Genomic DNA, 288,358 nt, shown 5'->3' on the forward strand with positions numbered 1-288,358 from the left:
AGAGCAGCTGAGGAAACCTTAACTTTACAATAATATCCTGACTCCAGGGAGCCTTGGGACCTTAAGTGAAGAAATCATCAGTCCCCTATGAACTAAAATATCTGTAAGTCCTCCTTGGCTGGCAGTGGGAATCCCATCTAGAGTAGTCTGTCAGATGCTTCAGGCACCTTGGGTTCCTCTCACAGCTATTTTCACCTCTTCTCCACTTAGGAAGAACAAGTGGCCTGGGTGAGAGGAAGGAGTGATAAATGAGAAGTGTGTACGTCAGTACAGGTTGAGAGACGACATAATAAACCACAACCCCCAGGACTGGGCCCCAGGCTGTCCTAGGAAAGGCGGGTCTGGGTCAAATTAGGATTCTTGTACTCCCAGTGCTCTCTCTGTTCGTCTGTCTACTGGGATCCCTCCAATTTACCTTCCATGAGAGCGCTGGAAAAACTCCCACCACATGGCGTGGTGGTCATGAGAGGCACCATCAAGTTGTTCTGCATCCCTTGTCCTATCATGCAAGATGTGCATGAGCGGCCTCAGGGATGCCGCTAGGCTAGGCTGACAGCTTGGCTGAAGAGCCGGTGGAAAGGAAGTCAGCCTCCATCTCCTTCCTTGAGGGCTACGAACCACACCTACAGGTGGTGAGGAGAAGCCACCTGAGTGTGCTGGGTTTTGGAGAAGCACTTGCTGGGTGATCCGGGATTGTTTCACAATAGTGTCCGCCTTTGTTCCAGCCTTCCTAGAAGTCTAGAATGAACATAAATGAACCCCAGAGAACCAGCATGCCTTGGTCCTGCTATTTCTCACTTGAAACAGGCCTGCCAATGCCAGCTCCTGATCAGAAAGTCCTGGCACAATTCACGAGACCTCAGGAAAAAAGGAGGCATAGGGCCCAGGTCAGGCCTGCCTACCTGTCCTCAGACTCTCCAACTCAGCAACAGTGCTGGGAATATGCTTCCTTTGGGCTTGCTCCTCAACCAAGCTACCCGCGGGAGACTTAGCTAATAAGCACCTTACCACACCTGACACTGTGCAAGCAGAGCCAGAGGCTGAACCCCTGATGTGGGTGGACAAGGACAGAGCTCACTCATTTACTCAGGAAATGACCAAACGATCTGACACAAGAATCAGGATAGTGCTGACTGTGCCTAAGTACATTCTAGGGGCAAGGGAAGAGAAGGTGGCTCTGGAGAGACTTACTGAGTGCTCAGGGCACTGAACAACAATTCTATACAACTCTGTAGAACAAAGCTCTATACTGTATACAGGCTAGAACTTGAGCACTTCCTCTCCCTTAGCATTGAGATATGAGCCCCCCTTTGAAAGAGGGAGGAGAAGGAAGATCAATTGCCTCCTCACAGAAAAGCAACTTGAGAAGACTGAAAATGTGTAAAAAATCACCTGCACAGAATGAGCAGGCTCCACTTCAAAGATTAGCCCCTATTTGACTCCCACACACAACTCAAAGCTCATTATACAGCAAATTAGTCTGAAATTTATCTTGTATCAACAATCCAGTGTGGAATGTAGAAACTCTGATTTCCTACAGGTTATAATACAAGCAGTGAGCCAACAGGCTGGCTTGCTAAAGACGAGGTAAATAATAAGAATACAGGCGGACCTCATTCTACCGTGCTTCGCAGATAACTATGTTCTTTACAAATTGAAGGTTTGTGGCAACCCTGCATCGAACAAATCTATTGGTGCCATTTTTCCAACAACATTTACTCACTTTGTGTTTCGGTGTCACATTTTGGTAATTCTCTCAATATTTTAGACTTTAAAATTACTGTATTTGTTATGGTGACCTGTGATCAGTGACCTTTGATTTTACTATTGTAACTGTTTTGGGTTGCCACAAGCAGCGTGCATATAAGATCGAACTTAAGCCATAAATACTGTATGTTCTGACTGCTCCACCAGTCGTTCCCCTGTCACTCTCCCTCTCTTCAGGCCTCCGTTCCCTGAAACACAACAATATTGAAGTTGGGCCAGTTAATAACCCTGCAGTGGCCTCTAAGTGTTCAAGTGAAAGGAAGAGTCAGTCAATGCAGCAAACGTCACTGCTGTCTTGTTTTAGGAAACTGCCACGGCCACCCCAGCCTTCGGCAACCACTACCCCGACCAGTCAGCAGCATCAACATCAAGGCAAGACCCTCCACCAGCACAAGGACTACTCCTTGCTAAAGGCTCAGATGATGACTAGCATTTTTCAGCAATAAAGTATTATTTATGTTTTTTTTTTTGCGGTACGTGGGCCTCTCACTGCTGTGGCCTCTCCCGTTGCGGAGCACAGGCTCCGGACGCGCAGGCCCAGCGGCCATGGCTCACGGGCCCAGCCGCTCCGTGGCATGTGGGATCCTCCCGGACCGGGGCATGAACCCACGCCCCCTGCATCGGCAGGTGGACTTCCAACCACTGCGCCACCGGGGAAGCCCTAAAGTATGTTTTAATTAAGGTGTGTACATTGCTTCTTTTAAATTAAAAAAAATATTTATTTATTTTTGAACGTGGAATGGGTGAACCTTTCAAGGGGAAACTTGAAGCTGTTGCTTTACTTTTCAACTCAATCTTAGCTGACACTCTCACGCTCTCTGCTGACCTAGGTGGCTAACAGCCCTCCAAGGCAAGAAAAAAGAACAAGGCACTAGATGCTGTCACCAGTGTTTCTGTCCATCCCTACAAGAGCTTTCCCTTCCCCTATTCTACTGCAACAACCAAAAAGGTATTGTAAGCTCAATTCAGGTTCTCACTCACCCAGACAAGGGGACATCCTATCAGTGCCATGAAGTCTACTGACGAGGGCAGCATGGACCCAAATGATGCCCTGGAGGGGTATCAAGAAGGACGTAGGGCCTGGTATTTATAGCACGCCTCAGCAGAGCAGGGAAGGGTGGAGGAGCTGACAATACAGAGGAGGCACTGGGATCACGATTTCCCAGCATGCCCTCTAAGAGCTCAAAGCCACACTGCTGCACTGCTATGTGTTAATGTGGTGAAAGTTATTCTTAAAGTTAGGAACACAACTCAATTTCTCCCCAATTTTGTAATTTGCTACCATCAGACTTAACTCTTGAGATTATAACTAAAGATGACAAAACTTGTAAAAGCTTCCAGGAGCTGAGTTGATATGGCAGCATATAAGGACTGGAGGCACTTGCTTTGGGTAAAAAAGGATCATCCTTGTTTTTTCTTTTTCCTGCCTTCATTTATGAAAGATACTTCTCACCGGATATAGAATCCTAGGTTTACAGGTTTTTACTTTCAGCATTTAAATATGTTGTTCCAGGACTTCCCTGGTGGCGCACTGGTTAAGAATCTGCCTGCCAATAAAGGGGACACGGGTTCGAGCCCTGGTCTGGGAAGATCCTGCATGTCACAGAGCAACTAAGCCCGTGTGCCACAACTACTGAGCCTGAGCTCTAGAGCCCACAAGTCACAACTACTGAAGCCTGGAGCCCGTGCTCCACAACTAAGACAAGCCACTGCAATGAGAAGCCCATGCACCGCAACAAGAGTAGCCCCCGCTTGCCGTAGCTAGAGAAAGTCTGCGCGCAGCAACGAAGACCCAACGCAGCCAAAAATAAATTAATTAATTTACAAAAAAGATGTTCCATTGTCTTCTGGCTTGAATAATTGTATGAAAAGTCTGTATTAGTTCTTATGTTTATTTCCCTCTACATAATGTCTTTTTTCCTCTCATTGCTTCTTACAATTTTCTTTTTATTATTGTTTTTCAACAATTTGATTATGATGTGGCTTAGTGTGATTTACTTTGTGTCTATCCTACTTGGGGTTTGTTAAGCTTCCTGGATCTGAGTTTACATTTTGGTTTTTTTTTTTTGGCAGTGCCTTGTGGCTTGTGGGATCTTAGTTCCCTGACCAGGGATCGAAACTGGGCCCAGAGCAGTGAAAGCACCCAGTCTTAACCAATGCACTGCCAAGGAATTCCTATGTGAGTTTAGTTTTCATGAGCTTTGGAAAATATTCGGCCATTACTCTTTTTTTTTTAATTAAATTAAATTTTATTTATTTATTATTTTTGCCTGTGTTGGGTCTTGGTTGCTGCGCACGGGCTTTTCTCTAGTTGCAGTGAGTGGGGGCTATTCTTCGTTGAGGTACACGGGCTTCTCATTGCGGTGGCTGCTCTTGCTGTGGAGCTCGGGCTCTAGGTGTGCAGGCTTCAGTAGTTGTGGCACGTGGGCTCAGTAGTTGTGGCTCGCGGGCTCTAGAGTGCAGGCTCAGTAGTTGTGGTGCACAGGCTTAAGTTGCTCCACGGCATGTGGGATCTTCCCGGACCAGGACTCGAACCTGTGTCCCTTGCATTGGCAGGCGGATTCTTAACCACTGCGTCACCAGGGAAGTCCCTCAGCCATTACTCTTAAAGTATTTTTTCTGTCCTTTTTCTCCCACCTCTTCTAGAAATCCAATTACATGTTGGACCTTTGATATTGTCCCATGAGGCTCTGTTAATTTTTTTTTTTTTTTTTTGCGGTACGCGGGCCTCTCACTGCCGCAGCCTCTACCATTGCGGAGCACAGGTTCCGGACGCGCAGGCTCAGCGGCCATGGCTCACGGGCCCAGCCACTCCGTGGCATGTGGGATCCTCCGGACCGGGGCACGAACCCATGTCCCCTGCACTGGCAGGCGGACTCGCAACCACCGCGCTACCAGGGAAGCCCTTTGTTCATTTTTTTTGGTCTTTTTTCTCTCTGTGCTTCAACTTGTAAAGCTTCTGTGGTTGTATTTTCAATTCACTAATCTATTATTCCTTAGAGTCTAATTTTCTGTTAAGTCCATCCAGTAAAATTTCCAGAAATTATATTTTCAGTTCCAGACATTCCACTTGGTTCACTGTTCTATCTTCCACTGTGCTCATTATTATTTTTTAGATTTAATTAATTTATTTATTTTTGGCTGCATTGGGTCTTCATTGCTGCATGCAGGCTTTTCTCTAGTTGTGGCAAGTGGGGGCTACTCTTAGTTGTGGTGTGCGGTCTTCCTATTGCAGTGGCTTCTCTTGTTGTGGAACACGGGCTCTAGGAGCGTGGGCTTCAGTAGTTGTGGCTTGTGGGTCTAGAGCGCAGGCTCAGTAGTTGTGGTGCATGGGCTTAGTTGCTCCGCAGCATGTGGGATCTTCCTGGACCAGGGCTTGAACCCATGTGCCCTGCACTGGCAAGGAGATTCTTAACCACTGCGCCACCAGGGAAGTCTGTATATATTCTTTTTATCTGCGTACTTTTGCTCAGCGTACTCAACCATGTTGTTTTATCAGTGGCTTATTCCTTTTAGCTGCTGACATGGATTCCATTGTAGGAATATACCACAATTTGTTTATCTGCTCATGTGCTGATGGACATTTGGATTGTTTCCAATTTGGGGCAATTATGAATAAAGTTGCTATGAAAGTGCTTTCATGGACATAATGTTTTCTTTTCTCTTAGGTAAATAAATACCTAGGGGTAAAATTGCTAAGTGGTATGGCAGGTGTAATTTTCTTTATAAGAAACTTTCCAACAGTTTTCCAAAGTAGTTGTACCATTTTATATTTCTGCCAGCAGTACTATAAGAGTTCCAAAGCTCACAGTCTCTTCAACTCTTGGTATCGTCATTCTTTTTAATTTTAGCCATTCTTGCTGGTGTACTGTGGTATCTCATCACTGTTTAATTTGTATTTCCCTGATGATTAATGATATTGAACATCTTTTCATGTGCTTACTGGCCATTTGTATATCTTAATGTCTATCCTTTGCCTATTTTAAAACTGCATTGTCTTTTTACTGAATTGTAAGAATTGTTTACATATTCTGAATGCAAATGCTTTGTCAGATATTCATATTGCAAATATTTTTCCCCAGTCTGTGGCTTACCTTTTCATTTTCATTACAGTATGTTTTGAAGGCCAGAGATACTTAATTTAGATGAAATCCAATTTATTATTTTTTTTAATGGTTCAAGCTTTTTGTATCCTAAGAAACCTTTGCCTTTCCCAGGGTCACAAAGATTTTCTCTTACGTTTTCTTCTAGAAGTGTTACAGTTTTCACGTTTACATCTAGAGCTGTGATGTATTTTCACTCAATTTTTTAAAAAGTTTATTTATTTTTGGCTGTGTTGGGTCTTCGTTTCTGTGTGACGGCTTTCTCTAGTTGTGGCAAGTGGGGGCCGCTCTTCGTCGCGGTGCGCGGGCCTCTCACTATCACGGCCTCTCGTTGCGGAGCACAGGCTCCAGACGCGCAGGCTCAGTAGTTGTGGCTCACGGGCATAGTTGCTCTGCGGCATGTGGGATCTTCCCAGACCAGGGCTTGAACCCATGTCCCCTGCATTAGCAGGCAGATTCTCAACCACTGCGCCACCAGGGAAACCCTTTACTCAATTTTTGTGTATGGTATCAAGGCTTGTTTTTAAGCCATGTACTCTTTTTTTCTAGGGCTAGATAAGGCATGGCTCTTTTGAGGTGTCTAGTGAATGCCCCCAGTGTTCAACAACGTCTCTCACATTAACTGGAAAGAAAAACCTCTTCCCGTCCTAAATAGTCCAGCTCATAGTGAAACTGAGCAGGGCCCTGTGGGGCCCCCAGGCACGGAGGTCTTTTTTGTCCCCCGTTTCTTGTAGGCAAGAATCCAGCCTCCATGACCTTATTCTAAGTTCCAAAGGGCAGATTCGAACAGTTGCTAATCAAGGGAGGAGCAGGCAAGAAACCACTTGAGGCAAGATTAAAGGGACCAGAGAAGCTCATCAAGATCAGGAGACCACCTGAGATGAGACTAAAGGAGTGCAGACCCTATACACACCCAGATCTTGTCAGAGACCCCATCCTTGAACCACGGTTGTAAAACCATCATCAAATCATCTGGGGTTGGGACACACAGTTTTTTGAGGCAGGAGCCTGCTGTGGCCCCCTGTGCCGGGCAAAGTAATAAAGCTATTCTCTTCTACTTCACCTAAAACTCTGTCTCCAAGATTCAGTTTGGCACTGGTGCACAGAGAGGCAGAGCTTTTGGTAACAACAGCTTCCCCCTTGCTCTGTCTTTTGAGTTTCACCTATGCACACACAGATTAATATCCAGAAAAGGAGTTGAGACCTCTGAACAAATGTCTTGAGCTTTTCCTCTATGTAGCCCTTTTTTCTCCATATTGTCCCTGAAATTTCCAATTGTTCTGGCTTCCTCAACTTTGTCTTCTCAACTCAGCAAGGCTGCTGGACTCCGGGTTGCGCCTCACTACTCTGAGATCTGGAAACTACCTCCAGCAGAAAGCTGAGGGGAAGACCAGAGGGCTCAGTTCATTATTTTCTTTTCCCTCAGGGATCCTGAGCTGCCTGTTGTCCAATTTCTGCAAACGGTTGTTTCATAATATTTTGGCCCCTTTTCTGACTGCTTATAGAAGGAGGGTGAGTTGTATACCAGTGGCCCCTTCTCTGGCAAAAGCCTCTTCATCTACGTTTGCATGGGCTCAAGTGTTAAATTTACCCACATAGGAAAGATTCCTCCAGCTTCAGCGACATGCCCTACTGGATTCCAATCTCAAAATGAAAAGCCTTTGGCTTTTCCTAGTCCACCTGTCATGCCTAGAAGAATAACTGCATTGATGCTCTCAGCGAAAAACCAAGCCGATGAGGGACAATGAGAACCAAATGGTGTTGAAGAACTCCACACACAGAGGACATGGAAACCCAGAGGTTAGAGAAGCAGCGTCCCTGCACCACGAATTGCATGTGAACACGGCACACACAGCAGTGAAAAGCCCCAGCACTGGAGTGAGACCCACCGGGTTTGAATTCCAGTATCCCACTTATTGGCTGCCACAACCTTAGACAATTCAATTAACCTCTCTGTGCCTCCGTTTCTCCAGGTATAAAATAGGGCAATACGAGTACCCACCTCACGTGGCTAATGTTAGAAGTAAATGGTAAGGCATGTACAGGGCTTGGCACATAATGAACACTCTACAAATGTGAGTGCTAGTATTGTCACCAGACCCAAAACTGGCCAAAGCACCTTCAGAGCCTGTGGTTCTGCCCTCCCACCCAGAAGAGGCTTTACAAGGAAGACTGAAAATAGATCCTACATTTAAATGGTCTCAAAATGCCTCCCCACAATTTACTTATTAAGTACTAGGGGGAAATGTTTCCTTCACATTGGAGACACTCAGAGGAACCACCTTACCCAAGATGTCAGAGAATGTCACCAATACTGGGATAAACCAACATCAGGTGCCTGAGGGTCTGACACACTGAAGAGGGCACAGCATCACTTATGCAGCATCCCCACCAAAAACACACAGCCTGGGTGTAATCATGAGAAAACATCAGACAAACCCAATCTAGGACATTCTACAAAGTCACTGGCCTGTACTCTTCAAAAGCATCAAAGCTAAGACGACAATGAAAGGCTGAGGAACTGTTATAGACTAAAGAGATGTGACAACTGAATCCAAAGTATGACCCTGGACCGGGAGAAAATAGCTATGAAGACAGTACTCAGGCAATTGATGAAATCTGAATATGGACTGCGGATTGACAATAACATGTTAATGTTAAACTTCCTGAGCATTAATAATTGTACCATGGTTCTAAAAGAGAACACCTGTGTTCTTAGAAAATGAATTCTGAACTATGTAGTGATTAGAGTGTAGTGATTAGAGAAGAGAAAGATCTCAGTTCCCCCATCTCCTAAGCCCCGTTGCTCTCCCTCTGAGCAGCTTCCCAGTAGGGAGCAAGCTTCTGCCTTGGCCTTGAGCACCAAGCCAGGGCGCCAGCACCAGCGTGGCAGCCAAGCCAGCCCAGCCCAGCCCAGCGAGAGGCAGAGCCATGCAGAGGCCTAACCTGTACAGTACAGACTGTATGTCCTTCAACTTCAAAGGAGAGTAGTAATGGCTAAGGTCGTTAGGGAGCGTGCTTCTTGGAAGATGCGGAGGATATGGCGAGGTGGGGTGGGAGGAGAAAAGCACTTAGGGGAAAGAGGACTGTGGGTAAGGGGAGGAGGAACGGGTCTGGCAGGTGCTGGGGCTGAAAGAAGAGCAGCAGGTGGCATCTTGCTGCAACCCACTGTCTGGTATCATGGCTGTTCTCCTTGGCCTGGGCTACAGTGCAGACTGTGGTGGCTGGAATGTCTGTAGCAAAGAAAGAGCTCAGAAACGAAGATGGGGGCACCAGGTCCAGGAGCCCGGCTGTCCTTCAAGATGCAGGATGCCATCTTAGTCCCAGGCAAAGAAGGACCCACTGCATAACACCACTGGCAGCCATGGCCAGTGGGAGCAAGGACCCAGGAGCTCCTGGTATGGTTCAGCGGTCCACCTGCTCTGAACAGCGTCAGACAACGCCCCCCGGCCCGAGCTCTCCTTGCCCTCACGCCTCACATCACTGCTGAGCAAAATTCAGCCTGAGCCTTGTCCACGCTGGCCCGGCCCGAGAACCTCCACTGCTGGGAGAACAAGATCACTGTATAACGGCTGCACCCAGGATGCTGTCCCATCCGCAGCAGTGGTCCTTGAACTCAGGCAGGTCCTTAGCAAGACTACAGTGCTTGTTGGATGTTTCCCCGGAGATTTTTACCTATTTGGTGTATTAGTAAATTATTTAGTTTAACACATGTTGAGAAAAACAAATCAATATGTAATCTGCTAAGCAGACTGAGACGCAGTTTAACATTCCTGTTTACTCTAATTTCATGTAACAAAACTGGATGATTTTTTTTTTTTTGCCAGTAACTGATGAGATTTCTCACAGAGAATTTGGGGACAGAATTATACAAGCAGGGCTCTTGCCAGAATAAACACATTCATTTAAGTCTCCCTACACTGTGTCTGTGGGACCCCAACACCCGGCCCTCGTCACCAGCCTGAGGGTGGGGCAGCGGTGGAAACAGCAGACCTGCAGTCCTCAAGCCTGCTGTCTGGAAACCCCAAGAGCAAAATCCCAGCCGGAAGGTCAGCGCATGTGTGCAGCGTGCCGTTCAAGGGAGTGCTGAGTGAGTCTCCGCTCCATGCACGGCCTAGATGGAACCACCTGCAAATATTTTAGCTCCAAACTCACTACCCAGATAGAAAAACCTGCTCTCATGCTCTGATGCCGCCGGGGCCAAGACACAGCGTACGCGGGGCTGGCAAGAGGCTCGTGTGTGCTCCCACTGTTCTCTCTTTCCTCAGGACCGCGGCCCGGCTTGTGTCATTTAACCCAGGAGTCGTCACTGCGTCATCTTTCTGCATCATTTTTCACGTTATTAAGCGAAAATGTCTTCAAAGAAAACGGAAAAGCCCATGAAGAACACTGATGAGCTTAAGAGGCTGGAAAAGCCCACGGACTAGAACACAAGCTGGGGGGAAATAAAGCCTTTTGAGAAAGGTAAATGTGTAAAAAACGCATGTGTCCCAAACTACTGTGCACACAACTTGGTCCATGAGAGAGAACAGAGAAAAAACATGAAGCTCTTGACACCTATCACTCATTGGTGATAGGAAAAGCCACAAATCCTCGAAACCAAGTCTTTAGAAGAAATTTTAGAGCCAAGGAAAACACTGGTTGAGCGCCCCAGCCTAACCCTTCCTCCCCCCTCTCCCTGGGGGAGGCTGAGCCTCGCCAGCTCCTGCTTCCTCCTCTAGCAAAGTGGCTCAAGTGGAACCTGACCACAGCGCAAGATGCCCTTTAGAATGCAAAGGATGCTCTAAATCAAAGGGAACACGGTGGGGGGGTGGGGTGGGTCATGTCGGATAAGCTGGGGCTGCAGTAACTCAAATGAGAAGTCCTTTTCTCACAGGCAAACATGCGATTTCAGGGGCTGGCAACCCCGCGGTACTAGTGCAGGAGTTCTAGAACTTGCTGAGGACTGGAGTTCTCACGGGAGAGGTTCTTTAGCAAAGCCCAACCCCACCACAGCCTGGGGCCCCAAAGGGGCTAGAGGTTTCCAGGCTTATTCTCTGTGACCACACCCAACAGCTGTCCACAACCAAGGCTGAACCAAAAATCCAGGGATGGAAGCATCTCCACTTTGTCTACACCTGTGTGGAGTGTGGTGGACAGCCAACAGAAGCCGGTTACAAATAAGGAGCTGCTTCCCTTATTAGCTAAAAGCAAAAAGCAATGTCTCCAGAGCCACACGGCCTGGCTCTACCACTTCCTGGCTGTGTGACCTTGGGCAGGTTACTTAACCTCCCTGTGACTCAGTTTCCTTATGTATGAGAGGGAGACAATATTAGCACCCACCTCTCAGGGTGGCTGTGAGGACTAACTGGGCTAATACACGATGCCTGGCACTGAGCAGGCCCAGCAGGTCTGCCCACATCATCACACCACCTATCTCAGGAGGCACACTGCCAATAGGCTAGGGGGCTGGGAGAAGGTCACTGGGTTCCCCTTTCTTTTCCTGCAGCCCCAAAGATACAAACAGTAGACCTTCCCTGGGAGACCCCATGAGGTCTAAAAGGAATGTGATGAAACTGCTTTAAAACAAAGGTTCTCAAAGAAACAATGCAAAAGGAGCCTGAGGTAGGGACTTCCCTGGCGGTCCAGTGGTTAAGACTCCGTACTTTCACTGCAGGGGGCGAGTGTTCAATCCCTGGTCAGGGAACTAAGATCCCACATGCTGCGTGGCCCGGCCAAAAAACAAAACAAACAAACAAAAGGAGCCTGAGGTAAACACAGAACCTGACTTAATTCACCATCCTTTTTAAGTTGTAGAAAATAGGCCTGAAATTGAAAAAAGGCGGCTCTCTGGAATCCCTCCAAGCACACTGTCTCTTTTTCTGGGAGCCTCTGTCCCCACTATCTCCAGCCCCCAGAACGGATGGCCACGCTTATGATCTCCTACCTGGACCTTTGCCCTCACTACTCCCTCTGTTTCGAGAGCCCCTCACATCTCCTTCACCTCCAGTATTGTGACCAAGCAGGGCTTCCTCAGAGATGGTTCCCAAGGTCTCCTGGCAGAATCCCTCATCACTCCTCTCAAGTCTGTTCAAACATCTACAGCCCTCTTCACACTGCAATGGAATGATCTGCCAGCAAGCACGCAGCCCACTCCAGCTGTGAGTCCCTCAGGGACAGGGGACTGGGTCTCAGCTCTTCTTTGTCAAGGCCACACTTGGCACCCAGGTCCTTAACAGATCCATTCTGCTAGAGCTCACATCAGAGTCTGCATGTGACTGAGTCTACAAACTGAACAAATGTAGGTCTTAACAGGGGTGATTTTCCCCCCAAGGGACACTGGGCAATGTCTGGAGATACTTTGGGTTGTCACAACAGGGGTGGGGGAGCTACTGGCATCCAGTGGGTAGAGGCCAGGGATGCTGCTAAACATCCTACAATGCGCAGGACAGCCCCCCAAAACAAAGAATTATCTGGCCCAAGATGTCAATGGTGCCAAGCTGAAAAACCCTGGGTTAGATGGATAACTTCCTAGCAGTGGAGTGATCTAAAAGAGATGCATGGACCACTTCTATGTACACAAGAAGAAAAGGATACCTCTTAGGGGCCATCCCTGACTCTTAAGATTATTAACTGTGCTCCTTATAATCATATAGCACCAGGGAAACAAATTCTGTGAAAACTTGCCGGTAACTTGAAATACCGAGGGCCCTGGAAACCCCTCCTCACGAGTTACAGAATGGACTCATGTACGCCTCCCTGCAGCTCCGGGAGGCTCCGCCTCAGAGGCTGGACCTCACTCCAGGGTGGGCTCGCCATCCTCACACAGCCAGGGCAAACCTTCACAAAGGCCAAGGCCAGAAAAGTGAACCTAAGATGGAATTCAAACATGCATGGAAGGACTGGTAGGTCTTTTCAAATTGATACGTTTAACGTTACCAATAGCCACAAAATAATCTGAAGTTCCAGATAATACTCTGGACATAAAGAAGAATCGTTAAGAAAGAAACTCGGAATTATACAAATAGGAAAAAAAAAGCGGGGGGGTGAAGTAGCCAGGGATAGAGAGTAATAAGTGCACCCGTGGAAAGGGGTGAAAAAAGGCATCGGGGGAAGTGGCTGAGAGAGACTGGGGCCTGAGGGACCCGGCTTACATCTCAGCTCTGCACCTACCAACCGGCACCTTGTGCTACACACTTCACCTGCCCACTGTCCTTGTTTGCAGAATGAAAACAACGCCTCCCTTCCAGGTTCCTGTGAAGCACTGTCAAGTGCTGAGCACAAGAGCCGGCATACTAGGGACTGAGTAAAGAGCCAGTTGCAGGAAAGTGGGCTCCAGCAGCCAGTGTTACCACCTGCTACCACAGGACCTGGGTATGTTGAAGCCAGGGACTTGGATGCAGGTTCGTCACCTGTAAATGGGTTGCCCCAGTCCACCCACTGCCCGCTCAGGGCCCACATGAGACTCCGTAGGCGAAAACACAAGGAAGGGTCAGGTGAAGGAAGGAGATTATTACTTACACCAAAGTCACCTGGTTTGAGTGTCTGCTAACTTGGAATTGGCAATCGCTATACTGTCTGGGTTACAGTTTTTTTTACTATTATGCAGGCTAAGAGAAGAGGGCTAAAGGTAAACATGTTGAGTAAACAAGACAGAAAGGGAAATGTTTAACCTAATTCAGAAAACAAGTTACTCAAGCACCTGTGAGATGTTCTTCAACTGAGTTCTGAATGTGAATACTGTAATGACAATGAGGACGACATCCCCCCTCCTACTATGGAGGGCCCAACATGTGCCTGACACTAACCCAGCTTCCTTACACACGCCCTTCTAATCCTCAGTTCCAGAAAAATCATCACTCCCATCTCGCTGGGGAGGAAACCAAAGCTTCAAGAAATACGTGGGTTGCTCAAGGGCAGTATGTGGCAGAAGCAGAAATGAAACCCAGGTCAGATGGGTTCCAGAGCCAGGGATTCTGCTATTTTTAACCATTTGTAAAACTCCTTCAACAGGAGGAGACTTCATCTTCATGCAAACACTATACTAACTGCAGAGGATTTTAAACAGCTCATTAAAGCAGTAAAGGGGTTGATAGGTTCCAATAGAGCAACACTTGAAAAACAAAGGTATTTAAAAGGCAAAAAATGCATTACAACTCAGATTGTCCCCTAATTCAGATAACTCCCTCCTGCCCTGATTTTATTCCAAATTAGTGAAGTTTTATTATAAATAAAGGCCATCACCATTATGGATAAATGCTACCAGATGAATCAGCATTTAGAAAACCGAAAACTTTCTGAAAATAAAGACCCCCTAACGGGCCTCCATGCTAATGTTGGCTGCACTCCTTTCCCCTGTGGGCACAAAAGCAGCCTGGGACAGAATGCTCTTCCTGGGCCTTGGCTGGCACTCCGGGGTGGGGTAGGAAAGGAAGGCGACATTATTGACCGTGTGATGGGTGCCAGGCCCAGAGATGGCACCTTCACATATGAGCTCCAGCTCCATTTCAGCCATCACTGAGTTTCGTTATTTTACCAGAAGTGAAAAGTTACCGGGAAACAGGATATTCACAAGATCTCAAAGTATTACCACCAGAGAGATAATGTATTAACTGCAAAGGGGAAAATGTACCCTATAAGGGAGAGAGCTGGAGACGTGCCCTCTCTGCCCAGTAACTGACCTTATCACTAACAGTGGGACTGATGTCACGTGCCACCTGGTGCTGTGTAACATGAAGCATGCAACACTGCTCACGCAGTGTTCTCGCTGTAAAAAAGGTTATCGCAATCTAATGGCTCCTCCAGACCAACTCAGGAAACAGGGGTCCATGAAACGCCCCAAAACCGCAACAAGGTAACACCCAGACAACTCCAGAAGGTGGGGCACCGTCCACAACAACTGGCCAGGACTCTTCCAAAGGCAATGTCAGTAAACAACAACAAAAAACAAAAAAAACTCGTGTGTGTGTGTGCGTGTGTGTGTGCGTGTGTGTGTGTGTGTGCGCGCGCGCGCAGGGGAGATTCTTTTAGGGTGAAAGTGACTTAAAAACATAACCAGGTGCAAAGTGTGGACCTTGATTAGATCATAGTTTTTAAAAAACTCCAGCTATAAGAGACCTGTGATGTTAGGGGAAGTGTGAATATTAGATATTAAGTGATATTGCAGGGTTATACATTTTCTTAGGTGTGATCATGAAACTGTGGTTATGGGGGCTTCCCTGGTTGTGCAATGGTTAACAGTCCACCTGCCAATGCAGGGGACACGGGTTCCAGCCCTAGTCCGGGAAGATCCCACATGCCGCAGAACAACTAAGCCCACGTGCCAAAACTACTGAACCTGCGCGTCTAGACCCCGTGAGCCACAACTACTGAAGCCCGCATGTCTAGAGCCCGTGCTCCACAACAAGAGAAGTCACTGCAACAAGAAGCCTGAGCACCGCAAGGAGGAGTAGCCCCCGCTCGCTACAACTAGAGAAAGCCCGCGCGCAGCAACGAAGACCCAACATAGCCAAAAAATAACAAATAAAAAATAAATTCATTAAAAAAAAAAAAAAGAAACTGTGGTTATATAGACAACTATTCTTATCCTTAGGAGACTCAACTGAAGTTTTTAGGGATAAAGTGTGATGCTGGTTGCAACTTACCTTCAAATGGGTCAGCCAAAATAAAAAAGTATAAAGAGATAAAGTAAATGTGGCAAAAGGTGAACAATTTCTGAATCCAGGTGGAGGGCAGATAGGCATTCATTGTATTATTTTCATCTTTTCTGTATACTTGACATTTTTTAAGATAAAAATTAGGATGGCGTGGGGACAGGTGATCCCAGGAAAGGTTGTCCCAACATGCCTATGTCTGTACAGAACACAAAGGGATGCCAGTTCACCACGCGCCAGAACAGCAGGGACTCATTTGAGATTAAGATTTCAAAGCTGGGGGGCTTCCCTGGTGGCGCAGTGGTTGAGAGTCCGCCTGCCGATGCAGGGGACACGGGTTCGTGCCCTGGTCTGGGAAGATCCCACATGCCGCGGAGTGGCTGGGCCCGTGAGCCATGGCCGCTGAGCCTGCGTGTCTGGAGCCTGTGCTCTGCAACGGGAGAGGTTACAACAGTGAGAGGCCCGCATACCGCAAAAAAAAAAAAAAAAAAAAAAAAAAGATTTCAAAGCTGGGTAGACTAGTCTGTGATGTTACTTTGGGCCTCAGGAAAAATGCTATCATTTCTCAGCACCATCAGTGTCCTCATAAAACAATGACACCTTCTCTCAGTTGGATAGTCCCCAAATCTGTAACATGAAAATAGGCAGGTAGATTTATCCAAGCTCTCAAAATGCTTGTTTTGTTAAAAAGCCAATCCTGTCTACACTTCAGCCCAGGACTCTGATGGTGCATGGTGAAGGAGGCTTGAGTCTGCTTTGCATTTACAGGTCCTGAGAGTAAATATACCCCTAATGCCAACACACACACTGGCCAATACTGACCTTTTGCTGATGGCTGGGCCACTGCCCTGTACTGGAACACACAGGGCAGCTCCAGGACTGCTCAGCTCTGCTGTGCTGTGACTTCACTGAGTCACACACTACAGATAAAGCCACCAAAACAAGCTGCTCAGCAGGAAGAGCATGACAAAGGTCCCTCGTTTAAAGCATTTCCTTCTACTCAGACCCCCGACGACTTTCAGTGACACTCCAGAAAACCTAGAGGGGGAAGGCCCTTTAAAAGCTTGCCTCTGAGTTTGTTTGGCTTTCCTTGGACACACAGGGTACCTTAGCCGAAGCCTCCGGAAAGTTCACCCCCTGAACAAGGCGATGCTGACACTGGGACATGCCAGCAGATGGCGGCTTGTATGTTTATGCAGCTTAAAGAATCAGCTATATAGATCAACTGGCACACCAACTCTCAACTGCCTGGCCAGAGACGTCTGGAAATCCGCACACAGTGAGTCGAGCACCAGGATGAGAAATCCCTGTGAGAATCAAAATCCTCTCCTGAGATATAAGAGGGTCTTCCTCCAGGTAACCCTTACTTCTAGGTAAAAAACTCAGCAACCTGTAAATGGAGAAAAAGTAATTTTCTGGGTAGAAAAAGAAACATAAAAACAGTGGTCTGAGGATTCACTGAAATCAGGATGTGAAGTGATGAAAAATACCACACAGCCTGTCTGGCAGAGAAATGGGTCCATCCTATACAACAGAGCTGGTCCAACAGGAAAACGGAATAGTGCCTGCCCCAAGAACCGCGGAGTTGTCAGAAGTGTCCGAGCCCATTGCCCTGGAGGAGGAAAGCACTGGAACGGAAAAGACTGTGACTCCAAAGAGGAGAGGGACTGTTAGTTTCAACTGCTCAGGAGAGATGACTGGTATTTAAAATGTGCTTGGGAACTTCCCTGGTGGTCCAGTGGATGAGACTCCGTGCTTCCACTGCAGGGGGGCACGGGTTCGACCCCTGGTCAGGGAACTAAGATCCCGCATGCCACGCAGCATAGTCAATTAAAAAAAAAAAAAGAGAGGGAGAGAGAAAAAATATGCTTGAAGAAACCAATGATGGAATTGACAAAGGATGGAGTGGCCTCATCTTAACGAACCCAGACCTCCCTCAAGGGCTGCAAGGTGAGCAGTCTTTTCATGGGAGCCTGGCACTCCTGACAGCAGCTCTGCCAGACTGAGGAACAGGCACTGTGACCAGGAAGACAGCCAAGCAGCTTGCAGGAGCAATTCCTTGAGACCACCTCCACTCCCTTTCGTTTTCCCCAATAAAGTCCATTTCAAAATGTAAAGCAGTTCCTAAGAGATTTCCTCCTCTTCCCAGCCCTGCAAAATGGAAAAGCCCCACAGTTCTATTTTAATAGAACCAAGAAGTTAAAGAGAAGAAAGGTACTTCCCTGACTGGGTCTCGATCAGTGGGACTCCCCTTGGGCTGGTGTCTGCTTCTAGGTGGGAGAATAGGGCTCTCGATCCATGTCCATGCCTGTATTCAGGGCAGACACGGCTCTAGCCTTTCCAACTCTTCCCCCCATCACCCCTACTCATCACTGTCCCAGGACCTACTACCCAATGCCACAAGCTCCCTCCACATCTAGCCTTACACTGAGCAAGAAACCACTTCCTAGTTCCACCTTTGCATACGGAATATACCAACCACGGCGGGATTTGCACTTGTGCTCACAGTGAAGATTAAGAAGTGACTGTGTCCCTGAAGACTCGCAGGGCCAGCACCATCACTCTGAACACATTCAACCCAGCACACTTCTCAGCTGTGAGCAACTCCGCCTGTCATAATCACATTTCCCTCTCTGAATCACAAGTATCAAACCCCAGGGAATTAGTGGGGCCATCAGCACCAATCAAACCCATGAAAATAGCCAGGGCTATGCTAAGAAATCTTAGGTCAGGGAACAACACAAAACCTAAGCCTGGAGTTCCTTTAGGGAGAAAGGAAGGCCAGCTGGAGGAGAGAAACGTGGGGAGGGGAGTGCAGACCCACGCACAATGTCTCGAACATACAGACATACAGTTCATGCACCCAAGTCAGAAGCTGATTTTCGCTAAGTCATCACAAATTATTACTGTGGGAACAAGTGGGTATTTGTTCAGCAGGGAAAACAGCAAGGCAAGTAGAGACTAAAAAGGAGAGAAAAAGTAGCAAACATATACAGTCTGGGACTTGTTGCAAGACTTACGAAGGCCAGGCAGCCAGAAAAAAAGTGGTGTCCAAGAATAGCCTCTTCAAGGTTCCCTAAAGCTTGGGAGAATTCACCCAAATAAGCCACACATCATAAACAAGCAAAGCTGCAACTCCAGCAACTGGACCCTACAAGACGCACACACACAGCTACAGGATCCTTCCCAGATGCCAAGGAGCATACCTTCTGCAGGAACTTCCCATTCTGCCCACGTGAGCACAGTGGGGAAATTTTGAGAACAAGTCATTTTGGAAATAACACCTCTGTCAAAATAGTTATAACTCTTCCTTTCCCCGAAATGCAATCACAGAGCTACTAGGTCTCTTGTCACTTTAATAAAAGGAAGGATGTACACTAAGAAAACATAACCCCTCAACACGTGGCACACATGACAACACGTTGGAACTTCTGGTTTTCCAGAAGGGCTATCTGGGGCTTTCTTCCCCATTATGAAGCTCTCAAGGAAGGGCCCCTGATGACTTAGCACAGGAATTCTAAGACCTCCTCAGACCCTCTGAGTCTGCTTCTCCACTAAGCTCCTAAGTTGCCCAAGTCTCATGGAAAGGAAGGATACCTGAAATATAAACAAAAGTGGGCTGGGAAAGGGAACAGCCAGGGGAGACTTGAGATGCAACTTAATTAGGAACGGTTGGGGCAGAGATGGAACAGGTGAGCCTGTTCAGGAAAAGGAGAGGAAAAAGGAGATGCGGGGAAGAAGGCACTCTGGGTGGGTCCGGCTCCAACCAAAACAGAAAATTAAGCTGAGGGTGAAGGGCCGGGGCCGGGGGAAGTAGTCCTGGGAACGGAATGCACGGCCTAATAAGCCAGGTATTGCAAGGTGGCAGAATTTATATGCGAACGGGGTATAGTAAATCCTGAAGTGAAGGTGAAGAAAAAAGCTCAGTATCAGACTGGGGGCGAAGGGGAGGCTAAGAAGAGCCTTTAAAAGGGGGCAGAAAAGAATATGCCTTCCGGGGGTCATGGCCGTAGGCTGTTAAGTAGGGTAGCTTTAATTTGCGATGACACGGTTGCAGGGGGGCATCTCAGAAGAGAGGTGTGCGCGGGTGGGAGAAGAGTACTAGGGGTGACCCCTGACAAGAAGCTGCCGCGATAAGGCGAGGGACCCAGGACCCTGGGTCGGGGCCAAAGCTCCCCCTCGTCTGGGAATGCCCAGCCTGGGCTCGCGGGAGGAAAACACCTTCGCCAAAGGGCCCGTGTCCCCAAGGCCTGAACTCCTCAGGCAGGAGGGTCCCCGAGGCCGGTGGGCCCGAGGCTCGCGGCGCAGGGCTTCAGGAGGGCGGGGGTCCCGGACTCACGCATCAACGTGCTGAAGGCCACGACGCCGAGCAGCCCCTGCAGGAAGATGCCGAAACTGTGCATGAGCGCACCGCTCTCGCAGCGGCCCGCGCCGGACGCTACGGTGGAAGGCGGCCCACCCGGCAGTGAATGGCTCGAGTTCCCGGCAGGACCCTGCATGGCGGGCCTGGCGAGGGGCGCTGGGCGCCGCCGCCCGGCCGCCCGCCCGGCCTCGCTACCTGCGGGGCCCTCGCCACCGAGCCCAGAGCCCGGAGTCCGAGACGGGAGCCGGTACCTCCGCCCCGCGGCCGACTCGGCGCCGCGCGTAACGCGACGTCTGAGACCGCAGCGCCTGATTGGCCAGGCGCGGCGTGGGGGCGGGCCTTGGCCGCTCCTACTCTCCCCCCCACCAGGGGCGGGGCTCCGGCAGGAGAGGGAGCGGTGTTTTGGATCCTGACCACAGGTAGGACAGACCAGGTGAGCTGGGCTGCGCAAAACGGATTGAGAGCCCAAGCCCGGACTCCGAGCTCCAGGTCGGGAGGGCAGGAGCAGGGAAGATCTGTGACGAAATTTTTTTTTTCCCTCTAAGATAAACCCCTGAAGAATTTATGAAAAAATACTTCTGGATTCCACCCCCAGATTCCGATTCAGTTGTTCTGAGACGGTGGCCAACAATCTGCATTTTCGGCAAGCAGGCTGGATTATTCTGAGGCAGGTCGTGGAGGAAAACAATCTGACTCCGCACACAAGCATATTCTTTCCAACCCAGACCTTCGGTGTCCTTGTACTTTCCTTGTTAGTACCAGTATCCTGGCCAAAGGCTTGTCTTAGATTCATCATTCAGGCCCCAAATCGACTTTTCCTCCCATAAACGTAATTTAAATGGTCATTTCAATCCAACTGCCTTCATTTAAAACTATACAGGGTATATGCTGTAAACACGTGGATGTAACCCCATCTTGTTCATTCTGAATGTGATTCATAAAAGAAAATCAGGTTGTTGGTAGTTGTCAGTCTCCAGGGCCTCCCTCCACACACACTCACATTTATTCCCACTCAACCCTTTCTGACTCCTCAGAACCTGCTCCCTTCCTCTACTAGGGCCTGTAGTCCCCATTCTGTCACCTACCCTCTGAGCTGCCTCTGGCTTTTCTCCCGACACCTCTTGTTGGTGCTCTCAGGTCCCTGACCAGGACTGCATCCACTTAATGCCAGTGTACACACAGTATTATTCTAGTAGACACTGGGGTACACTTGTTGAACAATAAATACCAAACCTAGGGAAAGTTCCCCTAAAGATAGCTGTCAAGAAATTCCAATTACATAAAAGGTTCAATGATATCCAAAAGCTTTCTTGGTTAACAGGAATATTAACTTGATTATCTGGGGAACACAAATGCTACTGGCTCCCTAGAGCCAATTCTCCATCCCTTCTCTTACAATGCACTTCCACACCTCTGTGCCTTTACATGGCATTCTAGCTGCATGGAATACTGTTCCCTTTTCCCTGCTCCATGAACTGCTACTCATGCTTGAAGGCCTGCCTGACACCCCTGTCCCCACTGTGCATCCACATTACCTTGTGTGTGCTGCTCCACTAGAACTTTTCAGACTGCTAAATTAGACGGCTGTACACACCTCTCTCTCCCAGCTGAGTGTAAGCCTCCTGAGGGCAGGAACTGATTTTCTCTCAGCCTTGAATCCAACATAGTGCCTGGCACAGAGAGCATGCAACAAAATGCTTTTTAAATTAAATTGATTTTTAATTTATAAAATTAAAAACTCTCCACAAGTATTGACCATGGGAAAATACAGAAAATCAGGTTAAGAAAATAAACAGGTAAGGAAAAATTGCATTACCGTCTTAAGTCTAAGAAGGTCCCTTATGGGTATGTATGCTCAACAGTTACAGTCCACGTTTAGAGAGAACCAAACAATAGGATGTGTCCTTAAAGCCGAAGAGATTGTAGTTGGGCACAAGGAGATTATTAATTGTTTGAAGACACAGCTCAAGGAAAATTGCACACAGAGCTGAAAAATGAATTTTTTTGACAAAGCAGTGCTCTGCACATCCAGATGTGGAGGAACCCTAAGGCCTGTCGCTGCTGTGCCAAGGCAAATGTAAAGAACAAGAAGCAGTCTTCAGCGATCGGGGCAGAGTCCTCGGTGCCGGGAGCAAGCTCACTATGGGAAGTTCTGCTCTTCCTACCTTTTCTGAACGGCAATTAAAAAGTACCCAGATCCAGAGGGGAAAGGATCAGACAGAAGGATGGGGGGAGAATTCTGGAAAGGTTAATTTTATTGAAGCAGGAAGGAACTTTCTCCTCCATTCAGAGATGATTCTCTGAGGTCCCACTGGAAACAGTTTTGAAGGATTTACTCTGGTCAAGATGCCTTCTTTGCTGTCAAAGGAAGTTAAATATACCTTAAGACCTGTTTTAATTTTCTCACGACCACTTAAAACTGTCATAACATACCACACGTTTATATACACTCTTATTTACAAACCAAAAAAAAAAAAAAACCCACGCAAAATATTCATCCAAAATAGTTATTTTTTAATCCCTTGAAGTTATACCATCAAACTTGATGGGAGTTATTTTAATAGGTATTCTTGTGCATATTTCTCCTTAAGTATACTTTATCCTCAATGCATAACTTTTAAAATTAAGAGAAAAACAGTAAGCAGGAAGGATACAACGCAATATGCATTTCATTTTGTTCCAAACAAGCAGCTTAAAAAAAAAAAAAAAAAGGACAACATACATTAAAGTGCATCAGTTCCAATGAGTTAGTATTAGAAAAGGGCCTAAGGACAGTGCTGGAACCAGCCAGGAATCCCACACTGGCAGGCCTCTGATTGTCTTCAGAGAATAGTCAACAGCAAAAAAAAAAAAAAACGGAAGAGAAAAAAAATGAGCACTTAAAAATCTCAAGAGAAACATTCAAAGTACACTTCCCTAGAGACTTCTTGCAAAAGGAGATAAGTTTTAATTTTGTCTAAACTTTGTAACCTCCCTCAGTCATCTGCTTTGTGACTTGATTTGCCCCAAGAGCCTACCTTCATCCTTTCAACACTATTTGCTCACGCTCACATCCACTCTGCCAAGTTAGGCATGCAGTTGGATAAATGAAAACACGTAGAAACCCGCAGGACTGAGTTCCCATGCATCCTGAGAACAGGCACACCTATTAGCAATGGTAGCTTCATGTCACTAGCCAGTGTCATCCTTTGCCTCCAGAAATAGTCGGAGACCCTTGCCTCCCACAGCTTTAACTCCATTACTGCTGGAGTTAAAGACATGTCCGGCAAGGCTGTGGCTTGTTTCCCTTTAAGACAGTCCTTTGCGATAGGCCACGGCACCAGAACAGACCCAAATGGTGTGTCAGGTCAGAAAAGACATAAAGGAATGGAGTTTTAGGCCTACTTCTCCATTCCTCCAACCCCCACTCCTGGTTCTGCTGGTTCTTGCAAAAATCTAAGACTTCTGAAACCCTAGAACGAAGAAAATCGATCTCCAGTGCACTTATGGCCCACCACCTTCACCCCTAAGGCTGCCCTCAGAAACAGAACTACCTGTCAAATCTGGTACAAGTACAGAGGAGATCCCAGGTGAGCAGGCTTGGAACCAGATCCATTTGGACTGGGCTTGGAGTTTAGAACTCTCCTGCCAAAACTCCAAGTCCATAGGTGACTTATTTAGATAAATTCAAATTTCCAAAGCATATACATCCTGACACAATGGGAGGGAATCATCAAAATTCACTAGCAAAACATTGTAAAGTGAATAAAATCAAGGAAGAGTTATACGTGCATGAAAGTGATTGATTTCTTTTTGGTTTTGCAGGAGGCTCTGTCCTACAGGGTTTCCGAGCCAGCACCATGACCATGACACATGGTTACTTTGGGTGGACCCAAGACCAAAGACATTCAAATTTTTAAAGGGGGTACCCAGTCCCTACTGAGACTTATACTCCATTTGCTAGTGCTCCCTTCTCCTTCATCTTCAAAAGGCCAACTGATAACACGGAACACTTTTGAACTTACTTACACACACACACACACACACACACACACACACACACACACACACACACACACACACACACACACACACACACACAAACAAAACATCTCCAATATACAGGACCAAAGTTCAAACTTAGTGTGTGTTTCCACTGCCGAGGCTATGCTCCTAACAGCTCTCTCAGAGTATCTGTGGGCATCAATCAAACCAGCACATGGTGTCTTAAATAAATGTCTTTGGTGATAGGCACCAAGTAAACAGAAGTGCCTATGATAGTTTTCCCAATGTCCCCATTTAGTTAAATCTTACCTACAGTTCCCTGATGTTCTGTGTGTGCCCCAGAAATACTTTCTGGCTTGGGGGAGGGGATGGTTCTGAGTACTATCCAACCTGAGGCCTCCTAAAGCTTTTACTCTGTATTCAGTTATGGTATTAGTGACTGAATTGGTACAAGAGAACAAGTAAAATGTATTCAAGTCCTCAGGAAGCTTTGGTCCAATGCCCTCTCTCTCACAGTGAGAAAAATTTTACTTCCAGGAGAAGGAGCATATAAAGGTCAAGTTCTGAACTGGTTTTCTATGACTGCCTCTATCGTAATTCAATAAATATTTACCGAAGAAGCCCATCCCTTCCAGAGGTTGGTAACTATCCTTCCCTGACCTCTTATATCTATAATGTAGATGCTGGGAGCCACCTACAACGCTAAAGAAAGGCAGATAGGACGAAAGCTCCCATTAATGCATTTCCTGCATTAACCACCACAGTTCTGCTTCAACGGAGAGGAATGGAGGTGGTTTACAAATGAAAACAGCACAGTCCCCAGAAGCCCACAAAATATAGTCAAAATGTCACAGCAAATCTTCGCATGCAGTAAAAGGTTTCCCTAACACACCAACACTACAATAATAGGCTTATATTGGTCAGTCAACTTCAAGGTCCAGGAGCATGATACAATCCATTCACCTGTTTCCAAGCTTGTCAATTCAGGATCAAAAATGGATCCTGGAAAACTTTCTGACCTTAGGGAGGCTATGGAGCCAGCTGAAGGTGAAATTTAGACAAATGCAGTCCCTAATAATGTACCTTGCACAGATTTAAGAGGTTGGTATCTTTAAAAACCAAAGTTCATATACCTATTGCAACATAACAAACATTTTACCCCAACATGGTGAGCTGTTATCAGGCTTAATATATGTTTTAGAATCACGACAATCAGACTGTCACTGCTGGCCAGTCCAGCCCCAGCCACATTATGAGGCAAATGGAGTCTAAATTTTATACTTAAAAAATAAAAAAAAAGCCCCGTGCCAAATTCCCAAACAATTATCCTCTCTCCTGTGACAGCCAGGGATAGGGACTGGGGGTATATAATACTTCTTTAATGTAGTTGCCTGATAAACTATTATCTTGGTATGAGAATGCAAAAAATAGGAAGTAGGTAGGAAGAGTAAGTAGGAAACCCTACTTACTTGTCTAATTTAGAGTCAGCTTCTCTCTGGGAGAAAGCTGAGCTTGAATAATCATGGCATAAATAGACAAGCTGGCTGGGGCCCGACTCTACCTGATCAGAGACTACTACTTAGGGCCGTGTGTTTCATCTTGCAGGGGCTTTGCCCCCTCACCTGTGAAGGGAGGTGTTTTAAATTCTATGGTTTCTGAAGAAGTCAAGAGAGAGACAATATAACATATTCACTGTTGCATTTGGTAAATTCTCTCTTATAGAAAATCTCATTTTCCTAAATAAGACAACAGTGTTAATTAGTTGCAGACTTTTTTTGTTTCATTGATCTTCTTCAAGGAACTCTTTGCCTTAGTGCCTTGACTGCTGAGCTCTCAGGAAATTTTATTATGCAAGATACCCGCCTCCCCCACCCCCACCCCCCTCCCGCCGAAACTCTATCTACTTAATGCTAACTGTTCCCAAGCATCATATATATGCTTCTCTTCCAGGGGCATAGAATGAATCAAAACTTTAAAAACTATATCTCCGATAAGTTCAAACATATTAACTTCTACTTAAATGAAGCGTCTTTCCAGGTATATCTGGTAGTAACCTAAGCAAAGAGTTGATGCTTTAATATATGGTTTGGTTGGAGGGCCTGAGTTAAGGTGGTTCATAAATTATCCAATGAAGAGAAGATTCAGATTACAAATGTTTGCCAAGGTCCATAAAAACACGTGGGGCAGCAGGGGAAGAAAAGGAAAAAATCACAATCAGTTTAAATTTGTAATAAAATTACCTTATATTTGTATAGCTGTTTAGAATTTACCCAGTTTGTAGTTTTAAAACATTTTCAAATCTTGAAGAGGAATGATTAGGTTATATATTTGCAGGTAACTAGGATAATTAAAACACACACACACACACACACACACACACACACACACACACACACACACTCAGCAAAGCAAACCATTTAAAGGAAGCAACCTATGTATCTTTCCTCATTCCACATGGTTGGAACAGTACAGCAAACGCTATTATTCTATAATAGCTAACAGTGCAATCATAAGTGAAAATTTGCCTGTTTAATACCAACTTGAGCTGGGTCAAAAGAAACACCTAAAAGGAAACTTGAGTTGTTGAGTGGGAATTGACCGTAGAATACATTCAATTTAAAGGTTCAACCAAAGAAAGAGTAAACGTGACTAGGCAAAGACGTTTCTAGAATCCTTATTCTAGAAGGATAATCTCAATCTCTATCCAGCCACTGAGGACATACTGTGACGGAAATGCCATGCTCTGCATCACCCCTCCTAAAACTTATTTTCTCTGTTGTGCTTCTACACTATCTGCCTGGAGACACCGAGAAAGATGGGGAAATGGGCTTTACTGTGGGTCCAGGGAACACCTACTGATTTTTACCCAAAGTGAGGACTCTCAAAATGAAAGACAAACAACTATAGAGAAAAGTAAACACAAAATAAAAGCCTCTGAAGTCCCTCTGAGAACTAACAGGGAGAAAGCAATTCAACTGAAATAGCAACAATCTTTGAACTACTTGAAACAGGCAGCCCAACCTGGGTCAAGATGCAAAACAATGACAGTAGAGTTCTTAGATCAGTCAGTTAAGGAATTGGTGTTAAGTGCCACACATTATTTTTAAGAAAGCAAACAGTGTTTTTTTTCCCTCCAACTCTGTCATAGTTTTAGTGTTCATGTAGCTTAAAAATGGTATCATTAAAACAACCTCATACATGGCTATAAGCTCAATTATCAACAGAGGTAGTAAACAAAGGAACTCCTAAGAATAGATTTTAAAATGGATCAAAGTGTGACTGTACATTCAAAACCCTAGAGCCACATAATCATCCCCAAAATGAACTGTTTTAATTTAAAAAAGCTTAAAAAACACAATGACAATGAAGCACTGATGTGCCTTAGGCACAGTCCCATATCAGTGCTGACTTAAAGCTATGTTCTCTCTTTCCAAGAAAGAGAAAGCAGAGAACAAAGTTCAATCTACAATGGGAAGGAACAGAAAGAACAAAAAGAAAACCAAAAGGGTGCTTTCCAGCAACCTAGATTATTCTTCGTTTTCAGGCCACACCAGTGGAAATGCTTATTCTTCTATAGGAGTCTTTTCTTCACAACCTTTATTTTTTTTAAACTGCAATCTGCTGAACAAGAGATGCCCACATTTTCACTGGCAGGAGAGCCACTTCTGTGCAGTTTTTGCTTACTCAGTGTGGGTCCTCCTTCCCTGAAAGTGCAAAGAGAGCAAGCCGACACCTGCAGGGCCCAGAGCCCCAGGACTATTTCAGCTCCACTTGTAGAGCAGGGCGAAGGATTTGCTGCATTTGTGCTTCAAAGATACAGCTCACTTTGGTTGTCCTTCTCAGTTGGCAAACTGTTCATAAAAAGCAAACTTGATCCTCTCTATGTGATGGCAAAGTTTGATGGCAGGGCCCAGTTTTAAGTCCATGCACTCTTGAACGGTGGGAAGGGTAAGGAGCAACAGGGCCTGCCCATCAATTTCCTGTTAAAGCATAAAATACAAATCATCTGTGATGTGCATATGAGTGGCAGCTCGACCATTACAGCCCTGGTTCACTTCGCTTTGTCAAAATCAAAAGTCCCTGTGCTTTTCCTTTCATCACTTTTTCCCTTTAAATAAGTATCACACACTTCCTTTTAAATGCCTCTCATAGTCCTCCATACTAATCAATCTTCAGAATTAGTAATAAAGGGGACTTCCCTGGTAGTCCAGTGGTTAAGAATCTGCCTTCCAATGAAGGGGATGTGGGTTCAATCCCTGGTTGGGGAACTAAGATCTCACATGCTGTGGGGCAACTAAGCCTAGGCACTGCAACTACTGAGCCCACACGCTCTGCAGCCCGTGTGCCACAACTACTGAGCCTGTCTGTCACAACTAGAGAGCCCGTGTGCCGCAACTAGACAGAAGCCTGCATGCCACAACTAAGACCCAACACAGCCAAATAAATTTAAAAAAAACAGAATGTGTAATAAAAGTTGTACCAAGGGTAAGAATCCATTCTGCTCTGCAGAAATCCAGTAAATTAACTAGCCTAACAGTAACCGGCAACTAAATGTGCCAGAAGAAATATCTTTTTAGAGGACTCTTTCTAAATCTGAAAGAAAATATTACCTATAAACTGCAATGTTTTCCTACTCTGTAACATTCATAAAAGCCTGACCAGCTTTTCAAAAGATGTTCAGTTTTGAATCTCCTCAATTATCAAAACAAAATTTATTTCAATATTTAAGGCCACAGACTATTTCTGTTAGAGCCTAACACATTATAGATGTTACTTATTTTTTAAAACAAGCAGATCGTTATTCTGGAAAAGAGGAGGATAATTAAGTATAGCATGCGTAATTTTAAGCTATTTAATAGGGGATGGAAACAAACTCTTAGGAAAAATGAGAATGCAATAATAATCTGCTTCAACTATGGAGGCAGTCAGATAAGTAACTTTTTATCATAGTTCTACTCCGGAGAAGGGAAATAATTTTTTTTGTTTTGTTTTGGATAGAAATATTTTTCCTTAGACTTGTAAATAAATTGCTATTACCTCCACAGACCTCTGCTAAAGAGATACATTACTAAAACCTCAAGGTCTTTGTGATTACCTGGTCTAGGAATATTCTTGCTAGCGGAGCACAGTCGGTGGATCTGATGAACCGCACAACATCCGCCACACTCCACTTCAGGGGGTTACTGTCCAGGTGAAGCCTTTCAGAAACTTCAATCCTTATTTCCTTCATTCCCCACAACAAAAGCAAACCAAATGGTGTTAGAACTATTTCATTCTAAGAAAGTCTCTACATAAAGTCATAACCCTTTAAGGCAGGATTTAAAGTGGTTTTAGGACATGATTTCTCCCAGCAAGGATGGCAAAGGTCCATACACACTAGCTAATCAGGAAATGTTTGTCTTTTATAATAAGAAATATTAACAGACAAGAATTCATCTCAAAGTTTCAGCACAAATAATTTGGACAATTTAACAGAGAAGAATAGTTTTAAAATCTTCCACTTGTTCCTTGGTTTATTTCAGGTCACTCTCTGGCAGGGTGCAGAAGTAGATGGGCTGGTATTTCCAATAAGAGAAGGCTTAACTAAATTATCAGGAGAAATCGTTTTTAACCACTTCTGTTCACAGACTATATTTAAAAAGCAATCCAGTTTTAAAACACTAACTTAACTGCCATTCTTATAATGCATGTATGTGTTAATATGCATGTATGAATCTACCAAACAAAATGGTTTAATCAGAACCAAAAAGATAACTTATTACTACAAAACCATATATATTACGAAAAATATCAAAAGGCAGCTTTCCCTAAACTAAATGACAAGTTACTAATAAACTACCAATGAAACTTTTTTTTACTTAAAACAAGCAGCCATTCTGAGAGAGACTTTCCTCCTGATAAGTAGTTGATCTCCAAATAATCCTTGAAATGCAAGTAAATCACTGAATTTGGGATGTTTTTAAAAAAGACCCAGGAAATTCAACTGAAGCCATAGTGAAATAAGTGTAACACCAACATCATTAACGGTTAGATTCTAGAGGGAAATTGTCAAGAGAGAAAAAAAGACTAGTTTTAAAACGGGTACCTTTGGTGAAGGAGGTTTATTCTCATCATCAGAAAATGAAAAAGTGCGAAGCTCTCTTTTTCTTCTCTGTCTGTCTGGAGGCAGTGATGTGGATATCTCACTTTGGGTGGGAGAGGAGGAGCATGATTTTTTTTCTGACATTTCTGACTCTTCCTGTAGCTCATCCTGTTGCTCAGATGTACTGCCCTCACTTAGGGAATCATCATCCCCTTCATCTGGGTCATCCTCATCTTCACCTCCACTTCCCTAGAGGACAAGGAGAGAAGTCTCATTGAAATTCAGGACAAATCAGTTCCTGGACCACGAGACCATCTTCCATTGGCCGGAGATCCAAATAGAAAGACCTGCAGGTATTCCTTCTGTCTGTATTGTAAACCAGGGATCGCTTGGCTTCTAGACATTACAGGTACATCATAGATCTCGTACCTGGGGAGAGCCCGCTGGGGTATTATCAACAGATGCAGAGGAGCGTTTCTTCTTATGAACAAAAACATTTTTTCGCCTCTTTCTCCTCTTACTCGCTTTTTTCAGGGCACATGCTAAGTTACTATGCCCACCAGGTGGCCTCCCAATTCTTTTATTTTTCTTCTTTCCATAGTAGTGTGCTAAATGTGAATGACAAAGAAAAATGAAGTAGCTTCATTATTTTTGTGTACCTCAAACCACAAGAGATTCCACTAGCATAGCACAACATGGGTACAGTGTATTTGATTAAGGTTAAATTCCATACAATGGAATAATCTTGACTATAGATTCTGAATATACAGTTTGATTAGTAACTGACAAATGCATAAACCTGAATAATCCTCCCCCTAACAAGATACAGAATATCTACATTAACCTAGAACGTTTCCAGGGTCACTTCCTAGTTAGTCCCCCTCACCAGAAGTAATCACTATTCTAATTTCCATCACTATAGACTAGTTTTGCCTCATCTAAGGAATCATTCAGTAAATACTTTTTCCAACAAGGCTTCTTTCACTCAGTATAATTTTTTTTAAGTGTTTCTTTTTTATTTAATTTTAACTTTTCTTTTTTTTTTTTCTGCGGTACGTGGGCCTCTCACTGCTGTGGCCTCTCCTGTTGCGGAGCACAGGCTCCGGATGCGCAGGCTCAGCGGCCATGGCTCATGGGCCCAGCCACTCCACGGCACGCAGGACCCTCCCGGACCGGGGCACGAACCCGTGTCCCCTGCATTGGCAGGCGGACTCTCAACCACTACATCACCAGGGAAGCCCTTTTTTTTAATCTTTGGCTGCATTGGGTCTTCGTTGCTGCACGTGGACTTTCTCTAGTTGTGGTGAGCGGGGATTACTCTTAGTTGCACGGGCTTCTCATTGCGGTGGCTTCTCTTGCTGTGGAGCACGGGCTCTAGGCGCACAGGCTTCAGCAGTTGCAGCACGTGGGCTCAGTAGTTATGGCACATGGGCCCTAGAGCACGCGGGCTTCAGTAGTTGCGGCGCGCAGGCCCTAGGGCATGCGGGCTCAGTACTTGTGGCATGCGGGCTCTAGAGCGCAGGGTCAGTAGTTGTGGCGCATGGGCTTAGTTGCTCTGCGGCATGTGGGATCCTCCCAGATCAGGGATCAAACCGCATCCCCTGCATTGGCAGGCGGATTGGCTTCTTAACCACTGCACCACCAGGGAAGTCCCAGCATAATGTTTTTGGGTTTCATCTATGTTGTGTGTATGAGTAGTTCATTTCTTCATATTGATGAAGAGCATTCCATTGTATGAATATACCGGTTTATCTATTCTCCTGCTGATGGGCCCCTGGTTGTTTCCAGATTTTGGCAATTATTAAGTTGTAGTGAACATTCTTGTACAAGGCTTTTAGTGGGCAATGTTTTCATCTTCCTTGGGTAAATATCTAGGAATGGAATTGTTGGATCATATGGTAGACATATGATTACCTTTAAAGAGACTGCTAACCGTTTTCCAAAAGGGTTATATAATTTTACACTCCACCAGCAATGTACGAGAGATGTAGCTGCTCTGTACACCTCTGCCAACATGTGGGATTGTCAGTAATTTTCATTTTAGCCAACCTAGTGGATATACAGTAATTTCTTATCGTAGTTTAAATCTGCACTTCCCTGACAACTAATGCTACTGAGCACATTTTCATTTACTTATTGGCCATGTGCGTATCTTTTTTTGGTGAAGCGCTTATTCAAGTCTTTTATTCACTTTTTAAAATAGTTTTCTCTGTTTAATTTTTTACTGAGATATAATTCACATAACATAAAATCCGTCATATGTACACATTCAGCAGTCTTTAGACACAGACTATGAATGAATACACTGTTGTGCAGCCATCACCACTATCGAATACCAGATCATTTTGTTTCTCTTTCTATTTACTTATTTTTAAATTGAGGTAAAAGTCACATAACAAACAACTAAATATATAAAAATGTACAATTTAGTGGTATTAGTGTAGTCACAATGTTGTACAACTACCAGCTTTCTCTAGTTTCAAAACTCCTCTTTTTATTGAGTTGTGAGAGTTTTTAATATATTCTGGAGACAAGTTCTTTGTTGGATATATGGATTAAGAATATCTTCTCATCTGTGCGCCCTCAGGGATGCCAAAACAAACAAATAAACAGAATATTTTCTCCAGACTGTGGAATGTCTTTTCCTTTTTATAAATAGTATTATTGAGAGCAAAAGTTTTAATTTTGGTAATGTTTAATGTATTAGTTTTTCCTTCAGGTTAGTGAATTCTGTGTCCTCTCTAAGCAACCTTTGCCTAGCTCAAGATCTTCAGGATACCTCTTTTGTTTTCTTCTAGAAGCTTTATAGTTTAGCTTTTACATTAGGTCTATGATTAATTACCTTGAATAAATTTTTGTATATAGTGAGGTGGAGCCAAGGAGCTCTGTTTTTGCATTTTCGATTTGGATATCCAATTGTACCAGTGCCATTTGTTGAAAGAAATTCCTTTCCCATTAAATTTATCATTTTTGTTGAAAATTCTTTAACTACATAAGTTTGTCTCTATTTCTGGACCCTCTATTCTGTCCCATCACTCTATTTGACTATTCTTTCATCAATACCCCACTTTTGATTACTATAGTTTATGGTAAGATTTGAAGTCAGATAGAGTAAGCCCTCCAACTTTACTCTTCTTTTTCAGGATTGTTTTGACTATTTTAGGTCCTTTGTATTTTCATATAAATTTTAGAATATAGAGACAATTCCAAAAATGAAATATATGTAGTTTAGCTCTGAGTTACATATTAAAGTAATATCAAAATATAATGTAATTTTTTGCAAAAAATGAATACTAAAGGATATAAATCCATTTGATATCATTCAAATTACTAATTGGGAAAAATTATAAAGAGTCCTAAAATCTAGGCTAATTTCAATTATATCATTGTGAAAGATAAATTCAAGACAAAAAGCATAACATAATCCACATACATCCAAAGGCTCTAATTGGTGTACTTATACATGTGCTTATATGAACAGTACATTTCACTTGGCCACTAATAACCATTGCAATTTACTAAACTAAGTGCTGAATCTGACACAATAATAATAAGTTAGACAAACTCTGCTCTTAAGGAGTTTATAATCCAATAAATATAAGTAGAAACTAGGTTAGATACTCTCATATGATTTTGTGATTCATATACTAATTAGAAAACTTGTCACGCTAAATATGGACCTTGGATCAGCAGCATCACCAGCATCTGGGAACTTGTTGGAAATGCAGACACTTAGGCCCCAGATACCCATGGCATGATGAAACAGAACCTCTGTTTCAACAAGATCCTCAGAATTTGCACGGCCCCAGATACCCATGGCATGATGAACCAGAACCTCTATTTCAACAAGATCCTCAGAATTTGCACGCATGATAAAGTTTAAGAGGCCCAAAATTAGAGACCCCCTAAAAGAAATCTTCAAGTTTAACAAGGTAAAATCCACCTCTGTATTAATTCTCCTAAGTGACATCAGGGCTTGTGGGATTTAAGGATTTAAGGAAAAGTAGGATCAGAATTTTGTGTTTGGGTAACAATGCCTTGACAAGACTCCAAATTAAACATTTCATTCTGAATGCCTTTTTTTTTTGCCGTTTCACAAAAGAGAAGACAAGCAATGAGAGGCAGCAGGTGTTGTTATGACATACTCCTGCCTCCTGCCCAGCACTCTCACCCCAATGTCTGCACAGCTAGCTCTCCTGCTTCCTTCACTTCCTTGGCCACCTGTATGAACAGCACCCCACCTGCTAGCCTTCCTCACTCTCCTACTTTGCTCATTTTGCTTCATTTTTCTCCATAGTACTTCCCTCTATTTGTTCACTTGTTTATTATCTATCTCCCACATTAAGATGTAAACTCAGTGAGGAAAGGAATTTTTTTCTTTACATTTGTATCCCAGTGCTACAACAGTGGCAGCACACAGTGGACCCGTAATAAATACATGCAGACTGTATAAACAGATTCCATATCCCATTAGATGCAACAGTTAATTTATATACACTCTGTACATAAAGGTTGGCAAACTAGGGCCTGTAGGCCAAATGTGACCCATGGCCTGTTTTGGTATGGCCCACAAGCTAAAAATAGTATTTACATTTTTAAAAGTGTTCTTTTAAAAAATTAAAACAAAACAAAAAGAATATGCAAAAGAGATCCTATGACCCGTAGCCTAAAATATTATTATCTGGCCCTTTATAGAAAATGTTTGCATACCTCTGCTATATCTGAATGTCTGCAAAATAAAAACCTTCTAGGATATGAGATATGGTCAGCTGCTACAGTTAACAAATTTAAAAAACTTGACTCACTATATTTAGTCTTTGTAAGTACAGAGCAGTTCTCTGAACACTTATCCAGAACCATCCGTGGACCAAAGAGATTAGGACAGCACTCCAGTTTGATACAGGTTTGCCGGCAGAATTCAGTCACCCGATCTGCTGTTTTCACTATCTCGACAGTAGCTCGGTAACTCTTTCCTTTGTATCTGCCATTGGAAGACATCAGATACCAAGTTTATTGGGCTAGTGATTACAGAGAAAAATCAAGTATATTAACAGACCTGAAAAATATTTTTGCTTCTTAGAATATTCTATGTCCTTTACAGTTTGAGGACTCTGAAAACAATGAGGAATTTATATTGTACTTAAATTTATAATCTAGTAAGCTATGACAACTAAAAGCTGACTTTTTAAATTAGCAAAGTAAGGTCCCCGCTTTCTGTTCCTATGTTTAAGGTTTTCAAATAACTTCTACACTAACCACTAAAAAAACAGTGACTTTCATTAAGTCTTCCTTGACCCTACAGTAGTGGTTCCACGAGTATGGCCCACGGACCAATATAACCTGCCAACTGTTACCCATCCATGACAAGATAAGGTCAGAAAACAAGAGCAAATGTTTTATAAACTTTCACAGTAACTTGCAGAAGTAATTCTATGGCTCTTAAATCTAGTAACAAAAAAGCTGTTCCTGCATTGTATGTCTTTTGAATTCCGTATTTTTGTAACTCATTTTTACCATATTTTATAAAAGTATAATAGGATAGCAACTTAAAAAAGAAAACAAACGTGGTCCTTTACCACAAATAGTTGAAGAAGCCCTGCCCAAGGGAACGTAAGTACCCTAATATTATCCATGGAAGAATCAATTCTGTGACCTGTTAAGCATGATTAAGAATAAAGGGCAGGGGGGGCTTCCCTGGTGGCACAGTGGTTAAGAATCCGCCTGCCAATGCAGGGGACACAGGTTCAAGCCCTGGTCCGGGAAGATCCCATAGGCCTCGGAGCAACTAAGCCTGTGCGCCACAACTACTGAGCCTGCGCTCTGGAGACCGCGAGCCACAACTACTGAGCCCACAAGCCACAACTACTGAAGCCTGTGCGCCTAGAGCCTGTGCTCTGCAACAAGAGAAGCCACCACGATGCAAAGCCCATGCACCGCAACAAAGAGTAGCTCCTGCTAGCCACAACTAGAGAAAGCCCGCATGCAGCCAATGAAGACCCCTAATGCAGCCAAAAAAAAAAAAAAAAAAAAAAGAATAAAGGGCAGGGGAGCCTACTCACTTGGCCTTGAGGACTTCCCCACATCCATGCCACACAGAGTCTTTGTCCAGCTGCAGCTCCCGAAGGACACGACTGGGTTTATAGGCTGCATTGATCAGTAAAGTGAGGACCTGTGCTCCATTTTTAAAGCAGAAATATGGGTTGGGGAGGAGAAAAGCAGATGATTAGAACCTTGCTATTCCCTAGAATGTCACCTAGGTGATTAATTCTAGTCATATTAATTGACAAACGTTAACAAAATAATAATACTGAAGATATGACAGTTGACCAAAGTTGCAAATAAGACAGTAATGAGACCCTCTTAAATATTCTAAACATTATGGTCAGGAAGAAATAGGCACCACAAATTTAAAATTACTCTAGCATTTGCTTCCAAATCCTTTCCTAGTCATGGTACACACAGAAGCTCCGGCCTCCCCAGGCACAGCCTCACCACCCTAAGGGCTGATAGGTTTGGAACCCTCACATCTCTTACCCACAGTGCAGCACCCTGCCTGGGAAGCTCAAGTCCAGCAGATGTGTATGTAGTTCTATCACGGTCCCAGGTTAATACCACACAGCCTCTCAGGCTTAGACTACTCTCATGTTCACTCCTGCCTGGTCCTCACGTGGCCTCTGACAGAAGACCTTTCTACACTGACAGAGGTGAACCTGCCACGTGAAGAACTGCTTAGGTGAATGTTTCCTATGGAGCAAAAATAATTATGTGCCTAGTTCACTGTCCAATACATGAGAAAAGTGAGTCACTTTTGATAAAACCTAGAGTTGTCACACCTACGGCACGCTGATCCTTGTCTGGATGAGTCTACCAGACTGCTGTAAAATTTCTTAAATTCTTCTACTCCAGGCGGGAACCTTACCTCTCTGAGGACCAGGACACAATTCCCGGGTCCCACACATTGAGGCAGCTCAGCGATCCTTCCTTTGTTAAGATATGGCCCTGAGAAGCAACGGTGGTTGAAGTATATCTTTGGACAGCAATATTTTCCATTAATCATAACTGAGAAATGAAGAGAAACAAATATTCAGAACAGAATAGTTTTCTACCCTATGTTTCCAAAGCTGAATTACTGAAGAAAAAACCCAGCATATCCACCATTACATAAAGTCAGGACTTAACTTATTTTGGAGTTTAACATACTGTCTGAGTGTGAAATACCTTATACTTACAACAAGTCTATTATAGAGCTATCACTCTGCTGAGATCAACAACATCCTTACTGCAGATTAACTCCTGGTTAATGCAACATTGTTCCAGAGCCCCACGCTTCTATCACTACAGGAAGTGGAGGATTTACTTCAAGAACTCATGATGATTCCTGAAGATCAACGACTCAATAATCGATTCTAGAATATTTCTAGACAGTGATGGTGAATATTACCCAGAACTACAGTTTGTCCCCTTAAAACTACCAAACTAGTATGCTGGTAGCATTTGGTGATGTGGGAGCCCACCCATCACTGCGATTCCTCAGAGGGATAAAAGCATTCTGTGACCACATCTCTAAATTCTTTAGGTATTACGGGGTATAACTAGGCCTAGAGACCCTTCTCTTCAACTATTTTTCTGTATGAATACTGTACTCCAATATAAGATTTTTTTAATTCCCTCATATGAGTAGTTGGCAATTCAGCTACTAAATGTAAAAAAATTCAAGGACACTAAAACATTTTCCATTTTCATATAAAGCAAAGAAAGCTCTTCTGATGGACACTGCCCTGTTAATCAAAAGGAAACGAGCGTGCACACTGCCCAGTGTTGATAGCACCCTGAAGTACATAGTGTTCATTCTCTAATTAAGAACCCAGTCTTAGCACAGTGGTCAGCATGTCGGTGCCTACTTCTCCATTTGAACTCTGTCACCCAGATCCCCTCAGGGGATGCTCCCTGCTGCTGGGAATGTTGGGAGTTTACAGCTCTTAGTTGTGAGTCTATCCTGGAATATCTCTCAGTCCAGAACTGTCCCTCAGTAGGAGAGAGCTACCTTGCCCAAGGTCCCACCCTTTGTGAGGTGGGGAGGGAGAAGCAACTCACTTCCAATAACTGACCAAGGAGGGAGTACAAGGGTGTGGCCACCACACCTCTAGGGACACACCACTGAGGGACACTCAGTGGCTATACCAGCTCCAAGGCTCCCTGTGGGACTGGAAGAGACTTCTGTTACAACTGCACTGTGACTCAACTTCTCCCTCTGCCCAGTCCTGCATCTTTTACCCTTCCCAGGAGTGTTTCAAAAAGCACTCCCCAATGAAACTCCTGCATGCAAATATCAGAGTCTCAGGCTCTGTTTCCAAGGTAACTTGACATATGACAAAACCCAAAGCAAACACATTTTGGCTGTGGTCACATGAGATATTAATGTCTTAATTCTTTAGTTTTAGTAGGTATTAGAACGTTCAGTAACATGTCAAAAATAAGGAGTCATGCAGCCCTGATCCTCTATGTATAAATGATGTTATGAAAAGGCAGTGGGTAGAAGAGAAAAAAGTGCAGGTTTTGAACTTGAGAAAAATTTGAGTTCCATTTCTGACCCTTCTACTGTAAGCTGTGTGAACTCTTTGAGCTTTGGTTTCCTTTCTTTTCTAGGCATTTACTAAATACCACCCAAATGCCTAATCTGTGCTAAAACACACAGAGCCAAGATGCTAAGCATTATACAACCAGCAAAGTGGTGTCAAGAGTAGTTCCAAGGAGCCCTGGTCAAAAGGCTTGGGCCTCCAGCAAGGATCCTTGTCTTATTTATCAGGCATTGCCTCTGGAACAATCTGTTTTTCAGTGTTTTTTTTTTTTTTTTTTAATTGCAAAATATATATACAAAGTGTGTATATCATAAAAAGGGTTTAAAGAAGAATAAATATCTATCTCTTAACCACCCAGTTTAAAAAAAGAGCACGATCTGAAAAGCCTAAGTTTCTTTATTTAAACTCAGGGATGATATATTGACCTCCAGAGCCTTTAACACTGACAAGTGATCAGTAAATAATGGCTAAAATATTATAATGTCCATTTATAATGGACAGAAATACCAGCCTAAAGATAATTATTAAACTAAATATATCTTAGACAATTATAACTCTTTAAAATCACAATTAAGAGACCCCTCTATAAAGCTACAACCCATAAATCAAAGGTATTGTTTAATAAGTTATTTTTAGATATAGTCCATTAAAAGAAGCTAAAGGTTGTCTTTTCCCTAAGATTGCATGCACTTATACCTGAGTCTGTGGAGCTCAGCTCCTGATTCTTCAGACCCTCATGGACAGTCCTTGAGGATGGTATTCTGCATCAAGAAAACACAACAAAATAATGAGATAATTCCTAAGGTCAGTAAAATGTGAGGATTAGTTTCCTTCAAATCTAAGAAGAAAACAAATGTGGCAGATTGCAAAACTGGTAACAAAAGGTGCTTCCTCAATTGTACTTTTTTTAGAAACAGCAATTGTTTTAAAAACCATGGACATGTTCTAAGGGGACAACAGTCTGTAGACAGTACTGTGATACTGCATGTTCCAATGAACTTGCATTCATGTGAGCAACAAATTATAGAATTCCTTGTTGGATTCTTAAACTGCAAGTAAACTACAGATGGTCCCCAATTTACAGTGGTTCTACTTAACGATATTTCCACTTAACGATGGTGCAGGAGCAATATGCATTCAGCAGAAACCATACTTTGAATTTTGATCTTTTCCCTGGCTAGTGATATGCGGTACAATCCATGTTCCTGGGCAGCAACCCAGTCAGGCAGGAGATCACAGGGTAAACAATCAATACACTTACAACCTTTCTGTTTTCTGCTTTCAATACAGTAGTCAATAAATCACGTGAGTATTCTTTGTGGTAGATGATTTTGCCCAACTGAAGGTTAATGTGTAAGTGTCCTGAGCACATTTAAGGTAGGCTAAGCTACGATGTTTGGTAGGCTAGGTGTGTTAAATGCACTTTCAACTTATGATATTTTCAACTTAACGTGGGTTTATTGGGACATAATCCCATTATAAATCGAGGAAGATCTGTACTTGTTTTTTTAATAGATGAAGAACAGAAGCATTTTTATATAGGGTCTGTTTCCTTCTATCAGTTTCAAAATTAAAGACAAATTACAAAAACAGAATTACACCATATGCAGCAATCACTGAAAAAGGCTAATTTATCTTTTCAGAATACTTTCTCACTAAACCTTTGGATCAGTCTTGATGACTAAGTCAAGGAAAAATCCAAAGCCAGTTTTTTTGTCATTGCTTTCTCAGTCCTCTAGCTGGGTTAGAATGCTGCAGCCTTTCTCTCCACCACAATTGGAGAGAAATTATTTTATTACTCACATAGCCATGAAAGCAGCTATAAATTATACAGAATTTGCTACAGACTGACTGAACTGTGTTCTCTTAAATTCATATGTTGAAGCCCTAATTCCACCCCCACCCCATGTGAGTGTGTTTGGACATAGGCCTTTTAGGCAGTAAATAAGGGTGGGGCTCTAACCCAATAGGATCAGTGGCCTCATAAGAAGAACAAGAAAGAAAGAACTCCCTTCCTCCTTGCTCCTGCCATGTGAGGACACAGTGTGAAGATGGCTATCTGCAAGCTAGAAGAGAGCCTTGACCAGGAACCAAATCAGGCTGGTACCTGATCTTAGACTTCCAGCCTCCTGAACTGTGAGAAATACATTTCTGTTGTTTAAGCCACCAGTCTCTGGTATTTTGTTCTGGCAGCCTGAGCTAAGACAGAATTGAAAACCCAATTTTTAAAAATACACATGCACACAAAATCCCTTGTATTTTAAAGGCACCACTAATTCTTTGCTTTTCAACAGTGTGTATGAAGGAATGCTACAAAGGGCTTTTTTTAAAAAATATTTATTTGTTTATTTACTTGGCTGCACTGGGTCTTAGTTGCAGCATGTGGGATCTTCGTTGCCACGTGCGGGATCTTTGTTGTGGCATGTGGGATCTAGTTCCCTGACTAGGGATCGAAACCGGGTCCCTTGCATTGGGAGTGCAGAGTCTTAACCACTGGACCACCAGAGAAGTCCCAAAGGGCTTCTTAATGGGAGACAGAAGCACTCCTCTGAGTGTGACTTTTCTTGTAGAGTTGTTGTTTTCTTCCTCAAGTTCTTTTCACTGTGACAAATCATAACCTGATTTAAAATTTTGTGTTTTCCTTAACAAATACCAGCATAGAGACTCTATTTCCTCTCTTATTCAAATGTCTTCAGGGTCTAAAAGCCAAAGAAAATTCAATTTGGGGAATATCTTGAGAATGCATTGTACCCTTTTATATATAATGCCACTTTAGGAAATGCTCATATTGTAAGGAGAAGTATATAAACTATCAAAAGCTGAATTAAAGGATTATGCTTCCATCTGAGAAAACAATATATGAGGAGATATATTCTCTGAAATAGTTATTTCTTCTTCTAGATATTTAACTTTCAAATGTCAACTATTCAAACATACTATCACTTACTGTTTTTCTGGTTGAACCACTGCAACTTTCCTCTGTTTGTGTACTGTACAAAGAAAAAAAATATATAAATGTCAAGAAAAATTAAAAGACAAAGGAAAAGTTATATATGCATTAAGCTAACTTTAGCTTACAGCTGGCCTTTGAACAACATGGGTCTGAGTATATGTGGATTTTTTTCAACAGTAAATACTGTAGTACTACACAGTCTGCAGTTAGTTGATTCCTCAGATACAAAACCTCAGAGACAGAGGGCCAACCATGGGACCTGTGCATTTGCAGATGTTGGTATCCATGGCAGGTCCCAGAACCAATCCCCCACATATATGGAGGGACAACCATACGCAGTTCACTGGTCTTTAGTGTATTCACATAGTTGGGCAATTATTACCACAGTCAATTTGAGAATATTTTTATCATCTCAAAAAGAGACTCGGTACTCCTTAGCAATCACCTCTCCACTTAACCACCCCCGAGCCCTAGGTAACTACTAATCTACTTTTCCACTCTCTAGATTTGCTTGTTAAATCATAAATGGAATCATACAACATGTATGATTTGTGACTGGCTTCTTTTACTTAGCATAATGTTCTCAGAGTTCATGCAAGTTGTGGTGTGTGCTGACACCTCATTCCTTTATATTTCTGAATACTATTCCATGGTGTGGAGATACCACATTTGTTTATCTATGCATCAGTTGATGGACATTTGGATTGGTTCCACTATGTACATTTGTGTACAAATTTTTATGTGGATATATGTTTTCATTTCTCATGAGTATATAGCTCTATATTTAACACTTCGAGGAACTGCCAGATTGTTTTCCAAAGCAGCTACAGCCAACTCCTGTGCTATGAGCTCCCCCACAAAGTGGCCCACATGACAAGAAACTGAGGGAAGCCTCCAACTGACAGTCAACAAGGAACTGAGGCCCTCAGTCCAACAGCCCACAAGGAAATGAATTCCTGCCCACAGCCATCTGAGTAAACTTGGGAGCAGATCCTCCCCCAGTTGGGCCTTGAGATGACAAGAGCCCTGCTGAGGCCCTGAATGCAGCCTCACCAGAGACTCGGATCCAGAGGTCCCAGCTAAGTTGAGTCAGATTCCTGACCTACAGAAAATGTGAGATAATAAATGTTTTGTTGCAATGAATGATTTCCTATGCAGAAACAGATAACCAGAATATCATTTTATTTTTCTCTGAAATGTCCAGATTCATCCTACTTGGTAACAGCCACACAGCAAATTATTTAACAATCAATCCTTTGACCCAGAAATAGACAGCTACCTCGTGCTCGGCGAGGAGTGCTGAGGGGATGGCCATTGGTTTCACACCAGCCCAAAGGAAATATATCCATGGATTCCACATTCACAATAAATTCAGGTATGGGTTTCTTAGAACCTGTTTAGATTTAAAAAAAATTTTTTAAAGACTATTAAATAGCTTTCTTCATAAACTACTTTCTAGACAATGTTCTAGTAGACAGTGTTCTACTGTTGCAATAATACAGACACAAAGTCTCTTAAGCAAGTTCCCTTTACACAGAAGTCATACTTTTTCATGTGTGACAAACATTAAGAGAAAAAGCAAACTGTCCCCCAAGCGTAACTGTATAAAGACCAAAACAGGTAGTCAATGTACAGGGTGACCCTTAGTTAGGGAACAGCAAATAAGCACCTAGAACTACCAGTAATATCATTCAGATGGTTGACAAATATGGTCGTCAATTCCACGAAATAACTGGAAAATAAAAGGCAAACGTTATAGTTCTACTCAATAAAAACATTACTTCTGGTACTCAGAAACAAGCCAGAAGTTAGACTGGTGGGCTCAAGTCAGAAAGTGATGTAAACAAAGTTGCTCAGCAGGGGTTGCATAAACATGTACATCCAATACTGTCCTTGACACCTATGTTAAAGGCCAATTCTACAAACCGGGAACAACAGCAAGGACCGAGTCTGACTACTCAGCAGTGAAAAAAAAGAAACCCAGGCATAGTTAGCTGTAGTGCTGAGTACTCGCATACTACTTTCTGTCCACAAACCTGTCCCATCACTGAATATTACTTTTAGCATAATATATCTTTTCAATTTTACATACTTTTTGGTTCTACTGGTTGGGGGCAACCAAAATATAATCTCTTGAATAAGCTAGTTACTAATGCTCATGCTCAAGTATTTTGGTCACATCAAAATATATGCTATTTAACTTGTATTTTCCCGTTCAAGAAAACAGGGGGCCATATAAGTGAAGGCTTTTATTCATATTCATTTCCTAAAATTTGAAGGTCAAGGACAGGAGGATGAATTTTTAGCTCAGAGTCTTACATTACAAATTAGAAGTCTCTGAACAAGACCCCTATTTAGCTAATCAATTAAGTTTAACAAGCCACATTACAGGGGTAAACAGGAAGGCAAAGAAGAGTGGTCAGACGAAGGCTTCTCAGGGGTGTTGACGCTTACCCTCCAACTGGAGCCACAGGTAGGAGCCTCTCACTGCAGTAATGGTGGCAACGCACACTTCTTCAGGGAGAAGAGGGTTCACTGCCTCAAGCTTCATGTTCTCCTTAAATTCATGCTCAGAAATTGACTAGAAGATAAATTAATCAAATACATACTCAGTATTAACTCACGTGCTCATCTGAGAGAACTTTCCAAGTAACAGTTAATCCTAGAGCAACTCCTCCATTCCACACCCCAGGGTAACTGTCCCTTTCCCTCCCTACAGAAGATAAGATTTATCCTCCAGAGGGTAAAACAACAGATCCCTGGGCAGGAGGACACAGGAACTACTGAGGGCATGCATGCTGTCCAGAACAGAGATTAGCATGTGGAATGCTGAGGCCCAGTCCCTGCTACTACCCTCCATGCGAGCAAATGGAAGAGACTTCTTGTGGCAATATGAAGCACAAGAAGGAACACATAAAGACATGGATTTAGGTTTCCCCAACAAATGGCCAGACAGATCTTACCCAATAGGGAAGTTCAAGGTTGACAAGCCCCACCCACATGCTCAGAGCTTCCAATCAGCTTTTTCTTTTAGTCTCCCATTTCTTAAATATAAGCAAGCAAATTCCACCAAGGAATTACCAGATATCTAAACATATGAAAACTAGAGACCAAAACAGACAAAACAAGCAACTTGGAGAAAACAGATTATGTAAGAAGAAAACTCACAAAAGGTGGGGGTAATTAACATCCTCTGAAAGATGAGAAAAACTATTGCATCTTTAAAATAAGAACAGTATGTTATTAAAAATATTCAGAAATAGTTTTTAAAAAGTAAAAATGTGATATCAAAAATTAAAAACTCAAAATAAGGGTTGAAAGATAAAGTTTAGGAAATCTTCCAGCAAGCAAAGCAAAAAAAAAACCCCTAAGAAACAGGAAAAGCGGTGGGGGTGGGGAGGGTGCGGCAAAATTGGAGGCCTGGTCCAGAGGGCCACCAAAATGAGAATTCCCGAAGGAGAAGAGAGAAAAAGAAAAGGAAATCAAAGAAGAGATCCAAGGGAACTTCCCAGCACAGAGAGGCGCAAGTTTCCAGAGAGAATGTGCTCTCCACGCCCCAGCACATGGGTGAAGACAGGCCAAGCCATAGCTTGACACTGAAAGGGAGTGACAAAAGAGATTCTATAACTTTCCAGGGATAGAGAAAAGGGCAGGTCATATATGAAAGATCAAGAATAAGAATGGCTTTCAACTTCTCAATACCAACACTATAAGTAGAAAACAACTGAGGTTTTCAAAATTCTAAAGTGAAATAACTTGCATTCTAAAATTCCACATTGAGCCAAACGATCAGTCAAGTTAGTAGAGTGAACATATTTTCAAACACCAAAAGTCTACTAACACTTACATCTCTTGCATCCCATTTCAGGAAGCTACTGAGAGACAGGCTCCATCAAAACAAGGGAGTAAACCAAAAAAGAAGAGGCCATGAGACATATAAAACAGGAATCCCAAGTCCTAAGAAGAAGGAGAGGTAATTCCTTCGGTGACACAGCAGAGCAGTTTCCAGAATTAAAACTACATGGCAAGCCAAGACAGTAACCTGTCTAAAAAGAGGTTGCTAAGAGGGGTGTCTCTAAAAAATATATATTAGACATGACAGATTTCCTGATACGCTAATAGTTTTGAGAATCTACTGGAAGGTGTGGGAAGAACTAGTATTATAAGCAAAGAAAACTAGGCTATGAAAAACAAGGCAATTATTAACTTGAGGACAAATAAAAGAAGAAAATACTATACTGCTAATCTGTGAGTAACACCTAAATGCCCATGATAATGTAAATACTCAAATTCAGACTTAACCGAGAATTGTAATATCACTCTAATAGGAAGAGCAGATAGGTAAGACAGAGGAGAAAGGTAAGGTAAAATAGCTAGATTACTCACTTACTGTAATACAGAATTGAGAGACACATCTAAAATTAACTCAAAAGATAGCCGCGAATTATAAGTGAGGAAGTATAAATATGAGAAAAACAAACAGTGAGAAGAATAGGAAGTGAATACTTCTGGGAAGGGAAGCCATGGAAAGGGACAGAGCAGGAAACTGTTGTTTTACGTTCTAAGCTTTTTACTGCTGTTTGGCTCTGTAAACCATAAATAAGTTTAATAATTTTCTCTCCTTAATATTTCATCATTTTTTCATATCAATGGACCATCAAAACTAATCATAAACTAAAATTTTAAATTCACATGATTTCAACTAATAAAAAAAACCAAATTGATAAACTGTTAAGCTAATTAAATTAACAAATTAACTTCCGCAGCAAATGAAATTTTCCTTGGACCATTTTATTACAATCAACGAGAGGCGTTTTGGGGTTGCATGAGAGAACTGGCTTCAGAGTAAACATCATTACAGCAAGGGAAGCACAGCAGTCCCCAGCAGCCCAGAAGCAGTGGCCCTGAGGGGACAGGATTCTCACCGGAGGGAAGCACCTCTGGGGAGCAGCTTCAGCACCACACTGTTTGAGGTAGTCGGCCCAATCAAAGTCCTGGCCTGGGTAGCCTAGGTAGGGACAAAAGAGCAATGATTCACACCTCACATGCCTGCCTGGCTTTGCCACTCTGCCAGGTGTCCACCCACAACTTCTAATTTTGCTAATTTGAGGACTTCGATCATTTTAGAGAGGGGAAATAACACCCTATTAAATCCAAAGTATTAATTTTATAAAATAGAGCAACTCTGGATAAATTTTTAAACTCACACTTCAAATTAGGCATTTATTTGAACAATATTTTATATGATTAGTTGCTGACAATTTACCAAAAGAATTTAAGACAGTTATGACTGAATTTGATTTGTGCTAATAAATCCCACCTCTAAAGGAGAGAGACCCAGGGTCTAAAGGAAAAGAGCAACCTACAGCACTATCTAATCGGTGAAGACTTTTTTCTTTCGTAAAGCTATTCCCTTAAACATGTCTTAGCAACTACTAATATTCCCAGCACAGGTTTCAGATTCGTGTTCTATAGAATCTCAGTGCTCTATAAGCTGAATCATGAATTCATTTCAGGAAAAAAGCTGAGCTTAATTCCCCGCTTAAGCCTACAGGTTCTTGGCAGAAGCCCTTCTAACCTGACACCCTGATGGCACCGGCTCTGTGCAAGGAGCTGGACTGAGTCTGGCTGCCCCGCCGTGTCTGAGCTCACCTCCGCTCCCCAGAGCTCAATTTACCACAGGCACAGAGCAAGCTACTCAAGAGCACACCAGCCTACAGCCAAACAGCCCATGCAGTCACCTCCTCTGCCCACCTCAGAGTGGCACCATGTTCTCTCTGCCTCCCCCTCAATTCCTGACAGTAAATTAACTACCATTTTTAATTACATAATCTACTACTTTCCTTCCACTGATATTTACAAAGACAGCTGAGTTGTCTACAACAATGCTGAGAGAGGTGATATCTTTAATTTTTTTTTTCTTCTCATGTAATGGCAGCAGGCAGGATAAGGAACTTGGGATGTTCAGAGCATTCTTGCAAAGCAAGAACTTGCTCCTGTAGGTATGTCCCCCCAACCATCACCACCAGGCAGGCACTCCCACTGTCTGTTCACTGATGAGGGAGAACCTGGGGAGTTGTTACGGTTTTCCCCTATTTACTCATTGAAGGAACTGCCATTCTCACTTTTGCTTCCCCCGTGACTAGTCCAATGCCTGGCTCAAAGCAAACATTCCACAAAATGTTTGATGGATGAATGAAGGCTGAACGGAAGACAAAGGTTCAGAGTCTGTGACTCTTATTAACAGAAAAGAGCACTTCCAGCCCAGTGTTCCAGCAATCACCATTTAGAAAGTGAAGCTATGTTTTACTAAGAGCTTACCAATAAAGTATATACACGGCCAGTCAAATAATCTGATTTGCTGACATAAAAATCAGATAAACACCTTACACTTCCAGATACTCTAAGTTAAAAAAATACCTAAAATTTCAGCTCAAATAAGTCATATTTAGTAACCTTGATTAAAGGGTCAAAGATTAAATTTTGCAAAGTTGCAAACATGAGGAAAATGAGTTGCTACCTTCCTACTTACAGCCTGAGTTCTACTTTTGACCATAAATCTCCCTCTGAGGTCCAAAGAGTCTCCCTCTAAGAGGAGGCCCAGAAACCTAAAAATCAGTAATCTACCTCCTAACTCTGGCTCTAAGGCCTCTTCTCATAAATCAGCTCCCAACACTCATTGCATCCTACCCTCACCCCTGTTGCCTCCCAGCAGACACAGATGGAATGAACTAAGGAAGCTGCATGGAACCCCAGGATGTTATGAAGATATTTATCAAGGTAGTAGGACATACTTTATTTACTAGGTTTCTTTTTTTTTTTTTTTTTTTTTTTCAGTATGCGGGCCTCTCACTGTTGTGGCCTCTCCCGTTGCGGAGCATAGGCTCCGGACGCGCAGGCTCAGCGGCCATGGCTCACAGGCCTAGCCGCTCCGCGGTATGTGGGATTTTCCCAGACCGGGGCACAAACCCGTGTCCCCTGCATCGGCAGGCGGACTCTCAACCACTGCGCCACCAGGGAAGCCCTAGTTTTCTGTTTTTTTAAAAAATATTTATTTGGTTGCACCTGTCTTAGTTGTGGCAGGCGGGCTCCTTAGTTGTGGCTCGCCAGCTCCTTAGTTGTGGCATGCATATGCAATCTAGTTTTCTGACCAGGGATTGAACCCGGGCCCCCTGCATTGGGAGCGCAGAGTCCTAACCACTGTGCCACCAGGGAAGTCCCTATTTACTAGTTTTTAAGCTTAATTTATAACTTTTAAATATGTAGATACTGGAATATAGGTCTTTGTTTACTCTTGTCTTGGGCCCCCAAAACATTAAGGACAGGATTGGGTGTGAGGAGAGAGGGGGACAAAAGATCCAGGTAAAGCCATCTGATAAATCTCATTTTGAAGCAAACAAGTCAGAAAAGAATGAATACACACCAGGAGGGGGACTGATGTGTAAACCATTCTTCAGACCCCACTGCACAGGGAAAATACCAGGACTGTCAGCATGACACACGAAGGATCGCTGTGCACGATTCTCTGGTCGCAAATCATCCATTTCCACCAGAAAATACTTCTCATCAAAAACCTGTATGTATGATTTAACACATAAAATAGACAAATTTTGATTTTTTAATTGGGGTATAGTTGCTTTACAATCTTGTGCTAGTTCCTGCTGTACAACGAAGTCAATCAGCTATATGTGTACATATACCCGCTCCCTCTGGGACCTCCCTCCCACCCGTCCCACCCATCTAGGTCACCACAGAGCACCAAGCTGAGCTCCCTAAGCTATACAGAAGGTTCCCCCTAGCTGTTTTACACATGGTAGTGTATATATGTCAATCCCAATACGTGTATGTTTACGCATGCGTGTGCACACACACACACACGTCATTTCCTTGGCATAGCTGAACGTGTTACAAAAGTTAATAGCCACATTAATAGTAACATTAAGTGTTTTTTAATACTACTACTAAGCACTCAGTAAATGTTATCTCTGTGTCAGGCACTGTTTAAGTACTTTTTTTGTATTAATTCAGCTTTAATCTTCCTAACACTCTAACGAGGTACCATTATCAACCCCATTTTGCAGAAAAGGAAACTGAGTTTAAAAAGCAGTTAAATAACCTGCTCCATGTTACACTGACAGGAAGAAACAGAACCTAGATTTAAATCCAAGTTGTTGAGCTCCAAACAAAGCTTAGTTCAGGCTCAGTGAGGGGTCAACTACACCAGTTTATTAGATCAGATCCTAGCCTAGTTTCAAATGCCAAAGAGAAGGTTTTATTAAACTCCCCTGGCTCCTTACCACCTACCCTTCAACTTCAGGAAGGACCTTCTGATTCCACTGCAAGTTCAGAATCCCTTCTTGTTCTTTTTTTCCCCCTCCTTTTGTGAAGTTACTCTTTTTTTTAAAAAAAAAAATAAATTTATTTATTTTGTTTTATTTATTTTTGGCTGTGTTGGGTCTTTGTTGCTGCACGCAGGCTTTCTCTAGTTGTGGCAAGCAGGGGCTACTCTTTGTTGCGGTGCATGGGCCTCTCACTGGGGTGGCTTCTCTTGTTGCAGGGCATGGGCTCTAGGCGCATGGGCTTCAGTAGTTGTGGCTCATGGGCTCTAGAGCGCAGGCTCAGTAGTTGTGGCACACGGGCTTAGTTGCTCCGCGGCATGTGGGATCTTCCCGGACCAGGGTTTAAACCCGTGTCCCCTGCCTTGGCAGGCAGATTCTTAACCACTGTGCCAGCAGGGAAGCCCCCTTCTTGTTCTAAGAATAATCTTCTTCTAAGGTAAGGAAAATTTAAATCTCAACAGGTCAGACGATTTAGTGTCCACATAACTATTCCTCTTGTCACACGTGACTTTTGGTTCTACTTTCAGTAAATGGGCTTCTGCTCTACTCTTAAAACGAAATCCTCTACCTTATGCCTCAGTTCTAGTTACTGAGTAACTGGGCCTTGACAACCTGCCCAGGTCTTGTGGTTACTTCTAACAAGAACCTCGCTTTTGTCAGTCTTCCAAAAGATTAAAGTCTGGATCTGGAATCCATGGCTGGAGCAATCCTACTGGCAGATCTTGTGACACTAATCAACTGTTCCCCACATATCTGCTCACCCAACGAGCCCTGCACCTAGCTGGACACTGATGACACTGCCTGCCTCCAAACTTTTCAGATACCGTGGGCCACCTGCCGCTTAAATCTCCTCTATAGTTATGTACAGCCAGGCCTGCCCCAAAGAATGTGCAGCCCACCACTCTGGTGCCCAGGCTTTGGTTAGCTGGGGCAGCCAAGCTCTGACAAAGGAATGGGCCACAAAGAACCAGACATTACAAATGTAAAATGTGCACAGAACTAATTCTAGCCTCACAGCTTAGGAGAAACAATGGGTTGGATTAGTGGAGTTTGAAGATTAAAACACTACCAATTTCCTAAACCAGTCACCCTGACAAGAATTCTTACCAAGAGAGTTGCCTCCATTTTACCTTAACAATTGTAGCAGGAGAGATCCCAAAAGGAGACCAGGGATCCACAGCTTCCAATTTCATATTTACAGAGAATGAATGAGCGCCGATCACTTGTTTATCCTGAAATGCAAATGCCAAGAGGGAATAAAATATAGTATCTGCACATTAATTTTATACTCATATATAGCTGAATACTACTCTTAATTAAAATAATGGAACTGTCCAGCTTCTGGTAAATAATCTAATCCTATAATTGTCTTCCCAGCCTGGAAAAAATTATTTAGGAAAAAAAAAAACCCCAAAGGAAGCACTCCTACTCTCTACATTCGGAACACGAGGGTCATACAGAGAAAAAACAAGTTTATTTTATAACAAGTCAAGGCTATGTAGTTAAGAGTAGAAAAGAAAAGACTCAAAATGCTTTAAGAGCGCTTCGGGAAAAAACCTGGACTACTTTCAGGAAAAAAGGATGATCATCACTCTCGCTAGCCTTCACACCTCTTCCCTCCTTCAGGCATCACAGCACTCTCACTGACGCCAGGGATTATTTTATGCTTTGCAGCTCCCCCATATTGCTTTACTCTACTGTGAGAAGATAAGTACCTATCTACAACATTTTTGTTTTTACCTTAAATAAGTAAGATGGTAACGGCTCTTCCTCCTCCTCTTTCACTTTGGCCAAGATCTCTTGCCACTCAACTTCAGTTTTCAGATGTCTGATGGCTTTAGTTAAAACAAGACAGGATGCTTTAAGTGATGTGAGAACTGACACATTTTATAACTGCTCTGAAACCATTCACATAAAAAAGTCACTTTCCACTGGGAAAAGGAAGGGGTTCAAGCCCACTTATACCATCTTTATTCAGAGAACCTATAACTTTAACTTCAGTACCTCGTCTCCTCTGTTCAGAACCTGGGTAGTGGTTTGGTGAAAATACCTACAGTAAGATCATAAGGATTGCTGTTGTCCACAAAATAATATAATATAGCATCCAAATTGGGGCACATAATAATGAATGTAAATTGATTCAAACATTAACTCCTGTTTTAATATTATTGGGATATCTTTTAATCAGCAATTTGCTTTGAACTCAAGACCTGTCCTACTCCTGTAACTATGTACATGCTACCTAGAGAATTTTTCTTCAGTTTTGGTAACGGATCAGTATGAGTTGGGGCAGAAGTTAGTAAAAGTTGGAGCAGAAGGTATATCAATACGTGTGGCAAATTACTAAGGCAATAAAGCCAAAAAAAAAAAAGGCATTTAACTACTCCATATACATTTTTTCAATATCTCTATTATGTAAACTAACAAAGGCTTCCATAATATGCAGAATAATGTATTTTTCAGTCTCATAGATATTAATAAAAATATAATAAACAATAATGTAATATTAAAAGAAAAATGTTATATTGCTCCTCACCTGATGGGGGCTGAAGCTCATATCCCTGTTGAGCAGCCCAACCAACATGATGAAGAAATGGATCCAAGTAATACAACCAATGTTCAAAATTATCAGAGCTCTCAAGTCCTTCATAACGCAGCTTCAGCCTTCCTCCAATGTTGTCTACTACAGTAACAATCCAAGTACTTAAAGATTCCTGGAAAGCTTGACATTCCAGCCTGGAACCTGGAGCAATGAGATCTAAAGGATTCCTCCCATTACGGAGCTGTAGGTAAAAAAGCAAAATGATTATATAAGAGAGGTAACATAATATTTTTAAAATCAAGTTTTAAATGAACTCAAATTAACCTTTATATTTTTACCCATTCAAAGCTAGTGGCACTGAACTGCCTAATATCATACAAGTCTCTATAGTATTATTTCTGGTGATATGAAAATATTTATCTTAAAGAAAGATTTCTGTCTCTAGGACTATATTACAGTTTCATCTAGAAAGAATTTTTAAAATATCATTACTTAGTCTCTGTAAAAGCAAATATGATCATCATTTAAAAAAAAATCAAATATGACAAAAGTCAAAATCCCCCACAATCCTACCTCCAGGAAAGAACCATGATAAACGCTTTGGCATATACTCTCTGAGAATGGGTTTTCTACACACAAGTCAACATCCACCCGTGTCTATCTTTTTCTCTTTTGTATTTTTTGAAAAATGTATATTGTTTTTCAATGTGTGTTTGTCACTTAATATTTCATAGCTATCTTTCTATTATAGCACATATAAATCTCCCTCATTCTTTTAATCTGTTTTATTGACATTATGTATTATACATGGGCAGTAATTTATCCACTTATCTGCTGATGGCATTTCAGTTCTGATTTTTTTACTCATTTCACAACGATGTTCTTATGAATGCAATGAGTGTTCTGATTACACTGAGGGAAAGGAAGAGTTTAATTCTCACTCTCTAGATACATATTAAAAGCTAGAAAAAAGAATAAAAACAAAGGCTGATTCCAATATCATCACTTAACCATTTCTTAATGTTCAAACTTACATTTTTTTCCTAATAAGAACTGCTCAGACTTCCCTGGTGGCACAGTGGTTAAGAATCTGCCTGCCAATGCAGGGGACACGGGTTCAAGCCCTGACCTGGGAAGATCCCACATGCTACCGAGTAACTAAGCCCGTGCACCACAACTACTGAGCCTGTGCTCTAGAGCCCGCGAGCCACAACTACTGAACTCGTGTGCCACAACTACTGAAGCCCGCATGCCTATGGCCTGTGCTCTGCAACAAGAGAAGCCACTGCAATGAGAAGCCTGCACACCGCAACCAAGAGTTGCCCCTGGGCAGCAACAAAGACCCAACGCAGCCAAAAATAAATTAATAAATAAATTTATAAAAAAAAAAAAAGAACTGCTCTATGACACTTACATATTCATATACATGAAAAAGAACACATGAACAAATGAAGGAACACATTCACAGCTAAAGATAAGAACAGCAAAATCAAGGTCAATGTACTGCAGGATACTTATTAATTCATTTGTTCATGATTTCATTCATTCATTCAAATGTTACTGAGTGTTTAGCCGGGCCCAGACTAAACGTAATTAAATGAGTCAGAGTACAGGCATACATCTGAGATATTGCAGGTTCAGTTCCAGAGCACTACAATAACGTAAATATTGCAGTAAAGTGAACCATACTAATTTTTTGGTTTCCCAGCGCATATAAAAATAAAGTTTAGGGCTTCCCTGGTGGTGCAGTGGTTAGGAGTCTGCCTGCTGATGCAGGGGACACGGGTTCGTGCCCCGGTCCGGGAAGATCCCATGTGCCGTGGAGCGGCTGGGCCCGTGAGCTATGGCTGCTGGGCCTGCGCGTCTGGAGGCTGTGCTCTGCAACAGGGAGGCCACAGCAGTGAGAGGCCCGCGTACCGCCAAAAAAATAAAATAAAAATAAAGTTTACACTATATTGTAGTCTATTAAGTGTGCAACAGCACTGTCTAAAAAAAAAAAGCACATATCTTAATTTAAAAATACAAAACAAAAACCAATTACAATAATAACATCAAAGATCACTGATCAGAGATCACCATACAAATATAATAATAATGAAAAGTTTGAAATATTGTGAGAATTACCAAAATGTAACACAGAAACACAAAGTGAGCAAATACTGTTGGAAAAATAGCGCCGACAGACTTGCTCAAAGCAGGGTTGCCACAATGCTTCAATTTGTAAAAAATGCGGTGTCTGAAAAGCACAATAAAGTGAAGCACAATCAAATGAGGTATGCCTATATAAAATATAAAGATCACCTAGAAACAGAGTGTTCGCCAATCAAGTTTAAAGAGGAATTGTGAATGGATCACAGAATTAAATATAACAGTTAACACTATAAAACATTTAGAAGAAAATATAGGAGTAAATCTATATGACCTTGGGTTAAGCAAAGCCTTCTTAGATAAGACTCCAAAAGTACAAGCAACAAAAGAAAAAGATAGATAAATTGGATGACATCTAAATAAAAAACTTTTGTTCTACAAACAATACCATGAAGAAAGTGAAAAGACAATCTACAGAATTGGAGAAAATATTTAAAAATCATATATCTTGATCTAGACTTGTAATCAGAATTTATAAGGAACTCTTACAACCCAATAATAAAAAGATAAATAACCCAATTTAAAAATGGGCAGATATTTCTCCAAAAAAGCACATAGAAATATGCTCAGTATCATTAGTCATTAGGGAAATGCAAATCGAAGTGAGATATTACTTCACACCCACTAGGATAGCTACAACCAAAAAGAGAATAACGGGTGTTGGCAAGGATGTAAAGAAATTGGAACCTTCATAAACTGCATTTCACGTATGATACAAAGAATGTTGCTGGTACGACAGATAGTGACAAAATATAACTTAGAAACGTCATAATCAATAAATTTATTTCACAAAAACAAGAAATCTATTTTCACCAACAAGCTCAAAAGCTATACTAATTTAAAAGAACTGCTGAAAGCAGGTAGGTGGTGGTCCAGTGTCTTCCGAGCAAAAGAAAAGGGGTCTCAAGTCACCTGGTGTGGGAGTTACAAATGTCCATGCTGAAGTAGAGTCAGCCCTTGCTCAGTTCCAAGTGAGAGCTCAAAATGGCCACATTTTCCAACTGAGTGAAAGAATCTGGAAAACTAGATTTTCATGTGTTTGCAACTAATTCAAAAACCTTTTATGCACTGAGCAAGCCACCAGTTTGCAACCTCTGAAGGTAAGTTTACACCCCCCAATATCTATGCCTATGTCTGTACTAATAATGCTGATCTGTCTTGGAGTGGTAAATGAGCATGCAATTTTAAGACTCCTTGGACAGGAAGATTGGAAGGTTTTTCCACACTGATTCTGGAAGCAATAATACTCACGCCCTCTAGCAGCGGAACAGGAGGACTACATGCTCCCATCAGGGTCTGTCGCAGAAACTCATCCAGATCAGACACTTTATCTCTGATGCCTAGATGAAGGAATCATACTGTCAGCCACAAAACACACAGAAATTAAACTAAGCAGAATACAGAGAAACTAAACGAGTGAAAATGGTTTAGAGGTGCATGTGTCATTTTAATATTTAACAGCCCAAAATATTGCTTCTTTGACAGCTTAAAAATAATCCTCCTCTAGACAGAGCTACCTCCTGGTTAGTTTAATAAGAGTTGTGTCCAGAAAAAAGAGAATAGGCCCAACTCCCTGTTAGTATAATTTTACCCAAAAATGAACTACTTTATTTTTTATTATGGAAATTTTCAAATATATAGAAAAATAGAGAAAACAGTATAATGAATCCCCAGCTTCGAAAACTGTCATTTCATGGTCAACCTTTATATCTAGACCAGGAGCTGTTAGCAAACAACAAACTGTGGGCTAAATCTGGCCTGTTGTCTTTACTGTAAATAAAGTTTTATTGGAACACAGCCAACATCATTTTTTAAGTACTGCTTTCACATTACAAAGGTAGAGTTGAGCAGCTGTGACAGAGACCACAGGGCCTGAAAAGCCTAAAATATTTTACTATCTGGTCCTTTACAGCTACTTTGTCAACCCTGATCTACATCCTCACATACTCCCCCCGCCCCCTGTGACCCAACCGTGGATTATTCAGAAACCAATTCCTGATATCATGTAATTTCATCTAATATAATCTCAGTATAAATTTCTAAAAGAAAATAACTTTTTGTATAACCACAATAACATCACACCTTTAAAAATTACAATAATTCCTTCATATCAAATACCTAGTCCATGTTCAACTTTCCAAAATGTCTCAAAAATGATTTTTTCAATTTGTTTGGTCAAATCATGATACAAATGAGAGCCATACATTGCAAATGGTTAATATATCAACTAAATCTCTTTTAATGTGTACGTATACCCCACACTCCCTCTTCTTCTTGCAGCATATTTGTTAAGACTCAACATTTTGTCCTATATAGAGTTTTTCAGAGTCTGGTTTTACTGGTTGCCTCCTTGTGGTAACCAGTTGCTCTACTGTCCTTTTCATTTTCTATAAATCAGTATTTAGATCTAGAGGCCTGATCAAATTCAGATTTGACTCTCTGGGGTGGGGGGTAAGATTACTTCATAAGTGGAGTTGTATCTTTCCATCAAGAGGCACATTCTTTCTGGTTGTCTCTCCTTCTGTGATGTTAGCAGCTTTTAATGTTCACTACATACATATACTGATTCATTAGGGGCTAAAAATGGTGATATTCTATCACCCCTTCTTCATTTACTAACCAAAATACTTCTATAAAGAAAAATTTCTCTTCTTTTACTATTTGATCACACAAAGAAGGCAGGATATATGCTTGATTCTCTTTATTCTTTCTCTGTATTTACCAGCCTTCAAAATTATCATTTGGTATCATTTGGTTCTCCAGCATTGGTCCCAAAGCGACCAATGAGGGTTTTGTTTAAAAGATTCACCATGAAGTTACAGATTAAATCACATATATGTTTCAGGCCACTGCAGCTACTGTCCTATTGATGCTCAAAGTGTCTCATCTTTAAGAAGAGGAGGTCTCTTCAGGTTGGCTCCTGAGTCCTTTGACTTAACCGTAGTAAATAGTTATTGATCTCTTTTTCACTTTTGGTATAAAAAGATGTTCCGTGCTCCTCTTATACATTTCCTGCCCCAGTCCAGCTTTATCCCACAATACACAAATAATGATTTCAAAATAACATCAACTCTACCACCAACAATATGATTACTAAAAACAGCTTGAGTTATTGTTGCTACTTCGGCAATTTTTTTGGTTCCTTTTGGCATAGCCTTATTAGGGACATATATTTAAATTACTGTATTTGAAAGTCACTGAAATAGTTGTTCTCTGGGTAGTTACTTCACAAGCTCCATACACAGGTTTCTTTACTTGCTTCTGAATTTTTTTTTTTTTTTTTTTTTGTGGTACGCGGGCCTCTCACTGTTGTGGCCTCTCCCGTTGCGGAGCACAGGCTCTGGACGCGCAGGTTCAGCGGCCATGGCTCACGGCCCAGCAGCTCCGTGGTGTGTGGGATCTTCCCGGACTGGGGCACGAACCTGTGTCCCCTGCATCGGCAGGCGGACTCTCAACCACTGTGCCACCAGGCAAGCCCCACAAATTGCTTTTTTTAATTTAATTTTGCTTTATAAGTTATATAAAATATTTACATGGTTCAAAATTCAAATCTACAAAATAAGGTACATTCAGAAAATCCACCTTTTAACCTTGTCCCCTTCATCCTATTCCCTTCTTTACCCACAGGCAACTTTTTAAAATGGTGTATTCCTTATTGTTAATCAACTATAGTTCAATTAAAAAAAAAGATTCCTTTAGTTTTAAAAAACAAAGTTAACACACACATACACACGCATTCATACATCTTCCTCCTCCCTCATTCAATACATATTTTTCTTTATTCATATAACAAGATATCTGGAGACCATTCCTTGGATATATGTACATGGACCCACACTGTTTCTTTTTTTAATGACTGACTGCACCTTTTATTATGAAATACTCTTCTTTGGAAAGGTGATATATACACACTCACACACACACACACACACACACACACACACACACAAAGGAATATTACTTAGCCATAAAAAGAATGAAATAATGCCATTTGCAGCAACATGGATGAACCAAGAGATTATCACTCTGCTGTACACCTGACATCAATGTAACATTGTAAATCAACTATACTTCAATTAAAAAATAATAATAAAGTACCCTTCTTTGTTTCTTACAGTGCTTTCTGATCTGAATTCCACCTTTGTCAGATATCAAGACTGAGACTCCTGCTTTCTTTTCTATTTGCATTTGTCTATGTATCTTTGTCCATCCTTTTATGTTTATTCTTTCAGAATATCTCCATTTAGGTATGTCTCCTGTAATAGCACAGAAGTGGGTTTTATTTTGTGAGCCAACCTGAATTGTTTACTTTTAATAGAAGAGTAAGCCCATTAACATTTATTTATATTACCAAAACATACGACCTCAATTCTGTCATATTGTTAAGTATTACATAAATTGCTTGTGTATGTGTACAGTCTTTCACTGTGATCTATTTTATTTAAATATATACTTTTTCTTTTTAAAATCTATCTTTTGGCATTTAGAAAGGTTTGTGTTTTTATTTCTTCTGGTTACTTTTTTTTTTTTTTTTTGTGGTACGCGGGCCTCTCCCTGTTGTGGCCTCTCCCGTTGTGGAGCACAGGCTCTGGACGCACAGGCTCACCAGCCATGGCTCACGGGCCCAGCTGCTCCGCGGCATGTGGGATCTTCCCGGACCGGAGCACGAACCCGTGTCCCCTGCATCGGCAGGCGGACTCTCAACCACTGCGCCACCCCGGAAGCCCCTACTAATATCTTTATATAACAATGTTAGTCCTCTCTATTTTCGGACTATTTTCTATTTCTTTTTTTTTTTTTTTAATAAACAATACTAAAGTTAGCTATAATGTCTTTCTTTTCCTCTCTTTCAGCATCTCATTTCAGGTAATAGCCTTTTACTCCCAGTTAACTCTTAAAAGGCAATAAACCTGTTTTAAAAGGGGAGGAGGGATGAGTAAGCTTATACCACTGTATTCACTTGCTCGCCCCACTGTGGTCGCATATTTTTTATAGTTATACTGTATTTATGTTGTCAGAGCATGTAGCCTTAATATACTATACTGTCTCTCTTACAACAATCATTTAGCTTGAAGTTCTACAGTCATATATACATTTAGTGTTTCACTAACAATTCTCAAGCTAATGTTTCTTCATTTGTTTTTCTTTTCTTTTAAAAACATTAATTAATTAATTTATTTATTTATTTTTGCAGTACGCAGACCTCTCACTGCTGTGGCCTCTCCCGTTGCGGAGCACAGGCTCCAGATGCGCAGGCTCAGTGGCCATGGCTCACAGGCCTAGCCGCTCCGCGACGTGTGGGATCTTCCTGGACCGGGACATGAACCCGTGTCCCCTGCATTGGCAGGTGGACTCTCAACCACTGCACCACCAGGGAAGCCTGCTCTGGAAGGATTTTATTCTACCCTTTTTTCCTCTTTTTTAAATTATCCTAACTTGACCTTGTATGAGACTCAACTGAAATCATTTTCTCTTGTTCATGTTTAAATGAGGTGAATTTTCCTATACTCTTAAGATGTGATAGTGGGCCAGGTAGCTTCATGCCTCTAGAGCTTCCTCTTACATTGTTTTTTCACAGAATGTTAAGGGCAAGCTAGAAGCCCACCGATAACCCAGGACTCTACATTTCTAAATACCATCCTTCAAAAAACAAAATGAAACAAAACAAAAAAACCTAGGGCTCCCTGGAGAAATGGCTGATTTCAGGGCTGAGGCAGGGAAAAGTTTCCTGAACAAGAAACTACTCAAAGAAAAATGGGAACATAGCAAAGGACACATTTGCCAGCTTGAAGGGGTGCCCACTGGCCAAATCTAGGACAGTCTGAGCATCAAAATAAATAATGATAGTAAGGATTATAATCCATTGAATAAAATAATACTCATAAGTCTATACTGACATAGATACATAAATACACACATGCATACATAAATACCTGTGTGTAAATGGTAGAAAAGAGAAAGCTCTTTCTATAGTAGAAAGCCAATTATGAACTGAAGAAGGAATTAGAAAATGCCATTTGGTAATCATTAGAGTAATAACTGTTTCAGATAAAAATTATCAATGGATGCCAAAAATAGTGGGTGAAGTTTGAAGAGTAATGAGATAGTTACATAATCTCAAGGTATCTTCCCACAAGATACTTACTAAGTAAAAACAGTAAAAGCAATTTTACAGTGGAAAAACTTGGCATATACCAATTTAATCAAGTGATGAAAGTTAATATCACAAGTTAGTTACAGGACAAACCAATAGCATGTGTCTCCTGATATGATGCACCAGAAGGACACAGCATCACTTCTGCATTTCTCCTACCAAAAGTGCACAATTGGGCTTCCCTTGTGGTTGAGAGTCTGCCTGCCGATGCAGGAGACACGGGTTCGTGCCCCGGTCCAGGAAGATCCCACATGCCGCGGAGCGGCTGGGCCCGTGAGCCATGGCTGCTGAGCCTGTGCCTCCGGAGCCATGCTCCGCAATGGGAGAGGCCACAACAGTGAGAGGCCCACGTACCGCAAAAAAAAAAAAAAAAAAAAAGTGCACAATCTGAATCTAAGTAAACATCAGACAAACCCAAATTGTGAGACATTCTAAAAAATAGCCGGCCTGTACTCTTCAAAAACGTCAACGCCAAGAAGGACAAAGAAAGGTTAAGGAAACTAGAAAGATATGACAGCTAAATGCACTGAATCCTGGACGAGGAAAAGACATGAGGAATAATGAACAGTACTCAACCCAGGACATAATGAACGTTCCTGGGAAAATCGGCCTGTACCTTTCAAAGATGTCAAAGTCATGAAAGTCAAAGAAAGCATGAGGAACTGTCCCAGATTAAAGGAATCTTAGGAGACACGACAAATGAATGTTAACACATGATCCAGGATTTTCTTTTACTGTAGAAACATTTTACTATAAAAGCATTATTGATAAAAACTGAACAAGGTCTATAGATTAAATAACAGTATTGTATCAAAGTTAATTTCCTGATTTTATTTTATTGTGTTCATGAATGTCCTTGTTTTTAGAAGTAAAGGGTAAAAGGAAATCACATGTACAACTGACTCTCATGGTTCATTAAAAAAGCCTGTGTGTGTGTGTGTGTGTGTGTGTGTGTGTGTGTGTGTGTGTGTGTGTGTGTGTGAGGGAGAGAGAGAGAGAGAGAGAGAGAGAGAGAGAGAGAGAGAGAGAGGGAGAGAGAGAGAGAGAGAGGACAAAGTAAATGTGGTAAAATGCCAACATTTGGGGAAAGTTGGCAGTAAGTCCCCAAGAATTTTCTATAATATTTTTGCAAATCTCAAGTATTTCTGTAAATCTGAAATTATAAAAAAAATAAGAAGTTGAAAGTAAAGCATATAAGGTCTGGAATTTTCTTAAGGTCTGTCTTTCCTTTCTGCACATTTATATGCCCCTTCTCTGTCTTTTGTCCTATTGTCTCTGTCTTACTTAATTTGGATTCTACTCCCAGTAGGGCTCTTTCCTGAAAGCGAGCTTCAGCTGGTTTATTCTAAGGGTCCACAGGTCCCAGATTGCTTGTAGGTCATAAGAGGGAGGACGATAAAATCAGAAAGAGAATCAATCTGGCCCAACGTACTCAAAGACAACCAGACCTACAAGTCTCAAACTTAAGAGAGCCTCACAGACCTACACGATTATAAGCAACAGATACTTCCTATGAATGTCATAAAAGCCTGAAGCTTAGTGAGCACAGAATATAATTTTTTTTAAAGGGAAATGTAAATTATTCCTTATAAATACTGTCATTCAAAATGCTAACCCAAAGAAGTTAGGTAGACCTATGTGCTTGGGAAACTGAAAACCTTAAGACTGTGGACAGCCCAAATTTTCCTACATCAATACCACATCATGCCTTGATACGAAGTATCGCATTACCTTCCGGGGCTTCGAGGGTCTTCTTATTCTGCTCACACCACCCAATGGGGTAGAGGTCAGCCTTCCTGATGTCACACCAGAAGTCTGCTCTCCGGTCCTCCCCGTAGCCATCGTAGCGGAGGAGGAGCAACTGCTCACAGGTGGTAATGATGGTGGCAACCCAGTAGGTTTCAGGATCGGTTTTCACAACCACCTCCAGTTTCATCCCAGGAGCAAATCCATTCTGCAAACGTGTGTCCACCTGAACAGGGAAATGTTATTAACCACCAGAAAAACATCTCAAATGAATACTTCTTTGGCCAACATTCTTTAAGACTTACAATTCTGAAGCACTAAATGCAATAAAATCTTCTCAAGGGAAACCTGAGAAATTCCAATTCTAACTCACAGGAGTGATCCAAACAAAACAGGGACTAGCAATGCTGCTCTGTTCCATCTGACTCTGAAGGAGCTTTAAGAGAACTCAATATTCCACCAAAGCAGTCTATTATGATTATAGAATATGCTTTCTATTAAGTATACAAATCACTGAATGTTCACCATTTTAACAACCTTCAACACATTAAGTTTTCAAGAGTGATTTCTCGATCATTCAAAAGAAAATTTATGAAGCTAGAAAAGGTAAAGGACAAAAATAAGTTATACTGATAATAAATTAGTATAATATGTATCATACAAAAGGAGCCATATTTCCCAGTTTCCCTAAAACAGTCTGTGTTTACACCCGTTTTTCTTGAATAATAATAATGCCTCTTAACTCTCCCAAAAGTGTCCTAATTTAGATGATAAATTATATGGTCACAAAGTTAGGGGTCTGCAATTCTGGAATTCCTGTATGTGTATACTAAAATTAAATAAATATATTATGGATAATGAGAGCCAGGTTTCTCACTGTGGGAGAAAGAAGTAAAAATAAGAAGAGGGGAATGGGACTTCCCTGGCAGTCCAGTGGTTAAGATTCCATGCTTCCACTGCAGGGGGCATGGGTTCAATCCCTGGTGAAGGAACTAAGATCCTGCATGCCGTACGGCACAGCCAAAAATAATAATAATAAAAAAATAGAATAAAATTTTAAAAAGAAGAAGGTAAAACCAGAATGAATCTTGTGGTGTTGATCTGAAATCAGAGGTGTGGATGCCAAAATGACTATGACGACTATGATATCTGCATAACCTCAAAGGTTCTCTCCACAAAATTCTTCTTAGTCGCAAAAGGGAAAACAGTAACATGACGGTGAAGAAATCTGGCAGACGCCACCTTAACTACCGGATCAAAGTTAACATCACCAGTCCTAAAACATCAATATCATATACCCTTGATATCATACCAGAAAAGCACATCATCATTTCTATGACATTCTTGCCAAATGCATAAACTCAAGCTAATCATGAGAAAACCCAAACGCAAATTGAGAAACGTTCTACAAAGTAACTGGTATATGATATGCGCTTCAAAAGTATCCAGGCCATGAAAGACAGAGAGAGAATGAGGAACTGTCCCACGCTGGAGGAGACGATGGAGACATGACAACTAAGCGCAATGTGGCCATGATAACCACTAGAAAATGAGGGGGCTCCTGGAAAGGAGAGGCCAGAGAGGGAAAGTTCGCATTCTGTGTAAAATTCTTCCCCATTCTAATCACTAACCTGCTGTACTCCTGAAAGGTAATCACTATCCTGAATTATAACACTACAGTTTAACACTGCCTGTGTTACAGGACTATGTTAGCAAAATTATGCAGTATGAATGTTTTTCTGTGTGGCGCTTCTCTTGTCCAACATTGCTTATGAGATTCATTTGTGCTGTTGCATGTAACAGTACTTTATGTCTTCCCCTTCCTGTATAGTATTCCATTATACAAATATGCCATAATTTATCCATTCTAATGCTCCTCATAGTAGGCACTCTGGGTAGGTCACAGTTTTGGAAGACTACTGATAATATTCTCATAATTATATGAATAGTTTTGTATGTCATTTGATGCATACCTACATGGATTCCTATAATAAAAAGACAAATATTTTCCAAAGTGGCTATACCAATGTACTCTGCCAGTAGTATACAAGAAATCCTTCTGCCTTAACATTCTAACCAACATTACTGTATTTTCTACCTTTTTCATTTTAACCATTTTGAAACACGTATTATATTATCTCACTGTAATTTTAATTTGCATTTTCTGATTATTAATAGAGTTGAGAACCTTTTTATTTATTAGCCATTTAGATTTCTTCTTCCAGGGAATGCCTAAATTTCTTGCCAATTTTTAATTGAGTCAATATTCTGGATACAGTTTGTCAATTACTTGTATTACAAATATCACTTTCTTGATGGTGTTGTTTGATAAACAGAAGTTATTAATTTTAATATACTCTGATTCATCAATATTTTTCCTTTAAAAAGTTAATGGTTTTTCTATATTTTTAAACAAACTTTTCCCTATCCGTAGAGGTCATAAGATATACTATTATATTATTTTCTAGAAACCTTTTATATTGAGAACTAATATCCACCTTGAGTTAATCTCTGTGTGTGGTATTAGGTAGGGGTCAGGTTTTACTTGTTGGAATCCGTTTGTCAATTTCTACTTAAATTTTTTTTTGCTGTTTGACTTGGGTTGCAGTCAATCTACAGATCTATTTGTGGAGAACTGACATCTTTACAATAGTGAGTCTTGCAATAGATGAACAGGTATATTCCTTCATTTTAACTTATATAAATATTTGAAGTTTCTTTGCAAATATTTCTTACATTTTATTCCTAGCTATTTGATATTTTTTATGTTATTGTAAATCACATCTTTCAGTTTCCATTTCTGTTTGCGGCTAGTATATAGAAATAAAAGGCTTTTTATATCGACCTTGTATCTAAAAATCTTGCTAAAATTACTCCTTAATTCTAATAATATAGCTGTAAATTATTTTATTCATCTGCAAATAATGACTTTTTCCCTTCCTTCCTAATTCTTATACATTTTAATTGTTTTTCTTACATTATATTGGCTAGATCCTCCGAAACAATATCAAACAGAAATCATGTTAACCAGCATGATTTTTGTCTTGTTCCATATTAAAAAGAAAGATGTATCATATTACCATTAATAAAGTTTGCTGTAGATTTTTTTATAGATACACTTCATCAAATTAAGGGAATTCCCATCTGTAGTTTGCTAAGAGTTTTATCATAAGTGGATGTGGAATTTTATCAATAATCTTCTTTATATATTGAGATGATAATGTGATTTTTCTCCTTTACTCTACTACTATGGTGAATTATGCTCATTGATTTTCAAATGTTAATAAGCCACTTAGGCCATCTTGTATTACTGGAAAAAATCGACTTATTAATGTACTATCCTTTTTAAATATAGCTACATTTAGTTTGTTATTATTTTTTATGCTATTTATGCATTAGTCGTCATGAGTGACATGTCTCTGTAATTTTCCTTTCCTGAAATATTATGAGATTTGGTATCAAGGTTGTGCTGATCTCTAAACAAATTGGTACCCTACAATCAACATGGGATAGAATGATCAGACAGAAAGGAAACAGAAGACTTGAACAAGAGTATAAACCAACTAGAACTAACAGACATATAGAGAACACTCCACTCAACAACAATACACATTCCTCTCAAATGTACATGGAACATTCTCCAGGACAGACCACAATTTTAGGCAAAAAACCAAATCATACAAAGTATCTTTTCTAATCACCATGAAATAAAACTGGAACTCAATAACAGAAGGAAAACTAGAAAATTCACAAATACGTGGATATGAAACACATTCTTAAATAGCCAATAGATCAAAGAAGAAATTACAAGGGAAATCAGAAAATACTTTGAGACAAATTATAACAAAAATACATCAAAATTTATGAGGCAGCAAAAGCAGCATTAAGCAGGAAATGTGTAGCTGTATGTGACTGCACTAAAAAAGAAGGAAGATCTCAATCAACACCCTAACTTTACTTCTGAAGAAACTAGAAAAAGAAGAGCAAATTAAACCCAAAGCTAGCATAAGGAAGGAAATAATAAAGATTAGAGTAGTGATAAATAAAACAGAGAACAGAAAAGCAATACAGGACTTCTGGGTTTCAATTTGACATGTAAGGATTTTTGGATGTTGGAACTCCTGTCCTAAGAAGAAAAAAAACCTCAACAAACTAAAAATCAACAACTCTTCTTAGATCCAGCAGAGAACTGAGGTCATAGGGCAAAACTGCTGTGCTCAAAATTGGAGACAGACAGACAGATACAGAGAATTACAACATACTAGACAGAGCAGAAACCTCTGCAGGACTAAAACCAGGGTAGGAAACCTCAAACTGTAATTAATGAATTGCTAGAGGCTCAGTATGGACAAGATTGAGAGGTAAAAACTCCATGGGGGCCCAGTCTCAGGGCGGCCCACGGACTTCTCTGAGTTTACCGCCCCCCCACCCCCACCCCAGGAGTCCTATCAGGTTTTCACAATAAAGATCAGAGAAAAATCTCCTAGTACTTCTGGCAGAGGGAAGAATAAAGTAGCATTGTGAAATACATCCAAAGCATTCTGCTCTTAACAAGACTAATCCTCAAGAAAAACTATTTTACTAGGTCCTAATCAACTAGTTTTACCAAAACCTTTACCAGAGTTTTCCTGATCTAAGGTAAGGGAAATATGCAACTCCAGCCCCCTCTAGCCTCCAAAATAGGGGAAAGGATATGCACAACTCAGGTTCACTAAAACACTGAGACCAGTTCACAGGGCTAGAGAATGCTTTTGCTCTCCTCACACCTTACCACCACATCAAGAGGGCTCCTGTAAAACAGAGGAGACAAAATAAATGACACCAAAGTAAATTTTAGCCTCTGACAACTGTAGCTACAACAAACGGTAAAATCAACCTAACTTCTATCCGGGTAAATATAAAACACTAAAGACCTATTTATTTCTATTCCTTTTACTCAGTATATTATGTCCAGCTTTCAACAAAAACTTACAGAGCTACTAAAAGACAAAAAACACAGTTTGAAGAAACAGAGCAGACATTAGAGCCAGGCTGAGATATGGCAGAGATGTAACATACCAGGAATTCAAAACAACTGATTAATATGATAAGGGCTCTAAATGAAAAGAGTAGACAGATGGATGATGCAAGAAGAGAGAAACTCCGAGGAAAAATCAAAATGAAATGACAGACACCAAAAACACTCTAACAAAAATGAAGCATTCCTTGATGGGCTCAACCACAAGACTGGGGTCAGCCAGGGAAAGAATCTGTGAGCTAGAAAAAATGTCAATAGAAACTTTCAAAACTGAAAAGCAAAGAGAAAAAAGAATGAGAAAGTTGGAAAAGAATACCAAAGAACTGTGGGACAATTATAAAAAGTGTGACATAAGTGTACTACAAATATTGGAAGGAAAAGAGAGAAAGAATAGAAGAAATATTTGAAGCAATAATGATTGAGAATTTCCCAAAATTAATGATACCAAACCACAGATCCAAGAAGCCCAGAGAATACCAAGCAGTATAAATAACACAAAAAAATCTAAACCTAGGCATAAGATACTCAAACTGCAGAAAAACAAAGACAAAGAAAAAACTCTTGAAAGACGACAGAGGAGAAAAAAATACCTTACCTATAGAGAAGCAAGGATAAAAATTACATCAGACTCCTCTTAAGAAAACACTCAAGTAAGAAAATAGTGGAGTGAAATATTTAAATTACGTAAAGAAAAAAGACACCAACTTAGAATTCTGCACTCAGCAAAATAAAAGACTTTTCTCAAACAAAAATTGAGGAACTTTGTTGCCAGTAATATTTCTTGCAAGAAATATTAAAATAAATTCTTCAGAGAATTCCCTGGCAGTCCAGTGGTCAGGACTCCACGCTTTCACTGCCGAGGGCCCAGGTTCAATCCCTGGTCAGGGAACTAAGATCCCGCAAGCCACACAGCGTGGCTGGGAAACTTCATTCATTCATTCCTCAGAAAGAAGGAAAATGATATATGTCAGAAACTAGATCTACATAAAGGAAGAGCAATAGAATAAATGAATAAATATATAATAAACATATGAAAGAATCAACGTAGATAAAATCTAATTTTTCTTATTCTTAATGTATCTAACAGATAACTGTTCAAATTAATAACAGCAACAAATTATTTGGTGATTATAACTTATGCGTAAGTGAAACGAATGATAACAATGTTATAAGGCCTGGGAGGGAGTAATTGGGAATACTCTGATATTAGCTACTGGCACTATCCATGAAATGGTATAGTGTTACTTGAAAGAGAACTTGGGTTAGTTGTAAATGTATATTGCAAAAACAAGGGCAACCACTAAAAAAGTTTCTAAAAGTATAATGATGTGCTAAGTGAAATAAGCCAACATAAAAGGACAAATATTGTATGATTTCACTTATGTGCAGTAGGCAAATTCACAGAGACAGAAAGTATAATAGAGGTTACTAAGGGCTGGGGGAGGAGAGTGGGAGGAGCCACCCAGGGGAGAAACCCTGAATACAGGGTTTCTGTTGGAGATGATGAAAAAGTTCTGGAAATGGAGAATGTTAGTGCCTGTACAACACTGAGGAAGAAGTTAATTTTTTAAAAACCTTTAACACTGAAGTATTTTCAATATGCATCTCTTAATTAATTGCAGTCTACTTACAAATAATACCATACCACTTCATGTACTGCACAAAGATCTTACAACCATATACTCCCAAATCCTCCCTCTCATCCTTTATGCTACTATAGTTACATATGCTATAAACACACAATATACTGCTACCATTTTTTTGTTTGTTTCAAACTGGTATCTTTTAGAGACACTAAAAATAAGGAAAACAATGAACTTTATATCTAGCTACATCCATGCCATTTCTATTGTTCTTTCTTTCTGTAGATCTAAGTTTCTGTCTTATTTCAAATTCCTTCTGCCTTAAGAACTTCCTAATACTTTTTTGTAGATAATGAAACCTCTTAATTTTTGTTTTCCTGAAAAGGTCTATATTTCTTCTCCACTTCTCGAAAAAATTTCTGCTGAGGGAAGAATTCTGGGTTGATAGGTTCATTTCTTTCAACGCTTTAAAGATCTTACTCCACTGTGCTCTGGTTTGGATAGTTTCCCAAAAAAATTTCACTATAATTCTTATATTTGTTCCTCTATATGTAATGTGTCTTTTTTTCCTCTGGCTGCCTTCAAGATTTTCTCTTTCCCTTTGGATTTCAGCAGTCTGAATATGATGTATATATTCAGACAACAATATATTTTATTGTTATTAATTATCCTGTTTTGCATTGCGTGAGCTTCTCTGATCTGTGGTGTAGCATCTTTGTTTTCCTTTGGAAAATTGTCTGCCGTTATCCCTTCAAACATCTCTTCCTCACCTCTGCTCTTTTCTCCTTCTGAGATTCCAATTACACACAAATTACACTCTTTTTTTAATACTGTCCACGGCTGTTGGGTGTTCTAGTCTGTTTTTTCCCCACTTTTTTCTCTTTATATTTCAGTCTGGGTGATTTCTACTGACTTACCTTCAAGTATACTGATTTCTTCCTCATCTGTGTCAAGTCAACTGATGAGCCTGTCAAAGGCACTCATCTGTTACCATGTTTTTCATTTCTATTAGATTCTTTCTAATAGTTTCCATCTCTGCTGAAATTCCTCTTCTGTTCATGCATGTTGTCCACCTATTCTGCTAGAGCCTCTAACGTATTAATCACAGTTATTTAAAATTCTCTGACAGTTTAAACATCTGGGTCATACAAGTCTGGTTCTATTGAATGCTTTGCCTCTTGACACTTTGCTGTTTTTCTCTTCCTTCTGTGTGTCTCTCATGATTTTTCGTTGAAAGCTAGACATCCTGGGTAGAACAGTCAAGACTGAGACACATAGTATTTACTCCTGGAAATGAGCATGTTTCTTCTTAGGTCTTAAGTTCAAGAGAGAAGGTTAAGTCAATCTAGTTAGGAGTAGAGCTGGGTTTGGGTTTTATTGTTGCTAACAGTTATTCACAGTGTACCATAGGCTTCAGATTCCACTAGCACTGTCTGGTATTTATGCTGTAGGCTCATTTGCTATACGGTTTTTTCCCTCAACATTAGCTGCTCCACCCTCACATTTAGATCTTCTCTTTGTGACTACACCTGTTGTAACTACACTTCTCTTTGTGACTGTCTCTCTCTCTCCACACTCTTGCCTCTCCCCCACAAAGAGACCTCTACTGCCCACAATTTTCTAACTTGGTAGTGGGGGACAAGCATTCTCTGAGATTCAGCCTCAGTCTTGTGAGATTCTGTGTCCCTTGGTCTTGGGGGTGGAAACTTCTCAGTGATCCTAACCTTCCCCCAACTGTAGGGAACTTCTGATGCTCCAGCATGTATTCCTACCCCTCTCCTACCTACATCCCTTCCCCAATCAGTTTGATGCTTTTGCTCTTGAAGACCCAGGTAAAGCTTAGTACCTTTCCCACAGTGGGGGTTCTTCTCTCCACCAGACATGCACCATGAGGAAGGCTTTTTCACTATCTTACACTCTTCCTCTTTGCAAATGTGGTTTATCTCTAATTCCTTCTTCAGCCCTGTCTTCCCTCCTTCCTTCGTGCCAAACTTGGTTATGTAAAACTCTTGCCGGTGGCTTGGACATACATTACCATTGCTCTAGAGTTCTGAGTTCTACCAGTTTTGTCCATGATCTGCTAGTCATAGCCATCCCTTCTCAACATCTTCCTATATCCATGCTTGATTTTTACTATATTTGGCAGCCCTTCACCATATACTGATTCAGGTTTATGGTTAGGCCAAGTCCTAATCCAGAGCAAAGCCCTAACTCTCTTCAATTTTATTAAGGCTCAGAGAGGAAGCTGCAGAAGAAAAGTGTGAAGCTAGCAGAGGCTGGTTCATGAGGTTGAAGGAAAAAGGACATTTCTATAACATAAAAGTGCAAGGTGGAGCAGCGAGTGCTGATGTAGAAGCTGCAGCAAGTTATCCAGAAGATCCAGCTAAGATAATGGATGGAGGTAGCTACACTAAATAACAGATTTTCAGTGTAGATGAAACAGCCTTATCTTGGAAGAAGATGGAAGAAAATGCCATCTAGGACTTCCATAGCCAGAGAAGTCAAAGCCTGGCTTCAAAGCTTCAAAGGACAAGCTGACTCTCTTGTTAGGGGCTAATGCAGATGGTGAGCTTAAGCTGAAGCCAGCGCTCATTTACCATGAAAAACTCCTAGGGCCTTTAAGAATTATACTAAATCTAACCTGCCTGTGCTCTATAAATGGGAAAACAAAGCCTGGATGACCGCACATCTGTTTTCAACATGGTTTACTGCATATTTTAAGCCCACTGTTGAGACCTACTACTCAGAAAAAGATTCCTTTCAAAATAGTACTGCTCACTGACAATGCATCTGGTTACCCAAGAGTTCTGATGGAAATGTACAAGATTAATAATGTTTTCACGCCTGCAAACACAACATCCATTCTGCAGCCTATGGATCAAGAAGTCATTTCAACTTTCAAGTCTGACTACTTAAAAAATACATTTCATGAAGCCGTAGCTGCTATAGTGATTCCTCTGATGAATCTAACAATTGAAAGCCTCCTGGAAAGGATTCATCATTCTAGATGCCTTTAATTACATTTGTGAACCATGGGAAGAGGTCAAAATGAACATTAACAGGTGTTTGGAAGAAGCTGATTCCAACCCTCACGGATGACTTTGAGGGGTTCAGGACTTCAGTGGAGAAAGTAACTGCCAATGGGGTGGAACAGCAAGAAAACTAGAAGTGATGCCTGAAAATGTGACTGAATTGGTGCAATCTCATGATAAAACCTGAACAAACGAGGAGTTTCTTCTTCTTCTTCCTCTTTTTTTTTTTTTTAATCTTTTGGCCACGTCGTATAGCATGTGGGATCTTAGTTCCCCGACCAGGGATCGAACCCATTCCCCCTGCATTGGCACTGTGGAATCCTAACCACTGGACCACCAGGGAAGTCCCAGGAGTTTCTTCTCATGGATGAGCTTTCTTGAGATGGAATCTACTCCTGGTGAAGATGCTGTGAAGATTGTTGAAATGACAACAAAGGATTTAGAATATTACATACACTTAGTTGATAAAGCAGTGGCAGGGCTTGAGAATTGACTCCAATTTTGAAAGAACTTCTACTATGGGTAAAATGCTATCAAATAGCATTGCACCTACAGAGGAATCATTCGTAAAAGGAAGAGTCAATCCATGGGGCAAACTTCACTGTTGTCTTTTTTCAAGAAACTGCCACGGCCACCCCAACCCTTCAGCCACCACCACCCTGACCAGTCAGCAGCATCAACATTTAGGTAACACCCTCCACCAGCACAAAGACTACTCACTAAAGGCTCAGATGATGACTAGCACTCTTAAGCAATAATGTATTTTAAAATTAAGGTATGTACTTTTTTTTAGACATAACGCTATTGCACACTTAACAGACTATAGTATAGTTTAAACATACTTTTATATGTACTGGGAAACCAAAAAATTCGTGTGACTTGCACTTTATTGCAACACTTGCCTTACTGTGGTGGTCTGGAACTGAACCCGCAACAGCTCCAAGGTCTGCCTGTACCAGACTATAAATCATTTTCTTCAACTGAAGAGGTTTTTGGGTTTTTTTTTGACAAAAATAAAGGAATATTCATGACTGGTCAAAAAAGACAGGTTGGCATCGAGTGGCAAAAAATGCACAAAACCAAAAGGGTTTTAGAATATGTCAAGTTTTCTTAATAAAAGTGGCAACGGGGGGAAAAAGAAAAAGCACTCAAATTCTCTCAAGTATTCTACCTTAAAATAACTCTAAACTCTCTACTGATGGTGCAGTGAGTCAAAGAAAAGAAATATAGTAAGTCAAGCAATATAGTCACCGCTCACATGTTTAAAAGACCCGTAGGGAACTGCTGTGGATCCTGTCTCTTCTAGATAGTCTTCCCAGCTTAATTCCACTTCTTCCACTCCAGATCCAGCATCTGGAATTAAAAACAACACAAAAACAGGTAAGACTCAATTAAAAAAAAACTTAAGGTATAAAAACATAAACTTAGTAAACCTTACAATTTACTTCACAAGTTAATTGACTTTTCACACAAAATAACTAAGTATTCTTTTTAAATAGCAGGTTCCCTTAGTGCACTGATTGTCAATGAATCTCAACACCATAGAGTGTGACATGCTGTCTCCTGCTGGGATCTATCTGGGATTCACCTAAATAGATCACATAAAGCTGGTGAGAGTGTAACTACTATAAACCCTTTGTACTGTAATTTAGTATCTAATGCCAAATATCTGAGATCCTTAATAGGCATTTCAAACTTAAATTTTCAATCTGTTCTTCCTTAGTACTCTCCAACTGAGTAAAAGTTACCAATGGTTGATATTTTGATTCAATCCAAAAACTGTGGAGTTATCCTTATTTTCTTCCCTTTCTTTCACATCTCACATCCAATCCATCAGAAAATTCTGGGCACTACCTTTAAAAATATCCCAAATCTAATCACCTTCCACCATTTCTACTGCTATCTCTCTAAGTGCAAGGTCTAACTACAATATCTTTCACCTTTTAATCACACAATAAAATCTAAAATTTGGGAGACTGCAAAGGCCCTATGTGATCTGACCCCTAGTTCCCGACCTTGACTCTGCATCCCCAACCAGCCTCTTGTTTGCTCACTGCACTCGAGGGACACTGAGTTTCTTGCCACTCCTCTCTAACCATGTTCTTTCCTCAAAGTCTCTGCGTTTGTTATTTCCTCCGCTTAGACTCATTCCCCTGTCATTGACAGCTTTACGTCATTCAAGCCTCTACTCAACACCTCTCCAGAAAAGCCTTCCACCAGAAAGGCCTTACATCAGTGTGCATCTAAAGTAGAAACCTCCAGCCTCTGCTTTCATTATCTTCACAGCATTCATTCCTATCTACAAGCATACCATGTCTTTTTATCTTCCCCATTAGACAATAAACTCTGTGAAGACAGGAACTTTGTTTTGGTCACTCCTACATCTCTGTCACAGCAGAGACTCAATACATTTTTGATGAGTGAGCAAAGATTCAAACACTCCATTGGAATCCAATAATCCCAATTCACATAAGCTCCCTAAGAGCAGGGTTTTGTTCACTGACTATCCCCACCGCCCAAAACAATGCCTGTCACTAGGAAGTCTGTGATAAACAGCTGCTGAATGAGTATACCCTTGGGGAGCCTGTGCTTTACACAAACACAAGGAGGCAAATACAAGGATGCTCACCACAGCACTGTTTCTAACAGCAACAGACAGAAGCAATCAGTAGAAGAATAGATAAATTATGGCAATCCTACAACGGAGTACTACTACATATAGCAGCTGAAATAAATGAACTATATTGACATATATAAATCTCAAAAAAATCACATCAAGTAAAAACAGCAGGTGCAGAATGAAAAGCACAAGATACAATTTAGGCTTCAAAACAAAACTGCAATATAATGTTTATAAATACAAATCAACAACAGTATAAAAAAAGGATGGGAAGAATATACATTAACAGTGCTACCTTTGGGGAGGGAGGGAAGCAAAGAAGATTAGAAGGAAAGTACAAAAGAGCCTTAAACTGTATTATGTTTTATTTAAGAAATGAAAACATGTTCAACATCATTAGGGAAATGCATATCAAAACCTCAGTGAGATACCACCTCACAGTCATTAGGATGGCTATTATCAAAAAAGCAGAAAATAAGTGTAGGCAAGGCTGTGAGAAACTGGAATCTTTGTGCACTGCTGGTCTCGGAATATAAAATGTTACAGCCACAGTGGAAAAATTTTTGGTGGTGTCTCAAAAAATTAAAAATATAATTACCATATGATCCAGCAATTCCACTTCTGGGTATATACCCAAAAGAACTGATAGCAGGGACTCAAACAGATATCTATACATGAATGTTTATAGCAGCAATATTCACAATAGCCAAAAGGCGGAAGTAACTGACTCAAGTGTCCATCAACAGATGAATGGATAAACAAAATGTGCTATATGCATGCAATGAAATATTATTTAGTCATAATAAGGAAGGAGGGGCTTCCCTGGTGGCACAGTGGTTAAGAATCCGCCTGCCAATGCAGGGGACATGGGTTCGAGCCCTGGTCTGGGAAGATCTCACATGCCGCAGAGCAACTAAGCCCGTACGCCACAACTACTGAGGCTGAGCTCTAGAGCCCATGAGCCACTACAACTGAGCCCACGTGCCACAACTACTGAAGCCTGCATGCCTAGAGCCCGTGCTCTGCAACAAGAGAAGCCACCGCAATGAGAAGCACGTGCACCACAGCGAAGAGTAGCCCTTGCTCGCCACAACTAAAGAAAGCCCTCATGCAGCAATGAAGACCCAATGCAGCCAAAAATAAATAAATAAATTTATATATATATATATATATATATATATATATATATATATAAAGCACCACATCTCTGAAAACAAAGGAAGGAAATTCTGACACAGGCTACAGGCTACAATGTGGATGAACCATGAGAACATTACACTAAATGAAACAAGCCAGCCACAAAAGATCAAATATTCTATGATTCCACTTACTTGAGGTAGTTAGAGTGGTCAAATTCATAGAGACAGAAAGAAGAATGGTAGTTTCCAAGGACTGGGGGGAGAGGGGAATGGGGAGTTAGTGTTTAATGGGTACAGAGTTTCAGTATGGGAAGATGAAAAAGTTTTGGAGATGGACGGTGGTAATAGCTGCACAATGACGTGAATGTATGTAATGTAATGCCACTGAACAGTACACTTAAAAATGGCTGAAATGGTCAATTTTATGTTATGGATACTTTACCGCAATTTTGAAAATGAAAACAAATATTGGACAATGTTAATTTATTATTTATTAATTTTTAAATTCTGCATTGTAGGTACGTGGGTGTTTCCTATATTGTTTTCATTTCTATGTATTTGAAAATTTTCCCTAGAAATACAACAAACCAACAAAGACTTATTGGGAGCATCCTGGAAGTATGAGCCAGTAGAAATTCAACTTCCATCACTAAAACACAACAAGGCTGGACATTCATATTCATGGTCCTTGGCAAGAACCCTAGTCCCTCAAATAGCACGCTGATTTAAAAATAAACAATAACAACAATAAAAGCAGTGAATGAAAGGACTAAAATCTCTCATTCATCAAAAACTACCTAAAAACTGAGAAGAAACTAGACTAATGATCTGATAGAAAAGTCAGCAAAACACATGAAAAGAGAATTTATTTATTTTAATTTTAATAAATTTATTTTATTTATTTTTGGCTGCGTCGGGTCTTCGTTGCTGTGCATGGGCTTTCTCTAGTTTCAGCAAGCAGGGGCTACTCTTCGTTGCGGTGCATGGGCTTCTCATTGTGGTGGCTTCTCTTGTTGCAGAGCACAGGCTCTAGGTGTGCAGGCTTCAATAGTTGCGGCACGCAGGCTCAGTAGCTGTGGCATGGGCTCTAGAGCGCAGGTGCAGTAGTTGTGGCACATGGGCTTAGTTGCTCCGTGGCATATGGGATCTTCCCGGACCAGGGCCTGAACCCGTGTCCCCTGCATTGGCAGGCGGGTTCTTAACCACTGCGTCACCAGGGAAGTCCCGAGAATTTATTTTTTAAAAATGCAAATAGTCCTTAAACATATGGAAACGTGTGCAAATTTATTCATTTTAAAAAAATGCAAATGGAAACTACACTGAGATATCAGATGGAAAAAATTCCAAAGTCTGACAACACACTCCATGGTGAGGCAGGTAATTAAGCAGGTAAAGCATAACGACACAACCCCGGTGAAAGAACTTGGCAATATCTAGCAAAATTACATATGTATTTACCTTTTGATCCAGCAATCCCACTTCTAGGAATCTATCCCAAAGATATGCTGGCAAAAATACAAAAAGACATATGTACAAAGCTACTGATTGCGGTACTATATGTAATACCAAGACTGGAAACAACCCAAATGTCCATCAATAAGGAACAGGGTGAATAAAATACGATATATACATCCAGTACTATACATCTGTAAAAAAGAATGAGAATGATTTCCATATACTGATGTGGAATAATCTTCAGTATACACTAAGTGAAACAGCAAAACACACAGCAGTTTTTATTGCAGCTCTAGTTTTTGTATAAGGTGAGAGAGAGATGAATATATATGTAAATGCTCACACATATCTTTTTACATTTTAAAACATGAAAAATAGAATAAAAAGTAATAAAACTTGTTGTATATATGGAGAAGAATAAAAAGGATGAATACTATCAGGCTGAAAGTGGGAATGTTGTTATATAATTTTGACTTTGTAACTATGTATATACTTTACACAATTCAGAAACATTTAAATTAAAAATTCTAAAAACTGAAAATGAACTTAAATATGCCTAACTGTTGGTGTCAAAACCGCAAAGAAAACAGGATCCCTTTAAGTCATTAATAAAATACAAAATTTTGACTACAAACCCAAGTGGAATATATCTAAAGGCAAAAACATAAAGAAATCTTAAACTATACACTATTATCCTACTGATATTTGGAAGGTTGGTATTGTTATTGTGAAAAAATTATATGAATATTATAGGATAAAAACAAATAAGTGATGATACTAAAGACATTACAAAACAACACATTTCTAAAAGAAAAGAGACATGAATATAAAATCAAAGAAATAAAAACCCTGTAATTTTAAATTAAAATTGTAAATATCAGATGAAGCCATCTGATTTTCTTTTCTCTTCAAAAGACGTGTATTTCCTAGCTATCGCTATGGATAAGACCTAGAAGAAATGGCAATCTGCTATCAATGAGCACCCCAGCACCTGGATTGTAGACTGTAAATATCATATCCACTTAAAAAAAGAGAGCTCCTCAGAGAAATGGCAAATTGCAAGCTTGGGGCAGGAAATGTGCAAGAGGTACCTTGGAATCTTATTATACCAGAAAGCAAGGACTAGAACTATCAAAGATATATGACATCACATCCAAAGAACACAGGAACCAATCTGAAAGAACTCTCATTGGTCTAGAATGAGGCAATTTGATCATCAAATGAATGATGACAGCAATAGATTCAAATTCATATATAAAATATATATGTAATGTATATATGATATGAGTTAATAATAACACTTGAAAGAAAACAAATCAACTTCCTAAATAGCGGAGTGAGTACCTCAGTGAACCCACTCTTCCAGAAAAGCAGCAAAAATACTGGCTAAACCATGAAAATTGACCATTTCAAAGTTCTGAAATTAACTGAAGGCACAGAACAAACTGAAAAGCATCTATCAAGACAAGTTACAGAACCTCTGTTAGAATAGTGGGATTGTGGCTCTTTAAGTTGGAGCTATTCCCATCTTTCATTCCTCCCCAGCTCAAAACAAATTTTAGAACTGAAAATACAATAACCAAAAAACAAAACAAAACAAACTCCTCTACAGATAAGCTCTACAGCAGAATGAGGAGGACAGGGAAAGAAACACCAAAATTAAAGAGCAATAGAAAACACCCAATTTCAACAATGGAGAGAAAAAAAAATGAAAAGCGCCTCACAGAGCTATGCCACAATAGCAACAGACCTAACAAAAGTGTCTTCAGAGTCCCAAAAGAAGACAAAGAGAACAGAGCAGAAGAAGTCCTAGAAGAAATAATGGCTGAAAAGGTTCCAAATTTGTCAAAAGACATAAGCCTATACTTTTAAGAAGGTGAGAAAACTCCCAACAAGATAAACCCAAGGAAATCTGTGCACAGATACACAGAGTCAAACTGCTGAAAACTAGAGACAAAAAATCCTCAAAGCAGCAAGAGAAACAATACCTCTTTTAAGGGGAGTGGCGGGAGACAGAATTCCAATGACAGCAAATTTTCATCAGAAAGGGAGGCCAGAAGGCACAATATTTTTCAGGAGATGAAGAAAAGAACTTTCAACTCAGAATTCTATATTTAGCAAAAATATCCTTTAATAATAAGTGGCAAAATTAAGATATTCTCAGATGAAGGGAAACTAATGAATTCTATCACCAAGAGACCTACCCTAATAAAATGGCTAAAGGAAGTTCTATAAACAGAAATGAAATGACAGAGAAGGAATCTTGGAAAATCAGGAAGGAATAAAGAACAATGAAAAGAGTAAAAATACTGGAAAACATACTACATTTTCCTTCTCCTCTTGAATTTTCTAAATTATATTTGACAGTTGAAGCAAAACTTTTAACAATATCTGATGTGGTTCTCAAAACATGTAGAAGAATATTTAAGACAAGTTTATTATAAAAAAGAGTAGGAAAAGAGACATAAAAATAGGTAAAATTTTTACACTTCACTCAAATTAACAAAATGATAAAACCAGCAGAGTGTGGTAAGTTAAGTATATATAATGTAATACCTAGAGCAACCACTAAAAAGCTATATAAAGAGATACACTCAAGAACACTGTATAGACAAAACAAAATGAAATTCTAAAAAAATGTTCAGGTAACCCACAGGAAGGCAGGAGAAGATAGGAACAAAAAAACAGAGAAAACAGGGCTTCCCTGGTGATGCAGTGGTTAAGAATCTGCCTGCTAATGCAAGGGAAGCAAGTTCAAGCCCTGGCCCGGGAAGATCCCACATGCCGTGGAGCAACTAAGCCCGTGCACCACAACTGCTGAGCCTGTGGTCTAGAGCTCGCAAGCCACAACTACTGGACCCGCAAGCCACAATTACTGAAGCCCGTGTGACTAGAGCCTGTGCTCTGCAACAACAGAAGCCACAGCAATGAGAAGCCCGTGCACTGCAACGAAGAGCAGCTCCCCGCTTGCAGCAACTAGAGAAAGCCTGTGCGCACCAACGTGCTAAAAGTAAATAAATAAATAAATAAATGTATTAAAAAAACAGAGAAAACAAACGGACAAAAATGGCAGACGGGGCTTCCCTGGTGGCGCAGCGGTTGAGAGTCCGCCTGCCGATGCGGGGGACACGGGTTCGTGCCCCGGTCCGGGAAGATCCCACATGCCGCGGAGCGGCTGTGCCCGTGAGCCATGGCCGCTGAGCCTGCGCGTCCGGAGCCTGTGCTCCGCAATGGGAGACGCCACAGCAATGAGAGGCCCGCGTACCGGGGAAAAAAAAAAAAAAAAAAAAGGCAGACGTGAGCCCTAACATATCAATAATTACATTAAGTGTAAATGATCGACACCAATTACAAGACTGAAAAAAAAAATTTTAATGACTACATGCTGTTACAAGAAACTTACTCAAAATATAACAATTTACACAGGTTGAAAGACTTCCCTGGTGGTGCAGCGGTTAAGAATCCGCCTGCCAATGCAGGGAACACGGGTTCGATCCCTGGGCCAGGAAGACCCCACATGCCGCGGAGCAACTAAGCCCGTGGGCCACAACTACTGAGCCTGCGCTCTAGAGCCCATGCACCACAACTACCGAGCCCACACACCGAAACTACTAAAGCCAGTCTGAGCCCTCTAGGGCCTGCATGTCGCAACTACCGAGCTGCGAGCTGCAACTACTGAAGCCCATGTGACTAGAGCCTGTGCTTCTCAACAACAGAAGTCACAGCAATGAGAAGCCCATGCACCGCAACAAAGAGTAGCCCCTGCTTGCCACAACTAGAGAAAGCCCGCGTGCAGCAACAAAGACCCAGTGCAGACAAAAATAAATAAAATTTAAAAAAAAAAGAAAGTGAAAGGATGAAAAGGATATACCATGCAAACATTAATAAAAAGAAAGTAGGAATAGGTAAATCTGTAGAGACAGAAAGTAGACATGGTTGCCAGAGGGTAGATTAAGCAAGAAATGACTGCTAATGGTTTCTTCTGAGGAGTGATGAAAATGTTCTGGAATTAGGTAGTAGTGTTGGTCACACAACTTTCTGAATATAGTAAAAACTACTGAACTGTATACTCTCAAAGTGTAAATTTTATAGTATGTGAATTATATCTTTAAAAAATATTTCAATAAAGATGTTTTTAGGAAACCTCAATAGTTAAAAAAATTATTAATTAAAAAGCAAACAAACCATATGATTAATAAATGAGCCAAAAATACGAAGACATGGTACTGAAGGGGATACAGGGATAGCAAGTAAGCACCTGTTCAACATCATTTGCATTCAGCCAATAGGGGAAAGAAAATTAAGACCAGGATGAGCTATCATTACACATCTATCAGCATGACTTAAATAAAAATAGTGACAATACCAAATGGCTGTGAGGATGTGAAGAAATCAGATCTCATATACTGCTGCTAAGAATGCATAATGGTACAGCCACTCTGGAAAGTAGCTGTGCTCCTCGGCATTTATCCCAGAAAAATGAAATTTATGTATATGATTGTTTATAGCATCTTTATTCATAAAAACCAAAAACTAGAAGCAACCAAAATGTACTGCAACAGATGAACGGTTAACCAAACTGCAGTATATCCACGGAATACTAGCAAGCAATAAAAGGGAACAGACTACTGATACATTCAAGAATTTGGATGGATCTCAGGGGCATTATTTTGAGTGAAAAAGTCCATCTCAAAAAGTCACATACTGTGTGGTTCTATTTATGTAACATTCTGGAAATGACAAAATTATAGAGATGAAGAACCGATTAATGGTTACCTGGGGTTAGGGAATATTGGGGAAGAGGAGTAGGTGTAACTATGAAGGGGCAGTACAAAGGAGCTCTGTGTGGTGATGGAATAGTTCTGTATCTTGACTGAGGTGGTGCTTACAGGAATCTACACGTGATAAAATGACAGAACTACATACATTTTATACATAGCTTTTATACTGTACTATACTTAAATGAGATGTAACTTACAGTAGAAACTGAGTGAATGGTACATGAGAACTGTCAGTATTTTTGCAAGCTCCTATGAATTAATAATTACCTCAAAAGAAACTTTGTGTTTTTTTTTTAACGAAGTCTGCTCATAAAAGTTACTTACTTTTTCAACAAACATGCTGAGTACATGCCCACCCCCACCCCTCAGTGCCAGGTTCTCTGCCAGGTACAAAGAAAGACAACTCATGTCTTCAAAGAGCTTCCCATTTAGTGGTAGACAGATAAGCCATACAACATAACACAGGTAAGTAATGGAATTCTGCACTCTGAAGAATGGATTTTGCTCAGCAAAACCAATACCTGCATCAATCTGCTGCTCCCCGTTCATTTCCACAGCACATGGGTGATCTCCTCCCCACACAGAGGACAGGCCTTATAGTTATGCTACAGTCTGAAGATTACTTGCAGTTCTCAAGCATCTGTTCAATGGGCATCCAAGGGTCCAAATGAAAGTGCTGAAAAATCAAAAAGAACACATTAACAGGCTGCAGCCCAGTGTTTATTCAGTCATAAGACATGATACTCTGGTGGGTTGAAAGGGCAGATAAAACAAAAATACACTGGCAGAATAGATGGAACTAGAGAAAAAAAATTTGACACCTTTTCTAATTTTGAAGACTGTGTGTGTGTGTGTGTGTGTGTGTGTGTGTATGTGTGTGTGTGTGTGGAGAGAGAGAGAGAGAAAGAGCTATCAAGACCTTGATATCTAAAAATCACAAAAAATCAACATATATATGAATCACTACCCCTTCAACTTAGATTATAATACTGAGCACCACTATCCACAAAAACTCTAATTCCTAATGAAATCCTGGGGGGAAAAGTTAGCTTTCAATGCCCTGTCTTAACCAGTAAATAAGATTCAGGATACGACATATTATTTTATCTAGTTTTCTATTTCATTTACCTAGAATATTATGCAGAACCAAAAAGTATCAACTATATTTGTCTACAATTACACTTATAAAGAGAGCTCAATCCCTCCAAAATAACCTCTGAAACCATTTATTCTTTTTTAAAAAGGCTTTATTGGGATATAATTCACATGCCAAAATCTCCCATTTTAAGTGTACAATTCAATAATTTTCAGTAAATTTACAGTTGTATAACCATCACTATAATCCAATTTTAGAATATTTCCATCACCCTGGAAAGAAACTTCATTCCCCATTTGCAGTTCTTCTCCATTCCATCCCTAGCCTCAGGCAACCACTAATCTGCTTTTGTCTCTAGAGATTTTGCCTCTTCTGGACATTTCACACAAATGAAATCATACAACATGTGGTCTTTTGTGGACTTCTTTCACTCAGCATGTTTTTGAGGCCCATCCATGCTGCAGCATGGATGAATCTATTTATTCTTGCTTTACATACATGTAGAAAAATCTAAGATACTGCCTTTATATATGCCTAACAGATTAGAAAGAGTAAATGCAAGGGGGAAAAGGAGCTGCTGCAGGAAGGCGTGATGTGAACTAACCTCAAGGGCAACAATGCAGAAAACTATAAAGGTGGAATAGCAACTCAACAGCCACAGCTGCCTGGGTGATACCTACAAGAGCAAACAACTCTGAACCTCTCAAAAAGATTCTGATTCTGTATTAGATCCCCAGTAAAAGATTATCATAAAAATCTTTTAAACACTAAGAAAAAATTAGTTTAAATTTTAACATACTCTTTGAAAAGGTACAAGCTACCTCAAGTACAACAGTGTGAGCTGGGTGATAGGGATACCCAGATTCTAGTCCCAGCTCTACCCGTAACTAAATATGCAATCTTATACAGACTATATTATGTCCTTTTTTTTTTTTTTTTTTTTGCGGTACGCAGGCCTCTCACTGTTGTGGTCTCTCCCGTTGCGGAGCACAGGCTCCAGACGTGCAGGCTCAGTGGCCACGGCTCACGGGCCTAGCCGCTCCACGGTATGTGGGATCTTCCCGGACCGGGGCAAGAACCCGTGTCCCCTGCATTGGCAGGCAGATTCTCAACCACTGCGCCACCAGGGAAGCCCTATTATGTCCATTTTTAAAATCTGTAAAATGAGTGTAACATTTTCAGATTTTAAAACTAAATTTCATATTGAGCATAGAGAAAATCTTAATAACAGTTAAAATTATGGATATCCCATTTGAGGTAACTGCCAGTTATCCAAAATCTTTTCATATAACAACATAAGCACTGAAACTCACACTTTCGCAGATAGGAACAACTGAATAGAAACCTGGTAGTGAGATTTAAAGCCTCTAAATAAGCTTTCTTCTCTCAGTTTACTTTCCTACCCCAAGCCCAAAACATTCAAACTGTACCATTCCACCTGCCAATTCATTCACTCCCCATATTTATTAAACACTAGCTCATTACCATCCACTATTCTAGGAAATAAGGGTAAAGCAATCCAGAGAGACTTGGTTCCCGCATTCATGATGCTTATTTTCAACTGGTGTAAGACAATTTAAGCCAACAATTTAAAACAATTATTTAAAGTGCTATGAAGGAAAAGCAGCAGTAGGTGCTAAGATAGAACATAATGGCAGACCTAACCTAAACTAAGAGGTCACTGACAGCGTCCCTGGGGCGGGGAAAGGTATTTAAGCTGACACTAAAGGGGAAACAGCAGGTAGGCAAAAAGGGCAGAAAGGAAAGAATAGTCCAGGAATAGGGAGCAGCACATACAAAGGCTCTAAGGTGGGGAGGAACTGAGAGCAGGCCACTGTGGCTGGAGCATGGGAACCAACTGGGTAAGTGGCACACAATGAAACTGGACAGGAAGAGTAGGAATACTGCAGTTGATACAAACTGGGGATTTACCATAAGCTGGGTACTGTCCAAAGCACTTAAACATATTAATCCATTTAATACTCTCAACAACTGGACAAGGTGACATCACTATCATGAGGAAACAGGCACAAAACAGGTACTACCTGCCAGTGTCCCACAGCTAGTTAAGTAGGAAAACCAGGTCTCAAACCTAGCAAAACGTCCACATTATATGTCCTCAAACGCTGTATTATAGTGCCTCTCAATGGGAAGCAACCGAGGGTTTTCTTAAGCAGAGAAAGGATCAAATCTGTGTTTTTAAAAACATCACTCTGGGAAAAAAAAAAAATTACTCTGGACCCAATCAGAGAAACCATAAAGGAGTGACAAAAAACCATAAAAGTATAAAATTTCTACATGGCAAAAGACACCGTAAATAAAAGTCAAAGATAACAGAGTAGGTCTTAAAAGTTCTCATCACACACAAAAAATTTTTTCTAACTATGTATGGTGACAGATGTTAACTAGATTTATTGCAGTAATCTTCACAATGTATACAGATATCAAATCATTATGCTGTATGCCTTAAACTAATATAATGTTATATGTCAATTTTACTTCAATAAAAATAAATAAATAAGACAGTTGAGATGGGTGAAAATATTAACAACATGTAAGATAATGGATTAATTTCCAAATACAAGCTCCCATAATTCAACAAGAAAAAAAGAAAAGAAAAATCGGTAAAATATGTAATTAATCCATACTAAAAATGAGAGTTAATACTTACAAAAATATGCTCAATCTCATTAGTAGTGCAATAATGAGACTTTTTAATCAAATACTATTTTTTTCACCTTTCCAACTGGTAAAATTTTTAAAACTGAAAATCTCCGGAGTTGGCAAAGAAGACAGACAAAGGGAGAGAGTATATATTGGTACTACCTTTTTGGAGAGGAATTTAATGATAAATAATTTAACATATAAAGATTTAAAAGACAAACTCTTTGAGCAATAATTCTACTGTTAAGAACCTTTCACACAACACAATATGTGGAATCTAAAAAAGTGATACAAATGAACTTATTTACAAAACAGAAACAGACTCACAGACATAGAAAACAAACTTATGGTTACCAAAGGGTAATGGCAGGGGAGGGATAAATTAGGAGTTTAGGAATAACAGATACACACTATACATAAAATAGATAAACAGCAAGGACCTACTGTAGAGCACAGGGAACTATATTCAATATCTTGTAATAATCTATAATGGAAAAAAATCTGAAAAAGAATAGATATATATATATGTATGTATAACTTAATCACCTTGCTTTACACGTGAAACTAACACAACATTGTAAATCAACTATACTTCAATAAAAAATAAATTTAAAAAAAGCACTCTTGAACAACAACAAAAGAACCTTTCACACAATACAAATGTGTGGAAGGCTACATAGCCAATGATGTTTGCTGCTGTATTATCTGTAACAGTGAGAAACCAGAAACAGCCTATATGTCCATCAAATGTGAATGAGATGGCTACAGACATTATGATACACCTACACTAGGAAATAATTTGTAGTCATTAGAAGAATTCAAGTAGATCCATAAAAGCATATGGGAATGTCATCTATATTCTCAATGAAAAAAGCAAGTGAAGGACAATTATTATTTATATTAACTTTTCAAAATCCTGTGTCCATTGTTTACTTGGCTATGTGACTTTCAACAATCACCTTATTGGTGCCAATGACATCACTAATAAAATGGAGTGTAACAGTACTGTACCTACCTCACCGGACTGACAGGATAAGTAGGATAAACAATGAAGTGCACGTAGCATAGAGCTACATAGTAAATGCTGAGTTAATGTTAACTGTTATGCAATATTGACAGATTCAAGTTCCTATGGCACTAACTTAGGGTCATTTCTACATATAGTCTTGAAACTTCATAATGGGTCTGATGTAACAAAATTATCTGTTGGTTTACTAGGTTGTGAAGATGTCATCCACTGCTTACACTCATAAATTCTTGAAATACGTCAGCATATTTTGTGCAGCGAGCCACATAGTGCAATAATAATAATAATTATTATTAATAAATCTTCAAAGCCAAAAAGACATGAGTTGGGGGAAATGCAAGTCTTATGTAGCTAAAACTAAGAATGTAACTTTTAAAAAATTAAGTTATAATTAACACACATTATTACATAAGTTTCAGGTGTAGTGATTCAGTATTTTTAAAATTTTTCTTTCTTTCTTTCTTTCTTTCTTTCTTTATTTTTGGCTGCATTGGATCTTCGTTGCTGCGCGCGGGCTTCCTCTAGTTGCAGTGAGTGGGGGCTACTCTTCGTTGCGGTGCGCGAGCTTCTCATTGCAATGGCTTCACTTGTGGCGGAGCACGGGCTCTAGGCACATGGGCTTCAGTAGTTGTGGCTCACAGGCTCTAGAGCACAGGCTCAGTAGTTGTGGCGCATGGGCTTAGTTGCTCCGCGGTATGTGGAATCTTCCCGGACCAGGGCTCGAACCTGTCTCTCCTGCATTGGTAGGTGGATTATTAACCACTGCGCCACCAGGGAAGCCCCCAGTATTTTTATACATCACTGCAAGAAGACCATTTACCATCTGTCAACATACAAAGTTGTTAAAAAGGGCTGTGACATTTTTTTGATCTTACAGCATCACTTAGATTTTAATAAATAATCAGTTCATTGTCTTAATAGTATCATGAGAAATAAACTGATGAAGCCTTTTGCTGTAGAACATCTGTCAGATCTTTCTCTTTATTGCTAGTCTGCTCTCTTTTTATGCAGTGAGAAAAAAAACAATAAAATATCAAGGAGCTTAAAATATAAAAATTTAATTCACTTTTCATTTATTTCCTATTCATGTTAAACTGTTTTACTGTCTTTATTTATCACTGATTTTGGTATTATAATTCCTCTTGTGGTGACCAGAATACATCAGAATTATTTATTTAAATAAGTTCTCATGAACTAACTAATCTGGACCTTGTTCATCTTATTTAAGAATCTTTCAGTGAACTAAACAGCAGCCTAGATATTTACAGGAGGTTCTAATAAAAGAGACTAAAGCCAGTATTTTAAAATAGGAAACACTTCTAAGAAACAAAAATAACAATTTAAAAAAGCAAAGCTAATTGTACAAAACCAGCTTTGATGTCAAACACACACACACACACAGGCACACAAAGAAAACAGAAACAAAACCCAGGTAGAATAAAACTGAACTGAATTCGCTACTTCATTTTTAGTGATATATCAATATAAAATAAAACCACCATGGAATACTTATACTTTAATAGATTTTTAAAAAGATCTAAAAGTCATCTGAACAACAAACAGCTACATGATGCTTCCCCTCCCATGCTATTTCAGTTTACCCATGCAGTCCACACTCTCAGCTTACACTACTCAGCTGAACGTTAATGCTCTTGATTTTCAAGGCTAAGATTAAACACTGAGTAAGAGTATTTATAATGTAGAAAAGTTACAATAATGCAAGAGAGATTTCTGTAGCATGAGTCCTCAGCCAAATGATTTAACATGTTGGATATAATTTTTAAAGCACTTAGGAAGAAGGACAGAAACTCAGTGTGACTATAAAGATATGACCTAGTATGTATGGTGGTTGCAAGAAAATGCTTTAATTCAGTAAATATTTACCAGACAGTTAAAAGGAAAATTCCCACTAACTAACATGCTTGAATTTGCACTCCTCTCCCTCAACCGAACAAATGGAAGGTCAGTAATAATTTCAAGTATGTTGTAAATATGGTAAGTGCAAACAATTCAGCAAATCAGATGCTCCATTTTGGGCAGATTTGCAAAGTTAACCCTGCCCTTGACAGTAAATGCTAGTGGTAGAGTCACTGTATTTTTTGTTCCCCAACAGGTGGTGATTTCAGTTGGCCTTTCACTCTCCACAAGGGTTAATCATCACTCCCTGACCTTGTGCACATCTTATTTGACAGGCTATCTAAATTAAATCTTATGCTTCCATCTGTCAAATGTCAATGTAACTTGATTATCATGGGTAGAAATTTTCTATTGTTTCATTAAGTTGTTTGTTGTTATTGTTTTTAACCCACTGCTACATGTTTAACTAGGGAGATAAAAAATAAGTCTGTTAAGTTGACACATCTTAGCCACTCAAATCATCTAAGTTAAATCTGACCCTAACTTAACTTTTTCATGATTATGTAAATGCAACACAGGGCACATCTATCTCAGCTTTACAAATCAGTACTTATTAATTTACAAAACCAGTAAAAGCTTTAAATAAAACCCACAACTCAAGAATACCCTAATTTTTTAAAAAGGTGCTCAACATCACATCATCAGGGAAATGGAAATCAAAACCACAGTGAGATACCATCTCACACCTGTCAGAATGGCTATTATCAGAAAGACAAGAAATAACAAGTGTTGGCAAGGATGTGGAGGAAATCCCTGTGCACCACTGGTGGGAATATAAATTGGTGTAGGCACTGTGTGAAAACACTATGTAGATTCTTCAAAAAATTAAAAATAGAACTACCATATGATCCAGCAGTTCCACTTCTGCGTATGTGAAATGAAAGGAAATGAAAACACTAGCTCAAAAAGATACCTACACCCCCATGTTCATTGCAGCATTATTTACAATAGCCAAGACATGGAAGCAACCTAACTGTCCATGGATGGATGGATAAAGAAGATGCTGTGTACACATATATACATACACAATCGAATCATTTTGCTATATATATATATATATATATATATATATATATATATATATCTCAAATCACAGTGTTGTACAACTTGGACTAATACAATGTTATATGTCAATTATATCTCAATCTTTTAAAAAGCCAAATTATGAGGCAATATTTTAAAAGGGTTATTTTGGACTAACAATGAGAAATTTTTAAGTAAAATATGGTACAAGCATACATTGTATTACTACATGGCCAATAAAACTGTGTTAGAGAAATGTTTTCCTTCCCAATCAAAATCCCAATAGGGTATTTTATTCACCTTGATGAGCTAATTTTTAAATCCATCTAAAAGAGAAAATGTACAATCTAGCTACATATTTGTAAAAGATGATATATGATGAAGCTAGTTCCTTCTATCAAAATATTAAAATAGTGTAGTATTAGTGCAAGAAAAGACAAATACACCCATAAAATAGAATGAGATTGAGAAATAGATGCATTTATATGAGAGTACAGTTTGTGATACAATGGCATCCCATATCAATTGTGAAAGGATGAACAAACTAATAATAAAGAATTGGCTATCCATTTGGGGAGGAAAAAAATTAGATCCTTACTTCATGCTGCAACATAAATAAATCCCAGGTGAATTAAAAGAGCAAAACATGAAAATTAAGACTCCAAACAAATTAAAAGAAAAACACAAGAGAATATGGTTATAACCTTGGTATAGTATAGACTTCCTTAAGCAAGGAAGCTATAAAATGGATACATTTGACTACATAAACATTTAAAACTTCTGATTAGCAAAAAGACACCATAAACAACTTTCAAAGCCAAGTTAATAGACTAGAAAAAAATACTGCCAGCATATATCAATATAATAGACAAAGAATTAACAGCCATTATTACAGAAAGCACCTATAAATCAATGAAAAATGACCAAACCTTATAGGGGCAAAACAGTCAGATATAAACAGGAATTTTACAGAAGAAATGCAAATGACTTAAAAGCATATGAAAATATGTTTAACATCAACAGCTAAAACAAGTTATTTTTCACTCACAGATTGGCAAAAATAAAAGATTAACAACACCCAATATGGGTAAAGATATGGAGATATGAATGCTGCTATCACCGGTTGAAGAGCACAAATGGATGCGACCCTTTTAGAAAGAAATTTTATTTCATCAAAAATTTTAACCTGTATTCTCTACAACCGAGCAATTCAATTTCTAATATCTATTTCAGAAAACTATCCAAAAAATAAATAAGCAGCATAACGATTTCAAAGAAAGAGATTAAATTGTTCTCACTTCCAGGGCATACACAGAGAAGACACTCCCACACGTACAAAGTGCAAAAGCCTAAATGTATGCTTGAGCAATGTCTGTGGCTAGGGAAAAACTGGAAACCTCAATATCAATCAGTAAATTAGGGCACATTCGTTAAGATGAGAGTTAAAAAGAATGAGATAGTTTAATGGGTACAGAGTTTATGTTGGGAGTGATGAAAAGGTTTTGGGTATAGACAGTAGTTTGTGTGTGTGTGCATGCTTATAAAACATACTCAAACATACACAAAACTACATATTTCTATAGTATATACATTTCTTTATATATCTACAGATACTTTTTAAATGATCTGGAAGAATGCATCCAAATCACTACCAGTGGTTACTTCTAGGAGAGTGAGATTCAGGAATAGGGTAAAAGGGAATTTGTGCTTTATCTGCTTTGAATAAACATTTTATGATAAGAATGTAGTCATATGTGTACTTCTATGACTTAAATTTTTATTTTAAGAAAAAAATGCATTTACTGACATGGAAAGTTATTTATTCATTCTTTCAACAAATATTTACCAGAAACCTACTCTGTGTTAATAAGCCCTATCAAAATATTAGGGATGTTATCAGTGAAGAATACTGGCCAAAATCCCTGCCCTCATGAAGCTTATGTTTTAGTGGGAAGGAGAAAAAGTACTTTTTGAAATATGGTAAGTGATAGAGCTGGGCAGGGGAGACGCATAGGCTGAAAGTTGAATGCGGAGGTTGCTAGGTGGGGGTGGGGGGGCGGGGACCGGGACGAGGAAGGGGGGGGAGCGTCACTGAAAAGGTAACATTTGGACAAAGACTTGAAGGACAAACAGAAGGAAAAAGCCTGCCAGCCATAGGGAAAACCCAGAACAAAGGCCCTAGAATGAGGACATGTGAGGTGTGTTCTAAGACTTAGCAAGGAAGCCAGGGTAGTACAGGCTACATAAATAAGCAAGCGAGAGGAGAGGCAAGACAGCTGCCAACCTCCCACTGTTTGCCACACTCCCAGTCTCCTTTGTGACTGTCTCCCACCTACAGTCCTTAGGGAACTATGATATTTACCAGGACCCTGCTCCTCTGGGGGTGATAAAACATAAAGGCAAGGCTGGTGGGAATGTACAATGGTGCAATCCCCTTAGAAAACAGTCTGGCAGTTCCTGAAAATGTTAAACATAGATTTACCATGTGACCTAGCAATTTCACTTCTTGGTGTATACCCAAGATGACTGAAAACATATGTCTACACCAAAACTTGTACATGAATGTACACAGCAGCATTATTTGTAACGTCAAAAGGTAGAAACAACCCAAATGTCCACCCACCCATTAATGGATAAATAAAATATGGGGGACTTCCCTGGTGGCACAATGGTTAAGAATCCACTTGCCAATGCAGGGGACATGGGTTCAATTCCTGGTCCAGGAAGATCCCAAATGCCATGGAGCAACTGAGCCCGCGTGCCACAACTACTTAAGCTCGCACGCCTAGAGCCCGTGCTCCGCAACAAGAGAAGCCACCATGATGAGAAGCCCGCGCACCACAACCAAGAGTAGCCCCCACTCACCCCAACTGGAGAAAGCCCATGCGCAGCAACAAAGACCCAACACAGCCAAAAATTAAAAAATAAAAGAAAAATAAAATATGGGATATCTAACACAACGGAATATTATTTGGCCATAAAAAGGAACAAAGTACTGATACATGCTACAACATAGATAACCTTGAAAATACTGTGCCAAGTGAAAGAGGTCAAACACAAAAGGCCACATATTATATGCTTCCATTTATATGAAATGTACTGAAGAAGCAAATCCACAGAGACAGAAGGCAGATTAGTGTGGTTGCCCAGGCTGGGGGAGAGGCTAATGGGGAGTGACTAACATGTACAGGGTTTCTTGCAGGGGTGTTGAAACATTGTAAAATTAGGTGGTTGTGATAGCTGTACCACTCTGAATAAAAACCACTGAACTGTACACTTTAAATAAGTGAACTTTATGGTATGTAAGGATATCTTGATAAAGCTGTAAAAAAAAAAGGTAAAAAAATAAAAGCTGTAAAAAAAATATTAAGGACACAACTGTGCTTTTAAAATAACATTCCCATTTTCAAATACAGAAGCCAATAACAAAAAGAGACAAGGAGTCTGGGTCACCATTAGGATATGCAACAGAACAAGGAAAGATAATTTAGCTGTCACTGTTGTGTATTAGTTAAGTCAATGCTTTAAAAGATAAATTCCAAATTTCTGTTGTTTAATCCAACAGATATTTATTTCTCACACACATAAAGTCCAAACAGATGTTCCTAATGAGTGGGGCAACTCCCCTCCACGTGGTAATTCATGGAGTCAAGTGCCTTCTACCTCACACCTCCTCCATCTTCAACAAAGGGTTCTCAAATCTTCGAGTATAGGGGGATCACTCACGGGAGGTTCTCCTGGGCCAGGCCTGCAAGCGGCACCACCCTTCTACCCACGGTCTGCTAGTTAAAACTTAGTCATGTGACCCATCTGCTCTAAGGGAAGCCGAGAACTCTAATGCAGTACTTCCCGACATTAGTAAATATGAGTGTTTAGAATTAGCATTGCCATATTCTAGAATTCATATCAACAGCTAATATTATTTTATTTAAAGAAGCCTCTATGGATCAACAGTAGTGATACAACAAACTGCCATGGAATTGCTTTCTCAATTAATCAATAAATATTTACTGAGTACATACTATCTGCCACATATTGTTTTAGGTAAACAAATAGAGGGGTGGAAACCTTGCCCTCACGGATCTCACAATCCAGCGCGCGGAGACAGAAAAACAAAGTGTATATAGCATATTGAACAAAAATAAATGTTAGGAGGAAAATGAAGCAAGGAAGGAGGACGGAAGTACTACTTTCAAAAAGGTGATTAAGGTCTTAGTGATGAGGTGACATGAGCCCACACCTGAGGGAAGAACATTCCAGGCAGGAAAAGGAGAAGTTCAAAGACCCTCAAGTGAGAGCTTGTGCAGGATATCTGAGGTCACTGCTGTTGCAGCAGAATGATCAAGGCTGGGATCTAGGAGGTGAGTTTAGAAAGGTACCAGGGAGCCAGATTACATGTACACCTGTAGGCTGCTGTGAAGATTTTAGTTTTGGGGAAGCCACTGGAAGATTTGGAGCAGAAGAGAGACACAGTTTGACCTATTTTTTATAAAGGTTATCCTGCAGCTATGTTGAGAAAAGACTGTAAATGGACAAGAGTAGAAGCAGGAAGACCAATTTAAAAGACGCTGGAATAATCCAGGTGAGAGGTGTTGGTGGCTAACTCCAGGTTAGAAGCAGTAAAAACACTGAGAGGGCTTCCCTGGTGGCGCAGTGGTTGAGAGTCCGCCTGCCGATGCAGGGGACACAGGTTCGTGCCCCGGTCCGGGAAGATCCCACATGCCACGGAGCGGCTGGGCCCGTGAGCCACGGCCGCTGAGCCTGCGCGTCCGGGGCCTGTGCTCCGCAACGGGAGAGGCCACAACAGTGAGAGGCCCGCGTACCGCAAAAAAAAAAAAAAAAAACACTGAGAATAGTAAATGAGAAACTGGATGTGGGGTGTGAGAAAAGAGCGTTACCTGGGCTGACTCTTTAAGTTTTTTGTCTATGCAATAGAAAGGATGTAGTTGCCACTTGGGGAAAAGCAAAGTCTAAAGGAGGAGTGGTTTGAGGAAAACAAACTGAGGGCTTCAATGCAAAACAGGGCAATACGATTGCCTTCTTCATTATTAAGGGTTTGCTCTTTGAGTGTTCAGGGAAATTCTTTTTCAATCAACAGAATTATTACTATGTTAAGTGTTTCCAATTTATAAGCTATTTTCTTTATCTGCTATACTTCATCTGAGCAAAATAACAACTCTTTACAACAGCTAGATGGGTTCAATCCTTATCTTACACCTTGGGAACCTTCTTATCATCTTCAATCCCTCTCTTACACTTCACCTTTTTTTTCTAGGTTTACTAATCATCCATGAAGGCACTTCCTCATACCAGTTTAGCAATTTATGCTGTCTTATTGTCTTATTTTAAAACCCCAAATTCAATACCCACAAATTTTCCATTAAAAGCACTTAAATGTCCATTTTTCTAAGCCTTCTTTAATACACATCTAACAAAAATTTCAGACAATTTTGAAAGCTGAATCATACTATAATGAGGTTGGAAATTTTATGCCAACCAATTTATAAATTCCTGGTTCACAGTTGTAAGTATGGCCATTCTGCAGTCCTGTTTCCTCAGCAATTGTTAATTAGTACCAGGGTACTAAGCACCTACACTATGCCAGATACGAAGACTACTAAATCATGGTTTTGAAATTATCTTTCACTGTACCAAAATATGACATAAGCATTTAAAAAGCATTTCTTTATCCTCACATTATCTTGTAAGCTGCAGAAATAGCAGATCTTCTAGAGCTCAAATATTATCACATTTCTCATTGATTACAGGCTTTATTTACAGGAGCCAGTAGCACGAGCACATGTTAAAAGAGTCAATATGTCTTTAATCTGACTAAATAAAGAGGTATTTGATTCACCAACACAAACGCTGTCAAAATGTACCACTTTTAATAATTTTATAAAAGGATTACAGGAAGAGACCATGTCTGGTTACAAAAAGCCAGGAAACTATTCTCTAATTCCATGGTTGCTGTTTCTCAGCCTTCTCATGTCAAATGACAGATGAGAAACTTCATTCCAATGCAACAAATGCTTGTTAGCCATTTATCTTAAAAAAGAAAAAAGGAAGAAGTAATATTTGAGTATCTGCTATGTATGTGCCTGGCACTTTTTTCGTGTGTTATATGGTAAATAAAACACTGCCCAACAGTACATGGTAAGCATAATATAAGTGTTAACTATTTTAAAATTATATCTTATTTAATCCTAACCATTTACTTATCACATACATGATAAACCCATTTTACAGATAAGGAGACTGAGGTTCCGAGAAGTTAAATAACCTGTCGGTTTATACAGCTAGGAAACACCAGAGGCAGCATTTGAACCCTAGCCTGATTCCTGAGCCTAAACTCCTCTAGTTTTCCTGTAGCTCAGGATGACTGTGAAGTGTCTATCTCCTGTACCACAAAGTGATGGCCCTAAATGATTTACACTCTAGTTCTTCTGTTTATTCATTTATTTAACTTCAAGGTTCTACACTGTTCTACTACAAGGGTAAGTAACCAGGAGTCTGAATGGTACCTAGATAGGTGTTGCCATCAACGAATTTCTCCCAAAATGTTATTCTACTAGGTCCTTAACTAGGTTAATTCATATGAAAGAATAAAAGCCTAAAAACTCTGAATTAATGAACACTTGAAAAAAGAAATATAATTTTCTTATTCTTTAAGTGAATGATAAACTAATCTCCAAAGAAGAGGATTTATGAGACTTTTGCTTAAAGTGTTAAGATTTTTTTCTCAAGTACGTTTAAATTCCCACCATACTCCTTTATACACCTAGAAACTACTTTTTTCATAGCACTGTACAAAGTTAAGCCCAGTCCAGTTCAACTCTCTCCAACTCTGTAATGGTCACTACTAGCACAGCCTAATATGTCTTTCCCTCCATCTCTTCCTCATTGCCACCAAACTCCACATTTGATCATGACGGCAAAGTCCACATTTGATCATGATGGCAAAGTCCCATGTTCCACATAATGGATCATGCTCAGGCAGTCTCATTCCCCTCTGTCAGATAACTGTGTTCTGAGTCTTCCTTATGGCTATGTGACCCAGTCCTGGCTCAAAAATAAGAGAAAACTTACTGGGGAGTTTCTGGGAAGTATACTTTCATTCCTAATAAGAAAGGCAAGATAGTTTCAAAATGTGTAGAATCTTTAATATCACCCAGTGTTCACCTTGCAGTGGTAACTGGCACAGCTAGGGTTAGCAAACACATCCCATTACAATGTATACAGACTATGTATTCTACTTCTTTTAGGGCCTCTGCAATGCTAGATATGGACATACACTAGAAAGTAAACTCCACAAGACCATGCATTGTTTCATTCAACTAATATTTACTAAATGCCTAGTACATGCCAGGCTTTGTGCTGGGCACCAGGGTAGAGTCATGAACAAATGAGACATTAAAATCCTGGCTCCTAAGACACAGTTGGTGCTCAAATAATACTTGTTGAATTAACGAACTGCAAATTTAAATGATTAATTACTGAACTAAAACTTTGGTAGAATAAATTGGTTTGGGTTTTTTTTAAAGAATAAATTATTTTTAAGCTGTAAAATAGTAAAAGTTTAACTGAAACTAATATTTAGATAATTTTTATATATTGTACCTTTAGACCAGTTTTGCGGTACGCGGGCCTCTCACTGTTGTGGTCTCTCCCGTTGCGGAGCACAGGCTCCGGACGCGCAGGCTCAGCGGCCATGGCTCACGGGCCCAGCCGCTCCACGGCATGAACCCGTGTCCCCTGCATCGGCAGGCGGACTCTCAACCACTGCACCACCAGGGAAGCCCCCTTTTGACCAGTTTTTGTTATACAACTAAAATATATATATATATATATATTTTTTTAAATACCAGAGAATATTCAGTGTAGTAAGTATTGGTAGGCATTTATACTTATTATAAGCAAACTGGAGAATTTCCAATTTCTCACAAATAGTATGTGTGCGTAAACTGAAAGAGAAAGTGTTCCTTCAGTATTAATTTCGCTATAACTCTAAGGAATATGTTTAAAGAGTACACTAAATACAGAGAAGCAGTCAATGAAGATTTAAATCAAAATTCAAAATCTGATTTCTGGCCCCCCCAAAACAAAAAACAAACAAAAACTACTGGGAGAGGAGGAGCTTCAAGATGGCGGAAGAGTAAGACGCGGAGATCACCTTCCTCCCCATAAATACATCAAAAAATACATTACATCTACATGTGGAACAACTCCTATAGAACACCTACTGAACGCTGGGAGAAGACCTCAGACCACCCCAAAGGCAAGAAATTCCCCCATGTACCTGGGTATGGCAAAAGAAAAAACAGAAACAAAAGAATAGGGACGGGACCTGCACCAGTGGGAGGGAGCTGTGAAGGAGGAAAGATTTCCACATACTAGGAAGCCCCTTCCCGGGTGGAGACTCCTGGTGGCGGAAGGGGGGAAGCTTCGGGGCTGCAGAGGAGAGCGCAGCAACGGGGTGCGGAGGGCAAAGCGGAGATTCCCGCACAGAGGATCGGTGCCGACCAGCACTCAACAGCCCGAGAGGCTTGTCTGCTCACCCGCCGGGACAGACTGGGGCTGGGAGGTGAGGTTCAGGCTTCGGTCGGATCCCATGGAGAGGACTGGGGTTGGCTGCGTGAACACAGCCTGAAGGGGGCTAGTGCGCCATTAGCTAGCTGGGAGGGAGTCCAGGAAAAAGTCTGGAGCTGCCAAAGAGACAAGAGACTTTTTCTTGACTCTTTGTTTCCTGGAGCGCGAGGAGAGGGGACTAAAGGCACCGCTTAGGGCTTCCCAGGTGGCGCAGTGGTTGAGAGTCCGCCTGCCGATGCAGGGGACACGAGTCCATGCCCCGGTCCGGGAAGATCCCACATGCCTTGGAGCAGCTGGGCCCGTGAGCCATGGCCGCTGAGCCTGCGCGTCTGGAGCCTGTGCGCCGCAGCGGGAGAGGCCGCAACAGTGAGAGGCCAGCGTACCGCAAAAAAAAAAAAAAAAAAAAAAAGAAAGCACCGCTTAAAGGAGCTCCAGAGATGGGCGCGAGCCAAGGCTATCAGCGCGGACCCCACAGACGGGCATGGGACGCTAAGGCTGCTGCTGCAGCCAGCCACCAAGAAGCCTGTGTGCGAGCACAGGTCACTATCCACACCTCCTCTCCCGGGAGCCTGTGCTGCCTGCCACTGCCAGGGTCCCATGATCCAGGGACAACCTCCCCTGGAGAACGCACGGTGCGCCTCAGGCTGGTGCAACGTCACGCCAGCCTCTGCCGCCGGAGGCTCTTCCCACATCCGTAACCCTCCCTCCCCCCGGCCTGAGTGAGCCAGAACCCCTGAACCAGCTGTTCCTTTAACCCCGTCCTATGTGAGCGAAGAACATACGCCCTCAGCCGACCTACACGCAGAGGTGGGTCCAAATCCAAAGCTGAACCCCGGGAGATGTGAGAACAAAGAAGAGAAAGGGAAATTTTTCCCAGCAGCCTCAGGAGCAGCAGATTAAATCTCCACAATCAACTTGATGTATCCTATATCTGTGGAATACCTGAATAGACAACGAATCATCCCAAATTGAGGAGGTGGACTTTGGGAGCAACGATATATATATATATTTTTTCCCTTTTTCTCTTTTTGTGAGTATGTATGTGTATGCTTCTGTGTGTGATTTTATCTGTATAGTTTTGCTTTTACCAATTGTCCTAGGGTTCTGTCTGTCCGTTTTTTTTTCTTTATTAAAAAATTTTTTTTCTTAATATTTTTTATTTTAATAACTTTAATATTTTATTTTATCTTCTTCTTTCTTTCTTTCTTTTTTTTTCTCCCTTTTATTCTGACCGTGTGGAGGACAGGCTCTTGGTGCTCCAGACAGGCATCAGGGCTGTGCCACTGAGGTGGGAGAGCCAAGTTCAGGACACTGGTCCACAAGAGACCTCCCAGCTCCACGTAATATCAAATGGCGAAAATCTCCCAGAGATCTCCATCTCAATGCCAAGACCCAGCTCCACTCAACAACCAGCAAGCTACAGTGCAGGACACCCTATGCCAAACAACAGGAACACAACCCCATCCATTAGCAGAGAGGCAGCCTAAAATCATAATAAGGTCACAGAAACCCCAAAACACACCACCAGACATGGACCTGCCCACTAGAAAGACAAGATCCAGCCTCATCCGCCAGAACACAGGCACTAGTCCCCTCCACCAGGAAGCCTACACAACCCACTGAACCAACCTTAGCCACTGGGGACAGACACCAAAAACAACAGAAACTACGAACCTGCAGCCTGTGAAAAGGAGACCCCCAAACACAGTAAGTTAAGCAAAATGAGAAGATAGAGAAGCACACAGCAGATGAAGGAGCAAGGCAAAAACCCACCAGACCTAACCAATGAAGAGGAAATAGGCAGGCTACCTGAAAAAGAATTCAGAATGATGATAGTAAAGATGATCCAAAATCTTGGAAATAGAATGGAGAAAATACCAGAAATGTTTAACAAGGACCTAGAAGAACAAACAGAAATGGGGTTTCCCTGGTGGCACAGTGGTTAAGAATCCACCTGCCAATGCAGGGGATACATGTTCGATCCGTGGCCTGGGAAGATCCCACATGCCGTGGAACAACTAAGCCCATATGCCACAACTACTGAGCCTGTGCTCTAGAACCAGTGAGCCACAACTACTGAAGCCCACATGCCACAACTACAGAAGCCCGCACACCTAGAGCCTGTGCTCCGCAACAAGAGAAGCCACCACAACGAGAAGCCCGCACACCACAATAAAGAGTAGCCCCCACTCGCCGCAACTAGAGAAAGCCTGCACACAGCAATGAAGACCCAATGCAACCAAAGAAAAAAAGAGTAGCCCCTGCTTGCTGCAACCAGAGAAAACCCACGTGCGGCAACAAAGACCCAACGCAGCCAAAAATAAATTAATTAATAAAATAAATTTAAAACAAAAACAAACAAACAAAAAAAGAGATGAACAACACAGTAAATGAAATTAAAAATTCTCTAGAAGGGGTCAATAGCAGAATAACTGAGAAAGAAGAATGGATAAGTGACCTGGAAGATAAAATAGTGGAAATAACTACTGCAGAGCAGAATAAGGAAAAAAGAATGAAAAGAATTGAGGACAAGCTCAGAGAACTCTGGGACAACATTAAACACACCAACATTCGAATTATAGGGGTCCCAGAAGTAGAAGAGAAAAAGAAAGGGACTGAGAAAATATTTGAAGAGATTATAGTTGAAAATTTCCCTAATATGGGAAAGGAAATAGTTAATCAACTCCAGGAAGCACAGAGAGTCCAAAACAGGACAAATCCAAGGAGAAACATGCCAACACACATATTAATCAAACTATCAAACATTAAATATAAAGAGAAAATATTAAAGGCAGCAAGGGAAAAACAACAAGTAACACACAAGGGAATCCCCATAAGGTTAACAGCTGATCTTTCAGCAGAAACTCTGCAAGCCAGAAGGGAGTGGCAGGACATATTTAAAGTGATGAAGGAGAAAAACCTACAACCAAGATTACTCTACCCAGCAAGGATCTCATTCAGATTTGATGGAGAAATTAAAAGCTTTATAGGCAAGCAAAAGCTAAGAAAATTCAGCACCACCAAACCAGCTTTACAACAAATGCTAAAGGAACTTCTCTAGGCAGGAAACACAAGAGAAGAAAAAGACCTACAATAATAAACCCAAAACAATTAAGAAAATGGTAATAGGAACATACATACCAATAACTACCTTAAATGTAAATGGATTAAATGCTCCCACCAAAAGATGCAGACTGGCTGAGTAGATACAAAAACAAGGCCCATATATATGCTGTCTACAAGAGACCCATTTCAGACCTAGGGACACATACAGACTGAAAGTGAGGGGATGGAAAAAGATATTCCATGCAAATGGAAATCAAAAGAAAGCTGGAATAGCAATTCTCATATCAGACAAAATAGACTTTAAAACAGAGACTATTACAAGAGACAAAGAAGGACACTACATAATGATCAAGGGATCAATCCAAGAAGAAGATATAATAATTGTAAATATTTATGCACCCAACACAGGAGCACCTCAATACATAAGGCAAATACTAACAGCCATAAAAGGGGAAATCGACAGCAACACAATCATAGTAGGGGACTTTAACACCCCACTTTCACCAATGGACAGATCATCCAAAATGAAAATAAATAAGGAAACACAAGCTTTAAATGATACATTAAACAAGATGGACTTAATTGATATTTATAGGACATTCCATCCAAAAACAACAGAATACACATTTTTCTCAAGTGATCATGGAACATTCTCCAGGATAGATCATATTTTGGGTCACAAATCAAGCCTTGGTAAATTTAAGAAAATTGAAATTGTATCAAGTACCTCTTCTGACCACAATGCTATGAGACCAGATATTAATTACAGGAAAAAATGTGTAGGAAATAGAAACACATGGAGGCTAAACAACACACTACTTAATAACCAAGAGATCACTGAAGAAATCAAAGAGGAAATCAAAAAATACCTAGAAACAAATGACAATGAAAACACAATGACCCAAAACCTATGGGATGCAGCAAAAGCAGTTCTAAGAGGGAAGTTTATAGCTATACAAGCCTACCTTAAGAAACAAGAAACATCTCAAATAAACAACCTAGGGCTTCTGTGGTGGCACAGTGGTTGAGAATCCGCCTGCCGATGCAGGGGACATGGGTTCGTGCCCCGGTCCAGGAAGATCCCACACGCCACGGAGCGGCTGGGCCCGTGAGCCATGGCCGCTGAGCCTGCGCATCCAGAGCCTGTGCTCCGCAACGGGAGAGGCCACAACAGTGAGGGGCCCGCGTACCGCAAAAAAAAATAATAATAAAATAAACAACCTAACCTTACACCTAAAGCAATTAGAGAAAGAAGAAGGAAAAAAACCCAAAGTTAGCAGAAGGAAATAAATCATAAAGATCAGATCAGAAATAAATGAGAAAGAAATGAAGGAGATGATAGCAATGATCAATAATACTAAAAGCTGGTTCTTTGAGAAGATAAACAAAACTGATAAACCATTAGCCAGACTTATCAAGAAAAAAAGGGAGAAGACTCAAATCAATAGAATTAGAAATGAAAAAGGAGAAGTAACAACTGGCACTGCAGAAATACAAAGGATCCCGAGAGATTACTACCAACAACTATAGGTCAATAAAATGGACAACCTGGAAGAAATGGACAAATTCTTAGAAATGCACAACGTTCTGAGACTAAAACAGGAAGAAATAGAAAATATGAACAGACCAGTCACAAGCACTGAAATTTAAACTGTGATTAAAAATCTTCCAACAAACAAAAGTCCAGGACCAGATGGCTTCACAGGCGAATTGTATCAAACATTTAGAAAAGAGCTAACACTCATCCTTCTCAAACTCTTCCAAAATATAAAAGAGGGAGGAACACTCCCAAACTCATTCAACAAGGCCACCATCACTCTGATGCCAAAACCGAGAGAAAACTAGAGGCCAATATCGCTGATGAACATAGATGCAAAAATCCTCAACAAAGTACTAGCAAACAGAATCCAACAGCACATTAAAAGGATCATACACTATGATCAAGTGGGGTTTATCCCAGGAATGCAAGGATTCTTCAATATATGCAAATCAATCAACATGATACACCATATTAACAAATTGAAGGAGAAAAACCATATGGTCATCTCAATAGATGCAGAGAAAGCTTTCAACAGAATTCAACGCCCATTTATGATAAAAAAAAAAAAACCCTCCAAAAAGTAGGCAGAGAGGGAACTTTCCTCAATATAATAAAGGCCATATATAAAAAACCCACAGCCAACATCGTCCTCAATGGTGAAAAACTGAAAGCATTTCCACTAAGATCAGGAACAAGACAAGGTTGCCCACTCTCACCACTCTTATTCAACATAGTTATGGAAGTTTTATCCACAGCAATCAGAGAAGAAAAAGAAATAAGAGAAATCCAAATCAGAAAAGAAGAAGTAAAACTGTCACTGTTTGCAGATGACATGATACTATATATAGAGAATCCTAAAGATTCTACCAGAAAACTACTAGAGCTAATCAATGAATTTGGTAAAGTAGCAGGATACAAAATTAATGCACAGAAATCACTTGCATTCCTATACACTAATGATGAAAAATCTGAAAGTGAAATTAAGAAAACACTCCCATTTACCATTGCAACAAAAAGAATAAAATATCTAGGAATAAACCTACCTAAGGAGACAAAAGATCTGTATGCAGAAAATTATAAGACACTGATGAAAGAAATTAAAGATGATACAAATAGATGGAGAGATACACCATGTTCTTGGATTGGAAGAATCAACATTGTGAAAATGACTCTACTACCCAAAGCAATCTACAGATTCAATGCACTCCCTATCAAATTACCACTGGCATTTTTCACAGAACTAGAACAAAAAATTTCACAATTTGTATGGAAACACAAAAGACCCCGAATAGCCAAAGCAATCTTGAGAAAGAAAAACGGAGCTGGAGGAATCAGGGTCCCTGACTTCAGACTATACGACAAAGCTACAGTAATCAAGACAGTATGGTACTGGCACAAAAACAGAAATACAGATCAATGGAACAGGATAGAAAGCCCAGAGATAAACCCACGCACATATGGTCACCTTATCTTTGATAAAGGAGGCACGAATATACAGTGGAGAAAAGACAGACTCTTCAATAAGTGGTGCTGGGAAAACTGGACAGCAACATGTAAAAGAATGAAATTAGAACACTCCCTAACACCATACACAAAAATAAACTCAAAATGGATTAAAGACCTAAATGTAAGGCCAGACACCATCAAACTCTTAGAGGAAAACATAGGCAGAACACTCTATGACATAAATCACAGCAAGATCCTTTTTGACCCACCTCCTAGAGAAATGGAAATAAAAACAAAAATAAACAAATGGGACCTAATGAAACTCAAAAGCTTTTGCACAGCAAAGGAAACCATGAACAAGACGAAAAGACAACTCTCAGAATGGGAGAAAATATTTGCAAATGAAGCAACTGACAAAGGATTAATCTCCAAAACATACAAGCAACTCACACAGCTCAGTAACAAAAAACCAAACAACCCAATCCAAAAACGGGCAGAAGACCTATACAGACATTTCTCCAAAGAAGATACACAGATTGCCAACAAACACATGAAAGAATGCTCAACATCATTAATCGTTAGAGAAATGCAAATCAAAACTACAATGAGATATCATCCCACACCAGTCAGAATGGCCATCATCAAAAAATCTAGAAACAATAAATGCTGGAGAGGGTGTGGAGAAAAGGGAACACTCTTGCACTGCTGGTGGGAATGTGAATTGGTACAGCCACTATGGAGAACAGTATGGAGGTTCCTTAAAAAACTACAAATAGAACTACCATATGACCCAGCAATCCCACTACTGGGCATATACCCTGAGAAAACCATAATTCAAAAAGAGTCACGTACCAAAATGTTCACTGCAGCTCTACTTACAATAGCCAGGACATGGAAGCAACCTAAGTGTCCATCAACAGATGAATGGATAAAGAAGATGTGGCACATATATACAATGGAATATTACTCTGCCATAAAAGGAACGAAATTGAGTTATTTGTAGTGAGGTGGATGGACCCAGAGACTGTCATGCAGAGTGAAGTAAGTCAGAAGGAGAAAGACAAATACCGTATGCTAACACATACATATGGAATCTAAAACAAAAAAAGAAAAAGAAAGAAAATGGTCAGAAGAACCTAAGGGCAAGACGGGAATAAAGATGCAGACCTGGGCTTCCCTGGTGGCGCAGTGGTTGAGAGTCCGCCTTCCCATGCAGGGGACACAGGTTCGATCCCTGGTCCAGGAAGATCCCATATGCCACAGAGCAACTAAGCCCGTGCCCCACAACTACTGAGCCTGCGCTCTAGAGCCCACAAGCCACAACTACTGAGCCTGCACTCTAGAGCCCACAAGCCACAACTACTTAGCCTGCACGCCACAATTACCGAAGCCCCTGCACCTAGAGCCCATGCTCCGCAACAAGAGAAGCCACTGCAATGAGAAGCCTGCGCACTGCAATGAAGAGTAGCCCCCACCCGCCGCAACTAGAGAAAAGCCCACTCACAGCAATGAAGACGCAATGCAGCCTAAAAAAAAAAAAAGAAAAGAAACAAGGGAGTCTGGCAAGAGGAAAGATTAATACTTAAAAGGGATCATCGAGAGACCAGAGACACTAATAGTTTAACTGTAAGAGCTCAGCTCAGACAAAATAAAGCAGAAACCTGAAAGAAAGGACTCCAAATGTTTTTGAGATTCTTAGTTAGCACAAGGTTAAGGAACTGACCACAAACCAAAAGGACCCAGAAGTTCAAATCAAGCCTAGAAAGTTACTTAATTGTCTTTACCTCCCAAATAGCTACCAATGTGCTCATCTCATTATCGGCAGCACCCTCAAAAGGAAGACCACTGGGAGCAGAGGAAAAGTCTGAAAGCTCCTTGATAACTACATTAGAAATAAGAGAAGCAGGTCAATTAAATGAGATACTAAGTGCACATACACATGCCAGGAAAAAAGGGGGCATCAGACCAGACCAAAACAAACCACCATCTGACAGTCCACACTTTTTTTTCTCCCTCTAAATTCCTAGTTGCCTTAGATGTAATACTGTATTTGCAAATTCTCTGACTTATGAATTGTTTGAAGTAACATAAAAGCCAATTATAGTTCATTAAAAGCCGACTATTCTCTGTGTGTGTGTGTGTGTGTGTGTGGTGTAAAATAAGGGTGCAACTTAATTTTTTTGCATGTGAATATTCAGTTGTGTCCCTGTATCATATTTTGTTTTTTGTTTCTTTTTTAAGTTTTTTGGGGGGTATAGTTGTTTTACAATGTTGTGTTAGTTTCTACTGTACAGTGAAGTAGAGTTCCCTGTGCTATACAGCAGGTTCTCATTAGTTATCTGTTTTATACATATTAGTGTATACATGTCAATCCCATTCTCCCAGTTCATCCCATCCCCACCCCCACCCCGCTTTCCCTCCTTGGTGTCCATACATTTGTTCTCTACATCTGTGTTGCTAGTTCTGCCCTGCAAACCGGTTCATCTGTACCATTTTTCTAGATTCCACATAAATGCGTTAAGATACAATATTTGTTTTTCTCTTTCTGACTGACTTCACTCTGTATGACAGTCTCTAGGCCATTCCACATCTCTACAAATGACCCAATTTCATTCCTTTTTATGGCTAAGTAATATTCCACTGTATATATGTACCACATCTTCTTTATCCATTCATCTGTTGATGGACATTTAGGTTGCTTCCATGACCTGCCTATTGTAAGTAGTGCTGCAACGAACATCGGGGTGCATGTGTCTTTTTAAATTATGGCTTTCTCTGGGTATATGCCCAGTAGTGCAATTGCTGGGTCATATGGTAATTCTAGTTTTAGTTTCTTGTGTTTTTTTTTTTTTGTGGTACACGGGCCTCTCACTGTTGTGGCCTCTCCCGTTGCGGAGCACAGGCTCCGGACGCGCAGGCTCAGCGGCCATGGCTCACGGGCCCAGCAGGTCTGCGGCATGTGGGAATCTTCCCGGACCGGGGCACGAACCCATGTCCCCTGCATCGGCAGGCGGACCCTCAACCACTGCGCCACCAGGGAAGCCCTTCCCTCTTTTTCTTGATGAATCTGAAAAGCCGACTATTCTCTTCAAGAGAATGAAAAATCAACTGAAGCTGAATAATGAGTATAACTAAATTTGTTCTACCCAAAGTTCAGCACAGTAAGTATCTTGAAAAAAAGACCACTCGGTAAAGCCAATACAGGTGCCTAGAAGAGAACTCTTCTTTGACTTTGTGCCTTTGTCTTCATCAGTTGGGCAAATGTTTCTCTAAATAGTGAACAACAAAATTCACATGCCGGGGAATGGCAGATAGTGAAATAATGGACCAGACTAACTATAAAAATGAGACCCAGCTTAAATCCCCCGGCCACCACTTACTAGCTCAGTTTCCTTATCTGTTAAATAGGGAATATGGTAAAGAGCTGTTGTGAAGAGTAAATGATAATTTACACTTACAGCAGGTACCTAATAAATCCTATCCATCAGAATATTAGAGATATGTTTAAACCCTCATGTTTCCATACAACCATGTCTTCCCAGCTAAGGAAGTTATTAGGGATCATAAATTTTAGAGGCTACTGAACCTACATTACAACTTTCAAAAGTTCAGGAAGTTTAATAAAATATTTTAAGTGGTTAATTTAGGTCTCTAAAAGGGAGGAAATCAAGGTATATGAATGATCAACACCATATCAAAAGTAACTGGACAGTTCTGGTAAGGAAGCATGTGGCCTCAAAAGCCAGACTGCTAAGGCTTGACAGGTGCACAGCCTGCTTGCTGTGTGGCCTTGGGCAAGTTACAGAATCAATTTATGCCTCAGTAGGCTCTTCTGTAAAATGGAGATGTTAACAATAGTACCTATCCCATACAGCTACTTTGATTATTCAATTAATTAATGCACGTAAAAGTTTACAGCACACTAAGCCCTCAAAGAATATTAGCTATTATTGCTTTAACAAGGCTCTTATTAGAATGAAAATACCTTTTGTTTCTAAAATGATTCCCAGACCATACATAGTTGAAACACCCTCTTATTTATTTATTTATTTATTTATCTATTTATTTTTGGCTACATTGGGTCTTCGTACGTGCTTTTCTCTCTACTTGCCGCAGGGGCTACTCTTCGTTGCAGTGCTCGGGATTCTCATTGTGGTGGCTTCTGTTGTTGCGGAGCACGGGCTCTAGGTGCACGGGCTCAGCAGTTGTGGCTCACGGGCTCTAGGCACGCAGGCTCAGTAGCTGTGGCTCACAGGCTTAGTTGCTCCGCGGCATGTGGGATCCTCCCGGACCAGGGCTCAAACCCGTGTCCCCTGAACTGGCAGGCGGGTTCTTAACCACTGCGCCACCAGGGAAGCCCCCGGAACACCCTCTTTATTTCTTTATTTTTCTTACCAAATATCCTCCTAACTCCTCCTAGCAAAGTTATACAGTACACATTTTTTTAAAAAATTAAAGTACATTTCTTTATTAATTCTTCTTTGGTGTAATGAAATGACATTGAGTTAGTTTAGAAAACAGTCAAAAGGCTAAAAAAAGAATCAGTGATCAACAGCCATCACCGAAAACCTTAGAATCAGTAGGAAAGCACAAAAACAAAGCCTTTGCCCCAAGGGAGTAAAGAGGCTTCTGCCTACCCCAGAGGCCTCGAGAACAGAACCAAGGGCAATTTGCAGTGATTGATGTCTTCAGACCTCTGGGAGGCTTCACTTTTATCCAATCATTCACCAAACTTGAACTCCCACTCTTTCTCCTCAAAGCTTTCAATGGAGGGCGTGATTATAAGGAAGAATGCTTTGGGGAGTTTGCTGCTTTGTTTTGTTACATTAAGCGCACAGGTATTTTTAAATAGCTTTATGTCAGACTTCACAGACTCCTGGACTATAATCACGTGTGCAGTACGATTAATTCATTGGAATTTTAAAAAAGAATTTAAGGCCCTAAAAGATTATCAGCTATAAATGCCAAGTAACTTTGGATAGGCTATAACCACTCAAAATCACTATATGTATCCATACTGCATGAGCAGACAAAACCAGTCCCTCAACACCTCCCAACTCCAGGGCAATGCTGCTGCCCCCTGAGGCATCCCTGGAAAATAGCATGATGGCAACTGTCTATTGCAAAACACTGGGCCATTATGTTGTGGTCCACAAACCTAAGAAGCATGCTGAACGTTTAATAATAATGATACAAGGAACAAGTATAAGTTATTTAGAAAAAGCATACATTATTCAGAAAACAAAATAACTCTTCAGTAGCTTTTAAAGTAAGTGCTTCCGGGACTTCCCTGGTGGCGCAGTGGTTAAGGATATGCCTGCCAATGCAGGGGACACGGGTTGGAGCCCTGATCTGGGAAGATCGCACATGCTGTGGAGCAACTAAGCCTGTGTGCCACAACTACTGAGCCTGCGCTCTAGAGCCTGCGAGCCACTGCTGAAGCCCAGGCACCTAGAGCCCGTGCTCCGCAACAAAGAGAAGCCACGGCAATGAGAAGCCTGCGTACCACAACGAAGAGTAGCCCCCTCTCGCTGCAACTAGAGAAACGCCCGCACGCAGCAATGAAGACCCGACACAGCCAAAAACAAATAAATAAATTAAATAAGTGCTTCCAAAAAAGGAGTAAACCTCTGGTCACTACTGGAGATATGCTGCAAATGCGTTAGACCTATAAAATAATTCAGTGCAAAGTATTAAATAAGCATGAGAAAAACAAAGTCTAAATTATGCTAACTAATTAGGAATCCAGTTAAATTCATACGCAAGGGACTTTCCTGGTGGCGCAGTGGTTAAGAATCTGCCTACCAATGCAGGGGATATGGGTTCGATCCCTGGTCCAGGAAGATTTCACATGCCACGGAGCAACTAAGCCCATACATCACAACTACTGACCCTGCACTCTAGAGCCCGCGAGCCACAACTACTGAGCCCATGAGCCACAACTACTGAGCCCACGAGCCGCAACCACTGAAGCCCACACGCTCTAGGGCCCATGCTCCACAACAAGAGAAGCCTCCACAATACGAAGCCTGCACACCACAATGAAGAGTAGCCCCTGCTCGCCACAACTAGAGAAAAGCCTATGCGCAGCAATGAAGACCCAACACAGCCATGAATGAATGAATGAATAAGATAAATAGATAGATAAATAAATTCATATGCAAGATGTAATAGATAAATAAATAAATTCATATTCAAGATGTAAAACCAAAACCCTAACTTAGTTGCAGCTTGTTATTTGCTTTTGTCGATTTCAATACCCACATATATTAATATATACAGTGAACATCCTCTAAAAACTAGAAGTGCCTATGCTAAATATAGAAAGATTTTTGGTTAAATCTCCATACTTTTTAAACAAAAACAATGACTCCTCCCCCACTTCTCTATTCTCTCCCTAAAAATGAGTTATTTTTCCTGCCATTAAATTACTATTTAAGTAAACTTAAATACGGTACTACAGAGGTTACCAGTTTTCTAAGATTAGCACTTACCAATTCCACTTTTTAGCGTGTAGTACAAAATTATCTACATAATATTCAATCCTTAACAACACTGACTATGCTGCACTAATTTTCATATTTTATAAGAAAAAAATAGTTCTTACAAAGTATAAAACTTCTTTCAGTTTGAAACAGAGACAGGTGCCTGAAGTCATCAAAACAAGCTGAAAAGAAATCAAAACTTTGCTATCTGCAAGTTAACAAAAGGTAGGCTTGAGGTAAATAACTGGTGATTAATGTCTCTTTCAGAGGGAAAAAATTTCCAGCACCATCTATGAAAACTGTTCTGACTTACATTCCAAAGGCTGGTTGTTTTTTATGATGAGGGGTGGGAGGGAGACATGGTTATTACTTTAATTGTATTTAAACTGTTCAGAAAATAAATAAATGAACTAGTTGGTCAAAACACAGTCACTCACTCAGGAAAAACATCATCATAAAGATAATAACAACTCAAAGTACACCCTATAAATCATTAACATGTTTCCTTCAGTATTTTCTTATAGGATATGAGATTATAAATACAGTATTATTTTCTATTAAAGTAGAAAAGAGAACTCAACTCAGTTGTTTAAACTCACATTCAATTCCTCCAAAATGATAATTTGAAGATTATCCCAGGCTTAGATATATCAAGTTGGAATTTCATGCCCACCAGTCAGATGACAGACAAATAGGACACTCAGTCAGTCCTTGCTGACTTGGAAACCAAAATCCAATGCTGGAAGAGGCTTAATATCAAATCTAACTACCAAAAAGTCATAAGCTCACTTCAAATTCCTCTCAAAGCAATCTTTTAAGAAAAAAAATCAATAAGCTATTCAAACACAGAGTACTGCTCTTGCTTGAATCTTTAACAAAATGTCAAACAAATTCAGACTGCCAGTTAGACTTCAAAGAGCCACCTTAATGAAAAAGTCTTGTCAAGAAAGGGAGGGAGGGAAAGTTTCTCCCATTTTAACAAATCCTCTAATGAGAACTAAACATCATGGAATTTTGGCCTTGGGAATTTAGACATCAGCACACCTTGTAAAACATGTGAAGAAACCCAATAAATAAAAATTACTACTGTGGGGTTACCCGGTCAACCTTGCAATTTTGGAGGGATACTGATGGAGTGGGGTGAAGTATGAAGAGAATAAAATACTTTTTCCACCTTACTCAAATGAGTAATGAAGTTCAACATATAAACCTTTTTCCCTTTACTCGTTTTTTCCCCCAAACAATTAAATACTTTATGCTCACATCACTGTCTCATTTTCAAACATTTGCTTAGTGCCATCAGGAACTATACCTAGCACTATATGTTTACAATACATTAAGTCAACTGCCTGGATGATTGTTTTTAAATCTTTCTTTGTCTCACTAAATAACTGATATTGGTGAATCTGAAAGTTAGAAAAAACTTCAATAGGTCACATCTAGTCCAATGACCCTCATAGTTTTGTGATTATATGCCATTCTCATGCCTTAATATTTCCACAAATAACATCTCTCCGTTAACCTATGGTGCTTCTCTAACAAGTCTCTCCCCGCCCATCCCTGAGTAAGTTGTCCGTTCTGTGTTCCAACACCATCAATGATACAGTACAGAAAACTCCCATGTATACCTTCTGTGACAATCTGTTCTACTTCTGAGCAGCTGCACCACATAGTCTGTCTTTGAACTGCCCCCAACTTCCAATGGATTCTACCCATATCCATTGCCCATTCAGAATGAGTTTGCACCTTCACACATACAAGAGCCCTTCCCATAGCTGAAAGAACAGTTCTCCCTAGTCTTCCTTGTCTTCCCATAGCTGAAAGAACAGTTTCTTTCTTTCCCATAGCTGAAAGAACAGTTCTCCCTAGTCTCCCTAGACCATCCTAGTCTTCCTCTGAAACACATTTCAGTGTCTGTATCCCAACAGAATACAAAAGAATAAAATAAAACCTTAAAATGATTTTGATTTCACTTTACACAGTCCACTACTTATGTGACCAGGCAAAATATTTCAAAACTAAGTTTGCTCAGTTAATTAGACTTCGATACTGAGATCTTGGTAATCAGTCTTGATGGACCAAAGAACTGTTCTTTTCTCATTATGTTTCTTTAAATTTAACCAATCATAGAACTAAATAGACCTTTATTCCAAAGATATACTGATGGCCAACAGATACATGAAAAGATGCTCAACATCACTAATCAGCACGAAAATGAAAATCAAAACCACAATGAGATATCACCTCACACCTGCTGCGGTGGCTATTATCAAAAAGATAAGAGAGAACAAGTGCTGGTGAGAATGTGGAGAAAAGGGAATCCTTGTGCACTGTTGGTGAAAATGTAAATTGTGCAGCCACTATAGAAAACAGCATGGAGATTCCTCAAAAAACTAAAAATAGAACTATCATACAATCCAGCAATTCCACTTCTGGGTATTATCCAAAGGAAACAAAGTCACTAAATCTAGGCTGATCAATTAGTATAGAAACTTTCCCCACCCCTGGCCCCATCCATCCACTTAGTTCTGACCACTCTAAGCACCTGCTACCTACAGCTCCAATTAAGAGGTACATCTACTTACAAAACACTACAGAGTTACTGTGACATTAGTATTTAAAACAGATACACTGACAGCCAAAAAAAGAAGAAAAAGAAATCATCCCATTTAGGGAGAATTCTGAAAACAGGGTTAATAACTAAGGTACAAAAAATGAAAAAGAAATAGTAAAAACTCAGTAGAATGTACGTCAACTTTATAACTTTTCTTATTTACAGTTAAGATCAAGAAAAGAACAGAAAACCTTTTCATAACAATAAAGCATCATAAGAGACAGCAGCATCATAAATCAGAGCTCTAAAAACAGAAAAGCAAGCAATTACTATATATTCACTATAAAATACTATGCTGGGAAAAGATAAGGTCAAGCTTGCAATGTGCTCTTATAAAGCAATAATTCAGGATACATACAATCTTTGCCTACAAAGAAGCCAAGGAGAACACTTTACAGAGTTTCCAACAGAAGGATTTGTTCATAAGCCATTAATGCAGAGACAGAGGAAGAAAAAAACAAAACAAAACTCAACTTGCTAATTAGCTGAAACTTTGTCTGCCAAGTCATCTGGGAAATGGTGCATTAGGAAAAATAACCCAAACGACTTGTTAATAATAAGAGTCACTGCATTTGTAACTAAAGAGATCATACACAACTATACCACTGGATAACGAAATAGAAGATAAGGAGTTCTTTTAGTGAAAGTAATCCAGCTAACACATGATGAAGGAATGACAGAATCTCTGATACAGTTAATGCATCTGAGTGCTGACCATCAACAAACAGTTTACACCAATCACAAAACAAAAAACAAGCTGAAAGGTTACTTGCCTAATGATGGAAGAACAGAACACCAACTATGAACACACAAAAAATCAAATCTGAATCAGATTGAGCTTCCAGATCCAATAGAGAAGTCAGAGGAACATGGTAAACATCGACCTCGACTTTTACCTCACACCATACATAAAAGCTCAAAAGGAATCATTAAGCTAAATATAAGAGCTAAAATGTCAAAACGTAAGAAAAAAAGGAGAAAATGTTTTTGACCTAGGTTGGCAAAGATTTTTTAGATATGACCCCCCAAAAAGCACAAACGACAAAAGAAAACATCAATAAATTGTGACTGTATCAAAGTTTAAAAGTGTTTTCTCTTCAAAGATTCCATTAAGAAAAAGAAAAGCCACAAACTGGGGGAAAAATAATTGCAAAATATATGTCCAATAAAGGATTTGTATATAAAAATTCTTACAATTCAATAAACAATCCAATTTTTTTAAATAGGCAAAAGATGTGAAGAGACTCTTCAACAAAGATATATGAATGGCAAATGAGCACATGAAAAGATGCTCGACTTCATTAGTCATTAGGGAAATGCTAATTAAAACCTCAACGAAGTATCATTACACACCAATGAAGATGATTAAAGTGAAAGATTAACAATACCAAGCGTTAAGAAGGATGTGGAGAAACCGCAGCTCTCACACAATACTGGAATGAATGTAAAAGAATGTAAAATGGTACAGCCACTTTGAAAACAGTCTGGCGGCTTCTTAAAAATTTAGACCCAGGGGCTTCCCTGGTGGTGCAGTGGTTGGGAGTCCACCTGCCGATGCAGGGGACGCGGGTTCGTGCCTCAGTCCGGGAAGATCCCACATGCCGCGGAGCGGCTGGGCCCGTGAGCGAGCCATGGCCGCTGAGCCTGTGCGTCCAGAGCCTGTGCTCCGCAGCGGGAGAGGCCGCAGCGGTGAGAGGCCCGTGTACCGCAAAAAAAAAAAAAAAAAAAAAAAATTTAGACCCAGCAATTCCACTCCTGGGCATCTACCAAAGAGAAATGAAAATATATCCATACAAAGACATTTACACAAGTGTTCACTGCTATGAACTGGAACCACCCAAATGTCCATCAGGTAGTGAATGGATAAACAAAATATGGTATATCTACACAATGGAATACTTCTCAGCAAAATACAAAGGAACAAACTACCAAAACATGCAATGATAGGGATGGACCTCAGAAATAACACACTGAATGAAATATGCCAGACACAAAAGGCTACATACTGAATGATTCTATTTACATGAAATGTGTGGAAAAGGCAGAAATGTAGAGAGAAAAGCAGATCAGTGGTTGCCTGGGGCCAGGAAGAGGCAGGATGAGTAAATGGTCAAAAGATCATTTTGGGGGTGATGGAAGTGTTCTAGAACTAAATTTCGATGATGGTTGTACAACTGTATAATCTTACTAAAACTTAAGAAGCTGTTCACTTAAAATATGCCTCAATAAAGCAATTTTTAAAAAAAAAGAGAATTAAGAGACCAAATGCAATGCAATGGCCTTTTGGATCCTGTAAACAATATTTTAAAATTTATTTATTGTGGTAAAATATGCATAACATAAAATTTACCATTTTAATCACTGTTAAGTGTATAGTTCTGTGGCATCAAGTACATTCATATTGTTGTGCAACACATTTTTAAAAAGTAACAGCATGTGTGGGAATTCCCTGGTGGCACAGTGGATGAGACTCCACGCTCCCAATGCAGGCGGCCCGGGTTCGATCCCTGGTCCAGGAACTAGATCCCACATGCATGCCACAACTAAGAGTTCACATGCCACAACTAAGGAGCCCACAAGCCGCAATTAAGGAGCCAGCAAGCAGCAATTAAGGAGACCAAGAGCCACAACTAAGACCAGTGCAACCAAATAAATAAAATAAATAATTTTTTTTTTAAAGAATAAATGGTGGAGAGGGCATGGAGAAAAGGGATTTATTTACTTGTTTATTTATTTATTTATGGCTGTGTTGGGTCTTCGTTGCTGTGTGGGCTTTCTTTAGTTGCAGTGAGCGGGGGCTACTCTTTGTTGCGGTGCGCAGGCTTCTCGTTGTGGTGGTTTCTCTTGCTGCAGAGCACGGGCCCTAGAGCACATGGGCTTCAGTAGTTGTGGCTTGTGGGGTCAGCAGTTGGCGCTCACAGGCTCTAGAGCGCAGGCTCAGTAGTTGTGCTGCACCGGCTTAGTTGCTCCGCGGCATGTGGGATCTTCCCGAACCAGGGCTCGAACCCATGTCCCCAGCATTGGCAGGCAGATTCTTAACCACTGCACCACCAGGGAAGTACCCATAACCTATTTTAAAATGTGTTTTCTATGGAATGGTCCAGTTTGTACTTTTAAAAGTTCAAACATGATTTGCACTATGTATTGTGATATTTCTGAATTACAACAGAAGTAAGAGAATTATCATTTCAAATTAACTCAACATTCAGCAGTCAGGAGATATTCTCCTCAGTTTAATTTGCACAGAGTAAGTGCTCATTTAAGCACCTGCTAAAATGAACTGTACTGAATAACTGATGCCTGTCCCGAGCATCCTAAATCCCATAGTCCAAGACCAGTGACTGCCACCCAGAGCCATACACAAACTCATCACCTAGTCAGCACCAGCTTGCTAAACCTGGAGCACAAATTTGCAAAACAGCCTCCTCTTTTTTCCAACAAGTAGTATGGTATTCATGAAGTACTGAAGCAATGGGAAAAACACAATCATTCAAGTTAATTTAATCAAGGTTGTTATACCTAGATTTTCAGTGGTTGGTTGTTGTTTTTTTTGGTCTTAGCCCGAAATATTTTACAAAATTATGGTATTTAGATTTTCATTCCAGAAACAGAGCTATTCTTTTTAGATCTTAATTTCAAAAGAAAAAAACTTCTACAGGTTCTGCATAACAGCCAATACCACAAGTCAAATTCTAATCTTCACGTGGAAGAGAATTCAAAATAGTGATGATGGGACTTCCCTGGTGGCACAATGGATAAGAATCTGCCTGCCAACACAGGGGACACGGGTTCGATCCCTGGTCCGGGAAGATCCCACATGCCGCAGAGCAACTAAGCCTATGTGCCACAACTACTAAGCCTGCGCACCACAACTACTGAAGCCCGCCTGCCTGGAGCCCGTGCTCTGCGACAAGAGAAGCCACCTCAAGAAGCCTGCGCACCGCAACGAAGAGTAGACCCCACTCACCACTAAAGAAAGCCCGCGCACAGCAACGAAGATCCAACGCAGCCAAAAATAAATAAAATTAAATCTTAAAAAAAAAAATAGGGCTTCCCTGGTGGCTCAGTGGTTGAGAGTCCACCTGCCGATGCAGGCGACACGGGTTCGTGCCCCGGTCCGCAAAGATCCCACATGCCACGGAGCGGCTGGGCCTGTGAGCCATGGCCGCTGGGCCTGCACGTCCGGAGCCTGTGCTCCGCAACTGGAGAGGCCACAACAGTGAGAGGCCCGCATACCGCAAAAAAAAAAATAGTGATGATACCAATTGGATTTTTTTTTTAATTGGAGTATAGCTGATTTACAATGCTGTGTTAGTTTCAGGTGTACAGCAAAGTGAATCAGGTATACATATACATATATCCACTCTTTTTTAGATTCTTTTCCTATATAGGCCATTACAGAGTACTGAGTAGAGTTCCCTGTGCTATACAGTAGGTCCTTATTAGTTATCTATTTTATATATAGCAGTGTGTATATGTCAATCCCAATCTCCCAATTTATCCTTCCTCCCCCCCTTTCCTCCAGAAACCGTTAAGTTTGTTTTCTACATCTGTGACTCTATTTCTGTTTTGAAAATAAGTTCATTTGTACCATTTTTTTAGATTCCACATATAAGCGATATCATGTGATATTTCCAACTGGATATTTAATAGTATTAAGGAATTAACTGATTTTTACATGTGATAAACATGTATGGTTTAAAAAGTCATCATTTTAGAGATAAACACTGAATTATTTATGAAGTGATAACTCTAGTTTTGCTGTATAACAATACAGTGAGGGAGGCAAAATTATGTGTGTCAGAGAAAAAGAATACAGATAAAATAAGCCAGCCACGTGTTGATAATTGCAGAAACCAAGTAGCAGGGCTTTCTGTTTCTATGTACGTTTGAATACTGTTATAATGAAAAGTAGACCATAAAAAAATTAGTGATAAATCAGTCTTCTTAGAGGCTACAACAAAGAAGCAGCAGCAGCATTAATTGCTGTAAACACAGAAATAAAGAGTGTGCATGGTAAATGACATCCTGATATTCATGGATGCTACTACTCTGAAAAAACCTGCTGCATTCTCAGCAGCGTGAGGCGACTCCCACGACTAATATCCCAAATTATATTTTGGACATCACGTCCAAAACACATTACATCCAAAATATATTTTGTATTTAGAGATCTTTCTGGAAAATCAATGATATTTAACAAGTATGTATTGACTAAAAGATCATCATTGTTATCTGAGTATTTCCAACTTCTGACCATTCTTTTCTTCAACAACCCATTCTTTCAACAGTGAATGTTGAAGTTAGAGCAGTAAGGGAAAAAAACTATCATTGAAAATCCATCTAGATATAATACGGAATTTCAACTCAAAAGGATGCAATAACACCAATTATTAGATCACATTTGGTTACTGAAACCTAAACTCATGGTTCCTCCTATTTTCTATTCTCACAGCATGGGACATTTTTCCCATTTTGCCCATAGTACACAAGGGCATTTCTTTTTTTTTTTTTCTTTTTAGTAGAATGGATTGCTTTTAATGACTTCAGTTTTACTCTGATCTTCATTTTTAATTATGGTAGATAATCAAGTGGCAGATTCCTCAGATTCTGAGACACAACTTCTTTATCATTCATGTACAAAAGGGAAATACTGGGTCTTGTCTTGAGCCCCTTTCAGCACCTCCAGCATCCACTTATATCATCTTCGGCACCCCATTTGACCCCAGCTAATACATCCAACTGCTAAGCTGAAGCAGTCCATCCCTGGTACCAAAATGGGTCAAAAGAGAGGGACAAAAGGGGTTGCAACTGTCTCAGTTTGAAGCCTCCTTCTTGACAACAGTGTACTCACAGTGCAAAAGCGTTCATCTTTTGCGGAGGCAAGAGACAAGTTTAAGTCAGATGTGCTGTAACTTTTTTTTTTAAGATTTTTTTTTTTTGATGTGGACCATTTTTTTAAAGTCTTTATTGAATTTGTTACAATATTGCTTCTGTGTTATGTTTTTTGGTTTTTTGGCCACCAGGCATGTGGGATCTTAGCCCCCTGACCAGGGATTGAACCTACACCTCCTGCACTGGAAGGCAAAGTCTTAACTTTGCCTGGACTGCCAGGGAAGTCCCTGTAACTTTTTTTTTTTTTTTTTGCGCCCCTGTAACTTTTAACGAAATTCAAAATTGGTACAGAGCAACAATTTTTTGCAGTGCAAACTCAGTTTGTGTTTTTGAAAAGTTAGGCTTTGTTTTTGTTTTGTTATGTTTTTTAGATAATCGATTTTTTTTTTAATTTACTTAATTTTGGCTGTGTTGGATCTTCGTTGCTGTGCGCGGTCTTTCTCTAGTTGCAGCGAGCAGGGGCTACTCTTCATTGTGGTGCACGGGCTTCTCATTGCAATGGCTTCTCTTGTTGCGCAGCACGGGCTCTAGGCACACAGGCTTCAGTAGTTGTGGGGCATGGGCTCTAGATCACAGGCTCAGTAGTTGTGGTGCACGGGCATAGTTGCTCCGTGGCATGTGGGATCTTCCCGGACCAGGGATTGAACCCGTGTCCCCTACATTGGCACGCAGATTCTTAACCTCTACGCCACCAGGGAAGCCCTTTGTTTTTGTTTTTAAATTCTTCGGAGTTGGGTTGAATTAATCACTTTTCTTATCAATTAGAAAAAATTCATTGAACACTACATAAATATGGGAAATATAAAACACATGTTAAATATGGTCCCTATACATTGAAAGCACGTAATGCCAGCTGGGCAAACCTAACAGTGACCTAAGAGGCCAATGATGACTACCAAGTGCTCTGGACGGACCACACACAATGGGAGCAAAGCAAAGGAAGGCCTTGGTTTGAGCCAGGTCCAGAATGAGGATGTAACTGTGAAAAATGGAGAAAATGAAGATAATTCCAGGCAAAAGGATAAGAGCAAAGGTACAGAGTTGGAAAAGTGCAATGTGTATTTCAGACACAGCAACTAGACCAATCTGGTTTGGGTTGAGAGCTTCAATACAAGTGACAAGACAAGACTGGAAAGCTAGGTTGACACTAACCTGGAGGCCTTATTTACCACAGGTTTGGACTTCAACCTGAAGGAAATATGGGAACACTCGAACAGAGTTAAGTGCCATGAAAGTGAATGGTAGTGTACATATAGAAACATGGGCAGTAATGCTCAGGATTGGAGTGGGGAGGAAGAAGAGCCTGGAAGCTAGATCAGGGGATGCTTACTTTAGTAATTCTAAAAAGAAGACCAGAGACACCAGAAGATAGAGTGACAGGAAAGAAACACTTCATTTATATAAGATGTCTGCAGTTTCCAAAAGACTTTTCCTTTAATGAGCTCATTTTACCCTCAGAACAATTTGTAAAGTAGAACATCTGTCACATTTCATAAGTAAGGAACTGCTGCTCAGGGCATTTCCTTCTATGACTATCTGTCGGTCCATGTTTCTTTTCACGATTACTCATCTCTTAACCACTAGACTGTAAGCTCCTTGAGGGTATGCAGGAACCATTGATTTGTTTGCCCTGGAATCTCAGCTGCATTGCAAAGAGCCCTGCTCAGTACCTGATACCAGAAGATATTCATTTAATACATGATACATGAGCAAGCAAATAACTGAAGAACACATTTCCTCTTCCACTCTTGTGCCAATGACACTGAAATGTTTATTTTGTTTTGCTTTGTTTAATGTTTGTTCTGACAATGGAAAAGCTTTGACAATTACACTACCTTTTTTTTTGGCAGTTCCTAGACAAGAAGACCTCTTTTTTCCCCTAGGTAGGAGAGAAGAAAAATGCACAAAAGGGAATATCAGGTTCTCTGTCACCTTCACAGTAGTATCAGAAAGTCACGCTAAGTGATATATTACTAAGGATACAAAAAGGTTGACAATTGGTAGTTATTTTTTTCAAAAATGTTCTATTTTTTTGCAGAATGGAATGGATACTAAGATTAATAGCCATGCATATGAGCACTTACAGGGCCAAAGGTGAGAAATCCTGGCCTAGAACACTTGATGCCAAGAACTGAGAAAATGCTCCAAAGAATGATGGACACAGGTCAAAAAGACAAAGAAGCCAGCTTAACGGGGCTCCCATTGGCCAAATCTAGGACAACTTACACAGAAATAAAAATAACAAGTAACAAGACTATAGCTCACTGAATAAAACAGAAAACCATGAGTCCATACTTATATAAATTAATAAATCAATAAATTTAAAAGTTTGACAAAGAATGGGATAGTTACATAGTTTCAAAGTACTTAGTCACAAAATACTAATTAATTACAAATGGAAAGAGGGTAATTTATCAGTGGAAAGCCTGGCACATACCACCATAAACAGATGATCATCAGAAGTAGGACAAACTGAAATCTGTACCTCCTTTCAGGGTACATAAGACACAGCATCATTTCTGTGATGTTCCTGCTGAAGACCTATAACCCGAGTTTAATCTTGAGAAAACATCAGATAAACCCAAATAGAGGGTCATTCTAAAATATATCAGGCCTATAATCTCCAAACACATCAACATCATGAAAATCAAAAGAAAGGCTGAAGACAACTTGACATCTAAATACGAAGCATGATTCTCAACTGGATCACTTTGCTTTTACCAAAAAAAGGGGGCAGTGGGGAGGTGGGAGACTTTATTGGGGCAATTAGTCAAACCTGAATGGGGTCTGAGGTGTATTTGATGGTAATGTGTCAGTGTTAATTTCCGGATTTTGAGAGTTATATTGTACGTATGTAGGAGAATGTCCTTACTGCAGAAGTAACACAGCAGGGTATTCTGGAGTGATGGAGCATCAGATGGACAACTTACTGCCAAGGACTCTGGGGGTGGGAAAACACTTTCCCTATTGTACTTATAAGTTTTCCCTGTTTTTGGCTGTTTCAAAATTTTAAAAATATTTTTAAATGATTGGTTATCTCTCCAAAATGAAAGTAATAAATATAATCTTAACACATACACATGTATTCTTTCCAACAAGAGTGTTCTCTTTGTAAGACGAGTACTAAACTGAGTCTGGCATTTGATCACTAGGAAAGTAGAGTGAAACAGTGTTGTATAACAAAAAACAAAAGGCCAAAACAGGTTTTCCACATTGTAACCTTGACTTCAAACTCCAGTTCATCACAAATGAATTCATGGCCTTGGAAGATTTTTTTACCCTTCTGAGTCTCAATACCCTAATCTATAAAGTGGGAATACCACCTTTTTTACAGAGTGTCTCTGAGGATGAAATAAACTGGTTTCTCTGAGAATGCCTTCCAGATTATAGATACTCAAGACTAATTCTCTCCCACTTCTAAACAATCTCTTTACAGCTTGCATCTAGTTAGTAAGTTTACATCTTAGTAAGCCTAAGGAGTACGCTTCCTAATATCAAACAACATTTCAGGTTAAAGGGATATTAAGGATCCTTTACTCCAATACCCCTGCTTTACAGAGAAGGAAATGAGACCCTGGACTTACGCAAGGCAAAGGCAAACCACTCCCATCACAGAGACACCAGCACTGGTTGGGAGCTCCAAGCACTGTGACACGCTCTCGTTTCATCTTCACAGAACTTGGAAGCAAGCATTATAATGATTTTGCAGGTAAGAAAACCAAGGTTCAAGCAAGATTAAGAAACTGACTCAGAATTCAGGTCTCTCTGACTCCAACATTCATGAATTTCCCACTAAATGCTAACTCTATTATTTCCAAATGTGATTAAGAAAGACACCACATATGTATGTTTAAAAGGGTTTTCTGTACACTATGCACTCAGGAAATTACTCCCTTACCCCCACAGTTCCCTGTTATCACTGTAAAACAGAAATTATTTAACCCCCAAGTCTTCGTCCATCAACATCCTCAGCAATTTACAATAATCTTGTCAACTCCCCCTATCACAGACTTGTTTACTAAAAATCAGCAACAGTGTCAAATTTCTTAAAATGTCTTCCTACCTTAAACAGTTTCTTATTCCTACTGTTTAGAGCAAGGTTCTTCACCTGAAGTGCTAGGATCCATGAAGAGAATTCAGGGGCGCATGAATGTGAATGAGAGAAAGCTGTTACATCTGTTTTAACTAATCTCAAATTGAAATTTAAGATTTCCTTCAAATATGAGTGTAGGCGACACAGCAATATTAACAGTAACTTTGTCACCACAGAAAGAACACATATCTTCATATCACATTACAGATGATGCAGATATACATAAAGATTTCCTTTTTAATCCTATGTATTTTATTTATTTAAAACCAGCAATCTGAGAATGGTCTACAGGCCTCATTAGTTTACCAAAGGGATACATGCATATCAAAAAGCTTAAGAACCCCTGGTTTTGAAACACAAAGCTGTTAATCTGCTGAGAATTTGAGAGAATAAAGGGGAAAAAAGTTTGGCTGTTAAACACATGAACCACTTATTCATTCAACAAATATTTACTTGGTTCTTGTTCTGTGCTGTACTGTGAAGCAGCTATAAAGATAAAACATTGCCCCTTTGCCTCAAACTAGTGGGAAAGGAGACAAAAGCAAGTAACAAGGTTAGAATGTCTTAAGGCCTAGAGGAAAAGGGCAAAAGAAACCTTTGAACTCAAAGAAGAGGTTTTCTGTTTTCTCACTAAACAAACAAGGCACAATTTGAGTAAAGGGAGAAGAATCAGAAAGCTCTTCTAGCTCTCAGTTGCTCCTACAGCCTGGAGTGCAGGGGGCTTCTGGCAGCCCATCCTTAGCCCAGGAGAAGGCAAAGGGAGACAGCTATCAAGAGGGAACAGCAGGACTTCCCTGGTGGTCCAGTGGGTAAGATTCCACGCTCCCAATGCAGATAAAACCAGATCCCTGGTCAGTGAACTAGACCCCGCATGCATGCCGCAACTGAGAAGTCCGCATGCTGCCAACTAAACATGCCGCAACGAAGATCCCACGTGCCGCAGCTGAGAGCCAGCGCAGCCAAAATAATTTGAAAAAAAAAAGAGAGAGAGAGAGAACAGTTGGGCAGTGACTGGACACGGCTGCCCAGCCAGGGCAAGTAGCTCATGGATCCTGATTTAACTCTCTGTAGAGCTGGTAGGCCCTTTCTATTCCACAGATGCTCTGGGAAAATTAAACACGAAATTTTCTTCACTTCCTTTACATAATGTAGATGGGAAAACGTACAAGGGGGTAAAGTGGAGCCATGTTTCAAAATAAGATGACATTCACTTAATCTGTACAATCAAAATACAGTATGTCTGGGGCTTCCCTGGTGGCGCAGTGGTTGAGAGTCCGCCTGCTGATGCAGGGGCACGGGTTCGTGCCCCGATCCGCAAAGATCCCACATGCTGCGGAGTGGCCGGGTCCGTGAGCCATGGCCGCTGGGCCTGCGCATCCGGACCCTGTGCTCCGCAACGGGAGAGGCCACAACAGTGAGAGGCCCGCGTACCACAAAACAAACAAACAAAAAAAAATACAGTATGTCTGACTAATGATATTTTATTTATAACATAGTATTTACAGTAGCTGACTGAGAAAGTGGCAAATGAGTCTCTCTCTCTATATAGAACTTAACTTATAAAACATGATGTTTAATTAATTTGCTCACAGTTTCCCCCACTGAATTTTAATTCCACAATATTTGTTATACCATATCAACAAAACGGCACCAGGTAAAAAATAAAACCATCCCAGGGGAATACCACCAACCTTATGAAAATCTGTTTTATATCTTTATCTTTAGAACTGTCTTCCAATATTTACCAATGCAATTAGAAACCCACATGTTTACAATGTTTTCTCAACCCTTCTCGCAACTGACCTCCACCTACTACTGAGCACCTCTTTCGTTCCCAGCACTACACTAGGGATGGAAGATCATGATACAAAGGTCAGTCTTGCCCTAAAGGATTTTACAGTTAGGGACAGAGCCACCGGGGGAATTTCTGAAATGCAAGACATTAGAAAACCAGCTGCACAGAGAAGGAAAAGTTAACCGTGAGTCAAGATAGCTGCCAAAAAAAAAATAACAGCTGCATGTAAAAGTAAAGAAACTTCATCTTGAAGAAGAATGGACAGAACCTTGGAAAGGTAGAGGAAAGAGTAGAAGACATTCCTAGCAGGGCAAGCAGGATGCAAAAGGCAGCAAGGCAGGCATGAGACTGGCATCAGCTGTGTGTATGGGTGGGGGGAGTGTGCTTGCACGTAAGGTGGAAGGACAGATCAGTCTGCTGGTGTATAGCATAAGGCCACACAGAGGGGTGTACACAGTAGAAAGTTACATATTACACAAAAGGCACCAAATAGGAAAGACTCGAGGAGTACTACATTTTAAAGTTTATCTGTCAGCTGACATACACAGTTAAAGGAAAATTAGGACTAGAGGCAGACCAGCAGAAAACAGCCCAGAGATGAAAGGCTGAGGGCTTGGGGCAGAGAAGCAGCCATCAGAATGGTGAGGAAACACTAAACCTAAGAGATATTTCAAAGTAGGAAATAACAGAAAAATCAGAGATGACTCCAAATTCTGTCATGTGAAAGGCCAAATAGTAGTGACACAGAACTGAGGTTTTGGGGTGGGGGACATGTCAAAGACTGGTGCATCCTTTATGACTGATACGGACTCCTGGGTTAAGAGTAGGCCATCCAGGTGAAGTCCCAAAGGCAGGTGAAAATCAGGCTGCTAAGAGATGACAGAGTAAGACAGGCTGGGCTGTAGATTATGAGTCACCTGGCAAGTGCAGGCAGCTACTTCTCAGAAAAACCCAAGAGGAAGAAAAGGAGGTAACAAAAAGGGGAAAGGAGGTAGCACTTTCTGCTGGCCACTATCAAAGTCACTTCACATACATTAAATAGAGAAGAAATATAAATGCAGTAAGTCAAGAAAATGCCCTCTCGCAAAGAGTGCACCATCAACAAAGACAATTATGAAAGGAAGTTCAATGGATAATGAAGACTGAGAAAAGGGCACTGGACATGCCAATGCAAAGATCACCGGCAGCGGCTGAGAGAGCTTTCCAGTTGTGTGGCAGGAGCAGAGGCTGCAACGTGGGTGGCTGAGAGGAGAAGGCGGGGATACAAAGTGAATGCAGTGAATAAGAAGCAACCATATATTTAGGTATAAAACGAACAAGCAGCAAATGGACAAGGTTTAATGGCCTCTTAAAAAGGGCAGCAATGTCGAACAGTTCTCACAATCCTTTGTTCACCAAAGTAATTAGGAAAACACTGACCAACAAATCCAAAAGTCAAAGGTTAGCGCCCATACTTCTCATTATTGAAGGTGCTAGAATTAAAGGAAAATGACAGGCACATTTTAGTCTTTGCGAGCTCAATTCCATAACGACCAGAGTTCAGCTATAAATATAACAAATTAACATACACTGATTGGAACATATTCTGTCTTCTTTACAGTTGAAAGGTTGTGAGTGCTGAGAGACCAATAACAAAGACACAAAGAGCTTGTTAAGCTATAAAAAAAATTACAAATATTTCACACTAACTTTTTGAAATCCTAAACCATGTTTTTATAAATAAAACATTTGAAAGACCAATCACAATCATCTAGAAACTTGCTATAGGAATTGTAGTGCTATAGAATTTGATTTGCAAAAACACTCACTGGTTCAATGGAAAATTTTTTCCATGTTTCCAGTGTTGAGCCTTAAACAGAGATAGCCCCAGCCAATCATAAAACTTGCTAAGTTACAACTTATGCATTAGTTTGTACTCAAAATAATAAAAGTACTCATTCTTCAATCTTTTATCTGAAGAATAAACTCTTCTACACGGGGGACTGTAAGTAACAGATAAATTTAGAATGGGCAGAATATGTCATCATGAATACAACTCTTAGTGGTATATATGGATGAGTTCAAAGCTGACCAGAAGCTGACCAGACGCAGTGTTCTGCTAAAAATCCACTGTTTTAGAATTTCATAATACTGAAAGCAATGCAAGAACTATGCCACCAGATAAAAAAATTCTGGACAAGTTCCTTAGAGATTCTTAAATTTGTTCAAAATGTAACAGTATTATACTTACAGAGTCATTAACTCAAGATGCAAACCTCACTTGTTACAAAGCATGTAACACCATCTTACCATATAGAAAAAAAGAGCAGTTTTCTCCATCAAGGACATACTAATGATTTTCAAGAAAATGATGGAAAATAAAACATTGCATTTATGAACATTTCCCTGTGCCTTATATCAGAAACATTCCTCCAAGTTACTATTGCAAAAAGAAGTACATTTTGTTTTAGAATATAATCATGACCTCTAAAAATCTTCTCCTGTGAAGAATTTTTACTTATAACTTGAAATAGCAGAAAAATCTAGAATTGACAAGAAAAAAAAAAGGTAACTCCTAAGAATTAAGAGTGATTTAAAATTGCATCAGGGGGACTTCTCTGATGCTGCAGTGCTTAAGAATCTGCCTGCCAATGCAGGGGACACGGGTTTGAGCCCTGGTCCGGGAAAATCCCACGTGCTATGGAGCAACTAAGCCCGTGCGCCACGACTACTGAGTCTGCGCTCTAGAGCCCGTGAGCCACAACTACTGACCCTGTCTGCCGCAACTACAGAAGCCCACATGCCTACAGCCCGTGCTCCGCAACAAGAGAAGCCACTGCGGTGAGAAGCCCTTGTACTGCAACGAAGAGTAGCCCCCACTCACCGTGACTAGAGAAAGCCCGCGTGCAGCAATGAAGACCCAACACAGCCAAAAATAAAATTAAAAAAAAAAATTTTTTTTAATTTACAAAATAAAATTGCATCGGGATTTCCCTGGTGGTCCAGTGGTTAAGACTATGCGCTTCCACTGCAGGGTGCATGGGTTCGATCCCTGGTCAGGGAGCTAGGATCCCACATGCCACGTGTGCAGAAAAAAATAAAATAAAAAATAAAATTGCATCAATTTTGTTACATTCTACGAAATGATTACAACTGCATATATTACTGTGTTAGCTCTTGTTTTTTCTTTTGCCAAAATGCTCTCACACTTTCATTACTATTAGATAATAATCAGTTAATTGATAGCTTCAATTGCTTTAAGAAAGAACATAGCTTATTTATGCAGCGTCATTTCCTTTAAAAACAGTCTTGAGATCAGGGAGGAAGACAGCTGACTTGTTGTGCCAGGCATTGTGCGATATAATACCTCATCCATTCCACCACCCTCTGAAATAGTCCCGTTCTAAACAACAAGGTCCTAATGTATAGCACAAGGAACTATATTGAATATTCTGTGATAAATCATAATGGACAACAATATAAAAAAAGAATGTATATATGTGTACAACTGAGTCACTTTGCTGTATAGCAGAGACTGGCACAACATTGTAAATCAACTATACTTCAATAAAAATAAAAAATTTAATATATGGTAAAAAAATAATAAAAAAGTAAAAAAAGAAAAAAAGAAATAGTCCCATTCTAAAGGCCAGGAAATAAGGTTTATTTTATTTTTGGCTGCATTGGGTCTTCGTTGATGCACACTGGATTTCTTCTAGTTGCAGAATCTGGAGCTACTCTTGGTTGCGGTGCGTGGGCTTCTCATTGCGGTGGTTTCCCTTGTTGCAGGGCACAGGGTTTAGGCATGAGGGCTTCAGTAGTTGTGGCACACGGGCTTCAGTAGTTGTGGCTCCTGGGCTCTAGAGTACAGGCTCGGTAGTTGTGGTGCATGGGCTTAGTTGCTCCGTGGCATGTGGGATCTTCCTGGACCAGGGATCAAACCTGTGTCCCCTGCATTGGCAGGCAGATTCTTAACCACTGCGCCATCAGGGAAGTCCCCAGTTAGTGCTTTCTGCACCTGTTTTAAAAAATTCTTCCCCACCCTGAAGTCACAATGATCTTCTCTTATTATTATTACCTAAAATTTTTAAAATTATGCCTCTGCATTCAGTTCCTTAATCCATCAGCTACAAGGGAAAGATTCAATTTCATTTTTTTCCACTACATGTAAAACTGATTATTGGGAACTAGATCTGACCCCAGTAACTAAACTCAACCACTGAGCAAAACAGGAAACTAACGAGATTCTTCTTTTGTTGAGGACCTACTAAGCCAGCTATGAGTATTTTACATACTTTATACAAATATGCAATAATTCTGCGAAGTACACTGTTACTATTCCCATCTTACAGATGAAAAAACTGAAGCTAAGAAACAAGTCCAAGGTGTTAAAAGATAAAGATGGGATCCACATCTGTCTCATCTAATGCCCGTGTTCTTTCTACCATACCACACTGTTTTAGGTTAAGAATTTGATCTCTGGATAAAAGAGGAAACGTTTTCATTTGAGGATGCAGTAGTCACTTTACTCTCCAGGTCTGCTAATAAAATGATGCTTACTTTATTACAGATATTTATTGAGTGCCTATTACCTGCCAGGTATTGTTCCCTACTCTGGGGATCAAGTGATAAACAAAACAAAGTCCCTATCCTCTTGAGGGCTTACGTCTAACCTGCTCATAAGTAGTCTCCCATGTCCCTTCTGCATGACCCAGTCTTACACACTTAATAAAGAAACACTTCTTCAGGCTTCCCTGGTGGCGCAGTGGTTGAGAGTCCGCCTGCCAATGCACGGACACGGGTTCGTGGCCCGGTTCGGGAAGATCCCACATGCCGCGGAGCGGCTAGGCCCGTGAGCCATGGCCGCTGGGCCTGCGCGTCCGGAGCCTGTGCTCCGCAACAGGAGAGGCCACAACAGTGAGGGGCCCGCGTACCGCAAAAAAAAAAAAAAAAAAATACTTCCTCAAAAGCAGAGCAATAGGACTGCAACATGTTGCACTGTCAAGTTTAAGGCTGAACTTAAATAGCAACTTGAAGAAATTTCACCATTTCACACTGACAGAACGCCATGAAAGAAAGCATTGCCATGCCCCTTCCCTTCTCCTGTAGCTTATACTTTCACTTTTCAAAAAACATTAGCAATATTTCCAAATTACCTTAAAAAAATGAGCATGACTTCTTGTAAGCAAAATGAGCATACATCTTGTGCTATTTCTTAACCCTTTTCTTTCCCTCTTTAAAAAGATGCATTTCTATATACAATAAGCAGTAATAAACTTCTGCTTCATTTCTTTACTACAAATGGGATGTCTATGCATATTCAGAAAATAGAAGAATTCAAGAACTAGGAGAGAAACTTCCCTGGCGGTCCAGTGGTTAAGACTCCACGCTTCCACTTCATGGGGCATGGGTTCGATCCCTGGTCAGGGAATCTAAGATCCCACATGCCGTGTGGTGTGGCCAAAAATAAAAAAAAATTTAAAATAAAGAACTAGGAGAGAAAAAGAGGTAACTATTGAGAGCAATGCGAGAGGCCAAGTACTACCTTTATTTTCCCATCACCTGCTTGCATCTGTTTCCATCTTTCAGACAAAGGAAACGCCCTTTCCAGAGGCTCTAAATTCCACCCCTTTCACCCACTTAATAATATAACACCATCAGTTATTCCTTCTGTACTACATTTCCACAGGATTAGTCACATCAGAGGAACATACAAACACTCTAATGCTGCCATCTCAATAATCAAAGAAAACCTCTCCTGACCCCGTCATGCCCTCTAAGAACTCCATTTCTCTGCTTTCCCTTCACAGTAAGAAATCTCATCTCAGAAGCTTGTCTACATGTGCCATTTCCTCACTTCCTCCCCAGTCTGGCTAGTCTATCCTAACACACTGACATTACTCTTGGCCAGATCACCAATGACCTTTCAATCACCAAATCCAATGGTTTCCTCTCTGGTCTCACCAGGCCCCCCATCTATAAAGTAAACTACTCAAAGCATTTTCTCCTCTCAGCTACTGTGACACTACTGTCCTGGTTTTCCTTCTTCCTCTCTGTCCAATCCATCTCACTCTCTTTTGCTGGCTCCTCCAGAATCACACAAACCCTAAATCTTGGAATTCCTCAGAGCTACGTGCTGAGTTCTCTTTTTCCCGTATACATCCAACATTCTCTTCCTAGGCGATATCATGCAAATTCATGGCACTTGCTCCCTGAGCTCCAGACACATATGTCCAACTACTCATTTGGAATCTCCATTTCAATGTTGCACAGGCAAGCAAAACAGAACTCTAATTTGCTTCTAAACCCAACCCTCTCCAGGCTTCCCCATCTCAGTGATAACCAACCAAGCCAAAAACTTAGAAACCATGGTCAATGGCCCAATCACCCTCACTCCGTCCATTAGCAAATCCTACTGAGTCTACTGTGACCATATATCTTGAAATTAACCACTTCTCTCCATTTTCACCATCATCCTAATCCAAGCCACCTGGACTATTGCAGTAGCCTCCAAACCGCCTCTCCTTTCACACTTGGAAGTCTGTTCTCTACGCAGCAGATAGAAATCTTTTTAAAGGCAAAGCAGAGGGAATTCCCTGGTGGTCCAGTGGTTAGGACTCCGCGCCTCCACTGCAGAGGGCACGGGTTCAATCCCTGGTTGGGAACTAAGATCCCGCAAGCCATGCGGCACAGCTAGAAAAAAAAAAAGGCAAAATAGATCCTGTCACGATCGTACTTCAAGCCTTTCAGTAACTTCCTAAGTAATAAACTCCAAACTCCTTACCAGGATCTACAAGGCCCTGGAAGGTCTGGTCCCTACTTAACACTCCATCTTCCTTCCAATCATTCTCCCTCTGTTGGTTCCTAACTCATCTCAGACTCTTTCCTAAGTACTATCCCCTTGCCCAAAGTGCTCCTCACACAGCTGCTTCTCACCCTTCACATCGTAAGTCTAAAAGTCACCAGCACAGGAAGATTTTTTCTCATCACCCTATCGAGCATGTCCTCATCTTATTCTCTAACATCACTCAGCCTACCAGCCAAGTACTTATCACAAATACTAGCTTCTATTTATTCCCTTACTAGTTTATTATCTCCCTACTTTCCCAAAATACAAGCTTCCCTGTTTGGGTTGTACATGCAGTGCCAATAAATATTTGTAGAATGAGTGGCAGAAAGAAGAAATAATTCAAGGACATAGGAAGGAGAGAAAAGAAGGGAAGAAAAGAAAACATTTCCTATCTATAGCCAGGTTTCCACCAGAGTTTTATAATACAGATTTTTCCATACTGTAAGTGAAAGTAGAGGTTCGCTGTCGGCTAAGTTGAGCCTAACAGTAATATTCTATATATAACCTATTTGTAAAGTACAGCTCTAGCAGCAATCTGTTTATTTTATACTCAGTGCATTTCTATTGAAAGATCAAATTATTGCTTCTCTACAACTAGTCTCAGGAGTTACTAGTACACACTTAAATTTGCCAATGTAAATGAGGAGAAAATTTTGCTTAAAACATAATGCCAAGAGGAGAAAAAGATAATTATAAAATGCAAGCGCTTTATGCCTAAATGCATTAGAAAAAATCCCTCTAAAAGAGCAAAATGTTAATGAGGGGTGATCGGTAAACGGGATACACTGTTATAACCTCTTCGTTTGTGTATATTTAAAATTTCCCATAATAAAAAGTTAAATAAGAGTAAATGCCTCTAAGAAGTCAAAAGTATCTCGGGCTTCCCTGGTGGCGCAGTGGTTGAGAGTCCGCTTGTCGATGCAGGGGACACGGGTTCGTGCCCCAGTCCGGGAAGATCCCACATGCCGCGGAGCGGCTGGGCCTGTGAGCCATGGCCGCTGAGCCTGCGCATCCGGAGCCTGTTGCTCCGCAACAGGAGAGGCCACAACAGTGAGAGGCCCGCGTACTGCAAAAAAAAAAAAAAGTAAGTATCTCTGGGTCAAAGCTATTTTCCTAGCTCAAGTGAGCTCTGTTGCCCTCTGGAGACTTAATTTAAATGAACTGATAACAGTTTCTAAAGGTGTTTTCTTAAGACATGGGCTCCTTGGGAGTGTCTGCGGGCCCTCCCACTGGCTCAGTGTCACTGACTTCCAGCCCAGCCTCCTTTCTATGACAGTCTGCAACAACCACAGCTCAAAAACAGAGCAACTTTAGGGGAGGAATAAAATCGTTTAAAAGGAGGAAGTAGTGGAAGCATGCAGAAAGGGAAAATAAATGATTTTTGCTTAAACTTAAACAGAACATGTTTTTCCTAGAATTCTGATAAGGCAATATTTCTGTCTAAAGCGCACTTCAGGGCTTCCCTGGTGGCTCAGTGGTTGAGAGTCCGCCTGCCGATGCAGGGGACACGGGTTCGTGCCCTGGTCCGGGAGGATCCCACATGCTGCGGAGCGGCTGGGCCCATGAGCCATGGCCGCTGGGCCTGCGCATCCGGAGCCTGTGCTCCGCAATGGGAGAGGGGAGAGGCCACAACAGTGAGAGGCCCGGGCACCGCAAAAAAAAAAAAAAATAAATAAATAAATAAAGCGCACTTCAGATGCTGAAAGGGACTTACAGAAGACTAAATGCAAATCCACCAGAGGCCAGCATCCCCAGCCAAAATGGCCCTCCTCCTCCATGACTCCAACATTTCAAAATGTTGCTGCTGTCAGTGGTAGAGATGCTGATGTGAAGGCCTCATTTATTAGGTGGCACAGAGAACAGAAGAATGTAAGCTGCTCTGGCAGTAGTTAATTTTTTTGCTACAGAAATACTCTGGTCTATGGGAAAACAAAAATCATAGAAGTTTATTTTCAGTTTGTTTAGACTGAAGAAAATAATCCTATTAGGAAAGTAAGGGACTGCAGCTAGTCACAATTTTAAGACTGATTTTATCCTTACAAGTGAATCCATGAACATAATGAGATGGATCCAAACTGGCACATGAAAGATCCATTTATTTAGTTTACAAGTAGAAAAGGATCATCGTTTAAGAAAAATAATTAGCATTACAGAAATCCAAAATAACCTGATGAATGAAATAAGCTAGTACTTGAACATAAATTATTTAATTCACCAAAAACATGATAAATTATTCCCTGAAGATAACTTTTAACATTAAAAGCCCTTAGAATTTCAGATTTAAGGAAAAAAGCAAAGATGTGAATTTCATAAATAAATTACAGTAGAATTCTAAATCTGTAAATGTAATCACTGCATAGGATTTCATTTTGTCTTTCTTTTTTGGGGGGTAGGTGGAAGAAGTATTTTTTGATCTATCAGTGACAGACCTCACATCCAAGAAACAGACATTCAACCTAAAACCCTAGGCCAATTTTAATTGGGGCCTAGAGAAGCAGGGAAATAGGCAACAGAAGTCCCACTAATTCCTACCATTTCCACTATGATCTCCCTCCACATCTTGAGAGATTTAAATGTTGCCATCCCTAATCAAAAATAAGCTTATCAGTAATAGATTCATGTCATAAATACTGACGAGCACTGAACATGAATATAGTTTGCAATCAAGTATATTTAGACCTTGGTATCCTTGTTCATAAGCGAGAAAAGGAGCAACAAGATGCTGGCAATGTGTCTTGGGGGGTGTGGGGGCGGTAAGAATGACCTGAGCAGCAAAGGGAGGAGCACTCAATCAGAGGTACCGTAAATACAAGCCTGTCACATCTTAGACCAAGAACTAATATCAGGGCTCTGAGTAAGGACTATAATCAGATTAGGAGAGGCCAGTATGATCTTGTAAGTGACAGAGATCTAATCTGGGACACAACTGGGCCTAAACACAGATTTTCTGAACTCACGGAAATGAGCACTTAATCACACTAAGAGATCACGGCCACAGTGAAGATATGTTTCCTGTCGTGTTCCATTTCGAGAGGCTGAGTTCAGTTTTGTGGTTCAACACATGGATGTGACTAGGCTAAGTTGGAATTTAATTCTTAGCTTTTAAGGTTGCACTCATGATCTCAGATCTTACCCTTGCTATTAATTTAGTTCGTCCTACATCTAAGTTTATTTATCTCTACATATGAATTAAATAAATACCACCTGTGCTGGATAGTTTATGTTGGTACTCAGCCCCATGTTTAACATCCTAGACTCTCCCTGAATCATCAGGTGTGAATCTGCATCGCCAGCCCCCCTTGTCAGTTGTGCTCTCACTCCACTCTGGCAGCAGCCCTGGCAGGCGTTCCTGCTTGGCAGTTAGTGAACTCCAGCAGTATAGGTGAAAAATGGTGGTGTGTGGGCTCTACGCAATACCACCTTCCTCTTTGCTCCTCCAGCCCTTCCTTTTGTATCCAATTCCTAGAATCATACCCCCCCTTTTTTTAATTGACGTATAGCTGATTTACAATGTTGTACCAATCTCTGCAGTACAGCAAAGTGACTCAGTTATACACATAGAATTGTATCCCCTTTTGATTGAAGCACCTAGGAGTGGTTTCCTGACTAGACATTGTCTGATAGCCTACCAAATTCAGAATTTATATAATTCACAACCCAGGGTGGGGAGCTATGCTATAAAATATTCATTCATCCATTCAGTCAACAACTTCTTACTGAGAACCTACTGTAGGCAAGACCCTGTTCTAGGTGCTAGAGATACAACATAGACAAAAATCCCTGTCATCAAAGAGCTAACATTCAAGTGCAGGAGAGAGATAATACACAGGCTAGAGAAGTAAAATACACAGTGTTAGATAATAAATGCTAAGGAGAAAAAAAATAATCAGGGACAGGGATATGAAATTTTGCAAGAGGTTGACATTTTTTTTTTTTTTTTTTTTTTTGTGGTACACGGGCCTCTCGCTGTTGTGGCCTCTCCCGTTGCGGAGCACAGGCTCCGGACGCGCAGGCTCAGCGGCCACGGCTCACGCGCCCAGCCGCTCCACGGCATGTGGGATCTTCCCGAACCGGGACACGAACCCGCGTCCCCTGCATCGGCAGGCGGACTCTCAACCACTGCGCCACCAGGGAAGCCCGAAATTTTCTTTTTTTTTAATTGAGGTATAGTTGATTTACAAAATTAGGTACTAAGGGGCTTTCCTGGTGGCGCAGTGGTTAAGAATCCACCTGCCAGGGCTTCCCTGGTGGCTCAGTGGTTGAGAGTCTGCCTGCCGATGCAGGAGACGCGGGTTCGTGCCCCGGTCCGGGAAGATCCCACATGCCGCGGAGCAGCTGGGCCCGTGAGCCGTGGCCGCTGAGCCTGCGCGTCCGGAGCCTGTGCTCCGCGACGGGAGAGGCCACAACAGTGAGAGGCCCGCGTACCACCAAAAAAAAAAAATCCACCTGCCAATGCAGGGGACACGGGTTCAATCCCTGATCCGGGAAGATCCCACATGCCACGGAGCAACTAAGCCCATGCACCAACTACTGCACTTCTGCTCTACAGCCCGCGAGCTACAACTACTGAAGCCCACACGCCTAGAGCTCATGCTCTGCAACAAGAGTAGCCACCGCAATGAGAAGCTCTTGCACTGCAAGGAAGAGCAGCCCCCGCTCGCTGCAACTAGAGAAAACACACGCACAACAACGAAGACCCAACGCAGCCAAAAATAAATAACTAAATAAAATAAATGTACAAAAAAAAAAAATAGGTAATAAGTTTCAGGTGTACAACATGGTGATTCACAATTTTTAAAGGTTATACTCCATTTATAGTTATTAAAATATTGGCTATATTCCCTGCACTGGACAATATATCCTCGTAGCTTATTTATTTTATACATAGTAGTTTGTACCTCTCTTAATCCCCTACCCCTATCTTGCCCCACTTCCTACTGGTAACCACTAGTTTGTTCTCTATATCTGCAAGTCTGTTTCTTTTTTGTTACAGTCACTAGTTCGTTTTATTTTTTAGATTCCACATGTAAGTGATATCATACAGTATTTGTCTTTCTCTGACTGACTTACTTCACGGAGTGTAATACCAGGAGGGTTGAAATTTTAATCACACAGGTCACTGAGGTGATTTTGGGGGAAAGACCCCAAGGAAGCAAGACAGCTAGTCATGCACATATCTCCAGGAAGGCATTCATGGCAGAGGAAACAACACGTGCAAAGGCCCTCAGGTGGGAGCCCCCTGGGATTATTGGAGAGCAGATAGTGGGGAGGAAGTCTGAGAGGTGGGAAGGCTAAGCCGTGGAGCCTTGTGGGATATGACAAAGACTTGAGTGAAAGCAGGAAATTCTGAGCAGAGGAGTGACATCATCTGACTTACCTGTTAACAGAATCTCACTGTGTCAAGGGTAGCCTGGAGGAAGCAAGGGCAGAAGGAGGGGAATCAGTTAGGAGGCTACTGTAATAATCCAAATGAGACTGGATGATAGCTAAGACGAAAGTAATGACAGTGAGGATGCTGAGCAAATTCTTAATATATCTTGAACTCCTATGTGATCATTAAAAAGTCACGGGCTGGTCCCTGAAATTTGCTGAAATCCACAACAACAGAAATTTCTAGGGCTTCCTTGGTGGCGCAGTGGTTGAGAGTCTGCGTGCCAATGCAGGGGACACTGGTTCGAGCCCTGGTCCAGGAAGATCCCACATGCTGCAGAGCAACTAAGCCCGTGTACCACAACTACTGAGCCTGCGCTCTAGAGCCGGTGAGCCACAACTACTGAGCCTGCACTACAGAGCCCGCGTGCCACAACTACTGAAGCCCACGTGCTTAGAGCCCGTTCTCCGCAACAAGAGAAGCCACCGCAATGAGAAGCCCGTGCACCACAATGAAGAGTAGCCCCCCCCCAGCAACTAGAGCAAGCCCACGCGCAGCAACGAAGACCCAACGCAACCAAAAATTAATTAATTAATTAAATATAAATAAAATTGATGATGCAGGCAACTGTACCCTCCTAGGTTATTAAAAAAAAAAAATTTCTATCTGACTCCTACCAGGTGAGAATATAATTGGCCAAAGAAAATGTAATAATTGCAAATTAACTTCCTATAATATTCAATATACAGAAAAATTAATACATAACATGCCAGGGTTATAAAAATTTTAATAAATCAAAACAGCAAATGACTCACATATAAGCACTCAGCATAATAACCTCCCTCAGCAATGAAACAGCAAATTAGGGGAACTCAACAGATAACAAAGTAAAAAGTTTGGGGCCCATTTAGGATATACTGTAATCTTGCCAAGCTGCATGCTTATGGACACAAGTTAACAGAGTTTCCCCTCCATCCCCGTGTTCTGACTGCTGCTCACTCCAGTTCCAGGCAGGTCCCAATGAGCCTGCCTTCAGTTTCAGATATAATAGCCCAAGATCACTGTAGCTAGTTGTTTGCTTCTTCTGGTACTCTCAAAGAGGGAAAGTTGGTGGGAACCTCACCAAAGTTAAACAGCTTCAGGAGGAAGCAGCACTAAAGATAAAGGCTTGGAAAGGGATTTGAAAAGGAAAAGTTCAGAATTATTTTCTTATTTTATACTGGACCTTGTCTCCATTAAAAACTGAAATGTCGGGGCTTCCCTGGTGGCGCAGTGGTTGAGACTCTGCCTGCTAATGCAGGGGACACGGGTTCTAGCCCTGGTCTGGGAGGATCCCACATGCCGCGGAGCAACTAGGCCCGTGAGCCACAACTACTGAGCCTGCGCGTCTGGAGCCTGTGCTCCGCAACAAAAGAGGCCGTGATAGTGAGAGGCCCGCGCACCATAATGAAGAGCTGCCCCCGCTTGCCACAACTAGAGAAAGCCCTTGCACAGAAACGAAGACCCAACACAGCCAAAAATAAATAAATAAAAAAATCACAAGTGCCACATGCAGTAAGTTAAATTCAAAGTCCAATAAACACTTTAAAAAAAACCAAAAACTGAAATGTCTTAAGTCTGAGAAAGTCTTACACTAATAATATATAAGTATTCAAAGATTACTCACTCCCTGACCTTTACTCCCACAAACATTATTCCACAAAAACCATTTCTCAAAATAACACCCTACAAAAATGTTAGCCCCTCCTCCCAGCCCTGTCAAACTATCTTCCATAGGAGGCACTTTGTACCTTTCTGACAGCACTTAAATAAGCACTAGCTATTTTGTATCATATCTTATCCTGGTACTATAAGCTTCTCAAGGGCAGGGAATTTACTCAACTTTGTATTCCCTAAACTCCTGGCACCACCACTTTATGAAGTTTTCTGAATAAATTTCTATGTCAACAGATCATGGTACCTCCAATTCAGTAGAGAGGAAAAAACCACAACTTTCTAATGCAGCAATAACGTTTCTTCCTCCAGGGAGGGGTAATGTCATTCTCACAAGAGAAGGAAATTCAGTGCCCACTACCTCGAGGTGCCTCAAGGTCAGCACTGCTGACAGTCCTGGTGTGCACACTGACCAATCGGGAGTGCCTTTTTCACCTGAGAGGGCGTTAAAGCAGAGTTTCTGTGTAAATTTATTAGGCATTATCCACAGGTAATTTGCTTGCTCTACAGTCCTCTTCAAATCCTCTGACTTTAAAACAAGCCTTCAAACCATTGTTTCTTCCACCTGTTCTTTAAACATTGAACGGTCCAACTTGCCAGGCTACCCTGTTGCTTACAATGCTTTTCACAATATAAGGAACTTGGCTAAATCTAATTGCCGATTTCTATACTTCTTTTTCCTGAGATCACTTATTTATTTATTTATTTATTTATTTATTTTTTTGGCTGCACTGGGTCTTCATTGCTGCATGTGGGCTTTCTCTAGTTGTGGCGAGCGGGGGCTACTCTTTGTTGTGGTGCGCAGGCTCCTCATTGCAGCGGCTTCTCTTGTGGTGGAGCAGGGGCTCTAGGTGCACAGGCTTCAGTAGTTGTGGCGCATGGGATCAGTAGCTATGGCTCTCAGGCTTAGTTGCTCCGCAGCATGTGGGATCTTCCCGGACCAGGGATTGAACCCGTGTCCCCTGCATTGGCAGGCGGATTCTTAACCACTGCACCACCAGGAAAGTCCTGAGATCACTTTCTGAAGGCACCTTATCAACCCATAAGAACTTGCTTTTTGCCATACTATGTTATGCTGTCTCTTTGCCACAAGTCCAAGTCTACAAGTTGCATCCTTCTGTCTGCCTTCATGGGTCAAAACTACTCACTAGAATACAAAATAAATGGCAGAAAGAATGCCACAGCAAAGCAAACGCACTTGACTCCGGAAAGCCCATAGTGCACTCAGCGGCTGCAAGCCCCTGCAGGGAAGGGCACTAGCACTTGTGGACCAGCAGTGCCCGCCCGTTGCTGGCCCAGTGTGTGCACCCTCTGCACAAGCGATGACAGCCCTGGGTTAGGAATATACTACCATTTTTTGATGACAGTATTTTAGAGGCAATGGCAGTACACAGAGGAGATACTGATGGGGGTATGAATGTAAGCTCTGAGGGAGTGTTCTCAAGTTCTTCCAATAAAGGGTAAGAAGTAAGAACTCAGATTACTGAAATATAATAACACTTTAAGATTCAGCTACATAATGCATCAAGATTCCAAATTCAGTTTCTTCAGAAGTTACGATACTGGAACCATAGCATTCTGTTTAAAATTCCTTATCAAGTAGCTCAGATAAAAAGCAACTTAAAAAAAAATTAGCTGTATTACTGCCAATGAACAAAATACAAAAAAATTTCCAGAAAATAATTTGTTAGCCGATCCATGCTGCTGTGATTTTCTCAAAACCAAAACACAAACACAAATAAACTAAATTGGTAACAAGCAGCACACACACAGGTCTTGGGCTTTAAAGGCATGGTTAACACCTCAGTCTGTAGACATCTTCAGACATCTCAGCCTCCCAAGACTCGGCTGGGAACTCTGCCCCCTCTACCCCTCCTACCCCACAGGAAGGGGAAGGAGTGGCAGAGACTTTATCTCCTGCTCCCCTTATTCTACTGCACCCAGTGCTGAAGAACAGTCTACTTATACAAACACATTAACTCAGAAAAAACACATTCAGTATTAGAAAGTTTGTCTTAATCCAAGCAAATGCAGTTATCATTATTAGTCCATGACACTGTTTATAGCATAAAAAACTGGAAATACTGACTGAATAAATTATGGAGCAGCCATTAACAGACTACTAGGCAATCATTAAAAGAACAAGGCAGGACTTCCCAGGTGGCGCAGTGGTTGAGAGATCGCCTGCCGATGCAGGGGACACGGGTTCGTGCCCCGGTCCGGGAAGATCCCACATGCCGCGGAGCGGCTGGTCCCGTGAGCCATGGCCGCTGAGCCTGCGCGTCCGGAGCCTGTTGCTCTGCAACAGGAGAGGGCACAATAGTGAGAGGCCCGCGTACCGCAAAAAAAAAAACCAAGGCAGATCTCTGTGAACTTGGATATATCCAAGACATTTTAAATGAAAAGAGCACTACCAATTGAGTTTTTTGAAGTGGGTGGAGAAATATATATTACACAAATAGAATTTTTCTGGAAGAAAACAAAAAAAACTAGAGATAACAGTGGCCTGCAGAAGGGACTGAGGGAACTTCCCTAGCAGTCCAGTGGTTAAGACTCCAAGCTTCCAAGGCAGGGGGTACGGGTTCGATCCCTGGTTGGGGAACAAAGATCGATGCGGTGTGGTGTGGCCAAAAAAAAAAATTGTACAGAACGGACTGAAGGACTAGGGATATCAGTAAAGGAGTACTGTACACTCTTTTTCACTATTCAAAAAATATTTTACTACGTACCATGTATCCCTGTTTAAAAAAAAAGATTAAGGGAATTCCTTGGAGGTCCAGTGGCTAGGACTCTAGCTTCCACTGCAGGGAACACAGATTTGATCCCTGGTCAGGGAACTAAGATTCTACATGATGCGCGGCCATGGAGTGGCTGAAAAACAAGCAAACAAAAAGATTAAGTACTTAAGTCTGTGATTATGATAAAAACAAAGCAATGCAAGAAAAAGTGATGCCTATTAAAAGAATTTATTATCTCTAAATTCTTTGTGGCAACATTTGAATTCAGTAAAACGGGTGGGTGGAGGGGTGGTATAGGAAGAGGTTCATTCTACCCACAGTAACTTTCAACTTTTTGCCAACCGTGATAAAAAAAAAGTGTATACTTCCTCCTCAAACCAAGATGCAAAAATCCCTTAAATGTTTGGCTCCACTGTAATCAAAGTTTAAATGATTCAAATATATTAATAGATCTGCAACTAAAGTTCAATTACATTTTACATGTTAATATCACATACTATGAGTAAACAGTTTTACATAATATCTTTTAGTTTCTAAACAAAGAATTTCAGAATTACTGAAGAGTCCAAATTTTCTAAAGTCTCTCCAGCCAAAAATCAGTTAAGTAAAAAACTAGAGTATTGACTCATTTTCCCTTTGTGCATGGAAGCAGAACAAAATATATCAAACCAAAAAAAAAATTTTTTTTTTCATTAAAAAATAGAGGGTTTTTTCCCCCATAGCGTCACAATTTCCAAAACTTCTCCATTTCCAGGCAGGACTGAGGAGGGGGTGGGAAGGATTATAGGCAAAGTCTAAGTCTGGTCAACCCTCTTTCACTTCTGTGCTGCCTCCCCTGTTCTCAGGTACCCCCAGTCCTCATACAGATACAACATCATCAGCACTCCCACCACAGTAAGAGCATCAATTCAATTAACAATGGTGGGAGGACAATGGATCCACTGGATTTTATTCTGAAGCTCAACCTGGGGCTCATGCACCTGCAAATAACAGGCTCTCATTAGTTACATGAGGGCAAAGGAAGTATCAACAGAATTGCCCCATCCTACGCTCATATAGAACCAGACTGGTGATTTCCTCTCTGTAACTACTATCATGAAAAGTAAAGCAAATGACTGGAGCTAATGCCCTTCAATTTGATTTTTACTAATGGAAATCCATTTGTGTCAAAGATCTGAAGATGGGCAGTTATCCTTGAAAAAGTGATGTTATAAGTTATAAAGAAAATGAAGTTGAGGAAAGGAATGTGGCTCACCTAAAACAATAAACAGACACTCCAAGCTGCAAAGTATGACAAAATATTGACTTCTCATAAAAAAAAAAAATTCTGAAGATTCAAAACTAAACTATAATACTGCCCCCAAATCTCCAGAGTTTAAAAAAAATTTTTTCTTAGATCATCTATAAGTTGGTTGTTTATTCATACCTCCACGTAACATATATGTATTTGCTACGCCCCATTCTCAGTACAGGGATGCCATGCTGATTAAAGGACAGACCTGGTTCCTATCTTCATGGAGTTTACAACAGCAAACAGAAGAACAATGCATTAGTGCACTGTCTAGTTTTCCCACAAGGAACAATAAGGGAAAACATTCCTGGAGTAGGTTTTAATATTCTCTACAGTGGGGCTCTAAAACACTTTATAATAAATTAAACTTTTAAATTCAAATATTAGAATGAGCTAAAAATAAGATAATTTCACATAGTGATAAGTGCCATGAAGAAAACCAAACAGTAATGAGACATGAAAAGCCAGGGGAGCGGAGGTAAGGATGTTTAGGAAAGGTTTCATTACTGAGCTGACCCCTCTGATGAAAAGGAACTAAATGTAACAAACTCAGTGTACTTGGAGGGACAGAAAAGACATGTGGCTCGATTGTGGGAAAGCAGGCGGAAAACTGGCAGAGGTGGGCAGGGAACAAATCACAAAGGGCATTACAGACCATAAAAGGAGTTTGGATTTTATTGTAATTACTATGGAAAGCCACTAGCAGGCTCTAAGCCTAGGAGTGACAAGACAGGATCTGATTAAACATCATAGTTTCTTGTTTAGCAAATAATACATTTTAGAGTAGAAATAATGTTATAAATGATGGTGTTGCAGTATTGCTTCTATGCTTTCGTTCAGCTATAATTCATCTACTGTCTACTCTCTGCTACGTTGTATGCAAGGTACCAATAAGGTAAGGTCTCTCATCATGAGCTCTCAATCTGGTATAGACACTGAACAAATAATTACAATTGTAATATTCACAAGAGGAGAATATGTAGAATACTGTGAGTACCCAGGGCAAAGGGTAGTTAATCCGGCCTGGAGAAGTCCAGGGAGGAAAACTCTACAGGAGACCTGAGTCTTACAGGACAAGCAAGAATCTCCTTAGTGTAGTCCCCTAAGCACAACACCCAAACCACTGGTGGAACATGAGAAAATTTAGGGCTGCTGAAGACTTTCTTTTCAAGTATTCACATAGCATCATTAAGGTGGAATGGGAAAAAGAGTTAACATATAAAACATGAAACTGCAACTTCACAGGTATTGCTCAAACAGGATTTATTAAGAACTTCAAAGGTACAAACTTCTAGTTATAAAATAAGTCATGGAGATGTAATGTACAGCATGGCGACTATAGTTAATAATATTGTATTACACATTTGAAAGTATCTAAGAGAGTAAATCTTAAAAGTTCTCATCATAAGAAAAAAATTTTGTAACTAGGTATGGTGACAGATGTTAACTAGACTTATTGTGGTGATCATTTCCCAATATATACAATTATCAAATCATTAGTTTTACACCTGAAACTAATATAATGTTGTATGTCAATTATACCTCAATTTAAAAATTAAATTTTTAAAAAAAAATTTCACTAGCATTTGGTTTTCCCACAACACTGAATATGTGGGTAGTCTAAATATCACTTCAACAAGTGGGTCTGTGCTCTCTGTATATGTATGTGTATGTGTGTGTGTATGTATGTATGTTAACCATTGTGTACTGGGGTTAAAAACTTTTTTTAATACCAACATTTTTTGCAGCCATTTTTATACTTAAGCCAAGACAACCTTTAATCAAAATTTTCAAACAGATTTTGAAAAAATTCCAAATACTCTCCACTTAAGACTCAAAAGTTATGAAAATTTTCCTGATTTGTTTTATTTTTCTATACATATGTGCATATATGTATACTTTATGAGCCATTTGAAAGTGTTGAAGACATCATGAGACATCATGATACCTCAGCTCTAAACTCTTCAGCTTGCTTCTCCCAAGAATAAGGGCATTCTCATATATAGTCACAACACGATTATCACACTTAAAAAAAAAAATTCTTAATATCTCCTGTTATGAGGTACATAGTTTGTAAAAATTTTAAGTACAAAGGCTTTGTTGAGAACCTTGGGAGTTCCCTGGCTGCCTAGCGGTTAGGGTTCCAGGATTTCACTGCCAGGGCCTGGGTTCAATCCCTGGTCAGGGAATTGAGATCCCGCAAGCCACATGGTACGGCCATAAATAAATAAATAAGAAACTTACTGAAGGAATATATTTGGATAAAACGATTAGACTTACTATTACTTGTATTTCATTATTTTTATTTTTAAAATGTAATAATGTTTTATAAAATTTAAGTTAAAAAGTCAAAATTTTAGGAACTTCCCTGGTGGTCCGGTGGGTAAGAATCCATGCTCCCAGTGCAGCGGGCCTGGGTTCAATCCCTGGTCGTGGAACTAGATCCCGCATGCATGCCACAACTAAGAGTCCGCATGCCACAACTAAAGATCCTGCATGCCGCAACTAAGATCTGGCGCAACCAAATAAATAAATAAATATTTTTAAAAATAAAATAGTCAAAAATTTAAAGTAAATTTTTTAAATATTGAAAGAATAATTATGGTAATCAAATATGGCCAAAAGCATGAGATTGGTACGTGCGAGACTGATATTTGGGGAGCCTTGTGTTAGTGGAGGACACACTGGACATGCAGAGGAGAGTATGTGCAGAGGACCAGGGTGTAGGCGTGGCTGGAGGGACGGGCGTGTGTGAGAGGGGGCTAAGCTGGGCAGGTGAGGGGACAAGCTCCTCAAGGATTCTGTGCACATTCCTGAGGAGCCTGCACTTTCCCCTGCTGGCAGCAGAATAAGTTTATGTGATAAAATCAAGTTTGTTTAGAAAGAGCTATCTGGCCACAGTGTGTCAGATGGATTGGAGAAGGAGGGGCAGAGGATGGAGGGTATGGACAACCATTTGGAGGCAACAGAACATATTTTTAACTGCAAATATTTAACATTTTAGTTATATTATGGGCTGAACAAACCTGCTATACTGGTAAAGGAACAAAACAAAAACAGTAAAACTAAACTAAGTTTACTTGCATGTTCATGTTGTAGAAAAGCAGCTTTTAAGAGAATAAGATAAGTTAGTAGAGACTTCCATAAAACTTGAAAGAAACCCTTGGGCACTTTTGAAGGTTTCAGCATTTAAAGGAGTTGGCTCTTTTTAATACCTAGTTTCACTTTCCAAAGTGGCTTTCCTTTTCCTTGGCAAGATTCATCGCGGAGTTAATTTTATATTTACCAGTCACAATTAAAATAAAACCAATGGGAAAGAGGTGGGGTGCAGAACAGATCAAGTGATTTTCCGACAAGCAGAGTGCCCTCAGGCAGTACTGAGCAACTCCAGAAAGTTCCACTTACAGAGTCCAAGGACCAGATACCAGCTCTGCCTCAGAAGAGGAAGAGGGCAGCACCAGAAGGCCTAAGTGGCAGGACAGGATACTGACCCTTCACTCCCCTTCCACCAGAACTCTAGTTTTACTTATTTTACATATTGGGTTTCCTAGAAAGATTTCACTTAACAAAGGGTCCCATAGCTTCTAAAAATGTTTGAAAGCCAAGGAGTCAGAACTGCACATTCTTAAGTAAAGGGTTGGTAATTCAAGAATAAAACTCAGTTCCACGGGAAAGCTGTTGGGGGAAAAAATGGAAGCCATCACTAAGAAAGAAGGTAAAAAAAGAGACCTAGGCAGATGGGCCGGCTAGAGGAGTAGCGTTAAGGTAGACTGAGGGATTCTGTTCAGGACCTGTAGATTTTGAGAGGCCAGCAGAGCATCCAAACTGGACAGGCCCAGAGAACAGAGGATATATGGATCTGAAGCTCAGCAGAAAGGTTTAGGGGGGCATAAGGGCTAGATGAAGTCTAAATGTGGGGGAATCCACCAAGGGAGGGTCTGAAAAGGTCACAGAAGGCAAAAAGAAAAGGGTCTGCCTCGAGCTAAGATTGTGTGGAGCTAGTGGCACATAGGGCCACTTCAGGAGGAGACCCTGAAGTCTCCTTCAGGGTCTGAAGTGGGCAGTCTGTCCACAGCAGAGCAGGCACAGGCTGGACTGGCAGGGGTGGTACTCAACAGAGCAGAAGCTGCAGAAGGGCAAAGGGACCAGAGTAAAGGGTACTTGGCCAGGAAGCAAAAGACTGGACAATGGGTCCAGGCTTAAAGGGGCTGGAACTCTTTGAGAGGAAAAGGAGGTTAACAATGAGGTCAAAGATGACACAGGAAGAGTAGGGAAGCCTCTCAAGGAGGTGGCGGAAAAAGAATACCACACCAGAACCTGAGGTTTCAGTAGTATAGCTGCTTTGGAAAGAGCTCCTCTCAAAGTTAATAGAAAGCCAAAATCAGGGTAAAGGTCAACGGGTGGGCTGGGAGGAGAAACGGTTTTCAGAACCCTGTTGTGCCTTAAAGCTCTGGATCTGGCTGTAGGAGTCATGGAGCCTTCCTCAAGCACTCACAGCAGAGAAGGAAAGCCACCCTAGAAGGCAAAGCCAGAAGAGCCCACCCAGCCCACTGCTTCCCGTGTCACAACTACTACTGGCAACAGAGCCATTTAAAATTTCTCTCAGTTCACCCAGGAGCCCTTAAGGAAAGCCAGGCACAGATAATGCCTAAGAGCAGATTAAGTCTGTTTCCCAATTTGTGTACAGTGTTACTTGTATCAATATTAACAATAATAAAAACTTATGTATATTTTAAATGCAAATACAAACCATGATTGAGGACTAAAATCAACTTCAAAAGGGAAACAAATGAAAATAATAAGCATCAACTATATTAAGAGGTCAAGGGGTTCAGATATCATAAATGACCATAATAACAATCAAATACCCAAAGTTTTTCATATTTCTAGCTTTAGCTACTGGATCACCTACCCCTGCCCATTTTGCTCAATAATAAAAATGAAACCTGGACATCCCTGGTGGCACAGTAGTTAAGAATCCACCTGCTAATGCAGGGGACAAGTGTTCGATCCCTGATCCGGGAAGATCCCACATGCCGCAGAGCAACTAAGCCTGTGCGCCACAACTACTGAGCCTGCACTCTAGAGCCCGTGAGGCACAACTACTGAAGCCCGCACGCCTAGAGCCCGTGCTCTATAACAAGAGAAGCCACCGCAATGAGAAGCCCACGCACCGCAAGGAAGAGTAGCCCCCGCTCACCGCAACTAGAGAAAGCCCGTGCGCAGCACCAAAGACCCAACGCAGCCAAGAATAAATAAAATAAATTTTAAAACTATTCTGGGTAAAAAAATATATATAATATTTTGGAATTAAATCGAAGTACTTGTTGGTTAACACTTTAAACTGAATTTCAGCAGGAAAAACTCTTGAGGTATTTTAATGATTGATAAATTTCTCAGTCCATCTCATGTTGTCATTCCAAATACGACTGTCCTGCACTTGCAGCTGCCAACAAACCTCCCTCCATCTCTCGTCTAAGACCCTCTCCAAATGTCATCTCAGCCCAAAACCAACTTTCCCAAACCAAGCAGGTACTCTCAACTGCCCTATCCACCCCAAATCAGTCTAGTGATTAACCTTTCTCTAGATTAAGCAAACACACCTGCATGCAGCACTGTACACCATGTTAGAAATGCCACTGTATAGCCTTTACCCACACAGTCCAGTGCTTGGCTCTGCAGTTACTCAACTATCAAACCACAAAGTTCAGCAGGGACCTAATACCTTTAGCACAATATATAGACAACATTTTTTTTTAATTATGTCCTTGAGTGATGATCTAAAGTCAAAAAGAGCTGAATAAATTTATAAACATCCTCTTGAATAAAAGAGACTAAAAAATAACTACAAATCTTTAGGTGCCTTTCAGCAACAGGCAAAGATTTACAATCAAACTTGTTAAAACGTCTACAGTAAAGTCATAATTTTTCTTTTAATAACCTGTCTTCTTAACCTCTCTCCCACTTTTGTAAAGCTTAAAAATGAACTTGTAACAACCTGACCACATCCTTTCTATTGTAAACATTTTCCAATGGGGCCAGTTCTACTTGAAGTATAGAGTCATATCAAAATCCCACTCCCTGAAGTCTAATGGTTCAAAATCTCCCAGGTAACCAAAATCCCCAGAGACTTTCAGCCAATTTAACAACTATGTACAAGAAAATTTTTTTTCAATTACAAAACATTCCAGTTAGAAAACAAATTCTATTTACAGAGATAAAAATACCCTGCCATAACCAAACCATACCATTTACTGATTAAATGTTCTTTCATTCTCATTTAAATTATTCTGAAATACTGGTTAACAGCCAAATAAATCCAGAAAGAAAAGTTTCAGGAAATTATAAGATAGAAAAGATTTAATAAAAAATATTTAGCATTCAAAATACCTGCCTTATGGTCTTCTGCTTTCTGGATTGTATTCATTTCTTTAATGTGAACATGACATGAAGTCATAATAAAAAGGCCAATGAAGTTTGGACAGTTCAGCTTTTCTATAGACTTCAGAGTCAAAAGATATCAGCTTCTACATCATCATTCTACAGCTAAGCCCAGTCTAGTCACCACTGTGAAAGCAAAAGTACCCTACAGAAGCTGCAAGATTATGAATAAGAAAAGCATTTTTAAAGAGAAAAATCATAGTTTACAAAAAAACAAAAGACGGAATTTCCTTTCATATGTGCTTCTCATTTTGCATCTCTTCAGTCGCATCTCTCAAAAATTTAACAAATTTTAAGTTAAATATCTGATAATGCCAAAGCTAAGAAATCTAAAAAGAGCCACCAAAAAAGGAAAGGAGGAAGGAAGGGAGGGAGGGAGGAAGGAAGGAAGGAAGGAGAGATAAAAACTGGTGGATCAGTAACAACTAAGTGATGAATTACTTTCCTAATGATGCTATGAATCTTGGGGTAGAGTGATCAAATTCAGCTTAGTTTTTGGCTAACTGTCTGACTTAGTCACAGAAAAACACAATTATTCAGCAGAATCATTTCACAAAAGAAAATCTTTGAACTTTGTGGACTACGCCCCATACATCCCTACCACAGGCCTCAGACAGTTCCCAACTTTGTATCACACAGATGGCCATGCAGTAGAAAAACACAGACCTTTGTGAGAACTAACAAGAATTCACTTACAACCTCTAACTCCTCTCCTTTAGCATTAGAAACAAGAAAGGGTACAAGAATATACTAAAAGGCATTTGGGTAGGATAAGCAAATTGCTGAAGTACTTGCTTCAGGGGGGGAATGTAAGAAACCCAACTTCCTAGGTCTAACACAAAAAGGTATCTTAATCATGTTGAAATTAAAAAGAAAAAAACACACCTGATACAACTTTTAATTACTTTTTGTTTTTGCTTTCATCGCTAGAGTTTTAATGATTTGATAAACCAGGCAAATATCCTGCATATATAAATCAAGTTAATTGCCGTCATTTAAAAGCTTTATGCCCACATTCTTTAATTCACTGAACTTTAAAAAATCCATTTTCATTTAATTTTCTCAGCAAATTCTAGGCTTTAAGGAACTGACTCATCTACTGACAACTTAAATCTGACTTGTTGGGAAAGTTCATGATTCATCCTTCAAACTTAATGTCTGCAAATATACCTGTATTCCAAAAACGAGAAATAACAGATTAATACAGGCCCCATGTCCACAAGGACTCCCAAAAACCACAGATCCAAACCTGCACAGTACTGCCTCAGCTAAAAAGTGATCTTCTGACTAAGAAGTCTCCCAGGTCAGAATTTTTAGTTATTTTAGATATTAAAAAAAGTAAGAATTGTTATAAAACATCAGGATTAGGGCGAAAACGACCATGACCGTAACTCCAGGTTTACACACATGTTGTCCTTCAGTTTATTAATATTGCCCCCTTTCACCCTCAAAAGAGTTCTGCTGCAAAGCAAAACTTACCAGTGGTGATGGAAGTCAGTATAGTGATCACCTTGGGAGGGGGAAGGTGTTTACTGAACGGAAAGAATGTAAAGAGAGCCCTTTGGGAGGCTGAAAATGTTCTATATCTTAATCTGAGTGTAGCTACCAAAGCGTATACATACGTAAAAAGTCATTGAACTCTATGTACTTAAGATTTTACTGTAAGTTAGGCCTCAATAAATAAATGAATAAATATATATATATAATTTCAAAAACATATTAAAATACATGTGTAACTATCTTTCCAGATAATTACATGAAATCATCCAGAGCTCCCAAGATATTTTCTCTAAATGTATTTTAATAAAGATGCACATTGTGAGCACTTTTATGTAGAACCTTTCAAAGTACAGACCGAGATTTTTTTAATCGTTCACTTTAAAAAGTCACCGAATTTTAGAACTGAAAGCAGCAGAATAATGATCCACTCATCCTCTAACTCTGCAAATAAGGAAAACCAAATCTGTAAAGGGTAAGAAACATACCCAAGATAAGACAGCTAGTCAATGACAACAGCAGTAATGTAACTGTTTCCTGATCTTGGGCGACTCTCGTTTCCACAAAGCAGTTACTTTTCTGACATTATAAACAAATCTCAACTCTGAATCTACCTGTGGCCTAGAAAGATTCAACATATCCCTCAAAACACGAGGCCAACAGGCCCCAAAGTGTATGCAAGAAAACACTCATCTTCCTTCCTCCTGTCAAGACAGTTGACAAATGAACAATTACATTTTCAGGCATTTTGCTTGCGATGCAATAAAGTGTGACATCTGAAAAATGTGGTTCCAGAGGAGAAGGCATATGCAGGGATTGACAAAATCCATCTTATTTCCTTTCAAATCTCTCTGATGGTTTCTTGGTTCTCAAGACTATATCACTGCTAAGTAGGGCTCACGAAACCTCGCTCAGGGCCGTCCATCCGCATGGCTTTGAGAGAACCGCTGGGAATAACGCCCACTAAATAAAACGCTTGGCCCTGCCAAGGGTGTCCTACCCCAATCCTGGCGCATAACAAAACGTGCAGGTGACCTGTCCTTTACGGCTCAGTTTTAGAACCCAGTGAGCAGCTGACATCTTGTGAAAAACTTAACATACATCCTTTCCGCGGGAATTTATGTCTGTTCTCACAAGGCGTTTCTGCTCCCCACAGGGCAGGCCTGCCTTCTCAGGACACTCTGCTCGCCTCTCCATAGCCTCTTTTCAAGGTCCAAAACGAGACTTTAAGAACAGAAATCGAAACGGTCACGGACCTCCCGAGCGGCAAGCCCGGCTGGGGTCGAGCAGCGGGCTCCCCGCGAGCCCTCGGCCCGCTCGCGCGGCGCTAGGAAGGCCCAGCGCACTCCACCACGCTGGCCCGAAGCAACCGGTTGCGGCGGCCGCTAGACGCTCAGCGGCCGCCTCGGCCCTGCGAAGTTCGGACCTCCGCGCGGGCGGCGCGCCCCCGGGTCCTGCTGCGGGTTCGCGCCCCGGCCCGGAGCGAGCCCGGCGGGCGGGTCCGCGGGGGCTCGGCGGGCGGGAGCGCGGGACGCGCGGGGAGGGGCGCGCGGCGGGCCCAGCGGGCCGGGGAACTTGGGCGCCGGCGTTGCCGCCGCCCGGCCACTTTCCTTTCACGCCCCAAGGCTGCCGCTCGGCGCGCTGTCCGCCCGGGACGGCCGGCTGCCGCCGCCGCGGCGAGGCGCCCAGGCGCGCTCCTGCTGCCCGGCAGGCCGGCGCGCGGGGACGCGCCAGGCCGCGCGCGGGCGCCGCGTTTCCCCCCCACACACACCCGCCCCGCCCCCGCCCCCAACGTGCTGCCGCCGCCCGTTGGCGCCTCAGACCGCGCGCCCGCCGCCCTTCGGCTCCCGGCGGATTTTCGTTGCCAAAGTTGCGTGGCCGCCTCGAGGGGGACGCCGCGCGGTCCACCGCCCCGGCGCCGCCGCCGCCCCTTCAGGCCGCCGCGCGGGAAGGCCCAGTCGGCGGCCCCGCTTTTTTACCTGTCGGGAGTTTTCGCGCGCGCACTCGCTCGATCGCTCGCTTTTCCCTTCTCGCGCTCGTTTTCTTTCTTTTCTTCTTTTCGTTCCCCCGTGCGGGCGCTTTTTCCGCTCGCGCCGCCTGCACTCGCCCGCTCGCGCCCTTCTTCCTGCTGGGCTCCGCGGAGCGGGGCGGCCGGCAGCTCTCCCCGCCCCCCTCCACCCGCGCTCCGGCGGAGGCGGCGGCGGCGGCGCTCAGCGCTCCGACTCATTCCAATATGGCACGGGCGCAGGGCGCATGCGCCCGCGCCCCCCCACCATCCGCGCTCCTCCCGGCAGCCCGCGCCCCTCGCGCCGCACGCGTGGCGCCCCCCGGCCTGGCCTCCCAGAACTCGCCCGCTTGTCTTCCCGCACCGCTGGGCGGTTGCGGGAGGCGAGGCGGCCGCGGACTGGGGTCCTGGGGGGTCCAGCGCCGCCAGCCGCCCCAGCCCCACGTGCCCGCAGCCCACAACTTGCAGCGGACACCCCCGAGGCCGTGGCGCAAGGCAAGCGGCGGCGCCTCCGGCCCCCGACGGCGCTGCGACCCCGCGCTGCCTGGCCCCGACAGGGAGACGCGCCCCCAGGGACCCAGCGCCCACCGTGTCCCTGCTCCAACCCACGAGGGAAGGGCCCCCGCGCCTCACCTCGGGTTGTGGACAGAGCCCAGGAAACCGGGTGGCGTCCCTGTGTAGATTTTGGCGTCCGAGCCGGGGGAAGCGCGATGCTGTCGTCCGCACGTGACAGCCTCCGGCAAGATGGCATTAGCGGAGGAATGGACCGAGCGACAGCTGGATACCAGATCGGCGCGTGTCGCCGTGGGAGAGGGCTGCGTCCGCCCGCCTGGCCCACGTCGGAGACGTGGCGCGACCCTTGAGATCTGAGAAGGCACCCAAGTGCCCTCTGTCTGCGAAGTCAGACCCGGACCCCCGGCACACCCGGTGTCTCTAGGCTTCCGCAGGAGGTGCCCTGGATATCCGAGTTTTCCTGCCGCTCGGGGCCCCGGCGAGGGGGCACAAGACGGCTGCCGAATTCCGCCGGGAGTGCAGGGGGGGCCCGGGGTCGGGACAGAAGCTCGAAGGTGGCTACAAGCCAGCCCCGAAACCCGAGGTGCCCACGGGCGTTATGTTCCCCGAGCTTGCCCCTTCCCCAGCGAGGGCAGGTGCCAGTGGGACACCCCTATCCCCACCTGCTCTGGAGAGTTCCATGCAGGAAGGAGTCCCTGTGCCGTGGAGACCCAGGAGTGCCTGGACTCCCGGGCCCAGGGAGGAGGTCTCCAAGAGGGCTTTGACGGCTCCTGCTTTTCGGGGAGGAGGAGGCGCCCCCACCGCAAGAAGGAGGTCTGGGGTGCCAAATGCGGCTCAAATCACTTCCTACTGACCTCAACCATCGCGCTGGAAAATATTACCCCACTTTACAGACAAGAGTTGCTCAAAGTCACGCTGCTGGCTAGATTTGAATCCAGTTTTTTTGTTTGTTTGTTTTTGTTTTAACTGCCACTGAAAAGAATAAGAAAACCAGGGAGAAAGAAACATGAAAAAAGAATAAAGTATCCATAATACTACTACAAAATGCAACTTTTTACACATGAAACCTTCCGCTTATATGCACGTCTTTACATAGTTGCAACCACACATTCTCTTTTGTGTTTGCTACCATCGCTAACATTTTTCTTCTGTTCACACGATTCATTTTTAATGTGTGCAGGTATCCTCATCCATTCACTCAGTCTCTTAATATTGCCTATTTTGGTTCCTTGTAATTGTTTGCTAATGTGTATCTTAGTTCTGCACTTGGAACAAATTCCTGACAGTCGAATAACCAGGTGGAAGGTTAAGGAACAGCAAGGTGTTCTTGCCCCACAGTGCCATAGGGCTTCCCAAAGAGCTGCCCCACTTACTCTGCACCTCCCAGGAACAAGTGTAAAAGAGTTCAATACACATTTCTAAGCGTTGGGTACCATCATTTTTTCTCCCCTATTTTAACAGTGTCTATTGGTATTTCAAGGTTACTTCAGTATTTCTTAGATGACTTTAAAAAGAAATGTTTTTTCCATGCATTTACTATTCTGTATTTCCCTTTCTGTAAATGATCTGTTCATATCCATTCATCTTTTGGGGACTTGAACCTCTTCTAACATTGAATAAGCATTTTTTATGTTATAGATATTGCTCTTCTGTCATAAGTGATCCAAATATTTCCCAGTCCATTGTTCTTTTTTGTTTTATTCAATCTGTCATTATGGTCCTTTGTGATTTTTTAAAATTGTTTCAATGCAGACAAACCTTTCTTCGACCCATCTGATAGTCTTATTTTCTGCTAGTTTTCTAAAACTTCATTTTACATCTAGTTCTTTGGTGATTATCCATGGCAAGTTCATTTTGCTGTGTGGGGTAAAATATAGATTTAATTAACCACCACCATCACCAGTTTTTATGCAGTCACCATTAATTAAATAATTCTTCCCTTATCCTTTGCTTAGTAAAATCTACTTTTATGCTAGGCTTTTGATTTTGGTTGGTCTATTTCTGAATTGTCCATTTCCTTTCACAGACTTTGGTTTAAGCAAATACCATGTGGATCTAATATTGGTTCTTTAAAATAGGTTCTCACATCTGGCAGGGCTAGAATCCTCCTCATGGGGTCTTCTTTTATTCAGAATATCACTTGATATCCAGACTGGTTTAAGTCCGTACACATTTTAGGATAATCATACAGGGCTTAAGAGTGCTGCCTTTGGAGATGGGATCATCCAGGTTCAACACTCACCAGCCCTGTGACCTTGGCAAGTTGCTTATCACCTCTAGGCCTTATGGTCTTGGTCTGTAAAACGGGGATAAAAGTAACACCTGCCTCACAAGCTCAATGCCTGTCATATAGTGTATATATATATATATATATATATATATACTCAGTAAATATCAGCATTGTTATTGATATTTTTCCAAAAAAAAAGGGATTTTGCATGGAGTTACGTTAAACCTATGAATTCATTTAAACAGATCAAATACTCTATAATATTTCATTTTCCCAACCAGGACATGTGCTATCTTTCCTCCAAATATGTTAAAACTCAGACAGAAGCGAGGTCCCTCGTTGACTCCAGCCTCTCTCTGTTGCTCACCTTCACGACCCCTGAGGAAGAGGAAGAGCAGAAAGCCACAAGGAACTACCATGTAAGAGTCTGGCTTGTGCAGGGCCCCGTGTAGGTATGGACATGTATGCACATGCAGGAAATCTTCTTTACCCTTTGCAACATCCCCCAGGGCAGGTCATGGCATTCGCTATGGACAAAGAGCAAACTGGGAGTTTCCAGGTCACTCAGTGAGAGCCAGAGCCAGACCACAAACCTGGTGGACCAGCCCCTCAACCCCTCTGCCACTTGGAATTTCGTATAGTAGTTATTCACAGAGGAGGCAATGCCAGAGAAGCATGGAGGAAACTGACTTCTGATCATGGCACACCCCTGCTCAAAAGCCTCCCAGGGCTTCCCGTTGCACTTTGAAAAAGCCAAAAGACTTACTTTGGCCTCTGAGACTGGGCCTGGCCATCCTACAAACTCACCAGGCACCACTCACCAGTCTTGCTTGCTGCAGTTCACCTGTACCTATATCCTTTCCATCCCATAAGTATGACAAGCCCCTTCCCACCTCAGGACCCTTGCACACTCTGTTCCCACTGCCTGGGACACCCTCCATCCCACCTCATGCACCCACCTTCACATAGTTAGTACCATCTCATTGTCCCAGTATCTGTTTAAGAAGGTAGTCTCCTGGACTTCCTCCTGGTGGTGCACTCGTTAAGAATCTGCCTGTCAATGCAGGGGACACAGGTTCGATCCCTGGTCCGAGAAGTTTTGACATGCCACAGCACAACTAAGCCCGGGCACCACAACTCCTGAGCCCGTGTGCCACAACTACTGAGGCCCGCAAGCCCTAGAGCCCACGCGCGGCAACTACTGAGCCCACACACGGCAACTACGGAAGCCCGCGTGCTCTAGGGTCTGCACACCTAGAGCCTGTGCTCTGCAACAAGAGGAGCCACCGCAATGAGAAGCCCACGCACCACAACGAAGAGTAGCCCCCGCTCACCGCAACTAGAGAAAGCCCGTGCACAGCAACAAAGACCCAACACAGCCAAAAATTAACAAATTAAATAAATAAATAAATAAATAAGAAGGTGGTCTCCTTAGAGAAGTCTTCCCTGCCCACTCCACCTAACAGGTTCTCTCTCTCCCCACAATTGGTACCTATAATTTATATCTGTATTTTTGTCATTTTGTGGGGTCTGTCACCCTTGTCTAATAACCCCACAGACATCAGTCCCCCTGAGGGCAGAGATGTGCCTGTTTCATTCACTATGAAGCTGGCCCTTTCCCTGAGAAGCAGCAGGTTGATGAGAGGGTGGCTAGTGGGTCAGCTGGCAACATCCGAGACCAGAGGTTGGCACACCCATGACGTACCCTGGCTATTCCCAACTCAGTCTCCACTTCCTACTGGTTCTGGGGGTGGAGGCTATGACCTCCTGCCCTCACTGACCAAGGGGTCAGCGTGTGATCATTCCGTATGAACCCCCGTCCCCTGCTACTTCCAAGCAGTCCTACTCTCTGCAGGTGGGTGTCAACTCAGGGCCTTGTTCTGAATGAGAGCATTAGGGCCAGGCCTGGACTCTGGGGACCCACAGAGCCCTCAGCCAGGACATGGGCCCATTTTCCACCCAAGAAGAACTTAAAGTTCTGCAGCCTCCCAGGCCCTGCTGTCAGCAGCCCTCCATTGCCACTGACCAGCCAGCACCCTTCAATCAGCCCAAGGGAAGCAAGTCACATGATGATGCCCTGTGGCTAATCATGCAAAGGATCAAGTAGACCACCACCAAAGAGTCCCTGCTTACACCATGCCACTCTCCATTGAAGCCCAGTTCACTATGCTGGCCCTGCTTCCCTAGGGGCACAGGCCACTGTCACGTGTCCCTTCAACACCTGCCTGGCTCCACCTCCACATCTTGGCTCCTGCAATTTCACCCCGCCAGGCATCCCTCTCTCCTATACCGTGTTGTAAGGGAAAGAGCAGTGTGCTTGGAGGCACACAGCTTGGGGGTCAAGTCCAGATTTAGTCACTGTTTATTTATGAGACTTCCTTTTTTAAAATTTTAATTTAATGTATTTATTTTTATTTATTTATTCATTTTTGGCCACGCCGCGTGGCTTGCAGGATCCTAGTTCCCCGACTAGGGATCGAACCCGGGTCCCTAGCAGTGGAAGCACGGAGTCCTAACCACTGTACCGCCAGGGAATTCCCCAATAAGACCTCCTTTATGGGACACTTCATATCTCTGGGCCTCAGTTTCCTCACCTCTATAAAAATGGGGATAAAGCCACCTATCTTGCTGGGTCCTGAGAATCCAAGGCAGTAACGTTCATAAACACTCTTTGCAAACTGCGAAGCACAACAGAATTATAATAATTGGCCTGGTCCAAAGCCACTTCCTGCAGGAGGCCTCCCAAGATCTCTCCACTTCCTTCTCTGTCTACGTAGGGCACTTAGCTTGCTTTTCCCCAGTCACCTACCTTAGGAAAAGCACAGGCTCACCAGACCCCATTTCCATCCTTGAGTATCACAAGCCCAGGGCTATGCACAATTCATTCCCAGGGATCCCCCTCTACCTCCACAGCTCTCTTTTCCCAATTCATGGAGGAAAACAAAATTAATGGGCACAATGTCCTCAATTTTATATTATTGGGCCATGCAATTTTCCTAAGCCTTTTTGCCCCTTCAACTTCTTATCTGCTAACAAGAGTTTAAGGGCACAGAACTGGTGACCAAGAATACTCAGCAATGCAGGGAAAACAAGGCTGGCATTTATCTTTGGGGTGATGAAATGTTCAAAAATTAGATATGGTGATGGTTGCACAACTTCATGATATACTAAAAACTGCAGAACTGTACACTTTAAAAGGGTGAATTTTATGGTATCTGAGTAATATCTCCATTTAAAAGTTGTATGAGAGAAGTCTGCAGTGACTGGTTCCAAGGACACAGGCCTGTAGCCCTTGGATCAAATGTGGCCCCAGGTGGAACTTTACTTGACCTGCACAGTGAGGTTTTTTTACAATACTCTTTTTTTGGGGGAGGGGTAATTTGCATAGAGTAAAATGCACCCATTTTATAAGTGTGCAGTCTCTGAGTATTGACAGAGGTAACCACGACCACAATCAAGATACAGAGCATTCCATCACCCAGAAAGTTCCTTCCATCCCCTTTCAGTGACTCCCCTGCCCACAGGCAACCACTGATCTGACTTCTTTTCTTTCTTTTTTTTTTTTTAATTTATTTGGCTGCATCGGGTCTTAATTGTCTCCATAGTTAGTGTTGTCTGTTTTTAAAAAATTCATCATAGAGTAATACCTTTTTGTGCCTGTTTTTGGGATTCATCCACATTGTTACATGTATCAGAAGATTATTCCCTTTTCCTCTGATGTTCAACCACTCCTTTATTTCAGGTTAAATAATATTATTTTAATCACACAGAATGCCCAAGGAATGAAGATTCAGCACCTCTCTTTTCTACTGGTCTTCAAAATATTGTACCCGTATCAGTGAATTTTTGAGCATATACCCTCCAGTATGTTTACTTATGTTTAAATCATTATTATATACACACACACTATTATATCTAGTAAAATATTACATGCATTATAAAACATACACAATATATAGAAATTTTTAAAGGAAGAAGTAAAGGTAAGATAAATACTACTTTAATATAATTTTCATTTTATTTATCAAAGGAGTATAATCATTTTGGCCCTCACAAATTATTATATTAAATGATTATTTTTACCAATATTAAAAAATATACGTGAAAAATAATATTGTTAAAAAAAGGAATGGGATTAAAAATGCTTCTTTTTTTACACTGCTGAAGTATAATTGAAGTACAATAAACTACACATATTTAATTTTATAATCCGATTCGTTTTGACATATGAATATACCCATGAAAGCATCATGACAATAAAGAAAACAAATATTTTCATCACCCACAAAAGTTTCTTCACATTTCTTTGCAATTCATCCCTCTCTCTGCGAACATCCCCAGGTAGCCACCGATGTGCTTGTTCACTACAGTTTAGATTGCATTTTCTAGAATTTTATATAAATGGAATTAAATAGTCGGTACTCTTTTTTTGCCTGTCTCCTTTCATACAACTTAATGATTTTGCGATCCCTCCATGCTGTTGCATGTAACAGTAGCTCATTCCTTTTTCTTACTGAATAGTATTCCATTGTATGGGTATATCACTATTTGTGTATCCGTTCCCTTGTTGATGGGCATTTGGGTTCTTTCCAATTTAGAGCTATTATGAATAACGCTGTTATGAACATTCATATGTAAGTCTTTCTGTGGATGTGTGTTTTCATTCCTCTTTGTTAACAGCATATATATTTTGTAATATATTAAATATAATGTACTAGAAATATTCCTAATTATTAATTAGTAATATAACATATGATCTATGAAAATATATAATAAAACAATATGAAATACTAAATCTATAGAGATATGTACGTGTGATATGAAATGTGTAATATGTAAATGAAAATATAATTTATAGTATATAATAAAATGTAGTTAATATAACATGTATTAAATATTTTGAATATATATAATAAATGTCCCGTCAACAGTCACACACATTAAAAAGTATATATATATATCACACACATACATATATATGTAAATACCTAAATACACATACACACTTTTATCTGATGTGTATGTCTTTGATGGGACATTTAGTCCTCATTCCCCGTGGTCCTCTACCCACCTGTTCTGAAAACCACATTAAAAAGAAGCAGTCACTCAGGCTTGACCCCAGAGAGGTCACTTCCAAGACCTGGAGGTCAAGTTGGGGCTGAGGAGCTGGCATTTGGAATCAGGACACCAAGGCTCACTATGCTGGCCAAGGGCTCCTGTATTTGGCTACTTGCCACCCAGGAGCCAGGAGGGAGTAGAGAGTAGGGCCAACTCAGGCACAGAACATTCTCCAAGCCTGTCATGGCCTCCTAAAGGGTCAGAGGTGGGAGGTTCATGAAGAGAGCTGGCCATTGGGCCCTTGGAAGGGAGTTAGCAGGGTAAGCCCACCAGGAGAGGAAAGAGTAAAGGGCGACATGACAGTGGACCCTCCCAGCCTCTCCCCAAAGCCACCTGCTGGGCTTGGGCAAGCGCAGCCTCCATCCCTTTGATGCTCGGAGTCCTCTCTCCATCCCCTGCCTGCTTGCCATGACTGGAGACCACAGTCCCCGCCTGTCCCATGCCCTCCATCGCACTCCCTGCCTCTTCCCATGCTACCATTTTTCCTTTTTTATTAAGGTATAGCTTACATTCAATAACTATTAGGATATTGGTATGAATCTATAACATGTTAACACGGACATTCATTATGTTTGTTTGATGCCTGTTATAGCAACAGGGAAGCTTAATCTCCCTGATAAACAAGAGCCTCACAGTTACCTGGCGGGGCTTCCAGCCAAATGTGTGGTACCACTTCTAGGCCCCCAACTTGTTTCCCTGCTTGTCAGCACTGGGTGGATTTGGGAGGAAAGAGATTTCTGCATAATACAGACAAAATCAGAGATAATGCCAATGGACCTTGCTTTACCCGGTAGCTTTGTACAAAATGAAGTGTAGCCATTTGAATTCTAATTTTCTCATTACTTACTTTATAATTCCTGAGATGTGTGATCTTCATTCCTGTTGGGTCTTGCTCCTAAATCCTCAAATTTCCGTTCTCCACTGTCTTCAGTCAGTTCTGGAGCACAAAACCTGAGACAGTCACTTTTAACTTCCTGATATCAATTATTTTATCCTTATAATCTGGCTAGTAACATTTGGGCTGTTGAAAGCAGAGCAATGCACTCAAAGATGTCTAGAGGTTCTTTCAGCTCAAAGATTTGGGATTGGGCTGTGAACACGATTGTGAATATTTCAGATAAGGAGTTTTCCAAGCAGCAGAGCCAGACTAAATCATTCATGCATGCTTCCTCTCATTGATGCCAGCTGTGTGCCTGCACAGGTGGGACTGAGGTGCACAGACAGATCTATTAAATGGCCAACCCAGAAGTGCTCCAGCTGAGTAAAGTCCTCCCGAGGGTTGGTTCAAAGAAAGGGGGTCCTAGAAAGGGCCTCTCTCCAAGGAAGGAGGCCTGATTTCTTCTCCTGAGCTGGGAGCAGAAAACCTGAGTCTGCTTGTCCCTTCTCTCCCAGGGCCTGGCTTTTCCTCTGTGCAGGTGGGGAAGGAGGAGAGGCTCTATAGACCCTCCCAGCACCTTTGTGCTGGGTCCTCTGATAGATTTACTATGGCAGCCAGGAGGCACTGCTGGGGAGAAGCAGCCTTGGCAGGTGGGGGCAGGCTCTCTGCAGACAGCAAACGTCTTGTGCACTGTTCTTGGTGGGACCCCAGCAACCAGAGGATTAAGTAAAAGCATGCAAGTAAAGGTCTTCTGTGGTGCCCAACTTGTAGTCTCCCACATCAGTAGATCCTCCATTGTAGAAGGACTCTGGGTTCCTGGAGGATGCCTGCCCCCTCGAGCAGCCAGGCTCACTTCCAGATGAGAAATGGGGTGGGCTCTTTGAGGCAACCGAGGGTCTGGAACAGAGGGACTTCCAAGGATGAAGAACAATTGGAATTCACATTCATTGCTATTGTCAGTTTCCTATAAAATTAAACACACACTTACCCTGTGATCCAGTTTCTCCACTCTTCGGTTAAATTTACCCAAGAGAAGTAAAAACACACCCACACACAGAGACTTGCACAAGAATATTCAGAGCAGCTTTATTCATAATAGCTGAAAACTGGAAACAACCCAGAGGCCCGTCAACAGAAGAATAGGTAAATTGTGGTATATTTATACAACGGAATACTACTCAGTGATAAAAATGAATGAACAAATGTTAGGCGCAGCAACATGGGCAAATCTAAAATAAATCATTCTGACCAAAAGAAACTGGACGTAAAAAAGAACATGCTGTATGACTACATTTACTTGATGTTCTAGGACAGCAAAACTAATTTCTGATGATGGAGGTCAGAGTAGCAATTACTTCTTGAGTGGGTGCTAGAGACTGGGATGGCACACAGGAAATTTTCTGAGGTGATGAACCTTGCTCTGGTCATGGTTACATGGGTGTCCATCTGCATCAGAGTCATCGGGTTGTACAGTCCTGATTAGTGCTTTTTACTGACTGTAACTTATTTCTCGATAGGAAAAATAAGCCTCCAGGATGCACTCCGAAATGAGGAGCCTCTGGGGGAGGGGTGCTGCAGAGAAGCAGGCAGAGGCCCTGTGTGTGCGCACTAGCGTTCCCTTCATCCAACCCATCCTTCAGGAGCCTGGCTGGGAATTGATCTTCCTGGTTCTGGTCTCAACCGAATGTCGAGTGCACTGGCTGGTGAATGAGATCATACACATGTAAGTGGCAGTTTACAGCATGGAGGGCTTGGAGGAAGATCACAATCGGACAGGCCACATCATGCCCTCAAGTCAGCTGGGCCACCTGTCACCACGAGACTCTGGGTTTTCTGAGGCCCCAGGACTGCCTGGCTGGGGCAGGGCATAAGGTTAGCTATAGCCAACCTTGCTGGGAAGAAGGGGCCCAGCCCAAGCCTCTCCTAAGGGGTAGCCCTGGTGCAGAGGGTGACAGGGATTGACCTTAATAGACCTTACCCACTGCACCCAATATAGACTAATCTCATCTTTGTTTTTTCCTGCCCTGTCTTCTGCCCATGCTCAGCCTGTCCACTCCTTTTTCCATCCAAGCACCAGCCCTTCCTCAGACTGCCCCCTACTTGTTACCTTCTGAGCACTGGCTCTGCAGAAGAAATGACCCCAGGGGGTCCACACCCACACCTGTGGCAAGACATGGTTGTCCACATGTGGAAACACATACCACACACACACTCATTCACACACATCCCGGGAGGATCCCCGGCAACAGGCGTGGATTTATAGACGTGCACAGGTGCCTACGGCCGTGGGCACATAAACTATTGCCGCCGTGATAACAGTCACCATTTATTGGGTGTCCACTAAACACTGGGCAATGTCTGATCAGCGATTGCTTGTGGTCCACTTCACATGTGTGCAGCCCTTGGCTAGATGGTCTGTCCATGTGTGGATTCATTCAATTCTCACCACAACACTGTGTGGCAGGTAGTATTCTGCCTACTTTAAAGATGATGACACAGGAGCTCAGAGAAAAGTCACCTGCCTGTGATCATCCACCCAGACACTCAACATAACCCCAAAGCACTGCAGCCAGGCAGAAAGCCCAGTCCGGCCCCTCTCTCCTACCTCTCTCCCTACCCTCTCCTTACCCTCTCCAAGGTGGGGTCTCCTTTGGTCAGAGGGAAACAAGCCCATGGCATCCCAAGAATGGGCTTTTTTGAAAGCGCATTTCCATCATCAAATGGGCTTGCTCTCTATTTCCCTGGAGCTCTTGGTGGCTACTGGCCAGCAGATCCTCAATGCTGTTTGGTGGGATGCGGGGTTGGGGGGGGGGGAGTGGGCATAGAAAAGGCATGGTGAGCTCAGGGAGGGCTGGGAAAAACATCTGAGACAGGCCCAGGAGAGCCCCAAACTTGACACTTCAACCTCTCCCAGCACCTGGCCTGGCGGATGCTAGAATCCACACTGAGCTCCCAGGACCCGGACCCTATCTTCCCACTGCCCAAAGCACCTGCCTGTCTGTTGCTTCTTAATCTCCTATTCTGGGTCCTCCTTCGCCCCATTTTCTAGAAGCAGAAAGTGAAGGCTGAGACAGATTGGGATTTGTTAATTCAGAGTGAGAAGTCCAGGAAAGGTCAATCTTTTCCAAGTGAGTTGCTTTGGGGCAGTTCCCCCCTAGTTAGATTGAGCCTGAGCAGGGACCATGTCAGCTACACCTCCAGCCAGCCCTGCTGTCAGATGTCAGGAAGAAACCTGGGGCCAGGATGTAGTTCAGATCCAGCCTGGAGGAGAGGGCCCAGCAGGCCGCTGACCTCAATCTCCAAGTCTCCCGGCCTTGGAGAAGGAGCTGAGGTCAGGGCTCTGCTTCAGGAGAGGCCTCACCAGACAGATCCTGCCTTTAAGATGTAAAGTTATACATCTTAAATATATACAATATAAATAAATTAATTAATTAATAAGTAACATATAAGATGAGTAATGAAAGAAATTCACATTGAAAGGAGATGTTTTGGCAAAGTGTTAGTGCAACAAAGTGTTGTTAGTGCAACAAAGTCTTCTGATCCTGGGTGTGAGCTCAAGAGTTTGGAGGGTGATTTTTTTTTTTCTGTTTTTTTAGGCTGCACTGTGTGGCATGCTGAATCTTTGTACCCCAACCAGGGATCGAACCCGTGCCTCCTGCATTGGGCGTGCGGAATCTTAACCACTGGACCGCCAGGGAAGTCCCTGGAGGGTGATTTAGCACCTGCCTCTCAGCTCAGCGAGTTCAGTTCTCAGCATCTCTGAAAGACCCCAGAGGAGACGTGCACAGGGGTGTCCGTTGTGGCAGTCTGGAATAGCACCCCACTGGAAACAGCCTAGACATCCAGGAACAGAGGAACAGATAAGCCCATGGGATATCCATATAGTGCATGTCCTCTGCTGCAATTACAATGACTGAGGAGGGGGAGGGGGACATGGCTGGTTTGGGGGTGCTGCATGTCCACAGGAGCACAGGCTTTGCCAGACGCACAGGCTGTGCAGGAGCACCTGGGTCTACAGTCTGGGAGGGGTGTTCTGCTAGACATTTCCTGCCCTGCTTGGCTTCCCTCACGTCCCTACCTGTCCCCATCCCACCCCAAATCTTATTGTGGGGGGTTGGGAGAAAAAAGAAAATAAACTCTGAAAATAGTTTGAGATGTGAGCTTTTAAAAGAAAATGATTGAGTCTTGAAGCCAAAATAAGGGGACAGAGATAGGAAGTCAGGGCGTTGGTGGCAGTGTCATCATGGGATGGGCTGCCTGCAGGGCCAGGGCATTAGCACAGCTGAGCACCACCACTGGGACACAACCATTTCACATTCACAGGACATTTGATAAATCATCTATTTGTGTTAAACACACATTCTCCTAAAGCACTTTCTTTTTTTTTTATACAATAAATCTGTTGCTTGGGTAGCACAAGTATAATTATTCTCCTTTTATAGAGAAATATCAAACTCCTAACCCTTGTGAACCCTGAGCTTGTGAAGAACAAGGCCAAGGGAGCCTTTCAATTTAATCTTACTGTATTACATTTTAAAAATGAGGATGTTTTTTGGGCTTCCCTTGTGGCGCAGTGGTTGAGAGTCCACTTGCTGTTGCAGGGGACGCGGGTTTGTGCCCTGGTCCGGGAAGATCCCACATGCCGCGGAGCGGCTAGGCCTGTGAGCCATGGTCCCTGAGCCTGCATGTCTGGAGCCTGTGCTCCACAACGGGAGAGACCACAACAGTGAGAGGCCCGCGTACTGCAAAAAAAAAAAAAAAAAAAAAAAAAAGAGGATGTTTTCATGTACTTCTTATGTAATAAAAACTAATTTTAAAAGTTAAAAAAATTGTTTTAATTGAGAACAAGGAAGGAAGAGAGAGAACTGAAGTCAAGGAGACCAGTGAAGAAGCTATTGGTGAAGGGGTGGTGTGGCCGGAGTCTGGGGGTCCCCATCTGTAAAATGGGTGCACTGAATCCTATGGTCACTGGAGCTGTTGAGAGGACCCTAGCACTATTGGAGGTGCACTCTGAAGTCTGTGGGGTTTGTTCCCCAGATACTTGGCTGGAAGACAGGGTTCCCCCAAGTACCCTGTTCGGGCTGGCCTGTGGAGCTGCCCTCCCAGGCGTGCCTGATGCTCACAGGTCTCAACACACCAGGAGGCCAACTGGGCCATAGAGAAAGATCTGGCACAGGGCTACCTCCCCAACCAGACCCCAGCCCTTAACAGGGCCCACTACTTCAGCCCAGCAGCCCAGTGGGGGATCTCCATGCAAATCAGCTGTATGAGCTATAGCTCAGTTCAGACCAGAGCTCCAGAAACAGGCCCCAAAGACACCCTCATTCTCTACTGCTCCAAGGCAGTATTGGGACAGCTGGACTCAGCTTCTAACTGCTCGGGCCCTCACCGGAAATATGATGCCCAGTAGCTCCATGGCCTTCGCCCTCTCTGGGAAAGGGCAGAAGTAGGGCAGCCTGGGTCAGGAACTCCCCACTCCCCGCCCTGGGCAAAGAGCTCCAAGCCTGGTTGGAGGAACAAGGCCAAACAAGGGCTTAAACGCAGGTCCTTGACTCCTGTGGCTGTAAGCACAGCCTCATGAGGTGGACAGGGCCACCATCTGCTCCCTTAATTGGCACCCACTTCCCCACTAGCACCAAGGGGCCATGAAGGAGGCGTGGTCACAGCATGGACAGCTTCTCACACAGCTCCTCCTGCCCAAGGGTGGGGTGGGCATCCTCAAGGAGCCTGTACCCGGGAGGTAGTGCTCCTGGGCCTCGCTACCGGCCAGGCCCGGATGAGGCAGAAGCCTCTGGCTGGGAGAGGTAGGGTGCAGAGACACCCCGTGCTTGCTGCAGCTAGTTACCAGGGCCCTGTGGGCACACACGCATTCATGTCTGGGAGGGTCATGGGAGGGTGTCTCTGCATGTGTGATGGCAACGCTGCGTGGTAGCTCAAACACAGGCTCTGCCGTCCCTCTGCCCGGGCTGGAATCCCTGTACCACCATTGCTGGTGTACCTCGGGCAGACAAAAGCCCCTCTGAGCCTCAGTTTCCTCATCTGCCAAAGCAGCATGATCCCAACAACTCTGACCCCACGGAGTCTTTGTGAGTGCCTGGGTCACGGTCAGCCCTTGGTCTACTGCAAGCCAACGCATGGGGTGTGGCCAGCTGAGTTCCTACCTGCCTCAGTGTCCCCAGAGGAGGCTGAAGAGCCAGTGCTAATTGCTCCTCTGCCGCTGATATTCTAAGAAGGGAGGCGAGGTGCTGAGCAGGCTCAGGAGGGGAAAGCCTAAAGGCTCAGCGAGGGTTTGTGGGGTGTAGGGCCCAGGTGGACTTCTGGTCAGTGCCCCAGCCTCTGCTGGACCTGACTAGCAGCCATTCAGCATTTGGCAACTGTGTCCAGGGCCTGCCTTGCCATTGTCTCCCACCACCCTGCTCGCCAGCCCTTTGGAAGAAACACACGGGAGGGTCCTGCCCTCTAGTGGCCGCCGGCGGTCAGGCCTCTCCTTTTGGATCCCAGGCCTCAGAGGAACCCACTGCCCACTCTACCTTTTCCAGTGCCGGCTTCACAATAACAAGTCTGTTTTACAGTGGCTAAAACTGAGGCTGGTCCTAGGAGCCGGCTCAGCTATCTTAATCTCTGAGCACCTTTGAGCCCTGAGGGCCCTGCTTCCGGGCTCTTGGTGGTCCTAGGGTCACAGGGTCTGTGTCCACTAAGAGGGAGGCCTGACTGTGCCCAGGGTGAGGGTACTCACGGACCATGGTCAACACAAGCAATACAGGAAGCAGGGAGAGCCTTAGCTCTGGAATGGGGCACATGCTTCTGCCCAGGTTCCCCACACGCCCGCACCCCTGCTTCCCCCATTGCAGCCTATCATCAGGCTATGACCAGTGCCTATGGATGGGGGGAGACCACAGGAGTTGAGAACTTAGCCTAGGGCTTGACACAAAAGCTGCTTTGCTTCTGGACACCCCCGTCTGTGCCCCAAGTGAAAGGAGGCGGGGACCTGGGGAAGGAGGGAAAACTAAGGGGAAGTCACGCCTCTCTAGGGAGGGCCTCTGCATCCTCTGTCCCTCAAGGGAGGCACAAGTGTGAACCCATCAGATAAACAAGTCTTTCCTTGCCTTTACTGAACCATGAGCTGAGCCTGGGACCGGGTCATTCCCCCAGGCCCTCCATGTCTCTCCTGCCAGCCCTGGAGGCCTCTTCCCTTCATTCCTGGAGTCTGAAATGCAAAGAGTTGTGGCTCTGTGCCAGGCGCTGAGGATTCACATGAACAAAGTGGGCCTGCCTGGCCCTGGGGCAGCTGGCACCTAGGGTAGGAGGTGGCCAGTGACAGCACAGGCCTCTGCAGAGAAGCACTCAGCGCACACGATGCCCAGTCAGTCCCACCCAGGCCCCACAGAGGCCCCGTGGCTCTGGGCAAGGGCCCGTCCCAAGAAGCCTCTATGTTCTGACAAGGACATACGAGCTCCAGGCACACACCCCCCCACGAATCCCCACTCACGCACACACTTCCTGCTCCCAATTAGCACTAATTAGACAGCAGGAGAACCCACAGACCGTGTAGCAAAAGCAGTCAGGTCTGTGGGGTCCCAGGTAGGCAGTCCCCATCAGGCACCAGGTGAGAAGGGCCTTGGGGAAAGGGCCCTGGGGTCCCTGCTTCTCTGAAGGAGGATCAAGTGACAGGGCCACATCTGCCAGGGACCTCAGTGGTCCCTCTGGAAGACGGGAGCTGCCCCAGGGCTGGGGCAGACTGGAGGATGGGGAGCCTGACAAACACCTCCTTTGAGGCCTTCCCCCAAGCTCCTCATCCCAACCTAGCCTCTCCAGTTCCTCTGCTCCCAGTCCTCACTCCATACGTCATCCACTCATTCATTCATTTATTCACTCATTCATTCATGCATTAAGTGTCCATGGACCTCCTAGGACCAGGCCCTGGGACCACAGACATAGACATGAAGCTGATCAGCAGGGCCGTGCAGGTGGGTATGAGGGCAGGCGAAGCTCCTAGTGCTTAACTCCCCCACTTGAGCAGCCCCTTCCTCTACCACTCACCCCCACCCAAGCCTGGGCCCAGCTTGGCATAGATTACAGGGGGCAACCATCAGATGGCTTCTTTCCATTCCTTATGGAGACAAGGAGGCCAGGCTGGCAGTGCAGTGTGCTTGTGAGTGGAAGGATCAGCCCCACACCCTCCTTCGTGTGGCTCTGGTTGGCACCCTCTGGGTGAGGCTGTTGTTCCCTTGGTCATTCAGACTGGACTCAGAGGATAGGCCAGCAAGGCCAGCTGTGCACATGCCCGTGACCAAGCCTGCGGGCACAGCGCTAGGAAGTCATAGGATTTGGGGGGTAAGAGGAAAAGGGGGGTCCAAGTCCCAGTTGCTCTAAGGTGGGGCTGGAACACGCATGACTGAACAACCCGGGCCCCAGACCCCAGGGTGAGGGCCCTGAGCCAGCCAGCCCCCTTTACACCACACCACACAGCTCAGGCCCTCAGCCGCAAGCTGGGGTGGTGGGAAGAAAGCAGGTGTGTCCAGCCTGGCCCCTGTTCCCCAGAACATCCCCATCAGGGAAACAGAGGCTGGGCTCTGCTCCCCTCCCTTTCCTACCTGGGAGACCAACAGTCCTGGGCAATTTGGTGTTGCCATGACAACCACACACTTTCTTCTTCCCTACTTAGCAGACTGAATTTGAGCTGCCAATTAAATCGTGGTGAGTTGTCTGTTTAGAAGGCATGTGGCTGCTTGGAGACATCTATGCATCTTCCGTTTCCCAAGTATCTCTGATGCCCACTCCTTGCTTCCTGATGGCTTAGGCCAGCGAGACATGTCCTGTACCAGCTCCGGTGTCCCAGGGGCAGTCCTGGCCCAGTGGCAGCATCCCCTGCCGGTCTGGCCTCCGTCTGACAACACTCTGGTGTGCAGCTTCAGGGGCGGGTGGATGGTGGTCATCAGAGGCCCCAGACCATGCACAGTCCTCTTCCGTGTGAGGCACAGGGCTTTCCAGCAAGAGCTCTGGACTCAGAAGGCTCTTTGTCCCCTTCAGGGTGTGCGCTGCCTTTAGGGGCTCGGCGGCCTTGGCTGGGAATTGCCTATGTGTGAACAACTGGATGACCAGGCCCCCTGGGGCCCTCGGAACCACGCTTTCCCAGGAGCTCACCTTAGCTGACTGTGACCAGCAAAGGAAAGGAGCCGCCTCCAGTGCAGAGCATGGTGGCTGGGGTCAGAGCTCAGTCCCCCAGTGAAGGAGACCTGGGGTGGCCTGTAATAAGGGGGTTGCCAGTGGCCCTGGAAGGCACGTGTCAGCCTGGCAGTTGCGTAAGGGCTGGCTCAGCCTGTTCAATGGGAGGTAGCCATGGGCAGTCAGAGAAACGTGTGGACCTGGCTGTCAGGCAGACTTGTGGCTCAGCCTGTTCTCAAATCTGCCTGGGACAGGGATGGACGTGGATGCGGGGGAACTTACCAGGAAGGGTCACTCAAGATGAGCAGGGAGACCCGCCTCTGCCCTCTGCAGTCAGGGCTGAGGCCTCTGCCCCACGTTCAATCCTTTTTTTTCTTTTTTTTGCTGCACTGCTCAGGTTGTGTGACCTTAGTTCCCCAACCAGGGATTGAACCCGGGCCAATGGAAGTGAAAGTGCCATGAGTGTCCTAACCACTGGACTGCCAGGGAATTCCCACAAGTGCAATCCTGCTGCAGGTTAAACCCACCACGTGGTCCTGTTTACATGGTCGCCACCCCACAGGGCTGCAGCATCCTCCGGTGAGGGGGTGGTGGCTCTTGACCGTAACTCTATCTCCTGGGCTAGGTCCACATCTCTGCCCCCATTTACTACTGCTGTGATGTTGGGCAAAGTTCCTTAACTTCTCTGAGCCTTTTCCCTCTGGGGAAGGGAGGGGCCCACAGATGGGACCGTGAGAGTGGAGGAGGGGGGGTGAGGGGCTCCCTGAGCAAAGTCTCCAGGGAAAACACAGACTCCGTGATACTTGCTGAGATTAGTCACGTTGCCAAGAGCTTTATAGTGTTTGCTCAGAGTTTTATAATTTTGTAGGGGACAGCATAAAGTATTTTTAAAAAAGCAAATGAAATAACGAGACCATTAATAGCTTGAGGATTGTAGTAGAAAGGAAATAGGATACTACTTGGTTTAGCAGAGAACAATGTTTCTATAGTTTTAACCATGTGAACATGAATATCAGTTTACCCCAAATCATAACACTGGGAGGATGGGAAGGTAAGTGTGCAGGGAGATGGTCATCAGAGCTCATTTTTCCATACGAGGAGGTCAATATTCTAAAGCAGAAACAATCAAGAAATAGCATTATAAGCAAATTACTTAGAAATATGAAGGGAAACAGAAGAAGGAATGATGCAAAGAACTAAAACAATGGGCCAAGGAGAAGGAAGCTTGGAGGGGGGCAGAACCTGCCCTTTGGGGGTTATCTTTTAAAACTATGTACATGTGTTTTTTTGATCAAAAGTAAAACTGAAAATAAAAATAGTTAGAGTTTAGATAGAAAGCAGGCTGAGGCTGGAGAGGTAGAGTAACTCGTCCAGGGTGGCAGAGTTGGGAGACAGCCTAGCAGGGATCCACATGCAGCTCTGAGAGCTTGGAGTGACCTTGTCAAGACCATGGACTCCACCTATGGGCCGGGGGCTAACCAAGCACGCAGGAAGGCTGCACAGATAAGGCCTCGAGCCTAACCAGCTGCACCCTATGCCTCTGGGCAGGGAAATAAGGCCCAAAGCCACTTCCCTGAGGAGATCACGTCACCCGGTGGGAGGAGCAGGAGCAGAGGGTGGTTTCACTTCCTTTCTGTTTACTGGTAACTTTAGTTCCCAAGTTCCCCATCCAGCCAGGCTGATTAGTTAGATTCTCCAGGGGGAGGCCTGGGGTATCAATGACTTGCCTGACACCTTGGGAAGCAGTTCCCTGTGCCAGACACACTCCACCTGCAGCCAAGGAGGCAGTGGAGCCTGGAGGGTCGGGTCCTCGTTGCTGGCTTGTGCTCACCAGAGGCACCAAAGTCCACTGCTCCTCCAGGAGTTTCCCGGCTTCTGCAGTGGGAAAGACAGTCGGCTGAATGACCCAGTGACAGGCTGCCATGATCTCACAGTTACCGCTGAGCATGGCTTGGGTGCCTGGCATTGTGCAAAGCCTCTTTCATGTGAAAGGAGGGGTATGGCCCACTGGTTAGCAGGTCCTGGGCCTGGGCTCCAGGCTGGCTGGTCATTAACACAGTGTGACCTGGAGAGGCTTCCTTCCATCCTGGGGCTTCCTCTGGGGTGAAGCTGGGGCTGAGAGGCAGGGCCCTGCTCTGATACAGCAAGAGTGGTCTCAGGCTCCATCAGTGGGCAAAATGCAGAACAGGTCTCTGTGTCAAGATATTCTCTACCACGTGGTTTACAATGTAGGGAAAACTGGGGACAACTTAACTGGTACACCGTGTAGTAAAAAAGAACAATGTAGAGGGCAGTGTGTACATGGCAAGATGTGTGCACCACATGCGAAGTAAAAAGAGGCCATGGACAGGATGGGGCGTTTCTAACTGTCTACAGGGCACTGACTGCCCAGGATATTTTATAATTTACAACTTATAAGTTAATATAAGAAATACCTAAAATACATAATGCTGTCAGAGATAAGATCATTTGCTACCAGGAAGAACAATACCCGGAGATATTTTAGACTCTGTGATGATTTCTGCTCTGGTCTAGCTCCCCTGTCTGAACGCAGGCCCAGGCTCCAGCCTCAGAGCACACAGGCCCACCTGCTTTCCCACTCTCCACTCAGCCCCAAATAGTGCTGCATGGTGACTTTTTCTTGGCCCCCACCATGGTCCTAGAGCAACAGTTGAGTAGGGATTAGAACCTTTTGTAGATGGAGAAGAGGATCTTATGAACAGACAGCGGCAGGCCTGGAATTAGAGCGTGATTTTCAGGCTCCCTGGCTCTGTTGATTATCTGTATCAACAGCTGGTCCCTGGAGCCAAAACATCATCTCCCAAGCTGCGAAGACAACCAGAAAGCTTGCAGAGTTGGGGGAGAGGCCCACAGAAGCTGATGGGAGTGGGGAGGCCTGGAGCACCGGGCTCTGTGGCACACCGAGGTCACAGGCTTTTGAAGAGAGCAGGAGGAGGAGGAGCAGCAAGAGGCAGGCCTGACGGACCCCCACCACGCAGACCCCAAAGGCCAACAGCCTTACTCCTCCCCCAAGGAGTGGTGCCAGACCCAGACGTGCCTGGTGTCTCCCTGCTCTCCTTGAGTCCTAACTGTGGGCAGAACACGCTTCCCTTCTTAGGAAAATCCCACCTTAATAGTAGCACTCAAGACAGAGCCCTCTGGGCACCCTAAGTTCTGGCCTTTCTCTTCCTCCCAGCTGCTTCTGGAAGGGGAAAGCTGGTTGGTCTGAACCTGGTATCCTTTATCCCAGTCCAGAGAAGGAAAAACAACAAACGAAATAGAAGTTTATAGAGGTTAAGTCTGAGAGGCTGATGGCAGAGGCAATGGTTGTTTTTTGTTGTCTTTTTTAGGGTGAGGAGGAAGAACTCAACAAGCTTCAGATCAGCTTTGATGAGTGGGTTCAAGGTGAGGACACTGGCAAACTGGAGATCGAGGCTGGCGGCGGGGGGAGTTTCGGGAGTGTCCTCACAGCCACCATGGCCCAGGCCTAAAGCTGAGGTCAGGGGAGCCAGTGCCCATGGCTGCCCACCCACACGGCGGGACCAACGCAGACCCTTCCATTTTCTTCAGAAGCTGCCGACAGCAGCTGGCCCTCCTTGGACAAAGCCACATTCTCTTCTGTCACCTTTTTTCTTTCTGCTTTAATCTAAGGCTACAGGGAAATTTAAACTACCAGTTGAGGTAATTTCTGAAATTGCTGAAAATCATTTAACAAGCTTTGGAAGCATCCCCTCTTGCTCTGGGGGGGCCACTCAGGCTGAGCCTGAAAGAGGTCATTTGCTGGCTCTCCCTGGAAGCTGTGGCTTTGCTTCCCCAGGCTTGCCTACCTGAGTTGGCCAAGAGTCAGAAGGCCTCCGGCAGTCTCCGTTACCCATGTCCTCACTTTCTAAGCTCCTCCGGGCAAGCTGGGCTGAGAAGGATCTTTCGTTTCCTCTTCACCTGCAGCGCTGCCTCCAAGAAAAGGGGAAAGAAATGTTGCCACTGAAGGGAAAAAGACTCAACCACATGCATGTCTGTGGACTGGGTTTAGGTGGGAAGGAGGGAGCAGGTAGGCGTGAAACAAATGTTCCCAGCGTCCACAGTTCCTCTCTGTTCAGCAGATTTATAATTCCACTCACAAAGCAAACAGGCTGGTGCAGGGCACCCCCTGCTCAGTGCCCCTCCATCCTCTCATAGAATCCTTGCCACATCCTATGAGGCAATTGCTCTAATGCCCAGTTTTAGATGCATAAACTGAGGCTCAAAGAGATTAACTACCTTGCTCAAGGTTGAAGTGGGGATGGGTCTGCCTCCAAGACCCTCTCTGGAACCCACACACAACCTGCCTCCCTAATTCTCAAGGGAGAAGGAAAATAGGGCTGTTGGAAGAAAGGGAAAGGAGTGTGATGGGGTCAAGAGCATGAGCAACTGAACCTGACAGGGGCGAGGGCCCAGGGGGTGGAGAGGTGAGAGGTTGGAGGCTGGATAGCAGGTGGTGCTGGGGTTTAGTGCCTTCTGGGGGTGACAGGGCTAAAGAAAAGTGGTTAAATCTCCAGTATTTGTAGTGTCCTCACTTCTCGCTCCTTTGCTGGTCCAGCCGTAAACAGGCCTTGAGTGGGTTAATAGGAGCGAGGGTGGGGAGAACAGAGCTTGGGCTGGGGAGGGGGTGGGGTGGACAGCATCAGGAGAGGACTGGCCGAGGGTGAGGAGCAGAAGAAAAAGCGGGCAGGGAGGTGCATACACAGGACATGTAGGGAGTCTTGCTATGGGTTGTTTTCTCCAAGGCTTTCAGAGCTGCATTTGCCTGTCCTACCTCTGTTCTCCTTCCATCCTCCCTGGGCTGTGCAAGGTGGGCTACTGACAGATGAGGAAACTGAGGCACAGAGAGGCAAGACCTCCTGCCTATGATTACAAAGTGATGGAGTGGCCAAAGTTAGCTGCCTTCCCACTCCTTGGTGGTGTCACCTGGGGTCAAGGCCACCAACAGACAGGGGACCATGGGATACAGACAACTTTTTCTTTGTAACGCAACATAATTTTTGGCCAGATTTGTTTCTCCCAAATACTTTTTTTTTTTTTTCGGTAAGCGGGCCTCTCACTGTTGTGGCCTCTCCCATCGCGGAGCACAGGCTCCGGACGCGCAGGCTCAGCGGCCATGGTTCACGGGCCCAGCCGCTCCGCGGCACGTGGGATCCTCCCGGACCGGGGCACGAACCCGAGTCCCCTGCATCAGCAGGCGGACTCTCAACCACTGCGCCACCATGGAAGCCCTCCCAAATACTTCTTATGCATGCTAATGCCTATGCAAAACAATTACCTTAAATTCTTTAAGATGAGATAAAGACTGAGGTGGGAGAGGAATTGTGGGAGAAAAAGTCATGGAAGGTCAGCAAGGAGGTTTAAAACATTCAAAATTGTGGATTTGAAACTTGCTGGGTTTTTTTGTTTTTGTTTTTAACAAAAAGAACCTTTTTTTCAAGCAAATTCTTAGACTAACCCCTAATTTTCAAAACAGATAAAAAGGATGCTGCTCCAGTTGGAGTTGCAGCTGGATGGCCCGTCCATCTCCTCAGGCTCAATGTTATCCCTACAGCTCAGATCCAGCCCTTGTTAACCCGAGGGAGGAACGGAGCCCAAAGGTAGATGGTACCTGACATGTGCTCAGTGCGCCACAGTTGGTAGAGTGAGGGAGGCTTGTTCAAGGTCACCCATTGAGTTAGAAAAGGGCAGCCAGGCTGGAGTATAACCATGTATGTGACACCATGGGCCGCTTAGAAAGCAAAACTCTGTTCGTGTACTTCAGAAGGCAGACATGGACACAAGCGGACTTCCCTGGTGGTGGTGCACATGGAAGGAACGCCGTGGGCAGGACACCTCTGGGTTCTTCCCCCCAGAGCCTGGCTCTCAGCCATGTGTTTGTAGGGTTGCTGCAGGGACAGTTGAAAAGAGCCGAGGATGAGTGGCCAGTGCGCTTGGGCATCTTGCCATCAGCCCCGCATGATGTCACTCCCACTTACTAAAGAAAAAAGAAAAAAAATGCAAGTAGCTCTATCACTTCTATTGCCCCCCAGAGCTGGACATCTGCACACCTGCAAGAACATCCTCTTGTCATTGGAGAGATGCCACTTAGGGATTTCACAAGCCACATGAGGAAGAAAGGAATCTTCAGCTCTAGCTCAAGAACATAAAAATGCGCTGTGCTAATCTGGTTTGTTCATAAAACTGTTGTGTTAATGCCCTGGGGGAAACAAAAAGGAAAGCTATTTTAGCAACATTCCCTAGTTTGGTTGGGATTACGTGTGGGGGAAAACATTCCCGTTCCCCTCGCGGCTAAGGGTTTTGGTTCTCCTGGGTCCTCATGGTTCTCCCTGCCTGGCCGTGCCAGTCCCTGATGAGGGCTGGAAGAGAGTGTGCCCTGAGCCCAGGGGAAGCTGGGGCTAGTCAACGCTGGGGTTCACAACACACACCTCCCGAAAGGACCGAGGCTCCTGTGTCACCCAGAGTTGTCTCATAACTCTCCTTCTGAAAGATGCCCTCTGGTCCCCCTGATGCCACGCTCCCTGGTGTCAATTTTTGTGATTTTCAAAAAGCAGTGCAGAGAAGTGAATGAAGAGCCACAGTGAGTCAGGCTTTCATTTCAGACTCCCCTTCTCTCCCGCCTGACACGGCTGCATGGAAGCCGCACACTATTAGTTCCACATAATTGAAAAGTGTGTCAGGATCTCTCAGACACGAACCAGAAACATGCTGCTCATTGTCACCTCCAACGTGACTAATGCAGTCGTGTCTTAATTAGTCACTGTTTCCTGCGCTGACAGCATCAGAGCCCCGTTCCAAGGCCCCAGTTTGTGATGCGGATGAGATTAAAGGACTGAGAGTTGCCAGGTTTCCAGGTCCCCTTCCCACTGAGCACTCTGAACCCAGGTGGCCTCTGCCAAGTGCTTTGGTCAGACCAGGGCAGCACTGTGACAGTAGAGCCAACAGGGACACATTTTTGGATGGAGGGAGGTAATGAGACAAGTAAATGGTGGACTAGAACATTCCCTCACAAGTTGGTTGTTACATCACAGGCCCTTGGGCAGCTCCTCTGAGGCTGAAGGGGCAACTCCGGATGAACTATGCCACCTGGCCCAGCCCCTGCCCAGTGAGAGCTGACTGAACTGGGCACTCATCTGCCCCGAGGGTGGCCCATCCACTGGCTCCCTTATGACCCATGGCCCACAGTAGCTAGCCTGGGCCAGTTCCATTTCTCCTCAGGGGCTTTGTGTACAGAACAGAGCTTAAACCCGAGAGGAGAGACTGCAGGCAAGAGATAAAAGGTGGTGAAAGAGACTGTCTCAGGACCTCCCTGGTGGCGCAGTGGTTAAGACTCCATGCTCCCAATGCAGGGGGCCCAGGTTCGATCCCTGGTCAGGGAACTAGATCCCACATGCATGTTCCAACTAAGAGTTCACATGCCACAACTAAGGAGCCAGTAAGCCGCAACTAAGGAGCCTGTGAGCCGCAACTAAGACCCAGTGCAACCAAATAAATAAATAAATACTAAAAAAAGAAAGAAAGAGACTGTCTCATCATTGGAAGAACGTGGACCTCTACCCGAGAGCAGCACCTATTTCTGGGAACTCCTCCTCTCATTGCCCACCAGCCTGACTGCCCACCGTCTGGGCCCCAGGACAGGTGGGTATCACCCCAGTGTGAAGCCAGGAGGAGCACAGAAACCAGGAGCTGCCCCAGCACCCAGCACCTGCTAGCCTCATGGTGAGGTAGCCGTCCAGGCACCCCCTCTCCTCCTTCTAAAGCCCCCTGGGGCCCTTTGTTCATTCAGTCTCATAGGCGCAGAATCCAGGGCCCTTCAACTCTTCAGGAACCTACAGAAATGACTGAGATGGAAAAAAATTTACTGGATCCAAACATAAAGCTTCAAAGCTGATGTTCAAATGTCTATAGCACATATCACCAGGAGAGTTAGCCAACCACAACTCCTGCATACTTACATACCTGTTATGCTCAGTGTGGGACAGGGTGTACTGTAACAGCTTTGACAAGCCGTGGGGAGGGGTTTCCATGAGCGTGCTGCAGCCTTGACAGGGTTCTGGGTGCACCTACTCTGGTGAGGACCCCGTTCGTGAAGGGAAAGACCTAACTCCCTACAGCTCACCTCTAGCACTTGCCGTCTAAGCCATACTACCCCAGAAGGATGGAGAAGCTGACAGGCCAAGAGTTGACTGCACTTTGGGACAGGGGCACCTAGCAACTTCGGCTAATTAATCTGGAGGATAATTAAGAAGTATTTGTAAGACTTCCTTCATTAGGCCCCTAAAGGAGGCTGAACTACATTAGGAGCCCATTTTCCCTATTTCACTCTGATACACCCAGATGGTTCTGGTTAAGAAGGAATGACACTAAGTGGGGGGACTAATTCTGCCACAGTAATTGGGGTCGGACTGATGATGCAAATCAATGAGTCTTCCTTTCCCCCCAGACTCTTCAAATAAAACACCTTTCTTGCTACCCTTGAAAGTTAATTAGGGACTTCCCCAGTGGCCCAGTGGTTAAGACTCTGTGCTTCCACTGCAGGGGGCGTGGGTTTCATCCCTGGTTGGGGAACTATGATCCCACATGCCGTACAGCATGGCCAAAAATAAATAAATAAAATAAAGTAAAATAAAATAGAATTTTTTAAAAAAAGAAATTTGGGCTTCCCTGGTGGTACACTGGTTAAGAATCAGCCTGCCAATGCAGGGGACACGGGTTCAAGCCCTGGCCTGGGAAGATCCCACATGCCGCGGAGCAACTAAGCCCATGTGCCACAACTACTGAGCCCACGCTCTAGAGCCGTGAGCCACAACTACTGAGCCTGCGCACCACAAATACTGAAGCCCTCGCACCTAGAGCCTGTGCTGCACAACAAGAGAAGACACCGCAATGAGAATCCCATGCACCGCAATGAAGAGTAGCCCCCGCTCACCTCAACTAGAGAAATCCTGCATGCAACAACGAAGACCCAACGCAGCCAAAAATAAATAAAAATTAAAAACCCTGTTTAAAAAAAAAGAAATTAACAAATATCAATAAAATATTTACAACATTAAGGACATTCACTCAGGTAAATAGCAGTAAAACAAATCACTTTCCACCTGCATGTGATTGGCTCAGAAGTCTCATTTCCAAATAAAATACACGAGTCAAGCAACCGAATGAGGAAGATATAAAGGTGAAGGGGTACCCTGGACTCCCTAAAAACCACAGGCCTAAAATCACACACTTGTCCACCCTGCCCTGATATTAGTTCTGACCTGCCAAAAATGGCTGCATATTTAAAAAACATGACCAAGACAAGGACAGGCCAGACAGAGAAGATAGGAAAGAGAAAAGTGCTATCAACAATGGGGAGCACTACTTTGGGCAGAAGGGAAAGGCAGTGAATAAACTGCCAGGCCTGTCAGTCTGGGACACAGAAAGCTCCATCGCAGGGGCCAGGAATCCAGCCTCTCTTTCAAAGTCAGAATCATGGTCCAGTAACGTCAACGTAGGGAAAACTGTTCTGATGAGGAATAAAAACGATTCACATACTCAAGGTACTTGCCCACTTTCCTTTTGAAATTTAAGAGTTTTTGTTTCTTTTTTGCAAGGAGAAGTAGTATGAAACATCTTCACAGAGATGTGAAGAAAATAATTTATTCATTTTAAAATGGGGAAATTGACATGAAACTAGCAACATGAATACATGGTTTTAAAAACAGACAGGAGGGAGGAGATGCCCTGGTGAATTAGGTGGTAAGTGGCAGGGAGTGGGGCAGAGTATACAGCATCTCCTGAGCCAGAAGTCACAGGAGAGGAAGCGTTAAGTAGCACAGCAGCATCCCCTCACGGAGGGACCTGACAGGCCAAACCTGAAGACACCAACACACACGTGGCCAGAGCAGCACAGAAAGAAGAAATGCTGTTATCCTCACCAACAAAAGCTTCTTCGTTTCATAAATGGATGTGCTTTAGAGACTTGTTTCCATGGGAAAAGTAGCCTCACTATATTTTGAGTGGCACTTAAAGCCTCAAGTGTGATTCCCCCCAAAAACCCTTCTTGGGTAACGTGGGGCAGCTCAGCACCCATGTATGCAAGCACCCTGAGGCACAGGTGTGGCTCTAGGGAGACGGGGGAAAGCCCCAGAGCGAGTGGTTGGGCCCAGCTGTGCTCCAGGAAGCAGCGGGGACAGAGCCAGAAGCCATGGGCTGCAAAGGGCCTGCTGCCCAAGTGCTGGAGCCCGGGAAGCAGGTGTTAGTAATGGGACAACACCCGCTTCCCAAAACCCTGGGCCATGGGGACTCCTCTTTCTATAAACGGGGAAGCAGGCCACAGGAAGCAGCCCCCGGTGGCTGTCCCAGCTGGCCATCTCTCAAAAGGCGCTGGCCCTGACTGCGGCAGCCCTGTGCTGATAGCAGAGCCCGGCTGCATGGCGACGAGATGAGCATGAGCCCTTGCTGTCAGACACAGAGACTTTCCAAGCTGGAGAACAGAGTGGGAGCCGTGGTGTTCCTGCTCCCGAGGAGGTGGGGCGTCAGCATTGCTGCTCAGACAACGGCAGCTGTCTTCCTGGAGCTGGGAATGGACACTGTGAACACGAGCATGACTGGGCCTAGGCACTGCCGCTGGTGAGGATAATGGGGTGTGCCAACCTGTTTGCCGAAAAAGCTGGTCCCAAAGTCCTGCCCCAGAGACGCAGAGGCAAAAGGTCTGGAATGGATCCTGGAAACCTACATTTCTAACTTGCAATCCAGGTGATTCTGAGGCAGGTAGTGCGAGGCCCACACTTTGAGTCTGGGGTCAAGTGGGCAGGGGTTGGGTGACAGGGTTCTAGGGGAGAGAGGGGTGGTCAACGGCAGCAGAGAAGGAACTTGTGAGGGCTGGAGGCCCATTTCTGTGCATTCAAAAGACAAAAAAAGTACTTGGAGGGCCTTTCCTGGTGGCGCAGTGGTTAAGAATCTGCCTGCCAATGCAGGGGACATGGGTTCGAGCCCTGGTCCGGGAAGATCACACATGCCGCGGAGCAACTAAGCCCGTGCACCACAACTACGGAGCATGCACTCTAGAGCCTGTGTGCCACAACTACTAAGCCCACGTGCCACAGCTACTGAAGCCCGTGTGCCTACAGCCCGTGCTCCGCAACAAGAGAAGCCACCACAATGAGAAGCCTGCACACCGCAACAAAGAGTAGCTCCTGTTTGCCACAACTAGAGAAAGCCTATGCGCAGCAACAAAGACCCAACTCAGCCAAAAATAAATAAATAAATTTATTTAAAAAAAAAAAAAGTACTTGGGGGTGGGGGGCTGCCTTCTGTGTGTGCCACCCACCCTACCCCACGGGGCAATCAGTTCTTCTGAGGTAGGCTGACCCTGCCTTACAAAACATGACCAAGCCCATGATTCTGGAGGGCCTCTGATTGTTCAGTGACACCTTGCATTTAGCTACTTTCCCTGCAATTAATACGAAGCATTCTCTCCTTGAATAGATAAAAAGGTGTCCAGGTGACTGGGTCCTAGTCTTGGTGCACTGGGTGGGTCTTTATCCTTGGCCTCTTGGCTTTGGCTCTAGGCCAGTGGATTTAAATGTGTGCATTTCAGCCAAACTGCCATCTGATACAAGCTATCCTGCTCTCTGGGTGTAAACATAGAAAGTTTGGGGACGTCGGGGCTAGATGATTACTAGCTATTACCACCCAAGATATAGTCTGTGCATGTAGCTCCAAAGGTCAATCACATCTAATTAATTAATACATTACATCAGTTAATATAGTAATACATTAATGAAAGAAGAAGAATGCTTTGCTGCCTGAGAACAGCACCTGCTGGGTGCAGGGCAGGGAGGCAGGCCTTAGCCTGGGCTCACACTGTAGCCTGAAGGACCAGATCCGCAGGCCTGCCAGTCTTGTCCTGGGGCTGGAATTCCGGTGTACTGACCAGTGCTGGAAGTAACAGGTCGGCGGGAGAAGGGTGTGATTCAGTGACACATGCCATATAGAATTTACCCTATTTCATTCTGATGGAAAAAAAGACACCTCTATTCAACTTTAGTTGTCATCTGTGCAATCTCCTCATGAGAAGTTACAGCCAACTGCAAAGTGGTGCTCCCTTCAGAGTAGCTCACGAAGGATCACAGTGTCCTTCAAAGCCCTCCTCTCTCAAGTGGCCAGGCCAGAGGTCGTGAGCCGGCTTGCCCCTGCTATGGGAAGACATGTGCTGGCCTGGGGGTGGGGGTGGGAGTGGGGGACAGCCATGAAGGGGAGAGACATGACTCTGCCTGGCTAACTGTGGGAAATGTGATCTGAAAGACTGTGTCTTCATTTCTTAGATTTCTCGTTGAGCAATATTTCTCCTTCGCTAAACAACCAGGCCACAGTGTTGACGTGGGGAAAGCCACAACTCCAGGGCCAACTTGTTCTTGTTTGGTGCACAACATCACATAACATCAAGTCTCCTTCCAGCTTTTATGGAATATGTTAAATATTCCTATGGAGGGTAAAGTGGCTACATCTCTCCTTCTGGGCCAGAAGATTATTAACTATTATCATCCAAGATAGAGTTTGTTGGAACATGTAGTTCTGAAGGTCAATCACCACCAAAAAGAATTAACACATTATTCAAAAAGAAAAATGCTGATTATAACAAAATGGTGAAAAAAATAATTGCATCTATTTTAAAAGCTTTTTGGTCTTCCCTTAAAAATGGAACTCCTCCTTGCTGTCTGAAATCTCAAACGGATACTAAGGGTTTGGTCTGGTGGTTCGCTCCGATGACTCACCTGTGTGTTGGTCTCACTCCACTACAGACCCCTAACTGGGCTCTTCTGCATAAAAAACATGTTCCACCATAAAACTGCCCCACAGCTGGTCCAGGTGCCACAGGGCTTCTGCGAGGTCACGTCGTTTTGTCAGTGAGTCTGGACACACCCAACTGAGTCCTAAGAAAGTGGATCAGCTTGGTCTCTGTGAGGAATGCTGTCCCAAGAGTCACTCCCAAACAGAGGGCCCCCACAGCGACGTGCACCAGCATGGCTGGCCAGCCCCGCTCACAGCAGAGGAACACCTGCAGAAAGAAACCACTGTCACTGCCCCGGGCCCCCAGCTGTACCTCCTTTCTCTGGGGCAAGCCATGGGGAGTGGAGGCCCTACTGCTCCAGCTTCCAGTCAGGTAAAGGCATGACAGCTATGTACTAGGGTCTACTCTGTTCCCACGGGTACCACTGATCAGTCATTTCTATCATAAGATGCTGTCCCAGAAGCTTAGGGGAAGGGGTAAGAGGAAGCAAGTACTTGTCCAGCTGGGTCAGGCAGAGCAGGAACGGAATGCCTGGAACGAGGGACAGTGGACATGCTGCAAAATCATTTGGTGTGAAGGCTGCAGGGCACCTCACCTCGGAAACAGCAGTAATGCCACCACTGAGGGCAAATGCCCCGAGGAGGACTGGTGACAGGAACAGGCCGGCCAGGGGCTTGTGGGGACTCTTCCGGTAGTAGCGGTGGATGAAGCAAAGGCTCTGTGTGATCCGAATGCCCATGTTGAAGCAATTGGCCAAGATGAAGCCCACGCTGCCACACCAATGGGTCAGGAGATAGGATAACAGCAGGAACGAAGATGAGAGGCCCAGCATTGTGAAATTGTACCTGGGAAGAGGGAGGCAAGCAATGCAGGGCAGTGGGTACCTGGTCCCAAGGCAGGGCTGCTGCAAAGAAAGTGGCTGTGAACATGAATTCACAGAAAGCACCTTCAAGTTCCCGCAATCCAGCTGATTTTCACAACATCGAATGCTAAGTGGACAACATGGAAATGTCACTGTCCCTTTCACCCCTGAATAGAAGAGTAAGAAAAGGAACAACTCAACATATTTATGGTGTTTAAGGATAGTAACTGGTTAGTTTAAGTGACACTGTGATCAAAACACATAAAAATCCTTTTCAGCCTGTCTTTAATGTGAGACACAACAATATGACACGGGTAACAATTACATGTGAACAGGCACTCTGACAGGTACTGTGAGGGGTGCTGGGGATGCACTGGTGGATGAACACATGGCCCTTTCCCTGTGGAGCTTGGATCCGTTTTATGGACAAGGAAACCAGGCAGAGGGAGGCTAAATAATTTGCCTAAGGAATGAGCCTACACCCCAACCTGACCCCTCGCCCCTAAACTTTAGCACCTCATACCGCTTCCCTTGCAAAATGCGGAAGCCCCATAACCTTGGCCAGTGGATCTCACTCAAAGCAAGTGACCAGCTTCCATAATGAAATGGAAACAGGGAGCAAGGCCTGGACCACCTTCAGGGTTTCCCAGACTCTTACACATCCCTGCTCTGCTCTCTACATCTCCAGAGCTCTGTGGGTTCTGTGACTTGAGGGATTATACTGCTCCTTTCACTTCTATGATTCCAGAGCAGCATGTCACTTAGTTATCTCCAGTTTTCAGTTCTCAACTGAGTCTCAGCAGAGATAAAATAGCTGCCACAGTCTTCCAAAAGGCTTGTGGTACATCCATGAACAAAATTCTCCAGCATCTCATTTCTGCCTAGCACACAGCTGGCATTCTAAGTGTATAGTTGTTGAGGGAACCAAACTCCTTAGATCCCCAAGCTGTGTCAGCTGGGTTAGGAAACCTCAGAGGCCACCACTCGGGTTCTGTACAGAAGGGAGGGGTGGTAAGAAAGCCACTGTGGCCTCCAAATGCCCAGATTCCCAAGGTGCTATGGGAGATATAATTCATCAGAGAGGATAGCAAGAACACACACGCGTGCGCGCGAGCCTCCGCGCGCGCGCGCGCGCGCGCACACACACACACACACACTGTACTCAACAGGGGAGGTATGCTTTCATCCAGAATTCCAGAGAGGGAATTCATTTGCTTCTCAGTTGAGAGAGTTTCTTTTAATGAGTAATGGAACTACAAGAGCCCACATCTTCAAAGGGGAAGTTTCTTCACTAACTGCTAATCAATGATCAGAATGGCCAACTTTATAACAGGCCACTGAGGCTGGGCCAGTACTCTGACCTCTTTTCCAAAAAGAAGCAGAGATGTGTAATCTGTTCAGTTTTTTTTCAGAAACGATCTCAGAAAGGTTTATTAAGACCAATGCTTGGAGTTTAGGCCACAGGTTCACAAACTTTCAAAGTCATCCTCACCCAGCTCCAAGTAGAATGGAAACAATGAATGAAACTGGTAGGCAATTCATGCTAATTCAAGCAGGGACAAGTTCCATGGTGTGGCTTCTTTAACGTAGCCATTTGGGAGGTGCTGATGATGACGGAGTCCACTGTTTTTAACTAGAAGAGGGCTCTGCAACTATTGAACTTTCCAGAACTCATAAATCTATAGCCTTAAAGACATTATCCACTTCAGGAAAAAATGAGAATTTTAAAGATAAAATTAAAATGCCACTTTTTGAGTCAATGGAAAATTAGTCAGTGACAATGATTATTTTCTAAGGCTTGGTTAACACAGACAGGAAGTTATTTAATCAGGCTTATCAAAAGATAGATGACTGCAGCAGCAACTGAAGCATTCCCCAGTGGGTGCTGGTTGAAAACATCAAGGCACAGCTATACGTTGTAGCCTTGGTAACCATGCAAAGTATGGTGCCAGTCTTGTGTGCACTCGTCCTGCATTCAACAGTTATGGAGTCCCACTCCACATTGGGCACTCAAGGGCCAACAAGTCAGCAAAAGGAGCTGTCAGCCTTGGGCCTCTGCACCACTGTCCCCTCTGCCTGGAAGGTTCGGCCCCATCTTTGCATAGCAGACTCTTCTTGGTCATTCAGGCCTCAGCCTAAATGCCACCTCCTTGGAGGGGCCCCCCAATCTAAAAAGGCCCCAACTCTCACTAGATAACCCTGTTTTAGTTCTCTGCAAAGCACAATACTTTCTTGCTTATTTACTTGTTTGCTACCTGCCTTCCCTACTGTCAGCTCCAGGAGAGCAGGGATCTCTTTCTTCTCTTTTGTTCATTGCTGAATTCCTGGAGCTTAAAGAAATGCCTGTTAGAGAGTAGATGCCCAAAAAGTATTTGTCAAATGGACAAAAGAAAATGAGATATCCTTAACAAAACACAACAAAATCCTTCAGTGGAGCATAATGTAAAAGCCATCAATTTTATGCTATACATATTATGAGGTTATTAACAAAAAAGCCACTTGCAGTTCAATGGACATTCTAATATTTCACATCCAACTAAATCCCCTATTTTTATTTAGAAAAACACTGATTAACCTGTAGGTAGTTAACTAAAAGCCATGATTTCATCAGTATATATTTTTCAATCCAGAATCTGAAATGTAGGAGGTAAATCAATCATAACACTTAACTAAGCTGCTCAATTCTACTATAAAAATTCTTACTATCGTTTTATGTCTGGCTAAATTCATAGAAAGGGAAAAATTGCTGGGGTCTGTGATGAGCCCAGGTGCTACCTGTGTTCAGACAGGACTGAGGGTTGGGGTCAGGGGCCCAGACAGAAAGGGGGCTGCTATGTTTAATACAAACCTGGAGACCATGCTTAAAGGCACACACATTTTACTCTTAGGGGAAGTGAGTTACTTCAGATGAGAACAAGGCCCTGTCTTTTCTCTATGTTGACTACTAATACCATGAAAATAATTTTCCAGATTTTAATATACTGTTCTGATCCCATTACTACAAATAACTTAAAAAGTTGCTTTCTTTGGGTCAATGCAATGTAAGAGAAACCAAAGCAACCGGCCACTGTCTATATTCCCTCATGATTTGTTGCAAGATATATATTTTTAATGTTTTAATCAGGCTTAGTGTTGATTCTCCCCCTCAACACTAATGCTGAAATTGTTATAACAAAATTGCCTTCAAAGAGATAGATTCTTAGTCCAGAACTCTTTCCACTACACCTCAGTGCCTCATTTAGTACGCTTTAAATTATATTTTTAAATTATTTCATGTTAGAAGCACCTTTCAAGTAAAAACACAGTGCTTTCAAAATTAAACTTAGAGAACATTTTATCCACTAAAAAAAAAAAAAAAAAGATAGACTCAAAGCAGTTTATAGCTATAAATTTAACTGTCTGAAGTAAAAACCATGTCTAGACCACCATTTGAAAACTATGGGTTGTGACCTAAAAGTAGGCTAGGAAATCAATTTAGTGGGTCATGACATGGCAGTTTAAAGAATGAAATAGAACAGAATTAAAAACCATCAGTGTGTCCTGTGCGTAACTGGGGTACTTGTTGCTTCATGGAAGCTTCCTTTCAGTCACACCCAAATATGCACTGGGTCACAGTGTTCAATGCAGTTTTCACTCTGAAAGCTGGTCTGAGCCAGCGGTTCCTAAGGCCTTCGCTATCTATCATCAGCAACCTCCTGGAGCTGAGCGATAAAAGACTCCTTGGCCTAAGTTCCTAAAATTCCAGTTCAGCTGGTATGGGAGGGGGCCAGAACTTCTGAGCAATCTGGGCTGGGACCACTGCTCTAGACTCCAGTTCTCAACTACGGTGTAGCATACAAGGTCACCAAGCCGCTGTGAGACAGGCCCCAGTGGGAAGCAGACAGAGGCTGCTCTGAATGAGGGGAAGGGTTCGCCAACTCTCTGAGTACCTTTTTCCTATCCCACCCCCACACTGGGACTCTGAGGGATTTCAATGGCACTCAGGGCACTACAGAGGCAGCATGAAACCCCCGAGGGACCCAGACCTCAAGGGGCAAAGGGATAAAGAGGGCCACTCGCCCCATTACCTACACCCACCCCTTCTCTCTTCTTCTTCCTCTCTCTTCTTTGTCCATATCAGTTTTATCCTTCTCCTCAACTGCACTCTGCAGTGATGTCTTCAGATACCACCTTGCTAATTTTGGCATCTGGGACACAAGAGATCAATTATCCTAGGTGTGGGTCAGAGGCTCTTACCAGGAGTTCACATCAGAATCATTGAGGAGTTTTAAAAAAACATTCACATGCTCAGGGCCTGCCGATTCTGTAGGCGTGGTAGGAGAGAGAGTGGTGGGAGTAGGGTGGACAGGAATCTGCATTTCTAACAAGCTCCATGGGGCACTGTGACTCATAACCAGTGTTAAAAACTACTGCTTGAAATTCCAGGGCAGAGGTCCTGACCTGGGGGTCAATGGATGGGAAAAAATGTGGCAAAACTTGTATGTGCACTTGGGCCTTTCTCTGAGGAGAGGTGTCACAGATCCCCGAGATTCTGCAAGACCTACAAATCAGATTCTATAGATCTGCATCTCGTAGAAGCTCCTTGGTAACCCATCGGAGCACTGGGCAAGGAGGTGGGTGGAGGAGTGGATCTTGTCTGGTGCCTGCCTCTGCCAAACTGGACTAACAAAACCCTTCAGGGCCCTGACTTCTCTCTTCACAAAGGGAGGCAAGGAGCAGTGGCTGCCCCCAGCCCTACTGTGGGGAGGACTTACTGAATGGTGCCTGAGGAAGGCACCACACTCCTGGTTCTAGAAGAGCCTTCTGTAAATGCATGTTCAGAATGAAAAGAAAGAAGTTACTTCATTTTGGCTGAAGGCCATAATTAGAGGTTTATCTTTAAGGTTACCTACCTGTCAACCTCCTCTTTGCTCATGGCAGCAAATGTGAAACATTCGGTCACTCCATTGATGGCAAGCAGGAGGACGTAAAGGCAATAGGCACGCAGCAGGACAGGACCTGTAAGGAAACAACCCACTGAGACTCCAGAGCCCAAACGGGAGGCCCACATGCACCCTCACTTTGGCAGGTTGGTCAGAGAACACCAGAGCTGGGTCATGAGCCCTGCTGATGTCATCAGTGGGCAGACGCATGCTTGAGCCTATGGTCTTAACTATCTGGAAGGACTCCCAGCATTCTACAGTACTAACTAAAATAAACAGCTGAAAACAAAAGGACAATTAGGAATAAATGTACAGATCTCTTGCCTAACAACTAAAAGCTTATCTGGCCAGCAAGCAAATCTCACTTTTTAAATCAGCATGAAGAAGCCTGCTAGTTTGAGCACTTGGGGACACTAGTGGCCCTGCATGCTGAGAGAAACTCAGTTGAGGAGGCCCTGAAGAAACCCAGGGCTCAGGAGCAGCAGGAAACTACAGAGATAGAACACCCATAACTCTTCAGGGAGAATCAGAGCCTGCAAGGTTATTTTCTCCTAAAACAAAGTGATGTGATTCTAGAGCTAACTAACAAGCTTTGGGAAGATCTGCTAACAAAAAATCGGGAGCCTTAAAACGAAATTGATCCCCTCTTTTTTTTTTTTCCCCCTGGCTAAGCTGCGCAGCTTGCAGGACATTAGTTCCCAACCAGGGACTGAAACTGGGCCCTCAGCAGTGAAAGTGCCAAGTCCTAACCACTGGACCACGAGGGAATTCCCTGATCCCCTCCTTTAAGAGGGCTATTACTGACAGGCAGCCAAGCAGTTTCTAATAAAATAAACATGTACTTAACCTATGATCCAGCAATTCTACTCCTAGGTGTACAACCAACAGAAACAAATGCATGTGTTCACAAAAACATCCATAGCAGTTTTATTCCTAACAGCCCAAAGTGACCATCGACAGGAGAAGGGATAAACAAACTATGGGCCGTCCGCACAAAGAAATACTTCTCAGCAATCAAGGAGGAAAAAAACTACTGATGCATGTAAGAACATGGATGAATCTCAAAAACATTATATTGAGGGAAAGAAGCCAAACATGAAAGTGCCCATGCTATATGATTTCATTTATATGAAATTCTTTCTAAAAGCAATACTAATCTATGGTAACAGAAATCAGAGCAGTGCTTGTCTCAGAGTTGGAGGGGGGCAGTTGACTGGAAAGGGTCCTAAGAGAACTTTCTGGGGTAATAGAAATGTTCTGTATCTTAATCTGGATGTTGGTTACATGGGTGTAGATATTTGTCAAAAGTCATCAAACTGTGCTCTTTTTTTTTTAAAAAGCATTTTAAAATTATTTATTTATTTATTTATTTTTGCCTGCATTGGGTCTTCTTTGCTGCACGTAGGCTTTCTCTAGTTGCGGCGAGCAGGGGCTACTCTTCGTTGCAGTGCACGTGCTTCTCATTGCGGTGGCTTCTCTTATTAAAGAGCACAGGCTCTAGGCACGCGGGTTTCAGTAGCTGTGGCACGTGGGCTCAGTAGTTGTGGTGCGCAGGTTCTAGAGCGCAGGCTCAGTAGTTGTGGTACATGGGCTTAGTTGCTCCACGGTATGTGGGATCTTCCCGGACCAGGGCTCGAACCTATGTCCCTTGCATTGGCTGGCGGATTCTTAACCACTGCGCCACCAGGGAAGCCCCCAAACTGTGCTCTTAAGAGGACAGCATTTTAGGGCTTCCCTGGTGGCGCAGTGGTTGAGAGTCCGCCTGCCGATGCAGGGGACACGGGTTCGTGTCCCGGTCTGGGAAGATCCCACATGCCGCGGAGCGGCTGGGCCCAGGAGCTGTGGCCGCTGAGCCTGCGTGTCCGGAACCTGTGCTCTGCAACGGGAGAGGCCACAACAGTGAGAGGCCCGCGTATGGCAAAAAAAAAAAAAAAAAAAAAAAAAAAGGATAGCATTTTAATTTATGTAAACTAGACCTCAAAAAAGAAAAAACTTAACTGCTAAAAGAAAAGGGAAAGGCGGGGGGAGTTCCAGAGTCTCAGAATCTGAAACTTATTCATGGGTTTATGAAAGCTGCTTAATATGAAACATCCCTGCATCATGGGGACCCTAAATAGTTTTATGGCCATCAAAAAGGACAAAAGGACTACTAACAAGGCAGCCCTGATGGCCCTCTCTTGGGTACACATTGTACCATATCCTGTTGCATTTCATTCCCCAAGTCGCTGCAGAAAGTAGCCTGGCCCCCACTCCAGCTGTGGGATGACTCCAGCAAAGAACGCAGGGACCAGGTTCTGCCCTGTGGTGGCTCGAGGCTATGCTCAGTGTGCTTCCTGCTTCTCTCCATCCTCCTCTCTCTGGCAGAGAGGAGTGGGGCTCCTCTCATAACCTGCACCTCTCACTTGGTAACTGAAAGCTGACGGCATGTGTGAGTCTATCTGAAGGTGGATAGTGAGCTGCTTTGCAATGTGGAGGACACAAAACTCCTGCATGAAACGGTGATTCAAGTAGAAGCGCTTTGAGTCAATTTTGGGGAAAGAGGTTGGAATTGGGGAATTTGTGGATGGAACCGTAAACTATGGATTGAAGTGAGTGGTAGTATGGCTTGAATTATATATCCCCTTCAAAAGTAATCTGAAGTCTAATAGATCTGGATCTATTAGAGTGTGATCTATTTGGAAATAGGTCTTTATAAAGATAACCAAGTTAAAATGAGGTCATTAGGGTGGGCCCTAATCCATTATGACTGGTGTCCTTATAAAAAAGGGAAATTTGGATGCAGAAACAGACACTGACAGAGGGAAGACAATGTGAAGACACACACGGAGAAGACAGCCACGTGATAGGAGGAGTTAATGCATTTCCAAGCCTAGGACTGCCAGCCTACATCCTTAGCTAGAAGAGGCAAGGAAGGATGCCTACTCTGGAGATGTCAGAGAGAGCACGGCCCTGCTGACACGTGGATTTCAGACTTCTGCCCTCCAGAACTGTGAGACAATCAATTTCTGTTGAAATTAAGCCACCCAGTTTGTGATACATTGTTATCGCAGCCCTAGGAAACTAATATTAGGGGATTGAGAAGAAAAAAAGATTTTAAAAAATAAAAGAGAAGACACTGCTTTGGGAAAGCAAGTGTTCTCCTTACTTGCTGCAAATAATAAATCCTTCCTTCTCCAGACAAAAAAAAGTAAAAGAAAGGGCAAGAGAGAAGCACCTAAGAGATAAATGTGAGAAATCTCAGGGAAGTTCACTGAATGTATTTTTCTTTAGGATGGAAAAGCTAGGTATGAGAAAGACTTCTGAGAAAAGTCTCAGAGCACTTCCAAAGCTCCTAATTATATACAGGGCTAAGCCCAAGTAATGCAAAGCAAAACCACAGTGCCCCACGAACGCCTGCCTGTGGTGCGTCCAAGTCCTACATTTGGAGACAACAGCACAGAGGCCTCTTGAGAGGCCACTTCAGGTCATAGGTGAGTCCACTTCACAGGTGAGGACAAAGAGCAACATGCAACTGGGGCAATGGAGGACAGCAGCATTGCAAGGTCCACTTTCAAAACTAAGTGGTTCCCATTCTTTTCTGATTCAGTAAGACTTTCTGGAGAAAGTCAAGTTTTGTGAGGTAGTTTTAAGGGAACAAAAAAGACTATGGTGGGGGGCGGAGGGGGGCAGAGAGCAGTAGTGTTAATGTTTTCTGGCACAGGAAAGGCATTCGGATATGCAGCACTAGTCCGAAGAGTCAGGAGTAGGGCAAGGAGAAGATGGGTGGAGTGCAGACGAGGGAAGGAAAGCCGACAGGCACCCTGGGGAGACAAAATGACCCTCCCAGAAGGCACAGAGAACTGGAAGTTTGGTCAAAATGAGAAGCAGTTGCAATGAGGAGACAAATGCTAGAAGACCTTGCCAGGACAGGGATGCTGATGGAGGCCTGGGCCAGGCAAGAGACGACAAGGGTCCTAAAGATCCTGCAGCAGCTACACCAAACCACACATCCTTTTCAGAGACTGAGAAACCAGACCACTCTCAAGACTCTTCTCTCTCTGAAGATGAGACAGAGGGGATATCTTTTTGAGTCTAAAATTATTAACGACTCTGGGGCTTCCCTGGTGGCGCAGTGGTTGAGAATCCGCCTGCCAATGCAGGGGACACGGGTTCAAGCCCTGGTCCGGGAAGATCCCATGTGCTGCAGAGCAACAAAGTCCATGTGCCACAACTACTGAGTCTGCGCTCCAGAGACCGTGAGCCACAACTACTGAGCCCTCAAGCCACAACTACTGAAGCCCGTGTGCCTAGAGCCCATGCTCCGCAACAAGAGAAGCCACTGCAATGAGAAGCCCGTGCACTGCAATGAAGAGTAGCCCCCACACACCGCAACTAGAGAAAGCCTGCGTGCAGCAACGAAGACCCAACGCAGCCAAAAATAAAAAATAATAAATTAATAAAAAATAAATAGAATTATTAATGACTCTGACATAAACCATCAGAGATAGAATTTATTACCTTAGAAATCAACTAACACTGACCCTTTTAAATTCTCAAGACTGGTACCAGCATCTCACTTGAGTAAAAGGACCACACAATGACAATGGTTTGTTGATATATCTTCTATGATAAACGAATCCAGCAAGTGAACATTACATGGATGGGACGGCCCTTTCCTCGTGGCACTGTCCTGTGGTTGCATTACAAAGGCTGCTCCTTGGTGATTACCTTTCCAAAGGTGCAGAGCTGCTGTGAAATAGCCTGTCTCGATCTCTGCACACTGACTTGCTAACGGCATCTCAATGCGGGCCTCCCTGCAGTTGCCTGACCCAGGGAGCCACAAACCATGTCATTGGTTTCATGGCAGGTGTTTCTCCAAACTTAACAACCTTTGCTGTCAAGCAGAAACTCGGCCCTTCTTCCCCTAATACTAAAAGTTTGGGCCTATTATAGTGGAGACTAAAACATGCCAGTGACGTTGTAAAATGGCACTGGAGAAGGCCCTTTACATTTGAGATAGGGCAGCAGAAAGAAGTCTTCAGGGTTCTTGTCTAGTGACCTGAGGAATTAAAAACATCTTTGCTAAACCCAAGATGAAACACTCCAAATGGATTGCCACCCCACGACCCAGCGCATTTTGAAACTGGTGAAGTTCCCAGGGCCCAGCGATGCTGTGAGACGCCCAGTGGCCTGGGCACCAAGTGTTTCAAAGTTAGACACATTCAATACTTTCTCCTTCAAAACCCAAGAGTCACTGGACTAAATATACCACTTTATTTGCCGAGATCAATTTCATTCTCTGCAAATGGCTCTGGGTTATCCTTCGGAGGCTTTTGTCCATCAGGCCGTGAGATTTATGTGGCATTTACTATCTGCAGATGTGTTTAGTACCAAGCGGAGACTCATCAGAGCCTGCTCTCTTCCTTCCTCGCTTACCCCAGAAGGAAGCAATCGGCAAAACACATTTTAGGGCTGAGACGAAAGCCAAGGATTCATAACAACTGCTCCAAGTGAGGTTGCGGGACTGATCGACCTGGTGCCAAAGCTCTAATTGCACCCTGAGCTGGTTTGACCTCAGGTGCCCCAGCTACCGGCAATTTTCCCTGCACTGACACACATGTCAGTCGTGTGTTTGAATTTTGTAAGACTCTTCTAAATATTTCGGTTTGGAAATTAGAACAGATCTGGAAAAACCTCTTGTGCATACCTGATCCTGAGCTAAGCATGGCCCCTCCATAGATGTCCAAAGCCAGTTGAGAATAGGCAAAGCCGAAAACAGAGATGGTCAGGCCAGTGAGCAGGGCCAGCTTTAGCAGGGACTCCAAAACCGCGGCGGCCACAGCAACATCCTCCTTGGGCCGGGGGAGAGGGAAGGAAGTGGGATGAATCATGAGCTAAAGAAAAACTTCACATCTGACTTTCTCCCTTTGCTGTTTTACAGATCACTCTTTCAACTGCTGAGGGCCATCACTGCTTTTCTGTAGCCTGGGTTTGTTTCTATGTCAATTAGCAAATGGAGGGAAAAAGACAAAGTGTACCTCCTTAGGCAGTGCAGGGGAGGGTTAGTTTTTAACTCATTTAGGATAAACTATCTCAAATGTTGCCTAGGAAACACTCACTTCCCCCTCTGACATTTATTCTTAAATGGATGAGTTTTTACATTGTTAGCTAGCTTTGTCACCGTGCTTCTCCTGACAAACAACTCCAAACCCTGATGTTCCTGGAATCTACACTTAGGAAAACATTCCTACATCAGTCTGAGAACCAGATTAGCTCGTTTTGAAATACTGTGCATAAACTGTATTTTGCAAAATGTCTTCTAAGAGATGTAAGAGGCCAACTTAGCTTGCTTCTAATTCTAAGACAGACATTTTCAATGGTTCTAGGAAAAGGGAAGTTTCTACAACCAAATACTCCTGGATTAAAATCTCTTCTGTTTTTACTGGCTGGAGTATATCAATTCTCAGAGTCAGAATGGAGCTCTGGGCATGTCACAGTCCTTAAGAAGCTAAACAACTGGTGTGGTGAGCGAGACCAAATGTCCGCATGCTTTCCTCCCCGCACCCTCAGTTAGCCTTGACCCCGTCTCTGCATCCTTCAGTTCATCTTTTGTTCCTGAGAATCTGAGGATGGGGGAGGCAACCTCATTCTTACACCTAAGACTAGACCATGGAAGGAGGTCTGCGCTGCGCTGGGGACAGCCGCAGAGAGTTCTGAGAGGGCTGGGACAAGAATAAGGTCACAAAGAAGGACAAAGGGTGAAAAAGAAGGGCTGGTCAGGGGAAAAAGGAGAAGCTGTGAAAGAAGAAGTGAGCTCAGCGTCCTGCCATCATTCAGAATGTGATAGAAGAATGAAAACTAGAAGAAAATTTCAGAGCTAACAGAGGGGAACAGATAGCTCCACGTTTCTGTCTGTTTATCCTGCACATAGACAGAGAATTCACTTGGGAGATGGTGACATAAGAACCAAGACTACCTGCTTCTGAAGTGTAGCATCCTTTTCTCTCTCCAGCACCTTAGCAAAGAATATATAAAAACTCTCTTCTATTGGCTGGAAAATTAATCTGGCCACAAGGGAGCCAAGATTATTCACTATATCATACACGCCTACAAAACAAAAAGGAAGAAATAACAATCGTATTGGTTTTTCTATTTGAATTTTTATAGCACCATTAAAATTTTTTCTAATTTAATTTTTTAAATTAAACTTTTTGAGATAATTATAGATTCACTTGGAGTTGTAAGAAATAAAAGAGAGATCCATGTACCCTTTACCCAGTTCCCCAAACAGTAAATTCTTGCAAAACTATAGCACAATATCACAACTGACATGGATACAGTCAAGATACAGAACATTTCCATCACCAGCATTTTTTTATAAAAGTCATTAATGCCAAGTTGATTTTTTTTTCTATTTTTATTTGCACTACTTTGGGATTATATTCAAAAATAAATGTGAAAAAAATATTAAGACCTATATAGCCACACAAACATGGAGCAAATCTTTGTGACTGCAATGAGGTCCCTTTTCCCTTAGCACACTCTGGCCCCCAAAATGAGCACCAGAGCTCTGCAGAAAGCAGGGTAAGGGCAGAGAATCTCAAAAGAGAACTTGCCACCCATGTCAATGAGAGGGGATAGTCAAATATATATTTATAAAGACCTACAATTTTTAATCTTCAGGATTCATTTCTTCTAATCTTTTTGTAAAAAATAGTCTGCAGGTTCATTTTTTCATTAAATGTATCAAACTGCAGAGAAAAATATGAGAAAGTATCTACTAATAGTTCATCTTTAATTAAAACAATACAGAATTTCATCTTACCCTGATCCCCAAAATTTAACACGTTCAAAAATGTCATCACATATCGCTCGCCTGTAAATGGAAAAGCAAAATAATTAGCATTTCAAATGTACAGTATTTTCTTCTTTCCTTTTCTTTTATCGTCTATCATCTCTTCCAGTTGGTAAATACTCTCAAAGGAGAAAAATTAAGTAATCAGTTAAAGACATGTTCCTTGTCCTAATGTTGATTGCAAATAATCTCAAAATAATAACAATTTGGAAAGTGCAGGGGGCTTTACTGACAACAAATTCCCAAACCAGTTAAATTAAAAACAAAACAAAAATCAATAAAACCAGTCTGATAAGTTTTTCAAAAAGTATGAGGAGGGCTTCCCTGGTGGCGCAGTGGTTGAGAGTCCGCCTGCCGATGCAGGGGACACGGGTTCGTGCCCTGGTCCGGGAAGATCCCACATGCCGCGGAGCGGCTGGGCCCGTGAGCCATGGCCGCTGAGCCTGTGCGTCCGGAGCCTGTGCTCCGCAACGGGAGAGGCCACAACAGTGAGAGGCCCGCGTACCGCAAAAAAAAAAAAAAAAAAAAAAAAAAAAAAGTATGAGGAGTTACTAAAATGTTAATGATGAAAATGATTATCTCAAGTTTTCAGGGAGGTCAGATAATCTGCGTGTAAATTCTGTGAAATGAAAGGTCCATGATTAAGTGCACAGACTCATCAAAAGTTTCCTCTTTGGGTGGATAAAGCTCTGTGGAGGCTGGCAGTTCCCTGGAGCCCAAGTTCACAATTCAAGACAGTCTAATGCTTTCAAGGTGAAGACACCAGCCCAGAGCCCTATTCCCCACCCTCAACTTCCATGAATGTTCTTATTATCTGTGAGTGGAAAGCACTGACCACTATGGAGGTGGAGCACTGAAGAGTGTCCATAGCTCTGAAGGGCCAACTCTCACCTCCTAGCAACTTGCTCAAAGAGGAAAGCAATATTAAGAGATGAGAAGCAATGTGATCTCAAGTCTCTCTTCAGCCCTTCCCTGCCTACAATCTTCCAGCCACTGCATTTGTGGCAGGGACCTCTGCAAGTCTTCCCAGGCACAGGTCCTCAGGCACTGCACTAGTTCCCATCTGTATCTCTGCTCTGTTCTGATCCATCCTCACCACTAACAGTTCCAGCTTTTGCAAATACAGATCTTAAGTCAATCCCTGTCTTCACAATTTTAAATGGCTCTGTAGTGTTTGCAAAAAGTCCAAGCGCCTTGATTCTGCATTTGAGGTCTTTTATTATTTAATTATTATTATTTTTTAGAAATTTATTTATTTTTGGCTGCGTTCAGTCTTCGTTTCTGCGCGTGGGCTTTCCCTAGTTGCGGCGAGCAGGGGCTACTCTGTTGCAGTGCACGGTCTTCTCATTGCAATGGCTTCTCTTATTGCGGAGCATGGGCTCTAGGTGCGCGGGCTTCAGTAGTTGTGGCTCACAGGCTCAGCAGTTGTGGCTCGTCGGTTCTAGAGCGCAGGCTCAGTAGTTTTGGTGCACGGGCTTAGTTGCTCCGTGGTATGTGGGATCTTCCCGGACCAGGGCTTGAATCTGTGTCCCCTGCATTAGCAGGCGGATTCTTAACCACTGCGCCACCAGGGAAGCCCTTGAGGCCTTTTATAAACTTACCCTGAGCTATCTTTTTGGCCTCCCTTCACCAACCTCACCCCCACCTCCCACCATCACACCATCATCCTCTGCTACACCCTACACGGAGGATTTAGCCCCTCCAGCTGCCCTGAGTCAGGCTGGGCTGGTCTTCCCAGCCTCAGCTGTTGGTATTCTCACCACCTGCAATGGCTTTTCTTCAGGGGCTTCCCTGGGTTCTGGCACAAAAGGCCTCTCCCTCCCACGTTCTGTGAGCTCCCTGAGGGCAGGAACCATGTCTCAGTCATCTCCGTGTGCCTGGCTGCCTAGCAGAGCTCCAGGAAATGAAACAGCACTCAAGAGATGTCTGGCGAATGAGCTGCCATTTCCAAGTACAGCCCCTCACAGCCCTGTATCAGAGTTAACGACACAAATGCCTGGGGAGAGTCTCTGGGGAGAGAATGAGCTCCTTGAGGCCACGGCCTGTTCCTCATTCATCTGTGTATTCTCAGCACCTGACACACAGTGTTTAGGAAATGTGGGGGCAGAAAGTAACAGCATTTATATACACACACATACACATATACTATACACACACATATACTATATACACACACATACACACACACATATATACTATATACACTCACTCACATACACATATACTATATACACTCACACATACATACACACACACACATATACTATATACACTCACACACACACATACACATATACTATATACACTCACATACACACACATACACATATACTATATACACTCACACACACATACACATATTCTATATACACTCACACATACACACATACACGTATACTATATACACATACACACACTCACACACACACACATATACTATATACACTCACACATACACACACACATACAAATATACTATACATACTCACACATACATATACTGTATACACACACACACATACACATATACTATACACTCACACATACACACACACACATACACATATACTATATATACTCATACATACACACACACATTTTTGCTATAACAATAAATGATTTCAAATTTTTTAGAGCTGTAGTTTTTAGAGAAGAAGAATCTGGGTGTCCTTGTTAAGTCCCTTCCTTACTTCACAGCCACAGAGAGGGAGGCCCTGGAAAGTCCCTCAGGGCCCTCTGCCAGCCAGGTCAGGACGGCCCAACCATGGAACAGGCCCAGCTTGGGAGGCTTGAGTGTGTAGCTGACACCTGCCACTGCAAACACATCTAGCCACTGCAGTCCACACAACCAACTTAGGGCCACTGCTTGCAACCAACTCAGGACCATTCCTCAACTCATTCAAACTGTCCTTTAAACTTCAGGAGGAAAAAAAAGTGCATTTAAGCAACACCCCTTCCCAAAACTCCCTCCATTGTTTTGCCTGTTCTAACAATAATGGGAACTATCACAATATACAATTTCACTACAGTACCTTTCTTTATCAAAAAATACTTGCTGAATACCTATTATGTTTCAGGCCCGGCAGGGTGCCACGGAGACAGTGGTGAACAGCACACTCACTGCTCTCAAGAAACTTAGCGTTAAGGCACCTTCACTCAGCTCTCTGAAGGCTTCTGACCTTTACTTCCTCCAGAAGCCCTATGAACAGTTTCACTTCTGTAATGGCAGCATTATGGGCTCAGGCTAGAAACATCCATTCGCAAAGTTCAGGGAGCCCTCAGCCACCTCCTGGTCCTATCCTTTAACTCACAGATGTGGAAAGTGAGGCTTAGGGGGGTTACTTCCCTTTGGAAGCATAATGAATAAAATAAAGAAGGTGGAAAAGGAAAAACAACAAGATAATAATAATGATGTTTGTATTAGAATGCTAGAATTATAGGAAACTTTTCTATTTTCCAAAATTCTTGTAATGGGGTTATATTATTTTCATAATTAAAAGATAATTTTTGAAAATATTTAGAAACACGTTCAGTAATAGATATATAGATGTACAGACACACGAAATTTATAGAGAGAAATTACTACTTTCAGCAGCTTATAGCCGCCTCCAATCTCATTCTTTGAACTAAAGCTGGGTATAAATAAACCATACGTATATATAGAAAAATTACATATACTTTCAGCTCCTGGTTTGCCCTCTGCTTCAGAGCTCTGTCACTGTTAAACTGGAAAGTCCCCAGAAGTTGGAAGGCTGACCAAACTATCCCACAGGTGAATTTTATTGTTAAAGAAAATAAAATGAGAAAAACATGGTCTTAAAAAGTGCAGAAAAAGAAGTGTATAAAAAGTTAGGAAAATGAGACTACAGATAGTTTTCTGTATTTTCCAAACTTTCTGTAATTGATATAATATTTTTATAATACATTTGTTTAAACGCTGTTAACATGGGTTCTGGAGTTAGACTTGGATTCAAATTAAATTGCTCCTCATTCTTGCAGAAGTTATGTAACCTCACTGACCCTCAGTTTCCTCATCCATAATAAATGGGGCCAATATCTTTCTTACAAGGCTGTGGGGAGATTTAAATTAGACAACTGAAGTATCAAATTAAATAAATGTTAGTTTCCCTCTCCTTGTTTAAAAAACTCCCATTTCTGAGGGTCCTCTGCCCTGGGGGCTCTAGGCAGCAGGTGGTCTGCATCTAGGCAATCATCAGTTCTATGGAATCCCCTGGCTGATACTTCGGTTTCCTGACTGCTCAGAGAGACCTTTTACTTACCTTCTGTCAAAATCTGTTTCAAGAAAGACTGTTTGAAGAAACTCCAAGTCAATTTAGCCTCTTCCCAATTTACAAAAGCCTAGAAGAAAAAACAAAATAAAACAAAAACTCCAGGTATTCCAAGTCTAAGAATACAGTAATACTACTGAAACTCAGTTTGGTCTCTAAATCCCAATTTGGATAGTCCCCACTAATTTTTCATTTACTGCTAAGCACACAGAAAACATCCAACGAATCCTGGCAAAGAACTTACATTCCTAAATGTGAAGGCAAAGTCTCTGGGTGGAAGAGCCTCCCTGTGGGCCCTGCCCAAGATTCATTCACTGAGACCCCTAAAGAAATGTGCTGTCCCCTTGCTGCTGCCCAGAGAGTAAGCTGACCACATGGAACACACACAGCTCACAGTCAGTTCTTCCCTTAAAAGACGTCTGAAGCATGCCAAGCTGCAGGACAAGTTCTGCTCAATGTACGTCTTAGTGCTTTATTTAGCCAGCCAGGGTCTCTTTACAGAAAGCATATGAGCTTGGCTTGTATATTTCAAAAGAAAGTAAGGCCTTCCAGGTCAGTTAAACCACATAGAATTGGAACGACAGAGAAAAGGAAAACAAAAACAAAAAACAAACTTCTGATATGGCTCTTCTCAAACTCTCAGGGGGAGCAACAAACTGCCCATTTCCTAGGGACAAGGAGGGTAAGAAGGAAGCAAATGCTTAGGAAGGGCAGAGGTCAACCTGTAAGAGACAGGTAGCCTCAAATCCAGACAGCTGACCACAAAATGCAGGAGAGGGGCAAGCTAGCTGGACATGACTTCTTTTTTTCTACTTCCAGTTCCTTCTAGGGGCCTCTCCTCAAACATGAAGGCATCCTGGGACTCCAGAATATTCAGTTTAGGTGTTAGGTCCTTATTCTCAGGGTACCTGCATTTTGGAAAGTTCTTATTAACTCAGTTGATGACTTTTGAAAGGTGGGATTTCAGGGGGCTATTTAGGAGGAAAGGGGTGAATCTCAAGGCCAAGCCCACCCCACCTCTCTAAAAGGTCGATTTTAGCTATGGAAGCTGGCCCAAAGGCAGGTGTAGAACCTGTCCCAGTCACATGGGCCCCTGCTCTTGGCACAAAGCCCATCTGTGTAGAAATATAATGCATGCGATATATATGATTTTTAATTTTCTAGCAGCCTACAGTGAATAGTGAAAAGAAACAGGTAAAATTCATTTTAATATATTTGATTTGACCCCAAATATTATCATTGCAACATGAAAATACTAGAAGCATTTCATATTTTTTATATTAATTCTTTGAAATCCAGTGTGTATTGATTGAGTGCACTTACAGCTCATCTCAATTCCAAATGCTCTGTAGCCACACTGCCCTGTCCACATTACCATTTAGGACAGGGCAAGTCTAGAGTACCCTTTGAAAGCAAGAGTCATTTCCAGTCCTCAAATCTCCTCACCCTTTGGTTTCAGAACCTTTCTTCCATATTTGGAGGACAGTTCTGAATCCTGCCAAACCACACTGACTTCAGTGCATCATTGGACCTGGAGCCAAATGCCAGGGGTAGCTCTAGTCCAGGAGGAAATTTTCCTCAGTGAGAAAGAAACTAGGCATTTCCTTTCCCCAGAACAAAGAGCGCCAGACCGCCCTACACCACTAGGGGACACTGTGGACCATGTCATCCTCGTACACTGATCCCGCCCATAGTTGGCTTCAGGGGAGCCTGGGTACAGCACCTTCTCTCTCTCACACTCTGCCCCCTCCATGCCAGGTGGTCCTCTGGAGGGAGCGAGGGGTGTGATCTGCAAAGCAGTAACTGTGCTCTTTTCAAAGGAAATGAACAGTTACAGTGGGCCCACAAGGCTTTTGTGAAGCCTACTTGCTGTTAGGCTGTGAATTGATTTGGAAAGGTGGCTGAGCTCTTTAAAAAATAAAAATAAAAAGTTCTTTAGGAGAGTGAAATCATGACAGTGCATCTGATCTTCAAGCTTATACTTGAGCATTCCTTTCTCCTAATGCCTTCAATTTAAATGGACCCATGGTTTGGAAGGAACAGCCACACTGCTTACTAACTCCAAAATGCTCATTAAGGACACAGAGGCAGGAAGTCTGATCAGAGATTGGGTTTCTTCTCAGAGGCACCTGCTAAGTGGTGGAAAAAAGAAGCACTCTTCGGGCTTTTACCATTCTGTTCTGAATGGATTTGCCACTTCGGAAGGTCAAAAGAGGCCTCTTCCCCAAGAGCTAGGTTGGTATTGCTGAGCTGGTCTACAGGCTGTGAATTTCTCCAGAATCCCGTGACCAACAAGCCATTCCACTGCCTCCCGGTACTGATGGAGAAACTGAGGTACAGGTGGGGAAAGGTGATGTGCAGTACCTCTGGAGAAGGTCTGGAATCAGAACTCAGGGGCTCATTGTGCTTTAACCTGAGTCACTCTTCCACTTCCCAAACTCTTCTGACTCAGAATGGTCCAACCAGCTGCATCTTTAACCACACTGACAAGAGTCACCAGGGCCACGGTCCTGTCCCCTGCCCTCCATCACCTCCACACCCCACACAGCACTCTTTCCTCTCCCTCTCGCTCCAGGGCTATCGACTGCCCTGGTTTCGTCCATGCTCCCACTTCCACCCACCCTCCACTGTCCTCATCACTTGAAAAGTGATAGATGATTGCCACTGCCTCTTCCAACCTTTTCTCTCCTCATGGTAGGGTTCAGGCTTTGGATTCAAGCTCAGAGACTGGGGCTCAAACTACAGCTCCTCACTTTTTGTTGTTGTTGTTTATTTTGGCTGCGCTGGGTCTTAGCTGCAGCACAAGGGATCTTCGTTGTGGCATGAGGGCTGCTTCTGAGTTGCGGCATGCATGTGAGATCTAGTTCCCCAACCAGGGATTGAACCCAGGTCCCCTGCATTGGGAGCATGGAGTCTCACCCACTGGACCCAGGGGTGAGACTGGGGAAGTCCCATTCCTTACCCTTTTTTTTCTTTTTTCTTTTTGCCTGGGCCACGGCAGCATGTGGGATCTTAGTTCCCCAACCAGGGATCAAACCCGTGCCCCCTGCAGTGGAAGCGCAGAGTCCTAACCACTGGACCTCCAGGGAATTCCCTACAGCTCCTGACTTACGGACTACGAAGGCCATGGGCAAAATACTTAACTTTGCTAAGCCTCAGTTTTCTCACCTACAAAGAGGGATAAGAAGTCCTATATCCTGGAGCTGGTATGAGCATTGAATGAGAGAAAACTAGACATGATAAATTTGTAACAGATGGTAAGTTTCTCAACACAAGCAATTAGACCATGGTACTGTTCAAAAACCTTTCATTAGGCTCCACTGCCCTTGAATTGCACTTGGCAGCACTGAGGCCATTACTACCCGGCTCTAGACCAGCACGCCGTCACCTCCTTCCCCCTTTTGCTTCCTCACCTCTCCCCTCCCCAGCTGTCCAACCAACCTAAGGACCCAGTCATCTCTGCAATCCCAATTCCAACATGGTGATGGGCACATAACAGGCCCTGAGCAAATGTTCTTCCTTCCTACAGCCACGAATGCTCATTTCTACCACAGGTGCACATTCACCTCTGCCCGCTCAGGCGTCAAGGCCTGGCTCAAAAGCAGCTTCCTCCATGAAGCCTTCCTTGACGCTTGCAGATGGAATTCATCAGTTCTTTCTCTGTGCTTCTATCTTGTTAACACTAGACACACAGTGTAGTTAGCAGAGTACACATGTTATCTCCCCACCACAGTGCAAGTTATGAGCACAGGGACCTCACTCAGGGCACCTGGTAAAGTGCTTAAGACAGGATACTGCTTAGTACATGCTTGCTATGTTAAATTCCTCAGCTTTACTTGCATGCTAGCTGATCTCTCATATTAAATCCCTCAGAAGTGTCAAAGAATAGAAAAGATGTAAAAGGCAGCCGATATTTGAGATGTCATTAAGGCTAAATAAGTAACATTAAAGAAGATAGAATTCTGGATTTCCCTGGTAGCACAGTGGTTAAGAATCCACCTGCCAATGCAGGGGACGCGGTTTTGAGCCCTTGTCCGGGAAGATCCCACATGTCGCAGATTAACTAAGCCCACGTGCCACAACTACTGAGCCTGTGCTCTAGAGCCTGTGAGCCACGACTACTGAAGCAAGTGCGTCTAGAGCCCGTGCTCCGCAACAAGAGAAGCCACCGCACCACAATGAAGAGTAGCCCCCGCTAACCGCAACTAGAGAAAGCCCACACACAACAACAAAGACCCAATGCAGCCAAAAATTAATTAATTAAAAAAAAAAGAAGATGGAATTCTATAAGAGGAGGCAAGAAATCTCCCAATTTGGTCAAGTTGATTGTGAATGCAATTTTTTGACCAGTTTCGTAGAAGGGAGCCCCCAGGGCAGAAAGCTGTTCTGGAGAGTCAAGTTAGGCATGTTGCTGGTGTAGTCATCCACTGCATTCAGATTTGTCTCGTTTCTTTTCTCTTTAAAAAAGTAAACTTGAATAATGAATTGTTCTACCTGGAATCTCCCAATCTTTAAGTAAATAAATAATTACTTTGGGCAATAAGCCAATTTCTTTTGGAAGACTTCATAGCATAGAGATTTAAACACACAGACTAAAGTTTTTCCATAGACAGAAGTTAGAGAGAAGTGGGTCCAAAGCCAGCTGTGTGATTTGGGGTTCATCACCTAATGTCTCTGAACCTCAGTTTTCTCACCTGTAAAATGGGAGACAATAGTATTTACCTCATAGGATTACTAAGAGGATTAAGGACAGAAGTCCAAGTACAGTACTTAGCCTAAGGCCGGGCACAGAGTAAGTGTGCAGTCAATGGCAGTTATAACAGCTCTTTGTCAAAGTTCAAATACTTTCACAGAATTCTGTAAGTCTTTAAGAGGGGCCTCAGAGGTTGTGTAGACCAACAATCTCACCTTAAAAGTGAGGACCCTGAGGTCTGGAGAGAGTCCTGCAGGCTTCAGATCTGTATCTACTGCCTCCCAAATGCACAGGAAGCTCCCTGAGGCTAAGAAGTCACCTTCCTACGTGTCTGTATCCCAGAGAACACCCAGCAGGGGCTGTGTTCTGCAGCAGGAACGCTGCCACCATCATGTGTGACAGGTACACCCAACCTTCTTAAGGTCAAGACTTCTGTCCTGACAACATGAGCATGGGTACTTTCGGGACAGATTGCCAGATGAAACCGCTGAGCTCTCAGCAATGTCATCAGCGTCTGCCTGGCTAGGATGCTCGAGTGGAGCTACTCCTGCTCTCAGAGCAGCAGTGGGATGCTGATGATGGTATGCGCTGTCACTTATGGATGTGCACTCATGCCAGGCCACAGTGTTAAGCACCTTATATGCCCCATCTCATCTGGCTCTCACAACCACCTTAGGAGGGAGGTATTCTTATTATGCCCATTTGACAGTAAGGAAACTGAAGGTTGGAGTTCTGAGCCCGTCACAGGGTTAAGTACACACTTGTCAGACTCTTTTCCTTACCCCCTCTATCTTTGCCTGTATTAACAGTAAAAACGCTCCTTTCCAAAATACTGCTGGGTGCAGGCGCTGGTCCAGTATGAAAAGCTGGCCAGGCTTGGTACAGGTGGGCCCTGGGGAGCGCTCAGGGAGGGGGACTTTTCTGCACTCTCAGACCCGCTCTGTGGGCAGGGAGCAGAAGCTCCAGGCAAGAGAAGTGATCTGGAGTCCTGATCTGTTAAGCCTGCAGATAAGGCACCATGGTATCCAAAAATTGTCATGTTGATTTAGGTTAAAGGTAAGATCTAGTTGATCAGAATGGAGAACTCTCATATAACAAATAAGAACATATCTGGCTTTGCTACATAATTTCTCGTTTTTCTTGAAAAGCTGCATAACAAGATTCCTTAAGTTCTGAGACTTAAGTCCCAAATACTTTATTACATTTTCAAGTAATCACAAAAGAGCTATAAGGAGAAGTCCAGCTGAAGCCTTCCCTCAACTAAGTGCACCACATCCAGCAAGCAAATAAGTATGAGAAAAAGGGAAAGTGCATCAGCCCAGATGGAGCAGGTCACAGAGCATCTGTGCAGAGGCGACGTGGTAAGACATCACATGCACGGCTCCTGGGCTAGAGACACTAGCACTGACCCCACCAGAGCCAGGAGATAAAAGTCAAATGGACTGAAAGTTGCTCTCACACATCAGCCTCTGGAATCCTCAGTGGTCTACGTGGGGAAGCGGATCACCTGAGAGAGCAGCCTGACACTAGGCGAAGGAACTCTGCAGGGCCCCTCCCTGCTTTGTCAGCACCCTCCAGACTATCTGTGCTGGAGGTCAGTCCCGGGAAAAACCAAGAGACGCAGCAGAACAGAGAGAGTGAGCACAGTGGTGAGAGCCCTGTGCTCTGCTGGGATTCATGCCACTCCAGCTCCTGTCCTCACTCTGACCCTCACCTTGGGCAGGTAATTTAGTTGCTAAGCCTCAGTTCCTCAACGCTAAAATAGAAGTAATAATGTCATCCCCAAAGAGTTGTTATAAGCATTAAATAAGGTATGTAAATCATCCAGCACAGGGACTGGCAGAGTGATTTTCAACTGGGGGCAATTCTGTCCCCCAGGGGACACTCCACAGTGTCTGGAGATATTTTTGGTTGTTACAACTTGGGGGTGGTACCTCCTGGTATCTAGTGGGTAAAGATCAAGAACGCTGCTAAACATCCTACAATGCAAAGGACAGCTCCCACAACAAAAATTATCTGGCCCAAACTGTCAATAGTGACAAGATTTAGAAACCCTGGCTGAGCACATAACAAGCACTCCATAGACATGAGTTATCAAATTATCTTTATTATTTTAACAATAAGCAATAAAGTTGTCATTTCTTTCCCTCAAGGATAACTAGCATCTGTGATTAAAATGATAACAGACAAAATACATTACTTACTCTACTTCTCGTAATAGTGGGTAACAGATCTGTCATTCTGGAGACAGGAAGAACTTGTTGCTTGGCTGATTCTGGGGAGCCCAGTAACTTTGTGAAATAAATAACATAGCAGAGCACCAGAACTGCAGTATAGAAAAGCTGAAAAAAGAAAATAATGGGTTTAAATTACACTGTTTTAATGTAAGCATAATTAAGATACAACTATAGATCTGACCTCAAAGGCCAGTCAAGAAATAGAACTGTCTTAATTAACTGTACTTTCTATGGAGCAATGTCTCACCCTCTGGAAAACAGCACTACTGAGTATGACCCAGCTCCACTGCAGCATCTCTAGGGAAAGTGTCACACTTCACCTGACTGGGAGAACAGAAGTTCTTCTAGGCAGGCAGAACATAAGTTCCATGACAGACATCCACTAGGACAACCACCACAGCAATGTCAGATACGTTCTCCGAAGATTCGTATTTGGACAAAGGGATGGCTCTCCCAGCTAGACAGCACACCTTGAGAATCCATGTGTTCCGGCTGTGCTAGTATCCAGGGACTTGTCCATCATCTAGGGCTGGGGGTTTTCCATGAACCCCAGAAACCTGTGACACTATGATTAAAAAGCAGAATTGAGCTGCTGGCTCTCCTTTCTGCCTAGTGCATGGGTAGGGCAAGAGCTACTACAGGATGGGGAGGGACAGGGTGCTAAGAGGCTCCACCCCTTCCTCTTCCCATCTAGGACAAAAAGATGTCTTCTGGCCATGAGCAGCAGCCTGGGGTTTTGTCTGCAGGTTGGGGAGGAGTATCCAAAGAGACCCTTTTCAGGAATTCCCTAGCAGTCCAGTGGTCAGGACTCTGCACTTCCAATGCCGGGCACCCAGGTTCGACCCCTGGTCAGGGAACTACAATAAGATGCCACAAGCTGCGTGGCATCGCAGGGAAAAAAAAAAAAACGAAAGAGCCCCTTTTCGTAAGCTCCCTTATCCCCTCTGCCCCTGAGAACAGTGCACACTAGCTTAAGAAGTACTGGGACCTCCAGGCCCCACTTTCAATCTGGAAACACCAAGGCTGCTCCTTTAGTAAACGCACTAAGAGGAGTCTGGGTTTAGCAGGTGTAGGCTCCTCTGCTCTCCACGCCCATCCATGCCTGAGGACAGACTCGCCATCTACTCTCCTTCTTTCACGCCTTAAACCCTTTAAGACACAAGCAGCGCTGTGGGGAGCCACACCACCTGATGCCAACATCCTCTGTAACAAGCACGCTTTTCTAGCCCCCTTCCCTGCCTCTCTCCATCTTCCTGCTGACCAGAGCCTGGGGAAGAGCAACAACCTCTTTACAGAGTATCCTAACTACACGATCCCTTCCCCTTTTTCTAATTGAGGAAATAGTCACATAAATTGACCATTTTAACCATTTTAAAGCATATAATGGCAGTGGCTTTTACTACATTCACAATGTTGTACAATAACCACCATTATCTAATTCCAGAACATTTTTCATTACTCCAAAAGGCAATTCTGGACCCATTAAGCAGTCCCTCTCCATTCCCCCAGCCCCTGGCAACCACTAATCTGCTTTCTGTCTCTACAGACTCACCTATTCTGGACATTAACATATTAATGGAAACATATAATAGGCGGCCTTTTGTGTCTGGCTTCTTTCACTTAGTATCATGTTTTCAAGGTTCATCCATGTTGTAGCACGTATCAGTATTTCATTTTTATGCTGAATAATATTCTATTGTATAGATATACCACATTGTGTTTATCCATTCATCAACTGATGAACATTTGGGTTGTTTCCACCTTTTGGCTATTGTGAATAGTATTACTATGAACATCCATGTACAAAATTTTGTTTGAACACCCATCTTCAGTTCTTTTGGGTATATACCTAGGAGTGGAATTGCTGGATCATATGGCACTTCTACATTTAACTTTTTGAGGAACTGCCAAATTGTTTTCCACAGCAGCTGCACCATATTACATTCCCACCAGCAATGTATGAGTGTTCCAATTTCTCCATATCTTCACCAGTGTTTGTTATTTTCTATCTTTTTGATACTTGCCATCCTAACTGCTGTAAGGTGGTATCTCATTGCAGTTTTGATTTACATTTGCCTAATGACTAATGATGTTGAGCATCTTTTCATGTGCTTATTGGCTATTTATTTGTGTATCTTCTTTGGAAAAATGTCTATTCAAGCCCTTGACCCACTTTTGGGATGGTTTGTCTTTTTGTTGTTGAGTTGTAAGATTTCTTTATATATTCTACAGTGACTCTTTTATTTGAGTTATGATGCCATGGGGAGAGGGGCCAGTTCAAGGAGGAACCTGGAGGCAGGTTGGAGAAAGGGGAATCCCAGCACCATAGGTGGGGCTCACCTGCTGATATGAGGTGCTGTTGGCTCTTAGACCTCTCCCACAGAGACTGACAGAGAATATACCAGAGAAGTGCTCTCAGAAATCTTATAATAAGGATGTCAATAAACTCAGAATTGGCCTAGCTGACCTATGATCTATGACGTATCCTGGGTGGGAACTATGACAATGAGAAAGTCATAATGCAAGTAACTTTCCCAAGAAGAGTCAATCAATAACTGGGCATCTCTACTGCCCTCCTATCCTATTAGGGAGAGTCCATCACAAACAATGATGAATGTTGAGAACTGTAGTTCTAGATCTAATAAAACATGGCAAAAATAATCAGAGATAACTTCTCTAAAATATGCAATTGTAGCAAGCTACTTTTAGGAAGCAATTCTCATTCTTTTTTTTTTTTTTTTTTTTGCGGTACGCGGGCCTCTCACTGTTGTGGCCTCTCCCGTTGCGGAGCACAGGCTCCGGACGTGCGGGCTCAGCGGCCATGGCTCACGGGCCCAGCCGCTCCACGGCATGTGGGATCTTCCCGGACCAGGGCATGAACCCGTGTCCCCTGCATTGGCAGGCGGACTCTCAACCACTGCGCCACCAGGGAAGCCCCTCATTCTTAATCTATAATTTTAAATCTAGCTCTTCTATGTTTCGCAGAAATATTTGTACTTTTTGCCTAGGACATGGGAAACATTTTCACATAAATCATTACTAAGAATTTTAACTTGTCTTCCAATACATTAAGAAAAATTACAAAGTAGTTTGTACTATGAGATGGTCTGATAACTATATGATCTTTTTCAGTTTTTAAATTAGCATTAGTACTGTAGTTACATTTTTAATAGAACTAGAAATATGAACTAGAACTAGAAAATGAGATGGAATTGAAGCCAAAATTGCTAAAAATGAAAACGTACCTCCTATGACTAGATTCACACCCTCTGAATTATGAGAGATTTCAATCTAAGTTTAAAACAGGCTTGGCAGAGTTTCCTGCTATTCTGAAAACAATTGATTGAAATCCAGGGAAAATAACACACATGTAATTTGATTCCCACTCCACCCCCTTACTGCTTTTTCTCTCCTCCATAGGATTGTCAGACAATCAAAGATCAGTTGGATACGGGCTGGGCTTGCCCACAGAATGTCTAAAGGAGTTTTTATGTCTGACAACAAGGCCGGGTGTGGCCCTCACCAGGTCCCCACAAACACCAGCGGTGTCAGTGTATGCAGCAGGATGGACATGGCAGCCAGAGGAGAAGCAGTGCCAAGACCACCTTTCTAGAGCTTCCAGCCTTCTCCACATGCATGAATACTGTAAATGTAAATCACTGAGTAACAGAAACAAGAAGTAAAAAACAGATGGAGAAACAGATTATACAAAAGTTAAAAGTCATAACTCTTACCTGGGCCAAAGAGAAAATATACAGTCCCCAGTGAGGCAAACACACCACGAGAAAAGCTGTCAGGACGCTCTTGAGGATTACTGACAGGCTCTCAGCAATCACCTGCAAACTCATGGTAAAGGGTACACTTTACAAACATTATTAAAAACTAAAGATGCAAAGGAATCCCAGAAAATCTGGGATAGTGGTTACCCTGGTGGTAGGGGTGGGGCATATGGTTGGACACAGTATTAATAATATTCTACTTCTTAGGTTGGGTGGTAGGTTCATGAACCTTCAGTATATTATCATGCTTTAAGATTTACATATATGTTACACACTATATTCTTTTGTATGTATCAAATAATATATTTTAAAAGATGAAAAGCTAATATCAGTATACAACTAAATAGAATCACTAGAAAAATCTGAAAAACGTCCTTTTAAATTCTTATTTACACTAATAACTTCGCTATTAACAAAACCTGTTCTTCATTAATAGTGTAGCAGAGGTAAACTTCAACCAAACTCATCTGACAAATCTCAAGTGAATGAACTGAACTGATCATGTTACCTTTTTCCAAATATTTTTTTAGATGCAAATCTGAAAAGACCATTCTCTCCTATAAAAGCATTTTTTAAACACCACTCTTTCTCCTATTCTTCTCATTTCTCATTCACAGCAGAAGGCACACTGACCTTAAGCTTGACAAACATATGTGCTTGTGCCAAGACCCAGAAGGGCTCTCCCAGAAGTTCCACCACTGCCGAGAACCCAAACAACACCACTCCAGTTCCATAGTGGGGGATGACGTCAGGATCGGGCACTGCGAGCAACTGTAGCCAGGCCCACCCCAGGAACACGGACCAAAACACACCCAAAGGGACTCTAGAAAACGGAAAAAATGTCTCTTAATATGCTAAATATAAAAATAAAAATATATTAAAATAGTAACATTGAACAGAAAAGAAATATAGTCATAATAAAAATAGCTACCAAAAAAAAAAAAATAGCTACCACTTATTCAGGCACTTACTACATGCCAGGCATATGATTCACCCCCTTTATCTCACTGACTCCTCACAATGATACTCCGTCATTACCCCCATTTAAAAGATGAGGAAACTAAGGCTGACAAGCATTGGGTAATTTGGCCAAGGTCACAGACAGCTATTCAGGGCAGAAGTAGGACCCAATCCTGATCTAACTCCAAAGGCTGCACTCCTATCCACTGTGTTACAATGACTCGTAAGTAAAACTCCCAGAAGTGCCTGCTGTTTGCACTAGAATAACTGAAGGACGGTATACAGCTGGTCCTTGTACCTCAAATAACTGGTAGTCCAGTGCACAGTATTCCTTTAGGTGTGACCAGAGAGCACTTCAATATGACTGGGTCGCTAACAGTCATTCCTCTAATAAAATAAACACCTACCGGCCCTTATGACAGTCATCTCCATGAGGTAATAAGGAGTTATGCAAGGGCAGGACTGGGAAAGCATTTTAATCACTAGCCCTCCTGGCAGGGATCGAACTGCAGAAAAGCCATTACAATTTTTAGCTGATGTACTTGGTCCTCAAGAATATTCTAAAAGGCTCAGAACTGAAATCAACATAACAAAATTGAGGAGAGATACAAAGAAACCCTTAAAAGGCTTTCAAAAAATAATAAGTGGCTGTTAAAAGCGCAGAAAACACTCTAAGGAAAAAGGTTAGGAATACAAAAGATGGCACAGGTCCAGTGGGAATCAAAATAGCAGAAACAGCCTCCAAAGAGGGTAGGAGTGGGGTTAGAAACGTGGCACAGAAACCCCTACCCGGAGCTTCCTCCTGGCTCCTGGCCATCCGGAGAGAAAACAGCCGGGGATGCTACTTCACACAGATGTTCTCCCCTTCCTGTCCCACGCCAAGGGCCCAGAAGCCCACTGCAAAACCCAAGCTGGAAACTATTCAGCTTTAGGCAAGTGTTGCTGTTTAATTTCTCACACTTATCACGCTTGCCTCCATGAAACCGTCTCTGGCCAAAGCACGACTCACGTTAGCCACAGGAGGTTGAGGGTCTGGCTCCAGTCCCGCTGGGTGCTGCCACTCAGACATGCTCTGCGGAAGGCCTCTCTGGCCAGGAAGATGGTGGTAGAGTAAAGCAGTGTTAGCCTGTAAAGGAAAAGCAGCAATCAACATGATGTCTAGTTTTTTCACAGAGACAACTTCTGGGATTTTGCTAGCAAACGGGAGGAGGAAAAGTCTTGGTCATAAATCACTGGTGGTGATTGGTGGGGGGCAATGGTTTCTTACAGAAGCCCCCTCCCCAGCTAATCTGATCCATACAATAGGAGAGTTAGGAACCAAACAAGGGACATATGAGTGTGTGCCTATAAGAGTTATGCCTAGGACAGAAACTGCCACAGAGGCCCCCAAAGACTGCAGCCTTTGTGCCTATACAGAGGTGTGGCTCTGACCATAAGGAGGAAAAAAGGACAAGATATGACCGCACACAGCAAGAGGGCCTCTTGGTCACCCGGAGACTGGTGACCTAATGACCCCTATGAAAGAAGCTGAGGCTCTATTGAGTAGAGAATCTCAACACAGGCAATGAGGCTGGCAACCACTACTGGGGCCGCTGCAACCCAGATGGGCAAGGCTTGCCCACATTCCTCCTTGTGGGCTTACCTAGGTGGACCCTCCTGCACCTTAGCAAAGAGTAGCTACAGTTCCCCTTCCTCAACAGGCAGTTGATTGGATGAAGCTAGAATGAGGATGGCCCAGGGCTAAGGTACCTGAGGTTGTCCAGGGACCATTCTGTGACCCAGTGCTTCTGTCCCAATGAGACTGAACTATATGTTAAGCAGGTGGACAGGCCAGACAAGGGCTGTCAATGCAGGGATCTGCAAATCTGGGAGAGGCCCAAACTGCTTTAAAGTCTGAGTACCTAAGAGGCCTTGGCCCTCTTCCTTCCTGCTTTTACAAGAACATTTCTTTTTTTTTTTAATAAATTTATTTATTTATTTATTTTTGGCTGTGTTGGGTCTCCGTTGCTGCGTGCAGGCTTTCTCTAATTGCGGCAGCTGGGGCTACTCTTCGTTGTGGTGCGCGGGCTTCTCATTGCAGGGGCTTCTCTTGCTGTGGAGCACAGGCTCCAGGGCGGGTGGGCTTCAGTAGTTGTGGCACGTGGGCTCAGTACTTGTGGCTTGCAGGCTCTAGAGTGCAGGCTCAGTAGTTGTGGCACATGGGCTTTGTTGCTCCGTGGCACGTGGGATCTTCCCAGACCAGGGATCGAACCCGTGTCCCCTGCATTGGCAGGCGAATTCTTAACCACTGCGCCACCAGGGAAGTTCCAAAAAGAGCATTTCTTAAAGTATGGTCCCTATTTCAAAATCACCTGAAAAACTTGTCAAAGTACAGATTCCCGGGCACCTCCTCAGTCCTACCAGTTGCAAAGCTCTCCAGATGATTCCTTTGCCCATCAAAGTTTGAGACCCTTCTCTAAGCTCTGAGAACAGAGCCAAGAGCGTATGTTCGGTAAATATTAGATGTGAAATGCTGTCTGGAACATAATGTCTTGTTTACTAGGACATGAAGACACACCTGGGAAGCTGAGCTATACTGAGCACTCACATCACTTCATATACTTTTGTGTCATTTGTGAAGACAGAATATGTGTGGGTGTCCTTAAACAGACGGGAGGAGAGGAGAAGAAACAGAATCTAAAAGACAAAGCAAGTTGGCTTTCTAAGAGCTTCCAAGGAACTAATGACAAGGACACAGCTCTCATCCCACTGCCACTTTCCAATTATAAAATTCACCGAGGAGGGAAGGAAGGGGCTGTTCCAGCCCTGCAATTACAAAGCACATCCTCACGATGTGCAGAATTCCTGCTTCCTTTGCTGTCAGCAGGACGAGAACACAGGATTATACCTGAGTTGGAGTTTGCAGTGAATTACTCCCACTCCTCTCCTGGGTTTTAAGGCACAGCGGAAGAGCAGGCAGAGAAATGTGTATTTGGAGGCTGCTAATGGAAAACACACCATGGGTCCATTAAAAGCAACATCGCCTAATGCTTCTCTTCAGCCCACTGCTGAAACACTCTGCTTCTGGTAAAGGTCCATGCTTCTAAAATCCAAGGGTGACACACAGGTACAGCATTTGAAGAAAACCCGACTAGGGATGTGAGTTGTGGACAATGCCAGGGTACACCCCTTCTTACCTGACATTCACTATGCCAACGATTTCCTTTGACAGGAAGCGAAGAATAAATGCATTTAAGACAAAGGTGATCAATCGAAACAACACCTACAGAAAAAGAAAAAAAATAGATAAGAATAAATTATATTGGGAAGGTTTACTTTGCTGAAAAGAACACAAGATGGCTGCTCTTCTTAATGTAACGACACACAGCAGCTTCGCCAGAGAGTTTCTCTTTAACTGCTTCTGAAATCTCATTCCTTGGGGTCTCTCGGCACTCTCATGCAATGGTCAAAGAGCCCAAGAAGGCATGTGGAAGTCTCCCTAATTTACTGATTAGAAGAGGGAGGCCCTGACAGATTCACTGAATTTCTTCAAGTTCAGTCAGGCAGAAAGCAGAAATGGAATTCTAGGGAGCAGAAAGGGAATTCTAGTTAGTGCTTCACACTGGCCCTCCCTCCAGCCTGTTGAGAAAGAGCACACACTTAGCAAGTGGGAGTCTGCAGAATATAGCAGATTTACCAGGAATCATGGAATCTAACTTCTCCTTCTTTGCCTAGTTATATCTAAGGATCCGACAATGACATTTAATCTCTTTGAACTTCGGTTTCTCAATTAGAAAACAGAAAAGGCTATGTTTATTTACTGAATATTTGCCACTTGCCAGAGAGGAACTGAAATACCTTTCAAACAACTGCAATAAGATACTATAAAATAGAGGGGAAAGGAAAACAGAGTCCAGCTATCACCTTTTGAAAAGGATATATCCTGAGACTTTCAAGCCTGTGAATTCAAGAAAACCACCTGAACAAAGAATTCTTCCCATGAGACAGAGAAAACAGGTTGCAATTAAGTGAGGCTGCCAAATGAGGATGATGGCTGGGGTGCAAGCCTCACTAAGTGACACGCCCTCTGCATCCTGGCAGCAACACAGATGTAACTCAAGGGCACTCCAGAGCAAATGACAGATCACTTCTGTGTCAAGCACTCTCAGAGTTACACGTGAACAGTTGCAATCTGGAAAATTCAATCAAACTATGCCAATGGACCACAGTGGTCTGAAAATCTCCGGGGGAAGGTATGACCAAAAAGGGAGATTGCAGTCTAACACTGTCCCTGAAGTGTCACAGAGCAGCAAGGTCTCCAAAGCTAAGGTATCACAGTGTTAACCTTTATGGAGTCAAAGGTGAACTTTTCAAAGTCTGATGAAAGCTTGGTAGCCTCTCCTTAGAAACGTGCGGGTACGTAGACACCAAATTCTGTATTCAATTTTAGAGATTTGAAGCCAATTCATGCAGCTCTTAACGGAAAAAGTACTCAGCTGAGAGTCTCAACTCACCATTTAGCTAAACCCATCATCTTCTAAATTCTGTAAGCCTCAGTTTTCATCCCTGTCAAGTGAGGCTACCTATCACAGAGAGTTGATGACAAGGGTCAAAAAACATCGTGGAAGTGAAAGCATTTTTGAAAAATGCATACAAATGAAAGGCATTAATACACTATGGCTGGCTCAGAGTTACAGAGAATAAGCTCTTAAATTCTTTCAGAACACAATGTAATTGCAAAGCTACCTCAAGTGTCTGCATTGTAATTTGAGAAAGCACACAAGACTGAATTAAAACACTCCAAGAAACCTAAAGATTATAGCTATTTAAAAAAAAAACCACATGCACACATTTATGTTAACTTCAAAGTTATCACTAAGAAACTTAATGTCTTAGGCTATATCCATAACTCCTAATTGGTTTGAATAAAGGTTTGAGCTAATGAAGCTATGAGGTTGCTCACACTCCCCAGTATTTGCTCTGTATAGTGGCCCTTATTAGCAACCCAGTCTTCATTTAACTTTGTAAAGGACTTAACAGTTTAAAAAAAAAAAAAAGCCCTTTCACATCTGTTAATTACCTGACCCCTAAAAGCAACCTGGTGAATGCATGGGAAGCAAGTAAACTCGGAGCAAAGGGATTTGCCCACATGGCAAGCAAATGACCCAGCATGACCTTATGGGTAAGGCCACCCGACTCCTAGTCTAGTGTGTTTTCTCCTATGACTTGTTTTCTTTTAATGAAGCTAATCTCAGTAGTAAGGTATCATCAAAGGTTGAACAATCAACACTGTGGCTAAAGCACTGAATTCAAACAGTTATTAATGTTGTGAAATAGAAAAAAAAACACAATTAAGTAACTTAGGGTTCACCTAATTTAGCGTTAGATGACTAGCTAATGTTTATTAAGTGCATATCTTGTGCAAGGAATTCTTCTACATGCCTTACATAGATTGGCTCATTTCACCCCTACAGTGACCATTTTCAAAATTCATATTACCATAATAAAACTAGCTAACATTTATTAAGTACTTATGCCAGGCACTTAGGCATTTCACCTAATCTCCCTAATGACATTATGAGGTTGCATTATTGTTCTCATTTAAGATGAGGAAACTGATGATTGTAGAAGTCAAGAGATTTTCCCCAAGTGCAGGCATCTAGCTAGTGGCAAGGCCCAAACTTGAGCCCTAGTCTGCCTGGTGCTTTCTCCTAACCTCTATGTGAAATGCTGCCTCTCTAAAACAAGGGGAAAGGTCGATTCAGGACTTTTGTGAGGAAAGGTTGAATGGGTCAAGAGCGGGACACAGAGAAACTGAGCCACATGACTTAGAATGACCAGGTTCTAAGGTTAAAAGAATCTTTACAATACCATTTGGATCAACTGGCATGCACCATATCTGACGTGAAAATTTGGGCCAAGAAGGGAAAGTGACTTGTCCAAGGTCACACTGCCTTAAGGAAGAGTGCATACTAAGAGCCAGAGCATACTACTGTTAAGTGCAATTATCCGAATAACCCCAACCTAGCTTCACAGCAACCTTATGAGCTAGGTACTCTTACTACCCCCATTTTCTGAGGAGGAGCTGAGGCTTAGCAGGTGAAGTCACTTGTCCTGGGTCATGCAACAAGGACATGGTAGAACCAAGATTCCAGTCCAGGCCTGTCTGAGCCCAGGTCCCTGTTCTTCGCCATGCCATATTGTCTCTCTGAACTCAGTGCGAGTCAGAGTTTGAAAAAGTGTTTGAGGGTAAGGAGTGGGACATGGAAAAAATAAACCCTTGCCTTAAAAATATGTGAGATTCTAGAGCACCAGAGGCACCCCTGCCACCTGATCTCATCTTCCCCTACTGCCATATGGGATAAATAAAGCTCAAAAGGAAAGTGGTTTGTTTGCAGTCTCCCAGCCAGGATTCTGGACGCAGGCTCCCAGCTCCGGGCCCAGGTGTCCCCTCTCGGCCGCCGCCGCCACCGCCTCTCGCGGAAGCCCTCAGTAGTAGCGGGGTCCACGCCAGGGCTGGGTCTGCCCCGGGATGGGCTCTCAAGGGCCCCAGGGCCACCTCCCCGTAAGTCCCGGCTGGGGAACGGCCCGGCAGAGTACCTGCAGGAGGAGACCAGAGGAGGCCAGCCGAGCCGCCTGGCCCAGCACCTCCCGGGGGCTCATAGCCTCTGCGCCCGGGATCCGTCACCAGTAAACGCCTCAGACGGTCGGCTTTGTCGCAAGAAGATAGCGTCACGGAGCGGCTCGTTCGCTGATTGGCGATTTTGTAGGGCGGAGGCGGGACACGGGAAGATCTGGCCCTTTAAGTGGACCGGCTTCGGATGAGTCAGCGTGGTTGCGCCGCATCGCCTTTCCCGTTTGAGAGAACGTGTGGTTTGTGTGCCTATGCCTCCCTGTTCCAAATGAGTTAAATACTGCGACCATACTAAGAGGCTCTATTAAAGTAGCCAAAGCCCCTTCTCTGAGGCACCCAGGCCACCAACCAAGAAACACTCACTTCCCTGGCCTCATCTGTCTAAAGGAACAAACTATTCACTGACCTCCGTAATAAGATTTTTGCCATTTGGCCTTCGCTTACAAAATCACGGACACGGTCCCCAGAATTAGACTAGACAGGATTGTCCCAATTTTACAACGAAAGAACTGAGGACCAGAAGTTAAATACAGCATCTTCATATGTGTGGTTTTGTGTAATCCTTTCTCAAGTGTTGAAAATTGGGACCTGTTGTCAGAGATGAGTAAAGTGAGACGTGGAGACGTGAAGTGACTTGTTCATGTATACATAACTTGTACCTGGGTGGAGTGGACCCCAGGCTCCTGATCCTAAACTTGCCTCCCTTGTCTGCATGCCACCAATTGTGAGGACAGAGCAGAAGAATGGTAGGAAAGAGCTTCATAAAATGTAAAGTGCCCGACATAGTCAGCTGTTGTTCTGTCCATGCTCCTATCATCTGCTATGCGGGCCATAGGAAGTCCCATCTGTCTCTTTTAGGCACTTGGTGATTTGACCCCAACCTACCTTTCAACCACCTTTCACACTTTCACTGCCCTTTCACAGCACATTCTAGGCTCTCGCCATTTGGATCCCTTACATTTCCTCAAACAGGCCCAAATTGGCCGTTGCTCTGCTGCCATCTCTGCCCAAAGTGCCTTCCTTTCCAAATGGCACTGCCTACCCTCCCAGGCCCCAGTGTTCTGACTTGTGAGTATAACAGCACCTGCTATGGACTGAACGTTCGTGTCCTCCCCAAATTCATATGTTGAAGCCCTAATTTCCAATGTGGTGGTAATTGGAGGTGGGACCTTTGGGAGGTAATTAGGTCACGAGAGTGGAGCCCTCAAGAATGGGGTTAGTGACCTTACAAGAAGAGACGAGAGAGATGAACTCTCTCCCTGCCATGTGAGGATACAGTAAGAAGGCAGCTGGCTGCAAACCAGGAAGAAGGCTCTCAACAAGAACTGAATCGGCCACTTTATCTTGGACTTCCCAGCCTTCAGGACTGCAAGAAATAAATTCCTGTTGTTTAAGCCACCCAGCGTATGGTATTCTATTACAGCAGCCTAAGCAGATTAAGGCAGCACCTGTAGGGCTTCCCTGGTGGTGCAGTGGTTAGGAATCCACCTGCTAATGCAGGGGACACGGGTTCGATCCCTGGCCTGGGAGGATCTCACATGCCGTGGAGCAACTAAGCCACAACTACTGAGCCCGCCTGCCACAACTACTGAAGCCCGTGTGCCTAGAACCTGTGCTCTGCAACAAGAGAAGCCATGACAGTGAGCGACCTGCGCACTGCAGTGAAGAGTAGCCCCTGCTCGCCGCAACTGGAGAAAGCCTGCACACAGCAACGAAGACCCAACAGAGCCAAAAATAAAAACAAATAAATAAATTTATTTAAAAAAAAAAAGACAGCACCTGTAAAGCACTTTGTAACCCTTTATAGCTCTTAGCACAGTCTGCTTTGCAGTGAAGAGACTAGGCTATGTCTAAACATCCCATGAGTTCTGATAAGGCAGGAATGAAGTCCATTGGCTTTGCCTCCTGCAGCAGTGGCAGAGAAAGTCCCCAGGACACCCATGAATGCTTCCTGACTTGTTATTGCTGCTATTACTGCTGAAAACAGACTATGGGGTTCAAGGCCTATGCACATCCCCCACTCCCATCTTGCCAGATTAATCAAGCTCTGTCTTATGGCAGGGGCTCAGAATGTAAGCTTTTGACTGTCAGACAGACCTGGCCCTGAATCCTTATTCTGCTACTCACTAACCAGGTGACCTCTATACGCTCAGCTATTAAATAGGGGATATTATCTGCCCTGTGATGGCAGTCGTAAGGAATATAGTAGACAAAAGTCTGGCCCTTCAGGAGCTTAAATTCTAGTGGGAGGAAGATTGAAAAAAAAAAAACCCCTAGTAAATAAATAATAAAATTTTACATAGGGATAAGTGCTATGAAAGAATGAAATAAGATAAGGTAATAGAGACTTTTAGATGGGGAGGGAGGGGTACTGTTCCGGAAGGCAGAGCAAATTAGGCAACCACTTGGAGAGGAGAGCAAAATGCTGGAGGGTCGAGGTATTCAGCCTGTGGGCCGAGATGCCCAAGGCCTTGACCTGGGCTGCCTGCCTGCCCCCATGGACCTTGGGCTGGCAGGTGAGGTGGGCTCTGGCTCCCTTTATCCCAGCCAAGCAGCTGCCTCCTCCACAGCTACTGCTTGGAGCGCAACCAACCTTTTTTTTTTTTTTTTTGTCCGCTCTGCATGACATGTGGGGTCTTAGTTTCCTGACCAGGGATTGAACCCATGCTCCTGCATTGGAATCACAGGGTCTTAACCACTGGACCACCAGGGAAGTCCCCAAGAGCTATTCACGTCAACATACTCTAACCCTAGGCATCCAGGTGGGCTGGTCTGGGAGTGACTAGGGAATCGTTTCACTGGGGGCAAAGAAGCCAAAGGGAAATGCTCCAAGCTAAGTCCAAAGTGCAAAGCCTCCCAGGAGTCCAGGGTACAGACCCTAAGGGGCTTCTGGGCAGGGAGTCAGGGGCCCTTTTCTCTCATTCTGGAGGGTAGGATTTAGCAAGGAGAGATTGAGCAGACACTTTGTGCCCAGAGCCGTGCTGGGTGCAGGGGTGTGTGGGAAAGAAGGAACTGTAATGAGAATCAGTGAGCACCGACCACTGACTCCATGTTAGGTGCTTGTGTGAGCACTGCACATGCATGTACTAACCTCTTCATCCTCTCAACAACTCATGAGGTAGGTATTACAGATGAGGACTCCAGGAGAGCTGCAGAGGTTGAGCTGCAGTGGGCTTGAAGTTGTCCCCCGCCTCTGTGCTGAGCCTCTCCAAAGGCCTTGCCTCTGTTAGAGGTATTGACACCAACAGGGCCTGGCACACTCCTGTGTGGAGGGCTAAGCACAGGGCTGGTGAGCTGTGACCCACTGGCTATTGCCTGTTTTTTTTTTTTTTTTTTTTTTTTTGCTATTGCCTGTTTTAAACCACCTGCAAGCTAAGGATAATTTTTTTTTTTTTTTGCTGTACGCGGGTCTCTCACTGCTGTGGCCTCTCCCACTGCGGAGCACAGGCTCCGGACATGCAGGTCCAGCGGCCATGGCCCACGGGCCCAGCTGCTCCGCGGCATGCGGGATCCCCCCAGACCGGGCACAAACCCGCGCCCCCCGCATCGGCAGGCGGACCCTCAACCACTGCACCACCAGGGAAGCCCTAAGGATAATTTTTATAATTTTAAAAGGTTGGGAAAAAAATCAAAAGAAGTCTATTTCATGACACATGAAAATTACATGAAATTCAGATTTCAGGGTCCACAGTAAAGGTTTTTTTTAATTAGAAAATTGGAATCGCGGCTTCCCTGGTGATGCAGTGATTAAGAATCCACCTGCCAATACAGGGGACATGGGTTTGAGCCCTGGTCCGGGAAGATCCCACATGTCGTGGAGCAACTGAGCCCGCGAGCCACAACTACTGAGCCCGCATGCCACAACTACGGAGGACCACGCGCCTAGAGCCCACGGTCCACAACAAGAGAAACCACCGCACTGAGAAGCCCGCGCACTGCAGTGGAGAGTAGCCCCCGCTCGCCGTAACTAGAGAAAGCCTGCACGCAGCAAAGACCCAACACAGCCAAAAATAAATAAATTAAATAAATAGATTTTATAAAAGATAATTGGAATCATACTGTACATTTCCACTGTATTTTCAAATTATTATTTTTTTAAATTGAAGTACAGTTGATGTACAATATTATGTTAAGTTTCAGGTGTACAACATAGTGATTCACCATTTTTTTTTAATTATTTTTTTTTGCGGTACGCGGGCCTCTCACTGCCATGGCCTCTCCCGCCGCGGAGCACAGGCTCCGGACGCGCAGCCTCAGCGGCCTTGGTTAACGGGCCCAGCCGCTCCGCGGCATGTGGGATCCTCCCGGACCAGGTCACAAATCCGCGTCCCCTGCATCAGCAGGCGTACCCACAACCACTGTGCCACCAGGGAAGCCCAGATTCACAATTTTTAAAAGTTATATTCCACTTACAATTATTATAAAATATTGGCTATATTCCCTGTTTTCTAATATATCCTTGTAGCTTATTTATTTTATACATAGTAGTTTATACCTCTTAATCTCTACCCCTATCTTGCCCCTCCCCACAAATAAAGTTTTATTGGAACACAACCACATCCATCCATTTGTTTACTTGTTGTCTATAGCTACTGTCTTACTAGAATAGCAGAGTAGTTTAGCCTGGAAAACTGAAAATATTTACTGTCTGTCCTTTTAAAGAAAAAGTTTGCCAATCCTGGTGATCACCATTGAGCCCCGGTGCCTGACAAGCAGTGGACATTTCAATATTGAATGAATGAATCATACATAAATGAAATTTTAAGTTCAGTTTAAAAAATTTTTTAAGGGTGGAAGAGTTTTATTAGCCCATGGCAAGATACAAAATGATTAATGATGATAATGATGATAAGAGAGTTCTTTCCTGGTGGTTGCCTGGTTTGGAGAGCAAGTGACCCCTGGGAGAACACTAGACTATCACTGGTGGTCACAGAAGGAGCTGCTTCTCTGGGCTTCACCCCCCTCTGCCCCCTGCTCTCCATGGCAGGTAGCCTCCCTGCCAGGGAAAGCTGACCTGAGCTGGCTATTTTATTACAAAGCGGGAGGGAGTGCCAGGGCTGTTGCCAAGACAGTTAGACTCCTGGGGCATCAGGGCAGGGAGGGAGGTGGCTGGTGGGTGGGGAGGCAGGATGGAAGATATGGGAAGCGGGACGTTGGACCTCAGCTGGGTGGAGGCAGAAGAACTGGGCATGGTCCTATACACCAGCCACTAGCTCTGCCCTGCCAAGGCTTCCTGGTGCCCAGAGTACCTCCACCAATGCCCTCCCTGCAAGAGAAACTCAAGACTCTGTCCCTTACTCAGAAGTCCCCGGGCATGAGAATTTGGCTGTGCTATTAGTAGTCCACATTTGCTGAGCTCGTGTAGGCACTATGCTGCACACTTCACTTTCATGATCTCCCACAGCAGCCCCACAACGTAGGCACCATTATTATCCCCATTTTACAGACCAGGAGACTGAGGCTTAGTGGGGTTAAGGGACTTGCCTAAGGGCTAGCAAATGACGGTGCCAGAATTTGCACCGGGCGGTGTGACTCTCAGACCCTTAACTAGGACTAAACCAGGTTGTTTATTGTTAGTGCTGATTTTTTGGCTCCACTTCAGCAGTTCTGATTCAGGAAGGCTGGGGTGGGCCTAGGAATATGCATTAACCTGCACTCTGGGTGGTTCTGATACAGTGGACCAAGCTCTGAGAAGCACAGCCTGAGGGCCGATCTTCAGGCACCTTGGAAAATCTGCCTCCTTCGGTGGGCTGGAAAATTCCGTCTGCTTAAAGCAAGCAAACTGAGTCCTGAGATCTGCCCCCAGGCCCATCCAGCCATCAAGGGGTCTTGCTCTCAGGATTGGGCTACAGTTCAGTGGTCAGGGCAGCGGGGACTGGAGGCGGTGCCTGCGGGAGGGCCTTGGGGAAATTTCATATCAGGAAGGGTGCACAGTGCAGCCCCTGGGTCCCAGGGTCTGCCCAGGGGTTGGGGGTGAGCAGCCACAGGGCCCTGGCCTTGCTGGCTCCTGTGGGCTTTGATTTGTGCAGAGATAAGAGAGTAAACTGCAATGTCCACTCATCAGCCTGGTTCATATCAACACAATGTCTATTCCAGAGCCACCACCCTGTGCTGGGCATTAGGAAGGAACATAAGGGTGAACGAGTCACAATCGCTGCCCTCTCAGAGCTCAGGGTCCCTCTCCAAGAGAACACGACTGTGATACCAGGCAGGCTGAGGTGGAAAAAAACAGGCAAGGGAAGCTCAGGGCTGGGGTCAGAGCTCTCTGGCGGGGGCATCAGGGAAGCTTTCCCTCAGGGGCTGTTTTTGAGCTTCACCTTGAAGGGAAAGAGGGCTTGGTCAGACAGAGGAACATGCGGGCAGAGAGAACACAGAGGAGGAAACTTGCCGAGCCCATTGGAGGACCCAGGAAGTGCCTTTGACTGCCCTGGAGTGCAGGAGGTCCTCCCTCACTGGTCTGTGGCCAGTGCCGGGCTGGCAGCCCTGAGAAGAACAGCAAGTTCATGGATGTGGACATGCATGTGTGAATGAATACAAATTCAGGCACATGTGTTCACATGCATGGGGGGAGGTGAGCGTGCATCTGTATGTGTGTGCCAGTCTGTTTGCGAGGATCTGCCTTCAGACAGACAAAGTCTGTGTGTGGGAGTGTGTGAGCATGCACGTGAATGCATACATGCTTGTGCGTTTATGTATGAGCACGGATGTGAAAATGTGAATGTAAGGTCACGTGCAGTGCACGCAGCCAGTGAACGTGCGGGGACATGAAGGTGTGTGTGCACACAGGTATACACATATGTAGGCTACTTCAGGGAGTCAGCCTTTGGACTTTCTGATTCTGGGTCCATGGCCCCCATAAGTGTAAAAATGGTTAACATTGTGAGTCAGGCCTCCACTTTTCATGCATCACCTCAATTAACCCTCTCATCAATCTTACATGGCGAGGGGACTTCCCTGGTGGTGCAGTGGTTAAGAATCTGCCTGCCAATGCAGGGGACATGGGTTCCAGCCCTGGTCTGGGGAGATCCCACATGCCGCGGAGCAGCTAAGCCTGTGCGCCACAACTACTGAGCCTGTGCTCTAGAGCCCGCATGCCACAACTACTGAAGCCTGCACGCCTAGAGCCCATGCTCCCCAACAAGAGAAGCCACTGCAATGAGAAGACCACGCACTGCAGTGGAGAGTAGCCCCCACTCGCCGCAACTAGAGAAAGCCCGCATGCAGCAATGAAGACCTAACGCAACCAAAAGTAAATAAATAAGTAAATAAATCTATTTAAAACAAAATTTTATATGGTGGGCTTATAATAGTTATATAATAATCATCTGAGTTGTTATCCCTATTTTACATATGAAGAAACTGAAGCTTAGAAAAGTAAAGTGACTTGCTCAGGGTTACCCAGCCAATAGGTAGCAGAGCTGGGATTGAGCTCAGACTGTCAGACCTCAAAGGCCCCCCTTTTCCATTTTCTGCAAGCTTCTTCTCAGCAATTCACAACACTCCCAGGGAGGAAACGCCCCTGGCACATTCCCGCTCCTGGCACATTCCCACCCCTGGCCTGGACCTGGCATAAACACCCAGGGCTTCTTCTCACATGCTAGCTGGGAAGGGGCTGTCCCTGGGGCCTGGCTCTTGGGACCCAGGGCTACACACATAGAAAGGTCACATAGAGGTGAAATGGGGCAGACTTTGTTTATCCAAAACCCCAAAGAATTTGGGCCAGAGCCAGTGGAGGCCACAAGCCTGAGCACATGGTGTGTTTGCTGCCCTATGGAAAAACAGTCCAGCATGGAGAGTTGCCCCCAGGCTCTCCTGGGCCTGTTTTCTCGAAGGCTACTTGCCAGCACCTGCTCCTGAAGAAGGTGGGGATCGAGCCTGGGGACCAGAGTAGGGTCGGGTACCAGGGCAGGCCCTTCCTGGACCTGACAGCCTGTCAGCGGCAGCAGCACCACCAACTTGCATTTGTGTGTTTTTTCTTGCATTGAGGACGCAAGTGTCATGTAAAAACCAAAACAGGCAATAACAATTTTTTAAAAAATAGGTCTCACAGAATCATTTTCCTCAACCATTTGGAGATGGACTGATCTAAGTTCAAATGTCTTTTAGGTAACACACTTCGTTTCTCCAAGCCTCTGTTTCCTCATCTGTAAAATGGGGATAATAATAATACCTGCCACATAGGTTATGGTGAGAGTTAAATGAGATAATGCATGCAGAGGCTTCCATACTGCCAGGCATATAGACTGAGCATGCTCAACAGATAGGAGCTATTAGTGTTATTTTCATTGTATTTGCATCAATAGAGCTGACATCGTTTCTCCCTGTGACCTTGGAAAACCATTTAATATTTGGACCTCCATCCTCCACCCCCATAGAAATTATTTTGACTCTTTTTTTCTTACACTCATTTTTTAAATTAATTTTTTTGGGGGCCCATGTCGCACAGCATGTGAGATCTCAGTTCCCCAACCAGGGATTGAACCCATGCCCCCTTCAGTGGAAGCATGGAGTCTTGACCACTGAACTGCCAGGGAAGTCCCAGGCTCATTTAAATGTTTTAAAATATATAACTTATTTTCATAATTCTGTACCATAAAATTCACCCCTTTTAAAGTGTACAATTTAATTGTAAATGAACTCTATTTCAATACAAATTTTAAAAATAATAACAAAATAAAATAAAACATTATAATATTAAAAAATTAAAAAATAAGGTGAACAGTTCAGTGGGTGTTAGCATATTCACGCTTGGATGGCGTTCTCCAACCATCACCACTGTCTAATTCCAGAACATTTTCATCACTCCCAAAAGAAACTCCATACTCATTAGCAGACCATTCCCTTTTCCCCTTCTCCTCAGCTCCTGGCAATGACTAATCTACTTTGTGTCTCTTTGTATTTGCCTATTCTGGACGTTTCCTATAAATGGAATCATACAGAATGGGATATTTTGCATCCAGAATCTTTCACTTAGCATTAATGTTTTGTAGAGTCATCCATGTTGTTGCAGGTATCATTGCTTCATTCCTTTTTATGGCTGAATAATATTCCATTTTATGGGTATATCACATTTTGTTTATCCATTCATTAGCTGATGAACATTTGAGTTCTTTCCACTTTTTGTTATTATGAGTAATGCTGCTATGAACATTTGTGTACAGATATTTGTGTGGACATGTTTTCAGTTCTCTTGGTTATGTAGCTAGGAGCGGGATTGCTGGGGTCTTGTGGCAACCCTGTTTTCCACGGTGGCTGTAGTATTTTACATTCCCACTGGCAGTGTATGAGGGTTCCAATTTCTTCACATCCTCACCAATACATATTATTGTCCCTGTTTTTGATCACAGCCATCTTCATGGGTGTGAAGTGATATCTCATTGTGGTTTTGATTTGCATTTGCGTAATGACCAAGGATGTTGAGCATCTTTTCATGTGCTTATTGGCTATTTGTATATCTTTTTTGGAGACATGTCTCTTCAAATCCTTTGCCATTTAAAAATTCTTTTTATTTTAGCTAACATTTACTGAGCATCTCCTGTGTGCTGACTTACTGGGATGGGAAGGGGCACACAGAGCCATGGACTCTGCTTGGGGCATGAAGGCTTGCCTTGCTCTGCCTCCCAGGGCTGTCACACTGGAGCATGTGTGTGATAGAAGGGACTCTGATCCAAGAGGGGAGGAGGCACAGACTGGACAAGAGCCTCGGGTTTCAGAGGCTGTGCCATGCACCCTCCCAGGGGCCTGCCTTGCCCACAGGCTGCCCTGCCACACCTGACACCGGTGTTACTGATACGTGGCAGCCACCCAGGTCACCAACAGAGGAGGTACCCTCTGGGTAAGCACCCTCAGGGAATCCCAATTTAAACCCATGGCCACCCAGCCAGGGCCCCCACACAATCCCTGGTCATCTCCAGGCAGCTCTGCAGGGTGAGTGGTAGGGATAGTGAGGCTGCTGGAGCCTGAGCAATAGGAAGACAGAAGGAGCCTACTCTGCCCCACACGGCTGTGTGCTTTAGGCATGTCCCTTGATGTCTCTGAGCCTCAGTTTTCTCATCTGTGAAATAGGAGACTAACAACACAATCTCTTGAGGTGCTTCTGAAGCTGAAATGAAATGATGCATGCAAAGGGGTTTACACAGGTTGGGACAGAGGAAATGTTCACGCGATATAACTCATGTTACTTTTTTGTCATCTGAAAACTGAGAGGGACGAGATGATCTACAAATGCTCGACTCCCTCCTAGAAAAGAGAGGTGATAAGGAGCCAGTGGAACCCCCACATCATATGAAAGGATCAAAGAGGCAGGCCAGACTCTCCCAGTCACAGCTACCTCTATGGGAAGGAGCTGTCCTGATTTCAGGGGTACCCAAAAAAGAATTTCAGAGGCAGCAGCCCCAGGAGGGGCAGCCAGACCATCCTAGGAAGCTGTCTGGCCTCTGGGACTTTCTGGTCTCCATCCCGGCTTCGCCTCACCCCTCCCAGCCCGTGCCACGGCAGCCAGGCGCCTTCTCACTGGTCTGCCGAGCTCATGGCTGAAAGGAAGTACGTTTCCAGATAGGGTGAAAATAGATCCTTCTCCAAATATGCTCATTGTGGCTAAGAAAAATAAATCGAACCAAGAGGGAAAAGAGAGCAAAGAGCAGCCATCAGATGGGGCCAGGCCTGGGCGGTTCTGGAGGGGCAAGCTGCAGACGGGTGGGGGTTGGGCTTGTACAACAGAATGGTATGTGTGCGTGTGTGTGAGTGTGTGCGTGTGTGTGAGTGTGTGCATGTGTATGTGTGCGTGTGTGTGTGCATGTGTGCGTGACTGACTTTAAGCATGACTGAGCATGTGTGATAGTAAACATGGGTATGGGAGTGGGTATGTGTGAATGTGTGTGAGTGTGTGGATGCAGGTTGAGTGTCTGAGTGCATCTGTGTGTCAGGCGAAGTCTGTGAGCACGTGCAAGCACATACGTGAGTATGTTAGCATTGCGAGTCTACGTGCAAGTGTGAGCGAGTACAAGTGAGTGCATATGACAGTGTACAAATGAGTGTGAGCGTGTAGGAGTGCAAATGTGTGTGACTTCCTGTATGTGTTCATACCAGAGTGTATGTGTGATTGTGTAAGCATCTGTGTGTGTGAGTGTGTCTGAGAAAATGTGAGTACACGTGCATGAGTGTTCACCTGTGTCGTGTGGTGTGAACATGTGAGCAAGTATATGTGAGTGTGTACAAGCAGGTGTGATAGGGTGTCTGTGTGTATGGGGGGTTTTGTTTATTTATTTTTTATACAGCAGGTTTTTATTAGTTATCCGTTTTATACATCTTAGCATATACACGTCAATCCCAATCTCCCAATTCATCCCACCACCACCACCACCCCCGCCACTTTCCCCCCTTGGTGTCCATACGTTTGTTCTCTACATCTGTGTCTCTATTTCTGCCTTGCAGGCCGGTTTGTGCATATGCACATGCTTGTGGTCGGTGCCCCAGGTCACTTACTAATGGTGGTGGCCCCAAGGGAAGGTAGAATTCTCTGGGCTTAGTCACTCAAAGCCCAGACACAGATAGTTCAAGAACATATTTCAGAATAGACCCGGCTGCATTTGTCATGGGGACTGCCTGTTACCTGGGGGCCAATAAGACTTCCTAGAGTTGCTGCTCTGTGGACCTCGCAGAGGCACAGAATGTCAGAAACCAAAGGGACTTGGAGCCCCTCTCCCCAAAGACTTCATGGTACATATGGGGAGACTGGAGCCCAGGGCCACACAGCTGGTGGGGGCAGAGCTGGGCTTGTGACTCAGGCCTTCGCCTCTCTGTCCAGTGGTCTTCTTGTGCCTCCACCAAGACACACCTTCTGCCTCTGTGGTCCATTCATCCAGCAAATGTTTACTGTGTACCTGTTGAGAGCTACACATCAAACTGGTCTCTAAGATACAGACCAGGATCCTGCTGCAAGAAGCTTTCCTCCAGGGGTGGAAAGGTAGACTGTAAACCAATAGCCAAGTTGATAAGATAATTCCACATCCTGAAAAGTGCTTTGAAGTCAGAAAAGTAGGGTGATGCGATCCTGAGGCCTACTTCAACAGAGTGGTCAGGGAGGGCCTCTGCAGCGTGACATTGGAGCTGAGACCAGGGTAGGGTAGCCAGCTCCTCACAGCTGGGTCTCCAGACCTATTTTCTAAGTGACCTTCTAGGGGCAGGTGGAGCTGTCACAAGTGCCACAGTCCAGGAAGCCTCGACCACTCCCCTAGTCCAATTCTTTTTTTTTTTTTTTTTGAGAGTAATATTTTTTAATCTTCCTCTTTGGAATTCTGCAGTGGAAACACAAGGGCAGCCCCTTCTTTCTCCTAAACCCAGCAGAAACATTAATAATCTATCATATCCTTTTTAAAAAATTGAGGTAATTGTAGATTCACATGCAGTTGTAAGAAATAATACAGAGAGATCCCTTGTACATTTTGCCCACTTTTACCCAGTAGTAACATTTTGTGCAACGATAGTATGACATCACAACCAGAATATTGACATTAGTTCAATCCACCAGTCTTGGTCATATTGCCCCAGTTTTACCCGTGTATGTGTGTATATTAAGTTCTATGCAATTTTGTTACCTGTGTAAATTCTTACATCTGCCACTACAGTCAAGATACTGAACAGTTCCAACACCACAAGGACTCTTCATGTTGCTCTTTTATAATCACGCCTACATCACCCCCTTCTTAACCCTTGGCAACCACTAATCTATCCTCCACTTCTAAAATTTTTTCTTTCGAAAAATGGAGTCATATACACTATGGAACTTTTTAGAATTGGATTTTTTCACTCAGCATAATTCTCTGGAAATCCATCCAAGTTTTTGAATGTATCAGTAGTTTGTTTCTTTTATTTATTTCATGATATGGATGTACCACAGTTTAACCATTCACCTGTTAAAGAACACTTTGTACACAACATTGTGAATCAACTATATGCCAATAAAATTAAAATATTTTTTTTAAAAAAGGAACACTTTGTGCTCCCACTTTGTACTCACTAGCAATTAATGAAAGAGCCTGTTTTACTTGGTGTCCTGAGTGTTTCTTAACCCTTCAGGCATGGCACCTATTATTATTTCCATTTCAAAGACAGGGAAAATTGAGGCTTATCGTAAATGATTTTCCCACGATCACATGCTGTTAAATGGCAAAGAAGAGCTTGGAACTCAAGACAATAGGGCTCTTTCTACTACACCAGGCTTTCTCAGACCTTGACTAAGGTTGCTGGGAAAAGGGTGTAGGCAGAACCAGAAGAGAGATGTCGGAGGCAGGAAGAGCACTGGAGCAGCCTGGGTCAATTCAGGTCCTCACAGCTAACTTCAGTTCATAGGTTAGAAGAGCAGTGTCATGAAGCAGGGGGCAATATGGCTTATGCCCTTGAAATTGTTTCCCCTTTGCCACTTCAAGCCTGAAGTGGATGGAGCCCACGAGCAATCTGCCCACAAACCTGGGACCTGGAATGGGAAAAGGAGGACTCAACCTTTGGGTGTCTATCAGAGGATAAATGGTCAAGAATCTCCTTGGAAATGTAAAGTTGAGTGTGTCTCTGATGAGGTCTGAGGAAGTTGAGTCCCACGACAAGTGAGCTCTCTATTCTGGGGCAGGGGGCAGTAAGGGAGAAATAGCATTTTAATTTTTTTCTAGTGTGGTGGGGAACTTTAGGTCATTTACACACACACACACACACACACACACACACACATCCCTTGGGCAGGCTCGGTGTCTGGGACATGGTTCGGGGAAAGCAAAGTGGAATCAAAAATGGCAGGTCACTCTTTTGCTGCTGCGGCCGCAGGCATGAGTATGCTCAGGCTTCAGAAAAGGCTTGGCTTCAGTGTCCTCTGCTGTGGCAAAAAGAAGGTCTGGTTGGACCCCAATGAGACTAATGAGATTACCAATGCCAAATCCCGTCAGCCGATCCGGAAGCTGATCAAAGATGGGCTAATCATCTGGAAGCCTGCAACAGTCCTTTCCCAGGCTTGACGCTGGAAAAACACCTTGGCCTGCCGGAACGGCAGGCACATGAGCACAGGTAAGAGAAGGGGTACTGCCAACGTTCGAATGCCCGAGAAGGTAACCTGGTTGAGGAGGATGAGAATTCTGCACCAGCTGCTCAGAAAATACCGTGAATCTAAGAGGATTGACTGCCACGTGTATCACAGCCTGTACCTCAGCCAGTCTGGTCTGCCTTGCGCCCTAGACCGTGAACTCCTCTTGGCAGGACCTCGCTCAGTTTTTAATCACTGTCCATTTCCCTCCCCAGTCTAGCCCTTGCTTGGGCGCGTAGGCTCCATCTACAGTTGATAAACAAGAGAGTCAGGGTATGAGTCAGACCCCAAATCCTGAGAGGCACAGAGTCTAACTCCCCCCAATCCAATTCTGATGGGAAGTGATGGAGAAAAACCTCCTCCATGGGGACTAGAGGAATCCTCCCTCAGAGAAGGCCAGAGATGAGAAGCAAGTCGTTCCGAAGGCTGCTGGGGCCCGGGAATCACTGCTGGGGCCATAGAGGAACCACCACCTCCACTCATGTCCTGAAGTGCTGGTCCAACCCTCATGAAAATAATAGTAACCACTGATGTCAACTAACGGTAACTACTGACGTTTGTTAAGCTCTTCGCATGTGCCAGGCGTATACCAGGGGCTTCAGGTGTATTATTGCATTTAACCTCCTCAACACACCTTAGGAAATGGGCAGTGATGTCACCCCAGTTTACAGATGAGGAAAGTGAGGCCCCACTGAAGTAACATGCACAAGGTCACACCACCAGGAAGGGGCAGAGCTGCCATTTGCACTCAGGCCTCTGTGACCCCAAAGACCAGAGGCCCTGAGCACACACCCTGCTGCCTGCCTGCTTGCCCTTCGCATCTCACTGACCTGGACCTTCCTGGCCACCCTGCCCCCCAGGATCACACTGCCTGCCCTTGGAGCTCCTACCAATTCAGGCCTCACAACCTACCACAGAGCCCTAAATTATGTCACCGTTTGAAAAGGCCAAGATCAACGTCATTGTCCTAACAGCCCCTATATGTGCCAGAAACTTTGGAACCTTTACATACGTGATTGCCGTCTTCACAAGAACCCTTTAAGGTCAAGATTATGTATCTCATCTAACAGCTGAGGAGGTAAAGGGATGGAGGTGGGGGTAACCTGACTCCAGAGCCTAATAGCCCCCATGCCTTCACACGGGGTGCTGGTGAAATGCTTAGCCTGTTTTATTCTGTTTAAGCCTCAAAGTCAGTGACTCTCTCCCACAACCAGCCTTACCTATGCAGGGTTCAAATTCATGCCTCGGCAATGCTACCAATGACAGAAAATCCCCAGCCTTTGTGGTCACTCTCAAGCCCTTGAAACCCCTATGTTGAAAAGGTGAATGCCAAGGGTTCTCCATGTCTATACCTCAGGGCTCTGCGGTATAGAGCATCTTAGTGTAGGGAGCCTGAACAAATGACTTAGCCCCTTAGAACCTTGATTTCCCCATCTATAAAGTGGGGTTATATGATAATACCTGGAGTCAGGTAAAACCAAGGTGATGTAATGGTGCCTGGCACACAGTAGGTGCACAGTAAAGATTTGTGGGTCCCTTGGTTAGCACTGGCCTTGAGACCCTTAGCGGGTGGTGCTGTCTGGAGTCTAGACGGTGGGGTAGAGATTTCAACTTCCTGGGTTTCTGGAGCCTTGCCTAGAGGGCCTCAGTCCTCAGCTCTCTCCCCCAGTCCCTGGTTTGGGCAGCAGCCCCTGGCTCTCCCTCTGGGAACTGTGGGGGTGATGCACAGGCCCAGCCGCTCCAGTTCCCAGATGAGCCGGGCAGAGGAGGCCACAGGTTTTCCAGACGGCTGTGTCCCAGAGCTGCAGCCGAGGGAAGGAAGTATGTGCTCAATGGGGAAGTTGCTGCCCAAAACACCCGGTTGAGAAACAAGGTGGGGAAAATCCACCAGGCTGCTGGGCTCTGGGGAGGGGATCTCCAGGGGTGGCACATGCACACCACTCTCTCCTCCTCTGTCCCTTTAGCCTGGAGGCAGTGGCGGCTTCCTGCTGGTGCTACTCTCTGGGCTGCCTTGCCTTTCCCCATAGCTTCTCTACTTTTCCATCACCTGTGTAATGGATTCCCTACATTCAGTTCCCTCTATTTGAAACACCTCAAGTGGCTTCTCTTTTCCTGTTGGACCCTGAAGTCCACAGAGGTAAGGCCACTTGTCCAGGATCAAAGGGCTTGCCTGTGGCACCCATCCTCTGCTTCCTCAGCCCCCTCTCCCTTTGGAGATCTGCCTTCCTCAACCTCACTCTGTGCCAGCTTCCTTCTGCTGTGTGGAGAGCTGTCTGGGAATGTAGTGAACTTAAGGAACTTCATCAGTTGATTCTTACTAAAGTATTACTGACTGATACTTGGGTATCCAGAAGAAGCTAGAACCTCATTGGGCCTCTCCAGGGGATCTGAGGCCGCAGAAGAGAGGCAGGCACTGCTAGAAACATTGCCTAAGGCATTTCTCTTCCTGTCTCCTTCCACCTTTCCCCCAGAGCCCCCAACAGGCTAAACCAAGCCACAGAAGTATGAGGAATGCACCCTGAAGAGGTTGACCCCTCTGCTATAGACGAGGATCAGAGCAGGGGAAGGGTGAGGAATGATTTGCGGTAAGTAGGCCCAGGATAGGCACATTCTCCTCTGTCTACTGTGGCAGGGGTCGGATTTGATGGTACCTGAGGATACTTGGTCTCTGAAAGTCTATGGATCTGTGACTCATAGAGCAAGGGCTGGATTTCCCTGGCTTCTGGTCGCAATTCCTGTCGTGCGTGGCCTGCAGATCCCTACTCCCTCTGCCCTTAGTGTGGCCATCTGCTCAATGGAGAGGTTGGTCAAGCTGGTCCAGGTGGGCCCTGGAAGAAGACCCTGGGTATGTAGGCCGATTTCTCATCCACATCCAGGCCATGATTCTCCAGAAGCTCCTTTCAGGAATCTGCTGACCTCACCATACCTGCCCATCCTGCTGTCTCAGGCTGGGGGCACCCAGCCCTGTGTCCGCTTTTCCCTGTAGTCCAGTCTTCATGAGCCTGCCAGCCCATCAGTCATGGGTCTGGACCTCCCACCCCAGCTCCACCTTCGCCGGCTGAGGGCTCTTCCCCCTCAGAGCAGCAGGAGACACCACCTGGCCTGGGCAGAGGTCCACTCGAGCCCTCCGCCCCACCTCCCTCCCTCTATCTGGGGTTTCTCCTTTTTTCCTTTCCAGAAATGGACAGGAAACTGGGCCCATTATAGAGAGATTATAAGAAAGATTTCTAAAAAGACTCTGAGAGAGGTGACGAGCAGAGGGGAGAGCAGGTCTCCTTCTGTGGGAGGCTGAGGTCAAGCCCTTCTAAGGTTTCCGCAGGCTCTTGGCTCTCAACCCAAGCAAATTAAAAGGCAGCCACTTCCCACATAAAACACTTATAAGAGTTGTGCTCTTCCATGAGGTGTGCTCCAGTTGACAGGTTGTCCTAATATTACACTTAGCAGACATTTAATGTAACATGTATAGAGTTTCAAGCTTCCTGTCACTGAGATGACACCCTGTGCTATGTGATCTCAATCTACTCCTCAGAACACTATACCACCATGAACCCCATTTTACAGGGGAGAAGACAAGATGAGAGAGGTCTGGCACCTCGTCTAAGACCACGCAGCCAGGGAGCACTGGGTCACTGTCTGGGTCTGCCTCTCCCCATAGCCTGGACCTTTGTCACCCTGGATTCCTGACTCTGCCTTGGGGACTCTGGGGTGGGGACTTCAGGTCTGCGGGGCTCACACCTCATTAGAAGAGCTTAGAGCTGCTGAATGGCCTGGCCTGATGGACCAGAGCCCTCCTCCTGGCCCAGTTAGGTGCTTGGCATCGGTGCCCCGGGACTCCTCCCAAGGGTGAGCTGCAGGGCACATGGTTTACCTGCCAGGAGCCCCGAGGTAGGAAAACAAACACCATAAATCATCAGGAAGCCTGTGTAAATATTTTATAGATGGGACAGTAAATAATGCAGCTCCCCGGACGTACCTGACCCAGTTCATCTGCCCCACATCCAGCACCCAGGCCAGTCTGTCTGGGCCACTCTCCTGCCTTGTATTTTTTAAACAAGTGCTGAGGCCCAGTGCTGGGCCTTTCATATGCACCATCTTCACTGCCTAGCCTTTGCTCATGCTGCTCCCTCTGCCTGGAACACCTTTCTCCCTAAGCCTGGCTAATTCATCCTCCTCCTTCAGGAGTCACCTCCTCCAGGAAGCCTTCTTTGATTTCATGGGTGGAGTCAGGAGTTCTTCTGGCTCTCACAGTGCCTAGGCTTCCCCCATGTGGGCTCTGCTCACAGGATGTGGTCATTTCCTAGTGACTTATCTGCTTTCTCTGTCAGCTCCAAGAGAGCGATCATATCCCTGGAACTGAGGGCAAATCTTGGCATATAGTAGATGCTCAACAAATAATGTTAAAGGATGGCATAAGTTATCTTGTTTAACCTTTAAATAAGTCTGTGAAGCAGGTGTTATTGTGTTTCTTGTTACAATTATCCTTATTTTACAGGCAAGAAAACTGAGGCTTAGTGGCAGTGCTGGGATTGACTTCCCACCTGTCTGATCCTGAGTTTAGTGCTTTCTCAATCACCCATCCAGGAACACGTCTCTTTCTCCTACAGACCTCAAGCTCCTTGAATCAGGGACCCGCTGTTTCTGCTGGGGGGTCCTTGACCCTTGCCATAGGCTCTGGCACCCAGTGGATGCTAATCCACGTGTGTGAATGCCTACCAAAGGCAAGGCAGCAGTCAGGATCTTGTTGCCGACCTGGGAAGGAATGCACAGTGAGCACCTCGGGAGCAGGAGACTAGGTGAGGGGACTTATGACCCCCAGGCCCCAGAGCATCTCTGAGAAGATATGTGTCTGGGGAGGGTCTTGGGTCCCAGACGGAGGCAGCTTTGAAAGATGCTTGGATGCAGTGGCCCAGATGCCTTCCATCCAAAGGCACTGCATTACTTTGGGGCCAAGTCCCTAACCAGGCCATCAGAGCCTCAGAGGAACCTGAGACACAAAGACAGATGATCCTGTCTACCCTCTCCCCATCCTGTGTCAGGCGCTGAGAACGAGGACAAAGAAATCAGGGCACAGGCAGTGTGAGGTGGGACAGGACAAGGACAGCTTTGCACAAGAAGCCCTGGCCTGACCCTGGCCTCGATCCTTGGCAGGAGGTGGGCTGCAGAAGAGATGGAGGGTAAATGGGTTTCAACTGATGTGTCACTTGCGGCTGATTGTCAATGGCTCCCTGCAGCTCTGTTGAGAAGGATTCTGAGTTGTACCCCTCCGGGCTCAGTTAGAAGTGCTGTGATCGATTAGCAATATTGGCCACCAGCACAGAGGGGGGCACAGTAGCCTACTTCAGAATTTGTCAGCCCCTCCTTTCGCCTTTCCTCAACTCTCAGCACAGAGTAGGGACCCAATAAAAGTCTGTGGGTTCATTGTTGATTACTAACAAGGTCAGCGCAGAAGTCATTTGGAGTTAGTCATTCATGGAGATGGAGCTATGAACCCAGGGCCTCTTTACTATTGTATCTGCAAGAACCAGAAAGGAAAAAGGGAGAAGAGAATGGGAAAGAATGACAGACAGCAAATGAGAAGTTAGATGCCCATGAGAACTTCTGGACAGTGTGGACTGAGATCCTGAACCCAGGCACAGCTCTGCCCTCACTAGTCAGCAGGAACCAGGAGTTTTCCAAGGCAAATTCCAGAGATAAATCTTGGCAAGGACCCAGGAGGTGGAGGCTTGTTCTGCAGGAGGCTGGACCCAAGCCTTCTATGCCCGGCAGACTCAGGCATCCCCACTGGGCCCAGGGCAGTGCAAGGGGCACATAGGGGTCCCAGGTGCAGCTCCTGTGTGAGCCCCTGTCCTCACATAGCTTCCCAGGTCGTGAGGGAAGAATACTGTGGGGGCCGGAGCAGGTGGGGCCGGGCAGGATGCTCCCTCTGGTCTGGGAGAACCTGGGCAGGACCGAGAAGGCTGACAGTGGGGCAGTCAGACTGTGTGCACCTACCCTTGTTCCCCCAGCCTCTCACTGCCCCTTGGATACCCACCCCGTGAGGCCACACAGAAAGGTCTGCACAAGCCTTCACAGCTGGGGAACAAGCCTCTGAAAGGGGAGCTCTGTCCCTCCCCTGCTAGCTGCCAATACCTCCACACCCATCGCTCGTCTGACTCCACCCAGGCCAGTTTCCAACTGTGCCCCCTACCCCCAGCCCTGTTTCTGTGGCTTTAGGGGTAGACTGGCCTAGTGGCTATGAACTCTGGCCTGGAATTCAGAGCAGTCTGGGATGTAAGGCTCAGTTTGGCCACGTCCTGACTGTGTGAGAATCGGCGTGTCATTTAGCATCCCTGGGTCTCAGTTTCCTCTCCTGTAAAATGAGGCTAATGATGGTCCCCACGTCGTAATCTTTCTTTGTGGAAAGATTGTGAGTTAATAAACATTGTTATTAGTTCAGGCCCTGGTAGGTAGTGAGTACTTGATATGCAGGGGCTGGAATTATTGTTCTTATTATGATTCTAAGATTCTGAGACCAAGTTCATGTTCACCACATCCTCTGTAGAGTCCTGATTCCACCTGGACCCCCAGGGGACCTCTTCCAAGATTGGTAGGCATCAAGGTTGGTGGAGGGCCCTGGAGCTGGGGACTTGGAATGTTTTGAACCTGAAGGCCTGGGGCAGAGCAAAATGGGGTGGGCAGGGGTTCCCTGCAGCCCTGAGGCCCCTGGGCCTGCTGCGCTCTGGGCTATGAGCAGAGCCAGCCATCCCAGGCCACCTATAATTACCTTCTGGCAGAGCTCTGTGGCACTGGGCGGGGGCAGCAATTGTGAAGTTTTATTCTGATGCCCAGTCAGTGCCTTTGGGCTTCCCCACACCGGCTGACCACTGCCAGACACAGATAAAGATTGAGCTCTTTGGGGAGGAGGCCCTTCCAAGGAAGCTGACCTCTGAGTGCAGGATCCAAGAGTTCAGGACCCCACAGTCTCCACGGACCCACCTCTGCCCAGGCCCTGGGGGCCAAGGCTGCTCTGGGGACCCTTGGCAGCCAGGAGAGCTGATTGGAGAGTACTCCAGGGCCTCTTGGACACAGTGTGAGGCCAGAATGAGGAGGCTCCAGAGGACCCACAGTGGACGTTCCATCCTCGTCCTCCTCCCCACTGTCCCCTTCCCCTCCTCCCCTCAGGTGCCCAGGCCTTGGTCTTAGGAGGGCAGATGCTGGCATTGAGGTGGCTGGGAATGAGGGTGCCTCAAGGGCAAACCCTGAGCCTGAGCCGTCTCTGGAGGTCATGCACCCTTGCTGGCTGGAGCCTGGCCTTCCTCTCACCACCGTGTGCACTTGCACCTTCCTGCTCTCCCACACTGCTGCCCCCACTCCAGGCCTCTCACACACAAGAATTTATGCACAGACGCGTCCTTGTACACTCAACCATGTCAACAATTGCAGGGTGATGATGGAGGAAGTAATGGTGACTTCCCACCCCAAACTTCCCCATCTTAAAGCAGCAAGAGGTGGGGACTCAAGGGGTCAGCCTCCAGGTCAGGGAGAGGATCCTGTGTCTGAGTGCTATGGGCAGCAGCACAGGCAGGTCTGCCCCGAGCTGTTTCATCATGCATTGCTGCTCCTAATTCTTCTGGGCACATCCCCGCCTACTGCATCTTTCTCCCCAGGGCAGGGCTGGAATGTCTCTGGATCCAAAGAGGAGCTTCCAGGGCAGGGCCTGCCAGAGCTGCAGGAGGGTACAGGACAGGGAGCCCCAGAGGCTCAGGCCAATCCCAGACAGCCTGACTTCCATGGGGAAGCAGCTTGGCCCTTTGCCCGTGGCCCTTTGCCCGTGGAGGCCCAGGGCCCAGAGGGGGCCAACAAACGTGAAGTGAACAGATGCTGCTGAGCACTGCTTGGGCATGGGGTGCCGCCCCGGGAAAGCCAGTCTTTGCTAACAGCCTACAGTATGCCTGACCCTCACAGGGTGGCGGCCATGTGTGTGGTGGCATGGGGAGTGATCTGGACGAGAGGACATGGCCCTCAAGGGGTGTGACCCTGCAGCTAGCAAAGGAACAAAGACATGCACAGTTTAAAGCTCAATCCTACAGGCACCAGGAAGGTCACGTGGTAGAATGATGACACCAGGGAGCCCAGAGACCCATAGGTAAAGGTTCCAGAACCAACAGTAAACGAAAGGAAGAGGGTTGGTGGTGACTCAGGAACCCCCTACACACAGTCACACCCTCACCCATGAGTCTGTTGGTCGGAGACCCAGCAGCCCATCCTTCAGGGCTGCGCACTGTGAGCTCACAGAGCAAAGGTCAGAAGGGCAAAGATTAGAGAAATCTCCCTGGACCTACACCCATATGTGCCCTTTCATGTCGGCAAACCTTGTGCTCAGGGAGCAGGCTGTAATCAGCTTCAGGCGCTGCTGGCCTTGGGGGGTGGGGTAGGGTGGGGGTGGGGTGGGGGGGTGGGGGGGTGGGGGGAGCTGGGCATGGGGGTGGGTGGGTGGAGGTCTTTGCATCAGCTGTGTCTCCACCCCTGCACTGCAGGTGCCATCAGTAGCATGTGGCAGGGCACTCTGATCCCTGCCCTATTGGACGCACAGACCCGGGCAGCATGAATGATAAAGGCCATGCCGCACTTACCCACTCATTTAAAGAGGCTTGTTGCAGCCGAGCCTGCCTCCAGGCCCTTGCCCTTTCCTCTGCCTAGAATGCCTGTCTTCCCAACCTTATCGCTTCCAGTTTCTGCCAGGAAAACCCCTTTCCCAAGGCTTCATTTCCCATTATCTTCAGCACAGGCCCAAACGCAGACCCAGGCCTTTGCATGGAATCCAAGGCCCCTGAGAATGTGAATCCCGCACTGATCCCTGAGGTACCCTGTGCACCTCATGCTCCAGCCCCACAGGCTCACCTCGCTCTTCCTAGGATTGGCCTTGGATGTAGTCTTTGCTCCGACTGTGAGTGATTTCTCTGCCCCCTCACCACTGCCCGAGAAGGAATTCCTCCTTGTCTTTCTGGCCCAGGCCAGGGGCACCCTGTGGTGGAGCTGTCCTTGCTTCCTCAGCTCTAGTACAGGGTCTGGCACACAGTTGGTGTTTGCTAAATGATGGCAGGAGGGAAAGAACAATGAATTATGTTCTATTCTTGGCTCTGTTGGAGTCTGTGCTGGTTACCTGGGCAAGTCACTTTGCCTCTTGGGACCTTAGTCTCCCATCCATTTGATGGGGAGTTAGATGAGATGTTTTGCATTAAGCTTCTAAGAGCCTTAAGTTTTATGCAGAGGGATTCTGGCCATGTAAGCTTCCCATCCCATCCTTAAATGCACCCTGATAATATCAAAATTAAATCATATAACAAAAATAGCAGTAATCTATTGGGAGCTCACTCTGATCTAGACACAGTGCTAGACCCTCTTCTGTCTACATTCCCTGAGCCTCTGAGGGGCTATAAACAACCCCATTCAGAGATAAGGGAGTTGAAGCCAGAGAGGGGAGGTGACTTGCCCAAGGTCACACAACTGAGTGGCTGAACTCGCAGCAAGAAGCCCACCCCCAATGGCCAGGGGACTCCTGGTCTCAGGCTTGGACCTCCTGAGCTCGGCCACTGCCCTTCAACACAACCTATAAGGACAGGCCCTTTTCAGGAGGCTCAGGCTCAGGGGCTTGGGCTGCACTGTGGGCTGGGAACCCCGCAGGCACGTGGAAGGGAAGAGGGGACACTGGAGGGCAGTCACCCAGGCATGCGGCTGCTCCAGCCCAGCATCCCTGCCAGGCAGAGGAAAACAGATGCCCGGCCTCCCAAATCATGCTGGACTCCATTCCCTCCTCTGGTGGGGACACTGGCCAAAGTCCACGCTGCCATCTGGGCCTGGCCTAAGCCAGGCAGAACATCTGCTCCGTTCCAGTTTCCTGAGGAATTGTCCTGACAATGCCCCTGTCAGAACCAACTGGAGGGCAGCAGAGCCGGTCCCCACCACAGCATCCTGCCTTTGTCTAAGGAAGGGGCAGGGACTCTCTGCAGGACACATGGACAAGCCAGGCCTTGGGCTCCTGCCTCATTCTCCTCTAACAACCTGTGTGGCCTTGGGCGGGGGTTTACCAGAGCCTCAGTTTCCTCCTCTGTGGGATGGGATCAGAATGCCTGCTCTACCCAGGTGGAGGCAATTAGATGGCAATTGGGAGGCTCGCCATGGTGCCTGGGGGAGGTTCCTAGCCAAGGGGTAAAGAGAAGAATGTATCTGGGTGGAACTGCTGAACCTGATGCCTGCAACCCTCAGAGTGGCCCACTCCTGTCCGTGCTCCCAGCATGTCCTCATGCGGACTTGGGGAGGAGGGAGAGATGGGATAGGGAAGGCAGTGGCCTCCTCCTTACCCTCACTGGGTCAATTAATCCTCGTGGCCACGGAGAGCTAGGGCTCTTATCATCCTTCGTTGTGTTTCAGAGAAGCTGAGCTACCTGCCCAAGGTCACACAGCCAGTGAGGGCTGAGCTGGGAGGGGAACCCAGAGACCAAGTTTAACTACTAGGAGCCTCTGCCTCTGAAGCCACCAGGTCCTCCTGCGAAAAGGCTGGAGGCTGCGACCTCACACAGACCTGGGGGCCCGCCTCTTCCTGACCTGCCGTGTGGCCTTGGGTGGTGACCTCACCCTTCTGAGCCTCAGTTTCCTCACCTGTAAACTGGAGCTGCCCCAAGCACTAAACGAGAGGCTGTTTTGAACTGCTCAGCCTGTCCTTGGCAGGGGCCAGTATCATCCTAGTGATAACTTAACACGTCCCATCCTGTCGCCTCTCTTGTATAGCTGGAGCTATCAAGGCCTGGAGGGGCAGAGGGGACTCCTGGGATTCTGAAGCAAGTCAGAGGCACCGCAGGGTGAGGCTCCAGCTTCACAGTGCTTGCCAGGCACCTCTTCAGGCATGCCCATCGGGGGCCTGTTTCTAGCTGCATTCTGCTACAATCCCCACCCCTGACACAAACTCGCTTACTTGTGTGTGCTCAGGCCCACCCCAGCCCAGAGGTTTGGCCACAGCCTGGCTTCTCAAGAGCCTGGTGGGCAGCAGAGGCTTCCTTGGAGTCTTCTCCTCTAGATTCCGGCGGCTTCATGTGGGTGGTGTGGAAGGAGGGGGCTTGAGGAACAGGAGGGAAGACTGGGCATCACTGCCACCAGCTTCCCTCCATCCCCACCTCCCAGCCCCCCACACGTGCACACCAGCCGGCACCTAGGTGCACACACAAGAACCCAAAGCCAGATTTCACAGAACACTCCCACCACAACCCCTATTGCCCAGCACTAAAACCCACTCACACTTCCCCAAGTTCCCTCCTCATCCTTTCTGCTTTCCCTCCAGAGAGCTGCTGCCGAGGCAAAGAGTGGCCCCCCACACAAGAAAGCTACCTTCCCACCCCAAAGGACAGACCAGCATGGTTGCTCTGCAACACAGTAGAGCTACAGCACACATCAGCATGAACTTCCCAGGCTTCCAGGTTGTGAAACCTGAGGCCAAGTTGAAAGTCTAGTTCATCTTCTTTGCAAGGCTCCCAAATCTCCCTGTGATCCTAGGTCTGCGGCCTGAAGCTGAGGCCCCAGTTCCAGTGCCCACCTGGGGAAACCTGGTACAGCTGGATGCAACTAGCTGGAGCTCTCACCCCACTGGCCTAGAGTGAGGGTGTAAAGGTTCCCACATGGGCCCCACCTGAGGACTTAGATTATATATCCCAGCCTTTGACCCAAATGCCACCCCCATCCAGAAATTCCAGCCTTGCCACTCTTCCCTCTATTGCCCTGGGACGACTGCCTGGTGCGCACAGGCCCTGAGGGGCTGGCCTGCGAACTGGCTGTGTTTCTGGCTCCCAGGGCTCACCATTCCTGCTGCCCAGGCCTGCCCAGCAGCCTGGCCACAGGCCTAGCTGCTGTGGCCAAGATGGCCACAGTCCGTTCCTGCAGAATCCTGTGGGCAGAGGCAAGGCCCAGGCATATGAAGGTGGTGGGGTGGGCAAGTAGCCTAAGGGTGAGACTCAGCTCCCTGGGGAGGCTCCTCACCTGGCAACCTCTGTCTCTGCCCACCACAGGCTGCTGGGCACTGAGGAGGAGGTGTATGTCTGCCAAGGGAGCTCGCAGCCTCGGGGAGATGGACATGAACAGCCCAGCTGACTGTTTCTAGTGCTGGGCCTAGGGCTGGGCCCTCTGCAGCCAGCATTTCAATCCATCCTCAGAGCAGCCTCAAGGGCTGGGGATTTTACAGATGAGGAAACTGAGGCTCAGAGATGGCTGGCATTTGCTCAAGGTCACACAGTGAGTTAGTGTGGAAGCTGCATGCTAGTTCTTCCTACTCTGGAGCGTCTGCACCATGTGGTTGGTGCCTCAGGAGAGGCCCTGGACAGAGGGGATGGGAGTGGGTTAGAACTGAGGGGAGGGCTCATAGGAAGCAGAGGACCTCTTTAGTTAGAGACAGGAATCTGGAAGTCTCCCCAGAGGAGGACCTTTTGCATGGGGCCTTGTTAGACGGCTAAGAGCTTGATCGAATGGCATCTTCAAGAGCAAAGCACAGCATGAGCACACCCAGGATGGAGGGTGCTGGCTGCGCAAGTACCTTGCTCAGGCTTTGCTGGTCCAACTGGCCCAACCACTTCTCTCGCCAGGCACTGCTCACTGCCCCTGCTGACAGCCCGGCCAAGAGTCGTTGGCAAACCCTGGGTGAAGGCTGGGTCAGGAACCTAGGATCCCTCATCCTGGCCCTAGGGTAAAATGATTAAGGGGTCCTGAGCCCCAGACTGCTCTGTCACCTCCTCACAGTCACCTCCTCCAGAAAGCCTGCCCGGATTGTGCCTTCCAGTAGGACAATTTCTAAGATACAACAACAGTGTCTGAGGAGATGAAATTACCCGTGCAATTATGAGAAATCTCTACTTTTCTCTGTAAACTTGTCATTATTTTCCTTATTTGCTCTGGTTTTCATCAGAACAGCCAATGTGTGTCATTACTTCATTACTTTTCTAGGTTTCTGTGAGTCTCCCTCCCCATCTCTCACCACCCGCCACCCCCCAGCCCCAGTCCTCCCACCCAGAGGTCAGGCTTTGGTGCCTTGGACGACACTCTCGCCCAGGCTCTAGGTTGCGCCATCCTTGAAACGGGCGTACTCAAGTCTCCCTGACTCTCCTGGACGGAGCCAGCAGCGAAGGGCAAGGAGAAGACACCGCCCAGCGCCCGGGTCCAGGAGGCGGCGCCACTCCAGCCTCCAGGTGACGGCGCGACCCGGGAATACAGCCGGGTCATTTATAGCCGGGCCTGAGTCACGAGGAGAGGCGGACGCCTCCGCCCGCCGTTCGGAAAGGTCTCCCCGGGGCTAGGTAGGCTAGGCTGGACCCGGAACGCGGGAGACGTGCCTGCGGGGGCGTATGCGCCGCAGCCGCTGCTGGGGGGCGAGGCCGCCCCTACCCGCCGTCCCCCGTTTCCCACCGGCCAAGCTGGGCACGGTGAGCTGCCCGCTGCGGAGGGAGACTGAGGCAGGTGAGCGAGCGAGGGAGCTGCTGAGGCCGGCGGCCCTCCCCGCCCTGTGGGTGACAGAGCCCCTTCGACTCCGCAGGTGTCAGAGCCTAGTGTAAAACCTGGCAGATCTTAGCAGAGGGCGTGCTGCTGTGTGCGGGTGATGGGGGAGTAGGGGTGATGCTGGAGAGCTGGGGGGTCACCTGGGTCTTTGTGCCAGGGGATAGCTGCTAGTCCGTGACTGCCCCTGACAACACCAATGCCCATCCACACCCCTTTGGTGGGCAGAGGAGTAGAGGAGCCCGAAGAGGGGACTCAAGAGCAGGGGCTGTGCGGTGGTCAGTGCAGGACTGGGGTAGTCCAGGGGCTGCCTGCTCTGTGAGAGCCCGGGGAAAGCCCTGTGCCCTGAACTCCCAGAAAGCACCTTCCCCTTGTCTACCGCAAGTATTTCTCAAGTTTCACCCAAAGATGTTTTGAGGACAGAACTTGTGGACCATTAGCCGGCCTCACCAACTCTTTGGTAGTTAACACCAGCATGGATTGAGCTCTGCCCCTAGTGCCCCACAATCTTGATCTCTTCCATCCTCTCAACCACCCACCAGGCCAATATTACTGTTCTCTTCTCCATTCCACAGATGAGGAAGGTGAGGCACAGTTACGACACAGGTCCAGGGTGGAGCCAGGATGTAAACTTGGCCTGTTCAGGCCCCTGACCTGGCACTTCCCTACCATTTGGTACTACCCCCAAGGCCACTTCCCTTACTTGTTGCTTACCCAGTGCCTGAGGCGGAAATCCCTGCCCATGGTCATCTTGGTGACCTGAGGCATGGCCGCAGGTTGGACCATGTTCCAAGTGCCCTTCTCACCTGCATGCGCTACCCCCAACAGGACCCATCCAGGCTCTGCCATCCCCAGCAGTTGCCCAGGAGCACCATCCCTGCTGGCCTAGGCCTTCTGCTCCAGAAACATGAGCCCACTCTCCCTTGGTCAGGCCAGTGCTCTGGATGTGATGGGGATGGTGATGGCAGCCAAAGCTTCAGGGACAGGGATGGTGATACAGAGAAGCAGAAACAGAGAGGCAGCATAGGAAGAGAGGCCGGAACAAGGACCAACTCTTGGCAGGGATCAAGTGGGGGACCCCATCCTGCCCCCTCAGGTGGGTGGGCCCCAGAGATGGAGGGAGGTCCAGGCCTTTTCCAGGTTGCTTGGCTGAGTCCTGGCCTTCCTGTGGAGGGGTGTGAGGGTCCCCAGGGTTAATGGCCTCTGGGTGGGGTGGAAGCTGCAGGGGTCAGGCTGGCGATCCTCTGGACTAACCCTCCAGGGAGCCTGCAGGGGGACAGCCCTGGGTGGATGCCCGGGGTAGGAGTCTGGAGACTGCTCAGTGCTAACTCTGCTGGGCCTGTTTCCTTGGCTGCAAACCTGGATAGGGGAAAAGGGAAAGCACCACTTCCGGGTGGCTGCTGTGGACCCAGCCCTGCATGGGGATTTATGCCCCATATCGTGAGAGGCTAACAAGGGCTCTTCCGAGGCCGACAGCCTGTGACTTGGCAAAGTGACCTTACCTGTGCCCCTGGCCAGTGTGAGCTTAGCCTCACCAGGTGCCCACCCTGGCTGAAACTGCACAGACATCATCTCACCCAACACGTAACCACCAACATGGTTTGTCATCAGCCCATTTCACAGGTGAGAATTCAGGATCAGAGAGGTGTGGTCACCCGCCCAGGGTCATACAGTTAGCATGTGACACAGCCAAGACTTGCTCCCAAGCCTCAGCAGGCCCTTCTAAGGTCAGTACCAGTCGGGTTGTGGAGGCACAGAAGCAAGCTCACCTGGACTGTGCCCTGGCCCACCCAGTGTGGCACCAAAGGGCAACTCCGACATGCAGAGTGGCTCCATCCGAGCTTGGCCTGGATTCCCTGGACCCCACACAAGCCTGTTCTCCCTGGGTCCCCTGGTCCCAGGACCTGTCTCTAGAGGGAAGCCCACCTGCATCCTTTCTCTGCATTGGCCACAGTGTGGCCTGCACAGCCTCAGCCCCTTGCCCTTCTCTGGGGACATCTCGCCTCCCCTTGGAATCTCCATAGGAGAAAGATTGGCTGAAGCTAGTGTGTGCCCACAGCCCCTGAGTTCATGAGTCTGCATAATCCTGAGGGCCAGGAAAGTGCTTCCTGGTGTCTAATTTAAATCCTTCTTGTTCCTGCAACACCAGTCCTGCTCTAAAGTAGTGGTTCTCACTCTCACAAGGGGTGGTTTTGCCCCCTAGGGGGCATTTGACTGTGTCTGGAGACATTTTTTTAAAAATTTATTTTACTGAAGGATAGTTGATTTACAATGTTGTGTTAATTTTGACTGTACAGCAAAGTGATTCAGTTATACATATATTTTTATATTTATATATATACATTCTTTTTTTTTTTTTTTGAGGTACGTGGGCCTCTCACTGTTGTGGCCTCTCCCGTTGCAGAGCACAGGCTCCGGACGCACAGGCTCAGTGGCCATGGCTCATGGGCCCAGCCGCTCTGCGGCATGTGGGATCCTCCCAGACCGGGGCATGAACCCGCGTCGCCCGCATCGGCAGGCGGATTCTCAACCACTGCACCACCAGGGAAGCCCTATACATTCTTTATCATATTCTTTTCCATTATGGTTTTTCACAGGGTATTGAATATGGTTTCCTTTGCTATACAGTAGGACCTTGTTGTTTATCCATCCTATATATAATAGTTTGTACCTGCTAATCCCAAACTCCCAATCCATTCCTCCCCCACCTCCCTCCCCCTCGGCAACCACAAATCTGTTCTCTATGTCTGTGTTTCTCTTTTGTAGATAGGTTCATTTGTGCCATATTTTAGATTCCACATATAAGTGATATGGTACTTGTCTTTCTCTTTCTGACTTAATATGATCATCTCTACGTCCATCCATGTTGCTGCAAATGGCATTATTTCATTCTTTTTTATGGCTGAGTAATATTCCATTGTATATATGTACCACATCTTCTTTATGCATTCATCTGTCGATGGACATTTAGGTTGTTTCCATGTCTTGGCTATTGTGAATAGTGCTGCTATGAACATAGGGGTGCTTGTATCTTTTCGATTTATAGTTTTGTCTGGGTATATGCCCAGGAATGGGATTGCTGCCTCATATAGCAACTCTATTTTTAGTTTTTTTGAGGAACCTCCATACTGTTTTCCATAGTGGCTGCACCAATTTACATTTCCACCAACCGTGTAGGAGGGTTCCCTTTTTGGAGACATTTTTATCTGTCACGACTTAAGGGAGGGGAGCTACTGGCATTCAGTGGGTGGAGGCGAGGGATGCTGCTAAACATCCTCCAATGCACAGAACAGCCCCCACAACAAAGGATCATCTGACCCAAGGGTCAGTAGTGCTGAGACTGAGAACCCCTGGACTTTGGAGCCAGGTGGACCTTGGTTTGAATCCCACCTCTGCCATTTACTAGCTGTGAATCCTTGGGCAAGTGGCTTCATCTCTCCTTGAGACTCAGTTTGCTCATCACCAAAAGTGGCCCTAATAGTGGCCTTCACCTTGAAGTGCCTTGAGGACTGATCAGATTGCACACATCCAGTACCCAGCACAGGACCTGGCACCGGGGAAGCTCCATCAGTGATAGAGATTATTCTTCTTTTCCATTTTCCAAGGAGAACCTCGGGGTGTGGGAGCAAAGGTCTGGTGGCTGGCCCTGGAGCTCCCCAAGAGGCAGCCCTCCATTGCCCTCCCTCCAGTGATCCCTGGCACAGGCTGGGCCTATTGTTGATGTTGAGGGAGAGGCTAGGTTGGCCTCTGTGGACCTGGAGGGAGGAGCCAGGAGGGAAACTTGATCCCAGGTGAGCAAAAGTCACCTAAAGCTCACCTTGCTCCCCTTTCCTCCAGCCCAACCCCACGGAAGCCATGGGGTGGGGGTAGTGTGATTTGTGAGGACACAAATCACACTAATGAATGGAGTCCCTTAGCTCAGGGAAGTGCCATGGATTCACAGCTGGGCATCACAGAGGAGTGGCATTTGAATGGACACAACAAAGAGAGGTAGAGATTTGGGGATGGGTGGGAAATGGCATTCAGTCCCAGGGAACAGTGTGTACAAAAGACTAGTTGTGAGGAGTAGGGCATAAGCCCTATTTCCCAAATGATAGTCCAGTGTGACCTGAAGGTTCAGTTTGGTGGATAGAGCCTCCCCCAGTGGGGTAGGGGACAGGCACCAGTGCTGGGAACCTAGACAATAACCAGTTTTCAAACTAGGTCCTCCTTCTGGAATGTAGAGTAGCAGCCGCCCGCCCCCCACCCCAGCCTCCCATTTGTGGGAAGAATCATTGTAGTTTTTCTCTTTCCAGTCCAGACGACCCCCGCCACCCCCACCGACACACACTTAAAACAGTTTCAGGATTCACATCTCTGCCAGGCTCTCCATCCCTGGAGGTCTCATTGGACACCCCTTCCTCCCACCCCCACAGCCCTGTAACCCGCTTGGTGTGGCCCCTTCTTCCCACCCATCTTCCCCAACCTAGGGTCCTCCCACCTGAACAACATGGCAGCACCTCTGCCCCTGTCCAGCCCGTCTCTTTGCCTGCAGCCACTCTGTCCATGCATTTCCCCCACAAGCCCACTCCACTCTAACAGCTGCAGCCACCTGCTCTTTGAGAAGACTAATGTCCTGGCCATGGCCTGTGTTAGCTGTGGGCCCCTTGATCAGGTCAGGCTTCCTCAGGGATTGCCTCCCATTTTCATCCCTTAGGTCTCAGCTGGGAAGAGCTGTGCAGACTGTCCTCTAGGTGGTCCCCCAGGAGGTAGGCCTGGAACTGGAACCCTCTTCTTTTCCTCTGAAAAGTGACGTTTCTTTGGAGTATGGAGTCATTGGTTTGGTTTTCTCATCTTTGGGGGCAAGGGAATGGATTCCCTGCGCCTTACTCTTTCCCCAGACTTGAGGCCCAGAGGATACCCAGTGAATGAAATGAATGAATGAGTTATGTCAGACAACCAAGTTCTAAGTCTGGAAAGGAAGATCAGGAGCCTCCCAGAGGCGATGGGGAACTCTGAAAAGCAGGGGCAGGAGGGAGGAATACTGGTGGATCGGGGTAGGGACTGCTCCCAGAATCACTTGACCAGCAGTGGTGGACCATCTAGAGCCTCCCGCCCTGGAGTCTTCCCACTCGTCTCCGGGGGCAGGGCCGGGACCAGCCGGCCTGGCGGCGGGCACGGAGCCCGGCCGCGTCCGCACTCCAGCCAACAGGAAGAGAAAGAGCGAGGGCCCGGCGAGGCGGGCCAGCTGGCGGGGCGGGAGTCCCGGGCGCGGGCGCTGGGAGCTGGGGAACCCCCTCCGGCGCCTCTCCGGCTCGCTGTGCGGGGCGTGGGGCGGGGAGATCGCCCCCCCACCCCAACCCCCCGGCCTCAGCGTCCTCCGTAAAATGAGGCCCCTTCTGAGGGCTGGTAGTGCCCTAATGGCGGGCGGGGGCGAGGGGTGCCGGGGCGGGCGGAGAGGCCCAGACACTGAGTGGCGGGCCAGGGAAAGCCTAGCCGCTAGACCCCCGGGGGCCGCGGGTGGAGGCGGGCCCTCGTGGGGGCGGGCCCAGGGCGGGGCCGCGGCCGGGGCCGGCACCTGGGTGAGGTCGCTCCGCGCCGCCTCGCCCCCTCGCACTTCCGTGTGCCGCTGCGCGGGAGCTAGAGGCTGCGGACCCGGGATCACTTGAGCGACCCCCGGCGTTCGCCCGCCGCGCCGAGGCCCGGGTGGTACCTCACCGGCCACCAGGCCCGTCCGGGTCGGGTGCGCACCGAACCCCCATCCGCGCGCGCGCCCGGGAGCCGCGCCGAGAGCCAGACTCTAGCCACCGCGACCCCTGGCGCCTGGCCCGAGCCCGGAGGTGAGTGAGGGCCGGGCCCGGACGTGGGATCGGGCTGCCCCGAGGGCGAACCGTCCCTCCCTTTCCCTCCCCGCTCCGGTTCCCGTTTCCGAAACTGAGTCGCGGCCGGCGAAAGTCCCGCCGCGCTCCGAGACCCGCCGGTGTCTCCGTGCCCCCGTCCGTCTGTCTGGCCCTCTCTCCAGCGGTAAGGGCTGAGGGGCTCTTGTCCGTCTGCTCCCGGGCCCTCTCTACCCGCGCCTCCGAGGGTCCACCGTCCCTTCCGAATTACTGGGGCCCTCTGTCCGTCCATCCGTCCCCACCCCCTCAGTGTTCCCCCGTCCGCCTCTTCCTAGTACCCATCCGGCTGCCCTTGCGCCCCATCACCCCACCCTCAGTCCACCTCCCGCCACCCCCTAGATCCTGTCCTCCGCGAGGGGCGCCCCCGGCCACGCTCGCCGCCCCCTGCCTGTCCGCCGCCTCATCTTTTCTACCGCGGGGCTGAGGCCAGGCCGCCCGCTGGGCCTCGCCTCCCGCCGCTGGGACCCTGCCCGGCCCAGCCGGCGCGGCGCCTCCTCCTCTCTCGTTCTCTTCTTTCAGTCTCTGTGTGTTTCTCCCCGTCTGTCTCCGGGCTGGGCGTGGCTCCATGCTACACTATCCCCTGCCCTTCCCCTCCCACCCCTACGCCCCCCAGCCCCCTTTTCCAGTGGCCCCTTCCCAGTCCAGATGCCACCCCTTTGGGGGCCCAGCCGGGAGAGGGGAGGAGGCGGAGGAGGGAAAGGGTGAAGAGGCAGGAGGTGGGCACCGTCAGAACTGCCGCACTTCCCCAACTCCTCCATTCGTCCTTGTCGGGGAGGGGAGAGCCCCACTGAGAACCCCACCAGAACCGGGTCAGAAGGATTTGGTGTGAGTGAAGCGACGTTCCTTTCTCCTCTGGCCCGTACCCTATGTGCGTGGACCCTGTCTTCTGCTGAGTTGTCCGTATCTGTCATGTAGGTATGTTGTGTATCTGTGTCTCCTTGTGTGTTCTTTGTCACCGGGTCTGGGACTTGACCCTCTGTGTCCTTTTAAACATGTGTGACTTGCCTGTGTGTATGTGTATGTACCTCTTCGAGTGCCCTGAGGCTCTGTGTGCCTCCGCAGCTATGTGTGTACTATGTTCTTTGTCACCAGACTCCCCTCTGTGTGTTGGGATGTGTGTCCCCATGTGCCTGGAGGGTCTTGTTTGTACACTGGGTAGGTTTTGGTGGTCATGAGTACATACAGCCTGCAGTGTTAGTGTCAGTCCACCAGGCTCATGTGTGAGTGTGTCTGTATAAGTGTGTGTATGTGTGTGCACTTACATGTTCTTATTCTCTGCCACTGAGCCGCTGTGACCAGGCTGTGACCAGACTGACCTAGTCGCTGAGGGAGGGGACTGGTCCCTTGGGTTTCCTCGTTCCTGCCGTGGACTGAGCTGGGACGTGGTGGGCAGGCCGATAGAAGGCAGTTGTGCGGGTGTGTGTGATGTGGAGGTGTTTGGACAGCTGTACCTGGCTATAGGGTGGTATGAGGGCTCTGGCGTGTGACAGGAGTTTGGCTGGGGCTGAGGCTGAGCGTATGACTGGTGGGAGACTCACAGTCTGACTGTATGAAACTGTGAGGATGTGTGCTTGGGGAGTCATTGTGATTGTGGGGAACCGAGAGTGCTTGGGCGTGGGTGTCAGTAGCAGGAGGGGATGCCACGAGGTGTGTGTTGCCTGTGCCCTGGGGTGGCAGTGCTGGGAGGGAAGGTGAGAGCCCTGGTGTGTGTGTGTATATGTGTATGCATGTGGCAGGCTGTGAGAGTGTGGATGTGCACATGATACACGCAGGCCCAGCCCTGGCTCCTGGGGAGACGGGGAAAGCCTCCATCTCTCACCTTCCTCCACTCTCCCAAGTTCACAGACACCTGAGGTCACAGTGTTGTGACTGAGACCGAGAGCTCTGGACCCAGGAAAGATTTGGACTCAAATACACACTGTGCCTTTTAAGAGCAAGAGCTGGGAACTAGGCCTCTCTGAGGCAGTTTCCTTATTTGCAGGGTGGAGAAAGTTGTGAGGACCAGAAGTCCTGTGTCAGAGGTCCTTTAGCACAGCCTTGGTCCATAGTGAAAGCTCAGCACATGCTAAGTCTTGTTTGGTGACCACTCACCTCCCCGCAAACTGTATGGTCCCCGTTCTCCTGGGAGCTGGAGCTAATAAAAGCCCAGATAGTCCCAACCCAATTTCCTGCCCGTGATGTATCTTTTGCCCCCTCCCATCCACTTGACCAGACTGCTTGTGGAGGGAAGATGGCTGACAGAGACCCCACCTGCATCCAGCCCTGTTGAGCCCACATGATACCCCCTACCAGTCTCAGCAGCAGTGATGGGGAGAGAGTGGTGGGGGTGATTCGAAGCTGTGACCGCAGGCCACTGACACCGTTTAGCTAGCACAGCTAATTGGAGTTTAAAATTAGAAATAACTTAAAGCGCAGACAAAAAGATAAAGCTCGAGGATGCCTCAGCCCCGAGGGAGTGATGATGGGGGTCTTCAGCTGGAGGAGCGGCTCACATCTGGGGAGGAGAAACTTTTGTGGAGGCCTGGCCTGCAGGGAAAGTGCTCAGGCCTTTCAGCCAGGAGACCCAGGGCACCTTGTTGCCTTTGTTGTTCCTTCCTTCTAGGATCTCTCTGGGCTTCCATTTTTTCAGCTGTATAATGGGCACAACAGTAATGTGAGAATCACCTGAACTAGAAGGTGCAAAACAAAGAATAAAAAAGTGTCACTATTCATTTGGCACTCCCAGTGTGAGTTCAGCACAGCAGCTGGCACACCACATCATTGGAGCCTCAGTACCATCTGGGGAGATGTAGTCTCCCCACTTTAAAGATGAGACAAACTGAGGCTCAGAGGAATTGCCCCAGGCCACAAAGCGGTGGTACCTGATTGCACCCTAGGTCTCCAAGCCCACAGGGCAGACTCTTGAAGACAGGAGGATTAGTAACAGCTTTCTTGTTGTATCTGTAGTCTGGGAATGCTCCAAGGGCTGAGACATAGTGTTCTGACTCCAAGCATGGAGTGGACACATAGCCAGTGCCCTGGAAAAGTCAAGCCCAATACCTCATTTCATAGAAGAGAAAGCCACGTCCACAGAGACCAAGGTCTCCGAACCAGACGAGGCTGAGCTGGGCCTCTGTCAGCCACGCTGGGGCTGACCGATGGGAAGAGCCTGTTTGGTGGCGCCTCCCAGCTCATCTGTTTTCTCTTGTTCCTGCAGGTCTGCCAGGAACTGGCCCAGGTGAGGGCGGTGGGCCTACTTCTGGTGGTGGTTGTGTGGCAGTGGTGGCAGCGGGAGCCAGGACTACGGACAAAGGGGAGCCGGGAGCCCCAGGTAAGATGGGGTCCTCTTAGGCAGATGCACAGTGTACAGGGATGACCACCCTCTTTGGGCTCCTCCCCTTCTGCCCTGGGACTGGAGTGGGGGAACATACAACATGCCCATGGTCTGGGTATGGGGCTGGGCACCCAGAGCAGGTAGCAATTGGCCCTGCCCCTGAGAGCTCCCTGCCTAGAACTGGCTTCGGGCCCAGGGAAGGCTTTGGCCTTGGAGCTCAGAGGCCTGGGGCCCACCAGTGGTTTGGTGCCGAGAGGAGGTGGTGTCTGAGCCAGGGTGAGAGTAGATGTATCAGCTTTTCCTTGGCCCCTTTCTCTGCCTCAGGCTGTCCTTGTCATCACGAAGGGAAACTGAGGTTTGCCCTGGGCCCTGTAGGGGTTGGACACTGAGCTGGAATGGAACGAGGTCTCCCAGCTCCTGGCACAGCTCTCTTCCACACCCCAGTTCCCCCATTTCCACAGCCTCTCTGGGGCCAGAGGAGAGGCTCTAAATCCCCATCGCCAGCCCCCAGATTCAGGGTGAGCTGGGAGTCTCTAAGGAATACTGGGAAAGGCTGCTCTCTCTCAGGCCCCTTATAAAGCTAAAACTTCCCTCCTTTGGCGCCAGACTTGCCTCCTTCAGCCCGCATTACAGGGGCAAGTGTGAGTTACCCACTGAGTGTCTGAAGTCCAGTGAACAGGATTCTGGGGGGCACTGGAGGGTGCTCAGGGTGGCCAAGGTGTTCTTCCCCCAGGAGTCCTCCCAGATGAACCCCTCACTCCCACCCCTACTGGCTGCCAGGCACCTACAGGTCTCAGGGGTGAATAGATGGTGGGGGCCGGGCTCCCCCTTGAGGGGAGGGCAAGAGGTCAGGGCCCTCACTTCCTGGAGGGGCTGAACAAAGGCAGGGTCTACGCTGGGTCTTCTGTTTATTCAGCCTCCCTGCAAACCTGGTGAGGAGGAGGTGATGTGTCCTTGGCTGGCTGGGGGACTCTGCTGTGTGAGATCAGGGGGCCATTCCCGCCCACCACTGAGCCTCATTCCCTAAGTTCAATTAATTAGCCTTAAAGCCAGCCCACTTTCTACTCTCAAACTTCACCTACCTCGCTGGCATAGACATACAAACACACACAGGGAGACAAGCTGAGCCGCATTCGGCACCCATACCCGCAGACGCATGAGTGCCTGCACACGTAGCACACATGCGCACACACGTACACACGTGTTCACATGGACTCACCCGCAGGCATGCTCAAACACGCACACAGAGGCTCACCCAGTCATCCGTGCACTCAGACGCCTGCCCACACATACCACACTGTGCCCATTCTGGGTCAGGAAGGGGGGGCGGTCCTTGGTCAGGGTCACAGCTCAGCTTGCATCTGGCACTGAGGGTGAGGTTTGAGGTGTGGCTGTGTGACCACAGGCACTCCAGGGGACAGGGCCACAGTGGGAGGTGAGCTCTTCCCAGGCATTCACCAGCTATCCTGCCTGCCTGGGCTAGGCCCCCAGGCTGACCAGGGCTTGGCACTGGGGGGAGGGGGGATAAATGTAGGGGAGGGGCCATGTCAGCTGTGCTGGCACCATTTGTGGCTGCTGCCACAGAGGAGGAAGTGGGCTGCCTGTGGTCACGGGGCCAAGGTGCTCACAGGCGGATGGGGGATCCTGTCAGCTCCTCTGTTCCCTGCAGTGTCCATGTCTGGTACACGTGGAGTTGCTGGGCCCTGGGGACTGGGAGGCAGGCAGGGGACTTCTCCTGGGGCAGTCTGTGCACTTTCCAAGGCCTGGGCCCAAGGAGAGACCGTCCGAGGTGTTTCCGGAGGCTCACTTCCTCTGGGCTGCCCAGGAAGTGGTTTTAGAGTGGGACTGACCAGCTCTCCATCTGTGGCTTGCTCCACCCGAGTCTTGCCTCCGAGAGGAGCAGTGTCTGGCCAGTGGAATAGGTCAACCGGCCAGGCTTTCCAGGCCTGGACAGAAACTCAAGGAGTGGGCTGGGGGTGCAGAGGCCACGGAGTCCCCTGCAGCCTCCATGACCCCAGCTCCTCTTTTCCTCCAAGCTGTAAGCTGAGGCTCAGAGCATTAGCTCCGGCAGGGATGGCCCCTTGTGTGTGAGTGACATCAGCTGGGCTGCATCTTTGGGATTAGGCAGCTCTAAGTAGCTGTATGAACGGACCTGGGCAAGTGGCTTTGACACCATGTGCCTCAGTGTCCCCCTCTGACACCTGAGACCATGACAGTATCCACCTTTACCAGGTTGTGCTGGAAACAACAGATGATGTATGCAAAGTAGCCAGGACCGTGCCTGGCATGCTGTTCGTGTGTAAGAAGTAGAAACTAGCTGTATAAAGCACTCAGCACCCGGTTCATGGTAACTGTTCGAAGAACAGCAGGTGGTACTGATGATGGGATTATTATCATCTGATGGCCTGGGCATGGGCCCAGTGTCACGGGGCCAAGTGGCTGCGGCTGAGAAGCCGGGTCTTGACTCTGCCTCCAGCAGCAATGCTGCAGGGTGGGGACAGTTCTGTTGTTTTCAATAAGTTCTGCGTTCTCAGAGGAGAACTCCAGGGTGGAACAGCTGTGCCCACTCAGCTCTTCTCCCCCTCACTCCCTTTCAAAGGGAGAAAAATAGATCTCCTGACAAACAGATGCAGGGAAGGGAAAGGCAGGCCGCAGCTGCCTGCTGCCCACTCTGGCCTCCCTAAAGCCTCTCCCCTGCCCTGGCCCCTTGTGGGACATGAGGCTTGGAAAAGCTGAGGCTGGCGGTGAGGGCGTAGCTGGTGAGCCCTCCCGCCAGCCTGCCTGCCCTTCGGACCCTTGGAGTTGGCCTTTGGACGGGGGAAGGGGGCGGACGTGTGGGGCTGATGGAGGCTGGAGGAGTGGGGAGAGCTGGAAATCCCCTTACACACATCCATACATACATCCTTGCCATGCAGCAGCTGGTGGCAGGGACCTGCCTGTCCCAGGGACACACAGAAGGTCAGCCCAGTGAGGGTTGGGCTGAGCTTTGGCTTTTGCTATCCAGGGCCAAGGGGCTGGGGTTCTTGGGTGTTGAATGGTAATGCTGGCGGTGTGGTAGGCGGGGGCCAGGAGCCTGGAGGGCTGGAGATGGGCAGGGGCCTCGGCTAGGAGTGTGAGCGAGGGCATCGAAGGTTTAGGAGCAAGACCTCTGCAGGCGTCAGACAGATCTGGCTTCAAATCCTTGCTTGATATTTCCTGGCTGTGTACTCAAGCCAGGGACTGGACTACTTTGAGCCTCAGTCACCTCACCTGTGAAATGGGCAGATCAGGGAGTGTCCATCTGAGACCTGAATGATGAGAAAGAGCCAGTGTGTGTTTTGGGAGGAGCAGGAAGATGGAACAGCGAGCTCAGAGGCTCGTGAGCAGAAAGGAACGTGGCTGTTTAGGGAACCAGAAGTGGTCGCTGGGGTTGGGGCCCAGGAGCAGGGCGGGGTATGGCCAGGAGGCCGGGGAGAGCGGTCTGGGCTCATCAGAAGGGAAATGGGAAACACTGGGGACTTGAGCAGGGGGTGACAAGACTTGCTTTACTGTCTTAAAAGACCTGCCTAGTCACTGGGGCAGAGGTACCATGGGGGCCAGAGGAGAGGATGGAGGGTAGTGATCAGGCTGGTGCAGGCCTGCAGAAGGCGATGGTGTCTGGATAGGGTGGTGATGGAGAAAAGAGAGAACTTCGGGATGGACAGGAGGCAGAAGTGATAGCCTTGCTGTGCTGGGAAGAAGGGGAAGGTGGAAACGACCGCCGGGTGTCTGGCCTGAGTGCTGGCGCTGCTAGGAGAACAGGGGCACTTGCGTGGAGAACATCAGTAGGCCTCATTTGGATGTGTTTGAGCACCTACAGAGCTTGGTGAGGTTGGGGACCCTGGAGTTCAGGAGGGTCTGGGCTGAAAGTGAAACCTGAGAGTCGAGAGGTAGCACGTAAAGCCCGGACTAGGGAGGAGAGGGTTCAGCAGGCCTTTGGTGGGGAAGTTTGAGAGGCCCTGGGTACAGGGCTGGGGTGGCTGTCCCTTGAAGGTCCCTGCCAGGGTGCCCAGGAGGGCAGGCTTGTGGTGGCTGAGCTGCTGTTTTCACAACAGCCCCAGAAGCTTTGGATTATGTCTATGGCTGTGTTGGGTAAACAGGCACAGTGGAGTAGCCAGTCACCAAGGCCTGAGGCTGGAGCAGGTGTCCGCTTGCTGTGGGCTGGGGCTGGGAGGAGGTAGGAGGAGAACTGTGGGGTCGTTCGTCAGAGCTGGAGGAAGCTGAGAGGTCTCCATTGTCAACGTAGGGAGACTGAGGTCCTGAGAGAGACAGTAGCTGGCCAGGTGTCTGCCAGTGGACTCAGCTGTCTTTGCCCAGCCTGGTCTCTTTCCAGAGCAACAGACCAGAGCAGGGCACCACAGGGCTGGGTGGCTTGAGAGAGCCCCTTTACCCACTGATCCAAGGAAGTTTGGAGGCCCCTGTGGCTATCAGACAGCTGGGAATGGGCGGTGGGGCAGGTGGGGAGAGGGCCCAGCGTGAGGATGACAGCGCTGATAAGGATGACGGTACAGCTCCTACACTCAGCACCACCTCCTGGGCAGGGCAAGATCATCCCTTTCACAGATGACGCCAGAGGGCCTTGGCCAAGGTCGCAGGGCACCCAGGGTAGACCCCATTGAACTAGACCTGTCCAGCCCACAACCAGCCCCTGCTCTCCAGTTCCTGTGTTCACTGCCCGCCGTGAGATGGCACACCATGGTCCTGCCTCTCTCCAGCTTTCTCCTGATCCCTAAAGTGGGAAGGCATCATCTAGGCCCTACTCACCTTGTGGGCATGGATGGCAAAAGCCTTAGATGGCCATCTCACCGTCTCTCAAACACAAAGGCTGTTGTCAACAATCAGGAAAATCACAGGGACTCTAGAAGGAGGTGCACAGAGAGGGGCTGAGGAGTGGACTGCGGGCCCATCTCTGTGGGGGCTGGTGGAGGAGCCGTGCCCTCTGTCAAGCAGTGCCCTGTCCCGCGGGAGGCCAGACGGGCAGTTCTGGGGCTAGGACCGGAGAGTCCCTCTCCGCCACCCTGGGGTCTGCCCCGTTGGCTTTGTGGCTTTGGGTGAATTACCCGCCCTCTCTTTGTCAGGTTCTGCCCAGTGAGTCTGGAGCTCCGTGGAGGTGCTGTGTGGGGTGCCCGCATGGCTGCTCTACCTGCACGGGTGCACCCGCCCCTCCTCCTGTGCACCAGGCCTGTGACTGCACCTGTGGCCCCCAGCCTCGTCCCCAACCTCCACTGACTTCCCCTCAGGCAGTGGGAGGCCACCCAGCGATGAGCCTGACCGGCCCACTCCTTCCCTTGTACACTTTGGACTTTGCCCCAGGCCAGGAGGGACTTTCTCCACCTCCCTCAGTGGGGAGGCCCAGCCTGCCTGATGTCCTGCTGCCCTTCCCTCCCCTGTCCCCAATTGTTGTGCCCCACGGGCTGCAGGAGAAAAAGCTACATTTGGACTTTCTGGTGGCAGACCGTAGTCAGGCATGTGTGGGTTCTTCCAGGCTTGTGAGTTGATCTCTGCCAGCCTGGAGTGGCGGTGTGCCTGTGTGCTCGCGGCTCCCTGTGTGCACACAGATCTCTCTGTGCTGGTGAATGCGTGAGGGTATGAATGTCCTGTGTGATCTGCGTGGGCTTGGATGTCTGTCCACATGTGAGAGCCGGGGAGCAGGGGTGTCGTTCTCGGCGTGTGCGTTACTGAGTTGTCACAGGATTGTGTATGTGCCTGTGCTTACAGCTGTGTGTGTATGTCCAACTGCAGTCAGGGCTCCCCACGTGTAACTGTGTTTGGTTTGGTGGGTGTGCCCGTGTGGGCACACAGGTGTGGTTATTCTGGGAAAGGCCCTGACATACCCCCTACCCTGGCTCCTCACAGAGCCCCCTTGTCCTCAGTCTTGCCATGAAGGGACTTTTGTTCCCCCCTCAGGGGTACCTGGAGCCCTCCCTCTGGCTGAGCCCAGGGCTTCCCCAGTCCTAGGGCCAGCTGAGTGGCTCAGGCCTGTGCCTGCTGTGGACTGTGCCCCACACAGGTCCTACACCCGACACGGGCAGGGGTGAGTGTGAGCCAGTGACAGCCAGGGTCCCAAGACCTGTCCCCGTTACCCTTCCAGACCCTCTGGCCAGATGGGCTCATGGCACCGTGAGCATCTCTCAGATTGAAGCCCTTCCTAAGGCAAACCACCCCGCCCCCGCCCCGGCTGACAGGCCCCTCCGGCCCCCATTCTACCCCAGGCCTTCTCACTGCCTGAGCAGCAGTCATCTTCTCTGTAATTACACACTTATGTGGCTGTCCCCGGTGGGGCTGTGAGTTCCATGGGCCTGGTGTGTCTTGTCACTGTGACGCCCGCTGGCTGGGGGTCACCTGGGACCAGGCTAGGCCTTCGAGACCTACAGTCCCCACCCTATCATGTGCAGAATCTTGTCGCCACAGGCATGGGTTTTCCTGAGGGAAAAGCCAGGTGTTTCACTGGTTCTGAGGGAAGGACAGTTGCAAAACGTTCAGTTGTGCTGCCCAGGCCTCACCTCTGATTCCCATCAGTGGGCCGGGTCAGCCGGCAGTGGAGGTTTTGAATGTCCCCAGGCCGGTCAGATGTGTGGCCAGAGCTGACAAGGCTGAGCTACAGGCAGACACCCAGGTCCTCTGCTGAGTGTGATCCCAGACACATGCACAGGGGACCTGCTGGGGCACGTGAGATAGAGGAGCAGCTGGCTTCCTGGCAAGTGGGGAAGGAAGGGCTGGACTTCAGAGCAATCTGTAAGGATATGGAGGAATTCAGGGAGACATTCTGGCTGAGGGAGTAGCCTGTGCAAAAGGTGGAAAGTGAGGCATGTGTTCACAGAGTAGCCAGGGGTGAGATTTGAGGTGGCGGGGAGGCCAGGGCCAGGCTGAGGTTGGGGCCTTCTCCAAGGGCAGTGGGAGTCCAGGAGGTTCTGAGCTGTGAGAAGAATGGATTGGGGAAAGACCGGGAGTGGTGACAGGTAGTAGGGGAGGTCACTGGGCAAGGGGAGGAGAGTCCATGGCAGTGGGTGGTCTGTGTGGGGCGAGGGAGGGGCTGAGAAGGAGTCTGGCTGGGGGATAAGGTGCTAGTCCTGGGGGAGAGCAGGGGTGGGGAGCATCCCCTGCTGTGGGACTTGGCCATGACCTGAGACCATGGCTGGTCCCTCTCCCAGGACATGGGGGCTAGGGCACAGGCCCTGGGGGAAGGGCCTTGGAGGGGGTCTTGCTAGCCCTTCCCCTCCCCCACCTCCTGTTCTTGCTGAGCCCATTTCCTGGGTTGTGAAACCCCTGTGGCCTCCTTAACTTGCTTCTGTCTGGGAAGGCCATCTGGGGAAGCCAGTCTCCCAGCTGAGCTGCTACCCGCCTGCCTGCCCTGCCCGGCAGCTTCTGCCACGCCCAGCCCCCTTGCCCTGTTGCAACCCTGCCAGGGCCAGCCCTGCTCCCTCCTGCAATCACACTGCCTCTCACTCTCCTTCCCTCCCACTGCCTGGGCCTCCTGTGTCCTCCTTCTTCCGTTCATCCCTCAAGACTGATGTGGGCCGGACCTTGAGCTCCCCCCAGGCAGGGTCTGTGTCCCTAGAGGGCCTAGGCCGACACTGCCCCACTTTGCTTTGCCGCCACCACCAGCCTTGACCGGCAGCGGGTGGTGGCCTTCCGTGGGCAGGTGGCAGGGGCTGCCCCAGGCTGGGCGGGTGTGTGTGGGGAGGGTTGCATGGGAGGGGTGTATCCCCCTCTCTTCAGGGGTCTGTTCAAGGGAGCCAGACCCTAGACCCACTAGGGGCCTCAGCTCGTCCTACTCACCCCTGCTTTGCTTGACCTCAGCCTGCCTCCTCTTGTTCCCTGGGCAGACTTTGTGAGGGAGCCCCCCTCTACATTCTCACACTCTCCCCAAGAGCCTGCCCAAGGCCTCTCTTCTCGGGCCCTGCTTTGCTCCTCTGTCCAGCAGGCATCACCCTGTGGCCTGTGAGGCAGAATCAAATGTCAGGGAAGGACTAGGTTGGAGGGGACCCGGCCCTATCTGGGGGCCAGGGGACCCTCATTGCAGGACCCGGTCCTCAGTTCCCCTGCGCTCTGTACAAAGAGGAGCTGGACATGTCAGTTTCTGAAGGCCGATCTATTGGGAGATATTTTTGGCTTGATGGGTTTTATTTTTTACCTCTAAAAAAATTGTTAGGGCTTCCCTGGTGGCGCTGTGGTTGAGAGTCCGCCTGCCAATGCAGGGGACACGGGTTCGTGCCCCAGTCCGGGAAGATCCCACATGCCGCGGAGCGGCTGGGCCCGTGAGCCATGGCCGCTGAGCCTGCGCGTCTGGAGCCTGTGCTCCGCAATGGGAGAGGCCGCAACAGTGAGGGGCCCGCGTACCGCAAAAAAAAAAAAAAAAATTGTTAGTCAACAAGTTATATGTGATTGTTGTAGAAAATGCGTTTTTGTTCCTGATAGTGCCCCTCAGGCCTTGCACCCCACCTGCCTCCTGTACTGGAACACACTCACGCACACACACGTGGATGTGTAATGTGCATACTTGTCCTCCACGCCCCAGGAGCTTCAACTGGCACAGTCACTCTGGTCACCTCGAGGTCGGCCTTGCCCACTGCCCCTGACTGGTTGGGAGAAGGTTTCCGCTGCCCTGGCAGAAGCGGGCCGCCTGTTCTGGTCCGGCCCGGCCCTGCCTTTCCGTACCTCTGGGCTGTTGGTCTAGGGCAGGGTGGGGAACAGGGCCAGCAAGCCCTCATATCCTGGGGATGGGATGCGGCCAGACCTTCCCCAGGTTTTAAGAACTGGAGTCTGTCCCAAACAGCTGGGTCAGGAGAGAAAGTAGCAGTTCAGGGGTCTGTACCACCCTCTTTGTACAGTAGCAGGGGATCCCCAAGGTCAGACCTAGGACCAGCCTGGAGGGGGTTGGGTGGTCAAGCACAGGGGACCTGTCTCCTGGTCCCCTCACCCCTCTTCTTGTTTACTTTGTCCTCATGGGTGTGTTTGTGTGTATTGCTCCCTGCACTTTTATCTGTCTCTGCCTCTGCCCCCTCTTGCCCTTCATCTCCTCTTCCTGACATGGCATACCAGAAGAATGTGGGCTGCAACGTCAGGCAGGCCTGGATTCAGATCCTCCTTCTACCACTTACTGGCTCTGTGATCTTGGGCAAGTCACTTAGCCTCTCTGAGCCTGTTTCTTCGTCAGTAAAATATCCACCTCTGGGACCTGCACAGGGATAAAGTGAGCTAATGCCATTACAAGGTTGGTCTGGTGTATGTTGGCCTCAGAGAAGGATGATCTTTCTTATAAGTGAGTGTACTGATTCACACCCAGGCCCTTTGACTCCCAAGTCCGGAGCTCTCTGCTTCACAGGGCTGCCCCTGCTGTGGGCTAGAGAAGCAGGAGAGTAGAGACTCGGAGCCCACAGGCAGTTGGGAAAGGCCTGGCTGGCCTCAGCTGGCTCCAAGGAGCTGGTCCCCATGGAGGCCTGTGTGGAGTCCAACCCCTGCCACCTCCGTGGCCCTGCAGAGTGGGGATAAGGTTGAGCCAATGGCCTTCCTTTGGGGCCTGTGGGCCTGAGCCAATTTGCATGGGGGCTATAAATAGTTGGCCCACCTTGCTTTTGTGCTGTCACTTTACCCCCTGGCCTTCCCACCAGTGTTCAGATGCTCTGCAAGGTAGGTGGACAACTCTGGCTCTGCTGTGCAGGGGGGTCCTGGTGTGCAGGGGCCCAAGACCCCTTTCAGGGTCACATGGCCATCAATGGAAGAAGATGCCAGCTCGTGGTGCCTGTCTTCCTCTGGGGGTCCAGGCGGTGCAGTTGAGGTGGAGGAGGTGAAAGAACGTGGCCGGGGCCCGTGCTCTAGGTTTAGTCCTAGGTAGTTGGGGCTGGGTGACCTAACGCTAGGGTTACTGCCAAGTAGCCCCAGGGCAGCCCGTGGGTCCTCTCTCTCACGGTGCTGCGGCCTGGCTGTGCAGGTTTGGGGCCAGGACTGGGGCCTGCTGTGGTTGTGGTTTTCCCTCTGGTGGCTTCTAACTGACTGCGAACAGCAACTGCTCCGAGTGTGCTGCAGAGCTGGAGGGCAGGCTGATGATCCTGTCTCTGCCTCACAGCCCTGGGTGGTCCATGGACGGCTCCTGCTGGGTGACCCGGAGCCCACGGGCCACCTGGAATGGGCCCCGAGGGGAGGTGGGGGAAGGGCCGAGGAGGAGCTGGCCAGTAGGTGTTGGGCCCACCTGCTACTCCAGGATGAGCAGCTCTGTTCCTGGAGACTTGGTTTCCCCGAAAGGTAGAGTCAGTTATCAGGACCGTCTTCCCAGGCTCCAGGGGTGGCATGGAGTGGATGTGGTGGGGATGTGAGTGTACTTTGTAAGCGGTGAGGGAAGGTGCACAGATGAAAGAGGGGTGCTATTAGCAAGAAGGGGTTGTAGTGGTAAGAGGCCCCCGCCCTGAGGCTGTGGGGTTGGTGTTGGCTCTCGTCCTATACAAGTTCTCATCATCGTGACAACTCTGCAGCGAGGGGACTGTTCCTCATCTGTAGGATGGGGATGACTGAGACTCAGGCCAAGTGACCCACAGAGTCCCACAGCCAAGGCAGTGTGGGTGATAGGATCTTATACGCAGGCAGCTTGACCGTCATTTTGCCACCCAGGGCTGCCCTGACCCCCTCTCCCATATGAGCCCAGCCCCCTGCAGCACAACTGCTCCTCCTTTGTCCCTGCCCACCTGTCCCCTCATCCTCTGAGACACTCGGGAAGTTCATCACGGCCCCACCTGGGTCTCGAGGTTATCCTATTGGGAAGCATGAGGCTGAGCCACGTCTGCCGGGGTCAGGCCGTGGAATGCAGATGCAGACACATGGCAAGTGCGTGCTGTGCAGGGGCCCTGCTGATCATTCTGGACCCCCAGACCACACAGGGTGGCAGGAGGGGCATGATGTCCTTTTGCCTGGAAGTTTGAGACACTCACCCAGGCTCCTACGCACGCTCCCAGCCAGGCCCACACAGCTCGCTCTCCACTTCAACGTTGGCTGAGTGCACACCACCTGCCACCCACTCACACATCCTCACAGGCACACACATCTCCATGGCTGTGCAGTCACACCCACACATACCGCCCCCCTCCCCCCAACACCAGCTTGCACACTCATGCCTGCTTGGGCCCCAGGAGGAAGCAGCAGCCGCCCACAGCTGGCTTTCCCTCCCTGCCTGCTGAGGGGTCACTGTGGCTGGCCTGTCTGGTCTCAGACGTGAGCTCACACACCCACTCTCGCTCCCTCTGAGTAGGAGCCTGGCCCGGGCAGGGGACGTGGTGGAGTCTGCCCCGCATGGTCCCTCCCCTCTTCTCTGGCTGCAGGCTTCAGAGGACTGGCCGGGCCATCGGACTGGGCTGTAGGCTGAGGTCAAGTGTTTCCTGTGAGCTTATCTGGGCTTGGAGCTGCCAGCAGGCCTGGCTGGTACTCTGCGGCCATGTGGAGGAGCTGGGGGAGCTGTCCCAGGGCCAGGGTGGCTGTTGCCTGTGCACACAGGCCCATGTGTGGGTAGGGGTGCGTGTCTCAGTCTGCCTCCGTGCTGGCTTATGTTTAGGATGGAGCAAATACGTATACACGGGGATAAATGTTAGTGAGCATTCCTGCAGCCTCGGCTGTGGAGCTCCCTCCTGTGGGGCCTAGGCCCGGGACCAGTGTCTGTGCAGGTGTGCAAGTGTACACCTGTGGGCTTGCACAGCTGAGCATCCTCCACGAGGACAAGCCGAAAGACCTTCAGGGCCACCCGTCGTGATCCTCGATTTGAGGAACTGTGAGGAATGGGGGCGTGTGGGGCCAACCTGTGTGGCGTAAGAAGCAAAGTCAGCATTACATTCGACCTTAAAGTAGTTTTATAGTTGGAAAAACTTAGTCTGAAAGTGCGGACAAACTTCCAGGTAGGCGAGAGCGCCTGACCCCAAGGAGCTCAGGTTCAGAAGTGTCAAGCACGCTGATGTGGGTGGGGCCTTTCATGACCCTGATCCCAGACAAAGTGGGTGCTTAATTAGTAGAATCCAGCTTTGGGTTCTGGTTCAACCTCAGGATTTCAGTTTCCCATCTGAAATTGAAAAGTGGGGGTGATCATCTTGGCCCTGCTACTTGTCTTGGCCCTACTTGTCTGCCTGGGTAGTTATGAGCAAAAACCAAACTTTGAAAACCAAGGAGGGCTGCGTGGGGCAGGGTACAGGGAGGAAGGGGTGCTGTCCTGCCCATCGTGGCTGGCACCAAGGTGCCATGGCCAGCACATACTAGGTAACAGCCATTGGGTATTAAAGGAGGCATTGAATGACTGACTCCCCAAATGAATGACATGGGAATCACAGGCTCACATGCCTCCAGGACCTAGATGGGATTCGGAGAGAAGTGGAAGGGGGCCTCTGAACTGGAGTCAACTGGCAGGGGTGCCCAACAAAGGGAGCAGTGCCAGCCAGATATTGCCCAGTAGGCCTGATGTCGCACCTTCCAATTTCACCAGGGAGGCCACCAATCTAGTCTTACATAAAACTTCTCAATTTTAATGGTGGCAACTAGGACTAGTGCCTTTTGAGCACCATGTGGGCCAAATTCAGTGCTGTGGGAGCCCTTGGGGGGAGCGGTTACCTGACCACCTCCCAGGGCTGTCCCTGCTGCCCGCCTCACACCTTCTGTCTCCACAGCCCTGCTGCAAGCCCCAACATGGCACCGTTCCTGCGCATCTCCTTCAACTCCTATGAGCTGGGCTCCCTGCAGGCCGCAGACGAGGCAAGCCAGCCCTTCTGTGCTGTGAGGATGAAGGAGGCACTCAGCACAGGTAGGGCTGTAGGCTGGACCCTACCTGTGCTGCAGGCAATGGCAGCAGCCGGTGGGGCGGGGAAGCCAGGGCCAGGAGGAGGCAATGGAAGGGACTGTGCCTTGTTCTCCTAGAGCCTCTGAGGGATCCTTCTCTTCCTTGTCCTCATTTCCCTGCCCAGCTCAGCTTGCGATGCAGGACAACAGGCGACTCACTGCCTGTAGAACCACCTGCACTGGCTACATGGAACCTTCTGTGGAGCTCAGGGCTTCTGGCTCCTCCCCCACTGGTTGTTTCACCCAAGAACAGGCTCCCTCCAGGAGCTCCACATGTCCATCTGTGCCAGGCCCTGTGCTGGGTACTGAGAACACTGCCATGCTCCAGGGCTGACCAGGCCCTGCCCTCATGGGGCTCACAGTCTGGTGGAGGAGGCAGACAGTGATCCTGTGATAGGGAAGTCCAGATGAGGAACCATCCCAGGCTGCAGTCAGGGAGGTCATCCTGGAAGAAGCAAACATCTCACGCCATTCCTTCTTGCTTCTGCCCTCACCTGGTGAACCCCTGGCTCATCCCTTAGGTCTCGGCTGAGCTGTCCCTTCCTCTAGGAAGCCTTCCCTGACCCTTAGGTTGGGGCAGGCCACCTGACCATGGGCGGGTCTAGAACCAGTGACCTTGCCCTCTTCAGTCTCATGACAGCTGTGATTTAATGTTCACTTGAGGGGTGAACTGATTCATGTCTCTGCCCAGGACTGGGACTCTAGGAGGACAGGTACCGTGTTCCTTGCCTCCAACACCATGGCTGGCATGTGGGAGCCTGTGGCAGTGTCACTGAGTAAATGTCTAAGGGAAGGTGACATCTAAGAGGGGCTGGAGGAAGCGGGTCACAGGAAGAAGGGACAGCAGGAGCAAACGTCCGGGGTGGAACCTAGCAGGGCACCCTGGGGAAACTGCCGGCGTCTCTGTGCTCTCATGCAGATTGTGAGTGAGATGGGGCTGGTGAGGCGAGCAGAGCATGGTCATGAGGGCTGAGGAGTGGAGACTTGGGCCCTGGGGGAGAGAGCAGGCAGATTCCATAGGATGGAAGGCTGTGGAAAGGCCCGAGATTTGAGGCACAGAGGTTCCCTAGCCTGACCTTGCCTTCCTGGCCCGTTGCAGAGCGTGGGAAGACGCTGGTGCAGAAGAAGCCCACCATGTACCCTGAGTGGAAGTCCTCGTTTGATGCCCACATCTACGAAGGTCGCGTCATCCAGATTGTGCTGATGCGAGCTGCGGAGGAGCCAGTGTCCGAGGTGACAGTGGGTGTGTCGGTGCTGGCCGAACGCTGCAAGAAGAACAATGGCAAGGCCGAGTTCTGGGTGAGGGGCACAGCCACAGTCACGCATGTGTGTGGGCAAAGTGAGCGGGTACGGCCGAGGGCACCTGGCCGCTCCGGCCACTGGGGCAGCTCTGTAGCCAACAGCTTGTGTTCAAATCCTGGTCCTGCGATTCATCAGACCCTTCGCCTCTCTGAGTCTGCTTCTGAATCTGTAAAAGGAGAAACTACTAAAAGACCTACGGTGGGGTCAGTTCTGATGAAATGAGCTGCTGGATGCAAAGGGCTTACTGTAGAACCTGGCACGTAGGCGGTGCTAAAGAGAGCCCTCCTTGGTATTACAGCTGCTTTTTTCCCTTTTAATTTTGCAAAGGCAGGATGTGCACATAGTAAAACATATCAAGCTGTATGAAAGGGTGGGTCCTAGCCCCAACACCAGGTCCCCTTTCTCAGAGAACCCCATTGTTCCCAGTTCTTTTTGGAATCTTCACAGATATTCCAAACCCAGGCAGGCATCGGGGAGCACCAGTTATGATCTTCCACAGCAGGGGGGGTCGGGGAGGAGAAGGCTCATGGCCCACCACTCACCTGCTGAAACCTGGACTCTGCATGCACACGTGGCCATATGTCCCTTGTGGCCACAGGACGTCAGCGCTGGCAGGGCATCCCTGCCCCCTGCGGTTACATGTGGGCTCCTGCAGCCGAGGTGTCCCCGCCAGGAAAGACCTGTGACCATGGAGACTCTACTCAGCCTCCAGTGAGGGGTGAAGGAACTGGGCCGAGAGAGGTTGACCCAGGGCTGCACCCACCCTTAAAGAATCAGGCAGAGGCTCCTGTTGTGCTCTCTGTCCACTACCCCAAGGGACACTGTCAGTCACCAGGCCCTGGGGGAGCTGAGGGTCTTGCCCTTAGGACGAGCCAGTCTGTGTGAGGAGACTGGACAGGCAGAGCCCCCGACAGAGAGAGAGAGAGAGAACCAGCACGCTGTGTCAGTAGGCGTGTGTCTGTGTGTCTGCATGTGTGGGGGGATGCAGTGCCTCCATTCTAAGATCCTTGTGAAAGTGGGCAGCCGGGGTTGGGGGCGGGGAGTTTCCCTTCCCACTCTGTTCCCAGGGCCATGTGGCCAAGCTGGGTGTGGGCTGGATCCTTTTACTTCCCCAAATGTAATAATACTCCTGGGTGAGGGCTGGGGGCGGGGCTCACAGGTGGGGCCCTGCCCACTCTGGGCAAACAGGTGTCTGGCTAGGCGCTGGGACTCCCTGGCCCTTCAGGGACCAACCATGGGGGCGGGTTCTGAGTCTGGCTTGGCCCAGGCCCGCCCTCACTGACTCCCCCACCCTCACTCCTGCAGCTGGACCTGCAACCCCAGGCCAAGGTGTTGATGTCTGTGCAGTATTTCCTGGAAGACATAGGTAAGCCCCTCCCTACCTGGGCTGGGGACGGAGGTTCAGAGACCAGAGCCAGAACGGAGGTTTAGGGAAGCAGCCTCCATTGGCGCTCTGTCCAGGACTGCCCTGGGAGGGACTGAAGGGGTGTGGCCCCTCCCGTGGGCTGGGGCTGTCTTCACTCCTACCCGGTCCCCAGATTGCAAGCAGTCAATGCGGGGTGAAGACGGGGCCAAGTTCCCAACGATGAACCGCCGTGGAGCCATCAAACAGGCCAAAATTCACTACATCAAGAACCACGAGTTTATCGCCACCTTCTTTGGACAGCCCACTTTCTGCTCTGTGTGCAGAGACTTTGTTTGGTGAGACTGGCTGTGTCCGCTGGGGTGGGGTGGGTGAGGGAGGGCCCCCATCCCCGGTACTTCCTCTCACTCACCCTGCCTGGGCACTTGCCTTTCAGGGGTCTCAACAAGCAAGGCTACAAGTGCAGGCGTAAGTGTCTCCACCGCCCAGTCTGTATGCACATGTGTGTGCACGCATGTGCCTGCGTGCCTTCACAGAGAAGCCTGTGTCCCTGTGTTGGGACGGTGTGTCTGGATGAAGCCTGTGCTTGAGTGTGTGCACGTGAGGCTTTCCATGTGGTAGTGTGTGTGTGGACGGCGGCTGCGTCAGTGAGTGCTGGAGCCGGCGTGTCTCTTCCCAGCGCTTCCCGTTCAGTGACATCACGTTGGCGGCCTGAAATAGGCCCCAGTGGAGTATGTACACAGAATCTGCCAGTGCTGCACATCGGGGCTCTTTCCCCGCAGAGAGGCTGTTAGACCTTTGCCAGCACATCCCTGGCTGCATGTGTGCTTCTGTTGAGAGCTGTGTGCATCTGGTACACACGTATGAGCACACCCTTCTCTACGGCCGTCGGTGCATGCATGAGGCAGTGTGGACTGGTGGTGGTGAGCACAGGCTCTGGAGCCAGGCTGCCTGGGTCTGAATCCCAGCTCTACCACTTCCTAGCTGTAGGACCTTAGACAAAGTTACTTAACCTATCTGTGCCTCAATTTCCTCATCTGTAAAATAGGGACAATAGAGTCATTGTGAAGATCAAATGGGATAAAATATGTAAAGCTGTATTTTAAGTGTGGCTGGTGCCCGGTAAGCATTCTATGTAAGAAGGTTTGTCATTATACATGCTGTGTACGTGTACCTGAGTGCCTTTGTGTTGGGGTGCATCTGTCAGTGCGTGCGTGCGTGTGTGTGTGTGTGTGTGTGTGTGTGTGTGTGTGGGGCGGGGGGCGGTGAGAGAGCTTAAGAGCTGTTTGCTGTCCTGAGCCACAAAGAGGGCTCCCCTGCCTCTAGTTCTCTCACTGCCATGCCCCCCTCCCTGCCCACCGGGACTCCTTGAGCCTTTCCTAACCTCCGATACCCGCCCAGATCGACCTGTCCTCCCTGCCCCATCCTTCCCAGACTCCTCCCACAGGGACTGACCGGAGGAGAGAAAAATCAACCTGTAGGCCGAGGGCTCCATGTGGTGAGGGTGTGGGTGGTCGGGGAGCACGGGGACTTTGTGTGGAAGGCAGGACTGGGCCGGGGGGCGCCAGCTCACAGACTCTGCCCCTCCGGGGCCTTCCCGTCCCCCTCCTGGGCCTGGGCCGCCTCAAGAATGCAACGCTGCCATCCACAAGAAATGCATCGACAAGATCATTGGCCGGTGTACGGGCACTGCAGCCAACAGCCGGGACACCATAGTGAGGCGGGGCCCAGGGCAGGGCGGGAGGGATTCGAGCTCTCCCCACCCCTTCCCTGTGGAGTCACCCTTCCTCCCCGTTTTCCTTCTTCCTTCCTTCCCCTGGCTTGGCCCCTGGGATCCCTGGATTTCCCAGTCCCCACGGAGCCCTCTTGGGGATCTTGCCACGCATGGGGTTGGGTCAGGGAGAGTTAGGGGGTGAGGAAGGGACTGGTGCTGGCATGTGACCCTTGACCTGTGACACCCCACACCCCTAGTTCCAGAAAGAACGTTTCAACATTGACATGCCACACCGGTTCAAGGTTTATAACTACATGAGCCCCACCTTCTGCGACCACTGCGGCAGCCTGCTCTGGGGGCTGGTGAAGCAGGGATTAAAGTGTGAAGGTGCGTGCCAGCTAGGGCGGGGGCTGCGGCGGAAGTGGGAGGGGGGCCCACCCGGACCCCAGAAGCTGAGACCAGCTGAGGCTGCCTTTGCCCCCTCGCTTGGGGACTCTCACGTGGGTGAGGCCTCCCGGCCCCTCCCCACTGGCTCGACTGACTCTGCCATTTACTGCTGTGTGACCATCAGAAGGTGGCCCCACTGCTGAGAGCTCCACGTCCTCAAGTATAAAACAGGTGTCGAGTCGGCCCCAGAGAGTCACCGAGGGGAAAACAGGCGGAAGGTGCTCCCCGGCCAGGGCCCCTCTCACACCAGCTCAGCTCGTGCTCCTTGCAGGCCCTTCCCCACCTCAGGCTTCACTGAAACGAGAGACGTCTGGAGGAAAAGTGACTTGTCTAGCTTGTCCCAGACATTTGTTTTTTCTTTTTCTTCTTTAAATAATGAAAGATTTGAGGTGCTCCTGATGGCTTCAGATACATCTTTTTCTAAATGCAGGAAACTCAGCAAACCCTGCCAAAAGCCCTCCTCTCTCCTGCTCTCTCCTCCGTCCCTCCCTGCCCTTGGCTGGGCCTGGGACAAGGGGACAGTTCTTTTGGAGCCTGCTGGCTGCCTGCCTGGGCGGGGGCCCTGATGGCTCTGCTTCTCTCCCACCCCAGATTGTGGCATGAACGTGCACCATAAGTGCCAGACGAAGGTGGCCAACCTCTGTGGCATCAACCAGAAGCTCTTGGCCGAGGCCTTGAACCAAGTCACCCAGGTGGGCAGGCACTGTGGGAACCCTGGACAGAGGGTGGCAGGGTTGGGGACGAGTCAGGGCTCATGCCCACTCCTGGGGAACTGCAGTGAGGGGCGTTTATACATAAGACCCTACTTCTGGAAGATCCAGTTCAAGGATTGGACATTAGAGGGTGGTGGGCTTGTTCTCCTAAGAAATTAGTTATTCAAGCAGTGCTTTTCCTGAGGGTGAACCTGGATGACTGCAAGGTTGGAACACTTGGAACTAAAGCCTTTATGTGTATATGGTTTTTTTTTTTAAAAGAAAAGAGTTTAGGGCTTCCCTGGTGGCGCAGTGGTTGAGAGTCTGCCTGCCGATGCAGGGGACATGGGTTCGTGCCCCGGTCCGGGAAGATCCCACATACCGCAGAGCAGCTAGGCCCGTGAGCTATGGCCACTGAGCCTGCGCGTCCGGAGCCTGTGCTCCGCAACGGGAGAGGCCACAACAGTGAGAGGTCCGCGTACTGCCAAAAAAAAAAAAAAAAAAAGGAGTTTACCTAAAATCTCTTTTTGCTCCTTTACTTTTTTTTTTTTAATTAATTATTTTTGGCTGTGTTGGGTCTTTGTTGCTGCATGCGGGCTTTCTCTAGTTGTGGCGAGCAGGGGCTACTCTTCCTTGTGGAGCACGGGCTCTAGGTGCGCGGGCTTCAGTAATTGTGGCTCGCGGGCTCTAGAGCACAGTAGTTGTGGCACATGGGTTTAGATGCTCCGTGTCATGTGACATCTTCCTGGACCAGGGTTCAAACCCATGTGCCCTGGATTGGAAAGTGGATTCTTAACCACTGCGCCACCAGGGCAGTCCAGTGTGTACATGTTTTTTTTGTGTGTGTGTTTGGGTATGGGTGGAGCTTGAAGGAGGCCACAGAACTTTAAGATTCTAGAATCTATCACAAGTGAGGGAAAAAAAAAAACAAGTGAAGGCAACACAAATAAAAATCTATTGAGTAAGTGGCTGGGAAGTTAGGGTTCAATTTCCAGAACTCTTGTTTGTAGTCAGTGCCTTCCAGACCACCGAGGCGTCTCTGTGCCGGAAGTGTGTGTGCGTGTGTGTGCGCACTTATTCACACACGTGTGCGTGCACATGCACCGCCTGGGGTCCTGGGCTCTGCCCCTGCTGTCCCCCATTGGTACTGAGGGTGGAGTCATGGATGGTTGGGGTCCTCCCTCTGGGTTGGGAGTTCTGACCATGATATGACCTCTGGCCCCCCAACCCCTACCCCCTCCAGAGACCTGCCCGGAGGTCGGACTCCGAGACTGCAGAGACTGTTGGGATCTACCAGAATTTTGAGAAGAAGCCAGGAGTCTCTGGAGATGATGTCCCATGTGAAGGTGTGTCCATTCCTTCCAGGAAAGCCCCTACCCCCCCACGCCAGCATGGGACCCAGCCTCTCCACACAGTTGAGTGCAACTGGAGAGGAGGCACCTCTGTGGGGAGGGACCCAGCCAGGGAGGACCACCCTCTGGACGTGAGACATGAGTCTGAAGCAGCCGTCTCTTGGGCAGGAACTGGGACCTACGGCAAGATCTGGGAGAGCAGCACCAAGTGCAGCATTGACAACTTCACCTTCATCAAGATCCTGGGCAAAGGCAGCTTCGGGAAGGTGAGGGCCCCATGGCCCTGGGGCAGGCAGCCCGAGGGACCTGGGCTTGGTAGCCAAGGGGCACCTGCTTCCCACCCTCCCTGGGTGCTTCCGGGTTGGGTTGGGCCGTGCGCCCTGACCTTTGGTCCGAACCTCCCCTGCTCAGCACCCCTGCCCATCTGTCAGGTGCTGCTCGCAGAGCTGAAGGGCAAAAAGGAATTCTTCGCCATCAAGGCCCTCAAGAAGGACGTGGTTCTGATCGATGATGACGTGGAGTGCACGATGGTGGAGAAGCGGGTGCTGGCGCTCTCCGGGGAGAATCCCTTTCTCACCCATCTCTTCTGCACCTTCCAGACCAAGGTGCCGGCCCGCCCACTATCAGTGCCCCTGGCCCACATCCCCCCTCAGTCGCTCAGGTCAAGGCCATGTCTCCCACTGAGATTCTCCAGGGTAGGGCCCAGTCTTCTTCCTCAGACCACTTAAGGCAAGGCTGAGTCTCCCTTCCTCAGACTCCTCAGGGCAGGGCTGTTCTTCCCCCCTCACATCCACCAGGGCAGATGTCCCCTGCTTCCTGTTGGGGCTTGTCCCTAGTGGTCCTCAGTGAGGGAGCTGCCTGCCGCTTTCTGTGCCTCTGCTCACCACCCTCCCCCACAGGACCACCTGTTCTTTGTGATGGAGTTCCTCAATGGGGGTGACCTGATGTATCACATCCAGGACAAAGGCCGCTTCGAGCTCTACCGTGCCACGTACGCGAGGCCCTGTTGGGGGGAGAGCCCTCTGCCCATCTGCCTTCCATTCCTTCTTCCCTCCCCCTGGTGAAGCCAGCCTGGGCTGGAGCTGGGGTTGGAGAGACTTGGGGTGGCCAGGGCCGTCCCCTGCCCCGTGTGGGAAGCTAGGGGTGAGGGGTGAGCTGTGGCTGGGAACACAACCTAGACATGCCAGGTCCTGTCCCCTCCCTGGGCCTCAGCGGGTGGGTGATCCTGCACAATGCAGGACCCAGGTGGGTGGCCCCTAAACTAGCATGCACCCCCAGACTGTGTGTGTGTGCACACAGGCATATCTATATAAATGCATACACTCTTAGGACAGAGAACTGTCTCATTTGGAGCTTTTTACTTCACAATTTTCTTTTCTGCCTTGGCTACCAGCCCCTACTTGCCTGATACAAGATGTGCTTGATCAGGACCAGGTTGTCCGTGGAGTTATTTTCAGCATTTCCTGTCCCTGGGGGTGGGGATGAAGACCCAGGGAGAAGCAGGGGCTGCTCACAGAAATCTCAGGACACTGTGTGTGTGTGTGTGTCTCATACAGGTTTTATGCGGCTGAGATAGTCTGTGGACTACAGTTTCTACACCAGAAAGGGATCATTTACAGGTGCGGGGATCGGAAGGTGGGGGGTGTTTAGGAGGGGAGGCCCCGACCCCATCATATCCTCTGAAATGCTCTGAGTGGATCCCGGTCCAGCTGTGGCCCCATCTCCTCTTGGAGTTGGTCTTTAGTTGGATATTTGCTTAAACCACCTACTCCATTGCTACAATTCCTTGTGGCCCCTTAGCTGAGGCTGGCACAACTCCAGGGACTGGGAACTCCCTGCCCATACTCGACACCTTTGGTGGGAGCGCAGCACTGACTGGTATGGTGTCTCCCTCCCTTGGAGCCATCGGTCTCCCTCTGCAGCTGCATCTGAGCACTCTGAGCTTCCACCAGTGGGGTCTGCTTTCATAAATTCTCACCCAATAAATGACAGTTCCATCCTGCCATGAATTAATATGTACTCATCCGAAAGGCTGAGGCCGTGCTGTGTGTACTATTGTGGGATGATCCCAAGGTATGTTGTCAAGTGGAAAACCAATCCATGGGACAGTGCATATTGGATGTTAGGGACCAGGCTTTAAAAGGTGGCATGAGATGCACATTGTAATGTGCTGTCCGTGCCTGGACTCAGTCTAGGGAGGGCCTGGCAAGCGAGGTTAGTGGAAGATGGGCCTTGTGCTGTTCTGCTTTTCTGGTGCTTGTTACCGTGTGCCTAAGTTATCTACTCAACTACCTACATAAAATAGATGGGCTCCCTGCCCTTGTGGAGTCTGACAAACCTGAGTCCAGGGCGCTTCCACAGCTGAGTAGCTGGGTGACCCTAGGCAAGTGATACCACCTCGTTGAGCCTCATTTTGGGCTTCGGGAAGTAGGATGGTGTGTGTCCAGCACACAGCACACAGTAGGCGGCTTGCAGGAAGCACCTGTGTTTAGCACCTCTTTCCCCTCCTCTTCCTCATTCCCTCGTACCCTGGAGAGAGTCCTAGGCTTTCCGGGCTGACAATGGGGACATGGGAGGGGACTACGGGGAGGAGGGGAATTGGACCCTAACGACTCCTTTTCCTGTCCCCTCCCCGCAGGGACCTTAAGCTGGACAACGTGATGCTGGACCGGGATGGCCACATCAAGATTGCTGACTTCGGCATGTGCAAGGAGAACATGTTTGGGGACAAACAGGCCAGCACCTTCTGCGGCACCCCTGACTACATCGCCCCCGAGGTGAGTGGCACTCTCCCGGCCCTGCCTCTGGCCGACACCTTGTCTCCACAGGGGGTGGGTGGCAATGTCCGAGTCACAGCCAAGAGGCTGAGGAGGGCTGGTCGGGGCTTGTGCTCCAGGGCCCCCTCAGCTCTGGCACCCCCTCTGCCCCAGATCCTGCAGGGCCTGAAGTACTCATTCTCCGTGGACTGGTGGTCCTTTGGAGTCCTTCTCTATGAGATGCTCATTGGTCAGTCCCCCTTCCACGGTGACGATGAGGACGAACTCTTTGAGTCCATCCGTGTGGACTCACCGTATTATCCCCGCTGGATCACCAGGGAGTCCAAGGACATCCTGGAGAAGGTAGGAGCCCCTGGGCTGGGCTGGCAGGGGCAGGAGCTGGCAGACACCAGGTCACGGGAATGCCAGAAGCCTCCTGTCTCAGGGATGGCAGCCTCACCAGTGCTCCGGTCCTAACACATTGGGGGGTCACTCTCCTGCCACCTTCTTGGGACCTCCTGTCTATGTTCCCTGCACTGAATCAGCCTGGCCTGGCAATGATGGGCTTGGGGTCAGAAGACAGATAGACCTTAGGCTAAACTCTGAGTCTATCTCCTTATCTACAAAATGAGGCCAGAAGAGAACCTTTCTCACAGAGTTTTGGGGGGAAAAAAACGTAAGTGTATGATGCCAGGCAGATGGTAAACACCCAATAAGAGCTACTGCTTTTGCTCACAAGTCCCACCAGCTGAGAGTCCTGGCAGCCCCAGTCCACACCCTATTTCTCCACTGGACCTGGGACCAGAGGCCAGAGAGGACCTCTCAGGCCCAGAGGCCCTGGGCTGTGATACCAGGCTGGACTGGACCAGCCTGGGCACCCCTCGACCTGCTTGGCGTTTTCTGAGGCTCCCATTTCCTACAGCCCTCGGGTGCTAACCAGGTTCCCTGCTGCGTTGCAGCTGCTTGAACGGGATACAACCAAGAGGCTGGGAGTGACAGGGAACATCAAAATCCACCCCTTCTTCAAGACCATCAACTGGGCTCTGCTGGAGAAACGTGCAGTGGAGCCGCCCTTCAAGCCCAAAGTGGTACGTGATCCCGCTCCAGTGGGGGCTGCCCACTCAATGTTTTCTCTCACTGCCTTCCGGAGTGGACTCCTCCTGCTTTGCCCTGCCTCTCTCCTGCATCATTCGCATGCTCTCCTCCTCTCCCTTCTTCTAGCAAATCTGCTTTCCCAACCTCCTTGGCACACTGAGCCACAGCCTCTACCCTCGTATCCTCACCATCTCTCCTCAGTCAGTCATTCAACAAACATTGGTGACAGTGGATCCAGCCACCCTTTAGCATACATTCTTTAAAATCCACTGTGTGCAGGGGCGTATGCTTTGGGGATCACAGTTAAGGCCCCCCTCCCTCCACCTACCCATCTATCCAATCCATTTTCCAAAAAATATCGGAAATGATGAGTACCCTCTGGGTGCAGAGCACTGTGCTGGGCTGCATAGCGAAGTGGGAGGCCCAGTCCCAGAGCTAGAGGGGCCCCAGCTCCTCAGAGAGATAGGAAACTTGCACACTGATGGTCATCTATGATAAATGACAGCAGTACAAGACATGTCACAAGGCCACACACAATCAGTTGCCATAGGGATGGTCTGTGGGCAGGTGCCCAAGATGCAGAGATCGGGGTGGGTCTGAGAGGAAATGGGATGTCTGCAGGGCTGGGGAAGCTCGGCCAGGCCAAGGGCAGATGGGAGGTATTCCAGGTAGAGGAGGGATGGTTTGCATAAAGGCCTAGAATCTAGAGAAACCACCAAGGAGCCAGCAGGAGAGCAGAGGGAGGCTGGACTTCTCAGAAGTTGAGCTCTGTGGCCCTTCTCTGATCGCAGCTCTTCCCTCCCTTCCCCTTTCTCTCCTTTGCTTCCCCTCCTCTTTCAGGACACGCTGTTCCCACTGAGCAGCCTGCGTAATGTGCCCCCGTGTTTGTGTCTTGAAGCCGCAGAGCACTCCCCCATTCCAGGGATCTCAAACTCAGTGCCTCCTGCCGTGGGCACATCACTACCAGGCCAGGCCAGCTGTAGGAAAATCACACAGCCTGCTTTCAGTGTCTCACTTTTGATAGAAAGAGGGATAGACTGATTTTAAATAACACCAGGCAGCTGATCGGCAGCCCCTGTCAGTGGGAAGTGGGGCCTGTGATGTACTGGCCAAGCGGGTTTCAGCACCAAGAGTGGGCGGACGTGCCAGGAAATGGGCCCAGGGCTGCTCTGCTCTGTCAGTTTTCAAAGAAGCCAGAAACCAGGATTTTTATGTCAAATTGCCCTTTTTTTTTTTTTTTTTTTTTTGTGGTACGCGGGCCTGTCACTGTTGTGGCCTCCCCCGTTGCAGAGCACAGGCTCCGGACGCGCAGGCTCAGGGGCCATGGCTCACGGGCCTAGCCGCTCCGCAGCATGCGGGATCTTCCCGGATCGGGGCACGAACCCGTGTCCCCTGCATCGGCAGGCGGACTCTCAACCACTGCGCCACCAGGGAAGCCCCAAATTGCCCAATTTTAAAATATTGGCTCAAATGCCATTAAAACCCATGGCTAGTCAAAATGGTTGTACCTGCAGCTCAGTTTGGCCTGAGGGCCACCAGCTTAAGACCTCTTTCAATCACTCTTTCATTGTACCTTCAGAAGCAGAGAGTTGGCAAACTTTTCCTGTGAACAGCCTTATAGTAAATATCTTAGGCTTTGCAGGCCAGATAGTCTCAAGGCGGCCATAGACGGTATGTCAGTGAGTGGGTGTGGTTGGGTACTAATAAAACTTTATTTATGGATGCCGAACTTTGAATTTCATTTAATTTTCACATGTCATGAAGTGTTATTCTCCTTTTGATTTTTTCCTAAACATTTAAAAATGCAAAAGCCAGCCTTAGCTTGTGGGACCTACAAAAACAAGTGGTGGCTGGGCTTTGGCCCAGGGCTGTGGTCTTCTAGAACCCTGCTTGGGTGGATGCCCACCTTTCCTCCTCCAGGCCCCCTGCTGGCTTCCCTCATTCCCTTGGTAACAGCATCCACCTTCCAGCAGAAAGACTCCCTTTTCTGTTCTAAATAAGGACAGCTCTGGCTTGGCCCAGCCCAACAGGGATTATGGCTCCGGGAATGGGTCCCTGGAACGTCGGGAACCCATTGGAAGGTTGCCCTTTGGGTCCCGCTTACACACCCCTGCCTTCTGTTTGCAGAGGTCTGCTGGAGACTACAACAACTTCGACCAGGAGTTCCTGAACGAGAAGCCGCGCCTCTCCTACAGCGACAAGAACCTCATCGACTCCATGGACCAAACAGCATTTGCCGGCTTCTCCTTTGTGAACCCCAAATTCGAGAGGCTCCTGGAAAATTGAGGTTGCCAGACACGTGCCCCCAGCCCACCCCAGCCAGGGAGCCTGGGTCAGCCAGCACGGCCTGCTGACCTGGCCCAGGCAGAGCAGGCAGGGCCCCCCACTTCATCGGCACCTGCCTGTCCCCCACGATAAGTAGCAGTGTGATTGTCATAATTTCTGCTGCTGCCTGTCTCCCTCGTCCCCCAGAGAGGCCTCAGCTCCTGTCTGGCTGGGCTTTCATGGTACTTCCTCTGTGAATTGTATGTGAATTTGCTTTTCCTCTGCCCTCAGAGGGAAATTGTAAATCCTGTGTTTCATTACTTGAATGTAGTTATCTATTGAAAAAAATATGTAAAATATATATATATATATATATACACGCCTATATATATATATATATATATATATATATATATATATATATATATATATATATATAGGCGTGTATATATTGCTCAGTAGAGAAAAATGTGGGGGACTGGTGATACGATCTTTTAAAATATATATATATTATATATATGACACACACCCTCCCCACCTCCCACCACCCCCCCACCCAAAAAAAAAAAAAAAAAAAGGAGCACAAGCTGTTTGAAACGCCAGGTTCTTTTATTTGTGTGTCTAAATAAACACCAACTGATGCTGACCTGGCTATCAGGACACGTTTCTCCCAGGAAGCTGGTGGCTGCTGCTCCCACTTCTGGCAGCTCTGTCTTGGAAGTTAAACCGAGCTGTTAGCTGCAGATGCAGACCCCTGGGCTTTCATGCAAATGTGTTTGTATTTATGGGTTTCCTCTGGCTCCAGGGCCATGGGCCAAAAGCAGAAAACTTTTCTGGGTGGCTGAGGGAGCCCCAGGTGTCTCTGTGGGGTGATGGGAGGAGGAGGGACCAGCTGCAGAGAGTCTATCTCAGAAGAGTGAGGGGCGAGCGCTGAAAAGCAGGACAGTGCAAGGTCTGGCGGGGAGATGTGAGCAAAGTCGTCGAGGCCAGCCCAGACTGGGGAGGAGGACAGGGGAGAGAATGGAAATACAGCTCAGGCTTCAGACAGCTCTGGATTCAAATCGCAGAGTAGCCAAAAGATTCGGCTTTAAAGATGTCACTTAATCATTTGAAACCTCCGTTTCCTCATCTGTAAAATGGGGACAAAGCAAGGTGGTACTCGGTGTAACTCCTCATCTCATGTTTGTCCCCGCCCTTGCCACAGAGGAGTCTGTGTCTGAGTTCTAGAATCTATATCTCAGGAGCTCTTTCCTACCTGGGGACAGGGAGGGGAGCAGGGTAGGAGAAAAAAGTGAGAAAATGCCGAGTGGCCGGGTTGAGGTTGAGAGACTTGCTCAGTGTGCCCGTGTGCAGCGAGGAAACTGGTGGCAGCCGGTGTCCCCCTGAGCGTGCAGCTTTCTGTCCCCACCACTTCAACACCTGCTCATGGCTTCCTGTTTCTTCCTCTCCGCCTCTCTCTGGGCACAGGCCTCAGGCAGGGCCCTCCCTGCAGCCCCTCTGGTCCAGCCCCCGGCCCTCGTCCCTGGTGGTGGACGAGGTGCCCCCAGCGCTGGATTGGCTGGCCCTGGCATCCAAGTAGCTGACTTCCAGCAAGTTCATTTTTCTGGGCTGAGGTACAAGTTTCCACAGCTGGAGAGGTGCCAGATGAGGGGGGGCTGATACTGCGGGGATTGGGGGCCAAACCCTCCCCAGAGAGACCTAAGTGTCTCCCTGTCCTCTCCACCTGCCATCCTCTTGGGAAACACTTGAATCCCTGCTCTGCGTCCAGCAGTGAAAGCCCCAGAAGTGGGGCTTTTTCCCCTTGGGCTCACAGTCAGGGGGGGAGACACAGCGTGACATGGGCTGTGCTGGGGAATGCTGGGGCTCTGAGAGCCCAGAGGAGGAGCCTGGAGACCCCTGTTCCCTACTTCTGTTGCACAGGCCCCAGAAGCCCCCGGGGTGGTCCAGAGTGTGTTTAGAACAGAACTACAGTTGGTGAGTGAATTCAGAGTCTCTCCCGTCGTCCTGCAGCTCCAAGGCAGAGCCATGCAGCCAGAGCCCATTTCCTCCTGCGTGGGCTGGGAGACTAAGTCGTTTTTCAGCCAGAGGCTGTGGAGGGTGGCGGGAAGAACGGAAGTGTGAGTTCTACTCCGCTACCCACACACTGTAACCACCACGAGTTTCTTCCTTAGGCCTTAGTTCCTCATCTGTAAAACGGGACCATTACTCCTTACTGGCTCTTGGAGCTCCCAGCTCTGGGGAATCCCTCAGAGACTGATGCTCGGTACCCCATGGGGCTGGGCAAAGCCTGGGGGATGGGGAAGCAGCTGCCAGGGATGCTGCCAAACTGCCTGGGAAGCTGTGCGGCTCGAGGCCTGTTCCCAGAGTTGCATAGGCACCAGGACTGACGGGTGGCCCAGGAAATGCCTCTCGTGGCTGGGCCCGGAGCCACGCTTTCACTGGGAACTGGGGGTCTGGAAGACGGCCCTCCACCTGCCAGGTAGGTGTGTAGGCAGAGCAGCGAGCTTGGCCTCCACCTGAAATGTGTACCAGGCCTCACACTCAGAGCCAAGCAAACACAGATGCAGGAGGGCCTGGGGGCAGGAGCAGGGCTCTGCTGTCAGATACCCCTGGTTTCAAACCCTGCATGTCCCTAGTTGTGTGACCTCAGTGAGTGACAACCTCCCGGAGGTCCAGTTTCCTTTACTGTAAAATGGGGATGCAGGCAGACTTCATTTTACTGCACTTCGCTGTACTACACTTTGCAGACATCATGTTCTTTACAAATTGAAGGTTCGTGGCAACCCTGCGTGGAGCAAGTCGATCGGCACCATTTCTCCAACGGCATTTGTTCACTTCGTGCTTCTGTGTCACATTTTGGTAATTCTCTCAATATTTCAAACTTTAAATTATTATTATATTTGTTATGGTGATCAGTGATGTCTGATGTTACTATTGTAATTGTTTTGCAGCACCACCAACTGTGCCTATATAAGAACTTAATCCGAACTTCCCTGGTAGTCCAGTGGTTAGGACTCCATGCTTCCACTGCAAGGCACATGAGTTCAATCCCTGGTTGGGGAACTGAGATTCCACTTGCTGCACAGTGCAGCCAAGAAAAACGCAAAAAGATGAGAATCCACCTGCCAATGCAGGGGACACGGGTTCGAGTCCTGGTCTGGGAAGATCCCACATGCCACGGAGCAACTAAGCCTGTGGGCCACAACTACTGAGCCCACGCTCTAGAGGCTGCAAGCTACAACTACTCTAGAGCCCATGTGCCACAACTACTGAAGCCCATGCGCCTAGAGCCGGTGCTCCACAACAAGAGAAACCACCGCAATGAGAAGCCTGCACACTGCAACAAAGAGTAGCTCCTACTCGCTGTAACTAGAGAAAGCCTGCGTGCAGCAATGAAGACCCAATGCAACCAAGATAAATAAATAAATTTATTTTTTAAAAAAGGAAATACATTTCACAAGGCTATAGCTGCCACACAGTGATTCCTCTGATGGATCTAAAAATTGAAAACCTTTTGGAAAAGGTTTACCATCCTAGATGTCATTAAGACATTTGTGATCCATAGAAAGAGGTCAAAATAACATTAAGAAGAGTTTGGAAGAAGTTGATTCCAACCCTCATGGATGACTTTGAGGGGTTCAGGACTTCAGTGGAGGAAGTCACTGCAGATGTGATGGAAATAGCAGAAGAACCAGAGTTAGAAGTAGAGCCTGAAGATGTAACTGAATTGCTGCAATCTCATGATAAAACTTTTAACGAACGAGGAATTGCTTCTTATGAATGAACAAAGAAGGTGGTTTCTTGGGATGGAATCCACTCCTGGTGAAGATGCTTTGAAGATTATTGAAATGACAATAAAGGGTTTAGAATATTACATAAACATAGTTGATAAAGCAGTGGCAGGACTTGAGAGGATTGACTCCAATTCTGGAAGAACTTCTGTGAGTAAAATGCTATCAAACAGCACTGTGTACTATAGAGAAATCATTCATGAAAGGAAGAGTCATTTGATATGGCAAACTTCATTTTTGTTTTATTTTAAGAAATTGTCACAGCTTCCTCAATCTTCAAGCAACCACCACCTTGATCAGTCAGCAGCCATCAACATCGAGGCAAAACCTTCCACCAGCAAAAAGATTACAACTTGCTGAAGGCTCAGATGATGGTTAGCATTTTTTAGCAATAAAGTACTTTTTAATTAAGGTATGTACATTGCTTTTTAAGACCTAATGTTATTGCACTTAATAGATTATAGTGTAAACATAACTTATATGTACTGGGGAAACCCCAAATTTTTTGTGACTCGTGCTTTATTTCAGTGGTCTGGAACCGAACTCGTAATATTTCCGAGGTACGCGTGTAGCTATGCTGATGCTTGTGGACTAGGATGATTTCTGTAAGTGCATCCCACGGTCTCAGGACACAGTAGATGCTCAGTAGACAGCAGCCACTGTGACCCCATCCCCTCAAGGGGATGAAACATGCTCAGGATAGCGGGCCTGTCAGCTGCACATCAGAACCCGTGGGCCTTTTGACCAGACTGCAGGAGGGCACCTTGGCAGTTTCAATTAAAACCTAAAATGTGGGAATTCCCTGACAGTCCAGTGATTAGGAATCCGTGCTTCTACTGCAGGGGGCACAGGTTCAATCCCTGGTCTGGGAACTAAGACCCTGCAAGCCATGTGGCGTGGAATGAATGAATGAATGAATGAATGAATCCTAAAATGCACCCACCCCATGATCCAGCAATCCCCCTTCCCAAGCGGAGCTACCCAGAGGAGTCTCACCCACAGGCCCCAGGAGGCTGGCCCAGGATGCCCAACACCTCGTGGACTAATTGGGAAAAACTGGAAGCAAGCAGAACACCCAGCACCTGGGGAGGTGGTTAAATACTTTCCTGATGTGGAAAGTGGTGCAGGGCCAAGGAATCAAGATGAGCAAGTTAGAGAACCAAAACTTCAGAGCGATTCCACCCTGTGGTTCCATGTGCCAGCTCTCGAGGGCACCCAAAGGTGGAATGAAGGATGAATGAGTGAATGAATGCGTGGGCTGCGCAGACCACAATCCCTTTACGGCAGTGGCTCTCACAGTCAGCGTGCAAAGCATACTGATAAGACACATCCTTTATGCCAAGTTCTAGCCAGCAGGTCTCGGCCCTGACTATACATAGGAATCCGATGCCCAGGCTGCCCCGCGTCTAGTTCTAGGTGATCTCTGGAAGGGACCCCACGTTAGTATTGCTATAGTGCCCCGCAGTCCAACGGGCACCAGGATTGAGAGCCAGTTGGTTGAGATCTTGGAATCTGCATTTCACCCAGTCGTCCTGGTGGAGCAAGGAGATGCGGCTGTGAGCGGGCCACACCCTGGAAGGTGAAGTCGCCAGCCAGTACCGCCCAGCCCCTGTGTGTGGAAGGCTCCACCGCTGGACCCTGGGACCCCTGCGTGAGCGCGCATCACAGGCGGAAGATCGGTGGGCCCTAAGGGAGGGAGCCTGCGGCGGCTCCGGGAAGCTACAGCGCCCTCTGGTGGCCGGCGGGCTTGCAGGCCCAGGGAGGACCGTTTTGTGCCAGGTACAGTGCTCGGTTCCTAACCCACCTCCTGTCATTAGTCCCTGGGGAAATATTCCAGCAAGGAGGTGCCCGAGGACCATTTTGAAGAGATTCAGAGATGTGGAGGTTACACATCTAGACAGCTCCCCTGGCATTAAGAGGGTCTCTGGTCTGCCCCAAATCTCAACCCCATTCC

General features: G+C 45.6%; 4 protein-coding genes across 10 annotated transcripts in view; 1 reads left to right on the forward strand and 3 right to left on the reverse strand.

Annotated features, from left to right (window-relative positions):
• The window catches only part of STIMATE (STIM activating enhancer), a 54,677-nt gene extending 34,551 nt beyond the window's left edge, over positions 1 to 20,126 (reverse strand). For both annotated transcript variants that reach the window (XR_009520879.1, XM_060022679.1), the window contains exon 1: positions 19,842 to 20,126. Coding sequence is in view for 1 of the 2 variants with exons in the window: in XM_060022679.1 (XP_059878662.1) it covers positions 19,842 to 20,001 (160 nt within the window). In the remaining variant the exon portion in view is untranslated. The remainder of the gene's footprint in view (positions 1 to 19,841) is intronic.
• A 7,031-nt stretch (positions 20,127 to 27,157) lies between these two features.
• On the reverse strand, positions 27,158 to 153,238 carry SFMBT1 (Scm like with four mbt domains 1). 3 transcript variants are annotated; one of them, XM_060022682.1, is made up of 23 exons: positions 153,129 to 153,205; positions 141,912 to 142,053; positions 82,541 to 82,695; positions 73,283 to 73,377; positions 62,378 to 62,618; positions 58,608 to 58,748; positions 55,744 to 55,832; positions 52,339 to 52,585; positions 51,543 to 51,637; positions 50,933 to 51,034; positions 48,887 to 49,037; positions 46,389 to 46,471; positions 43,918 to 44,044; positions 42,743 to 42,856; positions 41,458 to 41,500; positions 39,207 to 39,271; positions 36,851 to 36,990; positions 35,991 to 36,100; positions 34,737 to 34,912; positions 30,361 to 30,539; positions 29,935 to 30,180; positions 28,945 to 29,073; positions 27,158 to 27,829 (listed from the first exon to the last, which is right to left on the reverse strand). In XM_060022682.1, exons 3-23 carry the CDS (start codon positions 82,566 to 82,568, stop codon positions 27,689 to 27,691), a joined length of 2,742 nt encoding a protein of 913 aa, XP_059878665.1. In that variant the 5' UTR covers positions 82,569 to 82,695; positions 141,912 to 142,053; positions 153,129 to 153,205; the 3' UTR covers positions 27,158 to 27,688. The 3 variants fall into 3 exon arrangements, with proteins under 3 accessions (XP_059878665.1, XP_059878664.1, XP_059878666.1); XM_060022681.1 differs by lacking the exon at positions 141,912 to 142,053 and having other exon boundaries at positions 153,129 to 153,238; XM_060022683.1 differs by lacking the exons at positions 58,608 to 58,748; positions 141,912 to 142,053 and having other exon boundaries at positions 153,129 to 153,238.
• Positions 153,239 to 182,334: 29,096 nt separating this feature from the next.
• On the reverse strand, positions 182,335 to 220,088 carry RFT1 (RFT1 homolog). 2 transcript variants are annotated; one of them, XR_009520881.1, is made up of 14 exons: positions 220,006 to 220,088; positions 216,603 to 216,688; positions 214,436 to 214,552; positions 213,100 to 213,289; positions 212,422 to 212,523; positions 208,655 to 208,792; positions 201,749 to 201,827; positions 197,439 to 197,489; positions 196,590 to 196,720; positions 195,321 to 195,465; positions 189,605 to 189,710; positions 184,446 to 184,695; positions 183,834 to 184,117; positions 182,335 to 183,071 (listed from the first exon to the last, which is right to left on the reverse strand). XR_009520881.1 is itself a non-coding variant. In XM_060022684.1 (13 exons), exons 1-13 carry the CDS (start codon positions 220,066 to 220,068, stop codon positions 183,950 to 183,952), a joined length of 1,626 nt encoding a protein of 541 aa, XP_059878667.1. In that variant the 5' UTR covers positions 220,069 to 220,088; the 3' UTR covers positions 182,335 to 183,949. The 2 variants fall into 2 exon arrangements, 1 of the variants encoding a protein (XP_059878667.1); XM_060022684.1 differs by having other exon boundaries at positions 182,335 to 184,117.
• A 33,142-nt stretch (positions 220,089 to 253,230) lies between these two features.
• PRKCD (protein kinase C delta) lies at positions 253,231 to 286,894 on the forward strand. Of its 3 annotated transcripts, XR_009520882.1 has the most exons (21): positions 253,231 to 253,435; positions 256,689 to 256,802; positions 269,459 to 269,592; positions 270,727 to 270,926; positions 272,235 to 272,295; positions 272,468 to 272,630; positions 272,729 to 272,760; positions 273,922 to 274,007; positions 274,264 to 274,393; positions 275,045 to 275,145; positions 276,389 to 276,491; positions 276,666 to 276,763; positions 276,929 to 277,102; positions 277,397 to 277,488; positions 278,054 to 278,116; positions 279,136 to 279,274; positions 279,428 to 279,616; positions 280,213 to 280,341; positions 282,476 to 282,635; positions 285,386 to 285,472; positions 285,565 to 286,894. XR_009520882.1 is itself a non-coding variant. In XM_060022685.1 (19 exons), the coding sequence occupies exons 3-19, from the start codon at positions 269,478 to 269,480 to the stop codon at positions 282,632 to 282,634; spliced, it is 2,034 nt and encodes a 677-aa protein (XP_059878668.1). In that variant the 5' UTR covers positions 253,231 to 253,435; positions 256,689 to 256,802; positions 269,459 to 269,477; the 3' UTR covers positions 282,635 to 283,000. The 3 variants fall into 3 exon arrangements, 2 of the variants coding, with proteins under 2 accessions (XP_059878668.1, XP_059878669.1); XM_060022685.1 differs by lacking the exons at positions 285,386 to 285,472; positions 285,565 to 286,894 and having other exon boundaries at positions 282,476 to 283,000; XM_060022686.1 differs by lacking the exons at positions 282,476 to 282,635; positions 285,386 to 285,472; positions 285,565 to 286,894 and having other exon boundaries at positions 280,176 to 280,305.
• The last annotated feature ends 1,464 nt before the right edge of the window (positions 286,895 to 288,358 follow it).

The sequence above is a fragment of the Delphinus delphis genome, chromosome 10, assembly GCF_949987515.2.
Source record: "Delphinus delphis chromosome 10, mDelDel1.2, whole genome shotgun sequence".
Taxonomy (NCBI): domain Eukaryota; kingdom Metazoa; phylum Chordata; class Mammalia; order Artiodactyla; family Delphinidae; genus Delphinus; species Delphinus delphis.

Bases quoted from the DNA above. Each gene is read 5' to 3' on its own strand.
- SFMBT1 (XM_060022681.1), bottom strand. From the start codon at position 82,568: ATGAACGGGGAGCAGCAGATTGATGCAG. The intron at 42,857-43,917 runs GTAAGCGTCAAC...AAATCTAAACAG, and splicing joins CCTGTGGCTCCAGTTGGAGG to GTTCTAAGAAACCCATACCT. The intron at 36,101-36,850 runs GTAAGGTTCCCG...AATGGAGCACAG, and splicing joins GTGTCCTGGTCCTCAGAGAG to GTCCTCACTTTACTGATCAA.
- RFT1 (XM_060022684.1), bottom strand. From the start codon at position 220,068: ATGAGCCCCCGGGAGGTGCTGGGCCAGGCGGCTCGGCTGGCCTCCTCT. The intron at 213,290-214,435 runs GTGAGTCGTGCT...TCCGTTTTCTAG, and splicing joins CTCAACCTCCTGTGGCTAAC to AGTCCCTTTGGGTGTGTTTT. The intron at 197,490-201,748 runs GTAAGTAAAAGG...TTCCATTTACAG, and splicing joins GAAACAGATTTTGACAGAAG to GCGAGCGATATGTGATGACA.
- PRKCD (XM_060022685.1), top strand. From the start codon at position 269,478: ATGGCACCGTTCCTGCGCATCTCCTTCAACTCCTATGAGCTGGGCTCC. The intron at 278,117-279,135 runs GTGCGGGGATCG...CCCTCCCCGCAG, and splicing joins CAGAAAGGGATCATTTACAG to GGACCTTAAGCTGGACAACG. The intron at 280,342-282,475 runs GTACGTGATCCC...TTCTGTTTGCAG, and splicing joins CGCCCTTCAAGCCCAAAGTG to AGGTCTGCTGGAGACTACAA.